General features: G+C 40.5%; 4 protein-coding genes across 10 annotated transcripts; 3 read left to right on the forward strand and 1 right to left on the reverse strand.

The window, feature by feature from the left end:
- The first annotated feature begins 16,384 nt into the window (after positions 1-16,384).
- On the forward strand, positions 16,385-51,542 carry SLC22A16 (solute carrier family 22 member 16). 2 transcript variants are annotated; one of them, XM_083856015.1, is made up of 8 exons: positions 16,385-16,485; positions 33,098-33,574; positions 36,151-36,268; positions 38,165-38,714; positions 40,599-40,726; positions 41,120-41,229; positions 41,728-41,827; positions 46,871-51,542. In XM_083856015.1, the coding sequence occupies exons 1-8, from the start codon at positions 16,436-16,438 to the stop codon at positions 47,081-47,083; spliced, it is 1,746 nt and encodes a 581-aa protein (XP_083712141.1). In that variant the 5' UTR covers positions 16,385-16,435; the 3' UTR covers positions 47,084-51,542. The 2 variants fall into 2 exon arrangements, with proteins under 2 accessions (XP_083712141.1, XP_083712142.1); XM_083856016.1 differs by lacking the exon at positions 16,385-16,485 and adding an exon at positions 17,852-17,923.
- Positions 51,543-54,070: 2,528 nt separating this feature from the next.
- Positions 54,071-69,955, forward strand: DDO (D-aspartate oxidase). Of its 2 annotated transcripts, none has more exons than XM_083856599.1 (6): positions 54,071-54,153; positions 57,042-57,148; positions 59,307-59,514; positions 59,710-59,818; positions 60,585-60,761; positions 63,261-69,955. In XM_083856599.1, the coding sequence occupies exons 3-6, from the start codon at positions 59,343-59,345 to the stop codon at positions 63,826-63,828; spliced, it is 1,026 nt and encodes a 341-aa protein (XP_083712725.1). In that variant the 5' UTR covers positions 54,071-54,153; positions 57,042-57,148; positions 59,307-59,342; the 3' UTR covers positions 63,829-69,955. The 2 variants fall into 2 exon arrangements, with proteins under 2 accessions (XP_083712725.1, XP_083712724.1); XM_083856598.1 differs by lacking the exon at positions 54,071-54,153 and adding an exon at positions 54,563-54,684.
- Positions 69,956-74,217: 4,262 nt separating this feature from the next.
- Positions 74,218-127,299, forward strand: METTL24 (methyltransferase like 24; the record flags this gene model as incomplete). Of its 5 annotated transcripts, none has more annotated exons than XM_083856594.1 (5): positions 74,218-74,294; positions 101,699-101,797; positions 105,512-105,651; positions 111,156-111,384; positions 125,390-127,299. In XM_083856594.1, 3 exons carry the CDS (start codon positions 105,527-105,529, stop codon positions 125,702-125,704), a joined length of 669 nt encoding a protein of 222 aa, XP_083712720.1. In that variant the 3' UTR covers positions 125,705-127,299. The 5 variants fall into 5 exon arrangements, with proteins under 5 accessions (XP_083712720.1, XP_083712719.1, XP_083712723.1 ...); XM_083856593.1 differs by lacking the exon at positions 74,218-74,294 and adding an exon at positions 81,239-81,538; XM_083856597.1 differs by lacking the exons at positions 74,218-74,294; positions 101,699-101,797 and adding an exon at positions 105,061-105,091.
- A 7,356-nt stretch (positions 127,300-134,655) lies between these two features.
- CDC40 (cell division cycle 40) lies at positions 134,656-172,153 on the reverse strand (the record flags this gene model as incomplete). Its single annotated transcript, XM_083857165.1, has 15 exons — positions 134,656-135,615; positions 136,354-136,498; positions 137,919-137,995; positions 142,572-142,705; positions 142,789-142,904; positions 144,155-144,256; positions 145,632-145,677; positions 146,339-146,413; positions 147,873-148,012; positions 149,671-149,767; positions 150,356-150,495; positions 152,428-152,511; positions 161,410-161,539; positions 162,808-162,894; positions 171,959-172,153. The coding sequence occupies 15 exons, from the start codon at positions 172,151-172,153 to the stop codon at positions 135,438-135,440; spliced, it is 1,746 nt and encodes a 581-aa protein (XP_083713291.1). The 3' UTR covers positions 134,656-135,437.
- Between the last annotated feature and the right edge of the window lie 62,889 nt (positions 172,154-235,042).

The following is a 235,042-nucleotide window of genomic DNA, read 5'->3' on the forward strand; positions in this document are numbered from 1 at the left end:
GTTAAGATGCCGTGGAGTTAGGGCTGTCTGCATCCCTGGAATGTGGCAGGGGCTCAGAATGGGAGCTCTTCTTGTGGCAGACAGCTTCCTAAGAATATTTTACAAATGGGGACAGGAGACTCATGGCTGAAATTAAGGGATAAGAGGGTTGGCTGGTAAGAGAGCTGAGTGGCATGGAAGTAAGGAAAAACTTTAGTGCTGAAAGAAAGAAAGACAAAGGTGTCATAAGCCTGATGCTGCTTCTGATGTTGCACTGGGACAGAGCATCCTTGAGCAGTGCTGGCCCAGGATTCCCAACCCTTGCAAACTGCTGGTCCCAACTGGGCATGGACAGTGAGGACATGGTGCCTGTTAGATGCAGAGTGGGATAAACAAGGATGGAGGCAGGGGGCAATGGAGTCCCTGCAGCTCTCTCAGTGGGACAGTGGGGATGGAACCTGACCTGGGGAATGGGAGAAAGGGTGGACAGAGCCACCACTGATGGCAGGCTGGCAGGCAGCATGAAGGGAAGGCAGGAGCTGTTGGTTGGCAAGTGTAAGCTCTCTATGCCTCCAGGGAAGTGGATGCTGCTGATCTGTGTCTGAGTGCCTGGTCTGGGGACTCACATTTCTCCTTCATAGCCTTGTACAGATCTGGGAGGAGATGCTGCTGCAGCTGCTGGCTGGCCCAGCTCTAGCATCCACCACAAAATCTTGTAAAGACAGGGTGCAGAAAACATGAAAACCATGTGGAACCTTTACATGGAAAATATCTCCTATGAGCAGCTCCTCCTGTAGCTGACTCAGGACCACCAGTTCAAGATCATGAAGGTTTGAAGACTCCTTGGCACAGGCTGTTGAACTTCCCACTTGTCCCAGAACTACAGGATCCAAGCTAACTGGGAGTGTTTATCTCACCAGATGGCTTAAAGGGGTTTTGTTCCCCAGCAAGCTGCTTGGAGGGATGCTCTGAGAGGTGGTTTTTCACAGGCAAGGCACATCCTGTAACACCACCGTATGCTGCATAGCCACAGTGAGGTGTTTCTGGCAGCCTCTGATGCCATGGCAATTAATTAACTGTGGGCACAGCAGGTGCCTCTTTAGCCCAAAGCTGCATTTTCACCATAGGCATTTCCCCATAACCTGCTAACCTGCTTCTGATGTGATTTTTCTGTCAAATGTATCTGTTGCTCTCACTCTCACTAGTTTTCCTTTTTTGTAGGTTTGTTTTTTTTTTGTTTTTTTTTTTTTGTTTTTTTTTTTTTTTTTTTTTTGTTTTTGGTTTTTGTTTTGGTTTTTGTTTTAAATTTTAATGATGCCTTTTACTACTCTCTCCAGAGCTATTTGCCAGCTGCTGCAGTCAGCCATTTCCCACACATACAGAAGAGGCTCAAATAAGGGCTTCATTTCACAGAAGGTGAGAAATGCACAGGCTGGGTCTGGTGACAGGCATTGCTCCTTCCCAGGGTACACTCAGAGCCCCAGCTGCTCTTTTCCCTCCTTCCTGGGCCTGGCCAGCACAAACTCATCCTTACTGCTCTGGGCAGGAGCCTTTGGGAACTGACTGCTCTTTGTTGTCTTATCTCCTATTTCTGTACATGTATTTTGGAGGTCTTTCTCTGAGGTCTGCCTGGGTGGCTTTTGCCTCTTTTATGGGATTCTAAAATTATTGGCTGATGTTTATTCTCTTCATTGGCTGAAATACTTACAGCCTCTTGCTAAATCTGAACAGTTCCTCTCTAATTTGTGTTTCTATCTTCTCAAACCTGAGAGGGAGAGATATTTTGAGTCCAAATTAGTTGTTTGAAAATTGTGCTTTGAGGCGAAAAACATGCTGCCAACTGTGCAGTAGGGAAGTTGGAACCCAGCTGAGGGGGAGATTTTACTCAGGCCACTTTCTTCTCAGATGCCTGCCCATTTTGCTGGGCTACATGTACTGCTAGTGTAAAAGGGACAACTGATTTTAGGTCCCTGATTTCATAATAACATTATATCAGTAGTTGCCAAGAATACTGGCTCATACTTTGTAGTTTGGAATTGGGTGAGTAAGAAGCAAGGTAGCAAGTAAGATTACAGCCATGGACTTGAGATCTGAAGTTGCTGAATGCCTTCATTGCATCAGTCTTCACTGACAAGACCATCCCTCAGGAATCTCTGACCAGGAGACCAAGGTAAAGGACTGTTGGAAGGAAGACTTTCCATTGCTCAAGCAGGATTGGGTTAGAGAACACTCAGAGACTAGAGACCTAGGAAAACTTGACATCCACAAGTCCCTGGACTCTGATGGGATGCATCCATGAGTGCTGAGAAATCTGGTGGACACCATAGTGAGGCCATTCACTATCATCTCTGAAAGGCTGTGGCAGTCGAGAGTGGGAGAAAGCAAATATCATCCTGGTCTTCAAAAAGGGCAAGAGTGAGTACCCAGGGGACTGCAGTCCAGTCATCCTCACCTCAATCCCTGGAAACGTGATGGAGAGTATCATTCTGGAAGCCACCTTTATCTATACAGATGACATGAAGGTGATCAGGAGTTGTCAGCATTGGTTCACTAAAGGTAAATCCTGCTTGAACAACATGAATGCCTTTTGTGATGTAACAACTACCTGGATGAATGAGGGGAGAGCAGTGGATATGGTCTACCTCGGCTTCAGCAGGGATTTTGATACTATTTCTCACAACATCCTCATAGGCAAACTCAGGAAGTGTCTCTGGATGAGTGGACAGTGAGGTGGATTGAGAACTGGCTGAACAGCAGATCCCAGAGGGTTGTAATTAGTGGCACAGGGTCTGGTTGGAAGCCTGTCACTGATGATGCCCCTAAGGGTCTATATTGAGCCCAGTATTGTTTAACTTATCCACCAATTACTTGGATGGAGGGACAGATGCCTCCTCAGCAAGTTTTCTGATGACACAAATCTGGAGAGGCCGATACCCCAGGGTGCTGTGCAGCCCTTCAGCAGGACTTCAACAGGCTGGAAAGATGGGCAGAGAACTGTGCAAATTTCAACAAAGATGAATGCAGGTCCTGGAGAAGAATAACCCCATGCTCCAGTACAGACTGGGGGCTGACCTGTTGGAAAGCAGCTCTGAGGAGAAGAACCTGGAGATTCTGGTGGACAACAAGCTATTCACAAGCCAGCAGTGTGTCTCTGCAGCCAAGTAGGCCAATGGCATCCTGGGGTACATTAGGAATAGCACTGCAGGTCAAGGGAGATGAACCTGCCCCTCTACTCAGCCCTGGTGATGCCACATCTGTAATGCTGTGCCCAGTTCTGGGCTCCTCAGGACAAGAGAGATATGGAGACCCTAGAGTGGGTCCAGTGGAAGGTAACAAGGATGATTAGGAGTCTGCAACATCTCTGTTACAAAGAAAGGCTGAGGGAGCTGGGCCTGTTCAGCCTTGAGAAGAAATAACTGAGCGGGGACCTCATCAATGTCTATCAGTATCTGCAGGGAGGGTGCCAAGAAGATGGAGCCAGGCTCTGCTGAGTGATGCCAAGCAACAGGACAAGAGGCAATGGGCAGAAAATGATGCATTGGAAGTCTCACCTGAAAATGAGTCAGAACTTCTTTACTGTGCTGGTGACTGAGCACTGGAACAGGTTGCCCAGAGAGGTTGTGGAGTCTCCCTCATGGGAGATATTAAAGAACTGCCTGGACACAATCCTGTGCCTTGTTCTCTAGGATGACCCTGCTTGAGCAGTGACGTTGTACCCTCTGTGCGGTGCCTTCCAACCTGATCCATTCTGTGATCCTGTAAATCTTAATGCCTCATACAAACTACTGAATCAAGCCCAGCCTCTTTAGTTTGAGTTGCATCCTGCCCTCTCTACCATGAGGTGTCCAGAGGTTTGGTGTCTTGCTGAACAAGGATGAGCTGACAAGACTGCAAAGTAATTTCTTAAGGCAATGGAGACAGAAACAGCCAAAAAATGGCTCCCAGCTAAATGGGTGAGAGTATGTTAGCAATGGTTTTAGGACAGGCAAAATGATCACCTATGTAACCCACATAGCTTCTGAGAAAGGAATCTCAGGGCTATAATTGGACCAATAGAAAGGAAAGATCTGCTGTGGTCCTTATTTTGTCAGTTATTCCCAGCATGCCTGTGAGGCCAGCCACGTGGCTTAGTGTTAGGCAGGGTTTTCTTATCCTGCCACTCTTTGCCTGTGCTGAGGACCACATCAGTCTTGCCCCAAATGAAATGATATATCAATAAATCAGGAATGACAAAAACATTGCCATTTTAATTTCAAGTAGCATTTAGCCAGATCTGTTCTGTTTTTTTCTTTATGATCTGGTCAATTCTTGCACAAGTGTGGCTCTGAAGGCAATTTGTAAGAGCTGGAAGCATGAGAGCAGATTTTCCACAGAGGACTGTGCATATCAGTGATTTGCACTGCTCTGCAGATCAGTGATTTACACTATTTTTCATCTACAGTGGCAAGAGAAAACTCTGTTAAATAAAGGCAGCTTTTTGAGAGAAAGTGATTGCCAAACACTTCCAGGATTTTGCTTTGCCAGAGATGAGGAGCATATTATTTGCATTTTCAGAGATAAATACATTTTCTTCATCTCACTGATGCCCAGACCATGCAGATTCGATAAAGAGCTCTGCCTTCAGTGCTCCTCTCATGTGCCCATTCATGTACATACAAAGGATCACACTAGAAAGCAAGTGATGTAGCTGAAGTAGCGGTTTTTTCGGCTCTGTAAATCTAGCCAGATTCTCGAGTGAGTTTGGGATAGACGGACTGCAAAAATCAGCATCTGCACAAACAGGAGGTTGTTTGTAGCCTGACTTTCACATTTATTTTTATTTTTTAATCTCTTCTCAAACAAGCTGTTGTGCTGCCTCCCTGACTCCGCAGTGCACACATGCATCTCGGATGGAGATAAAGTATCACCATCTACTGGCAGCTGAAAGGATAACGGCAGAAAATTTTAGAAGGGAATGATGCTTTTGCCGGGTACCGGTGTGAGATGATGCAGAGAGCCCTGCTCCAAGGACAGGGAAGGTGGCTCACAGTCTCCTTGGCTGCGTTGGAGCAGCTGAAGCCTGGCAGGTAATTTCTCATTTACCCTTGCTGTGCCTGTACCTGTATTGGTCCTGTGTGCATTAAAGGTTGATGCTCCTGGCACTGGGTTTTACCTGGGTTTGCGTGACATATGATGGGCTGAAGCAGTTGTGGCTTCACTGCCTGGAAATGAGAACTGAGGGCTGAGCCCATGAACCACGATGCCCCAGGAAAGAGCCAGTCCCCCACAGGATGTGGGCGCAAGTCCCTGGGCTGTGAAGGGCTCCAGCCAGCTGGACACCTTCCAGGCTGTCAAAGCCAGGTGTCAAGTGCAGAAAAGATCTTGTTTCTTCTATGCCCTTTGCAGCAAAATAACCCACGAACCCAGAGCAGGGGTGTGTGAAGGTTGGAAGATGTTGCTTGCTGCTCTGATTCAAATGTGTTGATAGGTTGTTGAGATCATCCAGGGATGTTGCAAGCTGTGATGACCCAGGGGACAGGGAGGAGGTGGGGGTCACCTCCTGGTGTCAGGGAGGGTGCTCCACAGCCCACAACTTTGCTGCTGTCCTTGCCTAAATAGTGGAGGAGAGCACAGCCATGGCTTGTTTTGTGCTCCTCAGCAGACATGGGGTTGCACAGCTCATGCACAGCCCTTGGCAGATGAGTATAGAGGGAACACTGCTAGGAGCAGCATCTTTGGTCAAGGGTTCCCATAGCTATGGAGTCCCATCCACTGCAGTCAGAGAGGCAGAGGTGTACAGGCAGTGGCTCTGAGCTGCACCTGTGGCATGGGCACACTTTTGTGGAGCTCAGAGAGTAGAGACCACCAGCACAGGGCAGGGGATCAGCCACACCCAGCTGGGCATAGCTTCCCCCGAGAGGTGCTTACCTGTCCTAGCCTGTCTTTGGCCAGTGCTCACCATCTCCTTCAAGATCTGAGGGAGATGGAGCAGAGGAAAAAGGGAGATGATGGGAGAAAACAGAGTGAAGGAGTATCAGAAGGCAGCTGTAAAACTGAGAGGAGAACACCCAAGGATTTAATGGGGGATCTCTTTGTGTGTTCCCACGATACATGTAAGGCCTCCAGGATCCACCTTCCAGGTGGATCACCTCCAGCATCACCTCCAGGAAGGACAGGAGCCTGACCAGGACTACACCCAAGGTGGACTAAGAATGGTCACAAAATGGCTGACCAGTCATGAGATCTTACATTTTTATAAGTTTTGGTCCATTTGCATATTGGGGTTTAATTGTCCAGTTACAGCTTCAGGTTGTGAAGTCTCATCCTTGTTTCCTCTCTTCAGTCCACTGTTGTTTATGCCTTTGGGCCTGAAAGTTGTCCTTGGTCCTCACAGGAAAAGGATTTGTTTTGTCTACCTACTCTGTGAGGAGAGCTTACTGGCACTTAATATGAGGCAGCACAGAATATGAAAATATGAAAGCTAAAGCTTAAGGCATCACAGTAATGGCAGCTCTTGCTCTGTTTCCTCAAGATACTCGTGTGACTTGTTCTTCTAATAAAACCTTGCCTTTGGTTCACATGTGGAGCACATCAAGGTGGCAACTGCCCTGGAGGTTACAGTATGATGTACATGGCTTTATTCTCTACATGGTCATTCATTCCCATGGCTTGAATGGGTTCCCATTCTGGATGAGTTTTGAAGCTGAGATTGAGTTCTGTGTCGCTGCAGCTGCCAGCATCCAGATTTTAGCATGGAGACGGTCTCTGCTGAGACAGTGGGATAGAAACAGTCTGCACATACCTTTGTCAGTAAAGGTGCATAGGAGATGTGTCTCTTCTTCCCAATCTTCTTGGACCTGCTGTGTTGAATATTCCTTAAAGGAATTCCTACTAACAGCAGCACCCAGCAAATGGATCATGTGGATTTCTTGGATAGATACCATCATGCGCCACTAAATCTTGACTTTGCTTCTCATTGCCAGTTAAAAGGCAGTCAGAGGGAAGAGGGATCAAGAGCCACCCCATCTTTAATTGTTTTATACTTTTTCTTGCTGAGAACATTATAAATTCTCTTTAAGCACCATCATCTTCCCTCCCTGTTTTCACAAGGTCACAGTAAAGCTGAGAGAAACACCTCCAGATTTCAAGGAAACACCGTTCAGGGTGAGTCTCTCTGTCCATCCATCACTGCTTTTTCCCTCTCTTCAATCTACCATTCTTGGCATTTGCAATGTGCCACAGCAATCACAGCCCACATCCCTGCACAAGCAATGCCTGTTGCTCACTTCTGTGCCTGTTGCCAATGGAGCAACTGCCGAGTTAGGAGGTTGTGCTGGGAGCCTCCTCTGACACTGTCACAAGGTGTTTCAATATTTTGGTCTAGTTCCACCTAGCTGCAAAGCTCCAGTATGTCAGATTTTCTATGGAAGGGACTTGCAACCTTGGCACTGGAGAAAGCAGCATGTCTCACATCCTGGAAATTGTGGGCCTGCTGTACTAGCAACTTGTGTTGCTAGTAGATGAGTCCTTGTTAGGCAGCCAGGGAATGGTGCTGAGGGACTGCTTAGGACAAGTGTGGGCTTCTCTGAAACTTTGCCAAAGTCAGAGCCTTTCCACAAAATATTTCAACATCACTGAATTGGCAAATTCTAATGAAAAAAAAAATATTTCAGCTCATTTTTCTTTAGGAGGGAAGAGACCCAGCTTGGTGGAACAAGCACTTTGGTAACACACCCAAAGCCACAAATCTTCTTTTTTTTGGTCCCCTCTATCGTCTTTATGTATGCTTCAAATCAATCATAGCCTGATGTTTCTCAAACAAATGGAAGAATTTTACTTCTTTCATTTCACAACTCTTTGCCTGTTTTTTTTCCATCTGAATTGAAGTAATGTTGCAGGATGGTAGACCTGACCTTTCCATCTACCCAAGTTTATGTCAGGAGTAACTGTCCTGGGATGATTTTTATTTGTTTTTTGAGGAATCTCAGAGAAGCAGGTGATGTATAGTAAGCAGACAAAATCACTCCTTTCGTTTCTTGAGTTGCTGAGTTTCGAGCTGTTAAAACACGGAGTGGTTTGATTTGGTATTAAAATCAAGTGCATTTTAATAACACCCTTTGGAAAACCCAGCTGTGTATCCTGTGTGATTTGTTTTGGATAGAAACTATATTTAGTACCTTAAAATAATTGTCTTGTCAGGACTGGAAGTCCTCAAGCCTGTGCAGTCTTGGTTCAGTCCCTCTCAAGGCAGCCAAAAAAATTCAAAAGTAACAGGAGCAGCATCCTGAATAAGCACTGCTTTCTGCTTGAAATCTCACACAGGCCAGCATGACAGGGTGTAGGAGGAATACTAAACAAACTGTTAATCCCAAAGGCTTGGCAAGAACTTGCTGAGCATACCTGCCTCACTGTGGTCTTACAGCATATAGCAGGCATCAGAAATCCAGTAAAGGAATAAACTGGGTCAACTGGGAGTAAAGTAACTGGAAAAAAAAATAAATCAGTGTAGTCCAGGTAATTTTCACTGTGAGATTGAAGAGCTGAGTGTATCAAAGTGAAAGCAAAGCAGCTGAAATGCCTTGGATAGGATATTGGCTTCTCTAGCACTCCACCAAACTTCATTTGTACTTCCATATTTGTCTCAAAAACACAAGACCCTGCAAATCTGGAACTGTCACACATGCCAATTTCAGAAGTGAAAAGGAGGATCAGCTTCAGCTGGTATCAGGTTAAGCTAGCAGTGGTTGTTGATAGCTCCCTTAACTGAGTAGAGGCACAGGAAATGCAAAGTTTTTTTGGTGCAGGTGTGTGTGCTACAGAGTGTGAAATGACATCTGTTGTGGGATTCTCTACCCATATATGAATTACCTTGTACAGGAATCAGTTACAGTTAAGTGTGTAGTAGCCAAAATTACCAATGAATTTTGCTCAAATGAATTTACAAACTAGGAAATTTTTGTTGTCTATGTTGTCTAGGAGTGCTGGCCTACCTTCAAGACAGAGAATAGTATCTCTTGGTGGGGCTTCTCCTGGAAGGTCCTTGCTGTAGAGTCATCCATCCATGCTGCTCGGCTTTGGCGTTACCTTCACCTAATTCTGTTTCCCTTGTTCTATTTTTGCATGGAGAAACCCATCTGGAGCATTGCTTGATGAGACTGGCTTCTCCATAACTCTTAAGAAACAATGGATGTGGCCACAGGACTTGGCATGAGGTTTCCTATGGGGCTGTGCTTTGACAAGGTTGTAAAATCAGAGCTAGGATTTGCTTTCTAGCCATTTGTGGATTTCACCTTGTTCAGCGTGGCAGCACTATTCAAATCTTTAAAGTGTTTCTGTAGTCAACATCAGCTTGAGACTGGGCTTTCTGAGTGAGGGATGCTTGCATGTGTCTTTGGAAAGCCTCCTTTGTCTTTGACTCTTCATAACCTAAATACAAGCAGCCCAGTAAATGCAAATTCACCCATGGCATTTTCTATCTCTAAATGGTATGCAGAATAATTGTGCTTCTATAATTGTGTGTGGCAATAGTTTTTTAATCTGTTGACAAAGTTGTATTATATTTTACCTTCAAACTAGAATTTTTTGGTGACAATATCTGACAATATCTGGCTGAATATCCACATGTACCCCCCATCTGCCTTTTGTGAAACACACACAAAATGTGTCTCTTATTTTTGGTACTTTTCTTGCACTAAGGAAGTAATTTTTTTCTCAAAAATTTCAGTTACTCTTCATTGCTCTTTACCATATGTTAAAGTCATATTACATTAGAAAATGAGTAGATCCTGTTGATGCATGGTCTGCTTTATTAGCCAGGGTGTTATTTTGCAGTGTACAGTACACACAGTATGCATTCCAGATCCCTGAGGTGCTTGTTCTTGGCGTCCTTCCTGCTCTGAAATCTGTGCTGACACTTCCTCCTTGCTGAGACCACCAACAGACAGGATCTGGGAGTCCAAATGCAGGGGTTTAAGATACTGCTGGCACTCAGACCCAGCCCATGTTTCTGCCAACACAGAGAGGGCCAAAAAATATGAAACCTGAACCTCATCCAGGCTGTTTCACAGACCATATATTTGCTGAGGCATCAAGCAGAGGGCATGGAGCAGACACCTGGTACTGGTATCATCCTCAGTCACTTCATCTAACTCTGCCAGATTTGTGTCCTTGGTTAATCATGCTAAGGAGCTTAAGCTAACATGATGTGCTGCTGGTTTGCCTGCACTGTTAAGCGCTGTTAAGGAGCCACAATGCTTTTCTTTGAGGTCCCAAAGAAAGTCCAGTTTTCAAAAAGAGCTCCAAACATCGGCATGGCAGCAGTGAAAGGAATTCAGTAATTGCCAGTGTGGTTTTACTGACCAGCTACAACAAAAAATTCACCTCATCAATTTTCTCTCTGAATATATTTGTAAGTTAGAAGGCACTTCTTGCATGTCTGATCCTTTGCATAATAAAAGACACAGACTTTCAACTTGGTTTATTATATAACTAATTTGATAAATATTTCTGTATATGAGAATATCTCTATATAAGCAAATATGTATCTATCCATAGAAGAGAAAACCATCTAGTTTGATGATGTTTAGAAAATTTCAAAGAGTGGAGAATCCATCAGTTCCTTTGATTGATTGTTTCAGTAATTATTTACAATTTCTGCCACGGCCGTGGACCTTGTTTCTCATTTTAATGGATCTGGCTTAAACCTTCAGCTTCTAGTTTATATTATCTCTGTTTCTGCTAGCGTATAGGGCCATCTGGTTATTGTATTTTTTCCTTATTCAGGTTCTAATGCAGCATAAATTCTACTCACTTCTTTAGTTTCCTTTTAACAAGATTACAAAATTGAACTCTGAGTTCCTTTCCCCCTCTTTGAAACATTTTCTTATCTGTATATTTTGGTAACAAAGGTACTAAAGATGAAAACATAACCATGTTATGCAGGATATTCTAAATAATACATATTCTAAAGAGGCCTCCTTGGTCCCCCCAACTAAATACAGACTGGCAGAGAATAATATGGTAACTCTGCTACCACTGCTGTTGCAGTCAATGCTGCTGTTTTAGGAGGTCTCTAGGGAGTTCACAAGACCATGTTGTCTCTTTGCTGGTCACATCAGTGTCCAGGAAGAAAAACCTTCGAGAGACAGAACTGAGAGAATATTTGCCACTGAGCCTGTGTCTGCTGGGTTGCTTTCTGGGGCTGTGTCCTGGTGAATGTGGGATCACTAGTAATGTAGGAAGGGAGGAAAATTGCTAAGGGAATAATGATGGAATCATAGAATGGTTTGGGTTGGAAGGAAGCTTAAAGATCTCCAGTTCCAACCTCCCTGCCATGGGCAGGGACACCTTCCACTAGATCAGGTTGCTCATAGCCCCATCCAACCTGGCCTTGATCACTTCCAGGGATGGGGAATCCACAGCTTCTCTGCACAACCTGTTCCAGTGCCTCATCACCATCACAGCAAAGAATTTCTTTCTTGCGTCTAATCTAGATGTGCCCTCTTTCATAATAATTAAATAAAAATCAAAGATGGGATTTTGAGTGTGTTGTGTTTTGTTTAATTACAGCACTATATTCAGAATTTCTCTTAAAACTTTTGCTAAAATGTATTTTTATGATACCTATCAGATTTTTCTGTCTTTCATATGACATTCCTGAAGAGTCCTGTTGTGAAGTTATTGTGGAGTTTAGCTTCTACTTTCCCTAAAAGGCAAACTCTATGTGTACAGCCTGTATACAAAACTGAAACAATATTCAGATAAATTTTCATTGTCATCTTTCTTATAGACTAACAGGCTCTTGTTACCCCAGAGACTTGAGATGGAGTAATGATCAGTAAAGATTTCATTGTTTTCCTGAACATTCAACTTGCTTTCCTGAATTTCTGTATGATTTTAAGATTATTCAAGAGAATAATCTTAAAATTATTCTTATTAAAGAAGAATATTATTTATTCATATCGGACCAGCAAAGAAAGTTTCCAAGATGAAACACTCTGTTCATATACATTCAACATCTGTATGGCTGCAATAACTAAATACAACACAAAAGCACACTGTGGAGGAAGAGCTCTTGAAAATGTGAAGCTGAGGTGGCCCACACTGAAGTATCATGGTCAGATGTATCCTTGTGGGTGTCCAAAGTACAGCTTGGAGACACTCTCTAGCCTTTCAAAATCCTATCTGGGCCTTAATTGCACTGAATACAAATCCTGAGTGAGGCTCTAGAGGAGCCTGTCATGATTAATCCAGAGTTCTGTCCAGGAGACAGTGGAAGAAAAAAATATAGCCAAAGCCATAGTGAATGCCTTTGGGCTGCTGCCACTGCCTCATGCCTGCCTGGCCTGCTTTGAGCAGCAGCAGGGAGGAAAACAAGGTATATTGAGCGTATTTGTAGCAGCTGCCAGCAAACCACTCTCCCATCAATCTTGCTATAGCTCTGGTGCTTTCAGACTGATGAGAGAGTGCTTGGACTCTTGAGAAATAGAGAATTACAGATTTCCTTCCTTGTAGTTCAGAAGAATCTCAAAAGTGTTTTCTTAGCTGGGTACATAAAGCTGATCTGCTTTATCACTGTTTGCTACAGTGCTGACCATGTTTGTGAGCCTGTTAAATGTAAAATTATGAACAAGCTACTGCAATGTAATTGCAAAACTTCCAAACTGCCAAAGTAAATGGCGCATAATGCCTTGGTTTACTTTCTAGCAGATAAAAATAACATCTGCACCACTGCCTAACCTTTGGTAAAGACAAGTTTCCTGCAAGTGTTCTCCGACACCAGCAATTCAACGGCTGACACACATTTACGCAAGCAAGGCTTGTTGTGGGCTTACTCTCTAGAAGCTGTGTTTTCATTGATAAATATGTTTGCCTGGGTCCTGCAGGTTTTTTCCTGCAAGGGAACAGAAATTTCTAACTTCAAAACAGGAAGTGAGAGGTTACACATTCAAGATGTGTTGTGGTTGATTTCAGCACAGGGTTTTTTTTTCACTAATGTGATAAAAGCAGATGTCAAGAGAGCACTCATGGATGAACTCTACCTGAAATGCTGGGGCAGAGTAGGCAGTAGGTAGATCAACTGTGTTCCTTGTTTCTTGCAGTTCCTGAATTGCTTCTCATCTCTGGTCTACAAACCTTGCCAAGGGGAGTGGGGAAACTGATTGGTCAGGACTTGGCTCAGTTTAAGAAGTCTTTTATCTGTGTCCATGGAATGATGTTGGCATCACTGCCAGTATCTGCCATCCACACCACTTTGGTGTTTTGAGTGCAGCTGCAATGGGAAACTCTGTGTACATACATGGATGTGTTAGAGCCACATCACAGGCATGCTCCTCAAACACCTTTCATGTATTGGTGACACTGTTATTTGACTTAAAAACGAAGAGACCATGAACAGCCCTTACCAGTAGGTGCTGGATTTTTCCCAGTGGGAATGTCAGACTGAAGGAGATTATTTTGTAAACCGTCTCTTCTCCTATTAGAAACTGTAAAGTTCACTCCTTCTTCAAGTATTGTGCAGTATCAAATGTCTCTGTTGAACAATAGCCTGCTTGCGAGTACCAGAAATGAGGTTAATTCAGGTTTTCTCATGATTAACCATTGCACGTTCCCCTTGCAGGGTTAAAAGACCAACATTTTAAACTTCTGGAATACCCTGAAGAGTGTTTTTCTGTTGTGAACACCCTTGATATTCCCACCTAACGACATTATAGGAAAGGAATCACAACCTTGCTTCAGTTTCTTCTGAATAAATCTCTGATTAAATCCCTATAATTCTTCAGTAAGTAGAGTTTAAATGTGGTTGGCCTCACCTTGACACATTTTAATGACAGAATTCTGTCATGCCTTCTATGATGTTCTCTGTATTTTCTGTTGCACAAGAGTTTATCATGGAGCACAATCCTTTGGGAAGAGAGCTGTGTATGTGAACAGTGCTACGACTATTTCCAGGTGCCTGGTGAAAAACATCTCAGCGAGGAATGATGGGGACTAAATGCAGTTACTACTTCATGTAGGATTGGCATAACAGGATAGGAGAAAAGGCAAGCTTAAACCATGTTGTACATCTTCAGAGGCTTGAAAGAAACAAGGCAAATCTCTGAACACCACAAGTTTGAGAGCAGACATTAAAGATATTACATTAATAACCCTTAGAAATGCAGGCATGTGGGAGTTTGTTATTAACTTTAATAGGAGTGCATGCAAATTTCTTTCCTTTGCTATGGGCAGTAAAGTCATGATATTATCAAAGAGACAAGAAGAGAAATGTGTACAAGAGTGCCTAAAAGAGATTCCAAAGACAAAAAACTATTCGTGGATCTTTTTAGGCTTCAAAAATAGTGCTGAAAGGGATTAGGTTTTCTCTCGTGCTCGACTTTTACACTGAAATTAGACATTCCCTACTCACCATAATGCTGCTGAAAACTGATTAATTTACTTGTAGGAAGCAAGACACTAAAACCAGGCACATGACCAGCGACACAATATTTAACCAGAATGTTTACTATTCACTGGTGTTTGTTTATGCAAATAATTATTGGGCTAGTGTGGCTCTTTGAAGAAAGAAACACTTTGTTAAAGTACTTGTGCTGCATTCAAGAACATACCATTTTAAACCTGAAAAACATTCTGCAGGAATGCAAAAAAACCCCCAAACCCCAGGATGATTAAATTTAATGCTGGTATTTATAAGGTAAAACTGAATCAATTCAAAAAATTCCTACCGAAAGAAAACAGATCTATCCTTAGGCTTTCTGGCTTACATATCCTAAGAAAGTAACTGCAACAAAGTCTAGATTCACTGTTAAAAATGTCCTTTGCAGATGCACAGAGACATATGGGGAACTTTGTCAGAGGTAGCAAAGCCTCAGAGCTGGTGGATGAGGTGAGTGGTCCAACAACTCACCAGCTGCAAGGAGCAATCCTCTGCTGAACACATTATTCAGGTTCCTGGTTGTATAACTTTCTATTTGCTCATTTTGCTGGTATGGTCAGGAGTCACTCAGAGCCAAGGAGCCTGACAAACATCTGCTTTTTCCAGGTCTATGCTGGAACAGATTGTCACCCTGGAGCCCCAACATCTGCTCTGTGCAGAGGAGCAGTTGTGGTACTTGCTTGGTGCCAGAGCCTCTTAAAGGCACATTTCCCTGCAAGCAGCAGAGCCTGAGTGTGGTAGCAGAAGGGTTTGATTCAGTTTTTGGAGACAGAAGGTTGACTTCCAGAGATTTAACAGGGGTTTATCACTCATCTTTTTCTGTGCTTCCTGAAAAATGAAGTACACAAGTAATAAGGTTGAATTTACTTGCGGGTTTTTTTTGCCAATTTGTTTTGTTTTGGTCTTCCTTGTTTTTCAATAGAGCAGCCCAGGAAGAGATCATGCAATCTGCTGGAAAATGTGTCTTTCATCACAGAATCATAAAATAACTTAGGTTGGAAGGAGACTTTGGAGGGCATCTGGTCCACCTCCTTGCTCTGAGCAGGGAAAATTTGCAACTTGTATCTGTCTGAGAAGGGAAATTAGGTTTTCTAGGGACTAAAAGCCTTAAATATGAGAGCTGTGCCTGCAACAGTTTTGGGATTTCTTCCCCTGTATCTTGCCTAATTCTCAGAGCTCAGACTGACTGGGCTGCTGAAGTGCATCTGCTCCAGCAACACCCTCTGCTAAGTTAATGACAAAGGTCTTCTGTTGCAACTCGCTTTGCTAATCCTCAAACAATTTCAAATTGATTATCTTGGCCTTCTACGGGCAAGGCAGAAAACTATGTCCAAATGTAATTGAGGCTTCATTACAAATCTGAGAACTAATGACAGTCAAGCAGATATTGGACATGTCACATATTTTATTTTTATTAAATGATAATTCTATTTTACACTGTGTGCTAGGACTTTGGGGGCAGAGGAGGAAGGTGTGTCCAACAGCAGGGCAGATTGTGAGGTTACTAAAAATGATCCAGATATCATTCAGATTCAGATATATTCCAGCCGTGGAGAAAACCACGGTTTTACCCTCCTTTAATTCAAAACGTCCACCTGAAACACACTAGAGCCTAAATATATTGGATCATTGGATTGTAACAGGATGATTTAAGCACATAACTTCATTTTAACTTCACTTTAACGTGAAAAACACGAGCGGGTTGAGGCGCTGGGTCAGCGCGGGAGGCTGCACCGCTCTCCCGGTTCAGAGCTCCATCCACAGCGGCACCGCGGGGCTGGGACCGGCCCAGGGCCGCCAGGGGGGCTCCCGGTTCCCGCCGGGGCCGGGTTCGGTTCCCGCGGGAGCGGCGGTTGGGCGCGGCCGTTATTCCCGCCCGCCCATTCCCCGCGCAGGGCGGGGCGCCGGGGCGGGACAGTGCCGGGACAGCGCCGTGCCGGGACAGCGCCGTGCCGGGACAGCGCCGTGCCGGGACAGCGCCGTGCCTGTTCCCCGCACCGCGGGACAGCGCCGCCGAGGCTCCGGGCCCGCAGCCGCCCCGCCATGGCGCTCAGCTCCGAGCGGCTCTTCGACTCGCTGGGACATTTCGGCAGGTACGGGGGTGCCCCGCGCGCGCGGCTGTCACACCCGGACAGCCCCTGTGGGGACCCATGGGTGTCACCGCTGCCCCGGGGGGGACAGCGCCGTGTGCCCCGGCCGCCGCTCCGGCACGCGGGGATGTCACTGCTCGCGGAGAATGACACGGGCGCTGTATGGACTCACACGAGCCAGAGAAGCGCCGCTGCCTGCACTGGCAGCACTCGACACCCCTCCATGCACTTTTCCTCGCATCCCTGGCAGGGCACCCGCGCCGCAGCCGTCGGTCCCCACACAGCCTCAGGCTCTGCCGCACCACGTGCATGCGGCCACCCGTCATGGCCATGCACTCCTAGACACCTAAAACTCACGCATTTCCTGCCTGTGAGCACACAGACACACAGACAGACACACAGACAGAGCCCCAGGGTGTGGAACCAGCCGTGCACCCCAGGGCTGACAGGAGGGCACTGTCAGTGTGAGGGGAGCACCGTGTGACACTCAGGCCGCTTCTGCCTAGGGACAGCGGGTTGTTGAGTGCAAGAGAGCATGTGGTTTTTATTGAGGCTAGGCTTGTTGCCTTTGTGATGTGGATATGGAGAACGTGCCTATTTCCTTATCAGCAAGGGTTTACCTGGGGTAAATGATGGTGGCGAGTTTCCTTTGATGTGCTGTGAGGTGTGTGTGTGTGTGTACAGAGGCCTGGGTCTGTGGGATGGACACAGGCATGGCGTGTGTGTGTGTGCAGAGGCCTGGGTCTGTGGGATGGACACACAGACATGGCGTGTGTGTGTGTACAGAGGCCTGGGTCTGTGGGATGGACACACAGACATGGCGTGTGTGTGTGTGCAGAGGCCTGGGTCTGTGGGATGGACACACAGACATGGCGTGTGTGTGTGTACAGAGGCCTGGGTCTGTGGGATGGACACACAGACATGGTGTGTGTGTGTGCAGAGGCCTGGGTCTGTGGGATGGACACACAGACATGGCGTGTGTGTGTGTACAGAGGCCTGGGTCTGTGGGATGGACACACAGACATGGCGTGTGTGTGTTTATGCCTCTGTAGCTCTGGATGCAGGGCTGGCATCTGAGACTGCTTATAGCGGGTAATGGAGAAGAAATGTTAGGCAAGGAAATTAAGTTTTAGAGGATATGAGTATTGAGGCTAATGGGTGCACATCCTCACAGGGAGTTCTCGATGTGCTGATCATCTTGGGGTTTGCAGGCACGAGCTCCTCGGAGCAGATGGCTGGAATAGACCCATGTGTCACAATCTGGCTACGAGTTCAATTGCAGTGTTGTGCTTTATAGCTCGGTGACCAGTGAGCCAGCCTAACCCACAGTGTTGATCTCTCAGGAGCAGCATTTTGGACAAAGCCTGGGAGCTCCTTGTAATGGTTGAAGTGCCTGAACTGCAGCAGGAGAGTCTCTTAATATCATGTGCAAGCAGTAGTGGTGGGTATCAATAGCCTCTTCAGATGGTTAGGATGGAAAGACATTTTCTTTCTTAAGTGGCGCCTCTGCTTAAATCAGATATTTGACTAAGTTGTGACTTGCAGGCATGTGTATCTGAACAAGTTCTCATTTGTTATCAGTTTTGGTCAGCAACAAAAATGCCTTGTTCTGTGTGAACTAGGAGAGAAATCCTAGCAATGAGTTGATTTTGCTGCTGTTGTTCTTCTGTTTTGTGTGCTCTTTGGGGAAAGCAGGCACTTGACACTGAATACTGAAATAACACAAAAGTAGTTATTTTAAATTACTGGAGTAGTTTTCCTACTTGAAAACATTTATCAATACTTCAAATAAAGTTTTCAAAACTACTCCTTGCAATTAAAAGGAGACCAATTCTACAGCAATGATCTGACATCTAGGGATCAGATTATTTGACATGCAGTTCAATAGGAGCTGCTTTAAGTTTAGGAGCTTTGAGATGAGATGCAGGCTACCAAAATTTGCATAGTCCTGTTAGACTTATGGCTGTTTGAGATTTCAGAGGCCACACTAGTGGTATAGCATAACAGTAAGTATAATAGCAGTTTATGGTGGGTGGAGCTATTTAAAAGTACTGTAAAAACTCTTTTTAATCCCTTGATAGTGCTAGATAAATGATCCTATTTCCTATGAAAAGTTGTTCATAACTGCAACCATTGAGTTAGTTCTATTCAGTTTGCAGCATCCTGGCACTGAGAGATAATCAGTGGTTCATTTCTTCAGTTCAGGCAATTCCTGTAAGCCCCATATAATCTATGCACTATATATAGATTCTGTAGATTTGACACAGTCAGATTCTGAGCAATCCAAGCATGACTGTTAGTATTTTGAGACTGTTTTGATTTTCTTAAAATCTGACAGATGCCGTAGAGAATGAGCAGCTGTTCATACATATATAAATACAGAGATAGTATGTTTGCGTTTTATATATATGTAATATATAATATGTAGCTATATAGAAGTTATTAATATACAGATAATATATAAACCTTTCACATTGATTAAGATCGTGAATTTTACAGAATTGACATTCACATGGATGCTGACAATATTTTGCTTTCTATTTGGGCTCTCTTTCACAAGTCTCAGTGATGCCATTGTTCTTAATAGGGTCTTGAGACATGCATGAGCAGCCATAAAAATGTAATGGCTCCTGTAGCCTATGCCATTAAAGGAAGACTTTATGCCTCTGTTTGAATTTGGACATGGGTAGCATCTGTGGCCTATAAATTCAAGAAGGTTGTTTTAAACATTGTTCTTGAGTCTGTGGAGCATGAGATCACTGGTCACTATTGCAGAGATTGGATGACAGACAGATAGTGCTGTCTGGCTCAGATGGCCTCATCACTAAAGGGTTGCCAAGCCTTAAAGCTCCCAACGTACCTGCAGTGAACTGCACCCTTCTCCCAGGCAGCAGATCCTGTCAGGCTGCACCTGTGGGCTCCCCCTCTCAACCCCTCTCTGCCCACCCACTCCAACTCCAAAATCCCTCTCAGGGGCCCATCAGGCAAACTCAGGTGCAGCTGTCACTGGCAGCCCCATGCTAGGAAAGGGGAGACACGACCAGTGGGCATAAGGTTGGTAGCAAAATGTGGGCAAAGTGGGTAGGTGAGCTTTAGGAGGTGGCTCACACTGCCTGCATGTCTAATTCCCAGGTAAACTAAAGGCCTTTAATAACTTTAGTGACTTTAATCTACCAGCAGGACACAAAATGTGCATATGTGGTTGCTGCTGAGAAACAGGCTCTGTATTCTGTTGCTCTGATCTGCACCGTGGCAGTGTGCTGAGTGGAGATATGATCTAATCAGGAATAACTGTCTAGAGAGAGATCTGGGGAGGTGCCTCTTACGGCAAGTGTGGATGAGCGTAAGGATTTGATTTCCCAGCTGGAACGTCTGGTAGCTCTGAGATGCAGCTTACATGGTACGCAGCGTTTTCCTTGCGATTAACAGTTTTCAAATCTTGGCTTATACTTTAGCTAAAAGCAGGTGGTGAAAATTGTAAGGGAGAGGGAGGAAGATTGGGTATCACTGACACTATTTTCAGGTTTTGTAATGAAGTATTTCCAGAATCTTTTAAAATATTGCCTTTTCTTCTGAAATATTCTGTCTTTTACAAAGTTGAGTATGTTACCTAGATTTTCAAATGTTGGCTTTATAAATAATACACTTTACTAGCAGTTAGACTATCTAAGAAATTTAAAATTACTTCTGTTTATCTTTAGTGAGATGTTTATGTATTTATTCAGGTTTTGACATCTTTGCACTGTTGTCTTTTCTGAACTTTTTTGCCTGGTCAGTGGAGTTGCTACAGTTTGGACTTTAGAAGCAAGCAAACCAAAGATTAGCAATGGCTATTGTGAGCAGGAGGGAAACAGGACAGATAGAACAGTCACCTGTTCCAGCCCAATGTAGGGTTTAGTAGACAATATTGTACTTATCAACAGTTTCAACATCTTCTCTTTTTATTATCCTGGAACTTTTCTAATGTTTATAAATGTATGAGAGAGTCTGCTTAGCTCAAAAACTTGCTTGACTTCTGTAGAAATTCTTTGTAGTGGACTTCTACTGACTGCTGGTCAGTGTCATGGTAGCAATATTTGAGTGAGCAGTGCTAACATTGTTTCTCTTCTCTCTATTTTGCAGAGCTCTTGGTTCACTCCTAAAGCCCTAGACCAAACAGTCTCTTCTTTTCACATCTCGGAACTTTTCCAGGCTCCTCTTTTCATGCTGTTGCCCTTATCCTCTCTCTTGTTTCACAGCTCACAGCTCTTGTGATCAGATTACATCACCAAATTGTGCTGTGTACATGTTACTTCCAGAAATTCTTGGTTTGTATCAAATAACAAGGAGTCCCAAGTATCTCAAAGATCATGCTCACCACTTCTTTTCACAAAAAGAAAAAAAGAACACTTTCAAGCAATGGTTTTCAGACTTTTACAGATACCTTGAAAGGTTCTTTCCCAACAACAACAAAAAAATTTCCAGTGGAGAAGTGTGCTTGTTAGATATGGAAAGAAATTGGTTTTCCTTTTCCAAGTTAGTATGGAGAAGCAGGCCATTGTATTCATATTCAGCATTTGAGCAGACAAGTTTTATTTTAAAAAATGGAAGCATTACAAGATTTTTCTCAAATACTAATACATTTAGTATTTAGTACATTCTACATAATATTAATATTTTTAAACAATGTAATGTGAATTTCTTTTTAACCTTTAAGTAGTTTCCTGAAGATGAACAAAGTGCTGTGCTTTGGAGATTTTTTTTAAAAAAATCCTTTCTTCCCTCATATGCTACCTTATACAGTGGAAAAGTTTATTGCAACATATCTGTCATTCAGTTTTCAAAATGTACCAGTGGACAGCTGTTTGTATTTACTGGAATGTGCCAGACAGAAGAATCTCAAATCTAAGTCCTCCTTTGGCTCCTAGTCAGGGGTGGTGTTTGACAGAAATGTTTGATAAGTGTTCTTACAACTATGCTATATTATAACATCTGAGTCAGCCTGTGCTCATTTCAGATGTTCATAAGATGAAACAAGGGGACTTGGCAGCATTTCTTTCTCCCCCCCCCCTTTTTTTTTTGTGTATTTGTGGGGGGCGGGGGAAGGGATATTTTGCAAATAGCACTTAATCCTGTTGGTTGAAAGGCATCATAATAGCTTTGGAGAACCAAGACAGCCCATGTGTTTTCAGAGAGCAAACTCCAGCAGCTGAAACAAAGGCCTTATTATCTATGCCTGACTAGGCAAAAGTGGAATTATTCTCAAGACTCAGAACCAGAGCTGGATACTGGAAGTGCTCCGGGCTAATGGTGGCAGTGCACCAGCAGCGTGGCCTGCAAGAGGTTCTAACAGCATTTGCTGGGATCCAGGTCATACTGGGGGCAGTCTAAAGCAAAATCTGCATAGACAAAAGTGTTCTGCCACAAAACACACTGGCATCCTCATCCTGGAGGTGCCTGCCTGTTTCTGGCCTGAACAAGTAGATTATAGTAAGAGAAGTAGATTAAAAAGTAGATTGCAGTAATAGAAAGATGACTAAATAAAGAGTAGGATGAAATTGCACCTGTACTATCCATTACTCCTCTAAGGCTAGAACCTGCAGTGCGAGCAACACTGAAACTTAAAGCTGTTAAATCAATTACGATTTGTAAACCAGACGGTTGAGATTCACCTCTGAAATGTTGCCAACCCCCCAGGGTGGCTTCTAAACCAAGCTGAAGCATAGACACAGTTATGGCAGCATAAGGCAGTATTCACACATGTCAAGGAGCTGATGATCAACTGTTTCATCCTGAAATATTATGGTGTGAATGAAAATGAAATATGTAAAGCACTGGACAGTGTGTTCCCTGTAACACAATGCCTAGGACAGGGATAGCATTCCTATAAAAGCTGGTCAGTAATTTTCTCATCATAGTAATGATTTTCAGCAGTACTGAGATATTGCAAAGTTGAAAGGAAATTTTTATTAAAGGCCTTACTCATGGAAAGGTTGACCAATTTTTTTTTAGGAAGTAAAATCATGCAAGTAGAAAACACCTTTAAATTTAGGGATTTTTTTGAAGGTCTCAGGAGCCTTTAGCACATTCTGTGACAATTTCTGTGCCATCATTTTGCTATACATAACAAGGATGGTGCTGAAATACATATACTGCTGACATTTTATTTAAGGTAGCTTGAGACATGAAACTATAGCAGCTGAAAAAGAACATGAGAATGTCAACTTTTCAAAAATATGGAAAAAATAGCAAGCCAGAGAAGATACCAGCTGAGGTAGCTATATCTTGGTTACAATTGTAAGACTGGAAATATCCAGTGATGGTTTGAACTTTTCTAGCTGTGTTGTGACTTTATTCTCCTCTTTAAATTGTCAGAGAGATATGGAAGCATCTAAGTTCCTACCTGGTACATCTGTAAAAGTCTGTTCTAGCTGTGTGGGGAATCAGCTGTCCAAATCAAAGCACTAGTGAGCTCATCTCAGTATCTTTACAGGCCTGTAGTGTAAACTTCAGACATCTGTTAAGACACCTTGTCCAGAGGGAGAATTGGACCATTAAGGGTAGGACCCATCTGTCTTGTTTTAGCTACATGGTTTAGGACAAGGTAAATCCTGGTTTGTCTGTGGTTCCTCACCTCTTGGAAAGGGGATCTAGATAAATAGTATAGAGGTATATGGATTGCATACTGTATACATTATATTGCATCTAAGTGAACTGCAAGCATGGTAAAATTATACTGATGATATCACATTTCATTTAAATAATTTGTATTTATGTATCCAGAACAAATTGTTGTTTGATTTTTTTGATCTTTTTTCCCATGTCTTTAGAACTGGTGTATGTCAGCAGAGCTGGGAATACCATAAAGGTGCTTTTTGAGAGAGATAATTTATGTTAGTTCCAGTTTCAGAGAAACTGGAACCTCATCTCATTTACACCTGTATTTTAGGCTCCTTGAAGAACTGTCATCCTTTGTACACCAATGTAGCCAACCTCAGTTCTGTCTCGCTCTTTGAGAATAGAGGGGGCATTTACTACAAAAGTAGATTTATGTAGAAGAATCCTGGTAGGTGCAAGCAGACTTCAGCTTCTTTATTTTTGTGGAGAATGGGACCTCTAAAATGCTTGTACATATTAATGTGCAGTTAGAATATAGAATTATTCCAGATCATTCCCTTGTATGAGATACCATAAGGGTAGAGAAAGAACCTGACAGTACTGTGGAAGTAAAGAGTGAGTTATGCATTTGCAGTGAAGAGGGACAGTTTGGAAGGAAGATGAGCCACAAACCTGGAAAAGAATCTGAAAATCCTCTTGCTTTCATAAGCTGTCTTGTCTGTGGGTTTAGAAATAACTTGCCTTGCCTTGGAGATGTGCTGTCAGGGCTACTAACCTGAGCCTTCCCAAGAGCTCTTGAACGATTGGTGGGTCATTTTCATCTTCAGTGTAGACTCCTGAAGAGAGAGGATGAAAGAAGTTATGTTTTACTCCTCTTCCACACCTTAACTGTGTTTTAACAAAGACAGTAGAAGACTTTGTTAAAGATTCAAGCTACTCTGTTAGAGAGAGGGAGAAGAGCTGTTGATGTGGAGGCTGTTTTATTTCTCATGTGGAACATAGCCACGAAATACGGTGTACTTAAACAATTCCAGAAGCTAAACCATGTTTAACAGAAGATAATACTTTGACCATGCCAAACTCTGCTTTAAATTGAATCCCTTTCTTTAAGCTGCAGAGCTATAGAATTGAAAATGTAGGATTCCATATAGGTAGGGTTGCAACTGGCAGTATTGTCTTCAAGAAAAAAGAATCTGTGGGTGACACTGAGTTGCCTTTTCTGAAGTGATGCCTAGATTTACATGTTGACTTTGTCCCAAATTTTAGAAGACAGAGTTATCTAACACTTAATCCCCTTAATGTGACATCTTGTTAAGTGGTATTTTTTTTTAAGCTAATAAAGCAAAGGTATCTACTTCAGTTTTTCTGTTTTGCTTTTGATGAAGAGTCACTATGGTGAATGTCAGAATTAACAAAGAACATTGTAAGAGTTGCAAATGGAGCCAGGGAGCATAAAATGACACATTAGCTAGTTAAAACTGCATTATGTAGCCCATAGAAATTGACTAAATTACCTTAACCATATTCAAGGCTGCAAAAATAATGCTATGGATAAAATCACTGCCTATATTAAGGAAGATTGACAGAATGGAGCAACCCAAAATTCCATGACATTTCTCTTAAGTATTTACAGAAATCATTTAAATATACTTTAATCCATGGAGCTAATATTCCATATTATTTCTAAATGAAATTAAATTGAAATTGAAATGAAATTAAAACTTGGAGATACTCATTTGTACAGGAACCACTACAAACATTCCCTAGGGAAGTGATGTCCAGTGCTCTTAAATTAATTACCCAGACTTCTCATTTGTTTTACATTTTTCCATGACAACTTTCAAAAACCTGTAAGAATGTGTAATCTTACACATTAATCTTAATTTTCCAGGCAGGAAGGAATTAAATTTCAAATATAGAAATTTAAAACCTTGGGTGGTATGCTTAACAGTGTGTGACATGGCATGAAGAGAATTTATGTAGAACTTTTACTGAAAATGAGCTGTCTGTATCCAAATCTTCTTAGGTGTGGCTATAAATAGGAAACAACAACAAATAAAGAATTCTTAAAAGGCATAATATAACTATGACAACTGTAAGACTTAATTACTTTGTGAATTAATCTTTAAAAAATAGATTGCTCATTGCTTCAGAATAGGCAGTTTTCACCACCCTGAAGTAGACATTCAGTTCATGTGTTTGTACCGTCAGCTGCAACAGATTCAAAGTTTTGCAGAAGAAATATGTAAATAGAATAACAAAGGAGTAAGAATGTAATTAATGTGACAACTAGTTAGTTTTATTTCAGGATTGTAGACAGAAAAAAAAAAGGTAAAATAAATATAAGCTGGTTTGAACAAAGTTAGTCCATTGTGTCAGCCGTGTAACCAGCAGAAAACATCTGATTTCCTAAACGGGAAAGGAAGAATGAAATATAATTGTTTATACATGAAGTACTGTCCATGTCTATAGTTTGATGGAATCTCAATAAAAACATTAAATTCTATTAGACACTTTACAGATTATGATGTGAAATTATTTGTTTACATAAGCTGATGGAAATGGTACAGTGTGGAGGGAAGTGAAATACCTAATTTGGATTTGTCCACAAAACAGAGGCTGACCAAAAGAAAACAGCGTTACCAGAGAAACTGGAATGAGTTTTCCCTGTGACAAGTAATGCTAGTAATACATCATGCAGAGTACATGCTAATTTTCTAAATGGTAGATGTTTATAGAAATGCCATTCCCAGAATAGAAACTTCTAAGTGCAGAGCCTGAAGTGTTACTACTGTTCAAGTGTAACCACTCTGCTATGTGTAACACTAGTCCAAATAATTCCAAAACAAAGCTAAAACGCTTACAAACTGCATGGTCATGCTCTTTCCTAATTAAATTACCTGCTGTATGTCTCTAACACATATATAGCATAAAGGGCAAGAGGGTAACAAGAATAAAATATACTGCCTCCAGTGTTGGAGTTGCTGTTGCTCCCAGTGATGTGCTCCACCTTAATCAGAGGTTTCTTTCCCAGGAAAGTTGAGTGGAATGTTTATGTGTCCTTTGGTTGCTTGAGTGCAAATCCAGAGCCTCTGTGTCTTTCCCAGTTTGAGTGCCACTGGAATGAGAAGGTTGGGCATTGGGCTGGAGTGGCTGAGCCATGATCACACCATCCTCCTGCCTGGCTCTGCCCTGGGGCAGCCACCCTTGGCAGAGGGGCAGCAAAAAGCACTGGGGCACCTTTAGCAGCAGCAGCTCCCTTTCAGCTGTGCATGGCTGTCCACAGGTGAAAGCTGTGCTACTAAACTGTTGAAACCCAACAATATTTATTATTTTGTCATAGGTGATGACAGGAACCTTATGTGCCTGATTTAAATAGTTAGAAATTAAGAACTGTAGAACTGTTCTATTAAGTTTATATATATATATATATATATATAAAGTATAGTCCTTAATTCTGTAGCACTGTTTCTTTATTTTCATGCTGATGTGACTTCCTTCATCTAAGATGTGATACCAAATGCAGAGTAGTGAGCAGCCAATGTATTTTTCTTCTTGACTCTGGTGAGCAAATGCTGGACTTGTCTTAATCAAAGGCAAATGTGCGTAAGTTTATTGGGATAGAAGTGAATTCTTCAGAGAATCAGTTTTAAATGGAAAAGTGATTTAGTGTCTGATGTTTGGTGACTGCACATTGATGCATGCATTGTTGTTGGAAATGATAATATGTAATTCGTAGGGTCTTCCTGATCTCCACAGTTTTCTTTATTCTTGTTGCATCTGTGCTGTTGATAGGTTTAAAATAGACATCCTACACAGCATCTTCTGTTTCTGAAAACAAATTCTGGAAATAACCATGAGGGCTGACATTGTCAGCGTAGTTCAAACTGCCCATAGGAGCGAAGGAAGTTTATTTTTCACTCCATAAGTCAAATAAAGCTGTGCATTTTGTATATTTAAGGCTGCTTCTAAATCTGTATCTCTGCACCATAGCAAAAATACTCTTGAGTCACATTCAGTTCCTTTCCTCTCAAAAGATAAATGTGGAAGTGTATCATAGCTTTTTGGTTTAGAGTGGAAAGAATGCTGAATGGCTTTTCTCACATAAAAACCCAACCAAACACAACCGACTCAGGATGGAATACAGAGGTTAAAGTGGTTACTGAACACAAAATCTTTCAGAAATAGTAAATATCTGGAGATTTATTTCCACTGCATCCATCCTGTTGAGTGTACACTGCACAACAAAAAAAAGTACTGTGTTTTCTGACTTAAGCAATTTACAAATGAAGTTTTTGAGAAGACAAGCAGTAAAAATAGTTCTTGTAAAGCCTGTGGAATAGTACAAATCTTTTGCTAATCACAGAACAGTTTTATTATTCTATTCTACACCAAAATGATTTTAAATGTTTATACTAGATTTTGATGAGCATCTCGTAATTTTCCCTCTTCTCTTTTTGATGGACAGACAAGAAAATCAGAATCATATTTTATTTAACATAAAATTACTGTCCAACAGCAAGTTTTGTCCCTGCTATACTGTGCAATACCTGTCATGGCAGGGGATTTTTTCTCTAACATTCATGTGGCAATGTGCACTTCAAGTATTTTTTGCATGCCAGATGCACCACTTTTCAAATAGACCGATATGCAATAATTTGCATGGATGCAATATAAATTAGAGCGAGCAGCTAGCCTAGCTTGTTGGTTTTGTGTTTATTTTTCTTAAATTTAATATCTATTTTAACTTTTTTATTCAAGTCAGGTCAGTTTGCCAGACAAAGTTTACAGATGGTCCAAAAAAGAAATACCACCACAGCTGAGGCCAGAGTGCACTGTCTCTCAAGGGAGGAATAAACAGTGGCAAAAGAGAAGGGAGAAAATATCTTGCAGTGTCAGTGCCACAGAGATGTTGTGTCATGAGACTACAGCCAGGGCAACAGTGGTCTGAGATCTAGTTCATTGTCTTTATGGAACAGTATTTCTTATATTCAAGTACTGACATGACATTACCAGTTGTTTTTCTTACTGACCTTAAAACTTGTGCAGAGAAAATAGAAAATGCAAACATCTATAAGCTGCAAACTGAAGTAAAATGACTGTGGAGAAATATTACAAATATTTTAAGAGGGACTGGAACACTTTCATGTTGTGTCTTGCTCAAGCTTTGTTAAGACAATTTTAGGCTCATTTGACTTCTGGCATTCATTAAGCGTCTCTATACTGGAGCAGTAACCTATAAAGTCTTCTTGATTTCTATATTTGACACTCCTGGCAAGAGTGACAAAATGTACTTGCCAAATAATTATCTCCCATGGCAAGTCACTGAAGAGATGGAAAAACACTGAGAGGAATTATCATACCTTTTAGGACAGTCATCATGTTCACAGAACTTTTTTTAAAATGGCAAAAAGTGGGGTTTTTAAAAAGGAGAACATATCTGTAAAATAGGTTATTGAAAATTACTGTTTGCCACAATATGTTATATAAACTGTTGTGTATATGTGAAGATGACTGGTAACAAAAATCCTGTTGCCAAAATCTGTCCTTTTTGAGATCAGCCCAGGAACATAAATCACAGAATTTGCTTTCTTTTTGTGAAGTTCAATAGCATGTTTTGCTCCTGAAATGATAATTTCTTACCATTTTGATGCATGAACAACATTATTTCTTTTTTCAGGGAAATTTATCTTTTAAAACTGAGTTTGGTGTGGTTAATAAAGGGATTATGGTATATATTTGTCTGCAACAGATAGGTTTAAGCTCAGTAAAAAAGAACTTTCTTATCGGTTTGGTGTTCTTAAATTAAGAATTCATGAAAAAAGTTAATAATTTACAGTAGGGAGCAAGGACAGCCTAGACTTTACCCTGTGCCTCAGGGTCAGTGAAGTGGATGACCTGTGTATGTTGTGCTGTGACCTCCTGGCCCAGCACAGCATCCAGGGGCTGCTCGGCCATGGCATGACCACCAGTCCCAGGGCTCTGAGACTGGGGCAGGGCATCCACATGGCCACAGCACAGGCTCTGAGATACAGCTCGTGTGCCAAGGAGTTCAAAGGGAGGCATCCCAGGTGGCAGCAGAGGAGGCAGCAGCTCTATTCTCCTCCTCGCTCTGCACTCTCTGCTATCCCAGTCTCTGTTCCTGCAACCCTCTGCCTGCCCTGAGGCTGGACCCGTGTCTTTGTCCCTTTTCAATCTCCAGCTGTTCTGGAAAGGAAAATTCCATGAGCCTGTAGTATTCTCCTGTCTCCTCCCATCCCTACATACTTATCTTCCTACATCCCTACATATCGACCTCCCTACACACTTTTCACTCTTTCCCTGTGTTGTCCCTAATGGTCCGATTCATTCCTCTTTGGTAACTGTATAGTTTAAGGAATTCCCTGACACTTACACCACTGGTCTTTCTGGAACAAAGCTCTTCCTACCCATGGGAGTTTGCCAGAAGCTTGTGAGGTTGGGCTTTTCAATCTAGGATCAGTGGGAATGCTGTTCAAACACTGCTGTAGTAAGCAGTGGATTTTGCCTTCACAGCAAAACAGGGATTTCAGGATAGTTTTTCTGTGTTTTGTATATACAAAAATATGCACATACAGAGAATATACAGAGAGAGGCTTAGCCAGCCCAGTGTGGAATTTTACTGGAGAGAGCAGTAAATAGTTTTTGCAGGCAGGGAAGCAGCCTGTTAGTGTGGCTCAGAATGCCTTCAGACCCTGGTGCTTTCAAATGCTTTTCTAACTTCACATCAGGCTTTATTCTCCCCTATTCCAGCTCCCCCTTCCTTCTCCTTGGCTCTTTTATCGAGCAGGTAGAGGTTAAAAACTGCAGTGCAATCCCTCCTGCAAAATTCTGAACAACATGGTCATTTTGGTGTAAAAACCCATTTTCCCATTCTTAAATGAAGTTATATTCAGCATAAATGATGTCTGTTAATATATATGTGGCATTCTGACTTCTTGTGTTTGCTTAGCATTGGTGCTGCAAATTATCTAAGAAAAATAATGGTGCTACAGAGTGGATTTCTTTGTTGAAACTGAATAAGATTTTCATAACATTAAAAATGGAAGGATGTTTTTACAAGAATAAGCTATATTTAATTGTAAGTTAAACCCTTGAAAGATGTGTGTAATATTTTATGACAGATATTCCTTTAAAATTAATCCTTTATTGCTTTTTACATATGTGGAATGAAGGAAGGGACACAAAGAAAAGGAAAGAGTAATAGACTGTAGTTTGTATGGTTGTAGGCAGTAACAGGAGGAGGAGGAGGAGAATTGAGAATTCTGTACAATGAAGTGATAAAAGAAAAGGAAGATTTATTCAAGGTTGCACCAGGGTGTTTTATAAGCTAATAATAGTCTTACATTTGAAAAGAGGACATAGAGATTAGATTTAATGAGAAACTTTCCAACAGAAAGATTTGACAGTGAAGCAGTCTGTCAAAATGGTCATTGAAGTATGATCACAAGAAATGTTCAGGAAGAGATAAAACTCTCAAGTGAGTAGTGAGAACAAAGATTAGCTAGACCTGCTCATAGCCCTGGTGATACTGTTGGGCTTTGAATTGGTAAAAATTTGTGTAGTGCATTGTTTCATGCCATCTTCTCAGACTCTATCCTTAAAAGTTGTCATCTCCCTTCAAGTCTCTGCAACAAAAAAAGAGGCATAAATGTATTTTTCCTACTCATTCTTACTGAGATGGAGAAAAATGATAAGCCTGATACTTCTTGTATTGCAAGAACTAATTAGAAACTCAAGAAGTGTGTATGGGAGTTTGAAATTATTTCATTCTCCTTCTCTCTCAGAAATTCCAAGTGGATTATTTGACACTGCAATTTTCTAATCTATGATGACAGATATTGCAAATACTGGGGACCCTGGTTCCAAGTATGCCACTTTTTACTAGCTAGTAGAAGGTGTAAGTAACAGCTTCTAGGGGTTTAATTTACTATTATCTCTTTCAAGTGTTCTGCATACTGCAACAATAGCCCAGGTTGCTGAATTTGGTTGTGCTCTGCTATTTTTAAAATGAGCATGTGCCTTTTGATGGGACGAGTTTAAAATGAAACCAGAGAAGAACTAAAAAACATTATTGACCATATTTGTCTGCATCAATAGGGTCCCAAGGGTTTAATTTCAAACTAACTTTTGCTATTTGTGGTCCAAGATAGCCCAAACACCTTTCAGAGCTGTTGCAGCCTTGCTTTGATCAATGGCTATCTACTTAATCCCAAAAAGCTGTTCTCTTGAGAGAGAATTGATAGACTTGAAGGGTTGTTGTGGTTATGTTCAGTTTCTCCTGACCATACCTCTCATTTTTGTTTGGGAAAGAGCAGCACAGCACCTGTGTGAGGATTGCCTTGCAATATCCTCCAGAGGGAAGTGGAGCCAGATTTTGAGCTGCCACGGTGGATTTAGCAATTCAACTCACTCCTTGGACTGCTGTAGAAAAGTCAATAGAGCTGTTAAGTCAAGAGAAAAGGGGGTAAAAAGCACTGCAGCAGAACAACAGCAATGTCAAACGCCACTGGAAGGACAGGACAGGCCACTGGGTTTACATTTACCAAGGAAAGAAATAAGAATCAAGATAAAAGGCAAAAGAGAATAAGGATGGTGAATGGAGGTGCATTTTACAAGAGAACTGTTTTATTGGAAATGTTAACTGGATATTAAGACAATGCAACCAGTAAATTCTGCTTCGGTAGTTTGCTTATACATAGTTTCAAAATTATTTAGAAATTTTGATGATAGATTTGAAAGTCCTAGGCTATGTACTGTTGAGATCTGTATTATGGGAATTCAAGGCTCGATTAAATACATTTTGGACAGGAGTATCTAGAGGCTGCATTTGTTACAGGGATTGGAATTGCTCTGCCTTTTCCCAAAAGACATTTCAATGTAATTGGTTTTAGACATTATTTCCTACAACTTCAGCAGAGATAGCCTCTGATCATGTTAAAAAAAAAAATCTGCTTTATGTTTCACACTGCCAAGGTCTGCTGTGTCCTGCAGTAGGAATGTATGCATAGAAGCTCATTGAATACTTCTTCAAATTATTGCAATTGATTGGACTTCAGGAAATAAAAAAGGGAGAAGAACAAAAGCTATTTTGTTTTTTCTGAACAGATGTTGTACTAATTATATGCATAACTTAAAGATTTAATTGAGAAAATGACTCTTTATGCTTGAATTATCAGAAACTGTCCAAAATTTGCATACAGTGACACTAAAGTTCATTGCAAGTCTTTTGAAATTCTGAGTACATGTGCAATTTTTGTACTAAGGTTTACTTGCATCTCAAGGAAGTTTTAAGAGCTGTTAAAATGCCAAAATTCAGGCTATGCATAAAACATTCTTTTACTAGGTTTGCTTTATGATACAATCTTTAATGGCTATTGCACACCCTGTTTAAGCCAAAACCCAACCCTGTTCAGAGCTCTGTTTTGGTACAAAACAATTCACATTGTTCAGATTCTATCTTCTACATGTGTCTACATGTATTCTCTCTTTGTCTTTTGGCTGCAATAAAGAGAGATGGAAAATAGATGCAATACAGCTATGATGGTATACAGAGATACAGTTAGATGGAATGAGGGGCATAATGTGTTTGGTTTGTTTTATTTGATGCACATATCTCTATCCCTAAGAATATGAGGTTGCAACATCTTGTTTTTCTAACCATTCAAGTAATCTGAAGTGTTATTTTAAGGGGATGTGCTACAGAGAATTGGAGGGTGGAAGGTTGCTTCAAATTAAGTGCTTAAGGTCAGAATTGTTTAATTTTAAGTGGTCTTCTCTGTATGACTAAATGCAGCACTCATTTCTTAACCATAGATTACTGTGGATCTTTTCTTTGGTCTCTTGCAGAGCTTAGCTAATACTGAAACAGTGCCACACAACAAAACACTAGACATGTTGATGATATCTCCATTTACTGATCTACCCCAACAATTAGCTGAATACTTTTTTCATGTATAGAGGGCTTTTCCTCAGTAAAATGTTTTCTTTCCCTTTACAGATTTCAAGCATGTGTTTACTTTGCATCTGTCTTTCAAGCTATGTCATGTGGTATCCATTATTTAGCATCTGTGTTCATGGCTGTTACTCCTAACTTTGTATGTGGGTTCCCTGGAAATGTGAGTAATGTTCTTTTCCACAACTCTTCTGCATCAAGTATAGAGGACATCTGGACACTATGGACATCAACAGAAAATTACATTGTAGTCCAGCTGGAAAATGGAGAAATTTGGGAACTTGATCAATGCAGCAGGTCCAAACGAGAAGTCAGTTTGGATCTCGCATATGAATACAAAGGCAACAAGTCTGTATTTCCTTGTTCTGATGGATTTCTCTATGATGATACAAAGTGGAAGAGCACTGTTGTTACACAGTGGGATCTGGTCTGTGACCGAGAATGGCTCGCAAAATTAATCCAGCCTACGTTCATGCTTGGAGTCTTGATTGGAGCAGTGATTTTTGGTGACATTGCTGACAGGTAAAGTGCCACCCTCTGAAAATTGTAGCTTCAGACAACAGTAACTCCATGTGTGTCTAGCTGGTTTTCTTGTCTCCATTCATTGTGTATTCATAACTACATATGTAACATTCAGAAAGTTTGATATTGCTTTATTCACAGATCTGTTTAACTTGGTTTCTTTTCACTATAATAAGTACTAATTTTAAAATGTATTCTCAAGTCATTTACTTTTAAAACTTTTTCGTACTTTGTCATCCATTGTTCTAGGCCTTGATCCCTGAAATTGCCCTGTGCAGCTAGTATTTGCCCTTAGTTTTTTATTTCTTTGTTTGTTTGTTTGCTTATTTTGACAGGAATAGCAATAGCTTATTGTAATAGTAATGGTACAACCTGGGAGTAGATTCTCACCTCATTTTTCATGAAAAGAGGTTTCCTGTGGAAATGCAGATTTTTATTTTGTATTACTACAAACATCTGAAGGGCTACTAGAAGGTTAAATATCATGTGTTTGAAAATTACCTTTCCTAACCTCTGTTGTGAGTACAGCTCAGATGCAAAGGCTTCAAGAGTTTAATCAAGCCCCACCATCTTAAACACCCATATACTATTTTTCCGTGCTGTCCAATTGTAGGCTTTCCCTGAAAAATTAGCTTAAGCTTCAGTCTCTTGAAAGCTCGTGAACATAAGAGGAAAAATGGGTGTAGGTGAGCTGTGCTGTAGCTTGACTTATTTACCAGCACGTCCAAAGTTCTGTTTGAGCAGGAGGAGCATCAGTCCTGGAGGGACTCGACCTGAGCAGTCTCTTGCTCACGGTTCCAAGGCCCATTCCCATCCAAGGCTTCCTCCCTGGGTGTTATCGCAGATCATGCACTGAAATCCAGCACCAGAGCTGGACTCAGAAGCACAGTGAGCCTCAGGGTGTACATCTGTGGCCTCCTGCCTCAGCTGATTTTCTCTCTCAACACAAACAGACATATTCCTGCCTGAGAAGAGCACCCAGCCATGCCCATCGGTCCATATGAGAATCAAATATCCAAGCTATGTTGAACTTAGCTTGGTCTTGGGCACTTTCTGTACCTGTGATTTGTTTTGAAGGCTGGTTTAGAGTTATTTATGTCCTTCTGTAAAGACAACTCTTGTTGACTGAGAGTTCTACTGGGTGAAGAGTGACATTTTGTCCCACATATAACAGTGTGAGCAGAACAAAGAGATCAGGCATGTTGTTTTTTGATTTTCCTTCATTAGCACAACACTACAGTGTGACAGTCACAACATGGGAATGCAAAAGCAATGATGAACTTTTTTTTTTTAAATCTGGCTTTTAGAACACATGGAATCAATCTGCCTCCCAATCCCAGGCTGTGTAAAACTGTAGTTAATACAAAACCAGAATATAATGCCAACATCTGTTTTGAGTCCCTTTAAATAATTCATAACTTTATTAATTAATACTTGGACATGATTTATAAGGTTAGGATTGTATTGTTCTCATTTCCATTTATTCAACCCATGGACAACCAGTTAAGATAATACACACATTCTGAGTTGCAGATTTACAGCTGCAGAATTTACAGCTGCAAGTTATTATTTTCTGACACATCCTGGCTCATGGGAAATAAGTTTGTGTGTCCCTCCCATTACCAGTTAGCAGATTTCCCAACAGAAGAGCTCTGATAGCTAAGACTTATTGGGATCTTTTCTGGCAGGGATCAAAGACCAAATCATAACTCCAGGTCAAGGCTGGAGAAAAACAGGAGTTTTATTGGAGTACTAAATATTCACAGAAAAAAACCCAAAAGTCCTCAAACTCTCTGTCTAAAAGTAATAACCCATTTGTGAAAATGGAGGAGATAATGGCAGCAATGTTTGCAATGGGGGAGATAATAAGAGACCAAGGAATTATTATCAGGAAAGAAAAATAATTCCACACAGTTTGTGTTACAGAGCTGTTGTAGATAAAATATAGTGAATTCCCAATAGAGCCTTGTATATCTACTGCTGAAGCTAGTATTTGACATGATTTTTTTTGCCATTAGTTTACTTTCTTCCCGAATTTTTTTAGGGTGTTTTTATATGCATGCCTATGTGCTGTCAAAATAAGAAAATTAATTGGGAACTATTTGATTTTCATTTGTTAGATAATTCAATTTTAAAGAATTGGACAAAGATATGTTACAGAAACCTTTCATTAGTATCAAAATTGGTTGTTACTTTGACAAAAGTTGGCATGTGTTATCACAACTAACTTTTATCAGAAATTTTTAACATGATGCTACTTAATATAAAATACCTGAAAAACTGATTTATGTCCTCATAAATAAGAGTAAATTTACCAATCAGTTATGTAGAAGTTAAAACTGCAGGTGAACATATGTAATGCTCACTGCACATTGCTTCCAGCCAAGAATTGTGGAATGGAAATTCCATTCATCCTTTTTCTTGGAAGCTGGAATCACTGACAAATTAATATAGGTAACTAAACCAGAGTTTCTGTGGTGAGTTATTAACTTCCATCTAGGCTCTCTGGAGTTGCAGGTGTATTTTAATAGAATGTTTGTGGTTATTGATGCTTTTATTACTGCTGTGATTTGCAGACTGGGAAGACAGCGTGTTATATGGTTCACAAGTGCTGGTCAGTTTGTATTTGGCATCGCAGTGGCCTTCACATTTGACTACTACAGTTTCGTGGTTGTGCGCTTTCTCCTAGCTATGGTAAGAAAGGATGTTCATCCTGGCCCTTTTTCCATGTCATTTCTTACCCCTTCTCAGGAAAACCTCCCTTTTGTTATTATTTCCTCCCCTACTTCATTATTCTAAAGCCCCATCTGTTGCACTTATTTCAGCAGAGCAGGGAGAGTCTGAATGTTCTTGGACCACAGCAGTTTTCCTCTTTGAATTAATAGGAAGCGTCTGTATGAAGCAGTGTTTGGTACTTCCTCCATCCCAACCTCTGCTGGACTGGTAATTAAATACCAAGTGTGAGCAGCAAACTCTGGATTCTGCATTGCAGCTGCTGTTGCATTTCTCCTTATTGTTAGAAATGGAATATATTTTTCTTAAACTAGCAAATCTATAATAAGTATTATTTTTATCTTTACTGTTTCAAGTGATGGAGGAGAGATGCACATTTTCTCTTCCATGCATCTCTTTGGTCTTTTAAGCTGTATCTGGAATACTAAATACATAGGCAGACATGTTTAACACCTAGATGTTTTATACTGTACTTAAGGGTATTTCAGTATATGTGTTTATGCAGACCCACACACACAATTTTATGTGTGTGGTATATATCCCATATCTGACACATATTCAATATTTATACATAGTAACCAATTTAAAATAGCTATTTTACAGCCCAAAGTACATTCTTGAGCTTTTCACTACATAATGCATAAAGAAATTAGAATGCCATCACAAAAAAAAAATCTAACTTATTTGACATGGATTGGATATTTGAAAATATTCCCATAATTTATTTTGTTCCTGCTGACAGTGCATTAGTCAAGACAGGACCTTGTACCTGGAGCTCCCTTTGCCTGAATTTCCTAGCAGGAGAAACTGCATCATGTCAGCCTTGAACAGTGAGATCTACAGGAGTCCCTCTGCTGACTCCCTTGGCTGTTGATGCCAAGCCCTGTGGTAGTTTAGAAAAGCAAAAAATTCTGACCAGACCAATGCTGTAGGTTTTATCTGGCCACTGGGACCGATTTGCAAGGTGCAGTCCTAAACTCTAGCCTTGTGCCACTGAAATCAGTGCAGCTTCACTATCAGTGGGTTCAAAATCAGAGATTATTAACTGGAATATTGTTAATGGGAAAATTGATTAATCAAAACAATATACTGAAATATTTTCTAGTTTATATTCTCTAGCTGTGTTTTGAGATGGTTTAAGATACCAGGAATTTAATGTTGAGGTATTTGAGAAATTGAAATATATATATATTCAATAATATATATATATTCAATAAAGAAATACTATTATGCAGAATATGCTGGTAATTGCATTTATTTGATACCACATGAGAACCTGTAATTGTAATTGTGTGTATATATGAGAGATTCTCTTTCAATACTGTAAAAACTTTGATTTAATGAGATATTTTACGAGGGTGTGGAAGGTAATTCTTGGTAAATGTGCAGTTTTCTGACATGCTGGTTATTAATAGTCTGCTTAAAAGCCGAGATCAAGATTTCCAGAAGTGACAATTACTTCAGGGGACGTCTCTTTCCCAAGTGTCCAGTTTGTGATGTCATTAAGCGAGCGGATTTGTGGAGGAGAAGGCCTTAATGACATCAGCAAATTAAGTTTCTTCTCAGGTGTCTCTTGCTGGCTGTCCCCCACTACAGAGAAGCATCCAAATTTACTTCACATTTTAAAATTGTGTCCAGGCAGTCTGAAGGTTTGAGTGATTTTTTTTCTCCAGCTGATTCATTTTCATGGTTGCCTTTTTTCTGTCAGTGTGAGACAGGCCAGCGCAGTGACAATTAAGCGTACACAGATATGGAACATTGTTAGCTGTTTGTTTTTACTGCTGGTGCACAAGGAGAATAGGAACAAACCTCACTCTGTTTTGTTTTTTTTTTCTTTTCTCTCTCCCACCCTCCCAGGTTTCAAGTGGCTATCTGGTTGTGGCTTTCGTTTATGTGACTGAATTTGTTGGCATTAAAGCACGAACCTGGGCTTCTATGCATGTCCATGCTTTTTTTGCTATGGGAATTATGGTTGTGGCACTCGTGGGATTTTTGGTTCGGACCTGGTGGGTCTATCAGATATTTCTCTCCATAGCAACTCTTCCCTTTGTCTTTTGCTGCTGGATGCTCCCAGAAACACCTTTTTGGCTCCTGTCAGAGGAAAGATATGAAGATGCACAAAAAGTGATTGATACCATGGCAAGATGGAATAAAGTCAGCACTCCCTGCAAAGTTTCTGAACTGTGCTCAGTCCAACAAGATGATCTGTCCAGTGGCAGAATGGGTGATGATGATACATCCTCCACAAAGAAGCACAACATCTTAGACCTGTTTTGTAACTGGCAAATTGCAAGAAGGACCATCACAGTCTGGCTGATCTGGTTCACTGGGAGCTTGGGGTACTACGTCTTCTCCCTCAGTTCTGTCAGTCTAGGAGGCAATGAATATTTAAATCTCTTTCTCATAGGTAATTTTTTTTTTGTACCTTATTCTGTTAATGACAGAACTGGAACATAACATTTTAAAATGTCTATAGATTTGACAGGCAATTTTTTACTTTGTTCATTCAATTGTGAACCTTGTTCGAAAAGTTTCTTGCTAACTCTTTATAAAGTTGACTAACACAGGAGGAGTATCATTCACTCCAAATTTCACTGTATCTGAGAAAAAATAATTAGAATTTGTTGGTGCACAGAATTCTTCTCTGTCTGTCTTTCTGATTGTAAAACCAGTTTCTGGCTTGTCTTCTCTTTGCCCTGGGAGCTTAGAGCAGATCCACACAAACACCAGGGGAAGCAGACAAACAACACAAAATCCACGCAGCTCTGTTAAAGGCACAAACTAGGAAAATGGGAGGAAAAAAATTCCTTTTATTGCTTACAGTCATGATATGTTGAGTTTGTCTGTGTAGAAAACAGTCATAATTTTCAGAAGGAAGTAATTTCAGTTTTCTCAAAAGCGTATTTTTAATTAAGTTGTAATACTCTTTTAATTTTATCATTCTGGCTGTAACCTTTCTCTGACATGTAAGCTGTTTATAAAGGCAGCTCAGTGCATTCAAGGCCTGATCCAAAGTTTGTTAATATCAGTGGAAATATTTCACTAACCTCAGAAGACTCTAGATCAGACATGCAGCTCTGAGCAACTGAAGAATTAAATCATGTGCTTTGCTTTGTGCAGCTGAGTACTCTCAGTGAAGTGAATGTGACTGATGGTGTACACAGGCTCACAGAAGGACTGGGGCTCTCATTATTCCAGTTTGTTTTGTCATGTATTACAGTTTATTGTTAGACTGATGTGTTGAAGAGTGGGTGCTGGTATTGCACAGATAACTAATATGCTATTGTGGAGTACATTGTACCCACCTCTTCTAAAAATATTTTAGCAGACTAACAGATATCGAATAATTAGAACCTGCTTTTTCCAGCACACCCCCAAAAGATTGTTTCCTGATATTTTAGTTGTATTGACATACTACATGTACTTAATAAGGGAATCCAGGCTCTTCAGTGCTGTATCTTTTGTTCTTCCTTGATTTTACATTGGACATTCCTCCTGAGCAAATTGCCTTAAAACATGTCCAAACTGGCTTTGCCTCAATATTATTTGTCTAGGGGAAAATCATGTTTACACAGTGCAAACAGATCTAGCCAAATGCCAGATCCTTTAGAGTGGCTAAAGTTTTTCTCTGGAAAGAAACATTAGGAAGGGATGATCCTGTATTAAGAGTGAGATATTGTAAGCCCTCTTTTTTTATGGAGAAGGGGGAAAGCTGGAACTGCATTTTGTATTAGTGGGGCTTACTCAGAAAACTGGATGTGGACAGACCTATCTTGCCTTTTACTTTGGGATGATTTTGAGCTGATGCTGGGAGAGGGACCTGTGGCTACCGTTCCCTGTCCAGGTGGAAGCTGGCAAATCCTGAAAGGTGTGTCAGTGTGACACTAGCAATATTCCCTGTGGGTGCACCTGAGCTGTTAATGTGAAAATACCTGAAGGAGAAGAGCAGTAAATGTAGAGCTTTCAGACGGAAGTGTCAGTGTCATAAGAAACAGAAGTATGGCCTTGCTCTTTTCTGTAATTTTCCACCCCAAAGAGAACTAGAGCTGCTCTTTGCTGTGAAACCTGTTTCCCTTGTCCTTCTCCACTCCCACTTCTGTATTTTAGGCTGTTCTCTGCCTTCTGTCATACTTTCTGTAACCAAATGAACTAGCCCAGCACACTGATTATCTTTAGATTTTACTTGTTTACTACCCCCTAGATCAGATAAATTCCTCATAAAGAGGAAGTTACAGTTTTAAGATGAATATGTGTAATCATGACTTAAACTGAGATAATTTCATACTGACAGGTGCTGTGGAGTTGCCTTGCTATATCATTGCTTGCGTTGCGATGGACAAACTGGGAAGGAGGAACACACTCATTCCGTTCCTTATTTTAAGTGCACTGATCTGTGTTTTAATTATGTTCATACCTCAGGTTAGTCACGTATGGTTGGAAGTGTTCCTATAGCAGAAATTGATTTTAAAGGCTCATAAGTCGGTAGATGCAGCTGCTCTTTCTAAATCATAGAATAGTTAATTAAAGGCTGGTTTTAAGTTGCAGCTGCCAGTCTAAGATGGAGTTCTGTATTTTCAGTACAAGTTTCACTGTCATTGCTGGAGTCACACGTAAAATGCTCCCAGGGCTTCAGTGAACCAGGACTGGTAAAAAGTGATATGGAAACTAGTAGCTTATTGAGCAATCTTTAAAAAGCAAGCAATGAGTATTGCTTATTGTCTAAAGAAGGGTCAAAACTTTTGAAGAATGTGAATTATGTTTAGAAGGGTGTTATTTTCTGGTGATATATTTATTTGTGCTCTCTTCCAATAGGATTTCAATATATTAATTATCTTAGCAAATATGGCTGGAAAATTTTCCATAGGTGTGGCATTTGGCCTTATTTATCTCTACACAGCTGAACTGTACCCAACAATTGTAAGGTAAGAACTTTTGACATAGTTACATATTCTTCATTAATTTGATGTTACTTGATTCCCTTTGTTATTCTGCACCAGATCCAGCAGCTCTTGGCATCAGTGGTGGTGATCTGAAAGACTTGGGATAGGATGAATTCCTCATCTGCCTCAGAGCTGTCTGGAGTTTGGCTGTACCATAGTTTTTTATTTATTTTGCATTTCATATGCATTGATAGGTTCCATTGGGGAACTAGAAGAATACTCAATACTTTCTTAAACATTTTTTATGCCTTTCTTATAAGTGCTGGTCATCCTGTGATCTGTGCTGAATGATAATTATATTTTTAATCCTAATTACAGAAGCAGCTGAATTTAACTACAATATAAATTTACATTGGCATAGCAACAGCTTCCTAGTATAATTGCTTAAAGACACAAATCTACTGATGTTTTAAGTGTCTGTGGATTTCTAATTGTTTCCTTTAACTGCCAGAATCCTTAATCAAATTCTTTTCTGCCTAGATCACTTGCTGTTGGAAGTGGAAGCATGATGTGCCGTGTAGGAAGTGTGGTTGCTCCTTTCTGTGTGTATCTGAGAAGTGTTTGGATTTTCATGCCTCTTGTAGGTATTTATTTCAGTGGTGAATGTTTTTTGAAAAGGTGTATGTGTCACTTGTTTTCTTTTTAGTAACTTACCAAGTACATTTTTCACATGACAAAGGAACCAAAAGCTGAACATTTATTTCAAAAAGAAACTTGAGTAAATTCTTGTTTGAAATTTTCAAGTCCCAAAGACTAGTAGCCTCATATTGTGAAAAAATATGCTGCTAAAGCAAAAGGGAGACTTTGAATCACTGAAATATTCTGATAAGTTTTTATCACAAAAGACAGAAAAATATTTCTGCTCTGAATCTTAGCATAAAATTGATAAAAATATTCTGCATCTACCATGTAATGTTTAGGAAGTGTCATAGTCCAGACTTTTTTGCAGGCCCAGCAGGTTTTGACCATACTTCTGATTTAGTTTCACTTTTTTTCAAAGGCATAGTTCTTCCATTCCTGAACTCACCACAGGTGACTGGGTTTTCTTACATTCTGCCTTAACATTTTCCTTGTTTCCATTTTCCATGGCTTCTTTGGGACATTGCATGTTTGGAATAGCCTCCCAAAAGATAAGAAGGTTTTGTTGTTACTATATTTTGTCTCCACACCTGCCCAAAGCTCCTGTTCCATGTTCTTCACCAGAACTGAAGGAAACCATTCATGATATAGAAAAAGAGAAAGAAATGGTATATTGATGAGCTTCATGGTGACTTTGACAAGCAACAGAGCCTTGTGTTGATTGAGTACATCTTACTTTTTAGGTAACTCCAGGTCAGGTTTCCATTAGGTTTTGTCTTTCACCACCAGTTGTCCCAGAAAAGAGGTGGGACCATTCCTTTGTTTACTTTGGGCATTATGTAGTAGATCCACTTTGGACAAAATATTTTATGCTTCTCCTGCTCACACTTGAATCACATTTCTTCATTGCATTTCTGTTATGGAGCATTTCCTCCTTAGAAATCCTGCAGCAATTCAATCCATTTTTTCTCCTGAAGGATAAATTATGCCTATATATGTAAAACCAGATGGAATTACAAAGTTTGTATTAAAGCTTTAAGTAAAGAAATGTTTATTAATGATTTTAAATAGTTTGAATTTTTTCAAAAACCCCTTAGAATTCACTGTGACTAGGGCACTGCTGTTATATGTAGATTACTCATGTCAGAAAGTGAAAGTGTAATTGGGATGTGTCTTTAACCTGGATTCTTAGTCAAATTTTATCCATCATATTGGAGTTTCCTAAACAAGGGCATTGTGTCCGTTTGATTTGGCAACTATAAAATCTTTAATTATAGATGCCAGAGATTGTTTCATAGAATTCTTGCAAGCTCATTTTATTATTTAAATTAATTACTTTCGGCTGTTTTCCATTAAAACTAAGAGGAAGAAGGAGACCACAAAACAATTTATTTCTTCAAGTTCCTAAAAATGTTTTCTTTCTTAACAATGTCTCCACACAAACCAAGATATGATCTCAGAAAAGACAAAGAAACATTTGCACAGCAGAGTGGTCATGGGAGAACATTTCTTTTTTCCTCTTGTCAGCATTTTGCCTTTACTAGATGAAATTAGATTTATCTGTGCAGAAGTGCTGCAGTTAAACCACAGATGAGGGAGTGCTCAGACATTTTGCAAATGGCAGCATAAACACAGTAATTATTTCAGCTATGAACAACTCTCAGGGTACAAAAATTATCCAGAGTTTTTGTAGAGTTCAGTAGTAGTTCACAGTGAAAATGCTTCCATTATTAGCTCCTGCTATAGAGCATTTGTCAATTTATTAAATAGGCTTGTCTTGAGTTGGAGCATAGCATGCCAAGTCTCAGGTCAAGTAAGTGTTTTGGAATGGAAGTGAAATCAAATGGATTACATTTGTAAGTAAACTGATACATATCACTCTGATCTATTGCAAACACCACACACTGTTGAACAGTTACTACTCCTATTTGTTTGGCACTCTGCCTCATGCAGTTATGCCACCTGTGGGTACTGCAAGCATCCTATTTGAGTGCCTATAAATCTTGAATAACTTGCCAAGTATGTTTTTCATGTGACAACTTTATAGAAAATATGCAGTAAAACAACTGCTCCTTATATAACCTATTTCTGTTGCTCAGCTGTTAAGAATTATGTTGCAATAGCCATTTAACAGGCTTGGTTTTTCTCTCAGTAAAAACAAAAATTAGAAATTTTAAAAGCCCACACTGATGTTAATAAATGGATAAAACCCTCTGTCAAATACTATAGCTTTTTCATGTTGCAATATAACCCTTTTTGTTGAGGTAGGAATTTTATCAATAAGATCACATTTTAGATTGGTTCAGAGCCATCAGATGTGAATACAAATATAAATGGCAGACTATAATAATAATTTGTTCTCAGAAGTAAAGGTATTATTTTGTAGGGATATTTAATTCAAATTATCTTTTGTTCTGGTGTATACATATCAAGTCCTAGTCTTAGAATTATAAATGGTGCTCCAGAAAGGGAAGAGGATATAAGGAAAATGATGGTAAATATTGTCTGAAGATTTCTATGGCATCTCTTAAAAGCTGCTGGTTGTGCTCAAGTGTTGGGAACACTCCAAGAGTTTGACTTAAGCAGAAAGTCAGATTTTAAATTAATACCCTGAAAACACAATGCATTTAAGCAGGTATGCCTGTCAAATTAACTTAAACATACTTAAATACCTTGTACAATAACACAAATACACTTTATTTGTACACATAAGCATTTGCCCATATCAGGAAACATTTTCTGATACTGAATTATGTATTTAAAATAGTAAATACAAAATGTACACATTTGTAGTGAGCAACCAAAGGACTAAATTATGTCAGATGCCTTATGAAGAACTGTGCCAAGACTGCAAAAGAGTTGCTTTTACTAAATGTGAGCCACTTCATAGGTAACTGTGGCTATTGCCCTTGAAGAGGTAGATGACATTTGAGAAGTCCTTGAATTAATACACTGTGTCTTAATTGTTCCATACTCTGTTGTAGGAAATACCGGAAGATGTTTGAGGGTCAGGGAGAAGGGAAATGTACTGAATTACTCAGCATGCAGCAGCTTTCACATAGAGGGAAAAAAAAAAAGGAAACTAACATGGGATGACATAGAGTAATGAGAGCTGAGATGAAAAGGCAGGAAAGATGTGGTGTGTACACTTAAAGAATAGTGAGAGTTCTCAGGGGAATGAGAGGTAGGTTCATGAAGAGGGAAAACATGAGAAGAATGCCAAGTGTCTAAAAAGAGTAACAAAACCAGAAAAGACACACATATTCAAAGCACACAGTGTTACTTTCAGCTTGTTCTTTTGAGTATCACTAGTGACCCAGTTCTCATACACTCCTAATTTATGGGTGTCTATAAAATTCAATATCCTTTACAGACCCAAATATCCTCACTTACGAACTTCTGACAGACTAAAGTGTGTACATAAAAGAGGATATTGTGGAATAGCTGCCATGTGTCAATTCATTCTGCCTTTCCAGGGCAGAAAATCATGTCTGAACAGTAGAGAAGAAATATGACACTCTGAGATGAGATTTAATATTTTTGAATATATTTTTAAATATCACTCCTGCCACATATATATGTCTAAAAGGCTCTCACTCAGTTTGTGCCATTTCCACTAGTCCTATTACTGCTAGGATTCTTTTTTAACTTTCATGGTAAGACTGTGACTTTTATTTTCACTGTAGTTTGTAGTATTTAACAGTATTTTGATTTTTTTTACTTTGTCTGCCTCTATATTTACTGCAAATGCAAAAAGGAGGATATGCAATAGTGTGCCTTTTGCTTCTCAAAATAATATATGGGACAAACTGTCATCCTTTTTTTGGAAGGGAAGAGAAGCAAAATCAGCATAGTGTGTGGGCAGGGAAATAACACTGTTCAAGGTAGGGAAATCTGATTTTAAAGCACCTTTCTGACTTAAAATCTGGCTTAGCTGCAGATGGTAGCTGGGCAGTTCTTGTCTCAAGCTCCGTGTGAGAGACGTAGGCACAGTGATTCCAAATGTTCTCTCTCACCCTTGGAAAGAAAGCATTAAACAAAGGACAGACTTCAGAATCAGCACAGGGCAAGATAAGGATAATACATCATCAAAGTTCACAGTCACTGAATGGAAAAACACTGAGACCAGGCAGGATGTTCTGTGTGAAAGCCTTTCTATCAGGAGAGAATTGGGACATTTATAACTTGGTGTTGAAGGACTGTCAGGGGTTTAATGCTGTTCTGTACTCAGAGGAGCAAAGTGGGAATTGGTGTCATTGACAAGACATAGAAATGGCTATGTGAAGGGAATGTGAAGGGAAAGAGTAGATATTCATGGAACAAGTGAGTGTTTCTCTACCTGCCTCACATTATCCTGATCCTTGCACCACTCATGTTGTTGTTGTGGAATTGTGTACACCATGGAAAAATCCAAAATGTGATCCCAGTGCAAATGTCAGTAGATGTCTGCACTCCTAACAGTTCTTTGAAACTGAGTTTAGCAAAGTATTCCTGCTGAGAGCTAGTTTATCATCTGCTGAAGAGCTCTCCTGAGCACAGATGTGCACTTTTGTGGCTCTGGGCCAATGAGCCATATTGAGAAATTCCAATCTGGCTGTGTAGAGAAGGAACAAGCACACAGGTACGGGTACACAGGAGCTGGAGTGTGAATTGAGATTACAGGTGGCAGGGAAATCTTAGCTCTGTGAACATGCCTGTAAAAATGAATGTATGCAATCTTAGAATCAGGTTTTAAATACATACCTGGAAATACCAAATGAAGGTAATAGGTGATGTTTACTCAAACAGAATTATTCCTGCTTGCATTGTATTGATCCCTTGTGAACAAAACACTTCACTTGTTCATTCATTAATTCTGCTGCATAATCTTTTAATTTTTGCAACAAAAAAGGTAGATCTTTTATACAGGCAACAATTTAAGACTTACGATCTTTGCTTTACAGTTCCTTGTGCTTTACTTTAAATTTACTCTCGAGCAATATCAAAAACTACAGAAATCTTGAAAGACTTATCCACCTTTACAGCTACTGTTTATTTCTTTCAGTTGCTTGTTGGAATCATGGCTCTTCTGACTGGAATATTAACCATAATGCTTCCAGAAACACTGGGAAAACCATTGACTAATACTTTGGTGGAAGCTACAGAAATGGGAAGAAACAAGAAAAGCTGCTCTGAAAAGACTCCTCCAGCACATAGTGATGCAGCATTAGAAAAGATAGAGATGTTTGGTCAAGAAAGAATCAGTGCTGACAAATAAAGCAGCGGCAAAATAGTTGTTCCCAATTTTAATCACTATCTAATTTATAAGATCTCTGTATTCAAGAAATGTGACTGTTCCATAACATCTGTGCCTTTTATATTCTGTCTTCCCTTTTCAATAGAGCAATTGTATGAAACCTTTTCCAAGTGACTGAGTTACTGCAGAAAATTTGATAGGATTTCTAGATCCGTTGTCAAACTTACCCAGACTTTAAAACTCCTGTCTGACTTGCTGTGACCAGTTGGAATGATTACTCTAAATGTTGGAACCTACCTGATTACATCTGTGTTTAAAAAAAAGCGCCAATTCTTTGCTTCACATTTTCTGCAGTTAGATTTGTAAACATACAACAAAGTGCCCTGCCTTGTCTCGTCCTGTTGTAGCTGCCAGTTACAGGCTTGAGACTTCAGAACACAGTAAACTCTGCTGCAATTCAAGAGAGAAGCCTTAATATTGCATCAGGTCATATCAGTAATTTTAAACTAATTTATTATTTTTTTTTCTTTTAAGTTTTCTACTAGAAATGGTGCCATTGCTAACAAAGAAAGCATTCTATGGCACAGCTTCTGACTGAAAAAATAATACTAAGTTTGCAAAATGTGCAAATAGTTTATATATTCATTCTGTTGAATGGGAAATGTATTTTTATTAGGGGTTTAGAAAAAAAAAATGTTCACTGGATCTACTGCCATTTTAGTTTAGGTAAACTAAACTGCCTGATCCCATTTAAAGTCATATTCATTCCAGACCATTATTTCAGTTTTCCCTTTCTCACTTATTTCAGCTCAGATCTAGCATCAGATTTTTCATAACTTCTAAGAGCTAGACCAGCAACTTTGCCAAATGCCTCCAGCGAGGTCTTCATAGTCCTCAGTGGAAAAGAATAAATGGCATATGGCTCTTATTCAGGCTTTATGCACAGAAGTGGATTTAGTTATTAATTTTTGGTAGAAACGGTTTCCACTCCCCATTTTTCTCATTGATCAGCTGTCTGTGACTCTTTCTTTCCTTATTATATCACACAAAACCAGTTAGAAAAATACAATTTAAGATGGTAGCTGGAGGACACTGATCAATAGAAGAGTTCCTAGTAGTAGTTTTAGTCAAAGTGTCAAAACATCCTACTGCTGTTGCACCTCATGTGTGCATCAACATTTATTGTTGATGCAGTAGTTTATTGTTGGTGCAGTGGTTCTGCCTTATGACTCTGGACCATACAAAACAGATAGATAGGAATGCATCATTCTGGCTGCTTCTTTTGTGGCTTTCTCCCACCTCCCCTTTTTCAGTCTATCTCTAGACCTGGGGGTTTCTTCCTTGTCTGAGGATCTGCATCTCCTTTGCTTGATCACCCTTGGTTTGAGGGGAGCAGCACAGGGACTTCTGCATGTTGAAGTTCAGAAACCCTTCTCTTGCCTGGGTTCTGTCAATTCAGTCCTCTCTGGTTTGAAATCAGTGTTTTCCCCTCTTAGGCCCCTATTCTCATGGCATGGTCTCATCAAAACAAGTCTTCCTTGTTTTTTGCCATGTACCCACCCCAAAAGATATCTATATTACTGTAGCTATTCTATATGCTGTAGAAATTAATGGCCACATTTTTCAATCATATCTGCACAGTTATAGTAGTTTCAATGACTTCTGAAACCAGAATAATGGTTTATATCCCCTTATAAAAGATTCTATTCTTCACTGCACTGTCCTAGAATTTGGTCCTGGTATTAGGAGAAAATATCCTATATGAGGATTAACATGCTTTGAAGCAAACAAAAGTCAGTAAATTTAAGTTTAGGGAGTTTCTCTGAGATAATTACATAGAAAGCAGAAAGGAGTCTTTATGCTCCATACAATTCTCTTGGTGTTCCAGTGTTTGCAGAGAATACCTCCAGAAGGACCTGCATAGAATACTGTGGCTTCTGTCCAGGTATATGAGTTCAGTAAAAGCATTTAACCTTCCCACTGTGAGTAATCCCATCATTATTCTGAGAATGACTTGAATACATCCTGTGATGACTGAAGATTGGATTACTCACATGCTGTGGTTTTTTATTTTGCTGAAGAGCAGACCCAGTATTCTTCCACTGCTTTCAGGTCCCCCCTCCACTTCCCAGAGCAGAGCAGCTCTCTTTATCTGCAAGAACTGCTGCCAAACTCTGCCTGCCCTGCCTTAAGTAAGGGTTTAATAATGCTAAATAATCACCATCATGCAATACACCTAACAAGGAATTAAACTGGTACTGTCTTGCCTTACAACCACCCTCCCCACACACAGAGCTCCAAATTCTTCCCTTATTTTGAGGTTCTTTCTGATACTCCCTCTTTTAATAGTCCATCTATCTTAAAACTCACTACTCATAACTTTTGGGAACAGTACAGTCTATTTCTAACAAGGTACTAAAGAATATTTACAATTAATTTTTCTGTTTCCTTCTGTGCTGAGTAACCGATTCGGGTCTTACCCTGCCAAGAACAGCCAATGCATATTCTGTGTTCCTTTGACTTGAGGGATTCACAACCTGGTCATCTATAATCAGTACACATAAGGTAAAGAAAAGAACAAGAAAAATGTTAAATAAACAGTTATACTGTTTACAACTAAAATTTAATTATGATTCTAGACCACAATGTAGCTTGATGGCTTAACCCCAAAAACCATTTCCTCCTGTCACTGAAGTCAGTTGGTATTTAGTCTTTGATTCGAATGACCTCTGAATTTCCCTGAACTAATGATGTTACTTTTTTTCCTTGGAAATAAAATGTTTGTTGATTTACAGGTACACCTTTTGTGATTTTATGCATCAATAGCTTAGAGATTGCCTTGGGGTATCCTATCTTTAACCTGAGGAAGGATATTACTTTAAAGGAAAAGGAAATAGCATGTATCTCTATGTCTCTAGCATTTCTATTAACTTGGTTTTTTCCATATGGGCAAAAATATGTTTCACACTAGTCATGCATTATCAATGTCTCAAAATCAGGTTGAGTTGCTTTCTTTCTCTTAAATATTCATAGATTTTTTTAAATCCTCATGCAAGAGAGCACTGAGTTTGAGAACAAATGCTTCTGTTCCTATGGGGCATATTTTCATTTATTTCAATGCTCATAAAAAGAATTAATTTTCATAGTTTCTTACTTCAGTTCGTAAGTCCTTTAATGTTTGTATTTGTCATCCTTATCTTAGTGCAAATTCTTTGTGCTCGTCAATGTCTCTGGAGTTACACAACGGTTTTATGAGATAATGAATTAGAATCCTTATCTGTCTTAATTGCTGGTCACTATTACATGATGGCAAATGTTTTTGTCTGAAATTTGATATCCAGTTTTATTGGACAGTTTTGCAATTTGTTAAGGATATACCTTTTTGGGTCAAATATAAGAATAAGAGCAACTATTATTAGTTTAATGATAACTAAGGAAAATAATAAGTACATGTGTTTGATATTTCAAAATTGTATTTTTAAGCTATACAAAAAGATGTATCTTCTACTTTAACAACTTCATTCAATTTCTCTGTGCAAAATTTTATAATTTAAACAAGTACATAGAAAAAAAAAATCTATGTAAATCGTGTGTTTTTATCATATGCTTTGGGTGATATCTGAATATCTAAACAAGGGGTGAAGCCTCCTTGAAGGCTGAGGGCTTTTGTGTAGTGGCTCTGTGGAAAGACAAAATGCTGTGACATTCCCAGCTCTGGGATGGAGTGAAGGACTTACTGGCATTCTCCTGTGTCTTTCACACTTTTTTTTTTACCAACCCCTTAGTCACTTAGGAAGCTTCTGTGGCATAGACTGAGCAATGTGCAAGGCCTGAGAGTGCCTTTTGGAAAAGCTTAGGAAAAGGTGAGCTCACTTGTGCCATGGACTCTTGGTCCAGAAAGGCAATTGTGACTGCAAAAAGGAGGCTCTGGATTCATCCTGAGCCCTTTACAAACATCTGAAACATGTCTGTCTGAATCCTATAACAGATTCCTAGGGGAGAAATTAAAAACTAGGACTAAAAAGAAAATACATCATTGGCAAAAACTGAGTTTATTCTATCAGGGAAGATTCTAGTCAATGCTGACAATTAGTTACCTCTCACAGGAAGAAAGACTAAAGCACATCTATGTTCTGGTAGCCTAATAATTTTGTACAAGATTCTGTACTACATGGGGAGTATATTTTGGTTACATGGAGGAAGTATGTACTTGTAGGAAAGAGTTTGTTTGCCCAGAATTTGTGGATTTAATACAATATATATTAATGGGTTTTTAAAAAACATGTATTTTTTGGCGCAGTGGTTCTGCCTTATGACTCTGGAAAAATTATCTGCAGTTTTGTGCAAGAATAAAGTCAGACACACATTTTTAAATCTTTGCACCTTTACCTAATTTAATGAACTTCTATTACCAACTCTTCATTTGGTTCATACTCCCTTAAAGAGGCCTGGCTGGTGTTTTGGCATTCCATGGCGATCTTTCAGTTTAGGATGGCAAATATCATGTGTGTGTCTTTTCCCTGTTTGTCTTTGCAGGTGTAAACCAAGATTTGGGTAATGTGTTAGGTGGTGATGACGACAAAATGTGCATTAAAAATGTGACCTGCTTTGCATTTCACTTACAGGAAAAATTTGATTATTTTTTGCCTTTGTATAAGCTCACTGGAGCAGTAGTCCCTCAGACACATTCAGCAGAGACAAAAATAGCTGCAGATACTGAAGAATGGGTATGAGTTACCAGAAAATAGACTAGGTGACCACAGGAATGACTGAACAATATACTTGTAAGCACGTGGTGTTGAGTGCATGTGAAGACTAACTATAGCTTCCTCGTGTGGGAACTGGAGTGGGCTGACAGCGCAAGGAGAATAAGAATTGCAGCAATTCATAGCTCTTATTGTTATTTGTCCCCTTAGAGCTTCCCAGGAACCTATTTATTCTTCACTTTCCTTAAATCTCTAATTAGTGCAAATGACTCAACTTTTCATGCATATTTTATTAATCTTGTGTTTTCTGATCAAGTTACACCATCACTTTGCTTCATCATTTGCATTTTGAAGGCTTAATGTGTCCTTGCTGGGTGAGTTATGTTCTTCTCTGAAAGTAACTGGAATGAGTGGTCCAAATAGTTGTTGCTAAAGCGGAGAAACTTGAATCAAGCCTGATAGACTGATTTCAAGAGCACTGAGTTCAATCAAGCTGAGAAAAATCAAGCCTAAGAAGTGTATACTTCAAATGGGGAAATAGCCTTTTTAGTATGACTGGTATATAAACAGTGATTGCAGACTCCAGTTTCTGGACAAAACAACTCTTTCAAAAAAATTACTAACCTAGATTTATGAATAATCAGAAGTAATGGGGAATATCTAATTTAGTAACAAACTCACTCTTCTGTCTCTGCATTCCTGGCTAGCATACAAACCATGGATACTGCTTGGGTATTTGTTGGAGAGAAGTAGGATCCAGCTATGGAATGCTCACAGGCATTTAGTTATTAACACTGCCTCATAATCTTCCACATGGAGATGAACAGACTTGCATAGGAATAAGAACAAAACAGCATCAAGGGGTGATTCTTTTAAAGATTGTCTCCACAGTTCACTGCCAGTGATGAGATTAAAATGTGGTTTTGACTGATGTAATCAGGAACATGGAGAAATAACCAGAGATAAATGGGCTATCTCTCAGTAAATATTTTCACAAAGCTTTTTAAGGGAATGTCATCACTGCTGGTTTCTTATGCATAGAGAGAGAATTCCCCCAGAAGTAAGTAAATAACATGGGACAACAGCAAAATGAGGCCCAGCTGGAACTCCTTGCTGAAACTTGCCATGGACACTGATGCTTGACTTGAACTGGTTAAAGAAGTGGCAGATAAATGGTGCATGCCATTCACAAGATCTGAAATAGGTCAGCACTGCTGTGTTCAGAGAGATCACTTCTGCCCATTGTTATGGCTCTGTTCAGGATAGCACACAAAGCAAAGGGGATTGCTCTAAGGTAAAAGGAAACACTTCTTAAGCACAGCTTGAGCTGGGTTGGTGGTGTGCTGGGAAGCCACTGCCAGTCATGGTTCAGGAAGAACTCCAAGTACAATCAGGGCTGTGTTTGTTCTGTGCCAGAAGGCTGGCAGTCTCTTCCCAAAAACACAAATCATGACTTGCACTTGACCAAATACAATGTCTTTGTTCACCTTTGCAAAATACTTTAGCCCATAGAAGATTCTTTTCAATGACATTATTATTAGATTCGGTATCCCAAACCAGCTTGAATTTTCTGCATCTTATTCTCAGGAAAAAACACACTGGGAATTCCCTGAAACATTCAGACTTGCACAAACAGCTGTCACAGAACGTTTTGATCCAAATAATTCAAATTTGGCAAAGTTCTAAGCAATAAACAGTAGAATCTCAGGAGGAGAAGTAGCAGGCAGTTTTTATCTTAGCTGGAACTGCAACCTCTGTTTATATTTGTATATTTCCATATGTGAAAGGATCCTCTTCAAACCTATTGCAGATACCCTGCAATGACTTAGAACAGTGTTCATTTTACAATACAGCAAGCCCATCAAAATTTTAATTTCTAAACAAGCAAACCTCCGTTCCTCTGCTGCCTTCCCTGTCTTAATCTCCTATTTTTAGAACACTCAGAAAAATCAAGCCATGCTAACATTTGGGAGAATTACTGTTTCTTGTTCCTGTCACTGTTGAAGGGAAAATCCTTTTAAAAATAGGTATCTAAAGATCAGTGATGTGTAATGTATCGTGGCTTTAGTTTTGGGAGGCAAGAACAATCCAACGTGTGTGGTGCCCGCTGTTGCTGTTCATACAGATCTCTGTGTGTATGGCTGGCTGCTGGTGTGAATTCACATGGCTACAGAGAAAAGGCACCTGCTTGGAAGATCCCTGGCAAGATCCTGCTCGACAGGTCTGGAGGGGAGTGGTCGGCAAACACTGTCCTGCTGAAGTGTTCAGGGATGAATGCTCATGCTGTCAAACATTAGCCAAAACATCCTGCCAACGGCTAATGCCCCGGAGGCAATAAACCGGGGTCTATTGCATGCAATTTCATCCTAGAGCTCCTGCAGAGAGGTTTGTTTTTGACAAACTCATGTTTTTCTGCTGAAAACAGCCCTGCCTGGCTGCGCCCATTAGGGATTTGCGGCCTGGCAGGAGCCGCTGTTCCTCCCCGACCTGCGGTGGCGGGAGTTCCCCCCGGGCCGCCCGCGCCATCGCTCGAGCGCTGTGCCAACCCTCAGGCAGCTCCAGAGACACTCGGAACATGACTGCCCGTGAGGGAGGGAAAAGGACAATGCATTCCCTGCAGCGCAGCGGGTCCCGCTGGGCCTCCCCCGGAGGGAATATCAGGGGAAAAGTTCTGGCAGGCGGCGGAGGGCCGGGCCCGGCAGAGGCCGCCGGGCGCTCCGGGAGCGCTGCCAGCGCCGGGGGCGGCCTGAGCCTGGCCCTGAGCCTGAGCCCGGGCCTGGGCCGGGCACAGCCGGCTCCTCCATCCCGCGGGGCGCGGAGCCGGGCCCGGGAAAGCCCCGGGACACGGCGCGGCGGCCCCCGCATTCCCGGGCGGCCGGCTCTTCCAGGCGGGACCAGGCGCCTCCTCCTCACCAGGTATCGCCTGCTCTCTCGCTTGCCTTGTTTCCAGACCGCACTTCTATGTGAAGAAGTAAACGTTGGATGCCAGAGCCCTTCGGCTGCCGAGGGCCGGGGAAGTGCCCGCAGCGGCGGCGTGGGGAATTCCCGTGGGCAGATCCCGTCTCCCGGGGCCGGGAGCGCTCAGCCCACACAGCCGGGCGGGAGGGGGAACCGCAGGGCTCAGCCGGGGGAAGGCCCGGGATGGCAGCTGCTCCCTGTGGCCCTTTTTCCCGGAGCGGCGACATCCCGGCCTGCGGGGAGCGAGGATCGCAGAGGGGACTGCTCTCCTCTCCCCACATCGCTCGGTGTGTGGGTGCTCCTGGTGGAGGTGGCTCTTGCAGGTGGCTGATGGAGGGGTATAACTACCAGCCTTTGGAAAGTGTGTCCCATGCTGGCAAACAACCCTCCTGAAAGGAGGAGCTGAGGCCTCCTGGTAGCCCTGTCACTGCCCTGTGACAGTGGCTCTCTGTGGTGGCCTGCGAATCCTGCTTTCTGGCTGTGGTGCTGCCTGTGCAGGGAGGCTGAGGAGATCCCGGGGAGCCTCTAGAGTCCTTGATCAGTGAGGAAACATCATTCTCGCCTTTCACCTGCAGCACTTCCTAAATGTACACCTCACAGGGCAGCCCAAAGAGCAGTAAGGGGACCTGGCCAGAATCAAAAGGCCAAAATCAGGAGCTCCTCCACGCAAACACGCAAGATTAGATCAGTCTTTGCCCAGAAAAACCTTGGGGTCATGTGAAGGGAAGTAACACCAAGGGTGCTTGTAAACTGGGAAGTGATAAAACAAAAGTAATCAACCGGGAAAGGAAAGGAAAAAAAAAAAAAAAAAGGAAAAAGTGTTCCATGGCATGCTCCTCATCCACCAGGGCAGCTGTACCCACTGTCCCCGTGGATGAGGAGCCCCTGCAGCAGCTCAGAAAGGCTTGAGCCTTTGCTCCCCAGTACCACAGGCTTCACACAATTCAAAAGAGTGTTTTAGCACTTACTTATGATGAAAGTCAGTTAAAAAAAAAAACCCAAATCTACAAACCGAGGCCTTAAAATATAACAGGTTTTGGTTTTCTTTAGTTACTTCCTGTTCTGACTTTTCTGGTCAACAGTTCAGCTGGGCTTTTTCCACTGTTTATTTGGGTGTGTAAATAGGCTTATTTTGGTAGGCCAGCCGGGTTGCGACACAGGCTACGAGCGTCCAGCCTGCTGTGACCACGGGCTGCAGCTGCAGCTGGCAGTGGATGTGCATGTTCCTCTGTGTGTGTGTCTGCTGAGGAACAGTCTATTTATCCATATTGGCCATGTTACCCACTGCCAGAATGATGTTAGAGCTGAAAGTTAGTGGCACTTAGTGGTGACATACAGCTATTTGAGGCAAGAAAGAATAAAGACCCCCTTGTGTCACAGGAGGCTGACATTGTCTCCTCAGCTGTGGGAGTTGGGAGGTGAAGTCATGTCACAAAATATCTCAGCATTTTTAAAACTATGAGAAAAAAACCTGGGAGAAGCAGGAGAGTGGCAGGAACATGAAACCCATATCAGGCAACTGGTGTCCTCATTGCTGGGGAATTACAGCTCCAAGTGACTCTTTCTGGCTTCTGTCCTGTTCTTCATACACTATGAAGGGACAGAGAGCTCAACTGTACCATTTGCCTCTCTCTCCAGCAGTTACTGCAACTGATCTGCCTTTTAAATGCTGATTTTTGCAAAAACACTCAGGCCTGTCTGAGGTGGTAAGAAGTGTCACCCCCACTGGGACTAAGCTGGGCTGCCGCATCAGCTAAAAATAGTTTCTCCTCCTCTGTCCCCCACCCAGCAAGATGCAGGCCGTGCTGCCAGGGCAGAGCCATAGGTAGGGCTTGCACTCAGAGTGGGGTCAGTGACTCTGCAAAGCCCGAGCTGTGCTCACTCATACAAGCTGTGTGTAGCCTCTGCTTTGCACCCAGTTAGTTTTTGGCATGAAGGTTTGTTGTGCTCCTAGACTGCAGCAGTAGGTGCAGGAAAATGGTGTGTTGAACAGGTGCCTGTTGTGGCCTTCTGAGCTGCTCCCACAGGCTCCAGCACTGTCAGCAGCTCCTTCCTGCCCTCACTGGATTTTGCAGCATAAGGATCAGTTGATATCAAACTGGCTCATCTGCAAAAATCCCATCTGAACTGGGTAGACTTGTGAAACCTGAATCTTCACCAAGCCACAGCTCCCCTTTCTTCCCTGGGGACAGGGAGGTCAGTCAGGAAATTCAATCTCCACCATGGTTCAAGGGCTTCAGCAAAGGAGAGTCGTGAGGGACAATCGAAAGCACATCTCTGGCCGGTGGATAATGTATCCGTTGCATATGTTCCAGGGCAGCTGAAAAAGCAGGGCTGTGCTTGTCCGTGGACTGCTGGGAGACTTGCTGGGTGCTCTGAGAGCCACACACCATTTCCACAGCTGCCAGTTCTGAGTGAGAAGGTTTGTTCATAAATATGTGTTTAGATGCCTTTCTCAGAACCAGGTTTCCTAAGTAATTATGGAATTATTACCCAGCTGCTCAATTTCTTGTTACTAATATTCTTCTTTATTTTCCCTTTCCCCTTCCCCCAACATTTTTCCAGACTGGGTTTCCAGGTGTCAGCCATGCAGGTCAGCAGTTCTGGTCCAGGTTCCATTTCCCACCCGTACTGTGTCCTCTTTCTCTGCTGTGCAGGCACTTCTGTAGTCAGCTTGTGAAAGAAGATGTGATAATTAACAGAAAGAAACTTAAGTGTTGCCCTGAGAGGAAGAAGACAGGTTGTAACAACTCTTGGCTGTGATGCAGAAGGAATGCATTGACAGGCAACAGTGCCTGCTGCTCTTTCCCTTCTTACATAGCAGAGGCATCAAATTTTAAGTAGTAAAACCTCAGGGGTAAGTGAGAAGCTGTATGAACAGTTATGAGCAAGGATCTCATAAATAAACCTGACCTATCATAATTCCACATTGTCTGTCTGGCCTAAATTTACACCAAAGATGCCAAAAGCCACAGGAAGTTGGTAAATCAGCCTGTCATTGTAAGTGCAGGCACTGGTTTCCAGTTCTCAGAAAGCAATTAGCGAGGCTGGATTTCTACAGTCACTGATAAGCAAGCCCCATAGGAGAAACCAGAACCATCAGGGCACAAAAGCAGAGGTCTATCTTGCTAAGCATCCTCTATGAGAGTGAATATTGTAGCTATTCTGGGAAAAAAAATTAGTCATAGGCAGAAGGGATCCTCCCCCTACGTCCCTGGTCAGATTTTGGCAGTAACCTATTGAAGGGGTGCAGGAGCACCCCTACTCACCTGGTTCAAAGCTGCTAAAGGATTTATCACCTCTGATGTTGCCCAGTCTCTCTCTTCCGGGCCTGTTTAGTCCTGGCTTCAGGGAGATTGCAGGGTGCACAGAGCCACATGGTTCAGTTGTGCTTGGTGCCTTTGCCAGTGTGAGACCTGAGCTGGCCATGGCCAGGAGCACAGGCTGGCATCTCGCTGGGATGGCAACCAGGTGACTGTCAACCAAGAGCTGTCTGCCACTCCCCAGGACGGGTGTCAGCTCCAAAACTTGCCCAGGACTGTTACCCTTCACTTAGAAGGGTCACACGTTACAATGTGGGTGTGGACCCTCACAGAGGACAGCAGGCAGCAGCAGGGTCAAACATGGAAGGCTCCTTATTTTTCTCACTCCATTACTTATATACACTTTTTAGGGAGGGCCAGGATTGGCCCAAGGGGGTTACAACCCCCTGACTCCATTGGTCACTGTGACCATCAGTCACGTTCTCCTCTCAGAGAACAACTATGCAAAACATATAGATAATTTCTAAAAATACATATAGTTTACATCAAGCAGTGTGAGAATCAGGCTGCAAAGATTCAAACATTTGAAAGCAAGAAATCAGGGGTGACACAGGACAGGGGAAAACAGAGACACTGCACTTCTTGGAGTAGCAATCAGTGGATGAGGAGTGGAGTGTAGCTGCTCCAGGATATGAAGCAAGTTATAAAGTAAGGCAAGGAGAGGCAAAAATACAGGCCCTTGGAGCAGCAAGACTGGCTGGCACCTGGGTACCACCATGTGCTGCTGAGAGAGTATGGCAACCTTGAATGCCCACGAGTCTGTCCAAGGTCTGTCCATGTCTCTGGGTCATGCTGGCAGGTACAAGGACCAACAATGGATTGGAGACCTCCAGTGTGATTTGCTTCTGCTGCCCAGGCAGCAACAGCCCTCCCTGCTGGAGATCCTAATATTCAAGTAACCTTTTTGCTTCAAAAGCTTTAAAAAAGCCAATTTCTCCAGGGCTCTGTACCTTTTGCACCTGACAGGATTGAAAACTTGATGGGTGCCTCACTCCCTCAGGTTTTATTGAGGAAACCTTCCCCAAACCAGCCCAAACACTAGTGCTGAGGATGAGGTAGTGACTGCTGAAAGACTTTTCGAAACTTGTCATATCAGAGACTGATTTTTTTAATTCTGACCACAGCCCTGGTTGCGTGCAGCAGTTAACCTTCAATTAGTTGTTGGGGAGGGATTATGTCACATCTCGTGTGGGTATGTCATAGCCTGATACTGGCCCTGGATGATAATGACATGTGATATGTTGTTTCCAAATGCAGGTGGGAACATCTCTCTTCTGTCTCTGCATCCTGGAGATGGCCTCACCCAAGGTTGCCGTGGTGGGCGCAGGAGTCATCGGCCTGTCCACAGCCCTGTGCATCACAGAGACTTGTCCCACCTGCTCTGTGGCGCTCCTTTCGGACCAGTTCAGCCCCAACACAACGAGTGATGTGGCAGCTGGGATGCTCATCCCTCACACCTATCCAGGTTTGTTTAATTCAGGGCAGCACTGCCCATGGCACCTTATGCAGCTGTGTCCAGGTGTGCAGCAGTGTGTAGAGGCTCAGGAAGAAAAGTTCCTTGACCTGTGTTCCCTGTCTGTCCCATATCCTTGACACTCCTTTGTATGCTTCTCCACTTTGCATTATTCCTCTCTGCACGTTTGGTTTTGTTCACATGCAGACACACCGATCCACAGGCAGAAGCAGTGGTTCAAAGAGACCTTCACTTACCTTTTTGCCATCAGCAACTCAGCCGAGGCATCAGAGGCTGGCATTCACCTGGTCTCTGGGTAAGAACTGCCCCTGGGGCAGCCTTTGGTACATTTGTGCTGTGTTCTGGAACAGGCAGACAGGTTTTTTTTGCCAGAATTCAGGGGTATTCCTTTCAAGGAATAGCTTTTATAGTCCATATTCCCAAGAAACTGCATTGTAGTTGCTCAAACACAATGTATTTTTAGGCAAAATTCAGGAACAGAAGTCTGCCCAGCACCAAATACCTTTTAATAACCAATGTTTTCCACACTGTCACCCACTAGTTGTTTGCAGTAGGGATCATATCCATAGGGATGGGACTGCAGGATCCTCCAGCTTCAGCAGCTAGGTACAGGGATTCAACTGGGGGTGTTTTATGCTGCCTATTATGTACTCAAATTCGCCTCGTGGGAGTATTGAGACTGAGCACTCCGTAGCTTTATGGATATCCAAGGAATGGTGAACAGGTGTGCAAGTGGCCCCACCAGGTCCAGCCAGGTGTTTGCAGTTGTGGGAACACAGTGTGAGGGCAGTCTGTACATACACTATCACTGGAAGGGCTCTCTGCAGTTTATTAACCTGCGTGTGCCACCCTAAAGCTCAGCTTTCTGACCCTCTGCCTCTTTGCCCAGTCAAGCGTTGCAGGAGCAGACAATGTTTCCCCATTGCTGTTTAACCTTGCAGAGCTGCACTGATGGGGGAAAGAGGTTCCTGAGCTCCTGGGTTTGTGCTAAGATTGCCATGACACATAACATGGCAGAGCAATACCAGTGAAGTTTTCCAGGTTTTTCTCTGTCTTTTTAGTTGGCAGGTGTTTAAAAGCACTCCCAAGGAAGCGTTACCTTTCTGGTCAGATATTGTGCTGGGATTTCGAGCAATGTCTGAAGCAGAACTCCTAAAGTTCCCGCAGCACCAATTTGGTCAGGCCTTTACGACCCTGAAATGTGACTGCCCACCCTACCTGCTGTGGCTGGAGAAAAGGTAGGTTTTGCTGCAGGTTGGGCATACAGAGGGAAACCCTGGCAGGGGGACTGGAGGCAAGACAGGGTCTCCTTGAGAGCCTTGAACAAAACTGGAAAAAGGCTGTTTCTCATTGCAGAAAATTCAGCAAGCTCTTGCTTGGGGAGAAGCACAGGAAAAAAATACCCAACTTTTCTAAAATGTGAAAGGCCCCTTTTATGCAATGTCCACTTTCTCCCAGTGTGTCTGTACTGTGGGGCTTGGAGTGTGAGCAACCCTGGGCATAGGGCCAACACAGCCACAGGGGCCATGCTTGGCCTGCCAGACCTTGAAGGTACATCAGGAACCTGCCATGTCCTGAGAAAACGTTTGGCTGCTCCACATTTGCCAAACTTCCCAGATAATATCCGTCTGTTTTTGAAGATACGTGCAGCCCCTGAGAGAATAAGCACATCTAGGAAGGTGTCTTCTTGTGAAGGCTTTGCACTTATGAAATAGCTGGACCAATTAATCTCAAATTTGTTCAACTATTGGAGTAATTTCTTAATCCATTTAAATGAAAAAAACCCAAAATATTAAACAGCATCTCTTGTAACAAATTTTTTGAAAATGTTTGCCTGCATAAGATGGGTAATGTACTCACTCTGAGGAAGTCATGGCTTCAGAGTTCATCCCTGGATTGACATCAAAGTTAGAAAATGTGCCGATTTCCAAGGTTTTAAGTTCCCCCCAATACCTCAATTTGGGAGAATCGCAGGAGAGACAGGATGCAGACCTAAAAGGGCTTTGGCACCCTGGAACATACTGAGATAAGTATTTAATCCAAGTAAGTACCTTTAAAGTGAGCAAATGTCTGTATCCTCTTGAGAGAAAGAGACAGGCTGCAATGCTGATTTGGAGTTAAGTAAAGAGATGTGTACTGACACCACGGTACAAATTGCCAGCTCAGCTGGTTACTTGGATGCCTTTCATCACACTGCAAAATGTGAAAAAGCATTTCTTGTAGCAGCCAGGCGGGCTGGGAGTTCTCCTGTGGCACCAGTGCCATGTGAGGTCTGTGCCATCTACTCTGTACACATGATCTGTCATGTTTCATTGCCTAACTGAAGCAAATTTCTGCTGCAGGACAGCTAAGTTGTACAACCCATTTAGTATCTGTCATGTGTTTTCTGCTCCCTCCTAATTTCTACTGTAGTCTCCTTATTTCTCAAAGGATGTAGTCTAATGAGTCTAATTTTTTTTCTCTTCTCCCTGGTGATGAGAAGTGAGAGACTATTAAACATGTAACTAATTCTCAAACCCCTAGTGACCTGAGCAGTATTTATAGATCACTCTCCTGGCAATCCACAAGGAAAATTGTTATTGTGCCCACCTTGCTTGGCCAAAAATAGACTTCAGGAATTTTTTCCTGCTTACTTGCCCAAATTCAGGAGTTTTCAGCAGGCTTTTTTACTGGTGTATTTTTTATGGAATTGTGACAGAGTCCCAGTTACAATTCTTAGGAGCTCTCCCTGCAAGTTGCCCAGCCACAGCTGCTGCATGAGATCTCCCCTGTTCTTCCCAGACAGCTTCAGTGTCCTGCTACATCAGGCCCCAGAGCATCAACTGTGCCCTGGACTCTTGGCTCACTCACTGCTCTGTGGGACCCCACTGCCTTTACAGTGGGGTTGATGACTTTGCCAGCTGCTAGAATGTTGCAGAGGATGGGATTTTCCACTTAGGGCATCACAGACCTGTCTCCTGACTTGCTTATGCTAAAACCCCCAGCACTGGGATCCAGCTGACAGCATGCAGTGACTCCATCTCATACCAGCGATTTTCCACAGGGAAGGGCTTCAAAATTCAGGCAAGTTCAGGGGAGGATTTGGCTTGAAATTGAGCTCAAAAATGAATCTCAAGAGGTGACTTTCAGTAAGGAGCAGACATGCATGTGTAATGCTCTGAGCCATCCTGGGTGACTCCTGGCTGCTGCTGCAGAAGGTTATGGGCACCCTGGGGGTCCTGTGCCACATCTGCCCAGCCTTAGTACAGATCTTTGGGCTTTGCACATGACACTACATGGCTACATAGCTCAGGGGGTGAGTTGGGAATGAATGTGACAGCATATAACAGGCACATTGAAAAGGGTCTAGTATGATAGCTCTGCCACTAGCACGAGCAAGTTGGTAAATAAATCTGTTGTTTCCCAGCTTGCTTGGGCTGTTAAAGCTTGGTACTATTACAGAAAGGAATCAAGACAGTGAGGACCTGGCTGCCTAGGTCTGATGCCACACCCTTCTCTAAACTGCTCAGCTTGCTGTACTTTTTCCACCCTGACCAGGCTAAATATCTTTGGTGAAATCAGACAAATCACAAACAGAACCCCCAGGGCATTTTCTTTGCTTTTTGTCCCATCTATTATTTGGTTTTGATTAGTATGTAAAGGCAAAGGCAATCTATCTCATTTACTTAATATCCATAATAATTATGTAAGGGGTTAGGGGTTTCCTTTTTGCCTCACTTCTGGAGTCTTTTTTGCAGGTTGAAAGCAGCTGGTGCCCAGATGTACACCAGGAAAGTGGCAGACCTGTGGGAGCTGCACAGTGAATACAACATCGTTGTCAACTGCGCAGGCATGGGAGCCCACCAGCTGGTGGGGGACAAGCAGCTCTTCCCTGTCAGGGGACAAGTCCTCAAGGTTCATGCTCCTTGGGTGAAACAATTCATCCGGGATGGGGATGGCTTAACTTACATCTACCCAGGGATACACAGGGTGACCCTGGGGGGAACCAGGGAAAAGGGGAGCTGGAGTCTCTCCCCTGATGCTGGCACTACTAAAGACATCTTTGACAGATGCTGCTCCCTGGAGCCCTCACTGCAGGGAGCTCAGGATATGGAGGTGAAGGTGGGCCTGAGGCCATCCAGGCAGGGCGTGAGGGTGCAGAGAGAGGTTTTGAGCCAAGGAGGAGTTGAGCTCCCAGTGGTCCACAACTATGGGCATGGGGCAGGTGGCTTTTCAGTGCACAGGGGCACAGCCATCGAGGCTGCTCACCTGGTGGAAGAGTGCATTTCTGCTCTGCAAGTCTCCTCATCAAGGGCCAAGCTTTGAATCCCTTTTCCATTAACAGCTAGTGATGCATCTCCTAAGTAGCACCTTGACTTTCAGTCCACTACTGTATAGAAGGGAACTAAGTCAACAGCTTGTTCCAGTGCAGATACTCAGTGATATCTTCTACCACTTTGGAAAGGCGTGATGTGTTGATCCAAGTATTAGTCCAGCTAATCATCTCCTCCATCTGCCCTGGGCATTTGTCCTAGCCTCACACGAAGAAAACAAGATACATAAATACTCTTCACATAACAGGGATCAGATTGCTGCACTATAACACAAATAACATCAATTCAGCATTTCTGAATCTGCATCTAAAGGGTGTCATATGCAGTAGACTCAGATTCAGTAAAAAAAGGTTGTCTCCTCTTGTACCAAATCTAATCTAGAATTGCCCTTGTTTCTGCCACCTTGCTAACAAATTTATCATTGTCTGTATGATTTAGAAGGAAAAGAAAACCCCATGCAGTGCTGCGTTACAATGCTCCAGGTCAGCTCTTAAAGAAAGCAGTGTTAGGTCACTGTCACCCACAGTGACCAGGCAAGTGTGATTTTGAGAGCAGGTCTGTGATACCCATCACTGCATTTGCTCGTATTGCACCTCAGGAAACTTAAACTGTCTGCTAATGTTGCCCCACATGAGCTACAGTTTTGTGCTTCTTTTCTCACACTAGTTTGCAAATCTGGTTTTCTCCTTCAAGGCCCTCAGATTTTGCTTTCAGAAATCAGTGATATCCCCCCAGCACCTCCCCTCCACCCCTGCACAGGAGCATTGATATGGCCTTTGTTCTGCTGAACAGGATTTTTCAGAGTGGGCTTGGGAATGCAACATCCCTTTTCTACTCCACAACAACACCGTCTGCTTTCCTTGCAACAGTTGATATGAATAAATTGGAGACAAACCAACAAGTATTCTAACATCACCATCAGTTTTGTAGAAGAGCCTTTCAAGACTAGATAAACACTCTAAAGAAAAATTTGTCTGTAACTAGACATGAACAAGCTCCTCTGCTGTAAGAAAGCTGAGTCACCAGAGCCCAGATTCTCTCACTCCATGGCAGAGGATCTGTTTGGCTTTACACTCCCCTCAGCAATTCAAACCCTTTGATGGGTCTGAAGATAATCATTCCCCAAAATTGGATCTTACCATCAAAGTACAGGTCTGACTTAGTGATTAAATGCCTCATTAAATCTTAAATGGCTCATTTGAGTGTATTATCATCCATTTTGTCTAGCTTTTTTGTCCATAGAATTGCAAAACTATTCAAAATCCGTCAATAATTTCAGAGATTAAAATTAACTGATAAATAAATTTCTAATAATGGAGCAAAGGTCACTTCTGTAGTGTTTCCTTTCATAAACAAGGGATTTTCTTTAATTTGGGATGGCCTGACAGGGCCAAGAAAGGCCACATTCAGCCATGGCGGCCAACTCCTGCTGTTCTCAGGGGAGATGAGGTCAGTTATCATTTGCAAGGGGCAGCTGTCAGAAGAAACATCACCAAATTAAATTATAAATCAATAAGCACCTGGGACCAGGCTAAGCCAGCCCTGCCTTCAGCAGCCTTGTCCTCTTTTTCTCAGTTCTGAAGGCTAATTTTGCATTCCCCCCTCCATCCCCCCCATTTGTCCTTTCCAGTGGTATGAGAGGGCAGAGCTGCAGCTTTTGGCAATAGTGTTGGCGTAGGGCTTGTCAAACTGCAGCTTTGTCCTCAGCTAACACAGAACATAAAAATACATGGAAAAAGAACATAAGAATGGGCTCTTTTTTCTTAATCTTTATTTTAAGCTTAAAAATAGCAAACAGTATAACTAATCCAGGAGCAAGAAACACTACCAATGATAATAGGGTGATCATAGCCCCATAAGAAAGCAAAGCCGTGCTTGTGCACTTCTTCTCTGCAGGGCAATGAGGCTTCTTCTACTTCTAAAAATTGCCTTGTTGATACAGTGTCAGAATAGGTTTGGCTGCAAAGCTTATCTGTCTGATGTCCTAGCTCAGCTCATGGGCAGAAGAGGGGACAGCCACTTCTGTCCTTGGGTCTTCCTCATCTGAGGGGTAGCTTAGTGTTATAGATGATTTATCTTCCACATAGTTCTTGACTTGCTTCTAAAACCATTTATGGTGTTTCTGTATTCCCCAACATCCTGTGAAAACAGGTTCTGTAAAGGGAGAAACTTCTTTGTCCAGGAGCAGAGCTCGTTGCCTTCACCTTTGTCTTGAACCTGAAAACAACATCTGATGCCCCTTTCTTGCATATTATGAGAGGTAGTGACTCCATGGCCCATTTGAGTTCATAAAGCTCCACCATACTCTCTCTCATACTCTTCTTTCCCACCTTGAAGTATCTTGGTTTACATAATACATAAATGCCTCACTTTCACAAGCCTTGATCTTCATGGGGATCTGTTGGAGAAGACAGTAAAGCATAAGCAATCCCAGAGGTTTCTTCTCCAAGTGATAGAGCAGCCAACAAGGAAAGGTGCTGTGCTGGACCCTGTTCTTGCCAACACAGAGGGGCTGGTGTCACAAGTGAAGATATTTCTCAGGGGTCAGTATTGGGGCTGGTACTGTTTAAAATCTTTGTCAGTGACATGGACAGTGGGACTGAGTGCACCCTCAGCAAGTTTGCCAATGACACCAGGCTGAGTGGTGCACTGGAGGGAAGGGATATCATCCAGAGGAACCCTGTCAGGTTTGAGAGGTGGGACTGTGCAAACCTTGTCATGTTCAACAAGGCCAAGTGCAGGGTCCTGCATCTGGGTTGGGGCAATCACAAACACAAATACAGGTTGGGTGGAGAAGGGCCTGGGGGTGTTGGTTGAGGAGAAGCTCAACATGACCCAGCAATGTGTGCTCACAGCCCAGGAAGCCAACTGTATCCTTGTCTACATCAAAGCAGAGTGACCAGCAGGTTGAGGAAGGTGATTCTGCCCCTCTGCTCTGCTCTTGTGAGACCCCACTGGAGTGCTGCATCCAGCTCTGGGGGATCCCAACATAAGAAGAATATGCACCTACTGGAGTGAGTCCAGAGGAGATGATGAAGAGGATCAGAGGGCTGGAGAACCTCTCCTATATACGTAGGCTGAGAGAGCTGGGGTTGTTCAACCTGGAGAGGAGACAGCTCTGAGGACACTTTACAGCACCTTCCAGTACCTAAAGTGGGATTACAAGAGAGGTGGAGAGAGACTTTTTGCAAGGGCATGTAGTGACAGGACAAGGAGGAATGACTTTAAAATGAAAGAGGGTGGATTTAGATTAGAAAGAAATTCTTCACTGTGAGGGTGGTGAGGCCCTGGCACAGGTTGTCTAGAGATGTGAGTGCCTTATACCTGGAAGGATCTAAGGCCAGGTTAAATGGGGCTTTAAGCAACCTGGTCTAATAGATGGTGTGCCTGACCATGCTAGGGGGTGGAACTAGATGATCTTTAATGTCCTTTCCAACCCAAACCATTTCATAACTCTATGACCTCTCTTCTCTTCATAATATATTAAAATGCTTCATAGTCACTAATAAGCATTTAAGTGGTAACCAGATACCTGTCCTGAGTAGGTACTTCTACATGTTTCAGAGGCCATGGCTGAGGCTGGATAGTGAGGCAGTCTTCCTCCCAGCTCAGCCAGGTATTCTCTGCTGTTAGCTATACTAATTTTCACCTGCTGTTACTTTGTGCAAGCTCATGAGATGGTTCTTGCAACTCCTTGAGGCAAATTTGCATTTTACTGCCTTGAACAAACTGGTACCACTGGCAGATCAGTGATTTGCCTCTCTCATGGGTCTGTGGAGGAACACTGGCCCTACCTCTAAGATGGCAATTGGTGGCTTCTCTCCACTGTGAAGGATGGATGATTTATCCTTACCTTGTCTCTCTATCCTGTATGCAGTTGCTGACCCATGAGAAGATCTTCCCTCTTACCCCATGCCAGATTAGCTTCTTAATGGGTCCTTGGTGACAGATGTTGTTAAAGGCAGATCATAGCGAGTGGATTGCTCTCATCTGCAGCTTCACAGTTTCCTCTGAAGCTGTCAGAGGGTGGTGGAGCACAGCTTCATAGGTTCTCACTGCAAAGCTCTGCCAATTCTCCCCTCTTAGTCTTTGTGTCTCCTTGCAACTATTCTGTTACTATGGCTTTCGCTGTTTGCCTGCCACAAGTCTCATTTAATGGCTTGCATTTCTCTAGATCCCTTAGAGCACTTAAACCAGTGTCACTTGCCATCCTCTTTTTTCTTCAGCTGTTTTAAGTAAAAACTTATACACTGGCTCTTATAGTGCAACAATTTCCATTAGCGTTCCTAAAAAACCTACAAACCAGTAACATCTGCTTTTCATGAATTTGTTACTATCCCTTGCATTTATTTGTTCTAAAGCCTCATCTAATGACCCTTCAATCTGAGGCAGCTTCCCTGCATTATCCTTTTAACAAATGGTTCTGCCATAGGAATTTCACTAAGCTTTTCTGTGCTGAACACAGACACAAGTAATCTGTTTAGCTGTTGTGTTAGGACGTGTTTCCTCTCAAACTCCTTTGCCACCCTGGTCATCTGCTGACTGCACACCCATGTCACTTGCAGAGCCCCCCAGCAGGCTCCCTGCTCCTGCTAGGATAGAGGAGGCTTTTTGTCTAGAAGCAAGTTTCCTCAAAATATTTTTTTAGTCTTTTCCTTTTTGTTTCAGCTTTTAATTTGATAGAGTTCATGTCCTTTTCCTAATTTGGAGGGGATCTATTTTGGTTCTTTCCCATGCAATTTTTATCATGCTATTACAATGACCCAGTAATTATCTTCCTTCTGGGATATGTCTGATATTTGAGACTTGTGGTTATAAAGAGGTCAAAATGGCACCTTTAAACAAATTTCATCACAATTCCCTGCTCCTCTCTTCCTCCTCACTTCCCCACTGTCTAGCTTGAAATTATTTTTTAAATCTTACTCCTTCTCACAGAAGTTTTCTCCCTGGTTAAGTCATGCCACAAAAATATTGAGCATTCTATTCGGAAACCTCATCTTTTTGTTCCAAAAGCTTTCAGTTTGCCAAGAATATGTCCTGATATTTTGGGAATACCTGAACATCCTTTCGTTATGCTTCCCCAGGCATGGAAAATTTGAATAATCTAAAATACATCCTAGATACAGAGTGATGCTGCCCTGTGCCAACTGCACACCTGCCCACGAAGGGGAGTCACACTATTTCAGTGCCTTCAGGCCAGCTCACTGACACTGACTGCTTACAGGCAGTTGAAGTTTGTTGAGATGAGTCCTGTCTTGCTTCAGCTGCCCAGCCCCAGGTGTTGGTCTCCAGCAATATCTCCCCAGCCATCCCTGAGTTTCTGCTCCTCACACATGACTCATGCCAGGAACTGAAGCAAAGCTGTGGCCTTTGTTACTTCTCCAGCTCCAGCTGAAGCTGAGCTGAGCTGGCAGGTGAGGAATTTTCAAAACTCCATTTTGATCTTAAATCTGTCTGTGCTGCAGCATCAGCTCTGTAGTTTTCATCTGAAATTGCAAAACAAGTGTAAGGAAACACTTGCACATGGGAGAGGATTAAGAGTGGAAGGTCCATTAAACCTCCCTGACCTCCCCGTGCTGATGAAAGGTGTCCTGAAAGAAAGACTTAGCTGTCACCTGGGCAAAGCATTTTATCCCTGTGCTGTTCCTTAAGCCCATGCATGTCTGGACATAAGTTATCTAAATTGTGCTTGAGTATTTCCTTCTTATCCACACTTTCTGATCTACATTGAAGAGGCACCCCTGGCAGATGGCAACCAATCTGTCACACTGACATGGAACTTCAAAGGTGTAATTGTGGTATAGAAAGAGAACGATTATATTTTGAGACATTTTTCTAAATTCTTGTGATTCCAGAGAGCAGATGGGATGTGTGATGGATTTTAGAGCTTGAGCACAAAATAATAGTTTTCCACAACAGGAAATTTTGTTGATTTTCTTCACAGAAACAATGCCATAAAGTCATATTGTCTTGATATAGACTTTTGCTTCTGTTTAAAACAAATTTCTGGAAAATACAGGAAAATTGGCATTCACCATTCATTACTATTCTCTTCCAGTCAAGGACTCTTTGAGATAAACTGCAAATTCATTAGGAATAAATGTAGCAATTAGAGATAACATCATGGCCTGGACCGAGATTTTTATTGTTTTCACCGCAATCAAGTGACTATTGTTACGTTGTCCGCGGCTTTAGTCTATCCTGCTCTCTTCCCTACTTTCCACCAGAGGGAGATGTTGGATCAAGCAGTTGCTGAAAAAACCCTCACACCATCTCAAAGAGCAAATGGAGTGATGTTCAATTCAGTGGATATCTGGGTGCCTGTCGGGCTCCCACATACCTACAACGTTTGGGGGACTTGGGTGCTTCAACAGAGCTCTAAAAAGGGCTCGTGGATCAGTTATTTATGGAGAACACTTTAAAAAAGTACAAGAAAATGTGAAGGCAGCAGCATACTAGAAGCAGTTGTTAAATAAAAAATCCAAACCAACAAAAGCCTGGATAAAGCTGCTGCTATAGCAGTGTGTCCCAGAGTTTTTCTTCCACCAAAAGGCTGGAGAGAAAATCATTGTCTTGGATAGCCAAGTGTCCTCAGTTCCTCGTGTTGTGGGTTCTTGGGGTCCCCCAGCTCCTCACGTTATGCCTGGGCTGGACATCCTGTGGGGCAGTCCCTGTGGGGCTGCACCCTGGTCCAAGTGTCCACTGGCTCCTGACCAGGCTTCTGGTGAGCCCAGACACTGTCTTGGGTGCTCAGGTATTAGAAATTACTGCTGCTTCAAGATCTGAAATGGACTGGTTTCATTCTGGGAATTTTCCCCTCATGTCTATTTTCCTCAAGGAAGAAGTAAAAATTACATATTTTGGAGAAGGAGAAGCAGATATGAGTCACAACTCAGGCTTATTAAGGAAGGGATCTGCTAGGGAGAAAAGAAAGGGGGAAGAAACTTTTCTGAAGGTGAACAACTTCATACAAATGGTATTTCTAAAAGTAAGAGCAGTTTCAAGGGAATATTTTTCCTGTGTTTTGCTTTCGTCCTTTGAAACTGTCTTACACCACTGACGGCAGCCAGCACTAGGGGAGCTCTGCCCCACATCACTTTCTTCTGTTCCTGTTAATGTCCATTACCCACCATAAGGACAATGTATTTCTCACATAGTAAGAGGCATGTACCATGTACATCACGTGCTGTGCTCCCCCAGTTGTCACATCTCCTGCCTTTTAATTCAACTTCTCCAAAGTCCTAGTCAAACAGGTGATATCTGAGCCTTACATTAGCCTTTCCTTCAATTTGGGAGCCAAACAGAGGAGGGGAGGTTTGTTTATTTTCTGTGTCATCAGAGAATTAAGCAACTGAGCCAGCTGTCAGTGTTTCAGAACCTGTGTGTGAGCGTTCAGTCAGCATTTTGGCTAAAATGAAGTTCTAAAAACAGCTCTTCCCTCAGGGAACACAGTAGACCCATGGAGGGAGCTTTTGTGTCACACAAATGAATGGTTTAGGTTGCTTAAAGAATCATCATCAAATATATTAGTGAAAACAAACTTTAGTAGAAATTTACAAAAGTCAGGCAAAGCTCAATGGCAAGCCTTACTCTAATAGTGCATGGGTAATACATATAAAGGAAAAGCAATTAGAATCAATTTAGAGTTATTTATATGGAGGCCAGGGATGTAAAAAGGGGTAAGGAAGAAAAGGTTAAGGGAGACTTCCTGGTGGGTCGTGAGATTCAGAGTCAACTCCCTTGCTTACTAGACTGCTTCTCAGACAGGTGCCCACACATGGCTGAGTCTGATCTTAGACTCACACATGGTCAATTGTTTATGTCTAAAGGAAGCACTTAAATGTTAGATTAACCAAGGATCAACTACAAAGAGTAATGACAGTTATGGATTCAAGATAATAACATGCATACTATATTTGCTATAGGGTTTCCAAGTCAATACACACCCCCAGATATATGCATGCAAATGTACAAAGGTAATACACATAGAGGCATGGATATGTAATGTATAAGTACAAAGGTGTATGTATTGAAACATTTCCCTTGAGAATAAGTGAAACACTCATGTCTAATGCCTTTTTGGCATTTCTTAATGGGGGTGAGGTGGGGTGTTGAGCCTAGTGGGATATCAGTCCAGGTTCTTGTTGTCAGGTGACACTTCTCTGAATTTCACAAACTTGAGAGTTCGGGCACTCTGAGAGGCATCCCACAGAGAGAGAAATACTGATGCAGTCCACTGCTGTCCAGAAGAGCTCAAAGGGTCTGTCTTAGGATCACTGTTTTTAGGGCCGTGAGAGATAGTTGTCTTAAGCCATTGATGTATTTTCATTTTGACTGCAATCTGGGTTAGTTATTACTGGAATTTTTGAAATTCCAGTGAGGATGGTACTGTTGAGCCACTTGAGCTACATTTCAGATAAGGAACATTCCAAGGCTGTCAGGGGATGACTGATTATTCCCGCTGCCATCTCCCACCTTGGTAAGGCAGCAGGAGTTCCTGGTACAGTCAGTACCACCCCCCACCTTAGCTTTCCAAGACTTCCCAGTGTGTTCAAGAGATGCTTCACCGCCAATCTCTTGTGGAAAGGCCTGAGCAGGCCAGAGAAGAAGGAGAGAGGGATGAACCAATGCACTCACAGTTGCTTTCCTCCTTGCCAAACAAGTGCATGGTTGAGCTTCAAGGAGATGAAGCCTCTCCTCTGCACAGACCTTGCAGCCTGGTGAGTCAAATGACTCCTTGGTCAGTGGGACAGCTTTTGAGTTTGAATCCTTTGAGCATTCAAAGAACAGGATTTGGGCTTCTCACATTCCATATTGCTGTGACTTCAAGAAGAGCAGTCCCACTTTTAGGTGTGTGTCCAATGAAAAAGCGCAAAGAATATTTTCGAAATAAAGGAGCTGAGGCAGCTGAACTCTAGGGAAAACTTCAAGAAACAACCCACTCCTCTACAGAGGTAAAGACCCTGAAAAGCACTGGCTACCCTGCTTCTGAAAATCCCTCTGTAAGCCTGGGTGGGCTCCTTTTTTCTGTGTGGTGAGTGTATCTGCACAGTGTCAGCACTCCAGGAATAATCACAGGACGAATTGACACAGAGATTTGCAGCAGGATAATTGCCTCAAACAGAAGGATAAATAGCTTTTTCTGGCATTTAATAGGCCTCTTAAGTGAACGGCAATAAACTCTATGCGAACAGATGTTTTTCCTCTTTTTCGTCCTTTTGCATCTCATTCATAATTACGCACTAAAATGTTCTTGTCTGGGTTGCTGAGAGCAATCTTGTTGCTGTTTGTCTTTGCAGTGTAAGACTGAGCATTTCAGCACAAAGATTGAGCGAAAAGCCCTGGATTCCTAAAGGCTCCTGCCACTGTACAGCAGTGATCATCTTCTTCCCTTCATGTTAAGCCTGAGAGAGATGAGAAAAGTCAAGGGGAAAATTTGCCTTTTCTAGCTGCTGCTCTGCATGCCCCAACATTGGGATGTCCCCCTGCAGGTGTTGGTGCCCTGGGCTCCAGCTAGGAGGTTCCTTTGCTTGCCTGGCTTCTGTCATCGACCCAGCTACAGTTCAGGAGAAGCCACATCTTCATCTTCGCCTTGCAGGAGAGGTAAGTGTCCTGTGAGACACTCCTCCCCATTCTGTGCTGATGGGACCATGGGGAGATGGGAAAGCAGGCTTTCCTCTGTAGCTGCTGGCTTTGCCTCCAGCCTTGCTGACAGGACAGCAGCAGGCATAAAGCAAGCCCTGCAAAAATGCCTTTATGTTTTCAGAAATGTGTACTTTATCTCCTGATAGAGTACAGAGAAACGACCTTGTTCCTGAGGAAATTCAATACATTCTGGCAAAGGGATCTCCTCCTAACAAGGAGCCTGTGAGCAAGCCAGGAGCTGGGGCACAGCCACAATCATTAGCCCAGCTGAGTGTTCCTTGCCGGGAGCGATGCTGGTAGAGGTGCCTGCATTGTCACAAACCCACTCTGTCCTTCCCAGAGCATGTTCAAAACATCTGACTGGTCTTTGCCTCCCACATCCAAGGGTGGAGGCAGACATGCTGCAGGGAGGCACATGCCAAAAGGATGAGCCCTGTGGTAGCACCTAACCTACATACAAACTCTTGGCTGAGGAGGTTATTCCACTTTGGATCAATACCGGTGTCTCTGCATCATTGATGGTGCTCCACATGACATTGAGTGCAAACTGCTCGGAAAAGAGCCTGCGGGAAGAACACTGAGTTTTATCCTCACCGTCTGCTCCTAGACAGGCTGCTCAGCTGCAGGGGAGCTGCGGTATCTTTTCTGCTGAGGGCAGACCATTTCTCTCCTCCTTGTTAGGACTGTATCTAAAACTTCAAAATGCAACCAGATGGAGGAGACGACTGGCTGACCCCATGGTAATGTGCTGCAGTACCATGTGTCTCTCAGGACCCGTGTCCTGTGTCCTGGCCAGCCCTGGCTGCAGTAAAGGTATGGTTCTGTATTCTGTGATATGTCCCCGATCCTGTGGGTCCTTTTGTGCTCTGCAGAAGTGTGAACAGTGGTGAAGGAATAAAGGAGGGACTCTGGTGGAGGACCTCAACTGGGTTTTATTAAGTCCACGTGGGACCTCTTCACACCCAGAGAGTCAGCCTGCTGAAGCCCGGTTTGCTCTCTGTACAGGACCTTAAGTACGGGGGTGGAGAAATGGGAAGGGGACAGCTTGGAACCAATCCAAAAGGTGAAGGGAGTGACCCTGAACATAAATGACAGGCAATAGAACAAATCAATCAATCAAGGGCAGGAACACCCTGGGACCCTGCCAATCACTCAACATCCTCACTAGAATCTTCTAGACATCAGGGCGAGGCTGTGAAGTGATGGACAGGACCCATAATTGTGATTGACACCTGACAATCACTCAGGGGAAACCAAAAAGGGGTTAACATGGGGTATATGGGACAAACCATTATAACTTAAATAAAACCAGTATAAAACAAAGAACAAATGCATACAGAAAACTGGTAAACCCAAAAATGCACCACTACAGTAATGGTTCAAAAAACCAACCTTTTTGTTACAGATGAAATATGAATTTAAAGATGTTCCAAAAAAATGAGATGCTTTCCAGACACGTGGATGAGACCTTTATTAAAGGTGGATGCATATTATTAAATTAGCCTACATACTGGCCCAAAACATTTTGGAAAGCCTCCTATCCTAGGAAAGCTGCTTTTCACCCATCAAGTCTCAAGGATGCTGCCAGCCACTCCCAGGTTTTATTGTTTCCTATTGCCTTAATGATGCATAAATTGTGCAGACACACACCAGTGTATCAAACAACATTGAAAGACAGACCAAGAAAAAGTGCAGAGTGTATTAATTATCGGTCGTAATTTGTTTGTGAATCCTCTGCCTAAAACATTTTGCCACTGTTCTTCTCCCTGTCAGCCCCACTGCTTTGGCTTGCACCTCATCACCTCTTGGAAATCCCTTTTCCCTGCCTGCTTGCAGATGAAGGAAGGTCTCTCTTAGTGGCATCTGCTCAATTGTTCCAGTGCCATTGCCATCCCCTACATAAATACTTTGGCATTTGTACTGTTCTATGTAAGCCCATTAAAAACGTGTAATAAAAGGGCTTATATAATTTCTTAAAGCCATCATTACTACTCCAGCTGTGGTGTTTTGTCAAATTCTGACAATTATAGATTTATCCCTATGCCAAATTACAATTTTAATGAAATATATTCATCCTTGAGCTTAGAAATGTAAAAATGTAAGTCAAATTTATTGCATCTAAAAAAAGGCAGAGAGCTGAAGCCAGAATAACACTGAGGTAATATTGAAAACATACAGAAAATGGGATTTTTAATAGAAATGCAGGGTAATTTCTGAGCAAAGCTGGATATCTGCCTGGGATCACATAGAGATACAGAGGAAATACAGATGATGAACTGATATCACAAAAATTTTTGTGCAACAGTATGTGAACTGCATATGAGCCATTGCTACTTAATTCCTGTATACTGGAATGTCTTTTTTTTACAATGGCAATACATTTTCAATTTTTATACTAATATCTCTTCAATAAAATTTCCAGCCTTTATTTTAAAAAGCAGGCAGAATTTTGCTTGTTCAGAATGATTGGACAATCTAGTAAAAGGCAGACTGTAAAAGCACTGTTATTCCTCTCCAGGACTGAAACACAGCTTCTGGAGGCAACAGTAGTATTTTGTAGATACCCCAAGGATTAGGGTTAAATAAATAAAGTCGAGGCCCAGGAGTAGCAGAGAGCTGCAGAGCATCTTTTCCCAAAGGGTCATCTCATTCTTCTCCACCCTGCAGCAAATGTATGTGCACAGGTACAGGTTGTATGAGTGCAAACACACAAGGGTGTGACTCACAGGTAAACCTTGAGCTATGATCCCCTCTCCAGGCCAATAATTATCAACTATCTCTTTTGTCATATTCGGAGCACGTGGCAAGGCTGTGCTGTTCGATTCCCTCTGTAGCTGGAGGGAAAGACAGCTTCTGCCTGTGCCTCGTGCTGTGCTGCTGAACAGCAAGATCAATCTTGTGCTAAGCTGCCTAAATGGCCCACGAGCTTGAGGAGAGCTAATGGGAGGCTGCATGAACATATATTTTTTAGCTGTTATCTTCAAACTTACCAGTGGCGAGCTGAGAGGCAGTTTTAATGATTCACACAGCTGAGTTTTTGCCTTGACAGCTGTTCAGACACGTATTTCTCAGCGGCAGTGAGTGGGTAATAGACCAATAGAGCCAATTTGCTTCTCCGTTGCTAACATTTAAAAGATAACACAAAGAGATTCTTTCATAGTTTTCTGTGAGATTTAAGGCATGGGAAGGAGTAAAGGCTGTACCTACCTGGCAGGGCTGTGTGCAGGCTCCATGGAGGTCTGTCACTTGGTGCATAAAGAAATATTTCCAGGATTTTGAGCTGCAATTTCAAGGAAGAGAACTGAAACCAGGCTTGCAGAAAAAGCATCACTGGGAAGTCACCCAGGGAGCTACAGACTTTTAATTCCATGTTCCTCAGGGCTATGACAGAACTTTCACACATAAATGTGCAAGGCAATAAACCAGGCCTGGACCAGAGCTCTGACTGGTGCAGACTCAAGATCTGAGGAACACGCATATTCTGTGGGAAGGACACACCGTGCTTGTGAAAGTTTCTACACAGAACATCTCTGTTTTCAAGTGCATGGAACAACATCACTCCGATTTTTGAAGCATTAGTCAGGAGTGTAGGAGGAAGGAGAGAGAAAAAACTCTTCCTTTGCTCTGTCCTGTAGATTTTGGCAAGTGTTTCATATCAAGTCCAGAGCACAGAGTAAAAAAGAGTGTTTTTATTCATTTACTTATTTTATAGGAGGAATGTTTGACTTGTATTAACAGCCCTTGGAAAATCCTAAGGAATCCTAATGACGTTTTTCCTGCCTGGGGCTTAATTTTGCACAGGAATTGGGACAGACATTTTAACTAACCAGAAGATAAACAGAAGCCCTGACAGTGGGTGGAGCCAGAAGATGAATGAGGTAGGCAAGGTGTTTGAACTGAAAATGGCCATAGGAGAGAGAAACGTTAAACAACTGCCGCAAAGGAGAGATTTCAGTACTAACAATATCCTAGGCAAGAGGTAATTTGTAAGCAGCAAAGATAGCACTGAAGCAATGAAATTTCATTCGTGTTAAACTTTTTCCTCCTAGAGGTTTAGTACTGTGCTCTTACTACGGACAAATTTGTAAACGAGAGAGGAATTTTAACAGTTTAAAGACTTTTCCAGGAGGAACTGAGGGAGCTGTAGCTCTGTGGTACCTACATAAAATGTAGATACTGTAAGACCAATGTCTGATTTTGGTTATCAGGGCATGAAGCTCACTGTTCTCAGCAGAAATTGCATGCTCACGTTCAGAATTGCTGTTCCAGTTACTCCTTGCATTTCATGGCGGCAGTTTGTGCTCAGCTGGATCCAGGCTTGATGAATGTTCCTCTGACACCATCCATCTTGCTTTGGGAGAGCAAGGAGGGGAGGTTATTTGCTGCCTGACTCAAAGAGGGAGCATGTTTTGCAAAAGATATGAAACTTTGCAGAAGCTGTATTTCCCAGCAATCACCTCTAAAAGGCCCATCCTCCAGCTGGACTGGAGTTTCATGCATTATGCTAAAATTTTAATTTGCTCTTCTTTTCAACAGGCTTTGCTCACACACATATCTTTGCAGCCAATTCCTGGGGGAGGAATTGATATATAATACACTTGTTAAAATGAAGAAGTGACACTGTTTAAGAGATTATCTTAATTCTCAGTGATTCTCATGCTAAACCTGATAAGATTTCTCATTGTCCCTGAGATTTCCTGAGATCAGTCTCTACCATTGTTCTCTTATTCTCGATCTTTAGAAACCCTCTGTTGTGTTTTCAACAGGCAGACTTACATTCAAATGGATTTGCGGGGCAGGGGGGTGGGGAGGAAGCACGAGAAATTAAATTCTGTGTTAAAATACAAAAGGAAAATGAAAATACTGAGTTAAATTAGTGAACTGTTCTTTATCAGGACCACTCCTAGCATGCCCACAAACTGTGATGTATCAGCTTTCTAAGGCAGGGAATATTTTGTACAGCAGTTACAGTTACAGCTCGGTGATGACAAGAGTGGCTGGATTCAAGTATTTGAGCTTTTTGCCGAAACTACACAATGAGAGAAGAACAACAAATGAAATTCTGATGCTAAAGCCAAGAAAGACCTTGTGTTTTTTATTCTGCTCAGGTAGACCTCTTTTATCTGAGTATGCATTGTTCAAGTTTTTAGGAAAGCTTTGATTTCTCGAGGATTAAACTTCAAGAGAGGGTTTTAACATGTATTTCTGCACTTTGTATTTCTGGAGTCAACCTACCTTCAAGATTTCCTCTATAACCATACACAGACAAACTTATATTTTAATAGAACCTTCACATACCATTATTTATTGACTAGGTGCTGATAGCTTAAAACAACATTTGTGCTAAGAGTTTTGTGAAATAATACCCCTGCATTTAATGTATTTGAGGTATGTCTAAAACCTCACTTCTCTGAGCAGCAACATCACTTTTGTTCTCCATATGAATGTTGCCATTTCACAGAGGAGCAAAGTGATGAATAGGCAGCCCTGTGACAGCCCAAGTGATCTTCTGCTGATGAACTCCAGATGATGCTCATGATGCAGCCAGATACACGTCTCTTAAGTTGATGTCAATCATGATTGGTGCAGTTACACTCTCCCTTTGCCCTCATAAATGTCTTCCTTCTTTAGATGAGTACCAGGAGTCCGATCCATTCGTGAGCCATCTAAGTGGGGTGGAAACAGAGGAAGTGTCTGTTTGTCAGAAAGATCCACTTCCAGAGCCAACTTGCTTCCCAGTGGCAAACACCTGAGGCTGCCCATTCTTGACTGTAAGCTGATCAAAAGATAGGATGATATCAACAAATGTGTCCAGGTCTATTAGGAAACTGCTCCAAATAGGGATTTTTTTGAGTTAGTTTTCATCTGTGCCAGGCCCTGTTTTGACTTAGTTTATGACAAAGGAGCCACCCTCCTTTTATAGGAAAGGCACGTAGAACTGACACACCCTTCTGAGAGGGGCCTACATTTATCATATTTTAAAACAACCATGGAATTGCTTTAACCTAATTCAGAAGGACAGTTTGCCTAAAAATAGAGAACAGCAATATTTAAATGGCAGGAACCATGCACCTCACCTGCCAGTGCATCTGTGCTTGGAGCTGCACTGAAATCCCACTTCTCCAGACAGATCATTGCTGCCTCCCTTATCTTTCTATATGCAGCTTCTCCATTTTGCTGCCAGCAGGTCAGGTTGCTTGGCTGCTGGCACACTCCACTTCTGCCAGTGCTCCTCTCTGACCTGCTCCCCTAGCAGCAGCCAGCTCTGGCTCTGCTCCAGGCTGTGAAGAGACAGGAGAGGTCAGAAAAGAGTAGTGCAGCCTGCTGCCAAGGAGAGGACACCAGAAGGAGCTCCGGGCAGCAAGCCTCTCCCTTGCCAGCAGACAAGGCAGGGACACTGGAAGGACAGTACTGCTCACAGGAGACAAGAGTCACAGCCACTCTTCCCTGCCTGGCAAAGAAACAGGGAGTAGTCATGCATCCAAGTCCTGCATATCCCATCTGGGAATATATTTATTACTCACTGAGCTGCAAATTGATTGCCATCGCCCAGTCCCTGTTCCTGCAGAGCTTGCCTCCTGTCATTGACCCTGCTTCCCACCTGTGCTCCTGCTTCAGAAAATCCACCAACCACCACTCTCTGCTCCATGGGTTAGTGTTGTGACCAAAGCCCTTCTGAGCACTTCATAGTTCTTCATAGTGTGTCCCCACTGCAAAACAAATGCAGGGCTTCCTGTGCTCCCACTGAGATGAGCAGGACACCTGTCCCCTGCACTGCCTCTTCAGTTCACACTGATCCATTCCTTCACATATGAAACCAAGGATCTGTCATGAAAATCAGCAGGATGGTGTGACTACCCAGGAGAGAGGCTAGCAGGTGAAGAATAAACTTAAAAGAGTTACTCATAAACATGAGGTGTTGCAGCCAAATTAGGTCACCACAAGTGATGTTTCACACAGGCTTCTCACACCCTTCAAAAGTTCAGGACCAACATCATTTAACTGATCACTAACAGCCACACCACTGGTTATTAGTGGTTATAATCATAGTAAAAGTTTCCAAAGCAGATCTATTTTTGCAACATTCTTGCTTCTTGTCTATTGATCCAGATGTCCCTGGAGTCAACCTTGCTAGAGTTAGTTATCTGTACTGCCAGACGATACTGCGGGGAGAAGGAAAGATTTCAAAGGTGTGTCTTTCAAAGAGGAGCTAGGATGTTGGTGTTATCTTGACTGTCCAAAATCCTTTATCCTTGACAGGCAGCTCTAACCTTACAAGAAGCAAAGTCCTTACTTCCAGGGCTGGGCTGTCCTTTTGTTTGACTTCAACATAAACAATCCCTAAGTCTCCAGTGAAATTTCACCACCTCGTGACATCACAGTGTATAATCTGAACTAACGCGTACCTTAACAAGTTAGCGCACTTCCATGCCATGGCCGGGCTGATACAATAGCTCGGGCGGGGGTTGTGTTCTCTCCCGGGCCCGCTGACACGCACCTGTGGCTGCCCAGCGGCCCCAGGCCGGTACCGGGCACTGTCCCCGCCGGGGCGCGGAGCATCCCTCAGCCGCCTGCGGGCCAGCACCGCTGCGTCCCGCAGCCCCCGCCGGGCCGGGCCGGGACAGGGGCATCGCGGCCCCTCCCCGGCCGGCCCCGCTCGGGGCGGGGACTCCCAAGTTTCGGCGGCCGGCGGCATGAGCCCCGCGGCGGGGAGGGGGGGCGGCAGCGCCGGGCCGGGCAGGGCAGCCCCCGACGCCATGCCCAAGGAGCGGCCGCTCTGGCGGGGCGCCGCGTTCCGCCTCTGCCTGCTCTCCGCCGCGCTCTTCCTCTGCCTGCAGCTGGGCATGAGGCGGTCCTGGTGTCCCGAGGAGAAGCCCCGGGAGCCGGCGTTGGCGCGGGCGCCCGCCCCGTCCCGCGGCGCGGAGCAGCGCCCGGCGGTGGCGGCGGCGGTGGCGGGGGGTGGCCGCCGCAGGGTCACCTACGTGCGGAGCGGGCGGAGGGGCAGCGCCCAGCCCGCCTGCTGCGCCCCGCAGCCCCCGGGCAGCCGGCGCAGGAAGGTAGGGCGGGCTCGGGGGAGCCACCCCGGCTCCCTGTGAGGGGCTGAGGGCGAGCGGCACCCGGCGCGGAGATGGGGCTGGTGCCTGGGAAGAGGCGGCGGGAGGGCGGTGGGGAAGCGAGGTGGTGTGGTGTGATGCCGACTGCTTGGGAAGCGGTCAAGCGACTTTTTGAGCAATGGTGCTCAGCTTTAGAGAAGCGGGAGTGTGCTGGAGCGGGGCTGGACAAAGTGAGAGCTCGGTCTGACAAGGTGACAGTGACCCCGAGTCAGGGTGGGCTCCGCAGGCTGGTGGAGCATCCCCAACAGGAACAAACTCGGGCAAAGACCATGGCCCTTGGCATTCTGGGCATCCAGGTGCCGTTGCATTCACAGGAGACCATCAAGAAATTGTTCTAAGACCTGGTCTGTGTGAGAATTAGTGAGTTAGTGAATGAGCTGGTAAACCTGTGATTAGGTTCCACGTGGCAATGGCTGTAAAGCCCGAGGAGGAGTGAGGACTGTCATTAGGATCCGGAGTTCAGCAGGAGTGAGGAGTGCCAGTGCTGCCTTCATCCCCCGGTCAGCCGCGTGTGTGGCCAGTAGCCGGGTGTTGCCTTGGTCAATGATCTCCGGGTGGGTCACCCTTGGTTTTGGCAGATGCCACACTCTCAGGAACTACTTAGAGATTCGGATAATTATTCTGTGCATTTTTCTTTGCAGTCTTTCACGGGGAGAAGAGCCAGCTTTGAGGGCAGTGAAGGATTAATTTGTCATGTACTTTGGGGTCCTGATGTCAGGGTGGAGTAATGATGGTCCACTCAGATATACAGGTTCTTAAAGAAGCTGGAATGATCATGAGAAGGAGCACGTGGAATTTTGCTAGAGATGAGACCACCTTTGTGGTCAAAGTAAATAACTCTTTCTAATCTTTGCCCCAGCAAGAATAAAATCAGTTTTCTGTGGAATGGCTAAAGCTTGTCCTTACTGCCTTGATGAAAAGACTACTTGCTAACATCCAAACCACCATCTGACCAGATGTCCTGTGATCTCTCACAGGTCACACATGTGCTCTCAACTGCAAATCTGCTTTGTTTTCTCTGCCTGTTACACCCCAGTAGTGAATTTTTTATTTCATGAGGAGATAGACAAGGAACTCATGTATAGATTGACTTCTAGGTTCGGCTCATCTTCTGTGGGAAACTGATGTAAAAAACAAACTGCTGCTTTCTGCCTCTGATTTCCTGAAAGGTTTAGAAGAAATTAGATAATCCTTCACCACTGGCAGTGATGAAGACAACATTGCCACATATTTGTTCAGAATAATGACTATGTGGTGTTCTTTGTTTCTGTGGTATTGATACCCCTTTGAGGTACCTAGGTCTTGCAGTGTTGGGAAAGATGGGACAGAAAGGGCTTGCGGGTATGATTGCCTGGTAAGAAATACTGGAGATGTAAAACCTGACAGTGAAATAGAAATGAAAGCCAGCTTTGAGATGTGATCATGGCAGGCAGGAAGACGGTGATGAGCTGGAGATAGGTTGAGGGATAGAAAACAAAAGGACCCAAGGATGTAGCCCCTCTCCACCCTGCCAAGGTATCAGGGAAAAAGTAGATAAGAAAAGTAGTCTTTAGAGTTTAGAATATAGGATGATATGGTGATATAGCAGTTCTCATAGGGTGCATGCAAAGTTTGTAGGTTTTGTATCTCACGCTGGTTGGTCACTGTAAAATTAGAATATTCAACACAAAAGGAGATATAATGTATTGTAATAAGGTCCTCGCTCTCTTACCTGCCCCAGCTCTCTTACCTCTCTTAGCTCTTTTACCTCCCTTACCCCTGCAATCTCTCTTACCTCATACCCTCTCTCTCCTTCTCTCTTTGGGGCTTCCCTTCAGCCGAGGCTGGTGGCTGAAGGCCAGGCCCTCTTTACCCACGACCGTTGCAATAAGACCACGTGTTTGTAGAATATCTCAGGTCAGCAGAGTTCCTTCTCCCTGCTGTCCACGGATGCTCCTACATTGCAATGTCAGTTTTTGTGACTTTTGTTGTTGGTGCTCTGTTACTTGGCATTATCCTAAAGCCCAGCTTTTAAGTGATTCTAATTATGGAAAAAAATTTCAGCATTAATGGAGGAAAAAGCCTGTAACCCTGTGGATTCAGACAATTTTTTGAAAATATGCTAAGAATTACGCCAAAAAAACAAAAGGCAAAAGTAAAACACATCCTAATTTAATGATTTTTGAGGAAATCCTAGTGGGGAAGTAGAGGCTGCTCATTTTGCCTGAGAACTGGCAGCACCTTGCAGTGTTGGAGAGCTCGAGGCTCTGGAAAGCCCAAGTGTGTTTTGGTGCACCTCCAGGTGAAGTGTGTGAAAGAAATATCACTGCTGTGGTTTGTGGTGTTGGGCATGTTGCTGCTGAGGTCTCATTTGAATCTCTCTAGTTAAGTCAAGGGAAAAATATTAGTATATATAATAGAGGGTGGAGTTGTTGCCAGTTTAGGTTTGAGACCATCAAATGCCTTCTGTGTTCAGCTATTTGACTTGAACATGTTGCTTCAGGCTAAGAAAAATCTACTTAAAAATAGGGTTTTAAGGATAGCCAAACTGAACTTCAAAATAGGGCTATTAAATAAAAATATAGGGGAAAAAAGTAATAGTAAAATACAGTGAAAGTGGTCTGAGGTCTGCCATTTTTTCACGAGAAGACTCACAATAGCTAAAAAAGTATTAATGGGTGATTTGTAATTTTTTTTTTAATTAAATCAGGGAACGTGGTATTTCACATCACATTATTGTATGACAACATGGAGGCATTTACCAAAAAAGGCTGCCTAAATTGGTGGTCGATGGCTTCTGCCAGCAGCTCTGGAAAAAGGTGTCTGGCTGCAATGACTGTCAGTGTGCTGTACTGCTGAGTGTAAGTGCTGCCTGGAGGAGAGGGACAGGCTCCTTGCACAGATCTGTGCTATATTGGGTTGGGATTGCTTTTTGCTGTGGCTTTTATGTGTTTTCGGTGTCTTCTGTCTGACCATAAATTATCGTCTGTCCATTTTTAAAGCCTGCAGAGGCTTTCAGGTATGGGAGTTTTTTCTCTTCTGATGTTTATGGGGATGGTGTGAGCCAGCAGGATGGCAGCAAGGAAAAATCAGTGAGGCCAGACTTTGCTTTCCTAGTGCCTCTAGGTTATAAGTCTGCTCACACTTACATCATTGAATTAATGCAGAAGACTGATGAACAGACTGTTTCCATAGATGAAGCTGAATATCCTACTTCGTGGCTCTATTAAAAAAAAATAAATTGCAAAAGCACACAAGGAAATTTTTTTGTGTCTGCTTCGAATCACTTTAAAGTTTCCTGAAGCAGGGTTGTGTTATTTATTTCCCAAGCACAACTGCAGTCATCAACCAGCACCAACACCACGAAAAGGGAAAAAAAAAGACACAGTATGGGAAAGATGAAGACTTGTCCATAAATGGTCCCTAAGTCTGCAGGAAACTGCCTGTGCTTTTCCCAACCACTGGTGAGGCTCTGTCAGCAGAGACCATGGCTGTGCAGCGGATGGGAGCGTTTGACCACCAAGGTTCCAAGTGTCCGTGCCTTAATATGCATACATAAAAAACAATTAACTGAAAGCAGCAAGGAATAAAGTAATTCAGCTATGTGACATCTCTGGGAGCTGCTGGAGCTGCCTGTTGTGGTGCTTTAGGGAGCTGTGCTGCTCCCAGCTGTTTTGCTCTCTGTTGAGCCTACCAAAGAGCAGATGCTGCTGCTCTTGGTGACAAGTAACAAGCAAGATTTGGCATTGACAGCATATGATGGTCATCTGAAGAATCAGAAGAGTTCTGTTGTGCTGCAAGAGTAATGCAAATGGAAGTTCATAATCCCACTTATATTTGGTGGGAGTTCATAATCCCACTTAAAGCTGCATTGTTGCTAATAAAATTATATTTTTAAACTGTGATTCTAAGCTCTGGTTGTGTTAAGCACTGACCTGGTAACGTATGCAGCAGATAAAAACTCCAGCTACATGGAAACACACAGATTCTGCCAGGTGTACCTGCTCCTGCAACAGGTATTAGCAGGGTCTGCACCCGCAGAGCGCTGCAGACACATGAGGTGTGTTTTAAAAGGTTATTCCAGGGTGCCATGGCAAAAGAAAAAAAATATTGCATTTGGAATTTGAAGTAACAGCAAATTCCTGTCACAATAATTGCAATAACAAGGTTATGTTGGCTCTTGTGCACTGAATTTGGGAGGAGCCCTCTTCAAGAATCTGGTTGAGAAAAGCTGGAATTCCTTGCCTTCTGGGCAGATTTATTTCCATGGAGGTGGGGAGTGTGGTATGCTGCCAAACTTAACCTGATGCTATTTTGGATGCTCTTTCATGTCATATCTAGGAATATAAAAGTGTTTACCTTCAGCGATTAAAGGTAAAAGCTTTTCTTAAAAGCGAAGAATAAGATTTTGCTGCTGGGCCCATGTGTACTTTGCTTGGGATTATAACTTATTTTGAAGCATGATGTATTATTGCCTAAAACCAAAAACTCTTTTGAGATTATATTTTTTTAGGTGTTACTTTCACCTGCATACATTTGTCTTTTGGTTCATTATAAATTCAGACTAATTGCTGTTTCTTGTTGGATTGAAGCTTGTGGTTTTCTTTAAATAGGAACTATTTCCAAGAGGTTACTGCTTCTCTGTGGTGATGACTGATAACAGTCTCATCTTTAATTGTCTGCAAATTATTTTGGAGTGATATCTTTGAAATTATGTGGAATAACACATGTTTGGCACTTACAGCAGGCTCATAATAACCTCATTTGATTTAGCATTACACTATTGCTAAGATTTTACTTAAATTTACATTTGGATTTTAACTTTAGTATGACAGTGCCATTTACACTTATGTCAGTGATATGTAGGGCTTATGCCAAGAGTCCTTTTTTATTCTTTTAGAAATTTGGTTTAAAAAAATGTATCAGATGTTTTCATTGCCTAATTGCATGCATAGTGTTTTCAAGCTGGCTTCACCTCTTTAAAAACATAGTAAGTTTTGGGTACTGCTTTTATAGGAAGTTACTCTGACTCTTCATGAGGAAGAGACAAAATTCTTGGAGAAAACTTGGTTATTCTGAAGTTAAATTGATCCATCTGTCTTTCTGAAGTAAATTTATCCATCTGTCTTTCCATATCCCATGGTATAATGGCTTGTCTGTTTTGGATTGGTATTTAACTTTTATAAGTTTATTGATACTGTATGCTTGGAGCAATGATTCAACATTTCACCAGAGGCTGACACGACAGGGCTTTGGGAGCTGTGCCATCAGGGAGTCCCATCAGGCTGCGTTTACAAGAGCAGATTTGTCCTGGCTGAGCCAAACCAAAGGAGCCACATGAGTTAAAGAGGCCTCTTGGGTCTCCAAAGATTATTCCGGCCTCTCCACCTGTGTCCCAGCGTGATGATCTTTACAGCATGCAGTCCTCCTCCCTAAGTGCTGTGTTGAGGAGTGAATAACATCCTGGCTTTGATGGATATGGGTGGCACGTGGGAAGCTGCTGCAGAGGAGTGCAAAGCTGAAGAGCTGGATATTGGTTATTCCTTGGAGTGTGCTACTTCTGGGCACCTTCTTTAATAACAGGTAGACAAACTGAAAAGAGTTTCATTCAGAGGAAAAAGGTGTTAAGAGGTGCAGGAAGGCAAGTCTGCAGGGAAAGCCTGAAGTACTAGTACTTGTTTTGAATAGGGAAAAGTAGGTTTTGAGAGAATGTGCCAAGACTCTTCAAAATAAAAGAAATAATTTTTTTGAAGGACATAATGACCAGTTGTTCCCTAGGTCCACTGGAAGTAGGACAAGAAGTAACTGGCTTCATTTTCAGGCAAGATATTAGGAAAATCTTTTAACTCTGCAGTTGGTAAGGAATGGAAAGGCTCCTTACAAAAATGTGAACTGTGGGTATCCACACAGGGAAGGTCTAGGAATGTTTTTCATTGTGCTTCAGGGCAACCTCCTGAGGTCCCTCTGGCTACATTTACCAGCTCTGCAATTAGAGAAGCAATCTGGCAGATACAATGTGATTAGCCAAACTGGAATTTAGCCTGAACAATGATCTAGCATCAATGGAATAAAAAGAGGTAATGGGGTCTTTTAAGACTATAATAAGCAATCTTTGCCCTGGCTTAATACCTCACTAGAGAGACCAGACCCCACTGTAATTGTTCTGTGTGATGACTTAGTGGACCCCAGAGGAAGACACAGTAGTTGACAACATTTTTCCCTCCAGCACTTGGAGGTCTCTTAGTAAATATAAACCAGCCCAAAGTTGCTTATCTGCTAAGACTAGCACAAGATCAGAGCTTGTGGCTTCAATCTGTTGGTACCTAAGGAACAGCCTTGGTCTGTTTTTGCTCAAATATTCAGGCTAATAGCACAGACTGAGCGAGGTTATTGTCTTTGGAAGAAAAGAATAAACTTTTGCTGAAAGCAGTTTTCATCAGTTGATAACCAAATCTGAGGAGCATCAGCCAGCTCTGCTCGTAAACAAGGGCTGAGGTACCAGAAAGTATCCAAACACAAGAATCTTTCTCCAAGTAGTCAAGCAATGGCGATACTGGGCTTTTATTGTATTTTAACTGCAGATGAAATGTGTTCAGAGTATACCATAAGGAGGGAATGGTAATGTTTTTTTTGACAATGATGTCACTTGCAAGCTTGTGGGGTAGAAGATTACTAAGAATAATCTTGATTCTTACACACTTTTTATTACCTGAAATAGTTCTTCCTTCATGAATTTTTGAGAAGCAGTGGGATATATTATTCTTCAGAAAGTCATTGCAGTGTTATGAGACTTTATGTCCAATAGCATAGATTTCTTTCAAAATCTTTCAAATACCTGCTTTAGGCTTTCTTTTGGCATATAAAGACAAGAGAAGTTTTTCTAGGTAGCTGTGGCACAGAAAAAATTAATCTGGGTGTTTAAGCCTTCTCTTCTAAGGGACCCAAGATTCTGCAGATGTCTTGCTCTTTGGTGGCCATTACAGTTGTGCCAACATTTCCTTGAACCCGGAGAGACAGTTCACAGGCCTTGTACAAAATGTGATTCCTTTATGACTGCTATAGCAGATCAGAAAAAAAAAAAAGCATTCCTGTTTGCTGTCTTCAGCTAAAACTGTTTCATGGGTCTACTCTGGGGGTCAAGTGACCTGAACTACCAGTAGCAATGGCACAGTTAGTGCCAAAAATTATCTTTTGTCGCATTTTGTGTTTTGAAATGGGAAGTGAGGACAGTTTTGTGGACACACAGCTTTCCTTGCTCAAGCAGCTCTCAAGGTGGCCAATCTTTCTACATTATTTTCTAAAATTTTATTCTGTGTAGAGAGAAGAGTCCAGAAAGAGGGATTTGGACAGGTAAAAAATCTGCTCGATAGCTCTAGGATTTTTATTTTACATCTCCAACTTTTATCTGCCTTCTTATGAGACAAGTGTTTAACTTCATTGCTAGTAAGGTTTTCGTCCCAGTTAGTTCAGTCAGTTCACATCAACATTTACCAGCCAGGCAGGCAGGGAACAGAGCCGTGTCTGCTTGGGGGCTGTGTGGTGGGTGCCAGCATGCCAGATATCTCTCTTGTGCCACTTTCACTGAGCTCTGGCCACAGTTCAGACTGAGGTGGAGCTGGGGAATCTTTGGTGTGAGCCCAGAGCAAAACGCCAGTGGCCCCTGACAAGGGGTACAGTACTGAAATCCTGTGGTGAAGAACAAAACCCTCTCACAGCTGCCTTGCAGACTTGTGCAGACAGCGTGACGAGTGCATCGTCACTTCTTACAAAACAGATGTAGAATTTGGAGATTTAGGTAGCCTTAGAGAGGGACCTCCAGGCTTTGCTCAAGCAGCCTGGTTTGGTTGTGGTAGATCAGGCTGGCCTGCAGCCTGCAGTGATAGCTGCCACTTGTGGCACAGATTAGATAAAAGATTTGACTTGTAAGTGAGAAAGTTTGTGTGAACCACCACTAATCTTTGATGGCATCCACAGCACAGCCCACTCTTATCGCTTGTTCTAATATTAACTTTGAGCTGAGTTTGTCTTGGATGGCTGTTCAGTGCTCCAGAGCTGTATGCAGTGGATGTGAGTCATTTAATCAACTTGAGTGTTTTTGTAGCTAGAAGATATGCACCAAGATACTTTTGTGCACGATGAAATGTTGTCCAGAGCCCTTCTGTGTTTGTAAGTCTAAGATCAAATGACCTGCACTTTAGTGGAACAACTAAAAGAGAGGGAAAAAGGTGTGATTCGATTGTTCTTTCAGTTGTGGTATATATAGCATATGTATCATGCAATCCATATGCATACACTCACCCTAACACTGGGGTTTTTAGTGATTTTGCCTACAAAAACGATGGGGTGACAGGCTGCCCTATTTTGAGATAGCCAGTCTTTCAGGGTAATAGAAACGATGTGCACAAAGGGACTGATGCCTAAGGTAACAGATGAAAGCCGTGATTTTAAACTCGCTCTCTTGGCAACAACTGGATCAATTTCAGCAGGAAATGGTGGAAATGTTCCCAGCTGTTTATGCTAAGTGGAAGGGCTTGGATTTTCAATGACATTGTTGTTTCGTTATCTGATCTTCTCTTCCATCTTCAGTAGTCTTGATTTTGAATGTGCCATCAAACTCAGGTGCCCCCAGGAAGGGCTCTGGTTGCAAATGCTCAAGAACTGCACTGTCAAGAGAATGGGTGGATGGGGTATCCCGTGGTCGTTGCTGATCTCTTGAAAAGCACAAGCCCTGGATGTGGTTCTGAGAGAACCCCTTCGTGATAATTTTGCTCTCTTGCTGTTTTTTTTGCAACATTTAAAAACTAGTACCGTTAATTATGGCATAAATAAAATAAATAAACCTTTCCTTTTGTCTTTGTGCAGTGATGAATGTAGTAGTTCCAGCAGCTGTTAGAAGGCAGAAATCTTGCTTCTCACCAAAGTCTTCTCCATTTGCTTTGCAGACTGGAACAAAATGGCTTTGCAGAGTTCTTTGAAAGTCAGAACAGAATTATTCTGGCTTTGCAAATCCCAAATCTTGGGTACTTGTGAGAAACGTCATTCCTGCTGCCACCTCTCACCATCATGTAATGGAGGCTTCTCTTGTCTTTGTAGGACCAGGAGGACTTTGCATTGAGACATTGGCTTTTGAAGTCTTTTGGGACTGTCAGGTCAAGCCAACTGCTTCAGATTTTATATGGAGAACCTCTGGGTTTATGTGCTTGTGGAAGAAAGAGCTAACCAACAGTTCATTGAACAAGTGACCCACTGAAGTTTACCTTGGGTTCTACTTTCTGACGGATTTCAGATGCAGCTTCAGTTGCAGTGCTTCTTCTGGAAGCTCTGGTGAGCTCTTCTGGAAGAGACAGAATTCTGGGTTCTTTCCAGGACTGACCTTGTGTCTTCTGCAAACTGAAGGGATTGAAGCCTCTGTCCTTCTTGGCATGGGGAAGACAAATTTGTGGGCCTTGCAAGCTTAGCAAGGAAATGCCTACAAGATTCTGGTACACAACTTATCTGTCTTAGGGATATTGCTAAAAATACATTCTTGCTATTAGTTTTGATGAGGTAGGGTCACTTTTTGAGTGCGTGTGTGTATGAGACATGTTGGTCTGCTGGGGAAAATTAGCCAATAAAAAATTATGGCAGAGAAGTACGTATCAGTGGTGAGCCAGGGGCTGGACCTGGTTGGGAAAGGTGTGCATTTGAAAATGATGTTAAAACCAGCAGACATTAACATCACAGAGTTGCTGTTGCTGCTTTGTCCTCCCCCTCTTGGCCTCATCCATCCCCAGCCCTCTTCCTCATTCCTCTCCTAGCAGCTAGCTAAGTCAAATAATCAACTGGGAGCTTCAAAGCCCCTTTTTAAGCATCCTCTTTCATATTTTACAAAGAGACACTGTTTAAAATGCTAGGGGAAAGAGATGGTCATGTCTATTTATATGGTATGTAATGTTAGAAAATATCTGCCACTTACAAGCCTAAAAATGATGGGAATCAGTTCCAAATTTTCCTGCTCCCTGCGGAGTGGAAGGCAGTAGTGGAAGAGTTAGATTTATCCAGTAGATAAACACCACAGGGTAGGAGCTGTCTAAAAAAAAACCCCAGATTTTTAATACTGGTGCCCTCTCTCTTTTCAGGCTTTCTTCATGGTTGTTCTACAGCACTGAAACTTTCAAAGAAGTGAACTTTGTTTTATCTTGAATAGGGTGAAGCAACAACATTGTGTTCCTTTTCCCTCCCTCTCTTGAGAAAATTAAACAAGAAGCAATTATGTGTCAATTGGTTGCTGCAGAGCTGATGTGTTTATTCTTCATTAGATGTCTTGATTAATGGTTTGATCTTTCAATTATTATTCATTATGAAATCCGTGGGAATTCTGGGTGCATCATGAGTTCAGGGTCAAACCATGTAGTTTTTCAGAACTTTATCTGTATAATGCTCAGAATTAGTGATAAAACATGGGAAAATATCCTTGATTAAAGAGGATGGTACATATTTGCCCAAGCCCATCCTCCATGGGATTATGATGCTTGGTTCCATACTCATCTTGAACAAAAAATATTTCAAATTTGTGTGCTTTGAAATGAGCTTGATTTTCTTCTCTATAGATTGGAAAATAAAATCCTAACAATTTGTAGATCAATTGTTGTTCCCTTTCTAGACAGAGGGAAGTACTTGCCCAACACACTGTTTTGTTTTATTTTATTTGGAATACTTTTACATAGCTCTAGACTAAGGGCACTAATCCATAGCCATATGTTTAAAAAAGAAAAAGACTATGCTTAAAGCTAGACCATTTTATTCTGTGAAACTCCACTATCTAATGTGGTTTTTTTTTTTTTTTTTTTTTTTTTTTTTTTTTTTTTTTTTTTTTAATAAGGAGTTAAAAAAGAAAAACGTGAAGTTTGGCTTTTTTGAGTCTTCCCTGGCTCTCCACTAAAACCCAGTCTGACCAAGTGAACTGATGGTGGGTTGAAGGAGCAGTACCCTCAGTACCTGTTGTAAATACTGTCTATCTTACCTTAGAGTTTTACACTCTGAAATCCAAATACCTGTAGAAGTTACTCAGTCTTTCGATTTACCCATGGTTAGGAGTTGATATTTACTTGCTTTATGAGATTACAGATGTGTAGTGACAAACACTGCCCTCTCCTGCTCCCTGGGCACAGAGGGTTGTCCTGGTACTTACCCAGGAGGGGAAAGTGAAGAGGAAGGGACTTTCTGATGCTTCACATCACCCTTTAGTCTAGAAGGTGTGGTGGACCTTTTCTGTTTAGACATTTGCATTCCACTTGGATGAGAGAGAAGGCTGCACAAGTGTGAAATGCTCTTATTTGTGTGAAAGCATTAGTTTTACTCTAAAGCACTTTCTTTTTCTCCAGTTCTTAGCCTTAGGCAGAGGCTCTGAAGTCAGTGGATAGGATGCCAGAGGCATCCCTATATGTAAATCATAGTAAGAGTGCTGGAACTTGCACAAAATAAACTCAGCTTATCTGGCTAGCTGAGTATTTACTGATGAATTCTGTTTGTTGTATTCTATGGTTTAAGTATTGCAGTGAAGTCAGCCTAGAGGAAAATAGCTTTTTTCCCTTACTGTATGGATTATGACATCTCCATATTTCTCAGCCAGAGCACTTCAACCGAAGCAGTTATGAATACAGGCTGATACCATGGTCTTGCCTCTGCTTAGCAGAAACTGAATTTGACAAGCAGTGACCAGTAGTTGCTGTATCTGTTTCTTGCCGTTATCCTTAAGTGTTGGCAAAAGCGCACGGGCACTGGAAGGAATTCAGCTGATTGAGCTGCTTAAGCAGTTTCGAGAATTTACTTCCATAAATTTCAATCTGTTCTGGCTCCTGGTTTTATCTCCATTAGATATATTATCATGCTGTCAGCCTCTGGATAGCGCTGGAACGCTGCTGCCCGATTTATTTATTTCATTTTAGAACCACAGCAAAGAAATCTCACTTGGCTATTTTCAAAGCTGTATGTCTCTTAGAGTAAAATCAATCTCTCTTTTAATAAATGTGTATTTCTCCCGTATGTTGCTGGGATTCCCAGTGGCAGAGCTGTTAGTCTTTGGTGACCTTTGAATGTCTGAGGAGAGATTCCCCAGTGCAGCACTGCCCTTTCCTACCCCTGCAGCCCCCAGATTCTTTGGCTGCAGTGGATTTATTCCTCAGAGGTAGTGAGGAGTGGTAGTTATGCTGTGTAAATTATGAATTAGATGCAATGCTTTCTGAATTCATAAGTACCTACAAATTAATATTTTGGCAAGTCTTCTGAAACCCTGCTTCCTGTAAGTCCCAAACCTGCACTCAGGGTAATGGTGAATTTACAGGGGTGTCCACAGTGGCTAATGTAAACCCAACAAGTGAGTTCCCAGTACCCTTTTCTGGGGTATTCAGGGTTACTATTTGAATTCATTGGAGCATTAGTCACCTAAATTCCTCTACAGATCTGGCTTCCTCATGTTAATTTTGGAAGAGTCTATTTCTTGGTTCTTAAAGTGATGTAAATTCTGTGACTTGAAGTCAACGCTAGCATCCTTTTTTTCTGTGCATGCTTTTCTTATAAGACACTTACTTAGGGAAAAAGGCACAAACCTGAAAGTCGAGTTGGAGAGAGCTTGAGTATGGGCTTTGTGTGTGAAACACAGAACCTCCCAGGGCATTGAAGTTGTTGGTGTTTTGCATGGAGGTCGCTAGTGCAGCTTGCCTGCAGGTAAGGGCAGCAGTTCCCCCCAAAGAAATAATTTGTACTCATGTGGCTCAGTTTCACACCATCAGATGGGAAATGAGAAGCAAAAGGACCAGAAAATAAACATCAGTATTAACAAAAGGAAAGCAGAGGTGAAATGCTTGGTGTCTTTTGAGTTTTTTTTTTAATGTATTCATGTTCAGACTGATTTGCTCTACAAGAGTAAAGACTCTTAGTTTCAATTACCATGCAGTGACTCAAAGGCTTTTCTAATGAGAATTGAAGTCAGAAAATAGTTTTCTTCATTTCAATGTAAAGCTTTTTTTTTTTTTTTCCTTTTCCCTGCTAAGTCTAAGAGTTTTACTTACTAGTGCAAACTGCAGCCTTGTGAAGCAAGTGCTGATAAACTGCTTTTAAGTAGAGCTCTCTGGGTGATGTTTGGAGCTTCCTAAGTTGACTCTTGCAGCACTGACATCCTTCTCCCAGGCAGACAAGTGTGTGCTTGTGCTGTAGAGACTTGGAAAAGATGATGCACAGAGAGTGAGGAGCTAGGGGAGACTTAAGTGCATCCTAGACATTCCCTCTTCCATAAAATAAAACACACATATACAGACACAGAATTCTTCATACACAGATCATGTTGGAAACCCATTTAAATTTAAGACACACACTCATTAATGCAGAAAGCACTCTTATCACAGCACTGGTTTCCACAGGCAAGATTTATTTCCTGAGCAGCCTTCCTTTGTGGGAAAGCTGGACTGTATGTGTGACACGTTGCATGCTTATCTTGGCACAAAGCTATTGTTCCTCAGCCTATTGTTCCAACATCAAATCTTTGGATAAGATCATGAAGTGGATCCTCCTGGAAGACACGTTAAAACTTGCTGAGGACAGGGAGTTGCTTAGGCACAGACAACATGGCGGTCTCTGAATTGGAAAGACATTGATTTGATGGATGGACTGATAGATGGATAAGGAGTTGATCACAGTCAGTGGCTCAATGTCTAAATGACAAACCAGTAACAAGTGGTGTCCATCAGGGGTGTGTACTGGGGGAGATACTGTTCAGTTTGGGCAACCTGACCTATTGGAATGTGTGTCCCATGGAAGTGGGTTGTACTGGGTGATATTTAAAGGTCCTTTCCAATCCAGGCCATTCTGTGATTCTGTAACACACTGCAGATTTTTCATCTCTGGAGTTTGCCTGTGGGAGGGACTCCCTTTGTGGCCTGCTCATTGTGCTGCACCAATGTGGTGCCTGCAGAGGACAGAGCAGTCCTCTGGTGACTGGGTATAGAGAAAGCTGTGTGTGTGCGTGCAGTGGTGTCAGAGATGTCTCTGCCTTAGATAAATTCAGAAAAGTAGAAATATGGAGAAATAAAAAGCTTTTCTGTATTATTTTTTTTTTCAATTCATTGTGAACTTTGGGCAATGTGTGGAAGTTTCACTGTTGGAGTGGAAATTCTCAGTTTAGGTGGCTGCAGGACTAGGTGTCAGCTGCTTTTCCTTGTGATTTCCTCAGTGCCTGATGCCTCAGAGGGAACCCACTGCTTTCCTCTCAATACAGGCACACACATGCAGAGGAGGAGTGTACTAGCAAGTTTTGCACTTTGGTTTCTTAAGAGAAAACCTCATATGTTTAAGAAAGCCAAACTGCACAGAAAAAAAGAAAGTAATAATAATGTGAAAGAGAAAAGAAAGAAACGGTTCAGATAAAGCCAGATGTGTTGGAAATTAATTCACTCAAAGCTTTAAATGTGAGTCAGTCGCTTTGTAAGCCTGCGTTTTAAGTTACAACTTACTGAGCCTGTGTGTGTTCCTGCTACTCCTAAATTAGTGATGTAAGGTAGCAGGTTTTTACGAATGTGTGTTTTCTGAGCCCTCATGGTGCTTGTTACATTTAGCTAAAGGGGACTGTATGAACTGACCTTTCTCAAGGAGGTCTGTGCCAAGGCTGAAGGCACACTTGTTCTTTCCTACTCTTGCCTCTGCTTTGAGGTGGAGTTTGTTTTACTTGTGCCACATACTGCTGCTCCAAACATAAAACATTTGGAATTATTCAACCCTGCTGAAGAATAAATGTTGCTTTAGGCTAAATGTTGCTTTAGGCTCAAAGCTGAAGAGTAGGCTCAGCCCTCTAAAATGCATGTTTTTCTGCACCATTGGGTGTGTGAGTGTCTGGTCTGGGATTCCTCTTCTGTGATGTTGAGGGTCTGTGGTGTAAGTGTTCCTGAGCCCATCCTTCAGGCTTCCTTTGCAGGTCATGGAGAGACATGGACTTTTCCAGTGCTTGACTCACCTTACATATTTTATATATCTACTCTCTAGTGAGATGAATCATTCCCTTAAAGATCCTGTCTGTCTCATCTGTCCTGTCAAATAACTTAGCTCCCCAGCCCACTGTGGGAGCTTCCTTGATGGCTGTCTGCATGCACCAGTGTTTCTTTCCTCCTGGCTCTCCCTGGGAGTCACCCAGCTAATTGCCTCTGAAACTGGACGTGGGCGTTCACGAGGGATTCTTTGCTGCTGGAGCTGCTCTGTGCTGTCAGCTAGAGGAGCAGTGTGCCAGGTTTGGCTGTCTCCACCCTCAGCAGCCCTCCCACTCCCCTCAGCAGGGTTTGCACTGGTGGCGTGTCCCTCCTGAGGCGTTGGCGTGTCCTGCAAAGCCAGGGCTTGTGTGGGCTGCAGCACACAGCTTCCACTATTTAGGGTACTCCTGAATTAAAGGAAAAACCCCAAACAGTAAGACCACAACAAACTGATATGCTTAAGGCCACAGGTGCTTGGGACAGACCACAAATAAAATTATGTCCAAGCTCTGTAAATTGTATTTGGGGACAATCTGTTCTCACAAGGGCAAGCCTTCAGGAATGCAATCTAATAAATTTTCCATGTAGATGTTTGAAGTTTTGCATTCTGAATCTGAATCCCATGCATTGCCTTTCAAACTTTAGGACCCCAGCAAAATTTCACCCATGAACATGTTCTTTTCTTCTGAGTGTGGTTGTACACAGGGTACGGCAGAATAATGAAGATGTGTTTCTATGGCTAGCAAATATTTACGGTTCTTGATGGAATTTATTGCCACAAATGATTTCCACTCACATTTGGTCCTGCCTCAGATGTAAAAAATTAAATTGTTGCACGATTTAATCGGAGGATTTGCTTAAGACATCTGTGTATACATTGACAAGTCTTATGTTTCTTCTTTGGAAGCAACAGACTGCTTGGCAGGGCAATGGGATTCCCGAATTTTGTTTACAAAAATGCCTAATAAGTTTCTGTATTTTAATTGGCTGCTAAAAAGGAAGGAGATTAAAAAGGAGAGAAAACAGCTACTGAATTAAAAAAGATGGAAACATGAAAAACTTACTAATTCCCTTTCAAATGTAAGCAGAAGGGAAGGAAGGGGTTGGGATTTTTGAATTAGTGCACTAAAACTAGAATTGGTTTGGAAAGAATTTAATGATTTGTCTGTAAGTTTAGGCTAGAAAAGCCAAACACTTGGCAGACCTACAATTTTAGATCTGCTGGTTTATGAGCCCATTGCACATTTTGATTTAAATTTTATATTATGATTTCAGATTTTTAGGATCAATTTTAAATAACAATCCTTTAAAAGTATATCACATATATACTACAGGTTATTAAGGGATTATCAAGTGACTATCACAAATGGCTATGAGGGAAAAAAAATCTAGGAAAAAGTGATCTCCAGATAGAAGTCTCTGCAGATTATTGTCAGATTGGTCTGAAAGAAACATCAGTCCTTATCCTTATGTGTGAAGTACCTGGAAGAAAAATCAGACCTTCAAATGTGTCCTAGTTTTCCTAACAAAGCAGTGGCATTGCTTTAAGATTTTCTTTTCTCTGTGGTTCTCATGTGGTGAAAATTGAGACAGCACTCTGAATAGCAGTTTCTGGATATCCATTACCCTTCAGGAGTAGCTGAAGTCCGTGTCTGGCCAGTGCTTGTGATAAAGTCTTGCTGAAGATTGATTTTTCTTACAATGCTAATTTCAGTTAATGTGTCTGTAAGTGAAGCTATATACAGAGGGATACTTTAGGATGTTGAGGTTTGGTTTTTTTAAGCGGTATTGTAACTTTCCAGGTACTGTCATCTTTATATTGTGGAATATGGATATGTTGATGTTTGGGAAGCAGAGTCATGGTGTCTGGTTGGATGAGTCCTTACCCTAGGGAGACAGCACACTCATGGTGATAGGCAAAAGTGCAGATTGTCTGAAGCCATTTTCTGGCTCCTCCTGGGCAACCTTGGGAGGGTCTGTCTGAATTCCATACCCAGAGCTGTGTAATCTGGGCTGTAATTGCCCCTCTGCTCCTCTTACTGGAAAGCCCTCTGTGAAAGGAGCTGCTCCTCAGCCTGTTTGTTCAGCAGCCACAGGGACCTGCTCTCTGTCATCCTAGAGATTTTCACCATACAGGTGACAAAATCCAAATCATGAGGCCACAGTCAGGTTCACTCTGAGTAAATAAAATTGCAAAGTCAAGAGAAGGGAAAACTCCTCAAATAAGGATTGTTTTTTATCAGGGATAAACCTGATTTTCTCAAAGCATCTGTAGAGTTTATTTGAGAAGGCTTACATGGAAACACTATGAATCAGGCTGAAAATTACCTGGAAAACCATAAACAAATGCTACCAATGTACCTTCAGGAGGATATTTTGTATTCCTGAACATACCCAAAACACATCACTGACATTTGTGAGTTGCCTTCTGGGGAGGTGCACACGGTCCGAGAGATGTGTTGGATTTTCACCCCCATCCATTGTCTGTGCATCTTATTGTAAGGCAGCTTTTGGGGCACCCTGTAGGGATGTTTAGGAAGTGTTAGGAACAGGACTTCCCTGTGTGTTTGTTAGTGAATGGAAATAGGCTGTTGCTTCCTAAGGAGCAGGGACCAAGTGTGAAGTTTGAGAAGCTGTTAAAAAGCATTGCTGTCAAACAGGAGCCTTGAATCTGATTTCTGTCACAAAAGTAGCATTTGTGCAGTGCTCCTAAATATAAAGAACTGTACAAAAGCTTGATCTCTTTCTGTTTTTTCCTTTCCCCCACCCCTATTTTTTAGTGACATTGCATTAGTAAGTCACTGGGGTCTTTATTACATTTTCACGTGTTTATCAATAATTTGGAGTCAGTGAGAAGGCAGTTTATGGTCTTTAAGATTTTAAGAACCCCAGTGTAAGCTGCAGTGGCTCTTGGACATTGCACTCTGCTGAAAAGGAACATCATTCATGTGGTTCATTATAGAGATTTTTTTTTCTTCCCTGTCAAGTCTGTGCAGAAGGAATTCTTGCTGAATAGTCCACAATGGCCACCCTGCAATTCCTCTACTTAATGAGCTACTTCTCACACAAATAGATCTCAGAATAACTGGGCACAGATGTGTAGGTATCTGGGTGGTTGGTGGGAGTTTTTTTGGTTTGGGTTGGGTTTTTTTTGTTTGGTTGTTTTTTGTTGTTTGGGTTTTTTCTTTTCTTTTCTTTTTTTTTTTTTTTTCCCTGAAAACGATTGTCAGTCTTCATTTTCATTTCAGCTTTCAAGCCTGTTGAAACAGCAGCATTCCTGTCATTGCAAACGTTATTCAGCCGTGTGAACTGTGACTCATTCTGAAAGATTACACGCATTTCCCTCCCTGGTGTGCACCTATTCTCCTGCTGTTCGCTGTTTGCAGATTGCCTGCTGCAAGCATAGGTCAGGGGGACATGCTGCTGCAGAGCTGGCTTGCTAGCTTGCTTCCAGGCTCATGCTGTGCAGAGTATAGGAGTCCAAGTTTGCTGCAGGCAGGAGGTTTCAGGGTGAGAAATACTACTTTTGTCTGTTTCTGGGGGAGAAAAAACCTCCCTCAATATCCTTTTCAGCATCTCTTTACAGTAAAAAAAAAACAAACCAAAACAAACAAAACAAAAAAACCCCCCAAAAAACCCAAACAAAAAAACCCAACCCAAAACTCACAATAAATCTGAAAAATAACCCCTAAAGGAGCAATAAAGCTCATACAGACCTCCTGGCTCACATTCACTGTAGACTATGTTTACTTAGGCTGCAAAAATATCAATTCATGATAGCAGCTCAAGGCAAACAGCATCTGGTCTGGTGGTCTTCTTTAATAATCTTTTCTAATTTTACCTTGTCTTTCCTGCATTTCTCTCTGGCATCAGAGGATCCCTGCTGTCACTGTGCTGGCTCTTCTCCTGGTGCCACAGAGCAGTCCTGTCTGGGGCTCAGTGCCTCACCTCACTCGTCTGCCTCCAGCCTCTCCAGCTAATTGCTGTCTCCTATGTGTTTTCCAGGGTTTTGTTGGAAATACAGTCATGTGGGAATCCCAAGTGGGGTTTCTGATTGTGTTTTATTGAATGCCAGCATGAGCCTTTGAGGGAGAAACCCCATGCTGTCAATTATGGAAGCTCAGTTAATTGAGGATGATTAAAGGGAAGCTTGATACTACCTGCCCAACTGCAGAAGTGAGTTATGGCGCCTGAAGATGAAAAGCCACGAGGAATCAATCTTGATTTAGTACAACTTAACACCGTGCTTGTATTTTTATCTACTTGAGGGCAGGAGATGACAAGTCTAAACTTCCCGGCGTGACAGCGGGCAGAATTTGGAGAAGGTGGCGCAGATGGGAGCACAGAGCCCCCGTTGCTCTGCAAGCACGTGTCTGAAAGACCTCTTCTGTCCCACTCTGTCTATGTGGGAAGTGTTTCTGGAAAAGCTGACAGGATCCCCGAGGTTCAGAGCTGAGGCAGCTCAGAAAACACCCACCAAAGCTACTTCCTTGGGGCTATGAAAATGAGAAGTGGTAGGGCTACGGGCAGCCACACTTACATTTTTTTCAGGGAAACAAAGAATTCTGGTATATCTGTCAGGCAAGTGTGGGAGTGGAAGAGGACTTTTCTCAAAGCCCACAAGAGGCTTGTTTTTCAATAAAGTCTAGATCTTAAAAAAGAAAACAGGCTGCTTGCAGGGGTTTCCTTTGGTGATTAGTGTTTGCAGTCCAAGTTCTTGTTTCAGTGGACATTCAAGCAGAGATACCTGATAGATATGAAACTAAAATTATATCACTTTTTTCAGATGTTTTGCTGTAGGATTTGGTTATTTGGATCTTAGTTTTCTTTGTGCATTTCTCACAGCTTATTGGGGTGTCCTAGAATAACTAGGTTAACACATGTATCCTGGATGAGGAGCACTTTCTTTTTGAATTACCTATATCTGCTTTCAAAGCTTATCATTGTAAATCATAGTTAGATGCTTTTTCATTGTAGTTGAAGCCTGCTTTATCCTGAAATGTTTTTCATGTGTAGACAAGCCCCCAGGAAACTCTTTTAGTTTGAAACTAAATGTCCTTAGTTTATTAGCCCTTGTAATTTATGCTTGCACTGCCTTTAAGGTGTTCTTATATTTTGCTTTGTTTTACAGAGTGTAAGATGGCACATTGAACTACAACCATGGGCAAGTCCAACCCCTTCCCTCAACTATGAGGCCTCAAGGTTCCTAAAGTACATTAGCACTTCTCAGGTAGGTTTTTTGTTTCAGACTCCATTTAGAAAACACTTTGCCTGGCACAGATTGTTCCCTCATATCTGAGGAATTAACCTTACACCAAACTTTTTTAAAAACTGATTTATTTCTAAAGTTGCTTAACCTAGTACTGATGGTCAACATGAATATAAAGGTCAAAATACAGGTTAGAAAGAATGCATTATTTCCATGTTATTTATTTCCAAATGGGATTGTGTCCTGACAGGAGTATGATATGGCTGAAATTCTAGATGTGTTGTTTCTCTCTCCCCTCTCTCCCTCTCAGATTGAAAAATACAGAGCACTCTGTATCAAGAGAGTGTATGTAACCACCCCACCTCTCAATAATAATATGATAACCAGGCTCATTTTACTTCAAAAGGAGGCATTTGAGGTTCCCAGTAAAATGAGAACAAGGCATCAGACCCTAACTTGGACAAGTTTTTTCAATGATACCAACAGAATCTTGATATTTTCAGGACAAAAACGATGGCTGAGGAAATTAGTGGGTTTATGAGCTTTTTAAAACATGGCATTTCCAAACCTAGACTGTGTTGATGGATACTTCCAGTATTCCGCACACATGGAAATTGGGCCATCATTTCTTAACAGAGGCATCATTTATGCACAACAGCATCTGTGTGTGCATTTCCTGTAATAAAAAAATTGAAAAGGTGCTGGATGCTCACAATTCCAACAGGGCAGCTGCTTTTGGTACCCAGGTCTATCAGCAGTTGACCCTTGAATACAGAGCTGACAGCATCATTACTTACATGGAAGAACAGCAAAAGGCCCCAGGTGCCAACATCACTGAAATGTCATTCACACATGAAATTCTTTGTTGATGCAGTGCTTTCAAGGCTGAGATTAATTTCAAACACCTCTAAAAAAGAGGATAGCAGGGTATTCATGTATTCTCCAGCTTGTAGGTACCCCTGGCTCGATTCTCAATAAAATGGCATCTCTGCTGCTACTCATGCCAGCACTGAGAGGGCAGGAGGCAAGATGATGCATGTGGGGACAGCAAGAGATGTGTGTAGAGCTGCTGGTTTTGTTGTACAGAAGTTTAGACTGTGGCAGACGTATTAAGTTTGAAAACATCCTTCATCTCAGTGACTTAATAAACAGTGGCAGATGCTGCTAAACTCCACTAGTTGGGTCAAAGCCTACAAGGACATCAATTAACAGAGAGTTTATTGCTTTTGACACACTCAGCAAGAAGTTTCATTCCCAGAGTAACTGACCCTGGTTGGGGGAATAAACATAAGTGAAAACAAAAAATGAGAAGAATCCCTGTTCCTGACCTGGCAGATGTTACAAGATGAGTAACTGATGGGATAACACCATGACTAGTATGAACACTTCTGAAAATGGCATCCTGCTTATGTAGATATGCCTGGGATGCCATTTTCCTTGTTTGCTGAGCAATTCAGCCCCATGCATTTAGCATATAATTGCTCAAACTGCTGGAGCAGGAAGGTGTCATGTCAGCAAGGTCAAGGTGTGGCCAGAAAAAGCATTTTCAGTGCTAGTATTCCATGAAGCATCTCTCTTGTGCTGTTGTTTGTAAGAGAGGAGCAAGCAAAAGCCCACAACAAGATGTGAGCTCAGTGCATCAGTAAATTGTGCAACAGACAGATGATGGTGCTAAAGGCAGGTTCAGGGTTTGATTTTTTTTAAAGTTGTTGTTGTTGTTTTTTGATAGCAAGAGCTATTCAGTAGCAAGAGCTGTTAAAATTGCTTCAAGCTCTGTTGTAATTGCTCATAATGCCATGAGTCAATTAAGTGGCAGCTTTGCAGAATCTTAGTTTTCTATAGAGAGTATATTATTCTGTGTCTTAAATTAGTGCTTATTATTGCAGTGCCATTTATTCCTTGATTGTTATGTGACTGAAGGGAAATGGGTAGTGTGGGGCAGTGTAAATCATTGCTTAAAACTTAGTGAATCCTGGGAACAGCATGAAGAGATGCTGTATTTTCTTTTATGAATTTTCCACGGGAATTGTGAGCCAAGCAGGAGCAGGGAGGTGGTGATGCAGTGTGCAGCTCTTTGAATGTAAAGCTCTGGGTAATGATCTTTCAGAGCATACATTTGTTAAAGAATGAGAGTTTTATTTACTTATTATAAGGTACATGGTGGAGAGTGCCTGCCACATTAAAGACAGGGTTCCAGGTTTTACTCTCACCTCTGTGTAAAATTATTTCATTTCTGTGGTTCCAGGTGGGACCAGAGCTGTGCTTTTTAGTTTGACTAAGACTGAGAACTGAATTCTGCTGTAGAGGAAGGAAAGGAGCAAGATGAGAACAGTCGGTTCTGGACTGATATTTAAGCTGATTTTGTCCTTTCCACCATTTTAGTTGCTGCCTTTCTGGCAGTGCCAGCTCCCATTCCTGCAGCTAGGGTTGGTACTGGGCCTAAAGAACAACTTTTCATCATGGCTCAGCTGGGTTCCTGCAGCTCTTCTCAGTCTTTGCTTTCTTATCTGGATAAGGTAGCAACGTGTGCCCTGCAACTCCTGGCTTTGATGGCTGGGCTGCATGAGTTGAGTAGCCCTTTAAAAACAAGCTGTGTATGATGATGCTGGTGCAGAGCAGTGCAGCCTTTCCTGGGCAGAAGTAGTCACAGCTTTGGCACTTCCTTCTGCTTCCCCTTGCCTCCTTATCACTGCTGTGGTGAGAGCCACACCAATTGAACCTCCTCTCCATCAACTGCTGTGCTCTGGCTCCTGTGTTCTGGAAAGGGTGCAACACTCTCCAGCTCTGTGCCTGCCTTTTCCAGAGTGGATTTGGAGGAGGAAGGTGGAGTGGAATGTGGTGGCCTGGGGGTGAAAGGCTGGCCTGAGCTGCTGGATGGCCAGGCAGAGCTGGTGCTGCAGGCAGGGATTCCTGTGTAAGGTGACACTCAGAGGGCCGTGGCTTTGCTGGCTCAGTCACTGTGGGTTTGGCTGTTCCAGGCTGCTGCTCAGATGCTGGCAAAGCTGACTTCACCCCTCAGTGATTTTTGACATGTCCAGGTTTCTGATGAAACCAGTGCATTTTCAGTCTTTGCTTTCTTGTTCTGTGCAAGGGCTTTGACTTAGGGTGTTCCTACCTGCAGGGTCTCTATCTCTTCTTTTGCAGCTTTTTATCCTGGCTTTAGACTCTAGATGTCCAAGCCAGCTCAGCATAGACACACATGCCATGATTCCTCTGTTTAGTTACGCACTTGCTTAAATCCCTTTGTTGTTGGAGAGGGCATGTGTTGGGGTAATAATTAAATCCCTTCTGGAGCTGAGATCTAGGACACTCTGGGTAAGGTACACATTGCAGAGACACTGCAACTTTGTAATTACAGTCTTGATTTTAACATTATTCGGGATGCAGAATCCACTCCAAGGTTTGAAAAGAAAAAAAAAAAATAAACATGTTGAATGCTGAAACATTTTTTCCTCGTGGAAAAAAATGAATTTGGGTATAGTACTAATGCTTAATTATTTGCTTTTCAAAGTGCATTGCTCTCTGGGGAATTATGTAAGCCTTAAATTTCACCAAGCGGAACAGACAAACAAGGAAAAAAAAATCATCAAATCTTTGTAGCCGTGTCTCAGATTGACAATAAGACTTAAAGTAAACCAATGAGCATTTTTATTTTTTCTACTTCTCCCCCAGAAGGCAAATTAAAAACAAATTAAAAGTCCTGTCTTAAAATGAAATATCCTTTGATTTCAACAGATTTCATGTGAACACATGAACCTGAACAGCTTGAAAGGGTACTCTGAAACCACAAAAAAGCCCTGGTCAATCTGTCTTGATGAGAGGTTTAGCCTCATCCATCGAATCAGAAGCAAGCAATGCCGTCTCTATTCACTTGGGTAAGTGTTCTCTTTAAAAGAAAGGAAATTGTTTCACGGCAAGTAGCTTCAAAAAGCCCTAGAAATACAACACAGGCTGCAGCAAGGTTATCTTCTAAAATATAAACTTTGTTCAGGTGTGTTTATCATATGTTGATGTGCTTCTGCAAACTTTATTTTTAGGGAAAAAAGCCTTTCTCCATGAGGGTCTTTATTTTCCTTTGTCTTTCTAATATTGGTATGAAAACAAATTGCCTGATGGTAAGTTGTGAGTGGTAGTTCATGTAGAGAAAGATGGAAATCAAAGAGGTAAGCTGAGAGGCCTACAGCATCTTCCCTGAGTAGTGATGACTTGCATAACTGCCTGGGATTTCAGCAGCATTACTTACAAAACTTCATTAACTATCTTTGGGATGAAACAGTATATTTCTATATGAGAGTGTGTTTGCTCAAAACTCAGGGGTGACATAGTGATAAAGGCAGCTGTGGCTTTACTTTGAAATGTTTGCAATGTTTATGATGTTTACAGCACTTGAGAGTGAAGTTTTCACTCTTCACAGAACAAGTGCTTTCATAGGTACCAAAACCACACATGCAGCCTGTTTCCCTGCTAAAAAAACATTCTGTTTCCTAGGAGGATGAGGGAAGTCAGTCCTCGGAGTGCATCAGGCCATCAGCACACAGGTGCTTTGGGAGAACAGTCATTGGGATCTGGAGCTCGTTTCACACAGGTCACCATGTAGAGCTGCCTAATAAAACTGTACTTGCTGTCCTGGGAGGCAGCTTTAGGTTAGAGGTGTATTGAAAGGCTTCCTCTCCCTTGAACTAGTGCGGTTTATTCCTGTGATTTTGCTGCTGTGGGTTTACAAAGGGTGGATAGCAAGGTACAGGGCAGGTAACACCTGCAGGGAGGCAGGGTGCCCTCTAGTCAAAGGGAGTGGTTTTGGTTAATTTCGGTGGGTTTATATTTCAGTTGAGTTTTTTGAGCTGTAAAGACCCAGATCCTCTGAGAGAGAGGTGCTCTCAGGTTTTGTTCAGCAGCACTGCTCTATGGCAGAACAAGAACATGCCCCTTAGAGACAAATCACACATACAGAGAGAAGATTTCTCTCGACTACTGTTGCTTCTTATTTTCTGAGTGTTCTTTGCAATATATTTCAAATTATACTTACCTGGCATTAATGCAAGATAGAGGTTTACATGATTTTTTTTCTTCTCAGCTTTTCATGTTCCTATAAAAGTTAGGAGAGATGCTGTGTTACCCCATGCTCATTTCCAGACTTTACTGTCTGACTGTAGTACTGAGTTATTGCCTGAGGGCCCTGCTAGTAGTCAGCAGGGAGAGGCAAGCACATTCAGGTGGAAAATCAGCTAAGCTAAACAGCATTCTGGAGGTAGGTATAGCTTTCCTTTTATTATGGTGGAAGTCTGGGATAAGGTGACTGCTGATTTTAGATGTCTTGGCAAAGTACTCAAAGTTTAGTGGATTTAATCTAGTCCTTGCCCTTCAAGCTGTATGATCATTAATATTAGACCTGAACTTCTGTGTTGATGGCCTTTTTCCCTGTTGTTAAGGATCAAGTGTGGGTTGAGAATGGCATTTTTGTTGAATTGTCCAGCAGACACAACGCAGAGTTGATTTAATCTGTGCTAGAAGTGCAGATTAGACACAAAGCTGACCAGCACTCCAGCACTGAGATATTTTGCTAATGGTTTTCAACAAAACTGAGCTGCCTTTTTTTTTTTTTTTTTTTTTTTTCCCCCAAAAGTGAGCACACACACTGGTACTGTGTGTGTACCAGTGCTTTTTATGTGGTGCTGTTCTGTTTATGGTCCAGGGAGCATGAGTGCCAGATTTTCTGCAGTGATGGAACACTAGGCTTAGCAGAGATCGAAATTGATGTCAGCTCTCCCATCAGTCATCAGACACACAAATGCAGTAAGTAACCAACCAGGATGCATCACATGAAACAGCTAAAAAATAAAAGGGAAATACTTGAGGTCACAGAGAAGCAGTCTTAAATCCACCAGTTTACTTCTGCAACCTTTGGAGCTTGTTACTGCATAATTCTTCCCCTCAGACTCACTTCCTTTCATTTATGACAGACAGAAAAGTAATTTTGTTCTAAGGCAAAAATCCCCTTTAAACATTTTTGTTATCTCATATGTTTCATAAAGAGCAAGTGGGGAGCAGCTGTTTCCAACGAAGAGCGTTCTCTGCAGAGAGGATGGATGGAGGACAAATGTGAAAGTTCAGTGGAAGTGTTACTGGGAATCCTGAATTAAATCCATAAATCATTAAAACTGGAATAGAACATGCTGCCTAGGCTTTGCCTCCTTGAATGCTATAGAATACTTGTGAATGGAAGGGAGCAGGGTCTGAAACATCTGGGGATCTTTTTAGATTAGTATTAGTTGCTTCCACTACTGGGAGGCAGCAATGTTTTTGCTTGGGGGACAGGATTTCCCAGTGTGCTACATAATTGCAATATGCATTAGTGAGCTCTGGTTATTAGTGCTAAATCTGCTTAGATTAAACTAAGTCAGTTACAAACACCACAGGCAGGCACTCAAGCTGGGATAACATAAATGAATAGGATTTCAGAAACTTAGCAGCAGAGGTTTAGTCTTCCTGCAATACAGTATAAATGCCATTTCAGGTGCATCCTAAAGTGTATGTAGGAACTTTAGGATTCAGGCAGGGGGTCCTTCGTTTTTTCCTGAGCTGCTGAGCTCAGTTATCTTCCTTTGAAAGAGAAGGGGAGGAGGGGGAACAGAGAAAGGGAAAGCTGGATCTTAACTGGCATGTGTTTATTAGCTCTGTGCTGTGTCCGCTGGAGTACCTGCAGTTTTCAGGCTGGATCAGCTCCAGGTGTCCGCTAGGGCCGTGCTGGAGCAGACAAAGCAGCTTTTGTGCCATTGGGCGCTCCCGGCGGTGCAGGGGCCGCTGCGAGGCTTCCTCCACCCTGAGTGCCGGGCTCTGTGCGCCGTGACCCTGGGCGAGCCCTGGGAGCAGGGGACAGCCAGGGGACAGGGCTGCCCGCTGTGCCCGCTGTGTCCCGGGTCAGCGTGGCTGCCCCGCTGCCGGCGGGGAGCGGTGCCGGCGAGCCCTTCCTCCCTCCCTGCGCTCGCAGCAGCCCGGAGAGGCCCCGCGGGTGAGTGCCCGCTGCTGGCTGTGCCACCTCTGCCCCGCCACAGGCACCGAGCTCCTGCTCCCTCGCGGGAAAAATAGGTCACTTTCTTCGGCACCTTTTATTCTGCTGTTGGTGGAGGCAGCAGCTGCTTTCTGCGGATGGCGAGGAAAGGCCTCGGTAAAGTCTTCTACGACCTCCACACCTTCCTTTTAAAATCGTGATCACTTTTTAAGTAACACGTTTTTCTTTAAGTAACTAAGTCTTTCTTAGGAGACCTAATTTTTTTTTATCTCTTTCATGCTGCATTATCCCTTTGCATGATCACGTGTGGGCCAGGCATTTTTCAAAGCAGTTCTTTTGGAGAAGACCTAATTTTCTCTCCTACATATTTATTGTTGGCTGGATCTCTCTTCAGGCATAAATTTGAGCTGTTAACCAGAGTGCCAGAATATACATCATGCCCGTCTTTACCCCCATCTGTGTTTTTTTCCTGTTTTCCACCACTGTGAAGCTCCCTTTGCAGTCCACATGAGCAGCAATCTGTTTGGAGGCAGCCTGAGGTTTGTCTGCACCAAAAGCATCTGGCCCTGTGGATTGTACCAGCTGGTGTGGTTAGAAGTGTGTCACGGACACATGTGGCCATGGGTCGCTGGTGGGCTCATCACTGATTCTGTAACTATCCTCAACAACTCCCATGCTGTTCATTTTTAGCCAGCATCTCATTCTTAAGGGATTACACTGGTCTTTGTCCATCACTGTCCCTTCTGTAGAAAGCCACATGCAAACAAACATGTTGATTCACTTGGTTAACTTCTGAACTTTTTTCCTAATATGTGTTGAATGTATGAAAAGAAAACTCCTCTCTTTTCCTCCCACACAGCTGTATGGGTTGGAATCCTGTGAATTAGAGTTGTTCTTAAAAGCATGCTAGGCTATTTTTGCACACCCTGTCTCCTCGTGTTTTCCCAGGGAAAGGGAAGATCGTTGAGGAGAAGACACTTCCCAGGGTATTGTTACAGTGTGCTTAGCCAGTATTACAGCGAGTGTCACACTATATTGGTAACTTCCAAAAGAAACGCTCTTCCTTGTTTCATGAGTTGAATTAATTTTATCTTACCTGTATGTCACCTATGTAGAACATTTAGTGCGGGCTTAACATTGTACCATAGTGTGTGGCATGATTTAAAACGTGCCATGTTTCACATATTGATGCAAATAGCCAAAATTATTTCAGACCCACACCATTGCTTAGGGTAACTGTGGTGTGGTGTAGTGGGTCCTCTGTTAGTACATCTGAGAGTACTGCCCTGTCATGGTCTGTGCACAACAGGTAAATGCTGTGCTGTTAGTACAGAGTGAATAATCTCAGTTGTACAATTTACACTACAGCTGATTTTAAAAAATCTTAATTCTCTTCTCAGCGCTACATGTGTGGATATCAAACAGCTTAATTTTGTTTAGGTTTAATGTTTAGTGCATTATTTGAATCACATTTGGAATAAGCTTGGAGGAGTAGGAATGAAGAGAACATCCTGTTTTACAGAGTAGGGAGAGCCTATGGTTCAGATGTGTGATTGCAATGGAAAATAGCAGATTTTTTTAGTTTTAGTGCACCCTGTATGAACCACTGGGCTGTAGGAGGTGGGAATATGGCACAGCCTTTTAGAACACATCTTGCAGAGGTGGGACTGAGACAATACTGCTGCTTAATGGGGCTATTAATTTTTCTTCTTCTTTGGGGTCTTCACCAAATTAGCAGCAATCTTTCTCTCAAGTTTATGTAACAACTCTGCTACTGTTGTAAAGTTCTTATTTTTAAATAAGCTTTTTTAATCTGTGTCTTCCTGCCCACAGAGAAAGAGGGGCATTTGGTTCTTGTGCCTTGTCTGTACTGGTGGTCACTGTGGGTCATGTTTGTAACAGGTGACAGATGTGGTATGAAATATGCCAGATTTCTACAAAGTAGTATTGCATAAATTTTAAATGTATTTTCTCTTCTGTTTATGGCTTGATTATTGGAGGTTTGGGCAGTGGGGACTAAGGAAAGTATTGTAAACTTGTCAAGGAAAAGGCAAATTGAAAATAGAGAAATATATATAAACATAAAATATGAATATGAATAATGACAGCACAAAGATTCCAATGTTTAATTTACTTTCATACAAATCTGTTCAGCTTCTGAATTAAGGAACAGCTCCTTGGGAAAGTTATCAGCCTGGTTAAAAGTGGTTTAGTTCTTGCCTAGAAAGGAACCATTAGTTCTAATATTGCACTGAGCTTGAATTTTCTTCAAGTTAAGTTAGTTCACCCTCAGAACATCTACTCACTAATAGTTCTTTTTGCTGCATTAGTAGTTACACTTCTCTTTTTTTCTTTTCTTTTTTTACGTAGGCTGGGCAGTGATGACAACCAGTTTGAGCTCAGCATGGCCAACAGTGGGTGTGAGGTGCATCGCTTCGACCCCAGCATCAAGTCAGCCCACATCCAGGAGGGTCGGCACCTCTGGTACCATCGCCTCTCCATCGACTGGAGGGATCCCAACCCAGCCATTGCAGCCCATAAACTTCACAGCAACACAAAGAAGCTGGGCACAGTACTGAATGAATTTGGACATCAGAAGGTAAGGAAGGACTTGGGTGTCAGGTTTCTGACTGCAGGGTTAGGTGTGGGGAAAGTTCCAGATCTCCTTTCTTGCTGCCTGAGGAGACCATGCACTTTCCAAGTTTTTTCTTTTTCCAGAGTTTTTCTTCAGCAGTACTTTAAATGTATTTCTTGTAGGTGTGCCTTTTCTATCTTGCTTTCTCTGTGTGCTGATAACAGCCACAATGATTTTAAATCCCTAGCCATCTACTTTCTTTCTTCTCCTCACTTCCTTTTCCCTTGAACTATCTGGTGACATTGGGTGCTAGCACATTTAGTCCTGTGGAAGTTCTAGTCTTTGCCTGAGTATGAAAACTGAACTACTCACATAGCCAAGTTTATAGAGAGAAAACAGTATTTGCAACAGTAATTAGAAGAGAAGAGGTAATGGATGGTTTGTTTACATTTTCAAGGTCACTGTTCCTAATTACAGTCCTCAAAAACAAAAACATCCTGTTTTGAAATTGGCAGCAATCTGTGGGGTGTTTTTTTAGCATTTCCTAATTTGTTTTTAAGGAACTATAAAGAGATCAGGAATCTTCAAATCTCACATAAATGTTGCCATAATCCATTTCAGGAAGTTCTTAGGTTGCTTTTTTTTTCCTTCAGAGGATATACAATCATGAATTCAAATGCTAATATACTTCATTGCCTGCAGCTAGTTCTGCTTGTCTTTGTTTTTTAAGAAATAGACAGCCTGGGCTAAGGAGGAGCTCTTCTGTAAGATTTACAAAGCAAGCAGTGCAATGTTTGTTTGGTTTGTTATTTATAAATGCAAGATGTTAATTTTGGTTCACTTTTTACTTTTTGAAAATGTTTTCTTTGGGTTCAGCTCTACTGATTAGAATATTTTGAAAATAAGAGCAAAGCCTTTTCCTTCTTCTTCCTAGTCATACTCTAACTGTACTAGGCTGTGCATTAGTGAAACATCTGGGGAGACAGAGAGATGGCTTTTCTTTGATGTGTGCCTTGCATTGTTTTGATTTTAGAAGAATTAGTCATAGAGCAAAAAATTAATGACCCAATCCAGAAAAAGTGTACAAGTCTTGTGATATACCAGACCTGCTGAGGTCAGTGTCAGGTTATCATGGTAGAACAAAGTGGCTGTAACACCTTCTGTAAATGAGAAGGATGTAGGGGTGAATTCTGAGTGTGTAACTCTCTGAAAACAATGGGCTGGATGGCAGCCAAGGAACATAATCACACATAACACATGCAACCAGGCTTTCCTCTAGCTGTGTACATATGACATGGGGTTTAGTTAAGTGTTTTGGTGCATTATGAATAGTGTATAATGCCTCCTGCTCTGGTAGCATTTGAGAAACTCCTCTGTGCAAACCTATGGCTTAGTGAAATCAGGAGCTGACTTTCTCCCAGTGGGGATAAAGGTGTTATATGCTCTGAGACTTGCTGGTGTTTTGTACTTGTGAAATACCTGAATGGGCTGACTGTCCTCACATTTTTTTTTGTTCAGGTTTTCTTTAACTTAGAAAGAAGGCAGTCTGAGAAGTTGTATATTGTGTAGAGACACCATTCTTCTGGTGAATGTGAGTGGAATGTTCCCTCAACCGAGTAAATAAGTTAATTCAAAACAGTTTCACAGAATATTTTCCGAAGCCCTTTTTTTCAATTAGAAAATTAAATCATGCTCTTCGGCCCATTTTTAATTTAAAAAACCCTTCCGCCTGCCCTCAATGTTGTTCCGTTCCCACTTCAAGGCAGGAATTCCAGGCAGCTGAAAGTCAATGCCTCATTTTATCCATGCTTTTATTCTTTAAGATTTGGGACTTGATCCAAGACCCTACAAGTGACTGAAACTGATGTTAGAAAATCAGGCTGATGAAGACTGTACAGACAAGGTCTCCTGGAGTTCTTGCTGTTGTAGTCTTGAAAAGAAAACTTGCAGTTTGGGGGATTTGTGTGCAAGAGAATAAAAAAACTTAGATGGGCTCCTTTGCACCGTGACTCAGAGGAGAGCACATGTGCTAGTCTGCAGGCAATACTGAGACCTCATCCACACCAGGGAAACCCATTCTGATATTCTGGCAAGAAATACAAACACTTTTGGAGTCAGAGTGGATGTGAGAAAAGATTAGAAGAACTTGATCTCTCTAACTGGTTATGTGGCAAAACAGTCCTCAGTTCTCTGGGGAGTGTAAATAGCCTGGAGGCAGAGGGCTTATCTAGTGCTATATTAGGATGTGGCTGACAAAGGAAACATGTAGTCAGAGTATTTTTGGGAACTCTTAGAGTGTGAAATCTCTTAAGCCCTGGAATAATCTCCAAAGGATGTCATGGGAGCCTTATTTCCTGATATATAGATCTAAACTGAAAATTTACTGATGTATCTTCTGAGCAGAGCAATATTTTATCAGCCACAGGAAAGAATAAAGATGTAAACATTGATCTTGCTCATCTTCCCTTCTCCTCCCCCACTGCCCTCAACTTTTTTGCTGAACATGCACACTCTGTAGTGCACTCTCAATGAGCAGTGGGGAAAAAAGGGAGAAAACCACTGAGGGCCCATGATTCTTATGGCAGTGGTGTCCAACTTTATGAAAGCTTTCACTTTCCTATTCTCTAACTACCTACGGGGATGAGGATGCTACAGTAGTAATCCCATGGACTAATGATAGATGCATGGAGAGATCTTCCTTCCTAGAAAGTTGTTGGATAATTCAAGTCAGAAGGGATCTTGAATGGCTTGTGGTTCAGCCCTCTGCTCAAAGCAAGGCCAGCTGTGAAGCCAGACCAGGTTGTTCAAGGCTTTATCCACTCTGGTCTTGAAAAACACTGAGTTTTCTCCAGAACTGAGACTGCCCAACTTCTCTGGGTCAGCTGTTGTCTTGCTGGACTCTTCTCTTCATAAAAATGTTTCTCCTTATATCCAGTCTGAACGTCCCCGATTTCCATTCATGCCTGTTGGCTCTTGTCCTATTTCTATGCACTGCTAATCCTTAACCAGAAATTCAAACCAAGCTACTAAGTGTATTCTGTATTCCAAAGACTGTGCTGTGAAGCACAATTAAAAACCTTCAACAGAAAGGCCCTGAGCAGCAGAAGAAAACAAGAGTTCATTCTGTCCCAAAAAGGCATGTGTGGTCACACATGCAAATTCTTATTTCAGTAGAAGTTCTCCTCCCTCTGGAGATCTGCAGAACAAGTCTCTTGTCATGCCCTCAGTAAGTGCTATGAACTTGCATTCCTTGGCAGTATGGCTCACCAGTGGATGAAATTGTTTCTTGTAAAACAAATTAATCTGGAAGGGAGAATCTGAGAATGCAGAGTAAAACCTTAATTTAATCAGAAAGTGTTCATAGCTGTATCTTTCAGGGGACAGCAGAGCTGCATTCAACTTCTGCCATTCAGGTTATCTCAAATAAATTGTGTAAGAGACCAAACTCTGTCATTGTTTGTAATGAAAATAAATGTAAATCAATCTTTGCATCGTGATTTTGATTTGAAGTCTTTAATTTACGCTCTCTCTTCATGAAGATTTTTTTTCTGTAACAACTTGGGTAATTTTGCTTCATTTTATTGAATAGGCTTCAATTTAGGATTTCAAAAGGAAAAACCTCCTTTCCTTCACCTGTTATTTAATACTCAACACAACTTCAAAACACTATACCCTGAAGTCATTTTGATTAATAACATCATCTCCTCCTAGGCAAGTAATTTGTCACTTGCTCTTCTCCTCAAGTAGATACTATAGAATTTATTTCATGCTGCACTTTCAGTTTTGTGAAGGCTGATGTGAAAAGACAAATATTAAAGAAAAGATTAACCATTTTTGCTTAAAATCAGCTCTGTTGGTAGTACACAAATGGATATTAAAAAAAGTCCAGAGAAAATGTGCAACTTAGTTGTTCATGGTGATTTTATTAACAAAACAAAAATAAACTCTTCAGTCTGGGAAATGTCCATGTTCAAGTTTTGTAGCAATGAAATCCATGTAATTACTCTTTACTATGCATACCTTAGGGGTGTAGGGGCCAGCACAGGCTTTTGAATTCTTGACCCTGCCTAGACAAAATCATTGAACTTTGGTTATCCCTTGCAGGGCTAGGCTTAGGTGTTGTCCATGGAGCCTGGGGGTTGCTTAGTGTGAGTTGCATTCGCTGAGGGGCTGCTGTGCCCTGGTTTGGAGTCAGCAGGGTTTGCACACTCAGCTCATCTTAACACACAGCAGGACCTCAGTACCAGCTGATGAGCACCTGCAGACTGGTCCTGATGTGGAATCCTGAGCTCAAGATGAGAAGGCAGAGGCTCAGAAGCCCAGGAGCTCTTGCAGGAGCATGAGTCCTTGTCTCTGGTGCTGCTGCAGCCAGGAACAGCCCCCATCACCTTGCTGGAGTGGAGGGCACAAGTTCAGACCTGCTCTGCTACATGTGGTTTAGTGTCAGAAAGAACAAATGAGATTTGGTCTTTTGAATCGTTGCATTTCAAATCCTAAAGTAAATGTTTGGAATTCTGAATTCCTGAAAGGGCCTAATTTTTTCTTTGTTTTTATGGTTATTTGGGGCTTTTCCAAAATCTCAGTTCTAGAAGGAAAAAACTCACACTTCATCTGATTTTTAGCCTCATTATTTTCACATCCATTTTTTCTTGTGCAATCAATGGTCTTTAAGCTTAAGAGGCCCTTTTTCTGCAGCTGTTATTTACCATTCACATATAGCAGTGAAGAGCAGCCTATGCTTTTGTAGGGTTATCATACTGGCCTTTCTAAGATTTCTCCAACAAGAGAGATCCTGTATTTCCTGTAACATCTTATTTGTGTTGTGCTGTCCCTCCTGCAGCTGGAGCATCAGCAATCAGTACTATTCAGAAGTCCCAATGGTGTCTCTGCTAAGGCTCAGGCTGTGACTGCCTTCTTCCTGGAAATGTCCTGACTGTCCTTCCCTAGAAATGTCTGCAGTGTTTCTGCTTATCATCTTGTTTGCTTTTTAGTGACTCATCAGACTGTCTCCTTGTTAAATCAGTTTCTGAATGGCACAGTAGAAAGAGTTTTGTCCCAGAACACTGATTTTTTTCAAAATGTAAATGGCTAGTCATGACCTATTTGCAGAAAGAGCAACTCTGCTTAGTGAAGTCCCATTTTAGTACTGCACCCTTTTGCACCAGGCAGATGCAATACCATAGCATTTAGAGCTTGTAGTCTAAATAAATGACCTGCCACAGGATGGAGGAGCACGAATCTCACCTCCATTAACTTAAATTTCTACATTTGAGATAGCTGTTGATGTCCTTATGGACTCAAGCTAGACTGTGTTTTCTCATTCAAGGGCAGATATTGCTGCAGTTTGAGCACTAACTGGTGCCACTTGGGAACCTTTTGTTTGGGAGTCTCTCAGAGAGCTGGCAAATCTTACTCCCCTTGCTGAAAAGAGGCAGTCAAGCCGGTGCAGATGTTTCCAGCTGCAGTTTGGAAATGCTGCCTTCTGTAGCCTTGTAATAGTTGCCCCTAAGTAATTGATAAGCTCATGGCACACAGTGTTTCTTTCCTGCATGTATGTATTTTTTCATTTTAGGGATAATGAAATCAAGGTGGTGATAGTTTTGTATTTGCTTAGTCAGCTGGGGCTGCTGCTGCCTAAAGTATTTTAATTGTAAGTAGATTGAAGAGTTTGGCTGCAACTAAAAATGGGCTTGACAAATGGGCTCGTGTTTCTGGAAGCAAAGATCTTTGGATAATGATTTACTGCTCACCGCCTCTTGCTCTCCTTGCTGTGTGCACAAAGTGCCTCATGCCCTTTCCTTTACAGGGTTTTCTCTTGGTCCCTTACATCTCCTTTCACCTCATTTAAATTCTCTCCACCAGGAGCACTTCTCAAGACATTGTTAAGAATATTGGTATTTCTAGAGAGCGACCTGAAGGTTCTGTTTAGTATGCAATTGTCAGGCATGGAGGAAAGATCTTTTTAGTGATACCATTGGCTGAATATGGTGCAATCCATAGCCTTTTCTTCCCTTAGGAAAAGGCCTAGTGCAATGCCTGAATTGTAATGAAAGTGTTGAAGTATTGCGCTGTTAAAGCAGAACTTATTCAGGTCATCTTTCAAAACAAGAAATAAAGGCACTTTCAAAGCATATTGTCTGCTAAAAATTAGAAGATTCTTTTTAGGGTTTTATTTTCCTTTTTTTTTTTTTTTTTCTCACTGCCTTTGTTGTGGTTGTTAAGACCCTTCAGAAAAAAAAAATCAGGTAATAAAAAAATCTGCTTTCCTCCAGCTTTGCTAGGGGGCTGTACAAGCTGTGTTCAATTCCACCTTTCTATTTGACTACTTCAGTGTCTGAGCTGCATTCAGAGGAGCATGGCACTTGCTGTAGGCACTGTGGAGCCAGCATTGCTGTGCTGCTGCTGTAGGAAACCAGTCAGTCCTGGTTCCCTCCTCCTGTCAAACCTGGAGCTTGGCAGGAGCCTGCCCTGCTTCACAAGATGGTACCAGATGCAGGACACCTGCTGAGCTTAGAACTGTATGCACACTCCCCGGCTCTTCCTTAAGCCACTAACCCTGGCTTAAACACAGAAATGGGAATCTTATGGTTTTAATTTAGCCCTGAATATCTGATCAGGGTGGTGGTCCATAGCATGGGTTTAATGAGAATTGAGAGCAACCCCTTTCTATGAGCATCCTGGGGTTTTTTCCACTACTACTGGGTTTCTTTTCTAGTGTTGGCATTAACAAGCTCTTCAGATAAATGCCCTATCCAGAGCCTGTAGAACCTTTCTTAAAAACTGTACTTTTTTTTCTCCCCACATTTGTCCCTCCTCCTGTCTTGGTTTACAAGTTCTTGCCACTGGAATTAGCAATATCTTGTTTAAATACCTTCACCTTAGTGTCTGGATCCTTTCTGGCATCTCTCTTTTGTTCTGATAGCAGTTTAAGATTTCATTCTCAAAAATTTGAAATCCAGAGGTCAAAGGCTTAGCAGCTCTTCCTGCCCCTCCTGAACCCCTGTCCCAGATGAAATCTGAGCAAGCATTTGGGGATGGTTTTTGTTCATGTTTTCAGGAATGTACATGCAGCTTTCTTCCTGTCATGATTGCAAGCAAATAGCAGGGTGGACAAACAGTGAAGCAGAAATGGAATGAAACAAATAGAGCCCCATGGAGGGGTATAGTCTCAAATGACTTTATTGCTCTGGCAAGTGCAGATTCCAAGTCCTCCACCAGATTTAACTGGAGCTACTTGGATATACCAGGGCTGCTGATTCTCATCCTGCAAGGGATGTTCTTTAAGGTGGGGTGGACATTTTTTTTAAGATGGGACTCTGATTCCTTTCTTCAATTGCATACATTGTGAAGGCCCCCATGGGCCCTTTGTTAATAAACCATAGGTCTTGCAGCCAAAACACTGTTTACTTTGAGCAACTATTTTAGAGTAGCCCAAGCCCTCCATCCCTTGCACTGCATGCACACACTTGCAGCTCTTGCTCCTCAGGGCTTTGGAATCAATTGTTGCTTCACCACTTGCCTTTTATTACAAACCTTCTCCACTGACAGCTCCCTTGTCCTGCTGCAATGTGCTTGTCCTGTTGCTGCAGGCTTTCACTTTTAGCAAGACCAGGGTAATGTAGCTTTCTGCAAGCCTGGAGCCGTCCCACCATCTGTGCTTGGTGCTGGGGCAGCACAAACAGACTGCAAGTGTTTGTTCTCCTCTAATGAAGAGGCTTGAGGGTCTAGCATACACCATTTATTCTTTTGAGTAAATATCCGTTCCCACAGGCATCCAGCAGCGTCTGGCAGAGAAGATAAAAAGAAGAGTTCTCCCTTTGTGGGAGGAGTGGGCAGCAGGGCATCTCCTGCAGGATTAGATTGGCTGAATGAGCGTTTTGCAAAGCAACTCATGCCCTCAGCCAGGGCTGTGCTTCCAGCTCGGCTGCTGGAGGAGTACATGCACTATTTAAAATGTCTATTTGCAGTATGGACATTGGCAAGCAGAGCTTTTGCACCTGATCAGGCTGTTAAATAATTTAAAGTCAGAGTTCCTGCAGATCCCTTGTGGGATTTTTCCTACTTGGGCAATCTAGATATTGGATTAAAGGACTGGGTGAGGGGTCCGGGGTGTTTTCATCTTTTAGTGTACAACAGGAGAGCCATGTGAACTGGAAAAGGTAACGTTGCAAATGGGAGCTGGAGCACAGTGTTTGTGGGCAGAGGCACACATTTGTGAGCTGCTGCCACTCGGAGCAGATGAGGAGGTTGCTGTTTGAGGGCTTACAACCTCATGGTGACTTTTCACCATTTCCTCTCAGGAACATCACATTGATGTTCCTTCAGCTAGTGGTGAGGTTCCTGTTGCTTGCTCTGGAGTCTAGTCTCAAAGAAATGGGGAACAAAGATCTTTGATGGTCAGTTTTTCTTGTGAGGGGAAGGTTTTCTCCCTCAGCCATGCCCATGTGCAGTGTGTGCCTGCTCCATGCAGAGGGTTTGTAGAACCTATTCTCTGGGTCACAGTACAGGAACCTTGGCCTTGCTGGGTAGCAAGTTAGACAAGATGTCTGGCTTTAAGATCATTATAGTGTAGAGCTAGCTAAACCCATCAAACCTGTCTGAAAATCAGTCCAAGCTTGGGGACCTGTATTATTGTATGACCAGAAGATTATTAACAAGTTGCCCATTGGAAAAGTGTCATTGAAAGGAGCCTTCTGCCAGCTCAAAGGCCTCTTCTTCTCTGCCTGTCCACTGGAGTAAGAGGCATTGTTTAACTGATCCAGTTAACTGGGCTGGAGGGGTCTATGAACCTTTTATTCTGTAATGGATCCCCAGAGAGAATTTGCTTCCAGATGTAGAGAGTATATTGGAAATGTATGGCATCAGAGACTAAGGAAGTGCTGTGGAACTGAAGTGACAGATTGCCCCCAGATCTGGGCTCTGAGACTGTGGAAAGGAGACACCTGGGATGCCAGTATGGGTCTTTCCTAGGAATAGTCCCCCATGGGAGAGCATGGGCAAAGTGCTCGTAGTGCTCCTGGGCATACAGCTGAGATTGATGCCTCCTTCATGTGTGGGATGGATGCATTTGTCTGGGGCCACTACTGCATCTGGCAAGCTGTTGCTGTACTGACAATATGCTGTGAGAAAGGTAAATAACTTTTTCTAAATATGATTTTGAAACATTTTCTCTGATTTAAGTGGTAAACATAGTATTACTCGATATCCTGCTCCTGCTGTGTAATGGGTTCATGGAAGTACAACATCAGAACTGGGAGAATAGACTGTCACTTGTGAGGCTGTGGAGAATCTGTGGTGGGAGTAGAGGAACAAAGCTTGCCTGCACTCACTGCAGGTTTTCTGTTTCAGTGATGTGTATATTGTATGAGTAACTTCAACTGGACAGTTGCCCTTTACTGTAAAAAAAGATCAAAGAACCCTGTAAGTGCCCAACTGCACAAATCAGCTTTGTGACTTTGATGCCTTAAGCAGATTCTTGAAGATGTGCCCGATCTGTCACACTGGGAGTCAATAATCTCAAATGACACATTTGTTCCAGAGCCAATTTGAAACTGGCTGTACAGACCACCACAGAGAGGTGTAAATGTGAGCAGGAAGGAAGGGAAGTAATTTGAAAGAGAATGCTGGTTGGAGCTGTACTTCACTGATCAGTGGTGGTTGACTTTTCTCCTGATTTCAGTATCTGTGTTGCACTGGCCAGACCCCCAGCAGTCCTGGTCTCACCAGTGGATGGCTCAGAGAGAGGCAAGATATTTCGCCTTCCCACTGCTCACGGGGAGCATGGGAAGAGACAGTCACAAGCTGCTGGGAGCATAATTTGCTATAAGGCTGTGTGGCATCCTGGCTGCCATCAATTACAGCCTTCACTCAGAATAAAAGGGAATGAAAGGGACTTTACATGCAAGCCATCTCCTGCTGGTGAGGATGGGCTGTGGATGCATTTTGAGAGGAAAGAAAATGAGGAAAGTATCATGCTGAAAATCTGCATGTGGGAAAAGGGTAAGAGGGAAGTCACAGTTAAACAAAACACACTCAAGAACCTGTTGTTACCTGCAAAGATGTGCTATCAAAATGTAAATTAAACAACTTTTTCTGGAGTTTTGTTTTCTGAGAATAGAGAATTGTACTTAGGTAGAGAGGGGGAAAACTGATGCACAAGCCAGCAGACCTTTTCTTGCTGTACAGCTGATGTCAAAATGGTAACCTGGTATCACAGGGAGCCAGAGCAGAGAAATAGTTTTCTCCTGAACTGTGAGAGCAGCCCTGCAGTTCAGGAGGCCAGGGTGGTTCTGAGCTCTCTCCCTGTGCCTGAAAGCTGTACCCAGCTCTCCTCTCCCTCCTCCCAAGCTTAAATTGCAGACCTGCTCCCACAGAACTGGAGGGATCCTCTGTACCTGACCTGCATTTGCTGGTTTTGCCTTTCCTGGCTTCCACTTCCACATGCTGAGCTCATGCTGGAAGTAATACAGCTAAATTGCTTCCTCCAGCTACTCACTCTCAATTGACTCTTCTCCATGGGGAGCTTTAAATGATGCCCACGGGGCAGCACAGAGCCTGAAATCCCCGTTAACCCTGGTATTTCAAAAGCGATCAAGGCGAACAGAGCTCAGATCTCTGCTTTAGGAAATGGTGCACACTTGTAACAAGTCATTACCCTAAAAAGAAGAAATGAGCCTTCATACAGTATGTGTTGACCTTCACTAAGTAAAACACAATTTTTTCAGCTGTTTTATATGCTTGGTTATGCATGGCCTCCCTTTCTTTTTTTTTCCCCCAAGTGTAAGTGGCACAATGCTACAGTGCTTTTTCGAGGGAGCTAAACTGAGAAAACATTCAAAAATCCACATTTTTTCCTTTTCTGTGATAACCTAGTTAGTTCATGGAGGATAAGAGGATTTGTGGAAGATAAGAGGAACCAGCCTTTGTGAGTGCTTGAAACTCACTGCCATACTTTTACCTTCAGGCACTGTAGATCTTTGCCCTCCAGGATTTATTCACAGCAGCAGACTCCAGCTGTGCTCCTGGGTGAATTAGAGCTCTGAATTTATAGATTTGTCCACTAATCCTTTCACTGGCACTTTGGATCAAGGCAACTGGAAGGTGGTAGTGCATTTCTTATCGGTAGTGTGCTGCTTATCACTGATGGCAAATATCTCCTGAGCTGTCTAATCATCACAAAACTTGCATTTGGTGTTAGCAGGATGCTTGTAATTTGCTCAGATACTCCCAAACAGAGCTGTTCTGCCATTCATTTTATAGTATCCATGGCATGCAATGGAGACTCTGGGCAGAGAGGGACACCCTGCCTGGAAGGCAGTCACAAAAGTTGGTGGGTTGAGACAGGTACCTTCCTCCCTCCAGGTTTCTGAGCAGTGCAGGGCGCTAAGAGCAACGGAGGGCCTCTGGTTTGTGTATGCAGCACATCACCACTAACCTTGTGTTTCTTTCCTGGTCATTTCATTATGTGTTCAAGCTGTTATTGTGGTACCTCATTTTCTCCTACTGAAACACTGGTTAGCAGCCACTTTTCAGATCAGTTTGCAAATACAGCACAGAGCATGCAGAGTGACTGCTGAGCAGCCAGAGCAGCAGTTAGTGTCGCAAGAGAAAAACAAACAAACCTGGAGGACTGGAAACATTACCATGGGAAAAAGATGTCCTGCTGATGCCATAAAGATCATGGGAAAACAAAACCAAACTCTTAGAAGTATTTCTTCCCCCATCCATCCACCCCTCCCCCCAAGAAAAATAAAAAGGGTTTGAATAATTTTTCTGCTTTCAAAGTTACATAAATCTCCCAGAGATAAAATCTGTGGTTTCTTAAGTGCAGCAGTGTGGTCCTGTGGCCATTTCACCCACGTGGAACCAACTGCCTGCAAAACTGCTTCACAGGTAGAGATATGAGTTGGTATTTGCAAAATAAATAACCAATTTAAATGTATGAAGGAAAGCAAGTGAGCTCACCCATGATGTAGTTCTCAGCTGAAATGTCATGAGCTGCATCATTACCATTCAGCCTCCCCTTGAACCCAAAGGAGCACTGTGTTCAACTGTTTCACTGACCCGCGGATGGACAGGCTGACAGGCTCTTTGTTAGAGAGGCAAGTTAGGAAATACCAGAGCTAAGGTTGTCTGTGCAACCTTCCTTTCTGCTCCCCATGCGGGCATACCACAATATGGGCTTTAATTCCACAATCCCTCGGTCATTTTCCGCTGGCCCCCTGCCTCCTACAGTGTGAAGGAGGCACAATGCCTCCTTAATGAGCAGAGAAGCGGTGGCTTGGCTTGTTATGATTCGCTCTGTGACCACGGGCCTCATTCGAGCCCTGCTCTGAAAATGTGGTGTTTTGTTTCCAGCTGTTTTACAGCTTGTTCCACCCAAGTCTCGTCCTTCACGTGCTCAAGCCCTGCACTCTGCAGAGGGCATTCAGTGATTAGCACCCTTGTTTTACAGACGGAGACCAGAATGGGCAAGTGTCCAGCACCTACAGATTCCTGCCATGCCATGCCCATCCACAGTGCTGAGGCACAGCCCCTGAGGAGGGCTGACATGGCTGTGAGTTCTGCACCCCAGCGCCTCAGCCCCTGGCATCTCCAGTCAGCCATTCATGGAACAAGGGAAGGTAGATGAGACCACCCCTTGCCACAGCCCTGTGGTTTCTTGGCCGTGGCCCATGCAAAGCACAGCACTAGTTGTACTGGGAATGTGCTCACAGCACAACCTCTACCCTGTGCCCAGGGCAGAGGGGCCTGTGACCCCACAGATGGGGCATGGCATGACACCAGCCAGGTGCCCTGGGATGGGCAGCTTAGGAGAAAAGTTGTCTTAGAAGTGCTTTTCCATTACCTGCCCACATTTCTCTCCTATACCTGCACATGTGCCTTTTGTGATACTGCCACAAATAGTTAGACTGTCAGAGAGAATCCAGGTTGGTTTTGGGGTTTTTTTTGTTTGTTTTGTTTTTTGCTTGGTTTTATTTTGGGGGTTTGGGGGGGGGGGTTCTTTGGCCTTTTTTTTTAGGAATTTTTGACTAAATAAAGCCTTCGGTTTTTCTGAGGAAAGAACTTCAAAGCCATCTTGAGTGTGAACAGATGGACAGAAGCATCAACTCAGGTGGAACTGGCACAGGCAAACACTACTGTCACTGTGTAGGACTTACCCCTGCTGAGCTCTGGAAAACAAGCTGAGCTCTGCAGCTTGTGACCACTGCTGCACTGTGGTCATTGTTTTCTACCAGGTGTGAAATGGTGATGAAGTGCTCTTTTTATGTTGAAGAATCCGATCGATTGCCTCCCCCAGCTGATCTCCAAAGTCAACCCGCAATTGTGTTGGGCGGATTGTTGAATATCTCACTACAAAATTAAATAATGCTCTAAAACTAGAACATGTCACTTTTCTGTTAGATCTGTTATTCCCTTTAAACACCTTCATGTCTCCTTTTCTGCTATGCCTTTTTCTTTGGAGGAGCTGCCCTTAAAGTCCTGAAGACGCTTTGCATAGTTATCCTTTGTTTTGGTCCTCCTCTCTCGGTATCTGTAGTGATGCCTGTAAAGGCTTCAGCCAGCAGCTTGGCCAAGGGCAGCTGATCACCTGAGCTGCTCACAGTGTTCGCTTTTTGCTTTGGTCTTCTCTTGCACTTGTGATGCATGTGGCATATGGCTCATGAACACCCTACTCAGCTACAGTGCAGGTAATCACTGTTAGAGGGTTTGGGTCTGTCATTTGGTTCCGTTTCTTTTTTTCATAGCTGTGATGCCACCTAAGAATTGTGAAGGAACCAGTAACGTGCTTTGGTTATAGGAGGAGCTTGGAATATGCAGCTTTTTGACCATGAGTTGGAGGCAGGAGGAAAAAGGCTGTGAACAGTCAAGCGTGAAGCACCGTGTACTGCCTGTGTTTGTCCTCTGAGACTTTTTGATTTACAAGATGAATAACTATGTGTATTGAAAAATGGTCCACCCTGGCCTCAGATGTTACTATACCTGCCAAGTTTCTCGTTTTCACATAGTAATGGTCCTTTTGTTGCAGATTGATGTCCTCAAGGCAGACGTGGAGAGCGCCGAGTGGAAAATTTTGGAAAACCTGATCTTGGAAGATGTTGTTGAGCAGATAGGACAGCTGGTGTTTGAGGTGCACATCCACTGGCCTGGCTTTGAGGTCAGTGGCAATGACAGCACCGTGGTGCGGTACTGGTACAGTCTGCTCCGCGAACTGGAACTGAAGGACTTCAGGCTTTTCCATACCTACAAAGACTTATCAAAACCACAGATGTTCCTGAAAAAGGAAGCCTTCAATGCCAGTAGCTGTTACACACTGAGCTGGGTAAATACAAGATGGAAATAGCAGAAAGGAATTTATGATGTGTGATTGTGAGCCATCTGGCCCCGTAGCGTTATTGAAGAGGATTTTGGCGTCACTGGCTAAAGTTGCTAAATATGCACTCAGTGACTGATAACAAATGAACTTTTATATTTATATGTTGTCAAAAGAACTGGCACTAGGAGAAGATACATTATGCAGATTTGTATAGCAATATATTTGCCAGTGGGTATGTTCTCCCAGAGGACAGAGGTTTCTGTAAAGGTTTGTCTGGGGGAGGTAAGAGCACGGTTTTTCCAGGCTGGCCATGGTTAGGCATGCCTGCAAGGAGGGCATCTCTCTGGGGCTGCCCTGAGAAGCTCTGCTGGCTGAGCTGGGCCAGTCCTGGGGCAAAAGAGTGCTTGTGATGAGGTGTCTTTTAAAGAAAGTATCAAGTGTTACTTCTCTGTAAAGTGATCATCTTTGATTTGCACCTTTTTTACTTTGGCCTTGTTCCCTATGGAACAAATTTTAGGCAAGAACAGTATGTTCTTGAACCCACTGGCAAATTTCAGCTGAATTTGACAGAGATAGAAATCACCACCAAACTAAATTCCTACCAATTTATTTGAGCAGTTTCTGAGTGCCCTGACAGGTTTTTTATGCTAGTCTGGCTGCAGAAAGTGACTTCAATGCTTCTGACACAGGAGACAGTGGGACAGAGGCAGTCAGCTGCTGGATAAGCTGCTGCCAGCTCTCCCTCACCCACAAGAGCCTTCAGACACAGAAGACAGGGCTTCCATGGTTCATCTGTTTACAGAACAGCTTGATTGAAATTACTCATGCAATGGCTGCAGCAAGTGGTTTTTGATCTACTGAGATATATGTAAGAGACAGAAGTGCAACCTGGTCTTTTTTGTTTGTTTTGGGGTTTAGTTGAACATTTCCTGATGCCTTTTCCAGTGCTGTGCCTGGATGCCTGCCCTCTCGTCACCACCTTGCCTCTCCCTGGCATAAGGAGGCCAGACCCTGGATCTGCACTGATGCTGGCAGAGGGGGTGGCCCAAGCAGGTGCCCTGGACTGCAACTGAGCTGGGGCTCTGCAGACTGGGGTGTGGATTGTCTTCAGTGCCCCTGGGAACCTTTGACATTCCCTGAAGAGCTAAGGAATGGGGGGAGCTAAAAAATACATAGCAGGTTGGATTTTTTCCTATCTTTAGATGAATTTTGACATTAAACTTTGCGTTAAAATACAAGATGTTACCACTTTCATGTCTTTGGCATGTGGATTTTTTAACTGCCTTTGGTTTCCAACTTCTACAAGTCTAGAACTTCCTCAAGGGAGGTGGTGGAGGGGAGATGCTGATCTCTGCTATCCAGTGATCAGGGACAGGACATGAAAAAAATGGAATGAAACTGTGTCAGGGGAAGTTTAGATGGGATATGAGGAAAAGGTTCTTCACTCAGAAGGTGGTCAGTTACTAGAACAGGCTTCCTGGGGAAGTGGTTATGGCACCAAGATGGTCAGAGATCAGGGAATCTCTGCATGGCTCTCTTGGTAACCTGATTGCGGTCCTGGAAGGAGCAGTGAGTTGGTCTTGATGATCCTTATTGGGTCCCTTCCAACTTGACATAGTCTATGGTTCTCTAAAAGTAGCTCCTGTTTCTGCTCCTGCATATCCCACCTGGACCAGGGCTTTGCAGACACCCAAAGCAGGGTACTTTGAGTGCCCACCATGTCCTCAGCTCTGCATCAAAATCGAAATGACCTGATGCAGATTCCCCATGTCCAAGGTGTTGGGCAAAGCCCTTTCCTCAGGGCTGAGCTACCTATGGTCATCCCGGAACCAGGTAATGCACAGTCCAAGACATCCACAACCTCTGAAAAATGAGTAAGAAATGTCTTCTTTGCGACAGCCAAAGAAATAGTAACCAGTTCAGTTGTAGCCAGCCTTGCTACAACTCTCATACATTAAGTACTGAAGTTGTTTAATGATGCAGAACCATGAGGAGAGTCATCAAAATGCAAGAGGCTGCCAGAGTTTCCTAAATATCTGGCATGTTGGAATGGCCACACTCACTGCACCGCAGAATGGCTCAAATCCCATTTTTCAAATAATGGGGTGGCAAGAGTCCAGCTGCAAGTCCTGATTTATTAATAAAGTATAAAAATATGGGCTCTAGCACTGTACAGTTTTTTCCTCCTAACTAGTTTTAGAGTAAGTAGCCCAGTAGCTTATTTGTTTAAGAAACCAGTAGATAGAGGTTAAAAAATAAATTACATGACCTCTCTCAGATGTTAAAATTCAAAACAGATGCATATCTTCCATCACTTATTTCCCTGAAGTAAAAATGGTGATATGCAAATTACAGAAGTGCAGTAGAGGTCCATCCTGGTTCTTTGGTTAGTAAGGGAGTTTAATAAACCCTCAGCTAATCTCTTGCTTGGGATTGCCAGGTAGTGTCAGGAGCACTTCAGGCTACAGCAAATACATCTTTGGTAAAATAGATTCCAATAGCTACGATAATTTTAAAGAAAACCTTATCTCTAATACAGGGTAGATAAAAGCCATTTATCATTCTGGAGGCAGTTATGTGATATTATTGGAGAAAATGAACAGTGCTTATTTAATGCACTCTCTACTTCACATCTCTTAGAGCAGAGTTACAGCCTTCCTTTCTGAGGTCTTGCTTTCATGCCCTTACCCCTTCTCTTTTATTGATCTCTTTTACCTAAAGGACAGACCTTTAAATGAATTCAGTTCCTGTCTCCTAATGACTGAGCTGCCAGGTATGTGCCCAGGGACACAAGCCAGTGCTGGCTGGCTGCTGCAGTGGACAGGCTGGTGCTGAGGGATGTTCTGTGGGGTCTGTGTCTACCCACTGCCGTACCCAGGTGCAATTGCCCCTGACCTGCTCAGAAATCATCTCCATACAGTAATCACTTGCCAGTGTTGCACTCCACAACTCTTCCCAGATCACACCTGCACAGAAATCACCACAGCTTCCCCTTCTTCAAGGGCTTAGGTACAGAGAGCACCATTAAAACCAGCGTGAACAGGGCATTCTGCCTTTGTAGCCACGGCCTGGAGACTGGGAACTGCATGGCCATGAAGGAAGTCAGACTCAGCCCCAGCTCTGTTCAGAATCACCACTACAGGTATTGTCCAGCTCTGCTCTCCCCCCATTCTTCTGGCCAGGTGCACTGGGCATCTCCCCACACTCCCTGCAGGCACCTACACCAGCTCTCCAGAGCAGCCAGTCCATTGCTTCCAGTCCTGGAGCCTCCTTCCTGCCTAATCCTCAGGCCATTCATAGTGGCCACAGCCAGTGCCAACCCCACCTAACAAAGACAATGACAGGTCTTGTTCCTGATGTGGAGCCATTATTGCATCAGCTGGACAACTCCACCAGGAGATGTTTCAGGTTGGTCTAAAGTGGATCCTTGCAGAGATGACCCATGGGTAAGGGCAATTCTACTTGCACAAATCCTTTTGTGGGAGTGAGGGCATTTCTCTTTCAGACAGGCTCACAGTGATTTATAAATCACACACATTTGTGAATCAGAACTTACAGGTGCTGTCCATAACCTGGAGAAGATGAAGAGAAGCAACAGAAGTGAATCCTCTCCAACTATCCCAGCTGATACTGCAACATGAACTTTCCATGGTGAGCCCACGGCAGCATGGACAGGAACTTACTAGAACACTGATACGCTCCTCCAGGGAAATCTGGGACCTTTCTGAATGTCACACTGGCTTCCTTGGAGGTTCCAAAATTTGCCTAAACAAAGGTCTGACCTCCTGCTGCACTCCAAAACCTGTCATTTATTGCATGTACTTCTGGCCTCAGGCTTTGATCCCATTGTGACTTGTGAAGGGTTGCTCTTCGAGTGCCTCTCAACTGTGAAAGAACAAAGAAAGCGTAAAGGGAACATATGTCTGGCCTTTCTTGGCAGATGCCAAGAAGACATATCACCCAGTAATACACCTGAAGAAATGGCACTCATTCTCTCTGGCGAATGATTCAACAGCTGAGACCATCTGGTTCATTACAAAACTTTGATTTCATGAGCTTCATTAGCCGCTCCCTTGTCCTTGAAAGGATACTCAGGGTTATTCAGTAGGAAATCACTCTTGATTTTTTCCTGCTTGTTAACACAATGTGACATTTAATTGCAGTCAGTAGAGACCTAGTTTAGTGGCAGTGGAAGTTCAGAGCTGACCTACATTCAGAGACATATTTATACCTGCCCCCCTCCTCTGGCTTTCAGGGGCAGCATCTGCAGAGCAAGCTTGGCTCTTGAAGGGAACCACCTGCAGTAATGAATGGATCTCTGTCCTTAAATAGAAGTCCCTGTTCATGATGCAGTTTGACCCCATGTAAAGAGTTTTGCCCGGTTCAGAAGGAGACCTTTCCAGAGACAGCCCATGTTACATCTCTTATCCCAATAGGCAGCACCTTGCACAGGGAAAACAGGAGCCTGCTTTGCACTGCCTAGAAGTGATGACTCAAATGTGAATACAAGTGCCCTGCTCTTTTTGGTGGATTACCAACACAGATCTTTGAGTTTAAGCAGTTTTCTGAAAGAAAGTGCAGTGGTATACAGTACAAGTATACCTTCTGCAAGTAATAAAAATGCTTCAGTGTCTCAGTATTTCTTCGGTATTTCAGTGTCTTCAGTATCTCTGGTATTTCCCCCCTCTGTATTTGAAATTCCATTTCTGAACCAATCACAAACCATGTGAATCCCACCCTTGCATCCATCTGCAGATATCTGGAGTGGAGCCACCACCCAGGTTACCACTGCCCTTGCAGGGAGGTAGGGACAGGTGCCTGACTGGTGTCAGACCTCTGAGGCAGCAGCAGCAGCTGTGCTCTAGGAGCATCTGTGTCTCTCCACTGACATCTCTCCACTGATGCCAGCCAGGAGCAGTCAAGACACAGGGACTTCACCAGACAGCCCCATGCTGACCTCTCAAACTGACTTACTAGGCAGCAGAAGCCCTGAAATAACTTCCAACTTCTCCTTTATGAAAGAAAAATTGCTCCAAGAAACAGGATAATCCATGATCCAGGAAGAAATATTCCATAATGTTATTCCACTCATTTAATATTGGAGGAATAATGACAAAAAGTAAACAAAACCCATCCTGCTGCCCCAAGGTACTCCCAAAGCATCAGCATCAGGGCAGAGAAAGAAACTTGCTGCAGGGAAGCTCTTCTGACAAAACTCAGCAAGGTTTTGGAAACTCCAGGGAATGGGCTTTCCATCTTTTTCCTGTAGATGTCTGGCCTGACAAATGATTTCAGAGTCTGAGTTTCCTTTTTATCTCCAAGGAATACTGGAAGGGATTTTTGTTTGAGCAAGTACATGAGGAGGAGCTGAAAGAGCAGGACTCAATGGGGATGCCAAAGCAGAACATGAACAACAGCCCTGGGCAAAGGCCTGGGGATGTTTGGGGAAATCAGCCTGGAGCAAGCTAAGGTGGGAGGTGAAATTGTTACAACTCTTGTAGGACAAGGCATTTTTCTTCCTTTTTATTTTTTTTTCCTCTTAATATCATTTTGCAAGAGTTTAAACTACACCAAAAAAGAGAAAGACTTATTACACAATTAAAGAGTTTATCTGGGGAATAGGAGCAGGACACCAACTGTGGGGCAATTACACTGGGAGAATGGGAAAGATTTGCAGCTCCCAGAACTATGTCTGGGTAACTGTCAGTGGTCTTGAAGCTCCATAAAGTTCCTGTTACTGAAATGACTCTCCAGGGGCCATGTGTGTTGCTGCCTTCCTTTCCCAAACCAGAGAAGCAGGCTCAGTTAGCCTTGACATATTCCAGATTACCAAAAAACCCCAAGGCCTAATGAGAACCTCTTACTCTACTGACCAATGCAGCACTGTTTCATTTGAGCAGTCCCCCAGTAGTGTGAAGCATAGCAGGGCAAAAGGAGGCTCAGAAAGGCTCAGTGCATTTAACACATTTTAAATATTGTCATACCAGATAACAAACAGGTCTGAGAACAAACTTCCAGTGTGCCTGGTGAATTTACAGATCCATGGCCCTCTGAAAGTTATTGCAGCTTGTTTCTGAAAGCTTTAAATGCTGCAAGCAGCTTCTGTAAACACAACCCTGCCACAAGCAGTTTTCTCTGAGTGCTGCAAGACAGCCGTGGTGTCTGTTTTGCTTATCAGCAAGCCTAACAGAAAAGACATATTTTACTGCAAAATACAAGGCTTAAATTTTTGAGTGTATGCTAGTGAAGACAACCTACATTTACAAGTCCCTTAAGTAGCCTCCAGAGAACACCCTCCCTGGCAACTGACTTTTTCTGGTGTATAGGTTATACTGTTTATAAAAGTCTTCCAAGCAGAACTCCCCTCCCTCCTCCGCTCTCTGCGTTTCCCCCCTCATGCAGGCTGCTTGTCATATGGAGTCTTCCTAGTGAACAGGAGCAGGATTTTGTAATAACCAGCTGGTAGAAAGAAGGAAAGTACATCGTGTTACTGGGCTCCTGGAGCTGCAAGGCTCCCTGTTTAAATCAGCCATTACAGACCACAGCGTTAAACAGCATACTGAACATCTGCCTGCTGCTAAAAATCGGATTTCTACAAGACAATCTTGGACTTTTCTGGATGTACAGTAATTTTGATGTTTGTTATTAGTAATGAGGGCAAAGACTGAGCAGCCCCATCTTACTGGGGACAATTATAAACTCTGAGCAAGACAGATGCCGAGACCATCTGCTTCAAGACAGCCAGCCTCCTTACCAGCAAGATGCACGAGGATATGTGGGCTATTTCCCCCTCTTGCATATGAAAGAAGTCCAAGAAAAAGCTGGCAAAAGGTCAAAGGAACTATCAATTTTCCCAGACAGAACTCCAAGAACGATGGAGACAGGTGACTGACCCGTAAAACTTCTGCTACAAAAGCAATCAGTATTAATAAAAGCAGCAAAATATTGGCATGTCATTTCTTAAAGTTACAGGCACATGATCAAGGGGAACAAAATAATGATGCTGTGATGGCAGCCTTGCAGTCCAGCTTGCCTGTGTTCCTTCCTGGCAGTGCAACACACTCGCCTCCAGCCCTCCCGAGATGTCCTTTCAGCTTGAATCACTCTGCTGCATTCCCCACTAATGTCCAAGGAAAATTAACTGTAGATCTCAAAACGCACTCTTCCCTTTTCTCCCAATGGTGCATTTCCCCTGGATCTATCTGCTCACAGGCCAAGTTCAGTGTAGAGGTCTTAGCCTAGACTTGCCCTGACCAACACCTGTAATAGACCAATTTCTAGTCATACAGGATGTGATTTGAGTTGATTAGCCCAGAAAGAAATCTCCTCCCAGGTGGCTGCTGAAAAAACAAGTCTGGACTTGCACCTCACTCACACACATATCTATCCTTGTGCACAGCAAACTAGCTGACAAGGTGAGCTTTGCAGTTTGCAACAAGAGGGAGTTATGCTCATGAAAATTCCCCCTGCAGGCTTCAATGCAGATGTGAGAAATTCCACAAAATATTAATGTGGTGACCAACTGTGAGGGACAAATGATTTTATCTGAAAGTTTCAAGGGTAATTTTGATTCTGGGCTTGCTGCAAACATTTAATCCAAATTCATCAACTCCAGCAGAATTGAAACATTTCTTACTTTTTTTGCCTCCAAAGATGACACCCAGTATACGACCACAAGAGTTTATACACTTATTTTTGTATTTTGCATATACTATTTTACAAGTATATTTCTAAAGTTCAGCCTGGTAGGTGACACATAGTAAAACACAGTAACAACAACAGAGCCAAGCATTTTGTGTATTATGATTTAAATGGTTTTAAGCATTCGGGAAAGGTGTTTCTAATGTGAAAGCCAGGATGTGTTCCTGGGGGATGATTTTCTATCTGCTCTATTCCTCTCTTCCTCCCTATTTCCCTTTACATATAAACTGTTAAGAGTCAGGGCACACTGCCATGTATCCATTTGGGAAATATATTTGATGGAGAAAACCCATTCCAAATTACCCCAGCCCACTTTCTTTTGAAGCAGCACCTGGCACACAGCACACACCAGAACTCAACTCCCAGCTCAGGAATCAAACCTTCCCTGTCAAAAGCACATCAGAAATTCATCCTCTGCAAGACAGCAGCAGCTCTTTCCCACCCACATCCTGAAGAGCAGAGAAACATGAACAGCCTCTTCTCTCCCTACAGCAGATCAGTCCTTAGGACATGCTGGACCAGCTCTTTCTTTCCAGGCTCTACTCTTTCGTATCAGTACTTGCATGGGAACAAAGCTGGGCAATACCCAGTTTCCACCAGGATGGTGCCTGTGAAAAGAGTGTGTGCAGTTTTTCAGGCACACAAGGCTGCTGGGATGGGAAAGTAACCAGGACTGTGTAAACTCACTGCACTTACACAACACATGAACTGACAGTGGAATGCCTCTTAAGCTCAGCATTACAGAGTTGGCCTAAAAATGCTTAAGCTTCCTGGTCACTCACAAGGGTCTAACTTGTGTAACTCACTTCTTGAAAGACCAGAATTTCTTGCAACCAATCCAACAACCCAAACCCCACAAAACAACCAACCATTTCCTTCCATCTCAGCCATTTGGGATTCTTTGCCTCAGCTTCTATCCTGCTGTCAATTAAGGTAATTATTCCTTTGCTATCCTTTATAATGGCTGAGAAGTGATTTGATTTACAGTAAACAATATCGTATAATTCAAAACTGTAATTCAAGACTGATCAATGGGATAAAATTTCCTACATGCATTTATGTTTATGGGCCCAAAAAAAAGAGTAGACAGGGAGTCAAAAGGTTTTTTTTTTCTCCTGCTGCCAACTTGCCTTAGTTTGAAATGAATATTGCAAGAGAATGAGTTTATCTGAACACTGATACAACTGCACATTAAAATACCAAATGGTAGGAAATATTTTATATGGACACTGCAAGACAAAAATTGAATAAAGATAAGCAGAGATTTTATAAAAAGATTTATTAAAAATAAGTTCTTTAAAGAGAAAAAGTGTGACATGTATATACATTAAATTGTCAAAACCCTCATGGGGCTTAAAATACAAACTATTTCAAACAGAACAAGAGACATTCACTTTTTTTTTTTTAACATGTCATGCTTATTGGAACGGAACAGCATATGGGAAGACAAAAAACCAATACACAGCACACAACCAATACGAGGAAAACCCTGAAAATGAAGACTGCTTGCAAAGGTGAAAGTGATTGATCCTCATGATTCTACAGACAGAAACTATGACTATGAATGGCATCTTCAGTTGATAGAGTTCACCTGACAACTGCTAGCTTCCAATTAATTCTTCATTTCTACTGTGAATTAGCAAATCTCAGCAAGTGGACTTGTGCTTATCTTTTCCAGCTCTAGTAGTACCAAAGATTTCTTCTTAGGAAAAAGTTACACAATTGCTGGTTTTCTCTTTAAACTATCTGACAGTCAGAACCACAAAAATATTTTTTCTTAAAATTATTTTATTTTACAAGAGTATTTTGCACAAGCAGAGGCAAGACAAACTGGCACATGATTCTGCATGCTTCAGATGACCTCAGCACAGCTTCCCAGATGCCATATTTAGAACTATATCCTTTCACTCGAGTCTTCTGAATTTCCTGGTGTTTAGTGTGTATATACAGTGGGCTGAGAACTGCAATATTACAAATGCCTACCCATCCTTACAGCAGAATGCACTCTAATCTCAGATGTATACAGGAATTGCATCTTTAGGTCTCTGTAGCACCCTCCTTAGTCCCACAGTTTAATCAGACCATCCCAGCCACACGTAATGACTTTGGATGTTTCATGTGGATGCCACACTGCACCAATACAGACTTTGTCATGTGCTTTTAACCTGCTGTAGAGTTTTGTGGTCTTCCAGTCCCAGATGTTTAGTTTCCCATCTGCATCTCCAGATATCACATAGCTGTATTAACAGGAAAAAAAATGAAAATTGTGTCGTGTGCAGACTGCTTGTGTGCTATTACAAGTAGCAACTGAGCAATAGAAAAGAGCTTCCCTCAGGGACCTTCTCATCTGCACAGCCTGCAAACATACCTATCAAGGAATTACCATTCATGCTGTGCTCTAAGAGCACACAAGTCCTGCAGAAGGTGATTCAACAACTGCGAGGTAAATGTGTTAAGCAGTGTGATTATACCCAGCACTGTGCTACTGGAACCCAAGAGAAAGTGCCACAAGTTCCTCTAAAATTATAGACACTTTTCCCTCTGGGTTTGCTGAGGTTATTCCCCAGTTTTTACAGTAACTCGTATCTTAGGTGCATACAGTACTAAATGTATGGGCATATTACTAAGCCAATAGGAAGAAAGAGATGGTTGTCTGAACAGTGAATGAGGATATCCACACCAGACCTACGAACTGGGGAAACTGGGTGAGTTCAAATCCCAGATACTCTAGACAAGGGCACATTGTGGGAACAGACCCTGCATTGCACACCATGTGCAAAAAGATGTGTGTCAGATGTGTGATCTCTTGGTCCCATCCAATGCTAAGAGTAAATTTTGTGTTCTGCTGCTTGGCAAGGGAGCTCTGCCTGATGCTGAGCTAACAGAATGACTTTGCACTCATGAATGTTGCAGGAGATTCAAAAGGAAATTTAGTGTCTGTACTTGCAATGAAGTTCATTCCCACAAAATCTTACCTCATATCAGGTGAAAAATCCACTTGACAAGCATAGCCAGCTACCATGTGACCTTTGAAAATTTTCTTTTTGTTTAATCTGAATCTGTTCTGAGCTCCAAAAATCAAGATTTGGTTATCCATCGACTGGCAAGCCAACCATTTCCCTGTAAATACAAAATAAACAAAGGTGCTGTTAGAGTGATGCATCTGAAGAAACAGACCTAACTGGGATATTTTTAGAGATTTTGACGATTTTTCTTGCACTATCTTAACCCAGATTTTCATTATGTACCAGGGTTCTAAGTAACAGCTGATATTGCTTCTGCCTGGTACTACCAAAAGTTGAAACCTTATGTTTGACAGGATTTGGGGTGCCTATTCCTATAAAACGCACTCAGGGTTCTATTAAAGCTCTGACTGTTCCAGCTAGGTGCTGCATCAACTCCGCAGATTTATTGTTAAGTTTTTAAGATACTGTGTAATCCTGCTGGTGCACATAATCACGTAACTCAGTGAGGGGAAAAAATGTCATCTAGCTGCACTCTACTTGACCACCTGTTTTGTGGGTACTCTAAGACAGTCATCCTCCTATTTTCTTTATGGGAAAATAGGTCTAAGGTAGACTGAGGAGTCTGCAACTATACAGCATTCTCTGCCTTAATGGAATTCAATTAATAAAGATATTTTAGTGAAAGAAAAATCCAAGCTTTTCTAATCATAACTTCATCTCATTTTGCATCCTGGCAGTGCATTAACTGTTGCCTGAGAATCCAGTGAAGATGATGTGCTACAGAGCACCCAGAACTGAGACTTCTGTCCTGAACTCTGCATATTGTCACTGCCTTTAAAGTGTTTTCTGCAGTGACAACATAACATTGGCTGTGCAACAAGTTGATCAGCCTCTACTTAGCATAATGGGACTGTTAACAGCAAATCTGGCAACGCTGTAATAATGGTGACATTAAAGCTATTTAAATTTGGCCAAAACAGATAACAGGAATTTTGTCCTGGATTTTTACTGATTACTTGAGGCACTAAACAATTATCCTTCGTCAGCATGATTCTAATTGAAGAACATAAACACCAGCATTAACATAAAGAAACACTGAGATAATTTGAGATTTCTCTTATGGGAGAATTATTTGGACTACATCCACAACAGAAGGGAACAGGACCATGTACAACACTAGTTTCTGCTTTAACAGTGGCACCACAAGGACTGCTGAACTTGCTTAACACTTTGCCACCATTGTCAGTTCCCTCTATTGTTTCTCTTAATATTTTAAATACAGCAAAGAGCACATGGTAACTCTATGGAGAGACCTTTTGCCTTGTCTGGATGATGGCCGAATTTTAAACTGATGTAGTTACCCTGATATAAACACTAATTTTGACAAACTTGTTCTTTAGAATTTTAAGTCAAAACAAGATCCAGTCCAATCTTGGAATAAGTGCAAGGAGTGAGTGGGGAGGGGGTTAGTCTGGGGGGAAAGGAGAATGTAACACAGCAACATCACAGAGATATAATCAGTAAGAGGTGCCTATGTAAATTAAGTCTAAGAAGGCAGCAAAGTGTTAACCTACCATTTGGAGACAAAGTCACAGCTGGCATGGAATGCATACTTGGCTCAGCTATGTACTTGAAGTCTACAGGAATGTCCCTGCAAAAGGAAGAAGTATGTGTTTTATGAAGACATGGAGATGTTCCAAAGAGCTGCTTCAAGTCAGCTGATTTACGTGGCAACTGAACCATGGAGAATGTATGGTGGCATCCAAAGGAAGAATATGCAAAAACTCAAAAATATTATGAATGTCAACCCAAGAGCTCCAGATTTGTGGCCATCTACATGATAATCACTGAGTGTGAATTTACCCCAATCAAACGAGCCAGTCTAAATTAGAGTCATAATTCTAATTGTCAAGAGCAAAACTGTTACACAAAGTTCCTCTATTGCCTCTGGTATAACTGCAGCTCTTACAAAGTTCCCATTTAGATAGTAAGAACATACTGACATATGCATGGATCTCATTGGAACATCTTATTGACTTCAGTTTTGTTTTAACTCAAATATTTCTGCCTTTTTAAAAAAATTCTTCTTTTTTAAACTTTTTTTTAAAGGAAAACAGGATTCTCTCTCACCTCTCTGACATGCCCTTTTCCTCCTGATCTCTCCAACTGAGATGCCAACCAATTCCAAATATTCACAGCTGAACTGAACGCTGAACTCCCCAGCTCAATTGCATAAAGACTCTGCCAGTGCATATTCTTAACATACACTGTCCTGTACAGAGGCCCAGGGTAAAAACAAGGACAGTCTAATCCTTACTCCACAGAACTGCCATTTGGTTTTGACTACCTAAATTGAATTACTAACGGTTTGTGCATATTCACAGTATTCCTCATACCCTGCACTGGAAGACTGGAAAAAAGGGAAGGCATGCACATGGCTTTCTCATTAAGCAAAAGAAACCTCCAGCAGAAAACAGATTTGATTAATGTCTTCTGCAGAAAACACATACAAAATGTTCTATAGCAACATTAATTAATACAAAGGGGATGTTTATGACTTCATTGTCTAATTCACAGAGCAGAAGAGCTGCTGGGACACTCAGAGCAGAGAGCGTGGGTGGCTGCCTTGTCCCAGCTGCCCGAGCCTTGTTGGATGGCAATACAGTCAGCATTAGCAAGGTAATTACCATCCTGCTTTATTGTGGAGGAAGTTATTTCCCATCATCTTGAGTTAAGCAACACACACAGGGGCAGCAGGGTGAGAAGCTGCTCTGTTGTCAGGAAGCGACACAAATGCTCCTGCGAGTTAAAATCATTTATTTCTCAGAATAAGAAGGGCAACCCACTCCATACACTCCAGGGATAAAAGCATGCACTTCAGGCCAAGGATAACCAGCTTCCAAATAGGCAGACCTAAGACTGCCCTTGGGCAGCAAATCTGTGAAGAAGTAACTAAAAATCCACATCATCTCTGAGGCTGATCAACACAACAGCAGTACCACATCCTACTCAAACAGTTTCCAGCTCCATTTGCAACATGACACAAGGTTATTGCTGCAGCAAGGCCAGGCCCTGATCCGCTTCCAACACCCAACACTCCTGCGGACCAACAACCTTCTGGAGTCCTCAATGCCAGGTAAAACCATTCCCACTGGAAGCCCCATTAAAGTCTCATCACAGAAGATGCATGTCCAATACTGAATTGTACTGAAGTCAGAAATTTAAATGCAGTACTGGTTGTTTTGCCTTCTTCTCCTTTTACAAATAAAGGCAGGCTCACCTATTAGAATTTATTCACAACAGCTCTGCTTTATGTTGATACCTACCAGGCACACTTAGGACAGCAGCAGGCTATGCTGCATTAAACTATTAGGCAGAATGAAGAGATGCATTTGTGTTGAAAATGTGAAACATTTGCTTCCAGTCAAATTGCTAAATAAGTAATGTCAGCCTGCTCTCTTAAAAAAATTACCAATACAGATGCTTATCATGGTTTCCCAACATCAAAACTCATGTGATACATTTGTTTTTTGTGACAAATATTTACAATTTAAATATTTTAAAGTCCTTTCCCCACTTCATAACATTTCAAGGGCCCAAAAGTTTTAAACGCTGGAAGTGATATCTGCTAGTCAGGACTGAGAAGTGTTGTACTCTGGGGTACTGATACAACTTCGCCCCCAGGCAAGAGGAAGAAAATCTTTTTAACAAAAGAAGGAAAAAAACAAGCTAACCCAAACCTTCAGTCCAACCCAATCTAGTTTTGGGACCTACACATCATGAAGACATCTCTGAGGAGACTAGACTATCTCTACCAGGAACCATGGGTGAAAAGGCCCACCAAAGGGCACAGCTTTACAGAGATGACAAGCCTCCCAAACCTGTCAGCATAATAGCTACATTTTCACTGCACAGTTCTTGCTTTCCTGGCTGACTTGGACGTAAAAAGCAAAAACAGCCTTCAAAGTTAAATGCCCAAATCATTTCACTGTTTACCCAAGCAGGATCAGATGCATACAAAAAAAGACAAAATAACATTTTGCATTTCTAGAGGAGAGAACACAGAATATGATACCCATGCCAACTTTAATATCCCAATCACATGAAATGCAAAAGCAGGCAAATTTTCAAGTACTCCCATTAATATTCCAAAATAAACTATGTAATCTACAAGAGGCTGTAGAATACTTGAAGTTTGAACTTTCAGCAACCAATCAACTGCAATTCTATGTACAGCCCAGTGAAATCTGGACGGGATGAATTCTTGGAAAAAGGAGATTTAAGTTCTCAGGAGTTTCTCACTGTGATGAAGGCAGACATGCCATCCCATTAGCAGTTCTGGCCAAGAGCTCTGGCCAAGTCAAAGTGCTTACAAAACACACTCCAGAATTCCTCTAGACAATTGAAATGAAGCAATTAGACCAACTTTTATTCATGGGCTTTTAAGGCCATACTCAGGTCATAATTACTTCCACTTTGTTTCTGTAGGATACTGAAGAAACATTGTGCTAAAGAACACACTGAAGAAAAGTGCCAAAAGGTGCAGTAACCAAATCATGGCTAAATAGCAAGTAATTTTCTTATCGACTTAGGAAAAAAGGATTTCAGAAATAATTTGCCATGGAAGTTTCTGAGCTCCAAAATCTTCTATAATGTATGTATTAACTTAGTTTTAAGGCATTTTAAGAATCTGGATCTTGAAATTAAAGAAAGATCTTTACAGACCAATTAACATATATCATGGTAGGTTGTGGGTAAAGGTTTTCAAGTCAGGCCCAGGAAGATGGCATTATATTTGCTCTTTATAAAACCAAAGAATTTCTCAACAACTGCATTACAGAATATTGCCTAGAGTTGAGTTCCCTATAATTTCAACAAGGGAGCTCTTTCTTCAGTGTACAACACACTATTACATGTTTTTTTCTTCAGAAGAAAAAAACTTCTGCTACCGGAACAATCAGGTTGCGATGTTCCCATGCCAAAACCTTTCTGCCTTTCCTGCTTTTCTCCACAGACTGGCTAAATCCACCCACTTCACTATTTATTTCAGCCATCACACAAAGCTCATAAAACAAGGGCAATCCAATCTCAAGGAAATAACAGATTTGTACAAGCAAGATCATCCTCCCACTCAGCAAAGAGGAGACATTCCTTAGCAGACATGGTATTGTAAAGACTTTTCTTTAGGGAGCTCAGTAAATTAGTAAATGCATGGTTCTACTTATGAAGTACTGAACAGAGGCTTTTTCTTGGAGTGGCATATGGTGACAGCATTTTGTGTCTAGCCTAAGCCTGTGTTCCCAGACTTTGGTCATTCCCACTGCTACTGGCAATGACAGCAGCCAATCACAGGCAAGCTGAAGATTTAGCTGGCTGCTTGGGTGACATTCCAATACCACAGACTAGAGTCTTGTCTAGGCTACAGGGAAAAAAAAAAAAAGCAAGCAGCTGGGAAGGAACTGATTAGTCACAGAACTGTCGAACTGGTGTCTGTATTATGCAACAGTTTTGCATGTGTGAACAGCAAAAGGAAATGAATACCTCAAGATATGGGACTGATTATTTCAAAAAGAAATTCTCAGATCATAGAGAAATCTTAAAAGTATTAAATTCAAGATCTTAGTACCTAGAACTATGTGAAAAACATTTCAGATAGGAGTGATCTGTTTTCTCTGCAGGTTAAATGTTAAAAAATGGAAGCAATTTCAAATACTTTATATTATTTTTTCTTGGACAGACTCTCCTTTTGCTGTCATCTATTGTATTCATACTGTGTGCATCAATTATTGCCAAAAAGCCAGACTAACAGAAAACCAGAATAAAGCTACACTAACCTAGTTATTTCAAACATGGGCCTAGTACCATATAATACTATGGACATCCAAGTGCAAAGCATTCAAAACCAACACACACCAATTGTAATAGAGCAGACATTGCTTTAAGAGTTAATTTAAGGACTAATACACTCTTGGGGAAAGAGCAGAGACCACTAAAAGAGTGCAGTGTGGTTCAGGCTGATAGGGCTGTCTTATGTTTTCTTTGGGGAAGAGGTAATCAGTGAAGTGTCTCAGGCATTAAGTCGGAACAGGGTTTTAAAGCTTTTCCTGAGCTAGCTAGAACTCAGTACACTCCAGTGACCTATGTGCTATGTGTACTTTTAAAAATGAACTCTCTTCTCAGGTGGCTCACAATATACTTTGAGGTAAAATTCAAAATTTTGAACTTACCATTCCCAGACTCTTAAACTCTTGTCATCAGATGTACTCACAAACCTTCTATTTTCATCCACAAACACAATGGTGTTGACAGCTCCCAGATGCCTATCGTATTCCTGCACAATCTCACCACTTCGAATATCCCACTACAATTAAAAGAGTCAGAATAAGAACCTGTTTTTTACTAAATGCCAGTATTTTTAGAGAAATACATATTGAGTAGACATACCTGTACAATTTTCTTATCTGACATCCCTGCAACAAAGAGATTTTGTTTATCTTCATCAGGATTAAACTTGACACAATAAGGAACCTTCCTGTTGGTGAATCTGGAAATACATTGCCCTGCAACAGAAAACCCATTTATAGTGTATCAGGTTGGAAGTGCTATGGGCTGATTGGTTGTTTGCAGATATCGAAAAAAAAGCACTTTACTATGAGCAGAAAACACTTTTTTTAAAGTCCTAGAGAGAATTAGAGGGCAGAATTTGCCCTGCTCTTCGGTTAGACCTTCTTTCACATTTGTGTGCGTGCACTTGCATAAACATGCACACACAAACTGTTCTGTCAGTTTGCTACAGCTTCCCAAACAATACAACTGCTCAGTGCCCTTTATGCCACCAGGACATAAGAACATAAAGACAGATTCAGGATATCACAGGCTGACCACTGTCTTTGCAGAACATCATCTCCTTAGGATCAGAGGTCTTCTCAACAACAGATACAAACTTGGGCAAGAGTTCAAGACTAACCTTAGAAAAGGGGTAACAGTAATCCAACTGCAAAATAAAGCCCTGACCTCCCCTCTTAGCTTCAGCCACAAATACTCTGGTTACTCATTATACGTAACTTACAGGAACTGTGTTAATCCAAAAGCTCTGTCTAAATAACTGAGTTCAGACTCGAGTTCAGACTCAACAGTGGAGAACTAGACTTATACCTTTCTGGCTATCACCTGTATAAGATTAGTGGCACTGCTAACCCAGAAAGATAACAACTTTTTCAAACATGGGAACTTCCTGTCTTAGGAAGAGACATGGGTTTAAAAGAACACTGACAAAATCTAACCTGTATTTTTTTTTAACTTAACAAACTATTTGTAGCAGAATGTTAGAGCATCTCCAAGGCATGAGAGCATCAGACCTACCCTTCAACTCTCTATACCAGCAGCTCAGTTATCACCACCTTTTCTTATTTGGAGCACTCTTCAGGTTAAGCAAAAGACCAAGCGAGATAATTTTTCTAAGTTAGGCATATTTGGGTGTAAAGAGTAATTTTATGCCTGTAAATGTAAACATGCAATTAAATGATTTGGCAAAAAGTCTTTTTGCTGAAAATTGTTCTAGCATTACAAATAACTATCAAACTTCTCAAATAAAGAGGTATATGAAATACAAGTAGTGTCAATTGCACCACTGCAGATAAAAACAAAACACATGTGAAAAAAGATTAATTATCCTGCACTGAAAGCCTAAACAGTGAACTACAAGACAATATGAAGGACAACTGGAAACAACCTGAATGCTAAGATATCTTTATAGTCACTATTAATTAAGAACAGTGCCAAGTAACAGTACCTACAAACACAAGCCTACCTGTTTCAGTGTCCCAGAGTTTTAGATAGCGATCATATGCAGCACTAAGGAACTGAGTGCCTGCATTGTTAAAACAGATGTCTCGAACAGCTTTACTGTGTCCTACAAAATAGAAAAGAAATGCAACAGTAAACTTTCATCCATTTATACTTAGAACTCATGTGTTGGGTTTTTTTAAAAAAACAACTCAGCCCATATTACTCAAGTTAAATGCTCCAAGAATGCAAAGAGAAGAAGAAAATCACTTATTGAAGTTCTTAATGAGAACTAGTAAAGAATAATTCAAGTGAGAAAGAAAAAGTAACTCCTAAAGAATGATGAAAATAAAAACCCATAACATCCTAACACCTCTAAGATACTGGAGAGAGAAACAAAAGCATTGCACAGAACCAACTTGATAAACAAGTATAAACTTGTATAAATTGATACACAAGCAGAAATTCAGAAGAAATTTAAAACACTCTAATAGATGGAAACATCTAATGAAAAAGAGGAGAGACAAACACTATATGAGACGTGTAATGGAGAAACATTTATAATTAGAAAACACTTACAAAATATTGGATATATTAAATCAGAAAACTAAGAATGCTTCCATCTGATGTTAACCTTCCTACCCCTCAGCCTCAATACTTTTATCTGACCACCACATCAGGCTTTCAGTTCTTTTTAGTTTAAATATTGACACAGTAATTCAAATATAGCAAAATGGCAGGCAAATCTGGTTGATAATGAGAACTTTTTGAGCAAAACGGTCACACTGTTCAGAAAGAGCACTCTATTGAGAGAAAACCTTTTTTGAGCCATCATCTTTGCCACACTGCTGTCATCAGAAATAATAGGTGAAAAAAGACTTCTTTCTTGTTACTCAACATATATTCACTCAGTGTTCTAGAAATGTTCCTATTTCAACAGGAGAATCAGCTACTTTTGTTCTGCATTCAAGACTGCTAAGAAGTTTGTATTTCTCTCTCTCAGCTATCTGCTTTAAAAAGCACCTGTTACATGAACAAAGACTGCACCTGAGACTAAAAAAGATTTCCCATGCTTTTGCAGTAAAAAACTCAGCACAGATGGAATGACCTATTTAAGGTGGGATCATCAGACCATGAGACGCCCTCACTGGTGAAATGCAGAGGGTTGCTGTTTTCAACATGAAGACAGGGCAATTTCATGTCAAAATTTTGCCTTTGAAAAGGAGTCTTGCATCAAGTTACAACCTTGATGATTGTAGTACACTAATGTTTTGTTTTGAGGGTAGTAAGGCGTTACACATCAACATTTAATTGCTTGGGATAATGACAAAATTCTTAATGAAATGTGCATCTTTTTCAGTTCTTACTGCCAAGATCATTCTGAACAACCACTGCCTTGGATGCACACAAGTCATCTCTATGACAAATTAATAAGCTAACCTAAATCATATTCTTCAAGAAAGTTGTTCTAGACGTAAATGAGTTTAAAAAAAGACTATTACCAATAAATGTTCGTAGACATCTTCGATCACCATATACTTCCCATAGCTAGGAAAAAAAAGAATGGGGGGGGGCAATATGTCAATTGTCAAACAGTAATGATGCTGAAATTAAGTGCAAACACATATGGCAACATCTTTTAAGAATTACAAACATATACCATGTACTGATTAATCGCAATCTATCCAGAAATTCACTAGAATGCTGTCACCTTCCTGTTAGCAAAATCCCCTTAGAAGAATAAAACTCCCATGCCATATTCTAACTTTAATGACTTCAGGTTTTGCTACTAAAAAAAAAAAAACCAACCCAAAACATCAACTTTCTGTTGATATATGCTGGACTGAAGTGAGATTAGTTCACACCACAACTGCTTCAGTAAAAGACTTCAGCAGAGACCTATTGTTAGTTGTAAAACTAGGCTTCACAGAAAATTAATTAATATAACGACAAAGGCAATAATGTGAGAAACTTGTGACCTTCTAAAGGCTATGAAAAAACAACTAACACTGTTCTAACAGCTTCAGGCTTGTGCACTATTTCTGTCTTTGTTCCAATGAATTTGCAATTTAAAAATTAGGTGAGAAAAAGAAAAGCAACACAGACAAAAGGTATTCGGTAGAACTACCAAATGTTTACATATCCTAAAATGCACTATATGTATTCCAAGATGTATAAAAGGTATGCATGAAAATAGAAAATAACTCACCTTAATTTTGCAATCCATAGAGCAAGACAACAGTATATGCCCAGACAGAGGAAACAATCTGACTGCACTGACACCCTGTAAATAAGAACCAAAGTTTACAGTAAGTGGATCATCTGGATGTTTCCTCAGTTCATTTGCCCTCTTTTCCAAGCAAAAAGCTAAAGCTTATCTTCACAAAGTATACAGATACTATATCTTCGAAAGAAATAACCTGCCCACATTCCATTTTAGAAACAGTGATGTATTTTGAACAAATGTTATTGGAAAAAAATTATTCACTTTAATGGCTGTATATATAACCTCCTTCACCATCCACACCATTACTGTGGTAAACACAGCAAATAAATACAAACTGGGGGTTGGGGGACTGTCTCTGCGTAACAAGCCTTTTCAGATGGGGCAGGTACAGAATTTAAAATAAAAAAGTTTTGGCCAGCTCAATTTCTTACATATACTACCAGTGCCTTCTACTCACTGAGCCCATGGTATTTTAAGCGCTAATTTACACAGTAACTGACCGTCTGAGGTCTGCAATGTGAACCTTTCCACCCAACTACAAACTACCACTCAAAACCATGAAGAAGAAGGCAAAAGAAGAACTTAGCTAATGTCCAATGCCCCAAATCCTCCATATTGCTCTATATACTTTACTATATACTGAAATCCCAAATCCCAAGTGGACTAGAGCTTTGGGGAGGAGATATCATTTTGGAAAGCCCTGATAAGCTGCAGCTATAACCTCATTGATGCAGCAATCACTTAAGAGCTCAGGGATGTGACTCAACTGAAAAAAAAGCTAAAAGCTAAAAAAACATTCCCTGCGTCCTCATTTCTTCCATCTTCCAGATACTATTAAGGTGATGTCCATTGCAGTGCAGCATATTCCCCCTCAAGCAATACTTCAAATTAGTGGGAAAAGAAGCAGCAAATTGAGTATATGCTATACGACCCTGAGCAGTGAAAGACTTTTTTAATACCAGAAGTGTGTATACTTTTTTGGTTTTGGTATCTGACACAAGAAGGAACTGTTAAGCAGCATCAAAGAAAAGTCTTACCAAGACACACCTCTCAAAGGTATTAGCTATATTTGGCAAACCTGTAATGCAGATGCACCATAATCATAAAACCTATGTAATTCTACCTAAGTTTGATATGAAATAGCCCTTAAGTACTCTTACTACAAAAAACCCTCAAACCACAAGCATTCTTAGGAATCTCTAGAATTAGCCTTATTGTTATTCACATTGTAGTTTAGGAAATAACTTCAAATCCCATAGAAGTCACTGAATAATACCTTTCCCTTTAAGGTAGGTCAGGAAGTCACTAAGTTAACACAAAAGTATATGCAGCTAGACAACTGCAACTGAGCTGGTAAACACCTTATGAGAGCATGTAATGGAAACAATTATATGCAGAGTACAGGAAAGAGGGAAATACTCTTTCCTTCTACTGATTCCTCAGTTTTATAGAAATTACTAGCTGCAGACATAAAATTAAATGGGTTGTTATGCTGTATGCTCACAAACATTCCTACCTTTGTATGCCCAGACCACACATGGATTTGTTTCTTTGGAAGATAGCACTTCTCAGGTGGTACTGTAGAACGGAGATTAACTCCAACATCTTGAGGGACATGAAGGTAAGATCTCCCCTGATAGTCATACATTTCTTTAACTGAAAAAGTAAACACAGAAATCTGAGAACTCATATTTTAAGAGGTTATAATCTTTGAAAGGCTCAACAGCTCACACGATTATGGTTTTCTCAACACAGCTGCTCTGCTATAGAGGGAGAGGTGAGAGAGGGGGTACAAGAAAAACCAGCTTCTTCATACAGATGTAGAATCTTATTTGACATCAGTTAAACTCAAATTAAGTCATTTCAGCAAAGTGTGCCTGGAATCTTACAATCCAAACATTAAGACAATCTTTCTTCTATCCATTTTACTCATCAAACAGCAAGAGAGTTGCCCTGACCAAAACCACTTTGCTTACACTAACACAACATAGATTAAACCATACAACTGTAACCCTGACATTTGCTTGCAACTCACATTCTGGCCAGCTCTGTGCTGTGTCAGTCATGCCAAAAGAATTACAAATCAAGGAAAAAAAGATTCATTTGGCCAGCATGAACCAATATTGGTCAGCAGCAGCCAACACCTGCTCTTTAACTAGATTTAAGAAGTGTTTGGACAGTCAGAAACACAGGGATGCATTGTGCATGAAAATGGATTATTTCAGGGTAGATGTATGTTGGGTAGCTATGACCATAAACTGTGCACTGATTAAATTAATTTCTCAGTTTCTGGAATACTGTTATGGCAGTTTTGATTGTAGTCCTGCACAGCATCCATACTTAAACACATCTTCAAAATGGAACGCTTGCATGCGAGAATATCACAGTGTATATGGCAAGGTCTTTCACTGTGAAATTACAGGTAGAGTGCATGAAAACCTGGATACAAAATAACTAGTCCTTAGGAGGCTCAGTGGCTAAAATTTCATGTTTGTTATGCTCACTGCTGTTCAATAAATACTGCCATGATCTACTACACATAAACAGAACAATGTTCTAATGTAAGCAACACTTATCTCACAGCCACCGCTTCTTCCTCAATACACATTAGAAAGGATGCTCACAGCTTGTACGTGTGAACCTGGCTGGAGAAACCGGTACACAGAGACCCAGTCTACTAAACTATCTGCAGCAAGCAGTGTAACACAGGGCTGTTTTGTGTGCAGACAGCTGAAGTACCAATTTCAAAAAGTTACTGAAATTTACTTAATTACCAAACCATTTTCTTTGGAGGTAACACATACTACAATCTTCTGTAGGGTAATTAATTGATACACAATTATTTGTAGTATGACAGCAAGAACATTTACATTAAAAATTGAGGAAGTATAAAGTCCAAGTGCTTTTCTAAAGTGTTCATAAACCATAACTGAGAGCTCTACCTGCTGATGAAAATACTGACACATAAAACTACATTCATTGTGAAGCTGAAACTAAGCCAAACTCACAACTTCAATATGTTTGCTCTGTGAAATAGGAAAGGGATACATGCATCTAGTAACATTAAAAATAAATAAATAAAACCAGCACCCTGAAAAATGACATTTGCACACTGCCCTTCACAGCACAAAGTGGAGTTAGCCCAAGTTTATTTATCTCTTTCCCTGTCCTTTATGATTTTGCCTGTGAGTGCTGTTACCTTCAATACAGAAACATCAAGGTGCTAAGGCTGTCTGCCATCCTTACTAATTAACACAGCAGGCAAGAAAACACAGCGAGCTAGAAAATAAGAACAGCCAGGAAGATGTCATTACCATGTAATATAGTCTTCTCCTCTCCAGGTTTATCATCTTCTAGTTTTCCTCTCTTCTGCCTCTTAGCTGTTATTTCATCCAACTCCTTCTGCTCTTCCTGGAAAAAATAAGAAATGACCTCTTAAAAAAATCAGCATTCAGAATCACATAACAAAATCCAGAACTGTACTATTGTTTACTTACTATTAAGAACACATTCACTTGTTAAACAGGATTAGAAATATTTCTAAGCATCAATAAAGAGAATACCCCTATCAAAACCATAAAGGCTTGGAAAGCTATGTACACCAAAAAGAACCATTATCTTTTTATTCATAAACTAAAGCTAAGTACTGACTAGAAAAGAAGGATATCTGTTGGTTGCAGGGTTCAGGGTGTGTGTATTTGTGTGTGATATTGGGAGTTTTCATTTGCCGGTTCTTTTCAAAAAAGTTTTACTTTCACTTTTTCCCCCTCCAAACCGTTTCTTTTAATCAGACTCTACACATAGATTTCCAAAAATTGATCCAATTAATTGAATGCAGAATATCTGGAACATCTTATTTGGACATATCACCCAAAATGTTTTTATTACCCCAAAGCATAGCATGGATCTGCTTGGACAAGCACTAGTGCAGCTGGATCTCTGTTGAAATCACTGCCATGCAGTGATAATCTGTAGCCATTTCGTTAAAGCAGTACTTACTTCTGATGGTTTGGCTACTTCTTTTTCATCAACATACTTTGCCCATGGTCCCAGAAAACCATCAATATTAGATGCATCATTCTCCTTGAATTTCTTCCTTTTTTCAATTTTTCTCTGTCCTGTTTCAAACACTGTTAAACCTGTAGAAGGAAACAATACACTGACTAACTGCTAACACAGAATACATCAGAGAAAACACCATAGTGTATCACAGAATACACCGTAGTCAGTTTAAAAGAAAAAGTCACCACCACTGCTCCTTTCAGTATAAAGAACAACATGGAAAATGTATTTGAGCAAAATTGGCTGAAGTATTGGTCACTTTTCCAGCTAGGAACACTGCTAAATATGTACAGTAACAGAGCAACCACTTAAACTGTGTATCCTTCCTTGTTAGAATATTTAACCATGCATGTACCATAAATTTTTAACAGTAACTCTGCAGACTGTTTGAATACATCAATTTTCATGCTTTAGACAGTGTAGTTTTTGGAAGTAAAGTCTTCTTGGCTTCGGATCCCTCTGAACTGTCTCAGTTTGAAAAAAAACAGTCCCAAAATGAAAATAAAACACGTGTTCCAAAACCCCAACCACAACTGTGTATTTTAATTTTGAAAAGGTCACCTACTCCAACCACCTTGCAATGAGCAGCAACATCTACAACTAGATCAGGTTGCACAGAGTCCTGTTCAACCTGAACTTGAACATTTGGAGGGATGGGACACCCGCTACCTGTCTGGGCAACTTGTTCTAGTATTTCATCAACCACATTGTAAAAAGTTTTTTCCTTATAACTTAGTCTGAATCTATCCTCTTCTAGCTCAAAATCACTACCCTTCTCCTATTGCTATAGGCCCTCTTAAAAAGTCTGTCACTATTGGGAGAGTCATCTCCCTTCGAGTATTATCTTGCTCTTTTATAGAAATACTTTTCACAAATACTGCACCCTCAGAATTTCATGTGTCAAAACCACTATACAGTATAGATATGGGAGGAAAAAAAAGTCCTGCAGGTAATTATTTTAACATCTTTTAAGTATGTCAAGCTTGTATATACAATTATGTTCAATTTTCGAACAATGTTTTTCTGCAGCAGCAGTAATAGTTCTCTAGGGCAAAAGAGACAAAAGAAGCTTTACACAAACAAGGGGAAAAGAGGCAATGTAAAAAGTTAAGTAGTGATCAGAAGGAATTGCACATTAATCAAGGGCTTTTTTTAAAATGAAGTACAAAATTCCATTATGAAAAGGGTTTTTTACTATTTTTAATGGTTTAATGGCTTGATCTTAGTCATTTCCTTCTCTGGAAGGAAAGAGCAAAATAAGCTTGGATATATTCTGAAGAACAGGACACAGAAATAAAGATCCTTTGTATACCCATGTGAATAGGATATTTGAAAAAGACATGCAAGGGAAAGCATGACCATGACGTTTACACAGGTACAGTTTTCCAATGGGAACAAGCCCCTTTGAGTGTTAAATATCTTGTATTGAAGTATTAATTACAAACCCCATGCCTCTGGTAGTCAATCCTCCCAGTGGCACGCCATGCTGTTACCATTTGGCAACCTTCCAGTGGTTTTTCTTTTCCAAATAACCCAAAGAGCTTAACTTTGCTAAGCAGAGATAACACACAGCTCCCAACAGGAGTGCCAGAGGTTGCACACAGAGTGATCAGTTTGCTCTTGAGGAGCAGTTATGGTGATTAGCTCAACATACAGGTATCCTAATGCAAACACATGACAATGTTAGTCAAGACAGAATTTAAGAGGACCAAAAAGCTGTTTCAAATTATACAGATAAATTGTATTCATGCAATAGCACATTGCAAATCCTATTCTGAAATTTGTCATGACAACCTGAAACATTTGCTACTTCAAGAAAACAAAACACTCCAATATCTCTCTTCCCCCTCTACATTAAGATTGCAACACATCTCTTCTTTGTGTTTTTGGACATGGGTAAGTCTCCCATAATATCTTCCTTCACTAATACCTATTCCATTTCTTAGTACAGAAGAAATGAAAACAGATAAGAGATGCAAGTAATTTATACAAGGTTCTGAATTAATTACCTTGATTTTTTTCAGCTTCTTCTACAGAACCAATATATTTGGTAGCAGCTTCAGGGTTATCTACAGAGGGATCTAATGCATAACCTGAAACAAGAGGAAAAAAAATATTGTTATTTCAAGCTTTTCAGTTTTGCGTAACTTTTACTACTCTGTCCCTTGGCAAATTCTTTCCTATTAACTCTGAACAAGCTGGGGATGATGAAGGATTGAAACTTTGGAATCCCATTAACTTTTCACTTGGCCTGAGTGTAAAGATTACTATGAAGTAGTACCATGAGGCCTTTGAGTATATATTGCTATCAGAATGCTTAAATTTGCACAACATAGAGAAATAAATAAATGTAATAGGCAACAGTTAACAACATAAGATACATAACATAAGGTATAAAGGGTGGGTAATCACAAGAAGCCAAGTCAGAGAATGTGGTGGGAAGGGACCCCAGGATGCCAAATCAACACTGAATTCAGGTCAGTTTGCTGCAATGAGAACATTAGATTTTGAAATGCCATAGCAACCTCTTCTTGAAGTAATACGGCATAAAGAAAAGACTAGCTCAAAATCTTATGTCAGAGACACAGGATGTTAAATGGATGCTGCTTTAGTGCAGGGCACTGCTCCTTGGTTTGCAAAGGCAGTAAGTCACATGGAAACCAGCCTTTGGCTGCTACATACACAGAGCCCTCTGGCTTCAGGAGCAAGCAGCCTTCTGCTCTGTCCACTACTAATATTGGGTCAAAGACAGTGCTACCCATCTTTGGCAGTCCTGGAGTGGCAGCAGCTGGAAGGCAGAGGACAGAGACAGAGGAAAAAATAAATCAAATCAAATTTTCTAGGGCTTTGTGTGTATTCTGTCTCCCACAGCAAAAATCAATCCTCTTCCTACCAGAACTGGGAAAGCTTCAACTTGAAAGGAGTTGTTCTAACTACTGTGGATGGTACCAAAAGCAGCAGTCATGGCCTTTAATTTTTAAAAGAATTAAGTATTCACATCTTCCTGACTACAGGTATTGAGCCTCGATAAAAACAAAACAAACAAAACAATCCCAACTGCAACAACATCTGCTGCATTTACTCTTATAAATAACTTACAAAATGAACCAGCATTTCACAGCTATTTAGAATATTTACAATTTTAATACATATATCTAACTTTTTTCCTCCATTTCTCCTGAAGTGGATAGCATGATCTTGTAAGATAGACAAATAAGTTCATTTGGTTACCAAGGAACATGTGGTGCACTGAACACTTACTGACCACCATGGCTTTTTTTTTTTTTTTTTTTTGGGAAAGACTGCACCCTGGTGGACATAACACCAATTTTTATTAAATATTAAACGATAAAATGTCTCTTGAGGAGTCAATGAGAATTTCTCTATATCGAGGATGGGGAAAAAAAGAGAAAGAAAGATATTAAACCACCAGTAAAAGTAATCACACACACATAATGAATTAAACCCTATAGCATACAATCCATTTCCTGTATTTTTGTTGATTCACAGAGACAATTTATGAGCAGGGGGAGATTATCCAGTCTACTCTGGAGACCACTGGCTCATAAAGGCGCATACAAATGCATACAAGTTGGGAATCAATCAACACCATTCCAACAGCCAAAGGAGACTGTCTCCCCAAACATTTTTCAGAAAGACTACTCTCCTAGAACATGGTCCAGGTAATTTCTTTTTAGATGCTGGGGAAAAAAGTACTATTGAAATTAGTAGAACAGCCATTCCGAGAATACAGCAGGTATTCATCCAAAATAAAGCATTCCACCTGCTGACCAGCCCTGTAGTTTCAAACCTGGTAAGACCCAGCTGTGGAACAACATATGTCCAGAGGATCCGTGAATACATACGATACAGAGAGAGAAATATATGCCAATGTCATCTTACAAAATATACATTCCCACTATTCCTCTGTTAAACAATAAAATAACTTATTCTAGACTTTTAGCCCAATTTATTTCTATAGATAAGCAAACTGAGCCAACACTGCAATCAGACTTCCCCTAATTTAGCTGCCTTCTTTTACTTAGCCACTATTTCAATGAGTTCTCTTCCATGCTATAAGGTTTCTGTTAAAAGTAGAGAGATATTACTTTGGATTTCTGTCAAAATCAATACAGTGGTTTACTTGTCCTCCAACTGTATTGACACCATCTCCGGGACTCTATTTGCTTGGTACTTGTAAAAGAGGGACAGTATTCTCATGAATAGGGCCCCTGGGCCAAGCACAGCTTCCCGTGGAAGTAGAGACTTCTTACAGTTGAATTGAATTTGGTCCAGCATCATTCTCATAGAAAAGCTCTGAACAATTTCTACTTTCTAGTGGATATGTGAAAGGGAATATTTTCTTTCTGGCTGGGACTCCTAAACGCAGCTGCAAAAGACAGCTTGCTTTTATCCTACTCAGCTGGTATCCCACATAATGTGCCCTGACTTCTATGTCTCCTTCAGTTTTAGTTAGGAGGAAGATATTTCCCTCAACATTTTAGTAATGAAAGATACAATTCCACCTACATCTAGAATTTCAGTGCACCTGAAAATGGTTGGTTAAATAATTAGACTTGATGTGCATTCCAGAAAGACAGCTAATTAAAGCCCTTTTACACCACACGGTGCAATGCAGCACACAGAGAGACCCAAGGTAGCTCAGGTATGAAGAGAAATACAGCTGGACTAATCCACTCTGCACTGGCATCTCTGCAGAATCAAAGTAATCAGAAAATAAAGTGCCTACAATTGTTAACAGGTAACAGAGACTGTAGGTGCTGCATGTAACACGAGTAGATTTTAAAAAAAAAAGCAGCATTATTTCCAAGGCAGTTATTTTAGGCTCTTAAAGTATCAATGGTGTTAGTGATGACATAATCCTGCTACAACCAAGTTACTGACTACTTATAAAGAGCTTTGAGATTCACGGAGAGAAGACTATTTCTTATTTAAAAGGACATTAATATCTTGTAAAGAAGAGATGCTAAAATACCAAACATTGCATGAATGAAGCAGTCCACTTTTAGGATGAGCACTGATGCTCAAATAGCTATGAAATGGCTAAAATATTCATGAACAGTTTGTGTGCAGCATGTAAAAAATAATCTGTAATTCTGCTTCTGAAAATGTATATGTGCTCATATATTGACTTTTTTATCAATACTCAAAATGGAATGTTCAAGAAAAGAGACTTCAGTTCATAGCACAGATAGAGAAGAATAAACATGTGCTGTATGTTAGGACTTCCTAGTCTTTTTTGACATACTCCAAGGAATACAATATTGAAAAAAATAATGCTAGTTAAGCATTTTAAATCATAATGTCTTGTGAAGGGGAATTTCATTTTCTAGAGAGACAGCCTTTGTTTGATAGTTGAAATTAAAATAAGAAGACTGCCTTACGTCAATGGAATCAAACTAGGGTAGATGACCTACGTCTCCAGATGTAAAACTGGTCACCAATTAAGAGAGTCAGACTCTCACAGAGCAATTATTAATTGCTTTCCATTAAACTGGGAGAGGACCTTTCACAAGATCATAAAATGCCTACTTGGACTATTCTATTCAATGTTTTTAACAGATTATGCCATCAGCATACTCTTTTCAGGTAGCTGTAAAGGACAATAAGGTCTCCCAGCCAGGACTCCTTTTATCCAAGCTAAACAGTCCCAGCTCTCCCAGCCATTGCAGATTTTAACCCCAATATAGAAAACATCTCCAGTGCCTGTGACAACTTCACTTCCCCGAACTCCTGGAATAAAGGGAACCTTACTGAGATGGGTAGGTGTCATTTAAATTAAAAGGCAGATGGCACTGAGAAGGTTGAAAGAGTACTTTTTGATAAAATAGCTGGGGTACTTAAAGAATACCTAAAGAAACATAATACTTAAAAAATACCTAAAGAAAAGTAAGCAATTTGCAATGACACACCATCTTTAGAAACCCATACCCTCAAGGAAAAGGTAGCACAGAAATCCAAAATCTCAGGTAATAGGGACAGTAATAATCACAGAATCCTATTTAAAGTGAAGGCAGGCAAATAGAAAACCCAAGCACGCATGCAAAATGACAGAGGCTAAAAATAATACACAGTAACATTGAAATATCTTGTTTTAAAATAATAAACATAATTGGTAGGACAGTACTGACATAATTGGATAGAATATATGCTTTACCAGGTAGAAAGAATAGAGAATAAGGTGGCCATGCCAGTGGGGAAAAATATGCTCTATGCCATAGAAAGCTTAAAGACAAATCAGATTAACAAGTTAATAGTGTTAATGAGCATTAAATGATGCTGTGAACTGAAATTCCAGGTCTAAGTAGTAGTGACTACAGTTGCCATAACTCCCAGAGTGACCATTAAGACAGAAAAGGCAGTAAACCATGAAATGGTAACAGAAATTAAACAACAGTTGCCAGGGAAAGAAGCACAGTAATAATGACATATTTTAGTTATCTCCTTGTAGCAGACTGCACAAATCTCACACCAAGATGTGATGATTTTTACACAATGTACTTGTACCATGAAGCAGTCACACCAGAGATTCACATGAAAAAAAGCCAGTTTAGCAGTACAGGAAACTTGATTTTAAGATATTCTTTCTAAGGACACACATTTTAACAATGACCATGATGGGGTATAAAACCAACATCGTTGACAAAGCAAAGGAAGATATAAAAAACATTTACAACAATGATTTCAACCTCAAAGTATAAGAGCTATATTAAGAAAAGATTTTTAAAAGGAACAGAAAGTGAGCACCAAAGGGTAAAGACTTTTTCAAATGCAGGGGCACTTCAAAGACACCATGTAGGAGAAAAAAAAAAAAAAAAAAAGCCTGCCAGCTAATAAAAGATGACTTTAAAGCAACCAGAAGGAAGTGAGCACAGCTGAATAGTAAGCAAAGAGAAACTATCAGAAATAAGAACCTATTCTTCAAAGAGTTGAAGTTGCATCCAGATGTAGGAAATAAAGACCAAACTCCAGCAGACAAAGTAAACACTACATAAGGCAGCCTGCCCTCAAAAGCAAGGGAAATCCTACAATATATAAAAACTAACACTTGTCCTTTGTCAAAATTGGCAGGGACAGAAAGTGTACCTGACAGTGTGTAAGCCAACAGACGACCAAGGACTGAAAAGAGCATCTGTGAGGGTTGTATTAAATACATGTTGATTATGGTGGAGCTTGGGTAGACTCCTGTGCCAGAACCTTTCTTTATGGGCAACTTGATGCCGTACCTACCTCGAAGTGAAATGCCAGGAAACTAAAGAGTCAAGTAAGTGGTAACAAAACATCAGGATCAGAGGCAGCCACCCAAGAGATCTAAAGTCGAACCACAGTGCAGATACTCTCACCTCAACCTGACAAAAAAGGAATGTATCAAATACAATTCCTTCTTCCAAAAGACATGTCAGAGGAGATATGGAGAACTACAGATCAACCTGCCAGACATTTGTGTGGCTAGAAGATTCAAGTAGAAACTACAATAAAGAAAATGAGTATGCACTCGGATGAGCATTATTGCAGGAGAACAGACACCACAATTTTCTCTGCAGGTAAATTACAATGACAAAACCTCCAGAATATTTCTGAGGTGACAATCCTGAGAATGAGCAAAGCTAAGTTTATCTTGGATACCTTCACAAAATCAAGTTAGACTGATTACAGGGTGCCTCAAAGACACTTTAAAAAACCCACAGGTCCTTACATGGTCAATTGATGAAAAATTATTAAAACACTGTCAAGAATAAATGGTTGGCTTGCACAGCACAAGAAAGTTGCTGGTGGATTCATGCTCAGGCCCATGACATTCAACATACTGATAAATGATCTGGAAAAATGGAGCAAGTAGCTTTGAGCAAGTTACTCACAAAACAAATTCACAGTGAGATTAACATATAACCACTGTACACAGCTTTGCTCTCCATCTTAGGAGCAATACAGTGCAACTAGAAGAGATACAGAAGAGAGATGAGGACAGCCATAGGCATGAAAAGGCTTCAAGCAAGGAACAAGAAGACTGATCAGATCTCTCCAGGCAGAAAAAAAAAAAAAGGAGACTGAGAAGAAGCTATGGCCAAGATCTATAAAATAAGAAATCACACTGAAGTGGTGAATAAGAAATGATTGCTCATTTTGTTTTCCAGCATAAGACACTGGGGGATATGAAGCCAAAGCAGAAAGCTTTTAAGTTCCACAAGTTCAAAGCAGAGATACTTCCTCACACAAGGAGCTGCTAAGCTGTGGAGCTGCCTGAAAAAGGTTGCTGAACAAAGAAAAAATATACAGGTTCAAGAAGCAGCTGGAAAAGTTTGTCAGAAAGAAAAAAAAAGAAAACCCCCAAGAGATTATCTGATAAATATATAAGCACATCCTTGGTTGACAGACCGCATATTGAAAAGAAGTACTCAGATGTATCACTATTTTCTTGCTTCCTTCTTCTACTCCTCAATACTCCATTGCTGGCCCTTATCTAATGGAATAAAGGGCTGGAAGGACCCTCAGTCAATGACAGAATGGATACTCTCAGCTATCCAAGCATCACAAAAAAAAAGTCTACTTTTAAGAGTAAGCATTTACTGCACAAGAAATAGATAAACACTAGTTGCCAAAAAATACTTGGGTTTCATTTGTGATTAATATACAGTTTTCTCAATGAATATGTATTAACTTTCAGGATTATATATATTATAAAACTGTCTTTTTTTGTGAAAGACAGAGACAGTTGATCTGTTTTGAATACAGGATCTCATTTACTACCATTGTCTTTCATCTACAGTCACTGCTTATCTACTTGCCAGCTATTGCAGATTTGTTTGAGATCTCCTGCCTCAGTGCAATGGTGCTAAACAGAGTAACAGAGATCAGAAGTCTCAAGATCTGCAGCTTTTAAAAGACAGATTTACTCCTGTTCTTCTAATAGGTTATTACTCAGTCTTGAAAAAGATCTATGGCTTGGGTTTATGCCTATCAATTTTATTTGCATTTTTATTCTTGGTGTTTTCTGAGAAGATATTTATTACATCCTTCCAAATGGAAAAAGAGAGTATTGAAAATGTTAATAGATAACTTTCTGACAACTTAAAGGAGTGCTGTTTTTAACAGATTTTCTACTGAGCCAGAATATCTTCCTCAATTACTGCATCTTCTAGCTTGAACTTCAGCTTCTCAATGCTGGTTCTTGCTGTTTAAATTGTCTGTATCTCAGCATTTTCATAGTTCCATTGTCACTGTAACCAGATCATTATCTATTGAACATTTCTAGAAAGCTGAATGATAGCTGCACAGTTGCCAGCGTTACAAGGTTTAAAAATACATTTTTATACTCACTTTTAATACAGCTTTCAAGACAGGTGCTATACAGTGATGACATAACCAGCAGTAGTTTTGAGTAGACTTACTAGCTTTATCTTCCCAAATGAAACTTTTCAAATAAAAAACCTCAAATGAAACACTGTATGCCTACAGGCACTTTTCCCCAGTATCTGTTTTATATGCACAAAAATGTTACATTTAATTTCAACCCCAAAATTGTTACATTTAACTTCACAGAACAAAATCCAATCTGTCTATTCAGATCTTGAATAGAGGATCCTACTTGTATTGTCTGTCAAGTTCTAATATCAAAATTACACTCAAGTAAGTTAAAATTATGCTATGAAACTAGATATCCATTTCTTAATATTGTCATTTTGCTTATATTCCTTAGCCTAACAACTCAGTGAAAAGTACCTATTAGGTAAAACTATGTAAGATAAAAACTCTGTCATTAATATATTTCAATTTTTTAACATTTACAAGAAAGCTTCTAATAAAACTCAAGTACAAAGAAAAATTGAGTGTGGGATAGTCTCTGATGTTAGGCGTTTTCTTCCAGTGTAATACCTAGCTACCACAGATGTTAGCAACAAAGTCCCAATCTCATGCATCACGGAATTCAGGCATGCATAAAGCCCTAATGAAATTAAGGATACTTATTTAGGAAGGTGATTTTTGAGGCAAAACTGTTTGCAAGAAGTAGTATTTTGAATGTAAATACAAATAAAGTAAGATGCAAACTGGTTGTACAAAAGTTGAGTGTTGTGACATTTTAAGTAACACAGGAAGTATCAGATCTTGCCTAATAAATTGAATTTCAAGTATATAAAGGGTACTTCATCTGAACAAGCACTTGCAATCAAACTTAAAACAGAAATGAAAGCTTACAATGAAACACAGGAAAAAACTAATCATTGTTATATGTAAACACATGGAAGCTTTGTTCTTTCAAATGTGTGCAAAACAATGTTAAGAATCCATAGTCTTTCCATATTTTTCCTACCTAAAAAAAATAATTTAAAAATCAATTTTTCTTACAGCTTGTAAAAAGTCTGCTTGAACCTGAAGCCTCCCCAAGACTCATGTATTTTATTTTTCGGAAAATGTAATTCAAAATGTTATTCAAGATAAGAAAGCAGTTACTACACTGACCACCAACTCAGTTCTTTGGGTCTGTCTTTTCCAAGACTATTTTAGTACTGCATTCCCGTTCTCTGCAAATCTGATTCATTTGGTTTGTATCAAGAGGCAACCACCGAAGAGCCTGACAACTCACTAAGGCTTCCTTATGGTTTTGCGAGAGTCAGAATCACATGAAAGAATCTATTTGCATAACAGATCTACAGTTAGTCAAGTGAGAAGTGTGAAATTTTGATTTTGTTTTCTATACTTGATGCAACTAATGGAAGGATTAATTAGAGGGGCTTGCTAGGAGACCATACACTGGATTACAGTTCAAAAGTAAATTGCAAAGTGAGTTTTCCTAAATAAATACTATGATCTCTATTCATATGGATTCTTATTCAAAAGCCTTTTCCCATTTTACTAATTCTGATAGAAAGCAATTTACAGAAGTTACTATTAATTGTTCTACCAAGACCATCATAATTTGTCCAGCCTGGGTATGATAAAGAGGGAGGTGAATTCCACTGTTAAGGACTTACCATAGGTTGCAAATGTTCTTCTTTGCTGTTCAAACATGAAATCATTGATGTGAGCTGGTTCTGCATATCCAGAAAGCATGTTTCTAGGTGCAGCCATTTGCTGAGTCCTAAATGGGTTCTCTGGTCCAAACTTCATCAAAAATGTTAAAACAAGGTGGAGCAGAATTAGTAATTTGTTATTTTTGTGTATTTACTTCTTCAGAAAAAAAAAAAAAAACACAACCAAAAAACACTGAAAAAAGAGACCGGTCTCAAAAATGGTAATGCAAAATCACTTCAACTTTAAATTTCTTTGACTCCTGAGTAGGCTTCTTCATCTGTTATTTCACACAGTAATTACACAGCTGTTCTGAACAGTTGATTTCAGGATTGAACTTTCTAGCCTGTATTACTGGCACAGAGCTCAGGTTAATATCAACTACCTGACTTGTTAATACTTGACCAACCAAGACATACTGTCATTCAGTACGGGAGCAGTACAAGCATTCAGAAGGTAAAACCCAAGGCTGTCCTACATAAGGTTTCCCTACTAAAACATTTACAGACAGCAGCACTGAATCAAGTTAAAAACACTACTTTTGTCTGCACAAGTCATGGCTTTGATATGTTGCAAGCTCACTATGAAAAGGCCAATTTATGTGTTCCTGAAAAGGTTTGTAAACATAAAGCATAACTAATACAGAAATTTGAGACCGATACAGTATTTGTCTACCTAGAAGGCTAACCTCTGGTCAAAGAGAAGACAAACTGTACAAAGAAGTTAAATGTGGAAGAAAGTTAAATGCTTGAACAGCTATTTTTATCTTTCAGATAGCCTGTCAGTTATAACAAAATGGAAAGTGGTTCACATGGCATCAGGCAGTCTAAATTCAGTCTTAAAAGGTTTTTCACTATACAAATTTAGCATAGCTCAAATTACTAAAATTTATAATACTGATGTGAATAATTAAACTGAAAGTACTTTGATTTTAATGTTAAATCCTTCTCTCAAAAGTCTTATATCTGCAAGTCTTACAAATGTTAATTCTGCCCTAATGAGAACAATGAGTTAATAGCAAAAATTTGAAAATAGTAAAGGACCACTTCAATGCAGTTCATGTTTAACTCAACATCTTTATAATGCTATTTTCCAGCTTAATTTTTAATTTTCATAGCTATAATTCTGATAAATATTTTAAGACTCTTCTTAGAAGGACTTTATGCAGAATATTAAAATTCAAGTGCTAAAAATACCAACACACTTGTGTAGAATCTATTTTTTAGCTCGCCCAAATTATATTCCAAAATACAGCAAGCATCCAAAGAAGGTGTCTTAAAGGAAATTCACACAAAACTTATACAACCTCTGCCCTCTAAGCCAAAGGCATTTCTGCTCTAAAAACCAACATTGTTTCTTACCTCAGGTGCAAACATAGTTTCATAAGTGGGATTGTACTGAACTTCCTTGATAGCAGGATCAAGGTGGACTCCTGTTTCCACATCTTCCTGAAATAAAACAGACATATTAATAACCCATTTTTTCACACACAGACATTCAAATATATGACATTACCTTCTGTATTTACAAATTAGGGCTGTAGTTCAAGTTGACACTTTCGGCATCATGAAAGAGAAGAGCACCTTGGCCAAAGTTTCTATTTTAAAAAATACTGATTGCAAAACCAATGTCAGGCAGTCACTGAGAAACTTGTCTAAAACACTTGAAGATCTTTGCATGTGAATAATTATTTCTTTTTATTTAAAGATTTCATGCACACGTTTTAAAAACGGCAGCAAGATTGAAGGAAAGCTCCTTTTTTAGGATGTTTGAAAACCAGACTTGTAAAGAAGAACCAATTAAAATGGTCACAGATTTAATATAAAGGTATGAAAGCTAAAACTCTACAAAAGGTAAAAGGCAGAAATCACAAGTAACTATTCAGAAAGACAGTTGCAAAGAAAAAAATTACATATCAACATTACATACAAACATCAACTATAACAATGATTTTCACAGAATCCAATAACCCCTTATTTCCAAAAGGTACATTTTTATACTGAAAGGTATAAACGTCATTCAGCTTTAGTACTTAAACACATTTGCAAGTCTGTTGTGACAAAAAATTAACTTGATAGATGAAGGGACAAGAAAGCAAGATTAACCAAAATAATAACCTCAAGTAACTCACAGGGAAAAATTCAGAAGGGCACATGCAGCTGAAATAGAAGACAGAGAAGAAAGAAGATGGCTGATAAGGTAGCAGTGCCCAAAAAGACCTGGTTTCAGAGCTTTAAGAAGGCTCTTTCACATCAACAGAACCTCTCCCCTCATCAAGACCTCAGTTAATAAAAGAAAATGGTATTTTGCAGAATTATTACTGTTATTGCTTCCTGTATCTTTATTCTAGAAAAACAGCAATTGAAAAAGACTCACAATGTACTAGTATGCTGACAAAATCCCTAGTAATCATACTGAAAAAGCTATCTTAGCGTCATTGCTTAGTCAGCGCTTACCTACAACAGGATCCCAAAGCATTTGTGACTTACAAAAGAAAGCAGCACAACAGAAAATCAAATTTTACCAGTTGCTTCATTAATAGAAAACTATCTCAAACTCAATCTTGCTTTATATATTATAGTATCTTGAAAGAGCAAAATGGTACATTCTTAATTTGTTTGATATTGTTAGCTACTCTCTGACATGGTACACCCAGAAGCCTTTTTTCTCCCCAGTTTAACAGCAGGTCAATTACAAACTTGCTCATGCATACAAGATTTAAAAGATTTTAAAATCTGATTTTCTAGAACACAGAAAAGAAAAACAGTACCTAAAGATCTTTGGCTTGTTATTTGATTATATTTGACTAAAACTGCTCAACAAAGGAAAATAAAAGCATGTTAAAAAAACTCAAAACAAAAACACGACATGAACAATCCCATTAATTGTTTTTCTACTAAGGCTCCTGTCTTAGTAGAATTGTATAGTCCAACCAGAAAGCTTTACTCTCACCACATTATCAATTACTTTGACAGGCAGGTCCAGCCATTGCACTGATCTTGCCTGAACCCTCAGCACTACCAGTTCTCAGCCTGACCTCATTTTTCTCATCACACAACCTTTCCGATTCGCTGGGCTTGGATGTCAACAACTGCTGGTATGTTCACAGCCCTGACTTTGACACACCATGAACTCGCCTGCAAACAGCACAGCAGGCCTAATCCTGTCATTCAGCAAAAACCTCACACGGCCCCAGTTAGAACAGGAGCACACCAAAACCACTTCCTAACCCGTGTTACCTACAAACTTACACTTCCTTTCATGTCATGAGGACATTTTCCACAAATAACTTTTTCAAGTCAAATCACAGAGCTTACTCTTCCATATACCCCTCACATCTTGTTCACCCAACTCAAAATTTGAGAAAATAAAAATTAATATAATTGATAATAAGGCAAAATTGATCTGATCAATGGTTTGTGACATTTAAACAGTTATCAGCTTACTTGAAATTAGGACAGTTTTTTCCCTGCTCTTAAATCTGAAAAAGTAAAAAAATCCAGGTTTGCAAAAATGCCAAGAATTTTTCAGTTCTGCTATTTTTCCTCCTCTTATCTTCCTATGAAGTTCTATTATATGCTGCTTGGTAATTGAGAAAAGAAACAGATTGTGCCATAAAAGCTGATCCTCTGCTGGAGGATTATAGCAATTCTGGTTCTACTTCACTGCTGGTGGAACAGTGCTGAGTCACTTGAAAGCCGCACAATATGTTCACTCCTAGACCACCACAGGCACTTTCTTTCTGTGTAAAAACCACCCAGCCTTGAAATTGAAGCACATGTTATAGTTATCAGAGCCACGCTCCTCGAGACCTCCAGTCTTATTCATGTTTTCATATATTAGGACATCAAATGGCAATCTCATAACATGCTGCTGAAGCACATAATGGTTATCTTTTCATTACATCATTTTGCTTTAAACTATGTCATAATTTGAATGTGGTCCAACTACTCACTTTATTTTCTCAGTGTTTTTTAAAAATGGAATCTTGATAGGAATATAAAGTATTGACAGAACATATTACCAAATGTTAGCCCATGGCAAGAGTTCAAACAGCAGCAGACAAATTATCCTTTGGTCAACATCTGGTAAGTGCCATTTGGTACAGCGTTACAAGACTCTAGAAGGTAGCAGAAACATTAAAAATATTAACCTAGCCCACCATCCATTTCACCAATTGCCAAGATATCTGTATTGGGGTATTTCGGTTGTGGCTTTATTTTTTTTTTTTTTTCCTGGATGAGAGGAAAGAACTCATCAGCAACCTCTGCAGATGGTGAAGATCTCTGGTACAAACACATGCATTGCCAGAAGACCATTTCAGCAGAGCTCCTCCTTCTAGGGCCCAGAAATCAAGAAAAGGTAATACAGGTCTCACACACTCTCCCTGTATGCTGGCAACAGCCTTAACTGCATGCATTCCAGAAGCATTTGCCATAGCTCCAGCTAACAGGGAAGGGATCATAGGAGTAGCAGCCTGGCAGAGCTGTGACTGAGATAAGGTAATCTAAGAGATCACATCACTGCTGTAGCTTTTCCTTTGGTCACAGGAATGATTTATCTAAAAGCCTAAGGTGAACAATCCATCATGTAGCTTATGTGCCAAGTGTGACACAAGTGGTTCTGTGGGATGGGAAATGATCAGTAGTTAAGCTGAAAGGGGAGGGCATCTGTGATTTCAGTGAAGGGCTAACTATTTCCCTAGATCACTTCCACTCTCAAAGGCACAGGAACCATAAAAAGGGGGGGTCAAAAAGCTCTCAAACAGATACAGTGATCTGCTGGAGAAAGAGAAAAGCTCAGCTGTATCACTGGCAGAGAAGCAGCTGGTCTTTGCTGCAATTCAGAAATTGTATTAATATAGGCTTTATGGCACGCTGTAATATCATTAAAGGGCTGTACACCCCATATAACCTGGAACTGAAGAATTAAGGTTTTGGGAAGTTATGTTTTATTGAATATAGTTATCTTGAAAAACATAATAGAAAGAAGCTGCAAACTTAGCTCTATGTGTCACCTCTACTTTTCTCAGCACTAGTTCCAAGCACCCAACTGAAATACAGTGGCTACATTGGGCACCACATGTCAAGTAAGACACATGTTACTGAAAAGTGTTCAAAAGGAAAAGAAAACATGATCAAAGGCCTAAGAAAATACAACCTGAATAGAAAAATTAAGCAACCTAACTCAGCACAGAAGAGATACTGATTATACAACTCTGCACTATTAAGGACAACCAAAACCTGAAAATGCTCACTCCATAGATCCACTGAAGTTAGGTAGGCAGGTTGAATGAATGTCTGTTTAGAGAGATGCAAGAATCACTGCTGGCACAAGGCAAAAAGAGGCAGATTGTGTAATTTCACCAAACTACTTCCTGTGTTGGTTGTGTTGTTCTGTTTTTTTTTTTTTTTTTTTTTTTTTTTTTTTTTTTTTAAATAGATGTGATGTCTACTTACTTGCAATATCAGTTTGCTTTACAGTTCAGAGATGATCTGATGAGGTAAAAAAATTCTTTTGATAGTTAAATGCTGTCCTTTAGTTTAACAAAACACAATCACACTATTATAGGGGAACAGCACACAGGGCTGTACTCTGGAGTATTAGCATTGCCTAAGGAATCTATCTTGAGACAGAAAGAAGCTTTTGATGGTAAGTGTAGACAAGGGGGTGCCTCATTATATCTCCCCAGAGATCACCAAATGCCTGGTTCCTTCCAAGGCATGCTCCTGCAGTCCTACCATAAAACTTGGCCACTTTTAAGCATAAGAAAGAGGACAGGAAATAGAAGAGATTTTAGACTACAAATACAGTAAATCAGATTAACTTTCCTCTTTAACAGATTCTTTAAACATGCCACAGTCTTCTTTCTGTTCAAAAAAACTCCTACTCAAATGCCATAAAACAATAGTGTTAATTTCTATGAAAATCACTTGATTTATGGAATTAAAAATAGTTCAATAATTAAAAAAATACATTAAAAAAGCTTGCTAGAAGTTTCTTTATGTGCATGCAAAACAAAAACATTGAATTAAACAGTGGCAAAATCCCTGTAACAGGCAACAAAGCAAAGCCTTAAATAAAAAGACCCAAGTGCACCATGTACTGCAACACTGGATGGTAATGCTGTTCCTTAGAAAGAACATAATGTGGCTTACATTTTCCAGCTTCATCTCATGCAAGCAGAGGGTTGTGATGGCTGTATGTTGGAAATTTTTCTTTTTTTTTTTCTGGACATTTCAAATAATAAATCTACAACATTCCATTTCCCCAGGTAAAATCATTACTAGTTAGTCAAATAGCTAAAAAGGGCAGGCTGCTTTGCATAACATTTAATTAGTTTTAATTATCAATCACATTAAAATGTGGTAAATTAAGACCGCATCCCATGAGCCACTGACACTTAAGCAGTTTGTCACATATCAATTCCTGCCTAAACCACTTGGCCTGTCAAATGCTTATTATCTCATTCTAAAGATTTACAAATTTATTACCAAGAGATAAATAGCATTTGCAGTGAAGCTCCAACATTAACACATGGCTGTTATCAGCTTTTATTCTTTCTACCCATTCATGCACTCCTAACAGTAAATGAGTGCCTCACTAACTTCAACAGAATAAAAACAAACCAGCAAGAAAAGCATATGCTAAATGGTTTTGTTGAACTAGGCTAGATTCCCAGGATGTTGCAGGATGACAAGTTCTAAACATCCACTCTCTATAAGATATTTTGTGTCAAAGAAAGCCAAAAACCCACTTTGTCAAAGAAGACAACATTGCTAACAAGTAATAATTCTTAAGTGTACTAAGGTTCAATCACTGCTACAGAATTGTCACATGTCACTTTGTATCTTTCTTCTCTCCTTAGCTGGCAGGATTAGGTTTTAAAAAATATTACTAAGTGTGACTGAAGTCTATTTCCTCTCCTTATGTAAAACTTTTTTGGAAACCTGCATAGTGCCACAGGTAAATTAGATTCAAAGGGAACTGACACTTCTGATTCCTTCTTGCATTAAAGGCAGCACAGATCTTCCAGCTCCTGTACTGGACTGGGCCAGCCTCGTTATTTTAACCCAGTTAAATGTCCTCTCCTCAAGACTACTGAAGGCCATACTGTAGAGAAATATCATAAGATCTGCTCCAATCTGAGTCCTACCCCAGACAGAGATAAAACAATAATTGTTCTCTCAAAAGCAAAGCTTATAGTTGCAATTTTTCCTGTGATTTTTTCACAGAAAGTACAATTTCCTGAATTTCCTTCTACATTCATAATTCAAGAGTGAAGATAAAACTGTGAGCAATATTAGGGTGATTTTTTTTTTCATAGAAGTAGAAATTGTAGGAAAATTAATGATATTTGGGTTTAACAATGGCCTGGTTGTTGGCAACTGGGCTCCCTTCCCTTTCTTGAACAGTTTCTATTTACAACACCACCATGCTTACCTACTGCTTGATGATTTGGAGAAAGAAAATATCTTGATTAACCTGTCCACTGTTCCCACAAAAGAAAACATCCACCTTATGGAAACTTGGCATCTAGGGGAGAGTAAGAGTAGAGCAAGTGTATATGACACTTCTCCCAACAGCCAAATATTTCCAGGTCTTGGTGAGACTTGAGGAAATCTGTATTTATTGACACCTCATCCTCCAATGGATCTCTTCCAGTACTTGTCCAGATTCTCCTTGTAACAACACAAAATTCAGCACACAGGACTTCTTGGCATGACAATAAGCCCTACTACACATTGCATGAAGAGCTGCATCCTTTTATTTGCTTTGAACCTAACTCCTACTAGGCAGCTTATGTTTACTGTAATGGAAGAGATGAAGTATTTCACTCCCTCTCTGTGCCATTTAATGATTTTGTAGGTGTCTATCATACTTTACACCTCAGCTGTCTCTTTTGGCCTTCTCAATACTTCCTCATGCAGAAGAAGAAACCTCCTTTGGCCTCGTTGTCCCTCCCTGAATGTCCTGCAGTTACAATCCATCTTTTCCTGCACGAAGGGACCAGAAGCACAAACTTTCATCCTCTGTTGCCTTCCCTCAAGTGATTTTAGTGTGCTAAAAAAAGTAACAGAAACATGCAACTTTAATCCAGTGGGGTTTCCAGTCTAAAATGAGAGTAAAGTTTTACTGGATTGGAGTCACCAATAATCAAAGCTGTTATCTATTAAGAGCAATTTAACATCAAGATCAACAATCAGGCCTATTTCAAGAAGCAGACTGTAAGAAGAGGGTTTAACAAAAGCCAGCCCCTCAAACTTTTAAAACACACTTACCAACCATTAGTACAGCTTTCAGTTACAGAATAATTATTTTCACAGAAACGTGATTTCATGTAACTATGATGTACTTTGAAACAAGGACTCAGCAGATTTCTATAGAAAATGAAATACATATTGGAGTAGCATCTTAGGGCTATATCTGATATGCACATTTCATTAGCCCAAATGCTGTCAGCTGAATGTGCTAACAATGATGGCTGCTATTACAGAGAGTGAGGACCCATTAAAGCATATGTAAGTATAAGGTCTTTGCCAGTTAACAGGCTGAAATTCTGAAACAGAACAGGTAAAACAGAGTGCAGAACACCAACCATTTAAGGTTGGCACTCTCAACTGTCAAAAATGCAAGCTGTGGTTTATATTTATATATGTGGTTTTATATTATATTAACCCTTCTAACCTCCCTTCTTACCATCAGCTTTTGTAACCCATTCCCAGTCCTTTGTGCAATAAATATCTTTGCACTTAAGAGTACTGGATCCATATTCATGTCAAAACAACATTTGCACAAGTGAAGTGATGCTAATGAACTGCAACTTTGCTTTCCTACTTACTCGGCTTCCTGTTTTTCCAGGCTGGTACTTAGAGAGGATTTGTGACTTACACTCAAAACACCATGTCTTTCACATTCATTCAGTAAGGTCTTTTTAAATCTAAAGAATCTGGGTAAATTCTTGAGGGGTGTCTGGCAAGCTTCCACAGCTGACCAGTGGGACACTGTCATTTTTAGACATAGAAGGTGTTGAGAACATGTGGCATATGAGACCTGCAGTTATTTCTGGAACCCTAAAAGTCTAAAAAGAAAGCCTGATATAATTCTACAAAGAAATGACCTGTTGCTACTCAGAGTAGCTTGTGGTGCTACAAGAAGCTCCAGCGTGCTGTGTTCTGAAAGCCTCAGCTTGAAACTGTTGCTATTTGCAGTTATATGCCCCTCATCTATGTTCACAAGTAAAAGTTATAAACTATAATCAAACATCTTGATATTGAAAAGCCTCACACCCTTTTCATTTTAGTAGGCATACTGTCTGAGGCAGAGGTGCAGGTGGAAGGGGTGGACACTCCTTCCAGAGCACAGGCTGGCAAACAGCTTTGAGCTGAACGTGCTGCTGACACCTAACTCTTTTCTCCAGCTGCTGGTTTCTGCACTGGCACTGGAGCATTTGTGCAAACCAGATCAAGGAATGGATCCAAGGACAAATAACTTCACTAGAGTTGTGTTTTTTCAAAATTCAGATCAGTTCCCTGACATCAGTCATATATAAACCCTTGTGCTGGCAGGGCAAAGGGAAAACCTGTTGCCACAGGCCTAAGGGTGGTAAAAGCCCTTCCAGTGCTACTTGCCACTTACCACTAACACTCAGGAAATATTATAGATGTTAATTAGCATTTCTTTTGAAATGTGCACAAGACAGCCTACTGGATGCTGCAACTTGAGAAGACAGATTTCCAAGCCTCTAAGAGATAAATAAGTGTAGTCACTATATACAATACAATACCCACAGAAAAATATAATAAGTTGTGCTAGAATCTGAATTAGCTAATGATAACAAAGTGAATAAGCCCATCCACCTCTTGGTCACTAGGCAAGAAACTTTTCTGAGCATGTGGCAGCAGGACAGTGACAATGTCAGTTATCATTGCAAGATGCCTGCTTTTGATTAGAAATTCGTTGCCTGTGCAAAAAATCCCAAAGCTAAACCAGCACCTTCCCCCTCCCTCTCTGGTATCACAAAAGGCAGCCAATGTGATACTGAACTTGGAAAATAAAGGTTCCCCTAGCAATAACGCAATAGAAACACCAGCCAGCTTTCAGGCTGCCCTTTAGAACAGGATTCAGTTGCAGCCACCCCACCAAGCATCGACTTCACCACCCGGGAAAAACAGCCAGGAAAACACCTTTTACTGGGAACAGCAAACAAGTATCTAAGGAACTGTAATCAAGGCACGCTTTGAGATGGAGCTAATACGCTTTAATAAACTGAACCCCCGCGGCTGGAACTCACGGGAGCTCCCCAACACAGGCCTTCCCCTCCACCGCTCCGACCCCACACCTCAAGGCAAGGCAGGGCAGGGCCAGGCGGCGGCACCGCACCCCTGCCGGCACCGCGGCCCTTCCGCCCCGCTTCCCCAGCCTGGGGCTGCTCCAGGGCCGTCCCCGAGGCCGGCAGAGCGGACACAACGCGGGGCAGGCGGGCGGCCCGGGCCCCGGAGGGTTCCCTACCTTCACGGCCACTTCCGGGGCCGCATCGACGGGCAGGGCGGGGGGCGCGGCGGGCGGCGGCCGGAGGTGCAGCACGGAATCGCGGCTGGCGAGCACGGCAGCGGAGCGCTGGGAGCCGCTCTCCGTCTCGGGCTCCGAGTCCGGCTCCGAGTCGGAGCCGCCGTAGGAGGCGAGCGCGGCGATCGCCGCCGACATCTTGGCGCGGGGGTTGACGGGACGGGCAGGTCCTGGCAGCTCCGCAGGGCTCTGCACGTCCCTTCCCCCGCAGAACGAGCGGGCTGGGGCTGCCTCTTAAAACTGTGGCTCTTTAAAACAGAAAACACTTTCTAAAGGATAAATTGTGGTCTTTTACGGGATATACAGGCTTTTGATGGGTAACATCCCACGTGGCTGTTGACAGTGTTTAACCTTTCAGGACTCTACAGCAGGACTACAAGTTCCAGCATGCAACGCGGCGTCGCGCGTCGAAGTTCCCCCCAGCGCTCGCCGGCTGGAGAAAATAGTCAACAGCCCGGGGCGAGCTCCCAGCCGCCCACTTCTTTCCGAAAAGCGTCTTCATCATCTTTTCTGCAGAGGGCAGGGGAGCGGGGAGCGCAGCCCCCAGTACCCCGGGTTGGCACCCCCGGGTTCCCACCCCCGGCTCCGCGCTGTGCCCCGGGGAGCTCCGCCCCCTCGTGCTGATTTGCTGCATGCACACCCGGCTTGTTACGTCACAGCGGCGGGGCCCGCCCCGCCCGCGCCGGGGAGAGGGAGCCCGGCGGGCCGGACTGTACCACCTGCCCGCCCGCGGGGTGGGGGGCGGTGGCGCATGGATCAGCCCGAGCATCGGGCGGTGGGGGGGGGGCGGTCGGGTTCGGCGGCCGGGTAAACAGCGCTTCCCCCCCGCTCCCTCCCCCCTCCCTGCCGGCTCGGCGCGCCGGGAGAGGCCCCGCCCCCCGCGCGCGCACACACGCGCACACACACGGGGACACGCGCGCTGCCCGGTGTCTATTGTGAAGCCGCCGGGGACGCTCCGCGCCCGCCGCCGCCCCCGACACACCGAGCCGCCCGCAGGGAATGGCCGGCGCCGCCTGAACTTCCAGCGTCCCGGCGGCCGCGCAGGGAGGGGCTGAGGCTGAGGGCGAGCGGCGCGAAGGTGCGTGGCGAGGGCAGGCGAGTAAGTGCCCCCACCCCCGAACCTTCCTCCCCTCGCTGTCCCCGGGCCGGGCGGGAAGGACCGGCCCCCGCTCCGCATCTCCGCCCGGGCTGCGCGACGCGCCCACCCCACAAAGGGACCGGCGCTCGCCAGGTGTGGGTCCCCTCCCCTTTGTCCGCACCCGCGCGGGGGGCGGCGGCGGGAGGGAGGGATGGAGGGAAGGAGGGGAGCGCGCCGCGGAGCCGCTTTCCCCCGTCTCCCCGCCGCCCCCGCGGGCAGGGGCACGAGGGGGGCGTGTTGCGGGGCGGAGGAGGGGAGGGGGCCGCACTTGTGCCGGGGCACGGCGCTTCCCTGTCCCCATCCCGCTCCCGGCCGCCCCGTGTGCCCGCTCCCGGCCGCCCCGTGTGCCCGCTCCCGGCCGGCGGGATGGGAGGTGCGGCGGAGCGGGCCGGGGTCAGCGCGCCGGCGGGCGGGGGGCGCGGGGGAGTGACGTCACCGCCGCCAGGTGCGGGAGAGGCGCCCCCCCCCCCCCCCCCCCCCCCCGCGGGGAGAGAGGGGCGCACGGGCGGCGGGACCGGCGGGGGGATTCGGTCCAGTTCCAGGGCAGAGCTGCCCGCCGGAACACTGCTACCATTGTTAGCAGGGCGCGGAGATCGCGGGGGATGGCCGGCGGCGAGGAGAAGCGCGTAGGTTCCAACTTCTCCCGGCCCGCTCCCAGCGCCTTCCTGCGCGCCCGCGGACAGGAGCGGCGGGAGGTGCGGGGCGCCGGGCCGGGGCGGGCTGTATGGCTGTAACGCCAGGTGTGGGCATTGCACCTGGAGCCTACAGTGCCGTGACTCCCCTTCGAGCCGCTGCATGTGCTTTCAGAATTAAAGTGAGCACACAGTGACATCTAATTGTGACACAGGGGCATTTAATCTGATTAAATGCTCTACTTTGGGTTTTCCACCCTTTTCAGCAGTCGAGGTTTGAAACGTTTGTTTTTCTTAGCTTGAGGAGGTATCGCTTGATTTCATTTGTTTTTTAAAAAAAGAATAGAATAAATGTAGAGGGCATCTGTAGAAAGTGCTGATAGCACGGAGTGGAGCAAGGTGCTGCATTAAGATCTGTTCTGTTAGACACAGGTATGCTGTGTCTTAGTGTGCTGGAATCAGGATTTTAGGCAAACGTCCCACACATTTCAACACCAAGACCTTTTGTTTGCGTCTCCAACAGCTGAAATAGGCTACACTGAACTAGCATTTCATATGGTAATGAGATGACTTTTTCATCTTAAATCTATGAATGATAAATCCATAAGTAAGGAAAGCTATATGATGCTTCACATGCATCATTTTATTAATATCAAAAGTGGTTCTTCCACTGCAGTCGATTGGTTTATTGGCAGTATTTGGTAACTGATTCCATGTGGCTGCATTCCTTTTCTCTTGGCATATCGTAGGTATTGTCTGAAGTTGAAAGGTGTGCATCCTAAAAAGTGAAAAATTTTAAGGACTATTTTGTAATAGTGATATTGTGATTGTGAGCCAGTTGGTGATATTCTATCTGGAGAACTATGTTGAAAATCATTAAAGTAGTTCTGCCTTGTTATCCTTGAATTTCAAGTGTTTGATTCACAAAGCTTTGGTAGTTGACTTAAGGATGTTCAACTATGTTGTGTCCAATCATCTGAGTTTGCTTGCAAGTGAAATGTAATCATCTGGGATTCTAGATGCTTTTGTTGTAGAACGTACAAAAATCACTTACTGGTTTAAATTAGCTGCCTTTCTTGTACTAGCAGTAGTAGATAAGCAAATACCTGAGAAGGCATTCAGGGCAATACTGTCTGAAGTTTCTCGTTGCTTAAATAGTGAAGATTAATTTTCATCAAGCAAGCTGATGTCACTTCTGGATATGAAATACTGGCTTGACTATGCTTTAAAAGTGTAGCTGGCTAATATACACCATGATCAAAAATCTGGTTTTGTCAAAAAAGCTGAAGAGTTGCTCTGGTCATTCGTGTTGAGCTAATACACTGGCTCATCTTGACTATCAGCTGCATATTTGTAATTTCAAGAAAGGGTTGATCAGTATAAAACAGACTGAAAGAATGATACAGCTTTTCTAAAAAGCTCTATTCATTGATTACAGTATGTTGTATGTTCCCTTTTAACCGAGTTCCACAAAATGTGTTATGTTATGCACTGAATGCTGCTGGTTCGGAGGCAGACTGAGGTAGCGGGTGGAAGGTGTTCTGGGTTGCTTGGCTTTGCTTTCCATCCAGCTTTTTCACTGCTGCTTTGCCTTGCAGTCACTTTGCTTCTCTTGCTTTAATTTTCCAAAGGAAGGTAAAACTGTCTCGCTTTGTACAGCACTTTGATAAATACTATACCAAGTATTACCATGTCTTTTTTCCTGGTAAAAGGAAAGAGGAAGAAATATTTTAAAAGAGTGGTTCCTTGAGTAGTAGAAGCCTGGCTTTTACCTCTTTCCTTTTTTCTTTTGTGTGTGGATTTGTTCAGGGTTGTTTTTTTTTTTTTTTTTTTTTTAAATCTTAAGAGTGGTTGTAAGCTGTAATGGATTTTTTTTTTTAGTACAGTCTCATCCTTTTGTGGATTGTCTAATGTCCGACAGGGTGTTAATGCATTCTGAATCCTTCCCCTTGGTCAGGACAATCACAGCATCTTGATTTCATGAACTTAACATTTTATAGGTATCTTTGAGAATTCTACACCTCTGACAAATTTGGTTGGATTCAGCCAGTTTCCAAGTGGAGAAACACCCATCACACGCCCCCAACACTTCCTGTTTGAGACTGATTTGCTTCACAATTTGGAGTACAATATACTCAATTTTAACTCAACAATTCACAAATTTTCCTTCACATCAGTCTTTCTCTTTCCTATAGTTGATCATAAAATCTGTTTCCCTCTGCTTTTAATGTATTCTATCCTACTTTATTTTCCCTTTACTTGCTTTTTCATAGTTTTTTTTTTTTTTTTTTTTTTTGCTTTATCTCACACCCCTGTGCTTTTGGTTGGTTTTTCTTCCCCACAAAAAATGATGCATATAATCCTGCTTATTCTATTTTTTTCCTCTATGTTTTTTAATACCCTTAAATTGCTATCAGCCCACTTGTGTATACACTCACTTCTCATCCACCAAGATCTGTAAGTCTGCAGTTTGGAGGAAAGGAAAAAAATAAAGCATGATGCTTATCAGACAGAGGATCAAACTAAAATATGAAGCTCTATTGTCTGTGGGAAATACAGCATTTGAAAGAAAACAAGGGTTTTTTGCCTTTGTTCATATGCTTTTGGCTGCTGAGAAAAGGTATCATGATGTAAGTCTTATCAGGTTACTCCTGCTGCATTTGGATTGGGCCCTTTTATAAGCACCTGCTTGTGTGTCTGATGCATCTCAGTGTACTCTAATGTAGCTGCTTGGAGACTGAAGTACATTTTCTAACTCATGCTCAGCTATTTCTACCACCTTGGAGCCTCTGACTGCTGCATGGGTGATAATACCTCTTTTCTAGTTTTTTGTTATTTTGGACTATGTCCCGGATTCTGAAAGATACCAAGGCGCCAGATTGCAAAAGGAGTTCTCTGTTCCAGTACATCTGTGAATCAGCCTCTTTAAGTTTTTTTGGAAGGAATCTTGAGGTTGTCTGACACAGATTACATGCTATATATTTCATGTTTACAAGGTGTGGTTTCAAAGAAAGAGTGATATGGGATAAGACTGGAATGACTTAGACTGTTCTACTTATTTCAGATGGCTTTGCAAACTAAATAATATTTGTTGCAGAGCCACCCCTTCCCTGGAGGACGGAAGCTGTGCAGCTTCTTCAAACTACTCAGCTACATATGCAGTGCTGTGAACTGCATCTTACAGCATGAGCTGAACGAGGGCTGTGTCGGAGAGGCAGCAAAACTAATTATAGACTTCCGGGAATAAAAACTTAATTAGCATAATTACAAATTTATATTGGTTTTCTTAATTCTCTGAAAAACGTTTTTTTAAATCAGTTAAAGGACAGAAAATATCATCAAAAGTGTATACATTTCTGGAAATACATGCCTGTGTTTTGGGGAAACTAGATTGACAGCTTGTTTATACTGGTCTGTTGGTGTAATAAATTAACTTATACATTCAAAGAACTACAGAATAACAAGCAACTGTAGATACATTTTAGCAAACCACTTAACAAAGAGCAGAAATAATGGAGAATTTTAAATGAGTTTATTTTACCTTTTTGTTGGTTGACGTTTTAGTTAGATGCTGTGGTTGCCACGTAAATTTAGTCTTCTGACAGCAGACTCCATGCAGAAGTAAAATATTATAAATGCCCTAGCAGTATGACATTTAAAACTTATTAGAAAACAGGAATCTATTCTAAAGCCAGGTGTAGGTTTTTGGCATATAATAAAAGGCATTAAATTCTGTTGAAGTGTTTTTTTTTATAGCTAAGGCATTTGTACTGTCTTTCCCCCCTCTTTTCTGCTCTGTGGTAAGCTGTATTCATTTTCTGGAAGTATTAATAGAGTGTCTATTCTCTATTTGTCTCTTGTTTTCAAAAACAAATTTGGTCAATAGATTTTAAGTTATTGAAGGAGAGTTTCCAATTCTCTGCAAGTAGTCTCATAAAATTTGTGTAGGGAGCAGGTCTGGAACTTGTTGGGTGCTCTTAGTGAAAAAACATGCACATGTAATTCTCATCCTTTACAGTCACAACTGCCTGTAGATAAAAGTATGTGATGACAACAAAGACTGATGGCAGACTCCGTAGTACTAACTGAAATCACGAGTAGTTGGTACTGCTTCTGCACAAATGTGCCTCACTAATCTACCAGGGGTTTTGATTGCAATAGTAGCATAGTGGATTAAATTTTAATATAGTTCTAATTAGCATACACTTTTAAAAGGTGTAATTGAAGGTTCCTCACACCAAGCTATTAAATGAAAAAGCCATGATATGAGACGTAAAATATTTTCATGGATCACAAAAATCTCTGAGGGGAATTAACAGAAATATTAACTTATAAGAGACTTAATTTTTTCTCTCAAATATTGAACAGGCACTGTTCAATATCTTTTTATAAGTCATCTGTAGAATTTCATTCATAAAGTAGAATTATTTACTAAGGATTTAAAACTATTTAATTGAATTCACAAATATTGGAACGGTGACCTGAGAAGTCCAAGCAAGCTTTGTGAAAGAACAGCAGGATGACATGTAAAATTGCTTGTTGGTATATGCAAACCAGTGTGTTTTGGAAGCTAAAAATAAGTTTCCATTTATATATCTGAAGAGTTTCTAAATTAACAGTATTAATATAACAAAAAAATTGAGCATTATTACAGTTTGATAAGGTACTGTTATCCAAATTATAGCTGTAATCAGAAGTAGGCAAAAAAACAGAGAAGGAACTGCCATTGTATATAAATCCATTAATTCTTATCTGCTATTCAAAGTGCATTATTAACTGTCAATTAGTTTAAAAGAGATAAATCACAGTATTGTAAAGAGTTTGATATGATGGATATGGCAGAGCTTTTCAAGGGAATGAAAAGATTGGAATTATTTACCCAAGGAAATGAACAAAAATGAGAAGTGGGTTATAAAATACATGTGATTTTAAGCTCTCCAACAGCAGATGTAAGAGCAAAAAACAGTAAAAAAATTATTTGTTTTTCATATCAGTAAAAAGCAATTTATTGAAGCCATACATTTTTTGTGAGGAGAAGGGAATCGAGACTTTTTCCTGTGTCCACTAAATGTACCTGTATTTCTCTCAATATATGTATGTATCTGTACATCTGTCATTCACTGTTAGACTGTTTCTTTTGAATACACAGAACCAACTTATACTCCTTGCTTTACTTGATTCAAACCAATAATTTGAACTTTGTTCTTTTTCATCAGAGGTGACTGCTCAAATAAATTAATATTCATTGCAGTGACGTATTCTCAGTTTTCTATAGCTGAAATGAATGTTGTAATCTCTGGTTTTTTTTGAGTTATTTTCTGGCTGTTAGATTTAATGAACTATTTTACACAAAATGAAGCAGTCCAAAACAGAGGGATAAGGGGTAAACCTCCTGCATCAATAGGTTGAATATGGAAATGGCTTGTAGCATGGGGATGGGAAGTTTAAAAAAATCATGAGTGACAATTGTTGTATGAAGGGAAGCTGTCTTAGGCCAGTCCAGCAAGTTTATGAGGGCCCTTTTTGGGTGTGGAGTCTTCTTTCAGAGTAACTCTTTTGTCTGCACTGCATAGTAGATGTGTAGGTTATAGAAAACTGAAAGAGTGATTGATACTAAGATATTTTACTGGTTGTATTTATGCTAAATACTATATTGAAGTGGCTTGTCCAGAAGCTCCTAGTTCTGATGTAATGGCTACAGAGTGGCTAAAATTAGAGGTATTAGATATATTTCTCCAACATGACACTGTTCATGACTTGAGAATCTTTTACCTTCCAGGCACATGCAAGTTGACATAGCTTGTCTGACAGATCAGCTGTACCACATAAGTGGTTTTCTACAAAAGATTCTTATTATCATAAAACAAATCTGCACCCTCCATAGTGATTTTGAAACAAGCCTTCAAGTAATTAAAAAAATAAATTTGGGAAAATCACAAGTCATTGATGACTTGAAAATATGTGGGAACTTAAGTAGTTTAACCAGCACTTGTAAAAGTGGCATGCAGAGTCAGCTTTTCAGTAAAAAAAGGAAATGCTTAACTTGTTAAATCTTGTTCAGCCACTAGCCACTGAATGTCTGTGCAGAAATGCTTAGAGGGGTCTTTTAACTCTCAAATGGTTCTGCCTTTTGTTGACATTAAAGGAGAAGGCTGTGATTGTCAAACTTTTCCCAACTGTGTTTCCACATGCAATTGTGAAACCTAGCAAGCTTGAGAACATAAGTGAAAATACAAGCTGAGTTTGTCATAGATACTCTTTCTTTGGAAGCCTCTCTTTGGGAACCAAGGGCTTTACAAAAATTGTCTAATTTACGGGGAAAGAAAGTTCACTTCTATGCCACCCAGCTACCCAGTATGGCAAATGTTCTCTGCTGGTAATACAGGACAGTGGTTATTTGTTACATCTTAATACTCTAAGCAAACTGCTCTGGCTGTTCTTGTTTTGGGCAATCTTGAATATCCTAAGCTTAGATGATCTTCACAATAGGAGTAAGAATTATCTTACAGTTAATTCGGGAGAAGTGATAGGTGGCTTAGACTGCTGTAGAGATGGTAATGAAAGTCTCTGGCATTGCAGTTTGATCTGAATTTGCCCTTGTGAAAACGAACCAAACCCTATATAACATGAATGGTGTTTCAGGGCCCTACACTGTAGCTGAGGAATAGCATTATATTGCAGAATACATACACAAATCAGTCATATGCAGAGGGAACTGATATTACTCCACAGTCTTGAAGATTCAAGACTGTTGTGCCATGGAAGCTTCCAATGTGGCACCCACAGGAAGCGGTGCTGTCTGCATCCCTAGGCAAGACAGCAGGATGCATTCTGTGGCTCTAGCTAGCATGAGTGGTCTACTAAAAAAAAAGTCCCTGAATTAAAAAGAAGTTAACAGTTTTTGTTTTTCCCATGGAAATGAACTTCAAGCAAATCTGCCTTCAGCAAGTTCCATGCTACAGGGAGAGGTTCTGTACAATTCAGTCCAAAAAGAATATGTCGAGGTCCAGTTCCTGTGGGAGGAGAATTGGACCTCTCTTCCATACCTGTTGCTACTCAGCTGGTCAACACATTATTTTATTCTGAGGTGACAAGTGAAGTACATGTCTTTAAGCTTTTTAAGGTTTGTATTCCTTCTCTATGGTCATCTGTCCTATCTGTGGGAAAGTTCATAGTGATGCTTCATGGCTCAAATCTTTTCAAGTACTGGTAGTATTCATAAAAAAATTGATAGTAGTGATATTATGTCAAAATTGAGGTAGATGGGATTGATTCTTAAGATCTATCATATTTCATAGATTATTAAAGCACTATAGGCATTTATAGGCTGTCTTCTAGTAAGCTATAGGTTCCTCATAAGTTTATGATCTGTTTATTCATTAGAGAGATGATCAGTGTTTCCAAAAGTTCAAAACCTGTGGAACATTCCCTTGAGTGTCTGATGATTTGCTTAATACAGCCTAGCATGTGATACTTGGAATGACTTTCTCATGGTGAATTGCTGTGGCCCAATGATGGGACATCTTAATAAATGCATGTAAATTTGTGACCTAAAATTTTTGTTAGTTCTGAACTTCTGACAGCAAACTGTCTGCCTAGATATTAGAGAGTTTCCATAGGAAATAACTGCTTAATGATCAATGTTATCCTAAAGTAATACCTGGTAAGAAGTTTCATGTGGAATAACTTAATGGTGGAGAAAAATCATTGCTACTTTTAATATTTTCAGTCTCTTGCCCTGTCACGTAAAACAGCCGCTTAATTTTATCTTTCATTGTTCCTGGGAATACATTGAAAAGCAAAGCTATTTGCATATAGAAATCTAAATGGGTCATCTTCTGTGTCTGAGTATTTTCAGAAATATAAGTGCTTTCCAGTAGCTCAGTGCTTATGGAGCACTGGCTACCAAGGCTGATTTTTGAGCCTGAATATGGTAAGAAGTGTTTCAGATTTTTGGAATCCTAAACCCTATGCTGATTATAGATATTCTAGTGCATCCTTGATTATAATGAGCCTTTTTACTAACAGTATTTTTTTTTTTATTTGAAACTGACTGTGTCATTACAGAAAGAGTCTTTTTAGAAAAAAAAATGTTAATTTTATTAAATAAAGAGCTCAAGATGTGGTTTTAAAATAGAGACAGTTGGGAAAAAAGCTTTAAAAACTGTATAATGCAGTCATTAGAACATGTTGGATATTGAGATACTGTTCTGTTTTTTGGTCAGTTTTTATTTTGATACATTTGCTAGAGAGAGCTAAGAACTCTGCTTGACAGTAACTTTCTAGAAGGCTGAGAGATTTTTAAGGACAGATTCTTCTCTACCTGTTTTATGTCTCCTTTTTTCAGAAATTCATGAGATCATGTTACAACCCTTTCAGTGCATTATAAGACTTTTTAAAGTTAAATTTCCCCTCTTCCTCAAAAGTCTGACTTCCAACATGAAGCTTTTAATGTTTGGGGTTTTTTTTTCCTTGCAGCCTGCATGTATGCCATTTTTCCAGGTTAGCAGTTTAGCTTAATTTTCAAGATATTATGTCCATTTAGATCCCAAGACACATCTGTTAGCTTTATTTTTAGAGTGCTCAGCTACCTCTTAGCTGGAGTTGCAGACAAAATGATAGATGATTTTGATTTCATGTTGAAACGAGAGCAACCATTTGAACACTGTTGTTGAAAGGATTGTAGAGAAGCCTGATTCACCTGTACTTGGGAACAGTACTTTGATTCAAAAGAAACACTTCAGAAAAATATATATTGTGTGTGACTGTTGGAATATTGAAATATCTGGAACCTTGTAGAAATAAAATGCATGTTAAGTGCAGAATTATGGTTCTTCAAAAAATGGAGGCATTTTCAAATGCTTAAAACAGACAATAAAACACTTTGATATAATTGTATTAATCATATTGTTTTCAGATTGGCGTGGAGATTTTCCCTGAACTTTCTTAATAAAAAATTATACCTGGTACATGGATGTCTCACTGTAGTGCATGTATGAATTTTGACTAGAATTATGCAAGCCTTGGAGATAAGATATAATAAGTGATGTGCAGATCTATTTTAAAAATATAAGATCTGGAGGATGTATTGTGTGTCCTAACTGCTGAGTCATACACTAATGTTTGATCTTTTTCTGCTTTTATGAATCTTGAATTGTTTTGTGCTTAGTGGAACAACGGCAAAGGGAAGGTGAATAATATTCTAATTTGTGTTTGTCTATAATGTATTTTTAATATATGTGTTTTCCAATGCAGGAGGTAGGAGATATGCTTTTGAACTCCCAAAAAATCAAGGAAGATGCTTCTGCTTTGTAGGGGAGAGACCCAATATCAAAGATGGGTACCCTGTCTCCTGGCCACATTTTGTAAGAGAAAATAAGGACAGCTGCTTCATTTTTTGAAGGAAAGAATGTAAGCAGCCGAGTTCATCTTCAGCAGATAGAGAAGGTTGCCTATAGGTTTAAATCTAACAGGTGAAAACTAGAAAAGGGATGGAATATAAAGTTTACCTGTCTTTACTGTCATTCATAGATTTTGGATTCATATCATACTGTATTGTTGGTAGTCTGGAAGAGATCAAAAGAGGTTTCTTCTCTGAAAAGCAGTCCATCCGTGGGCAACATGGTGGAGTTGAGGCAGTGCTGGCTCATTTCCAGACATGAACAGATAGCTGTCTTCAGCTGTCCATGTAGGTGTACTGTTAATGTTGTATTAGATCTAGGCTGTAACAGTTTGGTCAGATTTGACCAAATTGTATGTAATGAAAAGTTTTTTGACACAACATGTAAATAAAAGCAAGGTGGGGTGGGATTTTTTTAGTTTGTTTGGTTTGGTGCTTTTGTTGTTGTTGGTTGGGGTTTTCTGTAAAAATAAAGCTGTCTGTGCAGTACTGAAAAATGTATCTCTTACATAAAAGCCAATACACTTAGGTTTGTGGAAATGGAGTCAGTGTCTCTTAGTGAATTTATCAGAAAAACTAAGTATGCCTCAAACTAAAAACTACTGGTGATTTTGTTTTGTTTATACCTCCCCTCTCCCTAATATTTTAATATGGAGTGAAGTGGTTAGGTGCATTTTGGGTGATTGAATTTTTTTAAATAAAATATTGGTAGTCTTGAATGCTGTTTGGGGACAGACAAAAATTAAGTTGACTGGTAACTGTCATATCATGGCTTGGTAGGGAAATGAGAATTGATAGACTGTGGAATCACGTTTCATTGTGATAACAAACGTCTCTCTTTCACCCAAACTACAGTCTCAGAAAGATCATGTTTGTCCCTGTGTGTATTAAAGTCACACTATTTCCCTCTCGCTCTTCTAAATACAGCACCTCCGTAAGTGCTGATTTACTGTCAGCTTTTTTTATTGCGATGGAGCATGAATTTATGAAGGTGATTTATTCCTACAGGCAGCAGAGAGACTGAGCAAAAAATTCAACACCTATCAGCATTGTTCCCTCATTTTCAGTGCCTGATATGCTTAAGCAATCTCTTCCTGAATCTGGTGGTGTGCTGCAAACCTTCACTGCTGCGATGAAGCTAACAAAGAGTGTATATTGAACTTTTTCTAAAACAAGTGGTTTTCAAACCTTTTTCCTTGAAGCTGCTGAGCATCTGTTTACTGCAGTTTGAGAAACAGTGCCTTGGTTTGACTGTCCCTGCTCAGTTGTACCTCTGTGCATATCTGCAAAACAGAGCCGAGAACGAGGAATGCAGAGAGGCAGTAGGTTGAATGTCTTTCAGTGGAGAAAGGAAAGTACCCAAAAATGCTGATTTTCTAAAGGGCAGTGACAACCTTCCCTTAGAGAATGTCATCTAATGCCTTTATTCTCACCTCAGTGTTTGCCATCCATGGTCTGTCACACCTACCCCAAATGGCCCCAGAGAGAGTCTCATCTGTAAGGGGACGTTATGCTTCAGTGCAACATTAAAAGTCCCTCAGATTGACAGCTGCTGTCATGGAGAAAGAGATCTCTGCAGATGTTGTGTGACTGCTGCTTTTTAGTAGCTGAAGAGCCTTGAGTCACTTTAATGGTCTGTTGTGACATGTATATAATGGATATTTCATGGAATTCATAAGTTGCTCTTTGTCAGAACATTTTGAACTTAAGGTATTAGAAACTAATTGAAGTGAACATTTCACTTCAGCCCTTGCTGACCTCTGCAGTCCATGGTACTGCTTGAAATAGTAGTTGCATTCACTCAGCCATTAAACAACTTCTAGAGCTCTACCCTGATCTCAAGAGTGTAGTTCTCTTAATGTTTTTTTTTAAGTTGGCCATAAAAGAAAGACAACAAGCTACTGTCAGAAGTATTAAGCAGTAGTGTGCAATGTGAACAGGCTAGTTTAACTCACTCCTAAATATAATTCTTCTAAAAATAACTGTACTCCAAACAATAAGAATTGACATAAGTTGACAGCATGTTTTAGCAGATGTTGACAAATGTTGACTTCTAATTTTTGAGCTTTTAGATAAAAAATGTAAGCAAAAAATAACTGAAAAAATAATTGAAAAAAGTTTAAACTCTTTTCACTGTTCTTCTCTGGTTCTTATGTCAGGTGAACACTAAAAATAAGCATTTAATTAGTTTTCTGATTTTTTTTTTCCCTCATCTCACCATTGTGTTCTCCTGATTTGTACAAAATGGTGATGCTTGTGAGGCTCTAATTTGAGCAAGAGAAAAGATGCTCAGTTGTGGAGTAAGTTACTGTTCACGGTTCTTCTTTTTGTTCCTTGCTGAGGCAGTAAATAAAGTGTTTTGTTCTCCTTTTGTGGTAGAGGTAAGTGTTGTCTGCATGATAAAGTAGAATGATGACATGCAGGACTTGCTTTAATGTGTATATATCATACACAAGGCTAGGCAAGTAAATGTATTACAAACTGTTACAGCTGGTGTCAGCTATACTTGCTTAAATTGGTCACTTCAATGGACCTGGAAGGCTTAATCATTTTAACAGCCTAAGTAATGAGTTGTAAATTACAGTTATTGCTTGAATTTTTTTTTTCTAATTGCTCTAAATAGTAATAAAGAGTTTCTGTCCATTGTTATTTTAGTTGTGAGACATATCACTCTTTCAAATATTTTAAAGGTTGGACTGCTAAAATGATGTGTTGTGCCATTCTTATTGTCATAAGTTTATTATTATGTTTCTAAGCAAAAAACTGCATTTAATAGGAACTGAATTTTAAACTGAAAGCTGGAAATTTGTGTCAAGATAAAGAAGATAGAAAAAGAATAATGTGTGACCAATAAATTCTAGAATGTAAAGACTAAACATTTTGGTTTATTTGTAATAACTAGTATAATTTAAAGGGCCAATGATAAGGCACATGGTGTGATTCTTGGGGCTGCCCTGTGCAGGGCCAGGACTCGGAATTTGATGATCCTATTGGGTCCCTTCCAACTCAAAATATTCTGTTATTTATGACTCAGTGGTATGAAGAGAAGGTAAAATTTGCTGTCAGAATTTTGAAATCTTATGTCATATGGGGTTGTTTTGTTTTTTAATTATTAACAATGCTGATACGTATGGGGATTATTTGGAGGAGTGTTTTTATATAGTGATATGTAAAGCTTGCTCAGGGAAGAAATTTTTAGCTGACTCAATTAATTTGTTTATACCCAGGGCACAAAAGAAATCATTCTAACCAAAACTTTACAGTTACTGTTTAAAAGATTTGTTTATGCTTTTGTTGTAGGCAGAACTGTATTTGGAGAGAACAAAGTAAAACCATAATCCTGAGTGATTTTTTTTTCATTGTAACAGTTTTATTAAAATAAAGATCCACAAGGTCAGACAAGTCATCTTCAGTAATAGGTGATTTGTGTGAAATCCTAAGGGATTCCTGTGTAACCATTCACAACTATAATAAATGTCATGTAACATCTCATAGCATTTATAGTTGTTTTAGTGAAAGTCAAACAGAACTTTTAGAGCTTCTCTGCTCTCTTTAACACCTGATCAGCAGTGTTATTATGGAAGAGAACTATCTGGTTTCATCTTATTATTGTCTCGAGACTGGAAGAAACCAATAACTACAAACGAGGCTTAAGAGGTGAAAAATAGGATATGGAAAAGTATAGGAAATTACTAACAAGAACAGTGAGCAGCCTCAGGATTGTGTTGGCCGTTATGTTCAGAAAAATATTTGCTCAGGTTCCCAACTGAGTCTTAAAAATTCTGCCACCAAATTAAAGGAAACCTCGAGTGGTGTTGTCTGCAATAATAGTCTCATTTCTGGATATTGCTAAATCACCATTATAACACAATTTATGTGGACATCTCAGCAAACCATTTTTTAAAGTATTACAGCTTTTTGTAATGAACCAGATTTAGCAAAATAAAATACAGTCTCAAAATCTGCTAAGATGGTGTGCAAAAAGACTGCTTTAGTTGGTTTGTTCTTCTGTATCAGTTGCCAAATTCAAGTGAAATCCTGACTCTTTTGATAAACTTGTGCTTTTCACATAGAATACATAATTTTCCTGAAAAAGGAAGCTTTGTATTTGCTTCTCAGTAAGTTTGGATTTTTCTCATTAGAAGTTACTAGAAAACTAGTCAAAGTGAAAAGTCAGAATCTAAACCTTGTCATATTCCTTTTCAGTTACAGACTATGGATAGAAAGGTTTTGCCACAAGAAGAAAAAGTTTTGTTTAAGGGACTCTTGTCTTAATGCAACTACCTAGATGGGCTGTGGTTGGGGATGAGATGGGGAGATTTCAAAGTTTTTTTCCCAAGCCTAGTCTTTGGCAAGAAACTAGATGAGTACTATGAAGAAAAAAACACTAAGTAAGAGGTGAGTGAAAACTTGTAGCTAAACATGCATCAGCAAAATGCCCCCTCTGTTTCACCTACAAGGCTGAAACAAGAACACAGACTAGTCAGTCACAATTTGAATCCACTAATTTGACATTTTATTTTGTTTTCAAAGTGTGTTCTATCTACTTAATTTCTGTCCTTCTTTGGCAAAAAGCTAAACCTGATAAATGATGAGAAGGGGATGACAAGAGTTCTGCAGACATGAGGAAACCCCTGTTGTGGCCAGTCTGCCATGTGTGAAAAAGAGAAAGATTTTTTGGTTCCCTACAGCATGAAATGAAAATTATGATATCTGTAGTTGTCTGTGATTGCATCCTGGTGTGATGAGGCTGCAAGACATATGGATGAGTGGGATCAATACATGACATTATCTGTGAAGGCACTGAAGTTTAATCATTGAGTTAAGATGGGTGAAGCAGTGCAGCAAGAAACTGTAGGAAGGGGTCAGATGGAATTGAAAAAACCCCGAACATTAGCAGATTTTTTCAAATGCCTACTGAATTTGAAGGGCATTAGAGGCTTCTGTGTGATTTCTCCCCTAGGAAAATTAACTTTTAAAACTGCCAATTTTTCTCTTAAATTATTTAAAGCCCCCACCCTTTTGAAATTGGCAGTAAAATTCTCAAGGTTTTCTTTCATAATGTATTGAATGTTGATAGCTTTATATATATATATATATAATATATATAGTTTGTATGCACTGTGAAGGAAGTTGAAAGAGTGGAGAAGGATTGAAGGATAGAACATACGCTGTAAGGAGGAAATGAATCTGGGAGCTGGAAAAGGGAGAAAGGAAGATAAATGTAGTGTGTTGATAACCATTTAGGAAAAAAAGGAGAGGTGAAGGAGCTTTGGATGAGAGCTCAAGCTTGCTTGAGCAAATGTACATTTAAGAAGAAATAGAGAATAACAGGGAAAGAAAAATAGCCTTCCTTATGAGAAACAAAATCATGTATACAACTGGAAAATTTGATTGAAAACAAAATGGAAGGAAAAAAGCAAGCACAGAGAGGTAACAAAAATACCAAGGATACAGAGGATCAAAATGCAGATGCTTCCTAAATCAAGGAAAATAAAACCACCTGAATTTACAATCTTAAAAAATGTGAGGGAAGGATGAGGTTTATGGGATACAAAACTAGATTAAACTGCAACTTGAGGCTTGAAACTCCATGCAGAAATGAAAGACCTGTAGCTATTACTAGAGCTTATTTATAAGCAATATTTGTTTTCTTTTAAGAAGTTCCAGACAGTCAGTCTAATATCTTGTTAGCCATTGTTATTCATCCTACAGTCTTAGAATATCAGTTAGGTTTTCATCTTACCTCTGGACAGATGCTTTTTTCTTTAAAGATAGCAACACAAGGTTTTGCAGAGCCAGTTGTTTAAGTGTGAGTATGAGGCTTCAGTGCCTTATATTAAAAAATCTATGCAAAACCTCAGCAGTGTCTGGTTTTAAGAACATTATGCAATCTGAAGCTTTATGACTAACTTAGGCTAGTATGTTGTATAAAATTCTAGCACATTGGACACTGAATTGAGGCAGAAAATCTGTCTCTGTTTCCCTTCTATATCTGTATTTTGAAAAAATTATGGATTTTATGTAGATAATTGTAATATATAATAGATATAGACAATATTTTTATTTTGATATCTTTAAGGCTCATTGATTTTTAGAAATGTGCTTGTTAGAATGTATATTGTCAATAAATTCTTGAGGTACCAATTTCATTAAGCATTTCATTTCCCTGCTGATTGTTCTTGCATTCAAGGCACCCTGCAGTTGTGTGGTCTTACAGTAAGCAGGATTGGATAGTCATCCAAGGGTTTTTGTTTGTTTGTTTTCTGGATTATGTTTTCCTTGGATTAATATTCTCTTTCTTTTCACTTTACCTACATGCTTGAAGCAGAAACACAGAGGCAGGAACTGTAGGATTTCTATCTGTCCTGCCTCAAAAGTGGTTATTAAATTATTCCCAAAGTATTCGTTGCAGATTTATGCAAAACTTTTCCAAAAATCCTTGTCAAATCTCTTTCTGCACTTGTGAAATCAAGGAGGTTTTGCAATTTATTTCAGTAGAATCATGCTCCTTATAAGAAGAAGTAGAGAAAGCTGAGTGGCTGCAGGGAATTCCTGAAGTTTCTCTTTCAAGACAAGCTGTCTTTTTCATTTTCATCACAGTATGCTTAATTTTAAACTAGCAGAGTAAGAAAATAAGGCATCTGTGTAGATTTGGAACTGGACTTTACAGTTGGGCTTTTGTCAGAAATAATTGCAATGAGTATTCTACACAGAACATTATTTCTAGAATCTCAGCTGTAACTGGTCCTTATTCTTCTTAAACTTGGACTATTTTTCAGAGGAAAATAATTCTTGTAAATATGTTATTTCAAACTGGAGACACTCTATCCTGTGAATACTTTCAATTAACTTCTTAATTGTAAATGTGATATTATTGATGGGGAAACTTTATTAATGAACTTGGGGATGAGGGAGTTTGAAATAAAATAGGCAATAATAGTGACAGTTCAAATAAAATAAGATTTTATGCTCTCAGTTCTGTAAGACAGTAGAAAGAGATTATTCTAAAATCTAATAAGCAGTTTGCATACATAAGTTAGTTATAAGTAATCTGATGCCATGTCAGACAGGCATCTGCAATTGTTTATTTTTCCAGAAGAAATAAGTGCGTAGTTTAAAATAAAGCATTAAGATCGTGCTGGATGGGGAGGGAGGGCAGGGAGTTTATTTTACATTATATTCTTCTCAGAAAGTAATCCTTTAGTACATCATCAGGACTCATTTAATTCAGACCATTTCTTCATATGTTATATGTCTCAGCTGATGGGACATGTTTTATTTTAGCAGCAATTCCAGTCTTCCTTCCTGTTTTATTTTGTATTGAAACAACTTCTGTAAAGGGAAATAGTCCTACAATTCTAAGATAATTACCATAACATTAGGAAAACTTGATTAATTTTTGCATATATGCCTTTCCCTATTCTTTTAATCCCTTAGCAGTTCTCAGCTCTTTACCATCCAGGAGGACCCTGTCCAATTTCCTAGTAGTCTTTTTGAAGCTGGAACCCCAGAACCAGTATTCTAGTTTTTCCCTTCTAGTACTGAGTTAGAGGCAGAATGGTAATTTTTTTGTTGTTGTTTGTTCTTGTTTCTGGCTTGTTATTTTTCTTTTTAATACAGCCCAGCATGCCATTTGCCATATTCATGATGAAAAGGCATTGTTGGCTTGTCTTCAGCTGAGGGTCTGGGTCTGTTGCAGCCCTCAGGTCTTCTCAGCAGGGCTGCCACTTGCCCAGTCAGCTTCCAGCTGTCAGCCTTATCTCCTTGTACTTACACTCTGTCAGATGACTCATTCCTCAAGTATCTCCATGTCATTCCTTCCACTATCATACAGTGAGTTTGGCGATGGGATTTTGTTTGGGTTTTGTGGTTTTTTTTCCCATGCCAAAATAGGATCAGAACTATATGTTCAACACTTCTTACAATCTGTGATAATTTAAAGATGATTCAGGAATCAAGGACTTGGAAAAGTGAAAGAAAAATGGTCCTGAACATCTTGACGGCCCAGTCCCTAAAGCACTTCCTTAGATTTATGTCTTAGAGAAGAAAGCTAAATTTCCAAACTTGTAAATTGCCAAGAAAAGGAATATGTCTCTTTGAATTTTCATCTTTTCAGTGATGAGAATTTATTTCTACTGAACAGTTCTATGTTGAAAATTCTGGAATTTCTTAGTAGTAGTCCCAGCAGTGGTTATACAATCACTTTAACTCAGTGTTATTCTCTGTTGGCCTTTGAGGATGTCATCCCTATAGAGACCGTCCATCCATGTACTACATGTTCAATCTCTTTTATAGACAAATAAATACTTCCTTTTTGGGGATGTGAATACCAGCACCTTTCAGATGAGAAAAAAATGAACAGATATATCAAGAATGGCATTACAGTCACATTGTGAATATTTGCAATAAAACCTGCTTTATACCCATGTATTTCAAATATATTTGTCATCATAATTTGTTTTGATTAATATAGTTAATATTGGGATTATTTTACATAAATAATGAGATCAAACTAAACCTCTTATCATCTTAAGTATTTCTTTTGAAGATACAATTTGAACAGAGAGTGGAGGAATGAGGTCTGATAGATTTCTGTGTGAAGAAATTAATTTTGTTAATCTTTTGTTCATGGAAATTTTAAAAGATGTTTTCTGACAATTTAATCTGGTAGTTTATTTTTCCTTAATATTGCAGCTGAAATTAAAGACATCCATCATAATAATATAAATAAAGAAAGAAAATATTGCTTGCAAAGGTGTTACTATAGTAATAAAGTCTAGTAATGACATAGATAATAAAGAATAATTTGAATAATGTGTGCACAGAAAGTTACTGTGACTGAGATAAAGAATGCAAGAGTGTTTTGGTCTCAAAAACAGACACTAAGATGTTACAAATAAAACTTTCCTGTGATTCTGATGGTTTTGTTACTGTTTTACCAATTAATACTGCAAGATTAGGACCAAAACTGCTTATATTTGGTAGACATATGACAAACACTGGTAGTAGCAAAGCAAGCCTCCTGCCCACACACCAAATGCTGTTACTTGCTTTCAATTCACATTTAACATAATCACTTTAAGGATGTGAAAGGAAGCTGGGTGTTCCTTTCCTTCTCCAAACTCAAAGGTTATTTTCCATCTTTAACAGTACTTTGTGTTTTAAATTGAAGGTGCATAGATATGACTGGTCTCTTCTCTTGTCTTCTGAGAAACCTTCTGATCCTTATGACGTTCAAGGCCAAGTGCAAGGTCTTGCACCTGAGTTGGAGCAATGCCAATCCATACAGACTGGACAGCAATTCAATTGAGAGCAGCCCTGAGGAGAAGAACTTGAGGTGTTGGTGGATGAGAAGCTCAATGTGACCCAGCAATGTGTGCTCAGAGCGTGGCCAGAAGGTTGAGGGTGGTGATTCTGCCCTTCTGCTCTGCTCTCCTGAGACCCACCTGGAACTCTGCATCCAGCTCTGGACTTGCCCTAACATAGGAAGGACATGGACCTGTTGGAGGAAGTCCAGAGGTGGCCATGAAGATGATCAGAGGAGACTGGAGCACCTCTCCTATGGGGACAGACTGAGAGAGCTGGGTTGTTCAGTCTGGAGAAGAAAAGGTGTCAGAGAGACCTCACAGCACCTTCCAGTACATAAAAGAGGGCTGCAAGAGAGGTGGAGAGGGACTTTTTACAAGGGCATATGGTGACAGAACAAGGGGGAATGACTTCAAATTGAAAGAAGGTGGGTTTAGAATAGATATTAGGAAGAAGTTTTTTGCTGTGAAGGACAGGTTTTCTGGAGAAGTTGTGTATATCTCATCCTTAGGAGTTTTTAAAGACAGGTTGGATGGGGCTTTGAGCAGCCTGGTCTAGTGGAAAGTGTCCCTTTCCCTAAAAAGGCAGGGGGGTTGGACATAGTAATCTTTAGAGGTCTCTTCCAACCCAAATCATTCTGTGATTCTATGAATTTATAGTGCACACAAATTGGAAAACAAAGGTCTGTTATGATTTTACTGCACTTTTACTGGAACTCCACATTAATTTTTTTTCTCTGTGTGCTTTGTTACAGTAGTAGCGTATTAGAATCTCAAGACTAGTGTTGTGATTCTAGTTTCTGAGCAAGGGGTATTTTTGATTTATACTAAGCTTGGTTTTGTTCAGTTGACTTTCTCAGCTGGAAGTATAGTGTCCACATGTGTAAAATCTCAGAATGGAGTGCTGAATTCCCAATAAACTAGTTGATCTCAGAGACCCCCAGGTGGAGTTAATTATCCATCTTACGTTTGTCTTACCTATTACTTTGCCATGAGCTGACTAATTCAGGCAAAATTGTAATCCCTGTAGGTATGATGACAATCCAAACAATAGTGACTCTGAAAATAGATTGTAGGACATTACATTCTCTGTATTTCTTATTTTTACTGCAGGGCAAACAAATATATATTCTTTGGCTTACAATGAGTACATCTGCTGAAATATAGGACCTTTGCTCAAGACTATTGCTCTGTGCCAACAGCGTCATAACTGTATTTTTTCAGTCAGAAGAGCAGTAGGAGGAATAATGCATTTAAATATACCAAATCATATTTAATTTGTTGCTTAGCAGCCAAAGCAAATTATGGAAATCTCTGAGATAGATCAAAGATTGCTGTAGTATAGGGATTTCAGATCATGCCCATTTTTTTGTTGTTACTTAATACTACTCCAAAGTTCAGAGTTTAGTGGAGAGAGGTTTCTTTTCCTAGTTACCAATGTTCTCCTTAGCAAAAATAATTTTGATGAAACCTGAAATGGGATCAGGAGAAGAGCAGAAGTGACCATTTAAAAAAATCAGTGTGGGGATAAGAATACAGGCAAAAAGAAAAACAATTCTGCATTTTGATATGTCACCAGATGAACACTTCAGTTAGATACATAGATGAGAACATGTGATGTATTCCTGATGTGCATGTTGTGGGAATTCTCTGGATGCCAAGTTAATTTACAGTTTTTTTCACCGTGTAAATTCCAGTGCATAGACTAACTAGTCAGTGCTATTGTGAAGGTACAGGTGATTCACTTGCACATTGTGCATAAGGGAAGCTGTGTTGTGTGTGAAATCTCAGTTGTTTGGTATTAATTTAGTTTCGCTGTCTATAGTTAGTTAAGAAATGTAATAATTCTCACAACAAAAGCAAACACAAGCTTTGAGCACATAAAATTCTTTCAATATTCTTCTGTCTCCAATATTTTGCACAAGAACGAATTGCTGTGAATTGATGTTTGGAGAGAATGTGAAGCATAAAATCTATTTAAAGATAAAAGTACTTTCAAATACATTCAAAAGTAAGATATGTATATAAATACAAAATAAAAAGAAGAAAAGGTAGATACTTTAAATATATAGGTAAACATTAAGGTATATGCAAATAGAACCAATCTGACTGAGGAGCAGACTGAGGGGATGTTCATATATAGGTAGTGAGAGATCATCTGAGGGACTGGTATAGCTCTATAAAAAACCTGTCAGAGCTCATGGAGTGGAGAAGATGTAGATTGGGAAATCCCCCCCTTTTTTTTTTTTTGAGCATGAAAGAAGCAACTGCTGCAGTACATGACAGCTGGGCACTGTAATGGGAGATGTGCATGCATGTATGAATTGAAATTTTTAAGCTTAAACCATGAAAATGGACTAATTTTGAGTCAAATGTTTTGTGATCGCAAATCTGTTGCTGTCGTGAATTATTCTTCAGAGAAACTCAAAACCTTTTGAACAGAAAAATCCTTTTGGTGGGAAACCTGATGTACACTAATATCTTTGGTACCCGGCACACAGGCCACAGTCCATTTTCTTTGATGGTCAGTCAGGAAACAGAAGCTGAAATTCCCTGGCTATGACCACAAGTGTGATTTTTAACTTTGTGGGGTTTTTTTTCTTCCAATTTCTTTTGGTATAAAGATAATGCTTACCCTTATTTTAAAGTTCCTCTTTCTGGTTTAAGTGAGTAATCCTTATGTGTGGGCAGCATCATTTTGAGGGTAGCTTTTGATGAAAATAAACAGCTGCTGTAGAGAGATACTGGATATTTATGGAAGTTGAGTTCCAAGATTTGGGCTTTTTTGTGTATGTAAAGGAGCAGAGTATTTTTCACCCTAATATAAAGAAATGTATACTTTTTAAAATAAGATATAGAAAATGTCAACAACTTTTATATCACAATTATTTTATAAAAAACTTAAACACACTGCAACCTGAATGTTTACTTTGCTGTGAAATATTTCTGCAGTTTGTATTGCAGTTTGGTCTTCTAAGAATTCTGTTTATGCAGCGTCCTTTGTTTAAAGGTATTTATGTACTTCAGGGCTAGTTGGATTTTAGTAAAACATATGAGAAACATTGGAAGTATATGTTTTCTTTCATAAGCAAAAGCTAAAGGAATGGAGAATCTTTGTGGACTGCTTAAAATTAACACAATGTGAGAAGCTTGGAATTAAAGTCTGCAGACTTCCTATGCCCTAACCTCAAAATTCTTATTTTTAATTTTTGGCATTCAGAATTTATTTTCAAAATTTAATTTTATACAGTTGCAAAATTGTAGCTTACAGGACAATGCTGATATAAATATCATATAGCTCAAAAGATTCTTTGATACTAAACCTGAAATTTTACAAGCTAGTTTAGTTATAATTGAAGGAAGGGTCTCTTCCTGTATTGTGTTTGTGGTGTGGTTTGGTTGTTTCTTTTTTCCTGACAGAAACAGATACTGTTATTATAGTCTACAGTTTCAGTGGAAAAGAAAAAAAAAAGAAAAAAGAGAGAGGCTGAAGAGCATGCAGGGAGCATCATTTTGGTGTTTCACTAATGAAAGTCAAAGATGATGTTACCAGTCAGCAGTGAGCATCTAATGGACAGTTTGCTTGCTGACAAAAGCCTTAGGGGAGGTAGGCTACAAATTAGAAATGAAATCACCAGAAGTGTGTATCTTTCTGTAAGATACAGCTTTTAGTTTGATGTGTAAGACAAATTCCTTTAGCTGTACAGGAGCTCTGTTTTTCTCAAAACTTATCATAGGCAGGCTTTTCTCCCTATTTTCCATATGAGCCATATAGCTTCAGCTATAGGGGATATTTCTCACAGGCCTCTTCTTGTGGACTCACTTTTAGAACATGAAATCTGTGTATTTCTGACAGAACTGTTGCTAATTTTACATGTGTGGTACAGCAAAAGCACCAACAGAGATTCCTTTTGTCTATCAGAAAGTCAGCAACCAGAAATGGCCCCAAAGCAATTTATATAGTATGCTCACAACTGTAATCACTCCTCAGAACCATCAACACTATATTGATATTAGGCAGCCAATCTGTTTCCGTCTTTGGGAGCATTACAGGACTGGGTGTGCATCTCTTATATGGAGAGAGGGAGAGGCAGGTGTCAGTAAGGGGCAGACTGCAGATACAGAGCACTTTGGTTATCTGCAGTCCCTTTTCCCCTGCCAGGGTTGAAAGTCTTAAACAGAGTGTGGACTACCTGTCAAGCACATTGGGATAGCAGTTTGCATGTGTATCTTGAATTACCTCATTCAGGAAATCATGATGCTTCTGTGAGGCTGAAGGCATTCTGGTGATCCTGCTTTTCTCTCAGCATCTGTATCTAACCAACCACATACTATGTAGAGTTGAAAATTATTGGCAAGAACAATGTTGAATCTTGTTTCTTAGCCTGCAATCTTGGAGGCAGGGCAGAGAATTAGGATTTTTGAGGGTTTTGTGTGCCTGGGATGATATTTAGAAAATAAGCTTGTGACAAATTATTTTATCTTGATTTGCATTGAAATGGATTTGAAGGTTACATAATCTTTGAGGATTGTATCATTAATCTTTATTGCTACATTTCTTCATTTATGGGCTTGAATAGCATTTATATCCCTGAAGCAAACAGAGTGAATTTGTCTGCATGCTTGCATTTATATTCTTAGCATAATAAATTCTAAGCGAGCAGAAGATACCACAATGGTCGATGTTATTCAGAGCTGAAAAGCTTGTTTTGTAGCAAGTATGTGAAATTGTTTCATTTGTACAGAGAGATGTTGTGCTTACAGAATAGAAAGTGCATGCATTTTGTATGTTTCGTGATCGAAGGTAATTTTTTTTCCCCCTAATGCATAGTTGAAGTTTACTTGAAATTACTAAAGGTAGATTTCTTTCCTAGCTTCTCTGGGGAAATTGATTCTAACTACTTTTCATGAATGTAAAAAAATTACTGAAGGCTTTCTGTGGAATTATAAAGCATGCACTACACTTGCTTGCTGCATGCACTATCAACAATCATTACCCAAAGAGCACTAGGGTAGCAGTGTGATGCCATTAAAAGTCTCTGAATATTGTATTAAATAACGATGTTAATTTAATTCTAATGTCAATAAAAGTTTCTGGAAATTTGGGCTTTCTGAGGGTGACAAATTTTGATCAACTTTTTCCTTCTGTAATTGCCTGGATACCTTTTTTAATGGTTTTATTTATTTCAACATTTAGCTATAGAAAGGAGTGTAATAGTCTCATCCAGGTGTTTGGAAGAGACAGAGATGTATTGGAGTGAAAGGCCACAAAAGGATTTAAGGGATTGGAGTGTCTGTAACATGGGGATTGTCTCGAGCAGCTGAGGTTTAGCCTGGAGGAGAAAAGGCTCAGAGGAACCTCATCAATGTGTATAAATGCCTGACAGAAAACAGTAAAGAAGATGGAGCCAGGCTCTTCTCAATGGTGCCCAGAGACACAAGAGGCTGTGGGCACAAACTGAAACACAAGAAATTTCACTTAAACATAAGAAAAAACTTTCTCTTTGTGGGTTTAGTTAAACACTGGAAAAGGTTGTCAGGACATTGTGGACTTTCTATTTGTGAGATACTCAAAACATGACTGGAAAAGCCTGGAGCAACATAACTTGGTCTAGATGATTGTCAGAGGTCTTTTTGACCTGCATTGACTCTATGATTTATTGGCCAGAGTTCTTCTGACTTGCTTTCTGCAGAACTGAGTTTTTAAATCTTCAAACATGGTCATTCTTAGACCTTCTAGAAACATTCTAGGAGGAATTGAGCAGCATTGGAACAGTTTGCTCAGAGAGATAGGAGTCTTCATACTTTCAGGTTTCTAGACCATTACAGATCAAAACCAAGGCTGTCCTGCTTTAATGCTGGTAATAATCTCCACTTAAATGGGAGCTTAACCTAGATGATCTCCGGTGGTCCCAAAGAAATATTTCTGTGATTCTGTGTCTCCCTGTGAATTTTAGATCCATGTATTCATCAAACAAGGTAAAATGAGTAAGGACTCTTGCTAAGTGCTGTGAATGAGTTCAGAATGATGAAGTGATCCCAGCAACTTGCCCTCCTGTAGCTGCAATACTTTGAGGGGCTGTCGTAATGCATGTGCTGACATACCTTCTATCCCTGCATTTGGAATTTCTGCAGCTGAGAATTCCTGCCACTGTACATGCACAAAGAACAACTTTGTTGTATGAGCAGGTATCATAACGTGGAGACAGTGCAGCAAAAGAAGATTTGGGTAAAAAGAAGCCTGAGTTTACCTGGGTGCTTGTGGACCAACAGTGAAAAGTCTGTGGTCAACACATATAAAATAGTGTCTGGGTTAGTAACTGTTTTCCATTTACAGAACAGGTAGAAGTTTATGCAGCAAAAGTACCTAAGTTCCACTGCTCTCTCTTTTCCTCAGCAATAACATGGAGAAGTTGTCATTGGAGTAAGGATCATTTGGATCATGGTGCTGATCCATTTTCATGATTCTCTGCAGTGAATGAACTGTAATGAGTAATCAAATCCCTTCATTTTAGCTGCTAACTTGTTTTTGCTGTAGCTAGTGTCACATTGGATATATCATGAGATAATGATACATTTTCATGGCTTTTCATATCTGAGAAGTTATAGCATGTGGGCTTATTTTGCTTGTTTTTAATACTGATTATCACAGAAGATTGTCCTTGCTGCTCTGTCCTGTATCTTCTCCTCCCTTAGAAAATGGGCAGGAGGTGGGGGAAGGCAGGAGGAATGAGGTAATGCTGAAAATAATGTTGCAGCACATCATCTTCTGGAAATGGTGGGTGGCTTCAGGTTGCATACGTTTTAGGATTCTGTGCTTTCAGAAGCTGACATAAAACCATGCAGCCAATGAAATTATGATTACTTCACTGAGTGACCCAGTGTGTAGTTGTGCACACACTTGAATGTAGGTCTAAATTTACTTGTTTTACTGTAATTAATGTATCATATTAGTACATATGGCTTTGAAGTGAAAGACTGAAAAAATGTTTTTCACATTTGCAACTAATTATAGTTATGCCTACTTTAGTTTCAGACAAGTGTCTTGATTGAAATCTTGAAAAGCACGGTTTGTATGTCTTGGCACGTGTTCCTCTATATATAGCGTGTAATTCTGTTTTCTGTATGATGTATGTAAAAGCAGTAACAGTTGCTAAAATACTTTTGAAATGTCATAAGTTATGTAGAATTCTGTCAAGTTATGTAAAGTCAAGACTTATTCTCCTCATCCCAGTAATTAATGTATTTAGGAATTACTCATCTTTTTATCTCAATAAACAAAAGAGGAATCATGAAGAATCATTCAGTAAAAAAAAAAAAAAAAAAAAAAAAAAAAAAAAAAAAAAAAAGAAAAAAGTATAACTAACTTTGGTAAATGTAGCTTTAGGTAATTTGCATTGTGCCCAGTATTTGTTAATCTTAAGGTTTTGAGCCTAGTTTAAACAGATAGAGAACATGGTTGAAAAAACTGAGTGGTTTAGAAAGTTAAGATCTACATGTGTATACAGAGAAAATGTTGCCATAGGAAAGCAAAGGTGTTTTCAAAAAGATGATACCTCTCTACTCTTCTTTTTTTTCTTCGTTCTAATGTTGGCTGCAGAAGCTCTTACAACAGATCACAGATGTAAGCCTCTTTTCTGTCCCTCTGGCACGCTGGGTGAAGTAATGCATTCTCTTCATCCAGCAATATGTATCTTTTTGGTGACTTGAAGAAGGAAAAGTCAGAGATACAAGCTGCCAAAACAGAATTGAAATGCAGAGAAGAAACAGTTACTAAACAACAACAACAACATCATCATCATCAACAACAACAACAACAACAACAACAAAGAGAGAGAGGGAGAGAGAGAATACATGAGGAAATAAGATGAAGAGGGAAATATGGATGTATTGACCCTGGCTGGATGCCAGGCACTCATGAAAACCTCTCTCTCACTCCCCTCTGCAGTTGAACAGGGGAGAGAAAATATAATTAAGGATTCATTACTTAAGAGTTGGAAGAGATCACTCACCAAATATTGTCATGGGCAACACAGGCTAGAAATATTAATTGAATTTATTATTAACAAACCCAAACCAATGGGTTATAAGGATATGGAGAAAGAGAAATTAAATAATTTTATCTTATATCACATTTATTGTTCTCAAGACAGATGAACAGAAGCTGTTGGAATAAAAAAAAAGAATTTACTCCCCAAAACAAACCAACAAAAAACACCAGCAATGAAACCAAATGAAAAAACCTTCCAATTTTCTGTCCCCACCAAAGGTGTCTCTGAAACTTCTTGTTGTAATAATGGGTTACATAACTCTAAAAAAATGAAAAGGAAAATTAAAGACCATCATCCCAAACTGTTGTTTAAACAGATTGTAAATACATTTGCTCCCTTTTAATAATATCAAGTGAAATACTTAAATGCTGATTTGGCATCATCTGGGGCCATAAGGAAGCTAAACTTACCAGCTGCTAGGAAGAATAGTTTATGTCCCAGTAAAAGTGGTTTCACTTTCATCTTCATTAAATATAGTAATGGAGGAGTTAGAAAACTAAATTAATTTTTAAATCAGCATTGTTTGACTTCTTTAGAAAATCAGCAAATTAGTTGAAGACCTGAAGTGGGCAAAATTACATGTACAAGGAAACTTGTTTTGTGTTGCACAAAGCACCTCAGTTGCATTTATATGCAATGGTAGGATTAGAAGGCAGAAGAAGAGTAGGACATACTTACTTCAGCACACAAAATGTTAATAGTTATAGGTTATTTACCTACAGTCTTGGGGGGTTTCTAACTTTTTTTTCTAAACAGACACTAATAAAGAAACTAAAAATTTTTATAGTGCCTCTGTACTGACAATGTTATAGGTTTGTAAGGAGAGGTAATCCACTGTGAAAAAGCTGAACTCCTGCCTAGTTCAAAGGCAATAGTTGTTTTCTGATTTTTATACTCACAGAATACTAGAAATAACCCCCATGCCCATTCACAGCCTGAATGAGTTATTTAATTCTAGATGAATGGCTGGATTTTTAGTTGATTGAAATTCCTTAGAGAAGCATAATTATTTCAAATACATGGATTTTGTCTTTCTGTACAGAAGTGTTTTATTTGTGGGTTGGTTTGGCTTTTCTTTTAGTTCTGATTTTCAATTTACTGTGCTCAAAGACTGGAAAAAGAAGGAGAGGTGAGCAGCTGAGAGCTATGCATAGTAGGAAGAAGATGGCATTGCTCCCTGTAATAAATACCCATGATGTGGCTGGGACCACTGGTGGAAATGACAGCATGGCTTTGTTTGATCTTGCTTCTAGGGCTTTAATAAAATTCTGTGTTATGCACTGAAATGTACAGACTCACTGAGGTATAAAGTACAGATGGTCCTTCAGCACCTTCCCAACCCTCCTGCCCCCCGTGCAGTATTTTAGTGGGGAAAAAAGAGGGGATCCTGAGCTGGATAATTTGAGAGTATGTGACTGTTTTTCTGTGAAAGACCTTAAAATAGTGCAAAGAAGGGCTCTGCACAACAAATAATGATGTTAAAAAACTCTTTTTAAAGGAGAAAAAAACCCCAAACCACAGACAAACAAATGAAACTAAATGGAAAAAAAAAACCCCAAATAGCCAACCAAACCAAAACCCCAAACACTCTCCACTTCCACCCCCCACCAAATGCATGAAACAAAACAAAAACAATCCCCAATGGACCTAAGTATGGAGGCTTGTGGTAATTGCGATGAAATACAGCAAAATTGCAGACTAGTCATCCTTCAGGTAGAAGGTAAAAATTAGAGTGAGTAGTGCTACCTAGGAACTCAGGACCCCTGAGTACAATCTTCCCACCCATATTTTTTTAACACCAAAACAAAACCCATTATCATTAATGTCTTGTATGTACAAAACATAGACTAATTATTACAGGATTCATTATTTTTTAAAATTTCTTCTGTCTTTAATGTTTACATGCATTTGACTTTTGCTCCCGTTACTACAAATTGTTTTGATAGAGTAGAACTCCAAAAACATTATTTTTTAGATGACTTAGTAGGATTGGGATTTCCATAGGATAGAAATCTGTGAGCTCTGCTTTCTCATTGAGAGGCTTATTTCCAGACATTTTAATATGATATTTGGGATCTCATGTCATATAAATTTTCTTGATATTTAAATTATACCTGTGTTGGCTATCTGAAGTTTTCAGCTCTCCTTTGCTAACAGGAAAGCAGGAAGAAAAAGGTAATTATATTTCCATAAATGTGCCAAAAGCAAACTTCAGCGTTTATTCTCTGGAATGCATTTTTCATATTTTTGGGTGACATGGTAAATGTATCTTATTTCATAGAGTGGGTCTTAAAATGATGTACATTAAAGATTTTTCTTTCCTGATTTTCATCATGACATTATGTTAATAGACTTGAGCTGGTAACCTCAATCTAAACCAGTTTAGGGACTGTATTGCAATATTGAGTAAGTGCATTACATAATAATTTTAAAAAAGACATATGACCTTCTCTCTTTCATTATTTGTGTATATTCTGCAGCAAACTTATAATTTCAATTGATTTTTCTTAAAGTAGCAATTTTAAAAGGTGGTTTGCATCTGCTGCCAATTTAGCTGTGACATTTGAACCTTTTTTTCTTTTAACAAAATCCTTGTATATTTCCTTGGCTTTAAAAAAATACAGTGTAACTATTTAACTTGTTTTTACTCTGGCTGCTTAGCATGATAACAGTAATCACACTAAGAATTTTGTTTGTATTTATGACTACACTCCTGGTGTCTGTGCCTGTTTTAAAAATCTTGCTTAGCAGAATTGGCACCTAGGTTGTAAAATGGTCTATTAACCTACCTTTCAAGCTATGCTGGTAAATACTACTGTATTAAAAAATTTTAGACAAGCATGAGTATCAGCAACAGAAGAGAGTAAGTGGAGTGTGACTGATGCTGTTGTCTTCTACTGATGGGAACGACTTTGAGAGGAAAGGAAATACTACTTTTCTAAAGTCCATTCATTCCAGGAAGGCTCAAAAATGGTAGGGTAGGGGTTTTTTGCTTCGCAAATTCTAATCTTTGTTTGTCTTTAAGATTGTGTAACTGCAACTCAGTTCTTTAGACTTGGCATGTAATATTTTTTTATTTTGGTAACATCACCCAAGGAAAGGGTAAAATGGCCTTTTATAACTGTGAACCTTTTTCTGTTGGTGCATTTGTCTGTAGTCAACTAAGGTAGATGACGGTGATTTTTCTGTATCAGTGTTCAGAATCCACATTTAAGATACAGTTTCTTGAGCAGTTTTGTTGTAGTGTTGGTTGGGGTTTTTTGATGTTAAGCAGACCACTGGCAATGGAAACCACAATCTAAAACTTCAGCTCTGTGTTGGGTTAAGTGCAACTCAAGGACTGTACTCAAGAAGGTACTGTAAGGTACATGTACCATTAATGAGTCCCTGTTCTTGAAACTACTCCTTCCACTGGAGTCAGGTTGAAGAGTGACAGGAAAAATCAAGAGAGATACATTATTTGTATTGGAAAAAATCATTGTCATTGCTAGTTCACTATGTGTTCTGGTCTTGATGTTATAAAATACTGTAGTATTTCTATTATTGGTTGATAGTGAGAAGCATATGATTGAGTCCAGAATTTCTGCAAAACTTTTCAAATACATATGTTTCCAAGGATTGTTGGAATTGTTTGATTAAAGATTCTGAGCTTGTCTCAAATAAAGATAAATTAATCTTATTTAAGATATTTTTATTGTAATAAAGATAACACTTCTTGTGTTAGGCATGAGATCATCCTGTGTTCTCAGTTGTTCAAACATATGACCAAGTGCTGCTTCTGTAGCCTTTAAATAAGTTTAGGCCTTAAAAAGAAAAAAGTTCTTTTGCAAACTGTGTCCCATGGATTTGCATCTAGGAGAGATCATCTTCATAATGTCCATTGTCTTTTCTCCTCAGAATCAGCTGGTGTTTCTCTGCAGAAAGCTCCCAGCATGTTTGTGGAAGGAGTACCTTCCTAGACAAAGGTTAACTTTACCTGTAGATACATCTTATCAGATGCAAATGTTTATTCCTTTTTCATGAACCTTGTAGATATACAGAGAATACTGAAAACAGATTGTTTGAAATGTTCATTGCACAGTGCTTCTTTCACTGCTAATGCAGTTTAAAGTTATTAAAGAGACTGCATTTTTAAAGTGCATGGTAAGAACTTTCAGATTTTTTCAGCCAAGAGGATTAAGGCAGATTTATTTTCACAGGGTATGCCTGCACAAGTCACAAATCAAAAATATTTTTCCATGCCTTGATCTACACTTAGTTGGTGGTTGGTTTGGTTTTTTGTTTCAAATCTTGTACTACCACTGAGAAATGGTGTTAATAGATGGAGGGATAAAAGTGAATGATAGAAGCTATTTTTACTTCCTACCAGCAAAGTGTGTTGGCATTCACCTGTAAGAAAACCTAAACATTAACAGAACTTTGGGAAGTAAAGTGAATAATAGTTTAGGATTGCTTGTTTCGGGCCTGTGGTCTTGTTTCATTGGTTTTTTTTTTTATAATTCAAGTGTAGACGAAGCTCTAGAATTCTGGAAAAGTGTGAGTGGCAGAAAACTGACCACAAGATTCTTAAACCTATCTTATATATTAATGGCTTCAGTTCACCTATCTTATCTATCAATGGCTTCAAGCATATCCCTGTGTTGTGACAAGCAATCTGTCTTTTAGCTGGTTTTCCTTGTGTGTGTGTGTGTGGATACACTTGCGTTTCTATGATTATATATCTTCTGTGTTGTAGAGCTGGAGAATGCCCTATAGTTACAACAGTACAGCTTTTGTTATCCTGCATTGTTTTGTTTTCATAAGCTTTAAAAATTCATTTATGGTGAAAAGTTGCTTTTGTCTGTGATAGTAAGTTCCATATGTTTCTCTTCATGAGGAGAAAGAGAGGTGGTAGAAATCTCTTTATACACAATTCTACATACAGGATATGTACAACCTTGACTTAAGGTAGAAGTAAAATAGAAATTGTCAGAAGTCTTGAAAGTGTACAGTTTTATTGAGATGTGTCTTGCTGTGGACATTAGGGCAGGGGACATTAGAGAGTAAGTGTATTAAAAATAAATGGAACTTTAACATTTTAGAGACTGAGCATGAGTATGTAATTATCTTTATGTTCATTGTATGTTAAAAAGAATTTAAGAAAGTATGGTGCTAAAGAAATTATTATTGACATTTCCTATCATCACTGCATTACACATAAAATTAATTCTCATGACAAATGACAGATATTTTTGATGTGATAGATTTATGTTTTATACTGGAAATTTTTTCTGGACTAGAAAATATCTTTCCACACCATGCATTAATTCTCTGGTTGTTAATGTAGAGTAACATAAATGTTAGGGGAAAAAATCACAAATGTAGGAAAAATATATGCAAAATATCCAACTTATGTAAATTAACAGAACCAAAGGGCAAATTTGCAGAAAAACAGATATGTGCAGTACTGCATCAGAACTGAGATTTTGCTAAGGCAAAATGGATGAAAAAAATCTCATTCTCTGTCAATGGAGCTGGGTAAGAGTAAGAACAGGGAAGGCATGTATTCTACAGAGCTATTCTACTCTGAAATACCTTCCTGGTTTTGACTTTGTGTGGGAGTCAGATTTCCAAAGTCAAGAGAGTGATTTGAACAACTGAAAAATCTGAAAAATCTAATTAGCTGTCACTAGTATCTAAAAGTTTCTAGTAAAAACTTCATATTGAAATCTGTGCCAATTCCAGGTCTAGAGGTAGAGCTATCATCATGCTTAGGTCTCCAGCTTCCAGCAGAGGCTGTTTAGAAATCATGGCTGAACATTTGTGCTACTTCACTCTTCCAGGAATATAAACCAGGAGGAATTAAGTGAGTACATTTAATGCAAGGAGACAGTAGGGTGCCAAGCCCAAACCACAGCTCTTTTTTCTTTGCCAAATTTTAGAAACAATGCCTTTATCCAGGTGCTTAAGGCATTCTCCTAGAAAGGAGGATCTCCTGGAAGGATGGATCTAAGTAGATGGGGATTTCTGATTAGCGAATGTTTTTTTCCTGATAGTGCATCAGTGCTTAGATGTTATGTGAGATATGGGCAATAGCATCAGTTAATCCAATCATCTGAACACAGGCAATGTGCCTGAAAAAACTAAATGTTGAAAATGTTTAACATAATTTGGATGTTTACTTCTAGTGTAGCTTGAGTATATAAAAAGATAAAAGAGGTGCAATTTTAGAAACACATTTGTCTTGCACATTTTGTTTTGGTAGTTGAAGGTATTTCCTCTGCTTAGGTACTGAGTGTTGTGAATACTCTTTTTTCTATACCTGAAGCTGTACACAGTGTCTAGGCAGTTAAGGTATCTACTGGAGGCTGTAAATTCAATCTCTAGAACCAGCCAGCTATTTCCTTGTGCTACCTTTAGTGCAGGCCTTTTTATTTTGTGACCCTTGGATACATTTTAACAAGAGCAGTTTAAAAGTGATACAGTTAATTCAGTGAGATACTTAAGGCACATTTGTTATTTTTGATAGTTCTGTACGTAGAGAATAAAATATTCCATTTTTCAGTTATATAAAAAATTCATATGCACATTCTGAAAGCAACCCTATCTTTGATTCCTAATGAGTGTATCTTTAATGGAAAAGAAACATAACCAAAGGAAGAAAAAAAACCTTTTAAAAGGTTTTCAGTGCACAGTATATTACAGTATGGACAGTGCATGTGTAAAGAAAACTTTCCAGGTGCAATTTGCATGCACAGTCATACAGAACTGTGCTGCTTGTCACATTGCTTTTGATGATATTCATTAATCTGTAAAATTATTTCATGATCATCCACCAAAGCTCTTCCTGTAACTTCTTGTCAAATACTCTCCTAAACAGGTACCAGCAGTATTAATGCTAAAATTTGTGCCTCTATTTTTCTGTATTATTTTCTTGTTTCCTCTTCTAAGTCACTTGGAGATACCAGTCTTAATCAGCAGACAGAAACTGTGAAGCTGTTGATGTTCTCACCTGTACATGAGAAATTGAAAAGCCTCATTAAATGGAGAAAGATTGGAGATTGAATTGATTAGGGTGAAATGTAATAGGAAGTCCAAATGTCAAAAGAAGCATTTTTATGTTTATCCATAGAAGAGTGCATGAGAAAACCTGAGAAATCCTGACTGACCTAAACAATAATTGCCAAGCAAAAATTAATCTCAATTCTGTAAAAGGCAAATTTGCCATTAGTCTGTATCAGCTGAAGTATTTCTGAAATAGCTAGAAATAAAATAGTGGCATTTTACAAAACAGTGGAAAGATCTAATGTAAAATTTTGTATTCTAAATTTATATATTATAATATCTTATTATTTATTATAATATCATTTTATATAGTATTATATATTTTTAATTATGTGAATGCAATACATGCAGCTAAGGAGTTTGATTTTGATTTATTTGATGTACACAAGTTTAAAGGAGTTGTGACACACCCCCATGTTGTGTACACCAGAGGGTAAACACTGGAGGAAGAAGAGTTACTTATGATAAATGATGGCTTTGGCAAGAGAACAAGTATCCATAAGAGTGGGCATGAATATGCTTAGGTTGGAAACTGGAAGGGGTGTTTAACCACAGTTTTGTAGTTCTGAAATAGGTTTCAATAAAGTTTTATTGCCCTGCAGTAGATACCAACTGGAACTTGGTTAAAGAAGAATCACATGACGGGATTGGCCATATTGGACTTTCTTGCCTAAGTCTGGCTGTATCTGGCTTTCTTGCTGTACTGGCTGAGCAACACAGAGCAAGGAACACAAGAAAACACCTAAAATTCAGAGAAAAGATTGGTTCTAGTAAAGGATTATACATAAACTATTTACTGTAGGACTAATCATACCTAGCTTTCATAGGTTCAATGACTAAGTTGCAACTTTTAGAGAAAGAACTTCAGCCTGAGCATGAGTTCAAGGACAGCAGAGTGCAATTTGAGTGCTTATCTTTTAAATACTTAAGCTACTGCAAAGTTATTAGCTATGATTGTACTCTCTTACTTCAGCCTTTTTTAATGTGATTGTTAGTTTGGAGGAAAATTGCCTCCAAACATCTAACCAGCAAGTGAATTCTGCACCAATCTATCTTACTCAGTATTCATGCTCCAACAGTCACCACCAGCAGATGCTTGGAGAAGAGTAGAATCAGCCCATATGATGCTTCCTAATATTCTTTCAGCTTCTGAGTATTTTCATCTTGAAGGTTTTGTAAACTCTTGGGAATTAGTCTGTTTAGGAACCTGCAGTGAACTCTCATAGGTGCTTGACTTGTCTGCTGTCCCTTGATTTTGTCACGTGAACTTGGACTCAGTGTCCCTTGCACAAAGTCCGTGGTACTGCTGCTCGTTGTTTGAAGTCCAGCCATGTTTGCTTTGAACCTGGCTCCTCTTACCTTTTTGTGCTATCCATTTGTTTGCTTTTTGTGAAGAAAACAAGAATACCTCTTTATGTAAGATGTTTCCACCAAAGATTTTGAAGGTCTCTGTTATAGTAGCTCCCAAACTCACATTTTTTGCGCACAGAAGCATTCCATGCATTTGAGCTCTCCAGGTATGGAGACACTCATACCATAGATCCTTCTTGCCCTCTTGGAACCTTTTCTACTCTATTGAGAGGAGCGGGCAGAAGCTTCATGCAATATTTAAAGTATGGAACAAGTGTTTTTCTGTTTGATACTCTTTTGCTTTCTTAATATTCCCTGATTTTCATAATGCTTCTTGAGTTTTCTTTTATTTTTTTTTAGTATGGCCAAGCACCAAACTGATACTTTCATGGAATTATCTCTTCTGCTCCTTAGTGTTACTACTCAGAGCTTCTTGTTTTATATATGAAGACAGGATTAGTTTTCCATGCATATATAATTTTACATGAATCTAAATTGAATTTCACCATTGTTTTATTGCCTGGTCCCTCAGACTGATAAGTGTTTTTGCTGGTCTTTAAAGCATTCCTACACCTTATAGTGTGTACCATCAGTAGATTTTCTCGCCTCTGAAGGACTGCCATCTCTTTCTCCTTCTCCCTTGCCACGTTATTTATGAACGTATTAAATCTGAACTGTGATCTTCTGATTCCTCTATTTTAATCAGTTATTTTTCCACAACCTTTGCTTTATGTATCAGCAGCTTACTTTGCTGAAAAATCTTTAGTGAGGAATTTTTACAGCCTTTTTTAAAAGGCGAATGGGCTGCATGAGTTGGATCACCCTTGTGCATGACTGTAACCCCTGCAAAGAACTTCAGCTCTTGTGAGACTTGCCTTTACAGAAGCTGTATTGGCTCCTCACTGATGGATTATATTTAGTGAAATCTTCACGAATTCGGTTCTTTATGATACATTCTATTATCAAATATCATGCTTACCTAAATGTACTCCCCAAAATTTCTTTGTTACTCAACCTTGGCCCGGCATTTGTCAGCTCCAGTGTTTTGGTACCAAGAACTTGTAGTAAGTTGGCTGTTCCATCCTGTATTTCATTAGAACCCTTGCATGGATACCATGGAGTCTGGGTGATATGTTAATTTTTGTATTTGCACCATAGCTTGTTCCATAGTTATTTTCACTTTTAAGCCTCCACTTTTTGATTTAATGATTTGGTTAATGTTTTAGTTGTTATTTCAGCAGTTTACCTTGTACCAGTTTGCTTTATTACATGTGTTCTCTGGCACTACACTTCTGATGTGATATCCTTCTGTAGGCTCTACTTCTTCTTAGAACATTTCAGTTGTTTTAGGAGCCCCTTCAGGCTTTTTGACAGCCATCTTCAGTTTTACATAACTTTAACTTTCTGAAAGTATTACTTCAGGAAGTAACTTGTGTTTCCAGGAGTCAGCACTGGGGCTAGTTCTGTTCGATATCTTTATTCAAGATCTGGACAAGGCTCTCTCAAGTCAGTTTGCAGATGACGCCAACTTGGGCATGAGTGTTGATCTGCTGGAGGGCAGGAAGGCTCTACAGCAGGATCTGGACAAGCTGGATGTAGAGGCTGAGGCCAATTGTACAAGGTCGTACAGAGTGAAGTGGTGACTCCTGCCCTTGGGTCACAGCACTACAGGCTGGGGCAGAGTGGCTGGAATGCTGCCCAGTGGAAGAGGACCTAAGGGTGCTGGTCAGCAGGGGCTGAACAAGAGTCAGTTGTGCCCAGATGGCCACTCTGGTCTGTATCAGAAATAGTGTGGCCAGCCCCACCAGGGCAGTGGTTATCCACCTATATTCAACACTGGTGAGGTCACATGCCAATGGTTTCTTGTTTTGTCATGCTAACCATGAAAAAACCTCTGATGTGAAAGACCTAAAAAATGTCATATTTGTTTTGTTTTTTCCATCTACATAATTGTTTAATGCAATTGAATGCTCTGCCATTGCTACATCTCTGATGTCTATTAGCAAGTGATGCTTCTGTCGTAGTTGGTGTCACTATCATGGATGGCAGGTAGCAATATGCAGCAAAACCTTTTAGTCCTGTCTAAAATATCAGTCCAGCTTGTTTGCTAGTCACTGAAATGCTAGTTTGTTACTTAGATTTGACTGCAAACTCTCTTATATAATTCTATTATCACTGTTGGTATATTTTTTTGTTCCCAAGCTTCCTTCCACAAAGCTTCCAATATGCCTGGTATATTAATGTTTTTATTTAGGACAAGAAATTGATGTAAAATGGTCCACTGAATTTTCAATTCCTATTCTAATGCTGAAAGTATAAATAATGTATTCTGAATTATTAATGCATCCATAAATATTGAAACATGGTCATTAATAATTTGATAAAATTAAGCATTTAAAACAATTTAAAATGTATTTGTATATAAAATGAAAGTTAGAAAAGAAAAAATTGGCAAGGAGAAGTACAAAATTATATGTCTTCAGTGCTATCCACTGGAAGTATGAGCTGTATAGTTCATGCTGTTAATGTAGAAACACTGGTAATGTAGAAATATGCAAATGTGTACTTTTTCCAGCTCTTCTGTTGAGAGCCCAGAATAGGAAAATGGAACAAATAGCTGAACAGATCAGCCAGAATAGTAACATTAGAATAATATACTTGACAGAACGTTTTTGTTTTAAATGCGTATCCCTGCCATTTAATGGGGAAAATAATGGTTTTGTTCAAAAAAGGGAAATGGCATTTTACCTTAATTAGGAAAAAACCACAAGAAACAACCATGTCACATAATAAGCATTTCCTCCTTCCGATCTCCAGTATTGAGTCCAGTGCCAGTAGGTCAGGATTCCACAGTTATTTGAGACTTGACCTCTAAAACTAAATGAGATTTTCAGGGCAGGAGTTGTGTAATTCCCCATCTAGCACTAAATAGTATCACAACATGATACTGCAGTAAAAATAATAATAAGCACAAAAAGAGAACCTTCACAATTTTAAACATTGTTTCTTTATCCTTTGTTCTGTGTGCTCTACTAGGAGAACTTACTCAAACAATTTGGCCTTCTTTGGATTAATTTTATCCAATTTTAACACCCTGAACACTTTAGAATTATCCTAGGATTTGTAGAGTGTGGTCTCTACCTATACAGACTTAGCACATGGTGTTTTGAAGCAGTTAGCCCATGCATGAACTAGGGATGCCTTGTGAAAGTTCTTTAATCCATGCCTCAGAAGACTTTTCAGCTGATCTGTGGAATTTACTGAATACTTAAGATTAACCATCCTCATTTCAGTGAACAAGCTCTAGGAAGCTTGTAGTTTAAATAATGAGAATAACAGAAGTATTCTCTGGGTTCCCTCCTCCACCCACTAAGTTCTTTGAAATTCAGCCAGCTCTTCAGAGCTCTATGATAAAGTCCTCCCCTTTCCTTTATATTTTTGTACTGTCACTTTCTAATTGTCTTATTTTATACATAGTTCCAGTAACACATGAGGTAATTTGTAGTACAGAGGAGCAAGCAGTAACATCATGTTTAATTTGTATAGCATCTCTAAATAGAGTGCCTTTTAATACTATAGTATGCACCAAGCCAAAGATGATAATTTCAAACTTGTTGAATATAATGTTAACTTCCTCTTTTCAATAGGCAAATGTAAGTGAATAATCCAGTAGCATTAGCAGTTCACAATTTAATTTCTGTATGTATAGTATTTCTAACAATTGGAATTTGCCTCACAGGTAGTAAACATTTACTGTCAGCTCAGTAAATCAGCAGACACCACTGACAACTTAAGATAAATTTGCCAGAGCTTGTGTGATTGAAGCTTTGAGTCAGCACAAAACCAAGGCACATTTTTCTGGGGGTTAGGTTGTTTCCTTAGATGAGCTATTTTTGTTGTGATAACTCTCCCTTTGCCTCCCACCACACCTCCATCTTTTCTCCTGTGTTTCCCCAGCATTTTTTGTTTGGGGCAATAATATTTATTCACAGGTGTAGTGAAATATACTTGTGCTCAAGTATGCAGATGACCTGTAGTGTTTTGTGAAATGTTGCAACAACTTTCTTTGGGAAAGTTTGCCAGACTTCTTAAGACACCTGTGGATGTTTCTAAGGATGGGTTAACTGAGCATTTGCCAGTAATAACTTGATCATGATTGATCCTCCCTTGTAGTGGAAGAATGGACTGTAGATGACCTGAAACTATCCCTCACTTTTACTCAGGTCTATGATTCTTTGAGTCTTTTAAAGCTCTCACAGGAGCACTCATGATTTGCTCATTGTGGGTTCTTGCAGTTTTCTTTTCTCTTGCAGTTCTTTTCAGTCTCCTGAGCATCTGGATGTGTTCAACAGAGACATCTTATTGAGTGACCTCTGCAGGGTAGCAGGCTGAAGAGAGGAGTGGCAGAAATTGTCTTTGTTGCTGCCTCTTTTCCCCTCAGAAAGTTGGGAGGGGTTAGGAAAGCAAACAGGGATTCAAAATGTGCTCTGTTGAGCATGGCTGATTAAACAGTTCAACTGTCAAGTTGGGGTCTCTCCAAAGTGACTCAAACCAGCAAGAAATTCTGCCAGCTGTCCCTAGGCAATTCTTCTTTGAGAAGTCCTGGCAGAGCTCCTTGTGGATTTTTTGCACAGAAGTACAGAGTGGAGTGACTTTGTCTTGAAGGAAATGTCAGGGTTCCTTGGAGTGAAGGTGGAGTCTCTGGGTAAGAGTGCTTTCATGCCAAGGAGCTCACCCTGTAGAGCTGTTTCAGCAGGCTCCATGCTTGATGTCCAGGGGTGCCCATCATTGTATGTTCAGTACTATTTCAGTGATCCTGACCAGAACCTGAAAGGAGCGAGATTTTTTAGAATTAGTGTTGTCATCTGCAGTTACTTTTGGAAAAACAGGTGACCTTCAAGAAAGTTGGAAGTAGCTGTGAAGAAACTGAGGCCCCTTGAAGACAAAAAATGTCAGTCTCATGAAGTCTTTCTGGGAAGTGTGGGAACTTTTTTCCTGCTCATTCAATATTGGCTATTAGAAATTTCTTTTAAAACACCACGGTGATTTAAAACTATTTAAATGAAACATTCTCAGCAAAGCACATTCACATTGAAATTATCTACTTTTGTAGTGAGAAAAGCCTGTTCCTAAAGTTTGTTTTTTTTTAGTTTAACTGTTGCTGTTATGTTGACTAGGTCTACAAGGAACGAGAATTTCCATCATCAACTGTTATGCTCCAAGTGTTTCATAATCACTTGGTTACTTTGTTTAATTAGGTGACAAGATGCTACTCTTTCTTCAGTAGGCAGTAATATTTTTGAGTGATATCAGTAGTGGGGAATAATTATGGCTAGATAAACTTGTAGCCTTCTTTAGTAGTGACTGTATGACTACAAGGGCTGAACAATTACTTTAATCCTTGTTATTTATGGACAATGTTGTCCAAATATTTATACAAGATAATTTAATGGTGTAAGTGTAAATTATTGTACAACGTCACTGTTACTTTTTTCTTCCTTTTCTCTTGTATTAGCAAAATATTATCCCTGTAGTGATACCTGATATAAACTGAGTATTGGAAGATGCTTTAGACTTGTGATACAGCTAGATTGTAAGACAGAGGAGTTGTCTTCTTTCTGTTGTTTTTTTAATGTGTGTATGTGTTTTGTTTGTTTGTTTTGTTGTTTGTTCCAGGATTTTTGTTAGTTTCCTTCTGATTAGTTCTTTAGAGGAAAGTAGGTTCAGTATATGATCAAGATATAAATTTTGAAGCCTCCTTTCTTGTTGCTCTAATACTTAGATTACTGTGCCATTCCCTCCCTCTGGCTCATGTACGTTGGAATGATCATCTCAACACTCATAGAATAACTCCAAGCACGTAGGAGTTGCCATGCAAGATCAATCTTAGTTCATCTAAACATGTACATAGCTGTGATCATCTGAGTTCTTATAGAACTCCCAGCATGTAGGAGTTGAATATAAATTACCAACTCTGGTAATTTCGTTAGCCTTTTTAGTCCGGGTTCAGCAGTGAGTTCAGCAGGTAGTATTTTTCACCACAAGAGAATCTAGGTCCTTGGGAAGACTACCAAAATGAGGTTATGGCTTATAAAAACAGATAAAGTTGCTGTGGTTTTTCAGATGTGCAGAAATTGTTTCATGCCAATCCAAGTTAGGTTTTCTTTTTCCAATCTTGTCTTTGAGACCTTTCATTGCATCGATATATAAATATAAAACTGTATTCTCTGTAAATAAACATCAGCATCTGTTTTGTCACCAATGTGGTATTTTCTCCTGCTGACTGATGCAGAGCATCTCCAGACTATTAGTAGGAACTCATTATCTACTCTATTACGTGCATAGCCATGTCTCTTGTAGCATTGATCTGCAAGTAATATAAATGGCATCTGATGGCTGCTTTAGTTTTTACTTGTTGCATTCAGAAGCATTCATTTATTTCAGATTGCATTAAAGGTAGTATTGTTTTGTTGTGGTTTTTTTGAGCAAGTTTTTACTTTCCTACTTCGTTATTTTCTGGTCTTTTGATAAAGGTTTTGATTGAAGATCTTGCAGAATAACCAAGAATAACTAAGCAGATTATTATTATTTGATTGCATCTGATATTGTGCTATATAGGGTAAGGCAAGGATTTTATTTGCAATTTTTTATTTGTAATATTTATTGGGAAAAATAGAAATTTAGAGTTTTTTTTAATATTTCAAATTTGTTGCTGAGAATTTTAGTGGTGTAAAAATATTCTGTATTAGCATTGAAATCAGGGTTTTACTACATAGAAATATTATTTTTATTATTTCATTATGCTAGTTATACTTATAAAAAAACTCTTAATTTGTTGGATGAATATTCCCATGAAGTTTTGTATGAATCATAGAATCATTTTGATTCAAAATACCTTTAAGACCATGGAATCCAATCAATAACCTTACACTGCCAAGGTCATGACTAAGCCGTGTCCCAAGTGCCACATCTCTATGTCTTTTAAACACCTCCAAACCTACATCCTCTTCCCATACACTAAGTGACTTGGGTATTCTGTGCCATGTAGCCCATCATTATCCTGAATCCCATGTTAAATTCCACATCTGTTCTTTTTCTGGGGTGTCGTCAGATTGTATGGGTTCCTGATTGGTGTTTCAGTGCACTAATTCTAGACTCCGGGACAGTTTTCTCATCTGTAAGTTAATAAAATAACCTGAATCAGTATCCAAAGAACACGTCCTCCCTTGAAACAAAGTTCACATGTTAATCAAAGTATTCTGAACTTCCTTGACTAAACAATTCATCCTTCTCTCAGAGAGGCATACTGTTTCCTGGTTTTAATGAACTTTAATTCAGTTATAATATGTTTTAGTTATGTAAAACAGGAAAGATAATAAAGCATAAAAGTACAGTTGCAGAGACAGAATTTTTTAAGGGAAGTGGTCAGTGAAGAATGCTTCTGAAATGGGAAAAAATTAATATTAATTATTAATCTAGAATGGAATTGACATATTGTCTTTTGTCATCTAGGGAGTGAATTGTATTTAATTTAAGGTTAGGGTCAAGGTTGTAACTAGATTTAAGGTGGAGCTTGATTAGTTTAGTTCATAAATAGGATTGTACATTATTATCTTTTGCATTACATAGGATTAAATTTATGGTTTAAGCATGACATATCCTACTCAAAATATATACATCACAGATAGTAAAATCTCTTTATTTTCCAAGACTGCTTAATGCTATGTTTATAAATACATTAAGCTCCTCCCTGCCTAATTGAGACATTTAACTTAAGCCACTCACACATGCCTAGAGGTGGTGATTTGTCTAGGTATGTGCATGGCCTCCTGAATTCTCTATTACTCCCAGGTGAAGCTTGAAAAGATGAGCTGGGGGTTAGATCTATGACCAATTTCATCTCATCTGAGAGTGGTCATTACGGTCTCTGACTGAGAACATTTGGTTGGTTATGTCACGTTGGAACACTGGAAAATATGGGTACAACACTCAAGACAGGTGATTTAAACCTATGTCTTCCCCTTTCTAGGAGTGAAAGGGCTAAGTAATAGAGGAAAAGTGGAAAAATGCCTTTCAAGTGACCAGGACATTAAAATGTAAGGACACATATCTAATTTTCTATTTAATAATTCTGAAAATGGTTTTATCTAATGAATATATAAAAATATATTCATGTATATATATGTTTTAAATGCATAATTATTTTTCTGAGATTGAGATCTGGGAAGTAAGTTCTGCCATTTGCAGTTAATATCCCAGTTTCTGGATAAGATTTAACTTCCTTATTTGCTTGCTTAGTTTCAAGTGCCTTCACACAAAAGTGTTCTGTGGCCTAATGCCTTTGATTACTGCAGTAAGGAAGGCATGAATTCATTCCTCTTGTGTCCATCCTTTAATCAGTCTTTCCATTTCTTGACTGAGTTCTTCAGACATCAGGCTGTTGTTCAGGAAGCAAGAATCATCCTACCTTTGGTGCCTGTGCTTCAAAGAGGGTAGATAGAGTTAAGCTGAAGCACATGGAGACCTTTTTGATTTCCTGTTTGTTTCCATATGTCCTTGGTTAAAAAAGGAGAAAAAAGTGAATTAAATGAATGCCTCTTTTTAGGCACTTGCAATTTCTGGGGATTCTGTGGAAACTCCAGCATTGACCTGGCTGTGGTGATTTCCAACTGCTATCCTCACAGGCAGCTGAAGCAACTATGTTGGTGTCTTCCCAGACACATCCATTTCCTGTCTTTGCCTATGCTTGAAAACAGTGTTTTGATGGCAGCAGCAATATTTGATAAGTAGCATTTTATACAGTTCTGGTCTAGTACTGTGTCCTAAATTCTCTGAATTTCTACAGTTAGCATATCTTAATTGCAAAATTAATTACTGAAATTATTGAGTTCTTACATTATCTACCTTTGAGGCATCTTTATTACTTGATAATTATATGTACTAGTTCAAAGTCTAACAATTCCAAGCTGTCTTTTCAAAGCTCCCTGTAGAGACAACTAAAGATAATCTCATTTCTACATCCCTATTCTTTCACTATCTACTTTCTGCTAAATATTTGTTAAGAGAGAAAGAACCAACCTTATTAACTCCCTTACTAGATCTCCCCTTCTCCTCTTCCATGGCTGGGTGGGCTAATCTTTTTGCGGTATTGTATCAAGAATAAACAGATTTACCTTCTTTTCCTTGAATCCCTTGAAGGAGCCAACAGAGATCTGTGATGTCAGTGTTTCCCTTATCATAGAAGGTGCTATGATAGTCACATGTAATGGGCCTGAGGATGTTTCCCTGCAGACTGAGAACACCTTCATTTCCTTGATAAATATGTACCTGCAGGTTTTTTGCTCATAGTGACTTAATCTTGTTGATGCCATAAGCCATATAGGTGTACCTTTACTGTCTCTCTGTTAAGAAGTCTGATGTAAGATGAATGCACAACTGAAAACACTCTTCTGACCCAGTGAAATTCCCTTGAAAAGCTTCCAAGTGGGACTAGTTTCTCTCTGCTTGAAACTGAGATGGCATCTCCAATTTGCTGACTGTAGTTTTCATTTGCATGGATGTTGTATTTCCAAGCCAAAATCATAAAGTACAAGGATGTGTGAATTTCAAAATATTCTTCTTTCATGTTTGCACCTTCAGTTATTTAAGCTGATAGCTCTAAATAATGATTATTTGATGTGTAGCACAAAACCAAATTAAAAATTTTAAAAATCAAGTTTCCAAACCTGGAGTCAAGAAAAGGAGGTGAACACAGTCATTCTTTGTCTGTTTGTCTGATTCCTATTTCATCTCAATATTTTGAAGTGACTGTCAAATGTAAGAGAAACTTCTTAGGGAACAGATATTTGAAACGTTGCTGAGCTCCTGTACATATTGTTAAAATGTATGTCTTTGCAAATGTTACGGGCAATGGAAAGGTGACAGTGTTAGTTTACATGTAAATAGCTGGAGGAAACCTTAGAGGGAAGGCATTCTACAGATATCCCAATTATGGGAACAGCTTTAGTTAAAGCTCACAATCAACCGTGAAATGAAAGCCTTGAGAGGACTAGCTTTAATTAGTTCTAATCTTCACAAAAAAATTAGTTTTCTCATCAATACTTATTCATTTCATAGCAAGAATACTTCTCAAACTCAGGCATGGACAGTGAAAACAAATGCTAGCTATAATGAATATTTAAATTTAGGAGAAACTACTTATGTAAATATGAGGACTTTAAATGCTGCTTACAGAATTACAAAGAAATCTAATTTTGTCTGGAAAATAAGTTTTTCTTTATGAGATATTTTAAGGTGTCTAAATTATGCTTGCAAAAATATAGAATATTAAAATTAATTTATTAAAATACAGCACATTTAAAAATCTTCATGCATGTAATCCCCACTTGCTACATGAATTTGCTAAATGTATACTGATTCATTTATATAATCCTTCATCAGTGTTATGGCAGAAGGGCAAATAGCTCACATTTCTTCTTAATAAATATTGGCATGACTAGTTTCCTTGATTTTGTGTAAAAATGTATTTATTCACAGGAAGTCATATAAATCAGGCTAATAGAAAAAAACCTTCCTATTGCAAATTCTAAGTGTTGTCCTGTACAGAATCTTATTTCGTTCCAGAATAGCTACTTAAAGGACCAGGAGTTTGAGAGTCTGGAACTCAGACCTCAGTCTTCAAAGGACATCCAAACAAACTTAATTGGGGAAAGAAAGAATTTGCAAGGTTGAATTTATGTAGTTGCAAATTTAGAGTAGGCAATAGAAACAAATGATGTCATAATTAAAAGTATTCACAGAACATAAGATTATTTGTACTGGAGAGGACCACTAAAGGTAACCTAGTTCCACACTTTCCCCTAGGCCATGTTTCTCCTAGCCACATTCAGTCTGCTCATGAGGATTTCCAGGAATAAAGCATCCACAGCTTCTCTAGGCAACCTGTCCCAGTGCCTCATCAACCTCACAGCAAAGAATTTCTTCCTGATGTCTAATCTAAACATTAAATATCTATTTAACTATAACTCTTTCAGTTTAGAGCCAATCTCCCTTCTCCTATCACTATGTGCCCTTGTAAAACGTCCCTCTCCAGCTCTCTTGCAGCCCACTTCAGGTACTGGAAGGTGCTCTAAGGTCTCCCTAGAGCTGTCTCCTCCAGAATGAGCAACCCCAACTCTCAGCCTGCCTCCATAGGAGAGATGCACCAGCCCTCTGATCCACCTCTGTGGTCCTCATCTGGACCTCTCAAATTCTTTTTCTGCTAAATAAGAACAAAAATTTGTAACTTAGTAGAATAGCTAGTATAGAAAGGGTGTGACATCTATAAATACCTGAATGTTACGAACAATGAGAAGTAAGAATTAATGTATGTAATCTGAAAGTATAGGCAAACAAAGTTCAGAAGGGAAGAGGGTTAATTGACACATTTTTGTATGTGTGATATGTAGTTGGTTGTAAGAGGTTACCCAAGAAATTACTGGAAATAACCTGTTTAAAAAGATGATATCTGAATGGTAAGATTATTGTCCCAAACAGCACTTCACTGCATAGAAAACAGGTACATCTGAGTCCTCCAGTTCTTTACTTAGCAAGTTTTTAACTCACTTCAGTGGGGAGTTTTGTTGTTACACCAAGCCAAGGAGGTAATGATCTGTTTCTAGCCTGCCACAGTATAAATCATTATTAAAATAATATTTATTTTTATATTTTATATATTATAATGATATAAATCATTATTAAATCATCATCTGTGGACTGTGGAATATTTAATAACATTTCAGTTCAAAAGTAAACTACTCTGTAGATGTTAATACCTTTTTTCTGCAGCATGACTCTTCAAACGTGTTAAGTAACAAATGGCAGTAGACAGGGAAAAATGTTTCTCTGCATTGGCATTTTTTGCCACAAATCCTCAAGAATTTCATTGTTCACGAGGGGGGGAAATTCATCTACAAAGAGGCTCAGCTAGTAGTAATAAGATGATTATTACACGTCTTTATATCCCCCTTGATAGTTGGTATATCTTAATTCTTTCTTTAAAACTGTGAAAAAGAAAATCAAACTCAATAATCTGTCATTTGTGGGTTTGATATCTAAGCATAAAATGCATTTTGGCACTTGGTGTCATAGCATAAAGTGCCATGACTCCTTCGTGGCTCTTGCAGTACTAGCATCACTTCTTCAAATTTCTAATGATGTTTTGAGGTGTGAAAAATCTGGTGCTGATAGTAATTGTTGACACCTGTTACTTAGTTTAGTAAGGGAGTACTAGTTAATATAATGTATATCACTGCTGAATTAGTATACAGGAACTGCGTAAGTAGCTCCTGCCTTGTGTGATGTTTCTTAGCCACAGCCCTCGGTACGTTGGTCTCATTAGTCCTGTAGATTCCCTACATTTTTTTTCTTGAATAATATGCAATATCTTTCTCAGATTCATCAGTAAGATCAACACAATGCCCAGATTATTGTATTCCCCTTCTTTCCTTTCCTCACCAATGCACAGCAACTCATTTCTTTCATTTTTAGCACATCATAATTTAATATGTACCCATTGTAACTTGGCACCAAAGGAATGATTATTTCCTGATTACTTTGCCTTCAGGGGGTTCTCCACTTGTGTCTGGGGAAAAAGGGCAGTTTGGTCCGTGGTGGGGAGCGTGTCTATGTTTCCTTTGTAAGGACAGCCCTGTTGTTAGGGCAGGACACTGTGTGTTGAATTCTAATGGCTCCGTGCAAGAGCCAGCCTATTTGGAAGGGGCAGCGTGGGAGGTGTTGGCTGAGATCAGCAGAGCCCCAGCCCGGGGGCTCCCTCGGAGTGAGGAGCTCTGGAAGTTGTCCGGACCGTGCCGATGGGGAACGCGGCCATTCAGCGCCGTAGCCAGGGTGAAACACCTCATCCCCCCAGTACCTACCAGGCTGCTTTGCTCAGCAGCCAGGAAATTCAGGTACCTTTTCTTTAAATATTTATAATTTGCTGCCACAAAATATTGTCCATTCAAAAGCAGGTTGTTGTATCCGTGTGACGGAAGTATATTGGCATTGATTTTTTATGTGCATTTGGTAGATTTTGTAAGATTGTATAAAATTCACGAGTGCTTGTAATAGATCTTATCCTGGATTGGCAAAGGACTATGTAACAAAGGTAACTGTTAATGTATGGAATATTTCTTTTCAAGGAAAATTGTAGAAAATTTTCAAAGGTAGCATGTTATGATAAGATACACTTAAACTACAAAAAAGGTACCTTTAGTTCTGGTACTAAGGTTTTGATTTTAAATTAACACTGGATTAGTTATCTGTCTCTGTCAAGACTATAATAAAGAGCTTTTGTTGCAATCTATCATAGGGCTTTTGTGTTATACACTATACATAGAAACTGTTAACAGGAAGACTAGATTAATGCAGAGAGAAAAAATGTCATCAGATAAAACATAGGTCTCAAAAAGCAATTTCAAGTTCCATACTATGTTATGCATTAATACATTTTTAGCCTTTGGGGAAAAGAGGAAAACTTGTAATCAAAAATTAATTTAAGCATTCTTGGCTGTACCTAAATTAGAACCCAGGATACTTCCAAAATTGTTATTAATCAAATGACCTGACAGGAGCTCACTAGGAGAAAATTAATGAGTATAGGCTATTCTGAATAATATTTAGTAATGCTGCTAAGAAATTTTGCAGCCCTTTTTCTAGTCTCACATATAATAATTTTAAATATTTCTATTTTGAGGTAGCCATATGAGTCTGTATGTGTATATTATACAAATATGTTGTGCAATGCTTTATATTTTTTAAATTAGCTTCTTCAGAAAGCTTAATACAAATACAAGTGCAAGAAGTTCACTATTTTTTCTTGATTAATGTCTTAACAATGAAGTGAGATGTGGTTCCATATGACTTAAATATTTCTCCCTTAATATATGGATACATGTGTTTAATTTTTATTTTTTTTTTTTTTTTTGTAAACTATCATTGCAATTTATGCCTGTTTGGGTATAATGATTCTCATTTTTTCTGTGAACTATTCACAAGATTGATTTTGTAAGTCTTCACTGTAATTTAGTGCCTTATTGTAAGGAAAGAAATTGGTGATTAGTATTTTGTGCCTTTAGGATTTGGATTTGAAGAATGCAATTCTATTCTGTCCAGTTTCTGATTATTTCCTGTTTTGTCAATTTAAAATATGACAAGTCATGAAGGTTTTGGGTTATCATACATGTAACAAAAGTTTTAGTTTTGAGATATTAGGAAGTAGAATTATAAGGAAAACCAAGCCAAAATACCAATTAATTCACATCTAACATCTGGAAATCCTTAGTGATGTTATTTTAATTTTTTAATAGATGTATGAGAGATTTTTTTATCAGAAATTTTAGTCTTTGTGTGTTCTGTGTTTTTTATATAATATGTGTTTTGGAAGTAAGCTGTTATAAAAAAAAATTACAATTGTCTTATTTCTATTTTTGCTTAACATACTTAGTGTGAAGGAAATTTGTAAGTCTAAATGTTTCATGCTGTAAACATGCTAAACGGTGTGATGTCTGACTTTGTTCATTGAATTTTGTCTGTAAGCCAGAAGTGTAACTGTAAGGCTTCATGCCTTATTGCCCCCAGCAGTCCTGCTGTTCAGAGTAGATAGTGTTGGACCTGATTTGTTTTTAATGTTTTTCTTTATTTTTCCAAGAACAATTTGATTAAAATAACGTCTTTATTAGGATGAATAGAGATATTTTTACAGTTATTAGCAAGATAAATAACTGCAGTAATGGTGGCTGGATTTTGTTGTTGTTGTAGTTGTAGTAAATTTGTTAAGGTTGACATGAATGACTTAAAAGACACCACAGTAAGATGGAAGCTGTTGGGAAGGTAGTCAGAAATTATGGAAGTAACTTTTGATGCTTAATAAATTGACAAATCAGTAGGTACTATTTCATATTCTGGAAAATCGTAGGTGAAAACAAAAGAAAAAACTTCAGTTATGTGAAATCAAGCTGAGTTTAACCTTGTAAAAAGAACCTGTCTTGAATAGCCACAGTTAATAAGCTGGTTCTCTCTGAATTGTTTGTGTTTGAATTCCACTTCATTAACAGGAATTCTGCTTAACAATAGGGACGAGATTTGCAAAATTCACATGCTGTGTATTTCACCCTATTGCATTTTGCACTTCTATTGGGAAAAAGAAACCAATATTGACCTGAATATTCTCTCCTTGTATTTAGGATACCTTAAGTTTTTGCTCTGTACATGTAATCAGAGTGAAATTTTTCAAGAGGAGGGAGGAGAGGAGAGGAGAGGGGAGGGGAATGTGTAAGATCATGGCAACCTCTCCCACATGCATACTAGAACAAGAGTGGCTACAAGGGAGAAATTCCAGACAAGTGAGTGGGGACACTGAGGAAAGCCCAAAGTTAAAAAGTGGGTTGTAGCTGGAGTTGAAAGGTAAATGATTTTCCCCAGCAGAATGGGAAATGGTATGCAAGCCCTGAGGGCTGGACTCACAGGATGGGAAGTGGTTGCTGCCTGCTATGATGTTGCATTTTGTTACTCAGAGCTCATTGACTTGACCCAGATTGCAGTTTCACTTGCTGAAAATATACTGGTGTTTCCTCTCAAACTTGAGATAGTCCCTGTAATTATGAACTGATATGTCAACTTTCTCCTTTGAAATGTTGCTGCTGTTTCTGTTAATGAGGTTGTACTTGTTGCATTGCTACTGAGGAGTCATATTTTGCACTGTTGCCCATACTGAGGACTCTGCTGGCACGGCCATCACCAGAGTAATCTCAGTGACAGTGGCTATTTAAGATTTTCTTGAAAAGCTAATTTATCACAAATAAAGCTCTTAAAAGTCAGCATACAAATTATTAATCACTCAGTTTCTTTCCCTGCATAGCTTGCCAAAATTGCCTTCACTTTTACAATACTAATTCATGGTGGTCACAAGCTACATAGGGCCTAAAATACAGCTTCTTTTTTTTTTTTCCAGTGTAAAAAATTATTGCCCTTCTTTCATTTGTTTAGCTGAATAAATATTAAACTTTAAAATTTTGACAAGGAAGTAGATGTGGCTGTAGTTTGTGTCTGTAATCAAATCCAATTTGATTTTCAAATATTTTTTTCATGTGCTTTAAAGATGAGTGTGTGCTTGTGTGTGCAGGTGTGCATACAGGCATGGGGGAGAGACTCAAGTCTTGTGATACACATCTGAGAGAAAATTGGCTGGCTGATAGTAGCCAAAAAATACATTTTTTTAACACTGTAATTATGCCTTAGAGATTGAGTACAACTCAAGTCCTACCCATATTTGTGACTGTGCTCTCTTTTCTGCTTATCTGGTGTGACAGATGTGCTGAGATGATTACAGATTGTTCTACAGGAGGAAAATACTAATTGCCACAGACAATTAATACAATACAAAATCAGTCAATATTAAATGCAGAATAAATATTACAAATTAATTTAAAAAATATTTTATAGCTATATGTAGTAGGTTGTTTTCACAATCTGTTAATTACTGTCTTGCTAATCAAATGCTTCCCTATACAATGGTACTGAGCTAGAGCCTTCTGTGACCCACTGACATATTAATCTATCCCTGAATAATCTTACCTTCATTTGAGCAACAGAATATTTAGAGAACATTTTGAGAGACTGTTGTTGTTATTACTTGGGGAACAGTATTTTTTATATTCGTGACTGCAAATGAAATATGAAATATTTTAGTAGTGACTCTGTGGTTTAATTTAAAAAAAAATTATTAACTTCCATTCTATGCACTCTATAGGCATTGTCCTTAGGTAGACCAAACTCTTATGACCAGTGACTCCGGGAAACAGCATGAAACTGATACAGGGCAGGTTTAAATTGGATATCAGGAAAAGGTTCTTCACCCAGAGCATGATTGGGCCCTGGAACAGGTTCCCCAGGAACGTGGTCACAGCACCAAGCCTGTCTGATTTCAAGAAAAATTTGGACAACACTCTCAGGCACAAGGTGTGATTCTTCCTGTGAAGGGCCAGGAGCTGGACTTGATGGTTGCAATGGATTTCTTCTAGTTCAGGATATTCTTTGATTCTATAAATGTTTAGCAACTTTTTCAAATAGGCAATCTAGTATAGAAGGTCTTAAGATGCAAGTAATTCATTTTACGTTCGTTCTTAAAAAGCAGTGATGTCAACATCACATTCCAGTAATACATTCCACGTTTATTTTCTTTTATTTTTATTTTAGTTATAATAAAGTCTTTTCCTAGTTAGTTGGAGTTAGAAAAATTTTTTGAAAATGAGTTTCAGAAGACTGAGATTTGAGGGAAAGGTTCCAAGGAGAAGGTTTTCCATTCCATGACATGGTTCACAACAAAAAGGATTTCAAAACTGTAATTTTAACACATTTCTGTTGAATTGCCAATTTAAGATGCCAATTGTCATCTTGTCAGTTCTGCTATGTATCCTTTAAGGGATGTTAATTGCCTTTAGAGTTTTAAAATTGTTGTGTTGACTCAGCAGTAGGTGGTTGTGGCCTACTTTGTTGAAGAACACCACACTTTAGGTGTCTGTTTCTTTTTCAACTTGTACCTGATCTTGATCTTGCAGTGAGATCTATAGAAAAACAAGGAACACAAATTCTTTGCACATTTGCCTTTCATAGTAGAGATGTGCATTATAAGAACTTCATCTTTAGATTTTCTGCAACTGGTATGACATATGATGTTTTGTAATCTAATTAAAAGAAAATTTGCCAGGAGAATGAGCTTGGTTTTTTAAGCTATGCAGTTCTGATTTTACCAGATTTGTTAACACATTTAAGGTTTTTTTTTAATTAGCTTGTATATAGCATAGATGCAGTTAGTACACGATTATGTAAGCAAATATAAAAACTATTATATATTCTATTTGTGTTTTCTAGAGTGGGTGGGGGAAGTGTTAAATTGATTGTTGCATTTGAAACTATGGCCTGTTCTGCCAGCAGCTGGAATGTGATCAATTAAATGGGGCATATGAAAGGCATTGCTGTTGCACATTGTTAAAGGAAAATTACAAGTAGTAGTGTAATACTGAGGTCTAAATGATTTATTAAAAAAACTATGGACATTGATCTAATACCAATATCCAACTATGACGGACAAAGACTCTCTAACAGTTTAAAGTTAGAAAGTGTATGTTTATTACGACGCCGGGCAGCGTGCGGGATAGCTCCCAGAAACACACGCGCAATTTACAGATCATCACAGGGCCTTTTATCTACAGAAGTATTGAATACACAAACTACAAATGCATATTCATAGCTCTGATACCTCCCATTCTCCGCTTCGTATGGTAATTAGCCCAAAAAGCCACCAAGCATGCGTAGTTTGTTCTTTGAAATGGGTCGGTGGTCTTTTTAATGGGGTGGGGTCCCAAAATGATGAAGTAAGATTGTCTTCCTCAGCTCTGACTTTTTAACCTTTAGTGTTTGTGACAGCTAAATCCTGTTTTTCCCAGGACTGTTTGATTTATGATTGTATTGTATTCATGGGGTCTATTGATTATTCAGGATGCAGAAGCCCTAGTTTGACAGCTCCTCTGATTGATCGGTTCCTTCCAAGGATTATCAGTTCTTTCAGTCTGGCTTCTGTTAGCAAAAGGGAAGTCCTAGCTACATTATCTCAGCACTATCTATTTTGACTACAGTCTTTAATTCTTCTAAATCTATGCCTCATTTTCCCCACTTCTCCTTTTAAAGTGAGTAAATTCTTTTACTCAAAAGTGTCTTCTTCATCAATTCAATCTGTACAGCTAGTGTCTCTTAAGATCAAGCCATACGCTTTTGATAATGAGGTTAAGGCTGCTATTCGTCGTAGCATCTTTCAATTCCAAACAAGCATCGCAACAGATAAAACTAGACTTATACTAACTAGAATAAGCAACACAACTATAGGGTGGAGCAAGGCATTTAGTATACCAGTTGCTGTTGGAGACCACTCAAAAAGCACATCCCACTAGTGATGAGACAAATGTTTCTTAAGCTTCTTAAATACTCTTTTGATGGTTTCTGTGTCATAGTGAATTGTAATTAATGTCCTTCTTTCCTCTTCTTTAATTTCCTTTAAGATTTCTTTCAATCTGGGATGTTCCTATGGGTACAGGCAGTATCTTACAGGTGCTCGATAGTAAAAATCACATCCTTTAATTTTGACAAAATTGCAAATACACAAATTGAATTGGGTAATTTGGTTGTCTATTTTTATGATGTGGCATGCTCTCTTTGGACAGACACAACCTTGCCCTGTATACACCAGTGAAGTTTTCTGTTTGTCTCAAAGTGACAGATCTTAACTGTCTTCTTGCAGTACAGGGCTCTAGATTAACAGTTTGCTATTTTCCTTCAATTTCTTGTGCTCACATTTGGTGTTCAGAAGGGTACAATACAGTTCTCTCATGATTTAATCTTTAGGGGACTATTGGCATGCATCGTTAAAACAAAGGCTGTCACTGTACTAGACACAGGGTTATAGGTGAAATACTCTCAACCTTGTTCCTAGCACCCCAGTGAGAGATCTTTAGATGGCACTTGGGGATTACAGCCTTTCTATTACAGGTATTTGAGTCATACTCTTTTATTGCACACCCCTCTATTTTGAGTCTAAATGGAGGACATTTCCTTCTCATAACCTTTAGCATCTTATTTAAAGCCTTACGAGAGTAAGCATCATAAGCTTTTCTTTGGCACCTGTTTATCTCAGTCACATTGTACCTACGCAGTATTGCATTGACCCTTGTTATGGTTAAGCTTATTATAGCAATAATTACAACTTTCCACATAGTGTCTATAATAACTATTAGTCCATCTATTTGTGGTTCCGAGTGAGTTTCACGGTGGTCTTTTAGTTCATCGTCGCCTGGTGTGATCTTCCAGATTCCTTTTGGAGCTTTTTTCACTCGGGAGTGATGGATCCAGGCCTTCTGTTCTTTGATCTTGATTGTAGTGAAAGTAGTAAGAAGCATCTGGAATGCTCCTTCTCACTGTGGTTCCAAGAACTTTTCTGCAAAAGACTTAATTTCTAGGTTGTCTAATTTTTGTTTTGAGCTCCAGCCACATATTTTTTAATTTCTCTATTTAGGGCCACCATATACTTGTGGTCCTCTATCTGGGGATATGGTGGCTGGAACTCTACCCCCAGTACTTTTGCAACTGTGCTTTGGTTACTTCTCAGGCTTTAGCCATTCTAGTAGACAAGGCTTCTGGCCATCCTGAAAAGGTATCAGTTAACACCAATAGGTAACGGTATCCTCCCTTCCCGGGCAGCTTTGTAAAATCAATTTGTTATTGTTGCCCAGGTCCACAGCCTTTTACAATTTGTCTCATTTTAGGCTTTGGTGTATTTTTGGAATTAATTTGGAGGCAAAGACTACACTGACGGGTTACCTGTATCACTGTACCTTGTAACTTTCTGGCCACAATTCTTTCTTTCAAATAATTATACAAGATGTCTATTCTCCAGTGTGTTTTCCTATGTTCTCTTTACACTAATGGCCATAACAAATAGGATGGTACTACAAGCTTCTTTTTCTCTGTCATGGCCCACCCTTCCTGATTATAATTTGCTTTTTCTGCTTTAATAAGTTTCTTACCCTTTATATTATATACTGGCTTACCTTTCAGCACTATCTATTTTGAAGTGCTGCCTCAATTGTCTCATCGGGTATCTCACCTTTAGCTGCGTCTTTTGCCTCTCTGTCCACCAGCATATTCTTCCAATTAAAGCTCACTTTTTGATGCGATCTGTGCCATCCTCTCAAGTAGCTGCACAGCATCTAGCAGCTTTAGGATTTTTTTTTTTTTTTTTTTTTCCAAATGGCTCCGTGTGCAAGGACTACCTCAAAGGCATCCAGCCTTCTGTGCAGAGGTGTTGGTGGGCAATGGTCCAGACTCTATTACCTCTCTGCTGATGGTAACTGCATACCCAGCATGCCTCTTTCCACTGACAACGTAGCTGCTTCTGTCAGTAAACCAGGTCTCCTTCAGATCCGGGTGACTGGAGTAGGTGGTTTCGATGGTCTCCAGGCGGTCGTGGATCACTGGTTCTCCTATACTCCCGCTGAGGAAGGAAGCTGGGTTCACAATGTTAGTTACCACAATCTTAGCTTGGTACATTAGGAATCTCTGTGGGGAGATCTAATGTCCTCCTTTTCTTCAAGGACTGCAGACATTGTATGGGACACTAGCATAGGCATCTTCTGGCCTAGAGTGAATTCTGAGGCACTCTGGCCATCCTTTAGGAGCCGTGTACTCACGTCTGGAAGTCCCAGGGCTGGAGCTGACATGACAGCCTTCTTTAGCTGGTCAAAGGCCTGAATAGCTTTTTTTAACCCAGGTAAATGACTATTTGCCTCATCAGCTGGGCTTTCTTCTGGGATCTGCAAGCCCAAAAAGTTTAGGAGGCTTACCGTCCGGTCCACTCATGTTCTCTGGACCTGGGTAGCTATTAGGAGGTCTTACTGGAGCAATTGTTTGCAAGCTGCTCCCCAAATATTTTCCACTTTGAGGTTCTCCTGTGCAAGGACCACTTCAAAGGACTCAAATGAAAAGATTTTCTGGCTGGCTTTATGGAGAGGGAGGCAAAAGAAAGCATCTGCACATCTAAAACAGTAAATGAGTTAAGATATAAGGGTTAGCAACTACTGAATACAAGCCTCAGTTATCTTGTCAGGCTTCTTTACTGGCACGATAGGAGTGTTGAAATTAAACTGACACTCCTTCAGTATCTTTAAAAAGTTTTCTTTGCCCTGCCAGCATGTCAGGAGCCTACACTCCAGGAATATTATTATTATTTTTTTTTCTTTTTTTTTTTTTTTTTTTTTTTTCATTAAACTTAACAGTTTTACATTCTTTACCTCCAAAATAATTTTTCTATTTTTAAATATTACTTTTGCCTCCAGCTGCTTTAGCAGATTTCTGCCCAAAAGTGCAGATGGAGCATTAGGCATATAAAAATCGATGGATTCTCTATTGTTTCCCCAATTTAAACTTCAATGGTTTGTAAATGTAAGCCTTTTTTAGGTTGGCCAGCCGCTTCTTTTATTATTACATAGTTACTGGTTACAGGTGTTAGGGTTTTATTGCCCCGGTGTCTTATCAAGAATTTTATTTCTTTTTTTTTTTCTTTCTGTTATGGCATCAAGCAACAATTGGGATCTGGTAAATGCTGCTTGATTACAAACTTCATTTTCTTAGCAACCCTTTTCTCAAATCTCTAAATTACTCTCCATCAGAGGTACTTAAAAGAAAAACCCCATACAATTGCCTAGACACTTAATCCAAATTACTGGTTATTAATTTTTAGGGTTTCTGAAATTCCGTTTCTGGGCAGGGGAACTTTTTGAACCAGCTTTTCAATTCTTGTTCCTTCTATTCTTAAAACAAAAAGTTAGCAATATGTATTCTTTAAAACAAGGCTCGAAGCACCAGCTGTTGAAGAAAGAATTTGTGTTTACATAAAAAAGGAAAATTTTTTTTTATTTAAAAGAAAAACCCACGCGATTACTCAGACACATAATTCAAATTACTGGTTATTAATTTTTAGGGTTTCTGAAATTCCATCTCTGGGCAGGGGAACTCTTTGAACCAGCTTTCCAATTCTTGTGCTTAAAACAAAAAGTTAACAATTGAAGAAAATTTGCAATCAACTTCTTATACACTGTCCCCCTTCACCAAAACCTGTTTATGGGATAGCAATTTTTTTAGGCTCACAAAACAATGGGTTCAAAAACACTCCACAAATTTTTGCACTGAGGAAAAAGCGGGGGGGTTTCTCGGTCAGGCAGTTTTGGCTCTTTTTACAATTAAAACTGTATTCTACAAACAAACAATAGTTAAAACAAACACATCAGGCTTTTCAGAATTTCAAAGACTCAGACGGAGGTGACAAATCCCGGCTCCCTGCCGGTTACCGGGACAACCCAGATTCCTGCCTGATCACTGTGATATGTCACAAAAAACCACCCAAAACTTTTTTTTTCTTATAAACAACAAACAGCCTATTCACAGTGATTAAAATCACACTATCAGTTATGCAGTCAGAAATTACAGCGCTCTCCGTGACACCCTCCAGTCACGGCTCAAGCACATCCCCCCTGAATTCTTCTGCTTTTCAGCAGAGATATCCTTCCGCGGGTCGGCGGGGGTTTTAAAATCTCTTAAAAACAAAAACACTTACAACACAAACTTTCACAATTCACACCCATATGTTACACAAATTAAGCACTTAATCACAAAGAAAACTTAAACAATCACAATTCACACACATACGGTAAAAACAAAAACACAACACAAACTTTCACAATTCACACACATACGGTACACAAATTAAGCACTAAAGAAAACCCAAACAGACACGAATACACACACATCCAGCGTTCGCGACCGCAACTCAAAACGGGACCCTGTTCACCTCAAAAATTCAGGCTAGCCTCTCAGATTATGAATTTACCAAAGTGCACTTTTAAACCATGGATGGAGCCACTACGCTCCCGATATCAATAGCTCTGTGCTGCCGCTGCTTTCCTCCTTGAATGCAGCCCACAGTGACCAGCTTTACCTGGACAAACCAAAGATGGGGCCACTACGCCCCCAATACAGCATCTCTATGCTGCTGCTGCTTTCCCTCTCTGGAATGCAGCCAACAAGTGACCAGCTTTACCTGGACAAACCAAAGATGGGGCCACTACGCCCCCAATACAGCATCTCTATGCTGCTGCTGCTTTCCCCTCCTGGAATGCAGCCAACAAGTGACCAGCTCTACCTGGAACACAACAACACAACAACAATACTCCTCGGAGATTCCAAAACCCAGGCCTCTGCTTTGCATAAGACGTCTCTTATGACTTATAAGCCGCCTCTATTCAAAGGTACCTTCATTCAATACATTTTTCTTTAAACATACCTTTTGTCCGTAGTCCAGGAGGTTCCGGTCTTTCCCCGGGTGGACGGTAAGGTCTGAGGAGCCCTCACCCCGAAAACTTCCGGGTGGGCGCCCTGAGGGGTCCTAGACCCCACCGGCCCCACGGCCAGAAAGAGCAGTTCTCCTGCCTGGCTCGCCAAAATGATTTATTAAAAAAACTATGGACATTGATCTAATACCAATATCCAACTATGACGGACAAAGACTCTCTAACAGTTTAAAGTTAGAAAGTGTATGTTTATTACGACGCCGGGCAGCGTGCGGGATAGCTCCCAGAAACACACGCGCAATTTACAGATCATCACAGGGCCTTTTATCTACAGAAGTATTGAATACACAAACTACAAATGCATATTCATAGCTCTGATACCTCCCATTCTCCGCTTCGTATGGTAATTAGCCCAAAAAGCCACCAAGCATGCGTAGTTTGTTCTTTGAAATGGGTCGGTGGTCTTTTTAATGGGGTGGGGTCCCAAAATGATGAAGTAAGATTGTCTTCCTCAGCTCTGACTTTTTAACCTTTAGTGTTTGTGACAGCTAAATCCTGTTTTTCCCAGGACTGTTTGATTTATGATTGTATTGTATTCATGGGGTCTATTGATTATTCAGGATGCAGAAGCCCTAGTTTGACAGCTCCTCTGATTGATCGGTTCCTTCCAAGGATTATCAGTTCTTTCAGTCTGGCTTCTGTTAGCAAAAGGGAAGTCCTAGCTACATTATCTCAGCACTATCTATTTTGACTACAGTCTTTAATTCTTCTAAATCTATGCCTCATAAAGATATGCTCTAGAAATGGCTGGAAATAAATTCGACTCCATCAAAGCAAGGGCATTCAGTGCTGGATTATTAGCATGTTCTAGAAAAAATAATAGATTAATATCTTTCATTAATACTAAGAAAACAATTACAATTTTAGTAAGGATGAAATGTAACCTAAGCAGAAGTAAACTTTCTTTAATAAAAACCATGTGATCATAAAATTTCATTAGTCTTCTGAAAATGAAACTGAAGTGTAATTTAATTTCTAGTTAAACTGTTGGGCAGGTTTCCCCACCTTATTGTTGTGCTTTCATTGCTGCTTGTTTCACTGTTTTCATTAGAAAATCTGAATCGTTACTGTGACTACTGACATTTCAGATTTTTCACAAGCTTCTAGTAAATCATGTAGTGTTTCTCCCCACATCTTTCAATTCTGAACTATTTCTGTGGGAGGGTGTTGAAGGGAAAGTGGTAGCTTGTTTCCTACCCCAGTGCTCCCCAGGGCCTTCTCTGAGCACCAGCAGCCGGGGACACTGTGCTGCTCAGAGCCAGGGGCTGTGGGCATGGGGGGCAGGTGTCCTGAGAACAGATTTCTGCAGTGCTTGAGAACTATGAGACAGAGAAGGACCTCACTCACCCCCTAAGACCCCTAATAGCTGAAGAGGACTGGGCAACACACTCAACAACTTGCTTTTTTGATAAGAAGTAAGGTCAAATCTCATTAAGCCTGTTCTTCTGAAAACGTTTTAATTAGCTCTCTTTAGTGCTGTTGTTCTGCTAGTTTTTTAAGTAATAGGAACTAATTGAAAAACTACTCGAACATTTTAGCTAATTCCGGAAAAATCACACATGAAAACAAAAACATTAGGCAGGTGTTATGTACACACAGTTGTATTCTGTACTCATACTCGAAGCATTTGTGGGGGGATGAGTTTGTGCCAGCCATTGTGCAACTGAAGTAGCAAAGGGTTTTGCAAAGAAGATTAGAGTTTGCTCCTCAAGTGGACTTAGAGTGCTTCAAAGGATGTATAGGAAGTGGGGCAGAAGAGTTTTCAATAGTGGCTCTCCAAAAGACATCGGCATCTCTTTGTAAAGAGAAGTTTCATTTTAAGATCACCATGGAGTAAAGTACTTCAGTTAACTGAGTGTAAACTAGTGCTGCTTCACTTCAGAAGAGCTGCCTCCAAAGATTTGCATGGAATTGCAGGGAAGAGGCGGTGTGTCTGAGGATTGCCTTGCCTTCCTGGGTTCTGAGCTGGGAAGCAGCGGAGCTGAGGGAAGGGAGACCTGTGTGACAGGAGGAGAGCTGTAAACCTCTGAGGAGGTGTCATGTAACCTCTCAACCGAGGGATCCTCTTATGCACTCTTATGCACAAGCTGCTTCTCTCTTCTGCCTGGCTGGGG

This window comes from Zosterops lateralis (assembly GCF_965231275.1).
Source record: "Zosterops lateralis genome assembly, chromosome: 3".
NCBI classification, from domain to species: Eukaryota; Metazoa; Chordata; class Aves; order Passeriformes; family Zosteropidae; genus Zosterops; species Zosterops lateralis.

Coding starts and splice junctions, on each gene's coding strand:
- DDO (XM_083856599.1), top strand. CDS start 59,343: ATGGCCTCACCCAAGGTTGCCGTGGTGGGCGCAGGAGTCATCGGCCTG. Junction 59,819..60,584: donor GGCATTCACCTGGTCTCTGG/GTAAGAACTGCC, acceptor CTGTCTTTTTAG/TTGGCAGGTGTTTAAAAGCA. Junction 60,762..63,260: donor CTGCTGTGGCTGGAGAAAAG/GTAGGTTTTGCT, acceptor TCTTTTTTGCAG/GTTGAAAGCAGCTGGTGCCC.
- SLC22A16 (XM_083856015.1), top strand. CDS start 16,436: ATGGCGCTCAGCTCCGAGCGGCTCTTCGACTCGCTGGGACATTTCGGC. Junction 16,486..33,097: donor TCGCTGGGACATTTCGGCAG/GTACGGGGGTGC, acceptor TTCCCTTTACAG/ATTTCAAGCATGTGTTTACT. Junction 41,828..46,870: donor TTTGGATTTTCATGCCTCTT/GTAGGTATTTAT, acceptor TATTTCTTTCAG/TTGCTTGTTGGAATCATGGC.